This window comes from Pinus tabuliformis, chromosome 4_2 (genome assembly GCF_031772625.1).
Source record: "Pinus tabuliformis cultivar Carrire ecotype Pingquan chromosome 4_2, CPIR1, whole genome shotgun sequence".
Classification (NCBI taxonomy): domain Eukaryota; kingdom Viridiplantae; phylum Streptophyta; class Pinopsida; order Pinales; family Pinaceae; genus Pinus; species Pinus tabuliformis.
In genome coordinates this window covers 165,755,506-166,021,981 of record NC_142304.1, presented here as the reverse complement: position 1 = coordinate 166,021,981, position 266,476 = coordinate 165,755,506, and the positions used below count along the sequence as shown (strand labels likewise).

Below are 266,476 nucleotides of genomic sequence, written 5' to 3'. Positions count from 1 at the left end.
CGAAGACGCTATTAGAATACAATTTAGCAAAAAAAACATGACATTGATTATATCCAGAGAAGATCTGTCCAACAATTTGGGAAGAAACATGAGATTGGATTCGTTTGGAAAAGATCTGTCCAACAATTCAAGCCCTAGGGGAAAAACAAGATAACTAAGATGTTTCAAGAAGATAAAACGCCAGTAGAGAAAGATTTCATCAGACATAGGTTCGAGTCAAGTAGAAAGGAGAGTAGATGTGGTGAACAACATCAACGGATGTGCCCCCACACAACGTAAAAGCCGAAGAATCAACCAAGAGGCAAGAAACGATACCAAGGTAAGTGAACAGATTAATTATGCTACTTTGCTATTTGAAGTTAGAATGTAGACGCTATTTGAATAGAATTTATAGAGTTTTAATACCTTTTTATTTATACACTCTATAGTAGTCCTTTTCTTCTTAGCTATCTGAATTTTGTTATTTTTATTAAGTTGAAGGTTGAGTTTAGGTTGGGCTAGTTTCATGTCAGGTTCAACTTTATGTTGGATGGAAGAATAATCTATTCAATTGTGTGATGTTGTCATTAAAAGTATCTAATGTTTGATCGAGTTTGGATGTTCCATAGGAGAGTTTCAATCCTCAACCCTTCACCAAGAAATTTAAATCTAGAGCCTGATAAAGATCAAACCCTACAAACAAACAAAAATAATTTTCACATTTAAATATGTCCTGTGCTTTAAATTCACATAAACATGGTGAAGTTTTCCTTCTATTTGTATATTTTTCAACATCACTTGATAGTCCTGTAATGCTAGGGAAAATAGAAAACCATTAATCAGCATTTGTAAAAGTCAGTGTGCACTAAAAGAACAGGGTGGTTCCATGAAGATAATGAATGAGGGAACTAAACAATTGTCTAGACAAGTCAGTGCAGCTTGACAAAATGACTCTCCCTACCCTTGAATGTGGCAGAAGATTGTATATTGCTCAACATCACCTGATAATCACATGATGTTATGGAAAATAGAATACCATTAATCAGCATTTGTAAAAGTCAAAGCCTGCAATAAAAGAACAGGGTGATTCCACGAAAACAACGAATGAGGGAATTAAAAATTTGTCTAGACAATTGAATGCAGCTTGAAAAAATGACTTTTCTTGTCCTTGATTATGGAAGAAGACACCATAATCAAATTCACCATGAAGTCACTGTCCTCTTCAAATACATTTAAAAATGCCTATTATCTGCCGAAACTGGTGATGTGCATGGATTAGAGTACATGCATCACTTCAGAGTAACAGTGTAGCAATCCTCATTTCATACTTCAGAAGATAACTGCTCCCTGTCATCTCTTTCAGTGTCCTGCCACAAGATTAATCTTGTGAATAAACATCTCTATATAACATGAGAGGATTAATCTTCTGAACAATAAACATCTCTGTATAATACAAGATATCACATAGTAAATTATAAAGGGTTTGCTTTATCTACCTTCTTTAAACTATCTTTGATTGAAACCTCCCCAAAGTTTAATCCGATCTTCAGCTTGTGAAGCCTGCAATTTATGGGTAAAACCAGCAATATACTAAATTACGAAGCCCAGGAAGAGTGTTAGTAAAGAGTAGATTTGGAATTACAGGTAAATACCTCTCTGTCCCAGTTACCTATACGTGATAAACATAAGAATTAGAGTCTGCAGTACTGTTCCTCCAATCATGCCACCCAAAAATACCTCTATACTCACTAGGGATGGGCATTGCCTGCGAGGTTGGCATCAATCCCATAGAATCACAATACAACCCAAACAATTCTACATAGAGAGGAAGCAGTTTGGGGATGGGATTCTTCAAAACATGAACAAGAAGGCCTAAATCCCAGTAGCTCGACTAGAATACATTTCTCTTTGCCTCCTAAAGTCGTAAATGAAGGTTTCCCAGCACCCTGTAATGACATAATTCTCTCACATACACAAAATCCAGTATCAGAATGCAGTTTAGGATATCAACTGGAACATTTTGGCAGTACGGAACATTCCCCAAAAAACTCTAATTTACTTGAATGAAAACAAGAGCACAAAATCCAGTTTGCCCAAATGAGAACAGACATAAATGGCCAACAATGGCTTGCAAGGTCAGTGAAAACAAGCAGCTAATATAACACTGGTGAAGGCCAGAAGCTAATAAAGTCCCACCAGGTTTTAGATAACCAAATGCCATTCCATTGCTTATGAATGTGTGCCAGCCCAAGCAATACCGATTGGGGTCACGTGCACAATAGACAACCTTAACATAATAGATACCCGGATTCCTACTAGCTGCTAATTAGCCAAAGACATTCAAATTAAATGGTAATAATGGCTATAGATAATGTTAAATGCCGACGCGTTAACCATATCCTGATAAAAAGAAGTCATATCGAAAAACACCAACATAATTCCTTGAATTAGGGGAGGTAAATACCTATGATTATCATATAAACAATAAGAATGCCCAAATTGTTAATAATCACACAGATCTGCAACAGCATCTTCCTAATTTTCCCAAAGGCATCTCCCATGACGCCGCCATAGGAAGCCGCTGCCCTGGCTCTGCAAAACCTTAAGAGAATATCAATTGAAGCATCCGTCAAGAAGCAAACGAAGATAATGAGGAGACTGCCGAGGATCAATCCCAAGACCTTCATAGTAGCAGGCAGAGCCATTATCTCCGCTCCCACCACCGTAGTGGACAGATTGAACACCGCGCCAGAGAAGGAGGCGCCATTGAATCCTTCATGCACACCATCTTCGCCATCCTGGTGCTTCTCGGGCAGCAGGGGACTGGTTTCACTCACCAAAGGCTTCTGCTTCCGGGATCTCCTCTCCGGCGAGGCCACAATCGTCATTGTTTAGACAAAACCAGGGCCCAAAATATTCGCGTGGAGAGGGCAAACGTCTAGACTGGTTAGAGGGAAGAATTTGAGATGTTCCAACAATTTTTGCAAGAGGAATTTGTCAAATAGATGGCATGCAACTTCTATTGACAAATTCAATGGTGCAGGGTTATGCAACCCCGCCACTGCTATTTATTTCCAATGCAGAGCCCGGGAGTGAGTCTTCTGCCTTGTTCTGGTGACCTGGTGAGCGGGAGTGAGTTTTCCGCCTTGTTCTGGTGACCTGGTGAGCTGCAGGGGAGTGTCAGGTCGAATTGGTCAGGGAGCAGCTTGCGGTTATTTCCGAATTCGAATGGAAAGGTGCATTAACTCCTTGGTGGCAAGACGGCGATGGAAATCGGAATTCTTGTCAGATGTCGACTTTAATGCGGAGGGTGGCAGAGGGCGGAGGAATTGCCGGCGGAATACATAGGTCACACAGACTCTACACTGTGTGTTTGTAAGTGCCACCACCAAGCAACAGGAATGACATCGATCAGACTCAAAGAATAGGGCTCTCTTAAAATAAGAGACAACATAGATTACATGATTTCTTTGTCAACTACAAAGCAAGGGACAATAGTAAGTTTCATAACATTGAGATCTTCAAGACCAAAATATGATGATAGCCTTTAAATTTTCAACTCTAAATTTCCAGAGAAGGTGTAACCTTTTACATAACGATCAAGCAATGAAATACATGGGGCTTTTACATAACCAAATGAAATCATTAAGATCAGGGAATGAAATACATGGGGTTCGGCAGCTTGAAGGTCCTGATCTCCTTGGTACTAGTGGTAATGCTTCTGAGGACAAGGGTAGTCCTTTGACAATAGCTCATATACAAAGGTTTTGAAGCTTCTATATCTTAAATGGCTAAACAAGATAGCTTCTATATCTTAAATGGCTAAACAAGATTTGTTAGACCTATGGATTTTAATATATGAAACCATTTATACTTATGTTACCTGACTAATTGGCTCTCTTATGCAGCGATGTTCTTGGATCATATGCCCATTTCATATGGAATGTCTACTAAGTGGTTCCAGTTAATGGGGCATTGATTTCAGTGTTCAATATATTTTTATTCTTTATCAAAGTATTTTTTTGCTCTATTTGCTTTCGTCAATTTATGCCTTACGGCGTTTCCTTTGCAACATCTGTTGCAAATGCTAGTTACATCTCATTTAGCATAAAGCATTTCCCACTAATGGCTTCGTTCAGTATAGATTAAGGCTTTGAAGGCAGTCTGCAAGCTATGGGGTTTTGAAGTGGGAAGTTTTGATGTTTCTGCTTCACAACAGGAAGGGTATTCAGGGTTTTGATTTTTTAATTTGTATGACAAAAGCAGAGGAGCGCATTATGGATGCTATTATTGTTGTTTCACCAGAAGGCTAGGTACCTGTATTTGACAACTACTGAACCTGACAACTTTTTCTGTTCATTTTCTGGTCAGAGGTTAGTTGCATCTCACTTAGCCTTTTCAACATCAAGTAATAAAGCATTTCCCACCAGTGGCGTTTAAATTTTGTTTCAGTGGCATCTCTAGCATGTCATAAATGATATTATTTTTCAATTCTGATTTTGGGATGTTTAGAATCAGGGTTCAAGCATAACTCCAGACCTATGGTGTTTATATTCATTCTATGGTTTAGGAGGTCCATGCCAGCTATGTATTAAATCCTTTCCTTATCAATATGGTATGAGGAGTGCTAGAAGTCAGAAAAACATAAAATATGATCGTCATTTTTACTCCTCCAAAGAGATCAATGAGGATATACCATATGTAAAAGAAATTTCACAAGAAAACAAAATGTGATAAAAGTTATAAAAAAAATTAAATAGGTACCAAGAATGTTCAAATTGTAAAATGCAGAGGCCACAGGCAGCAACCATTCCACAAGATAGAACTGAACAGAATGATTCAAGCATTTAAAATATTATTTCTGGCCGGCATTCCTTTTCGAGTGTTTGCAATGAATTATGAAAGACGCATGAAATAGGAAAGAGCGAGAAAGGACTTGCGCCAACGAATTTTGATTCATGAATTTTGCTAATATGAAAAGATAGTTATATTGAATTCCCGGTGCACGTGGATTTTATTAACATATTTAAAGCTCCCAAGTACCCCTCAAATAGATGATGTCTTATAGGGATGAGAATTTTTTTGATGTTAGTGTTGTGTAATGTCCATTAGTAGTGTTGTGTTACTTACAGATTAGTAGTGTTGTGTTACTTACAGTGAAACACCGCAAAAATCTAAGCATAAAGAAATATGAAGCTCATTTTAATCTACTGCATCACTAATGAACACATTATCCATTCAAATGTGATAGGCTCCATGATTAATAAACCAGAGTAATAATCTCATTTTGGCATCATGTTTATGATGTAAATACATGTAAATATTGAGCTACAAATATGTTGTGATGATACCCTTATTCTGTAATTGAAGCTCAAGGCAGGGGGACTATTTACTAAGGATGTGGTTCTCTCATATATATATATATATATATATCATTCAAATATGATAAACTCCATGATCAATAATCCAAAATAATAACCTTTATTTTGGCACCTGTTTGTGATAGAAAATCTTGAAGATTGAGTTATTATGTTGTGATGGCATCCTTGCTTTGTAATGGAAGCTCAAGGGAGGGGCACTGTTACCATTCCATTTAGCGGTCGTGATAAGGTCCTTCAAAACACAAAGATGGTACCACACAAGATAAGTGTCAATTATCACCTTGGCACAAATCCCCACAAGATAAGTGTCAATTATCACCTTGGCACAAATCCCCACTTTTTAGGCTAGCTTCTACTAAAGCCAAGTGAAATTCCCCTATTCTGGACACAGAACTTCACCCAAATCAACGGATTAGTACCTAGATGCTATATATATGATGAAAATATGATTTAATTAATTATTTTACTGAAAATATGATTTAATTAATTATTTTACTGACTTGGATTATAAAATAGCATTGTAGTAATACATAGATCAGCAACCAAGGAACCATTCAAACCTCAACATATTTAAATCTTAAAACAATAAAGGGTGAATGGAAAATACCCTTATGAGATGAGAGATGATTTCATTAATTTTATCTCTTGGTAAGTAGTTTTAAAGGATTGTGCCGCTGTTGTGCATTTTTAAACGTGTAAAAATAGCCAAAACATAGGGCAGTAATTTCCTTGGATAAAATAATAAATCTAAAACTACCCTTCCAAGGATTTACTAGTTTTTTAAGATAAACTTTAGGCACAAGCTAGAAAATATTTTGTGTTTTTTATTTTTATTTTATTTCAGCATAAAATAAAATAAATAAGTTGAGTGAAACAATGTGTTATGAATCATGCACTTTAAAAATGGTAATAAACCAACAAGTACAATTCTCTTTGAGAAGGAAACTTCCTTTTACAATGAATACAATGTACAAGACAATATTTGATGATCCTAAGACTAAGTCTCTTTTGTGTGTGTGTGTGTAAGAGACCACTGGTACAATATTGATGAAATTACACTATGAGAGATTCTAGCTTAGATAACAATATAACAATAGAAATGTAATTCCTAAATATCTAATGCTTAATAAGGAGTTTCAAGGTTAACATAGGGCTTATATAGGGCTTAACATGCCCCTCCCATTTAAAGAAGTGTTGACATCAAACACTTGATTATTTGTGTGTGTTTTTGCATGAATAACTCATCTTCCCATGTCACTTTTTCCACTGGTAGGTTCTTCTATTTGATGACACTTAGTAATAGCTCGCTTAGTCCTTGTTTCCAAGATTGTTTTTGGTTCTTGTAGTATTTTTCCTTCTTAATCAATCTTTGGTAGAATATTTTGGACTAGGATCTTATCACCGATTACTTTCTTTAAGCAAGAAACATGGAAAAATTATACATGTGAAGGAGGTAACTCCAATTTGTAAGTTATACTTCCAGTTCTCTACAACATCTTATAAGGACCATAATACATCGTTGTTAATTTATTGTCCTTTTGTTGCTTGAGGGATATTAGTTTATATGGTTGTAGTCTCATAAATACTCAATCCCTCACTTCAAATTCCATTTCACTGTGATGTTGATATGCTTGATGTTTCATCCTATTTTGTGCCATAACCAAGTTGTCCTTAAATAGTTTGAGAACTTATTGGTGTTGTATGTGCTCCTCTATTGCTTGAACCCTTATAGTCCCTTTCAAGGGTGAAGTTGTGGATGAAGAATGATATCCATCAAGTGCCATAAATGTGACATTTTTGATGAGTTATAGAAGGATGTGTTTATCCCCATTATGTCAAAGGCAACCATTTGACCCATTGTGTTTATTTATTAGATGTAAAGCAACACATATATCATTCTAAACATTTATTCACAAATTCAATTTTCCCGTTAGATTGAGGATGGTAAGATGAATTGTGAGCCAATTGAGTACCCAAACAAGAAAATGATTTAATCCAAAAATTTCTAGTGAAAATTGCATCTCTGCCACTCACAAAAGTCTTTGGTATTCCATGTAGCTTTTGGATTGTTTCCATGAATGCTTCTACCACTGTACTTGGTTTAAAAAGATGAGAAAGAGAAAAAAAATGGGCATACTTTGTTATTCAATCTACTGCTACCATAATGGAACACTACTACTCATAGAACTCATACTTTGTCATTCAATATACCGCTACCATAATGGAACTCTACTACTTATAGAACTCATAGAACTCATACTTTGTTAGACTGAGTTAATTAATTACAACTCAAAAGAACTCAACCTGGACCCCTAGAATTTAGGAATCACTCTACATGACTCTACATAGAATTCCAACTCGAATTTACTGAGCTAACTAAGTCAAATTAACTTAGTTAACTATTACAAGTTGCCTCTGAGAATATAATTTTGATTTAATTCAACGAAAAATTAAATTAGGATTTCTTGTTGCTATTTTTAACATTCTTGATGATCACCTATCACATGTCTCCAAGTCAAGCTATGGATGTGCCTCATATATTAGACATCTGCTTGCCACTGTTTATTATAAATTCTCTATTGGAATATAAGGACTCCATGAATGTTTTGATATTGTCTTGGATAGAAGGATGATCAGTAAAAATGAGTACACCTAGTACTATATTCCTTGAAACTGAATGCATGGATTATGAAGCCAGTTGGTTTTTGAAGCTCTTCAGTGAGCTATTTGAGGACGTGCTAGAAACCATCGTTATATATTGCATAATGGGATTCACATTTCAGAGAATTATATTGACACCCCCTATCACTTTATTCGGGATATGTTATAGCAAGGGACATTCTTGTTTACGGAAGAACACTACCAGGACTATGCCATGTTTAATTACAAGATGGATGGATCTTGTGATAAGCAGGATGCCAAATGGACACTTAACACCTTGGAAAGACAAGTTTCGGCTGTGGTCTCCCTGAGTAAGAGGGAGTAAGATCAGTGAAATATTTTCTTCATCAAGATATGTAAGAAGCATAGGATTGCTAAGTGCTGCCAAGATCTCTATTGTAAATCAATATGTTTGTTATATATATGTTGTTGAATGGAACTATGAGGCTGCAATTGATCTAGTCTTGACTTTCGTAAAGCAACTTGACACTATTCCCTATATGAAGGGATCCTTGGTTAAGATTGAACATTGAACTCTGGGAGCTCCTGGGGGCTTGGGGTACTTATTGAGTTATGAGTGACCATAGGGTGAGTGGTTCACCTTCCCCTATTGATGCGTTGTGTACAGGATGAGTGGTTCACCTTCCCTTGTGATACCCCATGGTGGTTGACATGTGTGTAGGGTGAGTGGTTCATCTTCCTCTACGATTGAGAACACATGTATGTAGGGTGAGCGGTTCACCTTCCCCTACTGTTAATGACTATGCATAGGATGAATGGTTCACCTTCTCTTATGGCATATGAGAAGGATGATTGGTTCACCTTCTCCTGCGGATACCCTAGTGAGAGATGCATATAGGCATCTGTTGACATGTCAATGGGATGTGGTTCATCCTTTCCCCACATGTAGTATGCTCATTCCCTACGATTGGTAGTTGACATGTGAGTGGGACGTGGTTCATCCTTTCCCCACATGTAGGATCCTTCCTACTATTGTTGGTTGGCATGTGTGTAGGATGTGGTTCATCCTTTCCCTACTCTTAGTGATTTGCATGCGTGCAGGATGTGGTTCATCCTTTCCCTACGATGATTGTGGTGTGTGAACGTAGGATGTTGATTATCGTTTCCCTACGTGTGGTTGTGAGCAGGATGTGATATATTCTTTTCCTGTTATTGATTCAGTATCATCCTATCCATGTAGTCCGGGACACATGGGAAGTACCCCTCATCTGGAAAATGAGGTGGGAAAAGTGGATAGGGACTATAGCACTACTGATGGACGCATCATGTACTATCGTACTCACTATGTCTAGGATGCATGATGTTCCAACAACTTGATCACTTTGGATCAAGTCCAACTGAGGTTCGACCACTGCGTATGTGAATTGAATTTATGTCAGTGGAGAGTGGCAAGGTCATGTGACTCACTCTCAATCAATTCTTCTTCATTATCTATATCAATGTTCAAGAGAGATGATATGAGATAAGATACAAAGATGGTTCATGATAACAAGATGGCATGACGATTGGTGACAATCGCTGATGGTTTGATAGGTGGAATTCTCCCTAGGTGAGGGAGTGTTAAAAATGGAAACTAGGGCCAAATTCCACTTTCATAAGATCATTTGATGAAGATAACAATTGCATTAAATTCCTCTCTTCGAGAGGACCAAAATCGATCTAAATATCGTCAAATCTGGATAAGTAGAAATGGGTTTTTGAATTTATTCTCTCACACGAAAATTATCAAGGTCGACCTTATCTCTATGTCAGCTCAACAATTCCAATAGTCATGTCCCTTGACACCCATCAAATACTATAAATATAAGAGTCCTCCATCCATATTTTTCATCATTCATAGATCATTCTTCTCTCTGAAATAGCCGCAGAAGAAGGAAGTCTCCAGTGAAGGTGATAAGAGCATGGACAACATTATCTCAGTCTCCTTAATGGGTCGTATTCCACAGGCAAGTGACCGAGGTTGTTTGGGCTCTTTTGTGACTTGATCTGGGGCTTATTTATCCATCATTGCAAGTCTAAATTTGGAGCTGAGGCTTTCACATTGTTTAAGGGTTGCTTCATATTGTTTTGGACATGATCCTCATGGAAGATCCCTCCTAGAAGCAGGTTGCACTTGATAGGGCCACCTTCATCCAGGCCACAAGCCTTGATCATCCATTCAAAAGTCCAAGTAGCTACTAAGAGGAGGTCGTTGTCTGTCATTCTTGAACAGTGGGTAGTATGGTTCGTTCTTGAAGCCTAGAAGAAGATTAAAGGGCAATTTTCTGGTGGAAGGATCATATGAGAAGAGGTCGCAATCAACTCAAAGGTCTGTTTGGTGTGAACAAGTGCCATAAGCAGATTGTATTTTTCCCTAACCAGTGTTCAAAATTACAGAGAAGATGTCTCCAGCCTTTGATGCACCAGAATTTCATATTGATTGGACTTAAGGGAAATGTTGTTAGACCTTGAATTGGCAAGTTAATTTTATTCTACTCTCTCTCTATTGAACATTTGACATTTATAATAAGAAGAATTGATAAAGGGTTTTCCCCATCTTGGGGTTTTTCCTTGGCTTGAGCCATATACATGTGTTTTCTTGTCTTGGCTTGTCTTGTGCTTTTATTGCTTCTGTTTTTTCTTCAATTTTGAGTTATGAAATAATTAATGGAAATAAAATGAAAAGTTAAAAGGGCCAATATGGATCTTTGTAATTGTCCTAAGCTAAGAACATGTTCAAAATTTAACAACACTTCTAGGTTGCAAATTACAAGCATGGTCATGATCTATGGCAGGTGGAAGCCCCTTAGCCATCTCTCCAAATACCTTAGAATGATTGTTGATAATTTTTTTGAGATCTATTAGAGTAGAGGATATAGATGTTTAAACATCAATGAACACAATTGTGCAATTACACTTTGGTGTCCCATTTTTTAGCAATTTTTCATGCTATTTGTAATACCTCTATTAGACCACAATGATGTAAATATATGTATATATGATATTTAGGTTGGGGAGTCAGATTTTTTTATTATTAATAAGCAGGTGAGTCAAGGTTTATTTTCGGGGCTTGTGTGCCCATGTATATATACATACATATGTTTTAGGGCCAGTATGCTCAAGGATATATGTCTTTACGTGTTATGAGGCCAAAGAGCCTCGAATTGTAATGATGATGTAAATGTTGTACATATATAAATGAAATTAATGGTTGGCTACATGACTAATCCATGAAAAAGAGTATGGTGGGAGCAACTCCAAGAAACGGGACAACAATCTGGCTTGTTTTGGTGAAGAAGGCACCCAAGTCCCATGTGGCTTTGGAGGGTGCCACATGGTAAAATAAATCCATGAATTTATAAAAAGTGTATGTTTTCCCTGTGAAGGCATTCATTCATGGTTGGATGGATGGTTAGTTAGTGAGTCCTGTAATTAGACTATGTAACTCACTGAGGCATGTTTATTCAGTTAATCATGTCGTAAAGGATGTTGGCATTATGATGCATGTGTTGTACTTGATGGCAACCCACTTGTAGCAGAACAACTCTCTTGTATATGGTAACTAGATGAATCTACAGAAAAGATATCAGATGTGACAGAATGCATAACAATAGTGTTTACAGATGTGATTAAATGCAGGACAGTTTCAAGGAATCAGTTCAGAAGGCAACTTACTTAGATGAAAGATCACAGTACAGCATGACAACAGCAAAGAATTACGGTTCAAACTACAAATAATGAAGAAAGAGAGGTATACGCAGGTTCACCTTGAACAAGCTGCGTATACACGCAAGTTAACAGAACAAAAGGAGCGTATAACGTACAGACACACTTTCACAGAAGGAAAAGCGTGTATACCTTAGAAAACTAAGTTTTTGGTCCATGGTATTTTGATCCATGGTATTGGTCCATGGTATTTGGTCTGAGGTATTGACCCTAGGTATTTGATCCAAGGTATTGGTCTTAAGTGGTTTTGGTCCATGGTATTGAGAAAGGCCTAAAACTATATAAGGAGGAGAAGATCATTAGGCCAAGGTAGACAAGTATTGAATATTTGATAAAGTGTGAGATCCAGTATGCAGGTTATGGGTTTATGATACTTTGCTTAATCTGAGCCAAGGAGGAACCTTAGCAGTTGATGGAGTATAAGATCTAATGATGGATCAGGATCTTAAGGCATAAAATGAACTAGCATTATGTGTTTTTGCTCATGAATATTCTAGATCTAAATATTGATGCATATATTATTCTGTAAATGATATGATCTGGGTATAACTGAAGTCTGGAATAGCTGCAGAAATATGAACTAATGTTTTGAGATGTATACGCTGGTTGACTTTGGTAAAAGCGCGTATATACACTGGTTCGACACATCGAAGTAGTGTATACCTTATAAACTATGATGTTTATGCAGAGTTCTGAGTTATGCTTTATGTTCTGGTAACTGCATTTTGGTGACAGTGTTCTGAATGTTCAGATTGATTGATTGTGATTTGCTTCAGTGATGATGGATGAATTCTAATGATGGATCAAGGTCATAATGACTTATCATTATGTGATCTGATAATGGATGGGCTAGATCTATTTGTTAACACATGTTTTATCCTTTATATGTGATGATTTGGGTATGTCTGAAGTCGGGAAGTGCAGCCAAGTTATAAGTAAGTATTTGCAGATCTATACGCTAGTTCGCTTTGGTGAAGTTGCGTATACACGCTGGTTAGGCTCTTCCAAGTAGCAAATGCAAAAGAAAAGCTTGATGTTCAAGGATGATTGATCTATCAGATTAGTACTATTGTTTTACTGTTGTTTGTCAATGATGCCTTCTTAGATCTGAAAGTAGAAACTCAATGTATAAGGAAAATGAGTCTGATTGATTGATTGATTGATTGAGAAGGAAGGGTGATCCTTGTTGTTGTCTGTTTAGAACTCTGTAATATGACAATATATCTTCAGAATGTTACTGATTGATGCAGCTTGTGGTTCAGAAGTTTTATGATTCAGTATCTTTAGAAATATACGTAGGTTGGGCTAAAGGAAGTAGCGTATACACGCAGTTTGGGTTCAACCAAGTAGCGTATACACTCTGATGCATGGTTGTGAGGTTACAACTGGTTCTAAATGATGATGTGGTGTTCTGGGTTCATATCTATGTACTGATTATAGTGATCTATCTGTTCCAGTTGATTGGTTGAAGTTGATTAAGTATGAATATATGGTTGATTCAGTTGTGTCAGAGGTTCAAAGGTTGTCAGTGATTGATTGTGTTTGGAGAGTGATGATTGAGTTTCAATGATTCGCTGATGCAGATGTATTTGATGGTTGTATTGATTTTGAGCTTCAATGTTGTTGATGGGTCCATTATGAAAATTGGATGAAATGAGGCCTTCATGTGTATTGTTGTGTTCTAGGAGTATCCAGTATGAAAATTTATGAAACGTGGTCCTTGGAGAAAGAAAGAAGATTGTAGCCTTCTGTATGTCGGCACGTACGTACTAGTAAACATATCGGCTAGTACAAGAGCTAGGGGGTTGTAGCTCCCTTCCTGTAGAAGCTGGAGAACAAGAGAATGTTGTAGCCTTCTGCAGGTAGAATTTTGCGTACTAGTATGAGTCTGCACCAGTACAATGTTGTAAACAGTTTTTCTTATTATTAAAAGAAGACAGAGACGACAGCAGCAAGTGGTTTTCACCCACATTGGGTTTCCACCTTAAATGTTGGTGTTCATGTGTGTTGCTTATGTGTGATGGTTCACTCTATTATTAACTGCATATGGTTACTGTTTAATGTTTAATAAATTACTGATACACAGACTAAAGATCAACATATGATGAATTACCTGAATCATTAGTTTGTTGGATGTATGCTTGTTTCTTTAAACACAGTTGCATGTACACGCGGGTTGCCCACCTGGAAGTAGCATATATAAATTTGAGTATGAAAAGAAAAAGATTATTGACTTGACTAATATTGATTCACCCCCCCCTCCCTCTCAGTATTATTTCCAACATTTGGTATCAAGCAGGTCCTTTGGTAGAAGCTTGATCGCTTGAAGGAGATCCGTAGAACAATGGGAAAGAAGCTAAAGAAGAAAGCGTCTCAGAAGAAGAATACATCTCAAAGGAACTATGACAGTGGGAGAGTCGACTGGGGATTATGTGGAAACAACTCTTCAGATTCAGAATCATCTCAGAATGAAGATGAACAAATAAAATAACTATCAGGTATGAACTTGTTATCCTCTGGTGATACATTTCTGTGTCCATTTGAAGATGATGAAAGTGATAGCGAAACAAATGAATTTGGTTTTATGGGTGAGAGAGAAAGATATCAAATAGAGGCAGAATTTAAAAGGCTCATAGACAAAATTAGAGATCAACAAGATCTATTGGACAAAAGGGAGTGTGCCTTCAAAGAAGAAGCTACCAAACTAAAAGCTCAACTAGAAGAAGGAAACAAAGTAAGGAAGAATTCAAGGAAAAGGAAGATCAATGTCAAAAGTTGCAGGATGAAGTGACACCATTAAGAATTGAAGTAAATGAAAGGAGCACAACCATCAAGAAACTCAAAGATAGATCCAGTTACTATGAAAGTCTTGAAGCTAAGATCTTCTCTCTAAAAGAAGATCTTGAAAAATCAAATAAGCAGAATGAAGAACTACTCCAAGCTCTTGAAAAACAAGAAAACGAAGTTCTTGAATTAAGGCAATAGATGGAAGAAGGAAGAAAAGCTGAAGAAATCATGAAGAAGCAGTATCTTGAAAAGAAAGAGAAATATCAGGTTGAGATAAATATATTAAAAGGTAAATTAGAACAAAAAGATAAGCTCTTACAATTTCAAGATAGTACTAAGATTTTGGATGATATTCTTAGTAGTCAAAGGTCTCCCGCCATCAAATCTGGTCTTGGTTTCCATGAATCTGTTAAAGGTGAATCTAGCTCACAAGCTAAGGCAAGGAACTCTAATGTAAAACCTGAAATGATCAACAAGGAGATTAGAAGTCAACTCCATCAACAACCAAGGAAAGAAATTCTTCAAAGAAAATCTTTTACTCCTAAATATGGAAGTGATAGTCAGTTATTTCCTCAAATGAATAATGTTGAATGTTTTATGTGTCATAATCTTGGACATGTAGCAGCAAGATGCAGAAGTAGAATGGTTTAAGACCATCACACAGAAAGATCATCAGCTTGCAGGTACTTTAAGGGATATTGTTTTTCTTGCAATATTTTTGGTCACAAAGCCATTCACTGCTATAGAAGAAATATGAAACATGTAAGATGTTATCCATGTAACAAGCTTGGACATATAGCAAAGGAATGCATGAGAAAATATCAGGCACCATACCAAAAGGAGAAAACATCATCACACTCGAAGATATGGAAGAAGATGGAAGTATAGTTAGAAAAATGTGGCATGGGGCAGTGTACAGACATGACAGACTCAGGGGAAGCCGAAAGTATGAAACTTCAATGTTCTAAATCTCATACGCAATTTTCATGAAGACAAGTCACGTATATACGCGAGTTCAAATTTGCACAGTCACGTATATGTAGTTTGAGAAAAATGTTGTGGGACAGTGTCAGAAAAACTGATGCGATATGATTCTGACAATTATCAGTTATCCTTTATGTCGTAGATAACTACTGTCTGTGGATATTATTTTGAATTGTTTTGATCCTAACAAGTTTTTGATAACTTGATGTATATCTGATTGATGATGATGCCTTGATACTTCTTTTTGATGATCAGATCTGGCAGTGAACAGGTGGAACAAGTTCAGGGGGAGAACATGCTATGCTTCTAACAAAGGATTGTTGGCATTATGTTTAGAAGTATTTTCGATGATGATGATGCTTATGTGGCTAAAGTGTTTAAATTGATACATCTTTCTATGTGAAGGTTATAAGTTTCCCATGATGAAATATGAGATGATAGTTATATTGATTGGGGTTACATAATTGTTATTCAGATCAGATTTATGGATGATTGTGGATGAATTTTTGATGATGTATATATATATGTTGCTTACATGGTGATCTTCATAAGGACAAGGAGAAGTACAAATCTTGAGTACACAACTTCATTAATTGATGATGAGCCACTCATTTCTTCTATGTTGCAGTCATCATGCCTTCAAAGATGCATAAAGTTCATATGATGCAGCTATGATACAGGATTCCTATAGATCTTGGCTCTCACACGGTTGAGGATTATTGCAATTGATGGTATCAAAAATTTTTGACAAATGACCATGAGCTTATGGTTTGCTAGATACATATTGATATCTCTTTGATGGATACATGGATGATTACTTAAGTTGCATATTGTTGGTTGGCCAAGAGAATGGTGTTATTATAGACATAGCTATTTGAAGACATGGATTTTCGAAGACATGGCTTACTTAACCACATAATGATGATGAGTTCTCATCTTATGATGATAGGTTAACACTCACATATGTTTATTATCATGGTTGATGCTTATCAGATATGGGATGTTGCCTAGTGATGATACATGGTTGATATATTGAAGGTCCTTGTGGAAAGATCATGCAGTTCTTGATGATGATGTCAAAGATCATAATGTGATGACTATGGTGTTTTCACATATGATATGGTGTGAACGATTTTGTGTTTCTACTTGGAGATTGACATATGCTAAGTTGATTCATGGAAGGTTATGATAAGGCTCTTTCTACTAAGGAAACGAAGCAAGTTGATCTTGATGAGATCAAGAAAATGAGTTGATATCTATATGCAGACATACTTTGTCACAGGTTGATGATATTTACACTATCAGGTTGCTGGTCTGGATGCTGTTGACAGATGCTTATGGAGCAGATCATACATGGTGTATGATAGTTGCTGATGACTATCATGGTCTTGGTTAGATATTTGTCTCTGTTATAAATGGCATGTATATCATTCGATGTAAAGGTCATATCAAGACCCATGATGTAATAATTTGTCTCTGTCTGTTGTAGTCTTTTGATGAGTCCCTTTTGGTCATATGATGTAATTTGTACCCCCACTATGCATGGGAAGGATGATGTAATAATTGCTATATTTCTATCATGTATAAACAATTGATATATCCCCACTTGGTTGGGAGGATGAGTCAAATTCGGTATATCCCCACTTGGTAGGGAGAATGGATGTATGTATGAGTCATTGGTGATAGGAAGGTCAAACTCACATAGTTGAGTTATAGAGTCATGTTATTTTTTCTTGAAAATATTTGCAGACTCTGCATGTGCTCAGGGGGAGCATGGATGATATAGTACATCTCAGCATGAACAAAGGGGGAGTTCAATCAGAGAATTCAACATGTGCCTAGGGGGAGCATGATTAATATTTAGCTATTCAGATATGAAAGTCTTCTGCTCTTAGGGGGAGAATATCTTGGTCCGCCCTTTGCCCTTGATGTCAAAGGGGGAGAGTGACTTGGTGTTGTTGTTGCCATCAAGTCCAAAGGGGGATATTGTTGGCATTATGATGCATGTGTTGTACTTGATGGCAACCCACTTGTAGCAGAGCAACTCTCTTATATTAGGTAACGAGATGAATCTACAGAAGAGATATCAGATGTGACAGAATGCATAACAATAATGTTTACAGATGTGATGAAATGCAGGACATTTTCAAGGAATTAGTTCAGAAGGCAACTTACTTAGATGAAAGATCACAGTACAGCATGACAACAACAAAGAATTACAGTTTAGACTACAAAGGATGAAGAAAGAGACGTATACGCAGGTTCACCTTGACCAAGCTACGTATATACGTAGGTTAACAGAACATAAGGAGCATATAACGTACACACAAACTTTCACAGAAGGAAAAGCATGTATACCTTGGAAAAGTAAGTTTTTGGTTCGAAGTATTTGGTCCATGGTATTTTGATCCATGGTATTAGTCCATGGTATTTGGTCTGAGGTATTGACCCTAGGTATTTGATCCAAGGTATTGGTCCTAAGTGGTTTTGGTCCATGGTATTGAGAAAGGCCTAAAACTATATAAGGAGGAGAAGATCATTAGGCCAAGGTAGACAAGTATTGAATATTTGATAAAGTGTGAGATCCAGTATGCAGGTTATGGGTTTATGATACTCTGCTTGATCTGAGCCAAGGAGGAACCTTAGCGGCTGATGGAGTACAATATATAATGATGGATCGGGATCTTAAGGCATAAAATGAACTATCATTATGTGTTTTTGCTCATGAATATTCTAGATCTAAATACTGACGCATTTATTATTATGTAAATGATATGATCTGGGTATAACTGAAGTCTGGAATAGCTGCAGAGTTATGAACTAATGTTTGGATATGTATATGCTAGTTGACTTTGGTAAAAGCACGTATACACGCTGGTTCGACACATCGAAGTAGTGTATACCTTATAAACTATGATGTTTATGCAGAGTTCTGAGTTATGCTTTATGTTCTGGTAACTGCATTCTGGTGACAGTGTTCTAAATGTTCAGATTGATTGATTGTGATTTACTTCAGTGATGATGGATGAAGTCTAATGATGGATCAGGATCATAATGACTTATCATTATGTGATCTGATAATGGATGGGCTAGATCTGTTTGTTAACACATGTTTTATCCTTTATATGTGATGATTTGGGTATGTCTGAAGTCGGGAAGTGCAACAAAGTTATAAGTAAGTATTTGCAGATCTATACACTGGTTCGCTTTGGTGAAGTTGTGTATACACGCTGGTTAGGCTCTTCCAAGTAGCAAATGCAAAAGAAAAGCTTGATGTTCAAGGATGATTGATCTATCAGATCAGTACCACTGTTTTACTGTTGTTTGTCAATGATGTCTTCTTAGATCTGAAAGTAGAAACTGAATGTATAAGGAAACTGAGTCTGATTGATTGATTGATTGAGAAGGAAGGGTGATCCTTGTTGCCGTCTGTTTAGAACTCTGTAATATGACAGTAGATCTTCAGAATGTTACTGATTGATGTAGTCTTTGGTTCAAAAGTTTTATGATTCAGTGTCTTTGGAGATATACGCAGGTTGGGCTAAAGGAAGTAGCGTATACATGCAGTTTGGGTTCAGCCAAGTAGCGTATACACTCTGATGCATGGTTGTGAGGTTACAACTAGTTCTGAATGATGATGTAGTTTTCTAGGTTCAGATATGTGTACTGATTACAGTGATCTATCTGTTCCAGTTGATTGGTTGAAGTTGATTAAGTATGAATGTATGGTTGATTCAGTAGTGTTAGAGGTTCAGAGGTTGTCAGTGATTGATTGTGTTTGGAGAGTGATGATTGAGTTTCAGTGATTGGCTCATGCAGATGTATTAAATGGTTGTATTGATTTTGAGCTTCAATGTTGTTGATGGGTCCAGTATGAAAATTGGATGAAATGAGGCCTTCATGTGTATTGTTGTGTTCTAGGAGTATCCAGTATGAAAATTTATGAAACGTGGTCCCTGGAGAAAGAAAGAAGGTTGTAGCCTTCTGTAGGCCGGTACCTACGTACTAGTAAACATATCGGCTAGTACAAGAGCTAGGGGGTTGTAGCTCCCTTCCAGTAGAAGCTGGAGAATGAGAGAATGCTGTAGCCTTCTGTAGGTAGAAGCCTGCGTACTAGTATGAGTCTGCACTAGTACAATGTTGTAAACAGTTTTTCTTATTATTAAAAGAAGACAGAGACGGCAGCAGCAGGTGGTTTTCGCCCACATTGGGTTTCCACCTTAAATCTTGGTGTTCATGTGTGTTGCTTATGTGTGATGGTTCACTCTGTTATTAACTGCATATGGTTACTGTTTAATGTTTAATAAAGTATTGATGCACAGACTAAAGATCAACATATGATGAATTAACTAAATCATTATTTTGTTGGATATACGCTTGTTTCTTTAAACACAGTTGCGTGTACACGCAGGTTGCCCACATGGAAGTACGTATATAAATTTGAGTATGAAAAGAAAAAGATTATTGACTTGACTAATACTGATTCACCCCCCCTCCCCCTCTCAGTATTATTTCCAACAAAGGATGCATCCTGGTGAGAGCCTAGGTGGCTCTAGTTTATGTCTCTATCAGCCATGGAGTTCTGGTGGAACTCAGTTTGGAGACAGTGAGTGAGTCCTATGTTGATTTTCCACGATCTTGGGTCTGGGTTAGAATCTTAAAATCTCTGACGCTACCAAACCAATAATCTCAACAAGAACTACTTTGCACAACAAAAAATATAAAGCAGTAAACCACATATGCACAAGTATACACAATTTTTAACAAAAAATTGTACAATAATGTACAACCCGATCTTCATTATATTAAGCCAATCTGATAATACAACAGTCTATGTAATACAAGATAAAATGAAAATCTTCGCAGCAACTTCTATGTCGTATCTTGTCCTGTTGATCCTTCGCTTCCATATTGTTCTGTAGGTGCCCCTTAGTCCTTCAAAAGACAACACATAGAGACTCCAGGGGAGCTGCCACCTAACACTGTTGCAAGTCACTTCTGTTGCATGTACTGATCCAATCTACTCTCTAGGCTAGCCAATACCTGAGCTCCAATCTGCCAATCTAGCAATCACTTATGTCCATCAAAGTGTTGCACATTAAGCACCAAACATCACCCAACCTTCTGCTCTCTTCGTCACTTCAAGATTGCTTGTCTAGGGCTACTTTGGGTATCCAACATGTTGGCCTCCACCAGACCAATGGCACCCAATACTTCACTGTGAAATCTCCTAGTTGGGGTTTCTTCACACCCGAGACAACCCCAACAAATGTCTCCCACAGACTACTTATCAAACCGATCCAAATTTGTTCAAAACAATGACCCAACACAAGACAAAAATTCTGCTCCAAGTTTGTTATCACTGCCATCCCTAGTTAGGGCACTTGCACACTACAACAACCCTTAATTCACTACTCAAACAATCCTTAATTCATCGTGGCCTCATCAAGAAAGGGTTCTCCACTCGTGTGTTGCTATTCTGGGCACTTTTCAGCCCCAAGACATCCCACGTTGCCCCTATTTTGAGGTGATAAGGCCTACGACCTACCACAGTCCCTGTTGGCACCTATAACGTACCCCAAAAACAGAATTTCCTTACCTCTTAAGCTACCCAATAGATTTGCGTTCACCCTAAACTTATCTCAGCCCTCCAAGCACAACTCCTCGGCCTTCTAACAACAACGCAGTCTCTTTAAACGACCCTGAAATAACCCTTAACTCCCTCGTTGCCCTAGCCTTCTTGTTGTGGCTTCCATAGAAAACCCTGCTCCCTTAACCGAGTTCCTTTAGCTCCTTCGATGAGATCTTGTGTTGAACAAGTAGATGATTAAATGAAAGCTCCATCACCTTCCATATATACACAATAGAAGGGCTCCTCAAAATGTCTCCTATGGGCTTGTCCAACTGTCAAGAGGCTTATTTAACTCAAGCTGACCTTGACACATATCGTCTAAACCCACTCCATATTTTCAAAAATTCATAACTCCATTTCTACAACTTGGAATTGGGTGATCTTCGTTGCATTAGATTCGTCTTGAAGAGAGCGATCATCCTCATCTATCATGTGTCAAAATGTGCTCATGGTTTTGGACCAAATCACGATGGGTGAAAAACCACAACCTTGGGTTCCAAGCCCACAAGTGACTCTTATGTTGCTCCACCCTCCAAACCCTAGGGCTTGGAATATCTCCCAAGCTACTCAAAAATCAACAATCCCTCTTAGCGATGGAGGTACTTCGAAGACTAGGAAGTAAATCATCATCATCATCACTACCCACAACACTTGCCCACCTCTTGGTGCTCACCACTGCAGCAATCCATGAAGCATGAACTACGCCTCTCTCAGAAGTGTCACTGTCACTGGAAGCATCCTGCTTCTTCTTATTCTCCTGTATTTCTTTCCAATCCCTCTATGATTCCTTCTTGGTAGATGTGGAAACACACTTGCTTCCCACTGACCACGCGCTCTTCTTGGGTTGAAAATTCTCCCTCAGAATTTGCAACCTCCCGCTAGAACTCGAATCCCTCTAAGCCTCTAGAACTTGTACTTGTACCTTTGAAGCCTGCACCTGCAACTTCTTCTTTGGAACCTTCACCTGCTCCTTCTTCTTCTTCCCATGATCCATAGGCTCGCTCATCAACCTGTTTAGACCATGTACTCTAACTCCAAGCACAATCCCATCGGAGCTAAAGGCTCTAGGCCTGACTCTTGCCTTCCCATCCTGGAACAAGACCTCAAACCCCTTCTTCTCGATCATTGAGACACATATCACGCTATATCTGAGTCCTAGTACAAACAATACATCATGGACCCTCATCACACGTCCTATCTCCATCATGAATGGAACAATTCTTGATCCTCGAATCTCCTTCTCACTCTTGTCGCCCAACGCCATGTGCAACTTTGAGTCCCATTCAGCTAGAGTCTCAAAAACCTCCTATGACCTTGTCATATGTTTTGTTGCACCATTGTCCATGTACAATCCATCCTCAGCAATAATACCCTGTGAGAAATGAGAGATCATGGAAAAGTCCTCCTCCTCCAATCTCCTAGTGAGAGCATCTATCTCAGCAAAAGTGGCAACACTCATGACCTACTTCCCTTCCTTCTTTTTAATGTCTCCCTTCTTCTTCATCGGATGTCTTGACGAAATATTACCCATCTTGCCACAGTTGAAACACTTGACTTTACTCAAGTCCTTCTTCTGGTTACCCTTTATTCGTGTTGCAAGTTCCATGTCATCATCTGAAGTCCTCTACTTTGGATGAAGATCCTCATCTTGCAACTCTTCTTGAATGAAGTCATCCCACAACCTATTCCAGTCTAGAAACTTTTCTCTGGAAACAATCCCTTTCATGAAGGGCTTCCATTCCTTGGTGAACCCTTTCAAAGCAATCCTCACCATATCTGAATCTGAAATAGTCACACCGATGACAACAAGCTCATTTTTGACCTGAGACAATCTCGTCAAATAAGAAGTCATGCCTTCACCTTGTAACATCTTGGTGGACTTTAACTTATCCTCCAATACCAATACATGGTTCTCGTTCTTATTCTGGAACAAATTCTGAAGAGCCATCCACATCTCATGTGCAGTGCTCTTCCCAAACAAATGAGATATTAGAGGATCCTTCACACCATCAAGGATGATCAATCTTTAGCTCATATCCAAATCCTTGTACACTTCCATATCCTTTGGGTCAATTGGCTTCTTTATGGCTTTCTCGTCAAACTTCCAGATCTTGTTGACCTGCAAGACCAACTTGATAATTTCCTTCCATGGACTATAGTTGGACAATCCATCCAACCTATCCTCATACCAGAGACTAGCCTACATATTTGACATTGTCACCTATAATGTGACCAACTCCCTCTTAAGTTGTACTTCGTTGTGCACAACTCTAATTCACTGACTTCCAAAGTATCTCAAACACGCTCTGATACCATGTTGATTTTTTGCGATCTTGGGTCTAGTTTAAAATCTTGAAATCTCTAACGCTACCAAACCAAGAATCTCAAAAAGAACTACTTTGCACAATGGAAAATATAAAGCAATAAATCACATATGCACAAGTATACACATTTTCTAACAAAATATTGTACAATAATGTACAACCCAATCTTTGTTATATTAAACCAATCTGAATAATACAACATTCTATGGAATACAAGATACAATGGCAATCTTCATTGTAGCTTCTATGTCGTATCTTGTCCTGTCGGTCCTTCGCTTCCATACTGCTCTCTAGCTGACCCTTAGTCCTTCAAAGGACAACACACAGAGACTCCAGGAGAGATGCCACCTAACACTGCTACAAGTCACTTCGTACACAAGCTTATCCAATTTTCTCTCTAGGCTGGCCAATATTTGAGTTCCAATCTGCCAATCTAGGAGTCACTTGTGTCCATCAAAGTGCTACACATTAGGCACCAAAATTCACCCAACCTTCAACTCTCTTCGTTACTTCAAGATTGCTCGTCTAGGGCTACTTTGGGTAGCCAACATGCTACCCTCCACCAAACCAATGGCACCGAATACTTCACTGTGAAATTTGCACCTAGTTGGGGTTTCTTCACTTGAGACAACCACAACAAATGTCTCCCACTGGCTCACTTATCAAACTAATCCAAAACTGGTCAAAATAATGACCCAACACAAGACAAACATGTTGCTCCAAGTCTTGTATCACTGATGTCCCTGGTTAGGGAACTTGCACACTACAACAACCCTTAATTCACCACTCAAACAACCCTTGATTCACTTCAGACTCATCAAGGAAGGGTCATCCACTCGCGCATTTCTTTTTTGGGCACTTTTCAGCCCAACACATCCCAGACTGCCCCTGTTTTGAGGTGGTAATGTCTGTGACATACCACAGCCCCTGCTGGTACCTACAACCCACACCAAAACAAAATTTCCTTACCTCTTAAGCTACCCAACAGACTTGCTTTCACCTTGAGCTTATCTCGGCCCTCCAAGCACAACTCCTCGACCTTCTAATAACAGCTCGGTCTCTTTAAATGGACCTAAAACAACCCTTAACTCCCTTGCTTCCCTAGCCTTCTTACTGTAGACTCCATAAAAAACCTTGCTCCCTTGAACAAGTTCCTTTAGCTCCTTTGATGAGCTCTTATGTTGCACAATCAGATGATTAAATGAACTCTCCATCACCTTATATATATACATAATAGAATGGCTCATCAAAACGTCCTCTATGGGCTTGTCCAACTTTCAAGAGGCTTATTTAACTCAAGCTGACCTTGACACATATGGTGTAAACTGACTCCATAAGTTCAAAAATTCATAACTCCATTTCTACAACTCGGAATTGGGTGATCCTCCTGCATCATATTCCTCTCAATGAAAGCTATCTTCCTCATCCATCACATGTCGAAATGTGCTCATGATTTTGGCCCAAATCACGATGGGTGCAAAACCCAAACCTTGGGTTCCAAGCCCACAAGTTACTCTTGTGGTGCTCCACCCTCCAAACCCTAAACCCTAGGGGTTAAAGTACTTCCCAAGCTACTAAAAAATCAACACTCCCTCTTAGCAAGGGAGGTACTTCCGATACTAGGAAGTATCTCATCATCATCATCACTACTCGCAACATTTACCCAACTCTTAGTGCTCACCACTACAGCAATCCCTGAAGCATGAACTATGCTTCTCTCGGAAGTGTTGATGTCACTGGAAGCATCCCGCTTCTTCTTCGTCTCTTGTGTTGCTTTCCAATCCCTCCATGGTTCCTTCTTGGACTATGTGGAAGCACCCTTTCTTCCCACTTACCACACACTCTTCTTGGGCTGCAAAGTCTCCCATTGAATTTGAAATCTCCCATTAGAACATGACTCTCTCTAAGCCTCTGGAACTTGGACCTTCTTCTCTAGAACTTGTACCTGTACGTTTGAAGCCTGCACCTACAACTTCTTCTCTGGAACCTTCACCTGCTCCTTTTTTTTCCCATGATCCATAGGCTTTCCCGTCAGCTTGTATAGAACATGTACTCTAACTCCAAGCACAATCCCATTGGAGCTAGAGCCTCTAGGCCTAAGTCTTCCCTTCCCATCCTATAACAAGACCTCAAACCCCTTCTTCTCAATCACCGAGACAGATATCACGCTATATCTGAGTCCTCGTACAAGCAATACATCCTGGACCCTCATCACACATCCTTTCTCCATCATGAATGACACAACTGTTGATCCTTTGATCTCCTTCTAACTCTTGTCGCTCAAAACCATTTGCAACTTTGAGTCCCATTCAGTTAGAGTCTCAAAAACCTCCTATGACCCTGTCATATGTTTCGTTGCACAACTGTCCATGTACAATCCATCCTCATCGATAGTACCTTACGAGAAATGAAAGATCATGGCAAAGTCCTCCTCCTCCAATCTTCTGGTGAGAGCATCTATCTCAGTAGAAGTGGCAACACTGACGACCTGCTTCCCTTTCTTCTTCTCGTCATCTCCCTTCTTCTTCATCAGACATCTTGACGAAAAATTACCCATCTCGCCACTGTTGAAACACTTGACTTTACTCAAGTCCTTCTGGTTACCCTTCATTCATGCTGCAAGTTCCATGTCATCATCTGAAGCCCTCTACTTCGGATGAAGATCCTCGTCTCGCAAATCTTCCTAAATGAAGTCGTCCCACAACCTATTCCAGTCTCGCAACTTCTCTCTGGAAACAATCCCTTTCATGAAGGGATTCCATTCCTTGTTGAACCCTTTCAAAGTAATCCTCTCCATAGTCACACTGATGACAAAAAGCTCATCTTTGACTTCAGACAATCTCGTCAGATAGGACATCACACCTTCACCTTGTATCATCGTTGCATCTTCTATGTTGTATCTTGTCCTGTCGGTCCTTCGCTTCCATACTTCTCTCTAGCTGACCCTTAGTCCTTCAAACGACAATACATAGAGACTCCAGGATAGATGCCACCTAACCCTGTTGCAAGTCACTTCTACTGCATGTACACGGGCTTATCCACTTTTCTCTCTAGGTTGGCCAATATCTGAGCTCCAATCTGCCAATCTAGCAGTCACTTCTGCCCACCAAAGTGCTGCACATTAGGCACCAAACTTCACCCAACCTTCAACTCACTTCGTTACTTCAAGATTTCTTATTTAGGGCTACTTTGGGTAGCCAACACGTTGCCCTCCACCAGACCAATGGCACCTAATACTTCACTATGAAATCTGCACCTAGTTAGGGTTTCTTCACATGAGACAACCCCAACAAATGTCTTCCACTGGCTCACTTATCAAATTGATCCAAAATTGGTCAAAACAATGACCCAACACAAGACAAAAATGTTGCTTCAAGTCTTTTATCATCGTTGTCCCTAGTTAGGGCACTTGCACACTGCAACAACCCTTAATTTACAACTCAAACAACCCTTGATTCACCGCGGACTCATCAAGGAAGGGGCTTCCACTTGTGTGTTGCTTTTCTGGGCACTTTTCCACCCCAAGACATCTCAGACTGCCTCTGTCTTAAGGTGGTAATGTCTGCTGCATACCACAACCCGTGTTGGTACCTACAACTCACACCAAAACATAATTTCCTTACCTCTTAAGCTTCCCAATAGACTTGCATTCACCTTGAGATTTTCTTGTCCCTCCAATCACAACTCCTCGACCTTCTAACAATAGCTAGGTCTCTTTAAACAACCCTGAAACAACCCTTAACTCCCTCGCTTCCCTAGCCTTATTATTGTGGACTCCATAAAAAACCCTGCTCCCTTGACCGAGTTCCTTTAGCTCCTTTGATGATCTCTTATGTTGCACAATCAGATGATTAAATGAACTCTCCATCACCTTATATATATACATAATAGAATGGATCATCAAAACATCCTCTATGGGCTTGTCTAGCTTTCAAGAGGCTTATTTAACTCAAGCTGACCTTGACACATATGATGTAAATCGACTCCATAACTTCAAAAAATCATAACTCCATTTCTACAACTCGGAATTGGGTGATCCTTGTGTTTCAGATTCCTCTCGATGAGAGCTACAATCCTCATCCATCACACGTCGAAATGTGCTCATGATTTTGGCCCAAATCACGATGGGTGCAAAACCCCAACCTTGGGTACCAAGCCCACGAGTTACTCTTGTGGTGCTCGACCCTCCAAACCCTAAACCCTAGGGGTTAGAGTACCTCCCAAGCTACTCAAAAATCAACACTCCCTCTTAGCGAGAGAGGTACTTCCAAGACTAGGAAGTATCTCATCATCATCAGCACTACTCGCAACACTTACCCAACTCTTGGTACTCACCACTGCAGCAATCCCTTAAGCATGAACTACGCCTCTCTCGGAAGTGTCAATGTCACTGCAAGCATCCTGCTTCTTTTTCTTCTCCTGTATCTCTTTCCAATCCCTCCTTGATTCCTTCTTGGCAAATGTGAAAGCACCATTTCTTCCCACTCACCATACACTCTTCTTGTGCTGCAAAGTCTCCCTCTGAATTTTCAAGCTCCCATTAGAACTTAACTCCCTCTGAGCCTTTGGAACCTAGACCTTCTTCTCTGGAACCTGTACCTGTACCTTTGAAGCCTGCACCTGCAACTTCTTCTTTGGAACCTTCACCTACTCCTTCTTTTTCTTCCCATGATCCATAGGCTTGCCCGTCAACTTGTATAGACCATGTACTCTAACTCCAAGCACAATCCCATCAGAGCTAGAGCCTCTAGCCATGCGTCTTGCCTTCCCATCCTAGAACAAGACCTCAAACCCATTCTTCTTTGTCATCGAGACATATATTACTCTATGTATTAGTCTAGGTACAAACAATACATCTTGGACCCTCATCACACATCCTATCTCCACCCTGAATGGAACAACTTCCAATCCTCACATCTCATTCTGACTCTTGTCGCCCAACACCATGTGAAAATTTAAGTCCCATTCAGCTAGAGTCTCAAAAACCTCCTGTGACCCTGTCATATGTTTTGTTGCACCATTGTACTATCCATCCTCATCGATAGTACCTTGTGAGAAATCAGAGATCATGACAAAGTACTCCTCCTCCAATCTCCTAGTGAGAGCATCTATCTCAGCAGAAGTAGCAACATCAACGACCTGCTTCCCTTTCTTCTTCTCGTCATCTCCCTTCTTCTTCATTAGACATATCAATGAAAAATGACCCATCTCGCCACAATTGAAACACTTGACTTTACTCAAGTCCTTCTTCTTCTTACCCTTCATTCGTGTTGCAAGTTCCATGTCATCATTTGAATCCCTCTTAGATGAAGATCCTCATCTTGCAACTTTTCCTGAATGAAGTCGTCCCATAGCCTATTCCAGTCTGGCAACTTCTCTCTGGAAACAATCCCTTTGATGAAAAGCTTTCATTCCTCGGTGAACCCTTTCAAAGCAATCCTAACCATATCTAAATCTGAAATAGTCACATCGACGATAGCAAGCTCATCTTTGACCTGAGACAATCTCGTTAGATTCGAAGTCACACCTTCACCTTGTATCATCTTGGTGGACTTTAAATTATCTTCCAATACCAATACTCGGTTCTCGTTCTTATTCTAGAGCAAATTTTGAAGAGCCATCCACATCTCATGTGCAGTGTTCTTCGGGGACAAATGAGGTATTAGGGGATCCTTCACACCATCAAGGATGATCAATCTCACCCTTGTATCCAAATCCTCGTACACTTCCAACTCCTTTGGTTCAGTTAGCTTCTTTATGGCTTTCTCAGCGAACTCCTAGATCTCGTTGACCTACAAGACCAACTTAATCCTTTCCTTCCATGGACTATAGTTGGACAATCCCTACAACCTATCCTCATACTGGAGAGCAACCTGCAACTTTGACATTGTCACCTACAATGTGACCAACTCCATCTTAAGTTGTACTTCACTATGCAAAACTCTGATTAACTAACTTCCAAAGTAGCTCAGACACGCTATGATACCATGTTGATTTTCCACGACCTTGGGTCTAGGTTAGAATCTTAAAATCTTTGACGCTACCAAACCAAGAATCTCAACAAGAACTACTTTGCACAACAGAAAATATAAAGAAGTAAATCACATATGCACAAGTATACACAATTTTTAACAAAATATTGTACAATAATGTACAACCCAATCTTCATTATATTAAACCAATCTGAATAATACAACAGTCTATGGAATACAAGATACAATGACAATCTTCGCTGCAGCTTCTATGTCGTATCTTGTCCTGCTGGTCCTTCGCTTCCATACTACTCTCTAGCTGCCCCTTAGTCCTTCAAAGGACAACACATAGAGACTCCAGGAGGGCTGCCACCTAACACTACTACAAGTCACTTCTGTTGCATGTACACGGGCTGATCCAATTTGCTCTCTAGGTCGGCCAATACCTAAGCTCCTATCCGCCAATCTAGCAGTCACTTTTGTCCATCAAAGTGCTACACATTAGGCACCAAACTTCACCCAACCTTCAACTCTCTTCATCACTTCAAGATTGCTTGTCTAGGGCTACTTTGGGTAGCCAACACATTGCACTCCACTAAACCAATGGCACCCAATACTTCACTGTGAAATCTGCTCCTAGTAGGGGTTTCTTCACACCCGAGACAACCCCAAAAAATGTCTCCCACAGGCTACTTATGAATCTGATCCAAAACTGGTCATAATAATGGCCCAACACAAGACAAAAATGTTGCTCCAAGTGTGGTATCACTATTGTCCCTAGTTAGGGCACTTGCACGCTGCAATAACCCTTACTTCACCAATCAAACAACCCTTGATTCACTGTGGCCTCATCAAGGAAGAGTCCTCCACTCGTGTGTTTCTTTTCTGCGCACTTTTCAGCCCCAAGACATCCGACAATGCCCCTGTTTTGAGGTGGTAAGGCTTGCGGCCTACCACAATCCCTGCTGGCACCTACAACCCACCCCAAAACATAATTTCCTTACCTCTTAAGTTTCCCAACAGACTTGCGTTCACCTTGATCTTATCTCGGCCCTCCAAGCATAACTCCTCAACCTTCTAACAACAACTCAGTCTCTTTAAACTATCCTAAAACAACCCTTAACTCCTCCCTACCCTAGCCTTCTTGTTGCGACTTCCACATAAAACCTTGCCCCCTTAACCGAGTTCCTTTAGCTCCTTTGATGAAATCTTGTGTTGCATAATTGAATGATTAAATGAACTTTCCATCACCTTCTATACATGCACAGAAGGGCTCCTCAAAACATCCTCTATGGGCTTGTCCAGCTGTCAAGAGGTTTTTTTAACTCAAGCTGACCTTGACACATATGGTGTAAACCCACTCCATAACTTCAAAAAATCATAACTCAATTTTCTATAACTCAGAATCGAGTAATCTTCATTGCGTCGGATTCGTATCTACGAGAGCTAGCATCTTCATTCATCACATGTCGAAATGTGCTCATGGTTTTGGCCCAAATCATGATGGGTGAAAAACCCCAACCTTGGGTTCCAAGCCCACAAGTGACTCTTATGGTGCTCCACCCTCCAAACCCTAAACACTAGGGCTTGGAGAGCTACTCAAAAATCAACATCTTGAGCTTGGACTATGTAACTAATTAGGGGTTAATCGGTTTGTCCTGGAAGGTTCCTGGAAGCCTCAGAGAGCAGCAAATCTCCTGGAGTCACAGGTTGAGACCATCCCTCACTAGTTGTAATGCGCCTTGGAAGGTGGGCACTGCTAAGGAACTATTGGGTGCAGTGAAGGATTGTCCAATTGAGTGCAGGCCAAAGGGAGCATGATCTTGTGGTTAAAGAATGAGGCTGCTAGGGTTTCCCTTGGAATTTATGAACCACGAGATCTATAACTGGCTGGAACGTGGAAGGCTTGTAGCCAGTTGGATTTCTGTTACAAATAAGTGCTTATATCCCATGTATATTGATTTATGTTTATCTGTCATGTTCCTTTATAAACCCTAACCTAGGTTCATTTTACGATTGCTATTGTTATTTCCATTATGCATAATTTAATTACTGTGAATGAATACTAATTAACTGTATATATGTAATGTTGGATATTGCATTGCATAAGCATGTAGATATGTATTTCATGATACCCAGTTTATTTCCTGGTACTAGTTCAGTTCATGGTAGTACTGGTACAAATAATTAACAAACATATTAAATGGACACAGAGGGCCAACTATGAGCTGGTGACGACTTAGGGGCTCTAACAGAGAGCTAGGGTTCAAAAATTGTACTAGGGTTTGATTTCTTTGTTGAGAAAATTTGCAATACTTGGTTGGGGTGTGAGGTAGCACTGTTGAGTTGGGGGTTCGAGACATTACAAGGTGGTATCAGAGCCTCGATTTCACCATTGGGGCTATATGGGCCAACGATACAATGCCAAGGTCAAATTTACGCATTACCCACCAACTATATGACGAAATTCATAGTGGTGGAAATGGTGGTAATTCCCCTTAAATTGAGAGTGGCCAAAATTTACAGGATTTTGAATTAAATTTAGTTACAAATGGCTGAATTGTGCAATGGCAGCATATAGAGGTGGGGAAAACCCTCATTGAAACTACGTTAAAGAGTGGACTTTGAGCATTTGAATCTAGCCATGAGTGTAGTTGTGGTGGTTTTCTCACCCTATTAACCCCACCAACTTCTATGGATCCTACTGAAAATTTAGGTGGCGAAAGGTTCAGATGTAAAATTATGAGGGAATATAGAAAGTTATATTCCAATTTTTAAAGTTGAATTGCTTATAAATTTTAAAAGTTTATCAAAATTTAGATTGTTTGAATCCCATTCAATTCGAGGAAATATAGTGCCATCAAATCCTTTGAGGTAGAGAAAATATCCGAAAATAATATACGATTTTTAGACCCAACGAAATTTACATCATTTAAAAAAAAATGTATATATATATATATACTTGTTTGCTATGCTAGTAATTAAAAAGAATGTGTTGGGGCCTCCTGTTGACCCTGTTGGTTCAAATGTAAAGTTTATGGGCCGCTCTAGGGCACGTAATATTAACCCAGAAATCTTAACGAAGTATACCCTCAATGTCAATACTTTCCACTTGTGTTATTTCCTTCACATGTTTGGTCGTCGTCGTAAATTGAATGTGCATTCCCTCTACGTATTTGAAAGTACTCAAATAAAAAATTTGGGAGACTAAAGCTAATAGCCAGGTGGTTTACATGACATATTTGGCTTGATAGTTCTCCTATTCTCCATTGTATAGGATATGTATTATCAATTTCCACAATTATTGGGTAGATTATCAGGTGGTAAACCTGCAAACTTTGAAGTTTGGAGTAGGAAGATATTGTTAATTCTTGTTAATGGGTGGTTTGCAGTCTTCCTGTTTTGTGCCTCTTGTCAGACAAAATATGAAACATTTTTGGTTTGTATTAAGGTACCTCCTTTCTCTGTGGTAGGTGGATGCATTAAGAACGTGGCCATCACAAATTTCGAGCAAGACACACAAGAGTCATCTGATCTTATCAGGGCACAACTCTATAATATCACTCGTGCTAGTTGGGAGAGCGATGAGTTATCCACTATTAGATTAACGGGATGACCATCGTTCGATTTGGAAGAAAATGAAAGACAAGTCGTTGTGGTAATGTGTCATGGACAGTGGACCCCACACCTAACCGTGACCATTCCACTCCCGCCATGTGGAAGGTCCATGTGAATTATGGCAGGCTTAAGTGGGGACCCACATCGGAGGTGCCAGTTCTATAGACAAATGATTATAGACACACACATCAATATATAATATAGAAATAAATAAATAAATAAATTATTTTAACGTTCACGAGGCTAAAGATAGCCTATGTGATCTGAAATGATCATAAACTAAAACTGATGTAGAATTGATTAGCCATTAATGAATTGAATGTTATCTCAAAACATGGAAATCGAGGAAAATTGCTTGAGAAGAACACTTTATGACAGCTAATTAAACATAAAATCGATGCATAACAGAAGTGCAAACAATAAAAACATAGCGATACCAGACAACAAAATTGATGACGGAGTTCGTCCCTGATGGACTACGTCTCTGGGTCCGCTTTCAAGATGGGCGACCATTTTTATTAGGAATGAGAAGAAGGTGTTGATTACATAGAGAATTGATCAGTCTAAATGTGCATGCAGGCACTTCTGATCACTGTCATCAGATAGCCCTCTGAACCAGCTTTCCAACGCTTCTTACGGTTTCCAAAACCGACCCCAGATGCTCCCGTAACACTGAAAACAAAACCGCCTATGTCCTCCAGAATCTACATACAAAAGTCAAAAAACCACTCTCCTTCCTTCAATGGCCAAATCTGCCTCTTATAGGCCTGTGGATACATTGAAAACTTCTTTTGTTGAATACAAGGTGAATTTGGTTAGGTTTGGGCTTGTGTTATATTCTTTCTGCCCCCCCCTTCGTTGCGCCGATTGCGTAGCGGGGGGGAGTCACAAGGGGTTTGAGGGGTGCAAGTAACCCCACTCTATGGGGTCCGGGGCAGCGCCCTGGAAAATTTTGGTTTTGGACCCTATGTTAGGTTGGGCGGACTTACCTATGGTTTTGTGCATGATTTTTCGCACATGGTTTTGGACGCGATGGTTTTCGATCCATGGTATTGGATGCTTCAGCATGTATAAATATGTATTGTAACATTGAAAGGAATATAATGAAAAATCAAGCTAGTAGTCCCGGTTTTGGGATCCAAGGGAAAATCTCTGTGTATATGTGTTTTATGTGTTATGCTCTCGCATTGTTTATTTTTTGTGTTTTAGAATTCGTATGCAGGTAATTTTTGTACGGGGTTAAAACCTACAGCTTGGTCTAGTTGCGATTTGCCATCTTAGGGTTTAGTTCCATGATGGTCGAATTAGTTTCAACAACAAAGCCACATTCAAACCCAAAAATAACTTTGGATAACCAATAAACCGTTTGCAGTCAGCTTTAACCAGGCGGAGTTGGACAGCTCATGTGAGCGGTGACCGAACCCGCGGTTTAGGCGTCGGCGGTTCTAATGACAGTTTCAACTGGTGATCTACGGCTTGTGGTTATGGTGTGTTCACATTGTTAACATTTCCCGCGCGATTTCCAAGCCGGTGGTTAACTCTAATAAATATCCGCCACCATGACTACTAGGTGTTCACATGCCCGCAGTCCATGTTAACTCTCCACGCGGTGAAGGCCTGCGGTCTAGGTTGACCTGGCTGTTAACTACTTACCTCTGGTCACATCACCATGGTTCCGTTGTGGTTTAAGGACGCGGTTAGGAACTGTTTGGTGTTTGTAATGTTTTAACACATTAACATATGCCGAGAGCTATTAGGATATGGTTTTAGGTCATAGAACTTAGGTATATGGATTAATACATGGTTCAATGCAATAGGAAATAGATTAGGTTTATTACATAACGCATGTTGCATAGTTTTATGATTAGGATTTTGATTAGGTGTTTAAATGTAGACTAGGGTTTAGGTTTTACATTAGGTGTGAAAACACCCTTTTACCACACTTTTGTCACAATGTGACATAAACCATATACATATCGTCAACACCAGCTGCCTTTGCGACCATATCCCTTTGTCGACACCCAAATCCTGCGAGGCATTTACACGACACATGTCGTTGGCCAATCCTGGCAGAATTGTCGATGAACTCATGTCAACAACCAGGCACTAAACCATCTCAACTGAACACCATGAAACCATAACATTACCTGTACAACCTTATCCATAACCAACACTGTCGAAGCTGAACTGAATTGACCACGACACTTGAACACCTATGCAACTGAATCAACAGAATCCTCTTGGATCATTCCTCTCCACTTGAAAGGTTTTGGACCACAAAAGTTTGACTAAACAATTAGTCGATGAGGGTAGAACTCCCTATCTTTCCACCTTGACCTGACGATGTACCAATACATTTGATCAATCACTTGCAATTGATGACCCTGATGATGCTGACCATGGAATTTTTTTATTCTGTGACCTGTTTCATCCATCTGCAGTATGAAAAACTTGCGACAATGGGCAAACAACCTGTTATCAACATGGCAATTGAATTCTTTCCACGAAGAATCATGAGTTAGTGATTCATAATCTTTGAAAACATTCTCTATTGCATGTTGTTTATTACCTCAACATAAATAAACAGTTTATTTTGTGGAATGACAAAGACAATCAAAGATACTTTTGACATCAAACCAACTACTTGTTTAAACATACTTTCCTACTTCCTATTTACTAAGTGAACTTGCTGCAATGAACCTATCCAACTGTAAGGTGAAATTTGCTGCAACTTACTTTGTCTTTGAAAGTATTGGTTTAACTGTTGATTTGTTTAAATCACTTTTCCTTCATTCATTAAATGATGTTTCCATTGATTAGCACATTCCTCTGATGCATAAGTTCCCATTAGACACTTTGACACTGCTTTAGAAAAGGCTTTGATATGAAAACAAATAGGTTTCCTCTCCACTTGAAAAGAGGTTTCCAAACTATTCAAGACATGACATGGCGACACAATACAAGAGAAATTGAACACTGACTTTCCCCAATACTAACCTGCACCCCTGAAACTGAAAATAAACATACCATCTGAAACAAGTCTCTGATTAGACTCACATGTACCATTCCTTGCAATACACTGCTGATGATGATAGTTTCTAGAATTCAGTTGAATGAATGAGTTGAGAGTCATTTTGTCTTTAAGAAGATGTTCATAGGACATCAAATGTATCTCATGTTGCTTATCCTGTTTATGAATAAGATTTCTTGGAAAATAATTAACCACCTTGACCGATTGATCTATAAACTGAATCTCGCATTCCGAACATCATCCTTATGCTGTTCCTTAATAAACATGACCACATATTTACTTGAACTTATGAACTGCTTAACTTTATTTGTAACAATTAAATCCAAGTTTGATTTGACTTTATGTGCCCTAACAATAAATTCAACCCCTTCTTTCTTTAGGTGATATTTATGTTCTCTTCTGTAAAACACTGCATCTCTATCATAAAGATAAGGACTTCCTAAGACAACTCCACATATGTCTACTGGGACCACATCTAACTCCACTTCATCAATGTACTTAGATGTAATTGCAAATTTTAACCGACACTGCTTTGTGACATGTATCTGAGTTGATTTATTAAGCCAACCTAATGGGTATGGTCTTGGATGATTCCATGTCTCCAATCCCAATTGATTAACTATATGTTCAGATATTAAATTTTCTTGTGATCCACTGTCAATCATTGTGTCAATCTTTCTATGCTTGGAAGTTATATGTATGCTAAACAATTCAACTATTTTATCCTCATGTGAAAGATTTATGTTTGAAGAAGATGCAATAGTTTTCAAACTTGAATCAGTGCCAGAAGTTTTACCTGTCGTAACCATGGCGGTTATCCTCCTTTCATCACCTGAATCTAAACCTAGATCTTGCTGGACTACTACAATGGCCTTCTTTTCATCCTTCGCCTTAAGGAACTTCTTGGGCTTAAGTTCTGGATGAAGTTTCCAGCACTTTGATTCATCATGACTGATTCTCTGGCAATGAGAACAAGTAGGTCTTTCCTTCTAAACGATTGTTGATTTCTTTCTCTTTGAATTGTTCTTCCCCTTACTGTCACTAGAATCTTTGGTTTCCAACTCTTTGGATGACTGCGGTGAAAACTTGAATGGTTGCCACCTGATTCAATATGTATGGCCTGAACACACGCCTCATCAAAATCATCAGGATTAAACATCAATAAAGTATGCTACAAATATGAATGTAAACTGTCGATGTATTTTAACAAAGGTCCACGTGTATCCAATGAAATACCAAGCGCCAATGCTTTCTTTCTGAACTCCTGAGTAAATTCCTGAACACTCTGCCCTTTACCTTGCCTCAGATGTTGCCAATCAATAACAGCTTGTTTCATGTATCCTAAAGGATACAATTGTTCCCTAAGAGCTTTTAAAAACTTAGACCATGAAGAGATGACTTTTCCCTTACGCTTTACATCTATCTGGGTTTTACTTTCCCACCAGATTAAATTTGTTCCCCCCCATTCTAAGTGTAGCTAACTGAATTTTAGTTTTATTGCTAGAAATGTTCTAAATGCGACAATAGACTTCTAACTGCTTAATCCAGTTATCTAACTTTTCAGGATTCATTTCGCCATCATAAACAGGTAACTCAAATTTAACATCAAGTTTCAAAAGAGATGTTTTCTTAGGTTTCTTTTCCGTTTTAGATTCTGCACTAGAAGAAGAAGAAGAAAAAGAGGGTGATGGAGATGATGGAAGTGAAGGTGGTTTATTAGTCTTCACTTTACCTTTGTCCTTCTTCGATGGCTTTGAAGAAGAAGCTACATCTCTCGCCTTCTTGTCTTCGTACAGTTATCCCAAAATCTACTGCATAGTCAAGAATGCTTGCTGAAACTGTTCTTCACTCATCTTAGTTTCAGTGTTTTCACCTGCATCAGGTCCTAACATGGTCGATTTATGATCGACTCGTCACTTTCCAATCTCTGGATCGATCTGCTCAAGGATTCCTTCTCCTCGTTGCGACTTTGACCTGGTTAACATTCAATGGAAAATTCTACAAACGCAACCTGCTCTGATACCAAATTATATGATCTAAAATGATCATAAACTAAAACTGATGTAGAATTGATTAACCATTAATGAATTAAATGTTAGATGAAATCACAGAAATCGAAGAAAATTGCTTGAGAAGAACACTTTACGACAGCTGATTAAACATAAAATCGACGCATAACAAAAGTGTAAACAGTAAAAACATAGTGATACCAGATAGCGAAATTGATGACGGAGTTCGTCCTTGATGGACTACATCTCTGAGTCCGCTTTCAAGATGGGCGATCGTTTTTATGAGGAATGAGAAGAAGGTGTTGATTACACAGAGAATTGATCAGTCTGAAAGTGCACACAGGCACTTCTGATCACTGTGATCAGATAGCCCTCTGAACCAGCTTTCGAACGCTTCTTATGGTTTCTAAAACCGACCCTGGATTCTCCCGTAACACTGAAAACAAAACCACCTATTTCCTCCAGAATCTGCATACAAAAGTCAAAAACCACTCTCCTTCCTTCAATGGCCAAATCTGCCTCTTATAGGCCTATGGATACATTGAAAAATTCTTTTGCTGAATACAGGGTGAATTTGGTTAGGTTTGGGCTCAGTCTAGTTGTGATTTTCCACCTTAGGGTTTAGTTCCATGGTGGTCGAATTAGTTTCACCAACAAAGCCACATTCAAACCCAAAAATAACCTTGGATAACCAATAAACTATTTCCGGTCAGCGTTAATTGAGCGGGATTGGACAGCTCATGTGAGCGGTGACCAAACCCGCAGTTTAGGCACCGGCGGTTCTGCTGATAGTTTCAATTGGCGGTCTCCGGCTTGTGGTTATGGTGTGTTCACATTGTTAACATTTCCCGCGCGGTTTCCAAGTTGGCGGTTAACTCCAATAAATATCTGCCAACATGACTGCTAGGTGTTCACATGCCCGCAGTCCATGTTAACTCTCCACGCAGTGCAGGCCCACGGTCTAGGTTGACCTGGCGGTTAACTGCTTACCTCTGGTCACATCACCACAGTTCCGCTGCGGTTTAAGGATGCGATTAGGAATTGTTTGGTGTTTTGTAATGTTTTTAACACATTAACATATGCCGAGAGCTATTAGGTTAGGGTTTTAGGTCATAGAACTTAGGTATATGGATTAGTACATGGTTCAATGCAATAGGAAATAGATTAGGTTTATTACATAATGCATGTTGCATAGTTTTAGGTTTTAGGTTTAGGATTAGGATTTTGATTAGGTGTTTAAATGTAGATTATGGTTTAGGTTTTACATTAGGTGTAAAAACACCCTTTTACCACACTTTTGTCGCAATGTGACATAAACCATATACATATCGTCGACACCAGCTGCCTTTGCGACGATATCCCTTTGTCGACACCCAAATCCTGTGAGTCAACGACACGACACATGACATTGACCAATCCTGGCGGAACTGTCGATGAACTCACGTCGACAATCAGGCACTAAACCATCTCAATTGAACGCCATGAAAACATAACATCACCTATACAACCTGATCGATAACCAATACTGTCGAAGCTGAACTAAATTGACAACAACACTTGAACACCTGTGCAACTAAATCAACTGAATCCTCCTGGATCACTATGGGATAGACTGCTTCTTCAAAGCTTGATGTATTCGACCCTTTTTCTGTGAAGCTTCACAATAAATACTAACTATTAAATGTGTGCAGGATTTTTATGAGTTGAGGAGTTGGAGAAAATGGGTAGAGTGGACATGTCAATGAGTTGAGACCATCCAACTCTACCATATTGAAGATTTATGTGAATGATTGGAGGTCTGAATGGGTTGATATCAATAGTATTAAGGGCATGAATGCCAAATTTCAAAGACCTGGGTAACCAGTTCGTGCCAAATACGAACTGAGAGAGAATTCAAGGGTAGAAATAAGAAAGCACAGTTCACTATACAAGGAACATATAGTAAAAAGGAAGAAAAAGGCTACAAGATTGTTATAAGAAACCCAAAAAATTAATTTCAAGCTACAACAACTAGGGAGAAATTGGAGAGACATCCGGAATTTCACAAGGCCATAATTTTCAACGTGGAAGTCATAAGTGGACAAGAAAGTAGTCAAAAGGAAGTTATTTTCAAGTAGAATATAGCTATCAACCCATAATTTTGAGTTGAGGGCCAAATCCTGCCAAAATTCTTGAAGAAATAATATTGGAGTTTTTAAGGACAAAAATGTCTTAATAGGATAAAAATTCCAGAGGGCATAACTTTTAGCTCAAATATCATAATCACACAAATAGATAGTCAATAGAAAGTTATTGAAGATGAGAACACCTAGGCAAACCCAAAATTCTGAGATTGGATGAAAATTTGACAAAAAAATTAAAAGAAAATTGTAGGTGGTAAGAAGGGTAAATTTCAAAATGAGAACCAGAGAATCAGAAGATGCTCAAGGGCCTTATAGTGAAGAAGCTCAGGTTAGGGTTGTAATGCCAACATGAGCAATGTTGAGGCAAAGTCAAATGGTCATGGATAAGACAGTCCAAATGATAGATAATTATAAGATACCATGAGAAGCCTCAAAATGGAGGTACGCAGCGTCAAGGTTGATAATGAAAGGCTAGTAAAGGAGCAACAAGAAATTAACAACCAAATCTTGTAGGTTTTAAACCCGTACAGAAATTACCTGCATACGAATTCTAAAACACAAAAAATAAACAATGCGAGAGCATAACACATAAAACACATATACACAGATTTTCCCCTGGATCCCAAAATCGGGACTACCAGCTTGATTTTTCATTATGTTCCTTTCAATGTTACAATACATATTTATACATGCTGAAGCATCCAATACCATGGACCGAAAACCATCGTGTCCAAAACCATGTGCGAAAATCATGCACAAAACCATAGGTAGGTCCGCCCAACCTAATATAGGGTCAAAAAAAAAATATCCCAAGGCGCTGCCTCGGACCCCGTAGAGGGGGGCTACCCAACCCCCTCAAAACCCCCCGATTAGGAGGGGCTGCCGCCCCCCTATGACCCCCCCGCTGCATAATTGGCACAATGAAAGGGGGGCTCGGCCGCCCCCCCCCCCCCCAACTAACCCACTAGTTCACTATGTGGGCTAGTCGTGGAAAGAATAACACAACCCAACATTCTCACACTTGTTGTTTCTTTCCACAGGGGGCCATAAGAGAGCTTAGTCATTTATCCAGCCCTGCAACGCCCATTGTTTCTCTACACCAAGAGAACTTCTCAGAGCTCACAGATTTTGTCAATGCATCTGCAGTATTCTTCAAAGTGTCCACCTTTACCAGCAACACCTTTTTGTCTTCTATCATATCCCTCACAAAGTGATACTGAACATCAATGTGCTTTGTCTTTGAATGGTAAGCAGGGTTCTTTGCCTAGAAAATTGCACTTTGGCTGTCACAGTCTATCCTTATAGATCCCTGTACTAACCCCATACTTGAACACAATCTTTGCAATCAAATTGCTTCCTTGCTTGCATGAGTGGCTGCCATGTATTCTGCCTCTGTAGTTGATAGTGCCACTACATATTGTTTCTTACTCATCCAACTGACTGCACCTCCAAATAGGTTAAACACATACCCACTTGTAGATCATCTCTGATCCAGATCTCCAGCCCAGTCCGCATCAACAAAGCCACGGATATCCAAAACTCTGTCCAATCCTGGACTAACTTGGTAGCACAAACCATAATCACTAGTGTCACGCAAATACCTGAAAACCCGCTTCACTGTTGTCCAATGCTCCTTCCCTGGTTTTGACATAAACCTGCTCAATACTCTCACTGCATGTGCAATGTCTGGTCTACTACATACCATCGCATACATCAGGCTACCGACTAAACTTGCATATGGAACACGGGACATATCATCTTCCTCTTCTTGTGTCTTGAGACACTGTTCAGCAGATAACCTTCCTATAAAGTGGGGTTACCTGCACCCCTCAAACCCCCTGTGACCACCCCCCCCCCCCCGGCTACGCAATCGGTGCAACGAAGGGGGGGCTCCGCCCCCCTTCTAACCCATCAGTTAACTACGTGGGCTAGTCGTGGAAAGAATATAACACAACCCAACATTCTCCCACTTGTTGTTTTCTTTCCACAGGGGGCCACAAGAGAGCTTGGTCATTTATCCAGCCCTGCAACACCCATTGTTTCTCTACACCAAGAGAACTTCTCAGAGCTCACAGATTTTGTCAATGCATCTACGATATTCTTCAAAGTGTCCACCTTTACTAGCAACACCTTTTTGTCTTCTATCATATCCCTCACAAAGTGATACTGAACATCATTGTGCTTTGTCTTTGAATGATATGCAGGTTCTTTGCCTAGAAAATTGCACTTTGGCTGTCACGGTCTATCCTTATAGATCCCTGTACTAACCCCATACTTGAACACAATCTCTGCAACCAAACTGCTTCCTTCGTTGCATGAGTGGCTGCCGTGTGTTCTGCCTCTGTAGTTGATAGTGTAAATTTGGCAAATTTGGCAAAAGAATTAAAATAAAATTGCAGGTGGTAAGAAGGGTAAATTTCTAAATAAGAACCAGAGAATGAGAAGATGCTCAAGGGCCTTATAGTGAAGAATATCAGGTTAGGGTTGTAATGCCAACATGACCAATGTTGAGGCAATGTCAAATAGTCATGGAGTAGACAAGCCAAATGATAGATAATTAGAAGATACCATTGGAAGCCTCAAAATGGAGGTACGCAGCGTCAAGGTTGATAATGAAAGGCTAGTAAAGGAGCAACAAGAAATTAACAACCAAATCTTGCAAATTCTAAATAAAATTCAGAGATACTTGGACCAGTAGATTGAGTCTAGGCAAGCACTTGGGTATGATGTTGGAAACAGGGAAAGAGGTGTTGGAAGCTGAAAGCATTTCAGTAGTGTTTCCCAATAGGAATATCACTCAAAAAGAAGGTCAAGTAAGAGGGATTACACTACCTCAGAATTAGGCAGTAGTCCAAGTGTGTCACTAGTCAAAAAGTCAAAGCGAAGATCAGATAGGGATAAGTTACAGGGAGAGCTTAGAAAAACGAAACTTCCCACATTCAATGGGGAGCATAAGAAAGGAGGAGAAGTTGAGGCTTGGTTGTTAGAGATGATGAAATATTTGTAGCTGTATAATTACTCCTCAAATCTAGAAGCCAAAATTTCCTTTTATCACTTGCAGGGCAAGACCAATTTATGGTGGGAATAGCTCAAGGAGGTGAAGCAATTGGATGAAATGAAAATTACATGGAAGAAGTTTAAGGAATATTTCCAATGGAAATATTTATCAGAGCGCTACTATGAGAGAAACATACAAGAATTCTTTAAGCTCCAATTGGGGAACATGATTATGGAGGAGTATGGTCAAAATTTTACTAAGTTGTTGAGGTATGTGAGCTTTATTAAGGATAAAAAGGTTAAAATTCAGAGGTATGTTAGTGGGCTATCATCTTTCTATGGTGACAAGCTTAAGTTTGATGAACCCAAGAACCTAGAGACAACCATGAGAAAGGCAGAGAAATTGTATGAACAATGGAAGAACAAATTAGTCCTTCAAAGAGCTTTAGGCGACAAGAAAATGAATTTCAAGGTGTTGGCACCTAATCATCTGAGATTGGGCAAATATGTTGTAAATATGTAAATAGAAAATAAAGAGACCTTGGAAGGTGAATCCTAAAGGCCTCTCTCTTATGTGTATATATTAATGTTCTTAATAGAAAGAATCGAAATTTTGGAGTTACCAAAATACTTGGCTTGACATGGTATGAGAGCGCATGTCTCAATTTGGCATTCCTTTGCCCTCTTTGTAACTCCTCTTAATATTAAAAAAACCATTCTCTTTGCCAAAACAATACCTCTCTCCTGTGTACTTGTTTGCTAGTAGCACTTAGAAACTTCACCATGTGTTACCTACCACAGTCACTTAGAAAATTCACCGTGTGTTACCTATCCTCCCAACCCATCTATTCTAATTCAATTAGGAAACCAACAGGGTATGATTGAAATGGTTTCGAACTCAAGGGCCGACGTTATTTTTTACTGGATTGTAGATGAATGTCGAGGCTTTTAGAAATAGAATCAAAAGATTTTGGTGATGTCTCGAGGGCATTCAAAGCACGATATCATTTAGTGTGGGTTTTCGCTGCCTGATTATTTAGTGAGGAACCTTATAGCGAGCTAGAAACAAAGAGTCCTTTGATATCTCTATGAATACAATAAGAATAACAACGTCTCTCCCTTTTTTTCGATGTTGGTTGATCTTTCACCATGCTTGTGTTTCCTTCACATAACGAAGATTTGAGCCTTTCAAAGAGGTCATTAGCATCTTCCTATACCATAATATATTTCGGCCCGAAGTAAGTTGGCATTAAGGAGTGAGTAAAGGGGATCTCTCTTTTCAGAGTGAACGTGCATCACCCTACCAAGGTCATCTAATAGTGATGGCTAATGTGCTACGACGTTAGCATCGTCCCTATTTATTTGTTTTCAATATTATGTTGTCCAGGTATCACCACTCATATATGTTGCATTTGCATCAAATAGTTTGACATGGTATGTTATATCCGTTGAGCAGCGAGTTAAATGTATTGTAAATGAAATGAAATGAAATAATATTGTAAGGTCTACGAGACTAAAAATAGTTTATGAGACCATTAGTTCCCTGTTTTTTGATTTTTGCAATTCAATCTTTTTCCGATTCAAATTGATGATGATCTGACCCAACCTTCCAACAATCCCCTCGCTAAAAATACAATGCCAAGAAATCGATGCTAACATGTTCTCATAACTTTCTCTGATGTCTTTGAATGCATCACATTCCAAAATGAAATTTTTTTCCGATTCCACAGCCCCAGACATGTAAAATGTACACACCTGTTCTTCCCAAGCTTCTTTAGGCCTTTTCCATTGTCCTATTTCACACCGAAATTGATGTGATTTGGTCCTTAATTGAGCAATAAGAACCTTTTTCCTCCACGAAATGCTAGCTCCAATGAACTCTTTTTGTTGTAGATCACATGTAGGGTTGAATTCCTGAATGTAATATTTCTTCTTTCTACCCAACTCTTTTCCCCATACCTTTTCACGAAACTTCTCCATAAAAAAATCCTTTAGCTCCTTGCTATTTGTGGGATAGGCATTGAGGTATATATTTCGCTTTTGTATCCATGTGTAGTTTTGTTTCATCCATGTTTTCTTTCTTTTCACTCATGCCTTCATTGAAGATAACATTAGGCCATCTACCTACTCTCATTTGCTCAATTCTTTTTAGATATCTTATGAGCCACACCATAGCAATTGCTTCAATGGGAGTTGCTCCTGTTTCACTCAACATTATCTCATAAGGCACTGAACTTTTTATTTTGAACATTGTATTGTATACTAAAGAGCATTAAGTTATATGTTGGTTATATAATGTGTCTCTTTATTGTATTTGCAAGTTAATTTATACTCTTTGTGTTATTTGTGAGTGATGATTTTTTATCAAAGCAGTTGTTTAAGATAGAAAGCCTAAAGCTTAATTCCAATATCATTTTTTTGGGTTATTTTGAATATTTTTTAAACATAAACTTGTATGATGGGTCTCTGTTGAGAGAAATTTATCAAAGATTATCAGTGCAAGAATTTTCACTGTTCAGGACTAGCTTAGGATTTTGTTTAATAATTCACTCTCATCTCAATAGTTAGAGTAGTTATCACTGGGAAAGGGAACTACCATGAATGGTCTAGAAAGATGAAGCAGACCCTCATTTTCAATGAATTATGGAAAGATGTATGTGAAGGAGAAGGTGACAATCCACCCGCTAGGCCCACACTTGACAAAGAGTTCGCCATATGGGAGAACAATAGCAGCAAGGCCTATGCCTCAATTACTACATCATTAAATGAAGAGGTGAGTAATCACATTGCACCAAATAACAATTATTTTAATGCTTGAAAGAAGTTGAAGGACTTAAATGACTCACATTCAAAGCTTGAGGTAGTCAAGCTAATGATCAAACTTTTCAATCTTGAATTGAAAGATGATGATCCCCTTGTCGTAGCTTCTAAAAGCAGATCTATTATGCATGATGTAGAAGCCATCGAAGTTAATATGGATGTTCCTCTCATAGCTTTCATTAAGGCACTATATCCCACATATTCTCTCTATCTTGAATCATTACAAGCTAGTGGCCAACTTAAAGAGATTACTTTTAAAACTTGTGGAGAATTTTGCAGAAAGAAAGAAAGATTTGGGAAGAGAAAGAAAATCGATTAGTCATATGAAGAAGTTGTGTGCCTTGCACAAAAAAAGAAGAATCAGGCACAAGATCATTCTAGAGGAAGAGGTGGTAGAAGAGGATGTGGAAAGAAGAATAACAAAGGCACCAGGGTAAAACAATACCAAGAAGGAAGACTTGAGCTTCATTGTATACGATGCAATAGAAATGTACATGATGCATCCGCATGTAAGCTCTCTTGGGACATAATCAATCAAGAAAGAAATGAAGAGAAAGGTAAAACTTCCAATCTAGGGAAAGGTAAAGCACTTGAATCTATTCATTATATTGTGGTGAATTGCAATATTGGAGCAATTGAAGACTTATTTAATATTTCATTTGCTTCGTGGAAAGATTCATGGTTTCTTCACATGTGAAACTTGCCACATGACCTTTCGAAAATATTTCTTTGAATATTTCAGGACAATGTAGATGGAGCAGTCTACTTTGTAGACAAGTCAAAACTCAAGCCATCTGGAATTGGTACCATCATTCTCAAACTACCTAGATGCCCTGACGTTCTTCCATATGATGTTCTCTACCTCCCAGAGTTAAGGAGAAACCTATTGTCCTTGGTTCACATCCACTGGAGAAATATAGGGCATTAGAATTAATTAACTTCTCTTTTATTGGTGAATGCTTGTGAATGCTTTTTCCTTGTTTAGCTTAGGATATTCTTTATGTTAGTTCTTAGTGTTCTTCTTCATCAAACAATAACTAAAGCATGAACATAAAAGACAAGAGATACAACGTGTAGGCTATGAGCCAGGGCCAAAACCTCTCACTCTTTGAGAGGAAAACCCACAAAAATTCTTATTATAGACATTCCAATTGATGAATACCAAGACCAAGACCCTTGACGTAGTAGCCTCTCCAAGATCAAGACACAAGTTCTCTTGACATTCAACCTTCTCCTTCACTCCTCTTCCACTTCTCTCTTCTTCATATCTAGACCTTATTCATGAGATAGTACCAAGACCTTGTCACATACTAGTGGTCTTATTCCGAGATCATCATTGTGGTATAACAATGAGACAGTGAGGGGATGTCACTGTGATATCACAAAAAGCTTGCCAAGCTTTTTTGCTTCAATATGAAATATGACTTCTGCAATTACACTAAAATAGAGAGAGATTGTTCTTGTACTTATACCGAACTGTGATTAATGTAGTCTTCACCGAATTTATTCCTTGATGTACTCAGACAAAGTTTCACATTTTTCAATGTAATCTGAACTTGTTGTTCTCATTTGTCACTGTGATGTATCAATCTAAACTCAGAAAAGGATCCGAACTTCTGTTGACTGAGATTAGCGTTCTTCATCTCTTCGTTATCCCTTTCATATGAACCTGTCTTCTATGCTACCCATCCGAAAAACTCAAAGACATGACTGAAAATTCTCTCTCTATGGAATAGGCCGAGGTGCCTATTTATAGTGGTATGTCTGTCATATTAAGCCAACATGAACTTATGAATAGGTGTGTCTTCAAACTATGAGTCGACATGAATTTGTTACTCCTTTTAAAAGCCGACATGAAGAGGAGGACTTGTGCTTATCGTTAGAGGGATATTTGACAATGTTATTGACTCATATGCATTTTACACATGCCCAAGAAGGGCTCTTCATACATGACATTGACTCTTTGACTTTAATGACAAATCTTAAGGCTCTCAATGGGAGCCACCTAAAATAAAATCACTTGCTCATGAAACCCATGAAGCAAGGCTTACAATAGCAATTTATTTTCTTCATTACATCATTTACAAAAGTCACAATTACATGTCATTATGAAGACTGAATCTAGTTACACTTTTCAACACTCCCTCTTAACTAGGGAGGTATTCATAATGGTACTTGATCATTATCAATCTGAAGAATTTCTCATAAGAATAATTCTGATTGGTAAATCATTTGTATAGCATCATATTAACCAACATTTTTACATAACAAGGCCTTGAATAAAAACTCCTCATATCCACAATATTTGAGCTCAATGTTGGCGAGACCAATGATTTATAGACACCCTCATCATTATCTCTCTCGGAACATACCCTACCTGGGTTCTCTCAGGGCATGCTCCATGAGGACTATTCTTATCTTGGACTCCCCATCCCTCAAAGAATATCATTCCTCCACAACTACTCTTTCTGTTGGATGCCCTATCTCTTCCTCAAAGAGCATCAGATGCCAAATGATTCCCCAATCCTCCATTCTATCTTCCCAGGTGAAGATCAAAATGGCATGTCTATCTCTCCCTCTCAAATAGGGAGGACATATTCCAATAAAGGAATGTACTAATTCCTACCAAAAAGGGATGTAACTAAGCTCCCTTTTGGCTTAGGAATCTACAAGTTTCTTCCAAGTAAGAAACTTCTTTTTCCAAGCTCCCTCTTAACTAGGGACCTTCAACAACTCCTCATGTGGAACAACTAGCTGCCTGAAGAACTCCTCTCTTCTTCAATGCCATTAATTTCTTTTGTCATGGAGTCTTCCTCTTTTGGGTCTATTTCATACGGAACAAACCACCCATCACTTTCATCCATGAATTAGTCATGTATTCATTTCATCAGAAAGTGATCCATACTATTTCCATCTGGCTTTGCTTCTTGTCATTCTGCTTTCATTCCATATTTTCCAGAAGGATCTTACATCCCTCAATATGGTATTCTTGGAAGTCAACCATAGATCTTCCCTTTGGTGGTCCTACATAAGCCCATCTAGATATTAGTTTAAAAATAATAAATGAACACTTAAATCAAACATTACCTTTGTGATGGTCTTTCATCATGACATATTCCTGTAGGTATCAACATCCTGCATGCCGATTGACACATTTCCCAAATATATCCATTGTCAAGGGTCTCCATCATTTTCCGACTCCTAACAGAGTCTTCATATCTTTTTGGGAGATATTCTAGTCAAATATTCTTGGACTTCGTATGTTGAATGCCTTCTACCTTTGTTGCATATTATCTTGATCTCTTCCTCTCTTTTCACACTTCATTCCCAGGAGATTCCAATCAGAGTTCCTCAATTGTAGTCAGCTTCCTCATGATTAATATGAGAACATATTTCGTTGATTTCAGCTAGTGTGACTCGTGCCTTTTGACATTCTTTCATAGGAGGAGATTCCTTTCCTTTGATCATACTTCTCAAAATAGAAGTAGTAATCCGTCTTACTTGCAACCATACGAAATGGCATTATAATATTAAATACAAGCATACATACCTTATTTACCTATAGGTCATCTAGGCTTCTTTCAGCAACTTCCTTGATTGAAAAGATCTTCAACCCCTTGATCTGCTTCATTTCTCATGTCATCATACCATCATCCCATGAAATCCACAACTTGGAGTTGCTAATGAAACACTTGCTTCCTCTCTAGATCGGTGAATTCTCTAATGAGAATTCTATCTCGCATATCCTTATTCAGCATATGTTTCCCTTTTAAATTTATGTGTGATGAGACTTGTCCTAAATGACTTCTTCCTTTGATCTTTAAATGAGGTCACCAAGAGCGATATCATTCAAAGTTGACTATCAAACACCCTTCATGTTTCTTATGGTGATGTCGCGAGCTCTTGTTTCTAATGTTTCCATGATGCCACAATGCATCTTATTATTTATTATAGCCATATCCTATAACATAAGATTTAGAAGCTATGTCAAGACCCTTTGTGAGGGAGACTATCTCATACATAGAAGAGATATCTTACTTCCTCTTTTCTTGGACTTCTTCTTTTTAGCTTCCTCCACTTATTCGGTGATATGGACTTCTTCTCTTCTTTTGATATTGTCCCTTTAAGACTATTTTATGTAATATCCATAGCATTGAATCTCAGCTATGCTCTTCTTTCTTTTCTTGAGGAACAAATTTTCCAACCTTCTTTTTCCTTCCTACAAATGTTTGAGCCTTTTTAACCTTCAACACTTTTCCCTTAGCTTGTCTTCTTCTATCTTGCATAGAAACCACAAGTTGTCAAATGAGTTAATTTTCTTGTCCTCATGGACATTTGTTACCTTGTTCATCAGTTAGTGCATTTATAACAATGATGATTATTTTCTTATCATCTCTTCTAGATTTTGAAGTTGATATCTTATGAAACTATCCATTCATTATTTGATACCTTCAATTTGTGTAGATCAAATCTAAGTCACGTGACCTCTTTATCGCATCTTCAGAGAATATTCTTACGAGTTTATAAGATACATCTCTTTGATGTCTCCAATATTGCTATATGATGGGACCTTTCATAAGAATCCCTTTCCATGAATTCAAAAGAGACCTTTTCATTGATGTGTTCAATGACTTCACCTTATTCGAGGACTATGTCTATCCTCCTTTTTCATGCAAGGAATTTCGATGACCCAACCGCAGCTTATAGATCTCCTTGCAAACACGAAGTCATTTTACCAAAATGATTAAAGAATGATGGATACTTACTTTACAAGTGAAGATGAAATCTTCATCTTCATCACTTTGATGATGGTTGAAGAAGATGTATTATTGCTCCCTTTTGGATGATCTTCTTCCAAATGAAAAATCTTTTCTTCAATAAAGAAGACAACACCTTTTGATCTAGCTCATTTTGATGATAATGATTGATGAGGATTTATTTGTTGCTTCCTTGGATGATCTTCTTCAAGGGAAAGGATAGCATCCTTGCTTCACTGAGAGGGAACTTTCCTCATAGCTTTGAAGATGATGATAATGCCTTCTTGCTTTCAAGATACTTCAACTACTTTGGTATTGTATGAGTGCACATCATAATTGCTTCTAAGATTTCGACTTTCTTCAAGATGATGTGATCTTCATCTTGAAATTCCTTCAAGCTACCTTGATTTATAGATAACTTGATGAGGGTTTTTGTGGTCTTTTGATGATGATTAGAGGATCCAAAACTTTTGTAGTTGTAGATTGCTTCTTTGATCTAGGGTTTTATCCTTCAATGTAGATCTTTGATCTTTTGCTTTGAGAATCTTCAACTTGCTTTGATTCCTTTCTTGAAACTTGATCCTTGAGTGTCTCTTTGATTAGATTCCCTTACTTTGATTTCAACATCTTAGCTATGATACCATGTTGAGAAACCTAGGGAATTAGAATTAATTGATTTCTCTTTTATTAGTGAATGCTTTTTCCTTGTTTAGATTAGGATATTCTTTATGATAGTTCTTAGTGTACTTATTCATCAAACAATAACCAATTCATGAACATAAAATACAAGAGACACAACATGTAGGCTATGAGCCGGGGCCAAAACCTCTCACTCTTTGAGAGGAAAACCCGCACAAATTATTCTTATAGAAATTCCAATTGATGGATCCCAAGACCAAGACCCTTGACCAAGTAGCCTCTCCAAGATCAAGACACAAGTTCTCTTGATAGACAACCTTCTCATTCACTCCTCTTCCACTTTGATATTCTTCGTATCTAGACCTTCTTCGTGAGATAGTACCGAGACCTTGTCACATACTAGTGATCTTCTTCCAATATCATCACTATGGTATTACACCGAGATAGTGAGGGGATGTCACTGTGATATCACAGAAATCTTGCCAAGCTTCTCTACTTCAATCCAAAATATGACTTCTACAATTACACCAAAACAGAGAGAGGCCCTTCCTGTAATTATAGTGAACTGTGATTATTGTAGTCTTCACCGAATTTATTCCTTGTTGTGTCGAGACAAAGTTTCAAGTTTGTCAATGTAATCTGAACTTGTTCTTGTTTGTGACTATGATGTATACGAACTCAAAAAAGGATCCAAACTTCTATTGACTAAGATTAGCCTTATTCATCTCTTCGTTGTCCCTTTCATATGAACCTGTATTTTGTGCTACCCATCCTAAAAACTCAGAGACATGACCCAAAATTCGGTCCTGGTGGAATAGGTTGAAGTGCCTATTTATTGTGGTTTGTCCATCATATTAAGATGACATGAACTTATGAATAGGTGTGTCTTCAAACTATGAGCTGACATGAGTTTGTTACTCCTTTTAGAAGCCGACATGAAGAGGAGAACTTGGGATTATCGTTGGAGGGATATTTGACAATGCTATTGTCTCATATACATTTGACACATGCCCAAGAAGGGCTCTTCATACATGACATTGACACTTTGACTTTAATGACAAATACTAAGGCTCTCAATGGGAGCCACCTAAAATAAAATCACTTGCTCATGAAACCCATGAAGCAAGGCTTACAATAATAATTTTATTTTTTTCATTACATCATTTATAAAAGTCACAATTACATATCATTATGAACACTGAAGCTAGTTACACTTTTCAACGCTCCCCCTTAACTAGGGAGGTATTCATAATGGTACTTGGTCATCCTCAATCTGAAGAATTTCTCATAAGAAGAATTCGGATTAGTAAGTCATTTGTATAACATCGTATCAACGAACATTGTTATATAACAAGGCCTTGCCTACAAAATCCTTATCTCCACAAGATCTGAGCTCAATGCTGGCGAGACCAATGATTTATAGACACCCTCATCATTGTCTCTCTCAGAACATACCCCACTCGGGTTTTCTCAGGGTATGTTCCATGAGGACTATTCTTATCTTGGACTCCCCATCCCTCAAAGAATAATGGTCCTCCACAACTACTCATTCTGTTGAATTCCCTATCTCAACCTCAAAGAGCATCGAATGTCAAATGATTACCCAATCCTCCATTCTATATTCCCAGGTGAAGACTAGAATGACATGTCTATATCTCCCTCTTAAATAGGGAGGACATATTCCAATAAAGGAATGTCCTCATTCCTACTAAAAAGGAATGTACCTAAGCTCCCTATTGGCTTAGGAATTTCAAAGTTTCTTCCAAGTAAGAAACTTAATTTTCTAGTCTCCCTCTTAACTAGGGACGTTTAGCAGCTCCTCATGTGGAACAACCAACTACCTGAAGAACTTCTCTCTTCTTCGATGTCATTAATTTCTTTTGTCATGGAGTCTTTATCTTTTGGGTCTCGTTCATAGGGCACAGACCATCCATCACTTTCATCCATGAATTAGTCATGTCTTCATTTCATCAGAAGTGATCCATCAGATTTCCATCTAGCTTTGCTTCATGTCATTCTTCTTTCATGCCATATTTTCTTGGAAGTCAACCACAAATCTTCCTTTTGGCAGTCCTACATAAGCCCATCCATATATTAGTTCAAAAATAATAAATGAACACTTAAATCAAACATTAATTTTGTGATGGTCTTTCATCATGACATCTTCCTGTAGGTATCAGAATCCTGAATGCATATTGACATATTTCCCAAAGATATCCATTTTCAAGGGTCTCAATCTTTTTCCAACTCCTATCAGAGTCTTCATATCTTTCTGGGAGATATTCTGGTCAAATCTTCTTGGAATTAGGATGTTGAATGCCTTCTAACTTTGTTACATATTATCACAATCTCTTATTTTGTTTGCACACTTCATTCCCAAGAGTTTCCAATCAAATATCCTCAATTGTAGTAAGTTTCCTCATGATTCATATGGGAACATATTATGTTGATTTCATCTGGTGCGACTCATGCCTTTTGAAATTCTTTCATAGTAGGAGATTCCTTTCCTTTGATCATGCTTCTCAAAATAGAAGTAATGATCCATGTTACCTGCAACCATACGACATTAAATTATAATATTAAATACAAGCACACATACATTATTTACCTTTAGGTCATCTAGGCTTCTTTCAACATCTTCCTTGATTAAAAAGATCATCAACCCCTTGATCTGCTTCATTACTCATGTCATCATACCATCATCCAATGAACTCCACAAGTTGGATTTCCTAATGAAACACTTGCTTCCTCTCTAGATCAGTGAATCCTCCAATGAGGTTTCCATCTCGCATATTCTTATTCAGTAGATGTTTCCCTTTTAAACTGGTGTATGATGAGACTTTTCCTTAAGGACTTCTTCCTTTGATATTTCAATGAGGTCACCAAGAGCTATATCCTTCAAAGTTGACTATCAAACATCCTTCATGTTCCTTATGGTGATGTCACAAGCTATTGTTTCTAATGCTTCCATGATGCCACGGTGCATCTTATTATTTATTATAGCCATATCCTATAACATACGTTTTAGAAGCTATGCCAAGACCCTTTGTGATGGATACTATCTCAAACATAGTAGAGATCTCTTACTTCCTCTTTTCTTGGACTTCTTCTTTTCAGCTTCCTCCACTTCTTCGGTGATATGGACTTCTTCTCTTCTTTTGATAGTATCCCTTTAAGACATTCTTTTCAATAATATCCATAGACTTTACATCCATAGCATTGAATCTCAACTATGCTCTTCTTTCTTTTCTTGAGGAACAAATTTTCCAAACTTCCTTTTGCTTCCTGCAAATGTTTGAGTCTTGTTAACCTTCAACAATTTTCCCTCAGCTTGTCTTCTTCTATCTTACATAGAAACCACAAGTTGTCGAATGAGGTAATTTTCTTGTCCTCATGGACTTTTTTTACCTTGTTCCTCATTTAGTGCATTTAGAACAATGATGATTATCTTCTTATCATCTTTTCCAGATTTCACAGTTGATATCTTATGAATATATCCCTTCATTCTTTGATACCTTCAATTTGTGTAGATCAAATTTAAGTCATTTGACCTTCTTTATCACATCTTCAGAGAATAGTCTTACGGGTTTATCATATACATCTCTTTGATGTCTCCAATATTGCTATATGGGGGGACCTTTCATAAGAATCCCTCTCCATGAATTCAGAGGGGACCTTTTCATTGATGTGTTCAATGACTTCACTTTCTTCGAGGATTATGTCTATCCTCCTTTTCCATGCAAGGAATTTCAATGACCCAACCAGCTTACAGATCTCCTTGCAAACACGTAGTCATTTTACCAAATTTGTTTAAAGAATGAAATATAATTACTTGACAAGTGAAGATTAAATTTTCATCTTGATCAATTTGATGATGGTTGAATAAGATGTATTAATGCTCCCTTTTGGATGATCTTCTTCCAAATGAAAAAGCCTTTTTTCAATACAGAAGACAATGCCTTTTGATCTAGCTCATTTTGATGATACTGATTGATGAGGATTTCTTTGTTGCTTCCTTGGATGATCTTTTTCAAGGGCAAGGAAAGCATCCTTGCTTTAATGAGAGGGAACTTGCCTCATAGCTTTGAAGATGATGATAATGCCTTCTTTCTTTCAAGATACTTCAACTACTTTGGTAGTGAATGAGTGCAGATCAAAATTGCTTCTAGGATTTCGACTTTCTTCAAGATGATGTGATCTTCATATTTAAATCCCTTCGAGCTACCTTGCTTTGTAGATTAATCGATGAGGGTTTTTGTGGTCTTTTGATGATGATTATAGGATCCAAAACTTTTGTTGTTGTAGACTGCTTCTTCGATCTAGGGTTTTATCCTTCAATGTAGATCTTTTATCTTTTGCTTTGATAATCTTCAACTTGCTTTGATGCCTTTCTTAAAACTTAATCCTTGAGTGTCTCTTTGATTAGATGTCCTTCCTTTGACTTCAACATCTTAGCTCTGATACCATGTTGAGAAATCTAGGGCATTAGAATTAATTGATTTCTCTTTTATTAGTGAATCCTTGTGAATGTTTTTTCCTTGTTTATATTATGATCTTCTTTATGTTAGTTCTTAATGTTCTTCTTCATCAAACAATAACCAATTCATTAACAACAAATACAAGAGACACAACATATAGGCTATGAGCCAGGTCCAAAACCTCTCACTCTTTGAGAGGAAAACTCACACAAATTCTACTTATAGATATTCCAATTCACGAATACCAAGTCCAAGACCCTTGACCTAGTAGCCTCTCCAAGATCAAGACACAAGTTCTCTTAACAGTCAACCTTCTCCTTTGCTCCTCTTCCACTTCGATCTTCTTCATATCTAGACCTTCTTCATGAGATAGTACCGAGACCTTATCACATACTAGTGATCTTCTTCCAAGATCATCACTGTGGTATAACACTACCATAATGAGGGGATGTCACTATGATATCACATAAATATTTGGGATATGTTCACTATTATTTGGGCAATGAAGTAACCCAACATCCAAAAATTATATTCCTCTCTCAAAAGAAGTACATTGGATAATTTTTGAGCAAATTTGACATGGTTGAATGCAGTCATTTGTCCACTCCAATGGAACAAAATTTAAAGCTCACATCAAAAGAAGGAAATGAATTTGAGGATGAAACTAAGTACAGACAGCTCATAGGAAGTAACTACCTCACTAATACCAGACTAGACATTTCATTTCTTGTTTGAATCCTCTCCAGGTTTATGAAAAATGCTTGCGAGGGTCATTGGTCTGCTGCAAAAATAGTTCTAAGGTACTTGAAAGGAACTCAAGACTTTGGAATCAAATATACACAACTGGATGAATTTAGCCTGATTGGATACTTTGATTCATACTTTGATGGAGATAAGGAAAATGAGTATCTACTTTATGTTATGTTATGAGTCTTGGATAAGGAGTTATCTCTTGGAGATCACGCAAAAAGTCAATTCCAGCAGATTCCACAATAGAGGCAGAATATGTGGTAGTTGCAGTAGCAACCAAGGAGATTGTATGGTTGAGGAAAATCTTGAGTATTTGCAGGAGAAACAAGTGCATTCTATTCCTCTCTTTTTTTGTATCCCAGAGGAAATTAGTATCCCACCTAACACTTAACTACCAATAAAATTTGGGGGTCTATGACTTGTCCTCCTCTCCATTAACCGGGTCACAACCCGGGGGATTTGAAACTTGGATCTCTCAATTTTCACAGATTTCATATAACTTCGATCACCAATTGATTTTCCCCGTTGGGACCATTGTACTCCTATTTTAATTGACAATACTTCTACAATAAAATTGGTCAGGAATCCAAAATTCCGTGATCAAACCAAGCATATCAATACAAAGTATCATTTGATTCAAAATCATATTGAAGCCAAGACTATTCACATACGCCATTGTTCCAAAAATGAGTAGATTATAGACATCTTCACCCAAGCACTTGGAAGATAAGAGTTTGAAAGATTCAGAATGATTCTTGGACTAACAAACACCACTTTATATTAAGAGGGGGAATATTGACACCTAATCCTTTGGGATAAGGCAAATATGTTGTAAATATGTAAATAGAAAATAGGTGAATCCCAAGGGTATCTCTCCTATTTGTATATATTAATGTTCTTCTTAATATAAAGAAACAAATTTTTGGAGTTATTGAAATACTGACTTGACATAAGGAACAAACGAGAAAAGGGTATAAACCTTCACCTTTAAAAAAGAGTTCCCGGAAATCAATAGACATCACTAGCCCTTAACGAGTAAAGATGGGGTGATTTTTCAAACAAGAAACGTCAATTCGACCCCATTAAATGTTGGGGTTATAAATGAGATCATATATACAAGGATTGCCCTCACAAAGTTGGAAAGTTGAGGGTTGTGCATAACCTATAGTTGAAGATATGGGAAAGGGAATGCCCAAAATTTATGTAGCATTGGATAATAGGCAGGCTAAGCACCATGCACATATCATTGAAATAGAAGGTAAGGTAAACAATCAACTTATTACTATTTTAATTGAATTAGGGGCTAGTCATAGTTGCGTTGATCCAAAATTGGTTAAAAAAATAATTTAAAGTAAACTAAGCATTGCAAAGCATGTTTAGTTCAATTGACTACAAGTGCAAAGAGGAAAATTACAAAGTTGGTGAAGGAAGGTTAGGTCCCTATAATACTAGTGTATTCCCCCATTATTATTGTCATCCTAGCCCTTTATTGTTATTCTTGTGCCCATGTTGTCCCCATATTGTTGTTATTGTGCCCGATTGAAGCCCACTATTGTTATTGTTGTGCCCTTACATTATTATTGTTATGTCGACTTTGATTATATTGTGACCCCTTAGACTCCTATATATACAAAGGAGGTTTTGTCATTTATATCATCCAAGAATTATTCATTCGTGTAATTTAAAGGAGGTTCCCCCTTGAAGAGGCTAATTTTGAAGTGGTTGATCTATCTCTTATTCTATTTTGTGAGCTGGTTGCATAACATTTGGTATCATAGCTTTGGATTCTCAGGTTTTTCTGCTTCAAACAGGTCATCGTGGAATTTTCACTATAACCTTTTTTCTATGAAGCTTCAGAAGCTGAAATTAAAACCCATTTGAGCCTAAATCTTGTTGAACCTCTTCTATGAATTTTAGATCTTGTCTCACTATATTTTCGGAGATATGATCCAAGGTAGTTAGGGTTATTGCAGGATCTAGAATTCAATCTCAAATAGGTGACCTTGGAAAAATCGTCATAAATTTATCTCTGAACATTGGATTAAAATTTTGTAAAAATAGAAATAAATAGGACGAGCTTTAGTTTGTTGGGTTCGTTTTCAATGCTGAAGGTTGAAACAGTGACACGTGGCACTTTGTACAAGTTCGCTATATTGAACCAGTCTATAATCAGGCCATTGTGGGAGATTGGGCATAATTCCTTGGAGAATCCAATATCAATCGCACTAGTGGGGTTGGAAATAGTACTCATAGGGCTACCGCAAGACGCAATTTTAGATCTTGGAGATCTGAAATTACAGAGATACATCAAATTCAATATAGAGCTCCTACAAAGCAAAAAAAAATGGTGTGCAGTTTTATTTTAATTTGCTTAAGTTTTGTTTGAGAAAGTAGTTTGAAGTGATTCAAAGGGAATTGTGAAGCATAGTTATCATTAATTGATGAACTTAAGAAAGAAAATGGAAATACCTAGTAAGCAACCTGAAATCTCTACTATGACACATGAAGAAGAGGAAGAAATGTAACATGATATATCAAAATTATGAGACCAAGTGCAACAAATTTCGCTCTCGCAAAGAGTAACCAAAAATGAAATGGAAACAAAAATGGATGATTTGAAGAATGGAATCAAAACTAAGATGAATGGTTTGATGAATGGAATGGAAGCTAAGATCGATGGTATAGGAGCAAAACTGAAAGGCAACATGGAATATTTGAAGAAAGACATCGAAGGTTTCACAAAGTTGCTACAACAAAGACGTCCTAATGGCCAAAAGGTAGTAGAGGAAACTCGTGATGAGAACAAAACAAATGTTAATCATGATTCATAAACTCTAACGTAGGATTGAAGACCCACCATGTTCCAAAGATCAATATGAGGAAGTTTGATGGCAAGGATCCCGTAACATGGATACTACAAATGGAGCAATATTTCGACCTCCATAATGTACAAAAAACCACAAAAGGTATGCATTGTAACTTTATATTTGGAACCCAATCAACTTGTATGTATCGAGGGCTTTGATCTCATAAACAAATTGTCACTTGGTCAATTTTTACGGAGGAAATGATAGCCACATTATGAGGATACAAAGAGCAACACCTTCTTTAGCCAATTGATAAATCTCAAACAAAAGGGTTCAATGGTGAAGCACAATGAGGACTTCCAAAAATTGAATATAAGGGTAAATGATATTCCAGAAGAGCATAGGATTGATGTATTCGTATGGATTTTAAAGGATAACATCCAATATGAGGTTCGCCTTTGGTAACCCGATTCATTGGAGAATGCATTTGTGTTGACAAGAAAAATTATGGCAACAAGGAAGCCTACCACTCACAACTATAAAGATGGAAGTGTTGTTGCCCCTAGCCTTCCACAACAAACAAGGTTGACACCACAACAATTGAAATAAAAAATATCAAAAGGGCTTTGTTACAGTTGCGATAAAAAATACACTAAAGGTCATAGGTGTGCTAAGAAGAAATTATTTTACATAGATTGTGAAGAGGAGGAAGAAAAGGAACAAGGAACGTCAAAAGAAGAGGATATACACCATGAAACAACCCTAGAGAAAGAAGAAATGAATTTGACCATATCTTGTAATGCATTGGCAGGAATTACCACTCCTCAAACTCTCAAGATAGAAGGACATATCAAGAAGAAAAAGGTAATAGTGTTGATTGATTCGGATAATACCCATAGTTTTATTCATTGTAAGATAGCCAAGGAATTGAATTACTTCCTATATCCATCACCAGAGTGTCAAGTGATGGTTGCAAATGGAGGAACCATAAATTGCTCTGGAAAGTCCCATAATATCAAGCTATCCATGGGAGAATATGTATTAAATAGTCCAATACTTTCCATTCCAATGGGGGGTGCTGATGTTGTACTGGGAGTCCAATGGATACAATCTTTGGGTACGATAGCTTTTAATTTTCAAGAACTTTTCTTGAATTTTTTTTTGGAAGGAAAGGATGTTGAATTATGGGGTATCACATGGAAACCAGTAAAGATAATCACCTCTAACGACATGAAAAAGCTTCTAAAGAAATAACAACGGGGTGTAATTGCACAATTATGTTCACTAGAGGTTCCCACATCGAAATCATCTATTTCTCAAGATCTCCAAAAAGTCTTGGACAATTAGTCCAAGGCATTTGAGACTCCCAAAGGCCTCCCACCTATTCGTGATCATGATCATGCTATTCATTTGATTCCAGGAAGTGTTCCTCCAAACATCAGGCTTTACAAATATCCCTATGCCCAAAAGAGTGAAATTGAATGTATGGTTGCATAAATGTTAAAGGCTGGTATAATTCAACCTAGTCAAAGTTCTTTCTCTTATCCAGCAGTATTGGTGCACAAGAAGGATGGATCATAGTGGATGTGTCCAGATTATAGGGAACTCAACAAGCTCACTATTAAAGATAAATTTCCCATTCTTGTCATTAATGAATTATTGGATGAATTACATAGAGCAATTTACTTCACCAAGTTGGATATTCATTCAAGATATCATCAAATTAGAATGAAGATTGAAGACATTCTAAAAACAACATTTAGAACTCATGAGGGTCATTATGAATTTTTGGCCATGCCTTTTGGCCTTACCAATGCACCTTCTACATTTCAAGGTTTGATGAATTCCATTTTCAAACCCTTCCTTAGAAAATTGTGTTAGTATTTTTTGATGATATACTAATCTACAACAAGTCTTGGAAGGATCATGTTCAACATGTTGACATGGTGCTCAAACTATTGGAGGAGAAACAATTATATGCAAAAACCTCCAAATGTGTCTTTAGAATGCAGGAGGTGGAATATCTAGGTCATATTGTATCTCATGAAGGTGTTAAGGTAAACCCTAGCAAAATTAAAGCCATTAAGGAATGGAAAATCCACACATCCATAAAGCATCTGTGAGGATTTCTCGGGTTGACGAGGTATTATCGCAATTTTTTAAGAATTATGGGAGAATAACAGCACCTCTAACAACATTACTAAAGAAAGATTCAGTTTCTTGGACTCCAAAAGCAATGAAGGCCTTTGAACATCTTTAAAAGGCAATGTGCCAAGCACCAGGCTAGCTACGCCAGACTTCACAAAAACTATTATTGTGGAATGTGATGCCTGAGGAAAAGGAATTGGTGTTGTTTTAATGCAACAAGGAAGACTCGTTGCTTTTGAAAGTCGTCAAATCAAAGGAAAGTATTTACACAAAGCTATTTATGATAAGGAAATGTTGGAAATACTACATGCACTTTAGAAATGGTGACCTTACCTAATGGGAAGATACTTCAAGGTAAAAATAGATCATGATAGTCTTAAATAATTTTTAGAACAAAGATTATCTTCAGAAGAGCAGCAAAAATGGGTCACAAAGATGTAGGGTTATGACTTTGAAATCATCTACAAAAAAGGGAAGAAAAATGTTGTTGCAAATGCATTCTCAAGAAAGGATGAGAATGTGAAAGCATTGCTTTGTGTCATTTCAATCATCCAACCATATTGGATAAGCGAAGCAAGGGATGAATGGAAGAATGACGAAGAAGTGTGGTCACTCATTTAAAAGTTGCAGCAAGATCCTAATACATCTGATACATTTAGCTGGAAAAATGATTCGTTATGGTACAAAGATCGCTTATACCTCTGTAAGAATTCCTAAAGCAAACAAAATATTCTTCTGGAATTGCACAACTCTCCCTTAGGATGCCACTCAAGATTTTTAAAAAATTAAAATAGGGTTAAGAAGGAATTTTTTTGGCCTTAAATCTGACATTCAAAAGTTTGTGGCGCAATGTTTGGTTTGCCAAAACAATAAAGTTGAGACAATTAAGACCCCAGGTCTATTACAACCTTTATCCATTCCAAGTCAACGTCGGGAGGAGGTTTCAATGTATTTTATCATAGGTTTACCCAAGTCCGAAGGAAAGAGTGTCATCATGGTGATAGTTGATAGGCTTACCAATTATGCACACTTTCATGCATTATCTCATCCATTTAAAGCTGGTACAATTGCTACTAATTTATGGAAACAATTCAAAAGATACATGGAAACCCAAATATTATTGTAAGCGACAGAGATCCCATTTTCACAAGAAATTTTTGGACGGAATTATTTTCTTGTTTGGGTACTCAGTTAGCTCATAACTCATCCTACCATCCTCAATCTGATGGGAAAACTGAGATAGTGAACAAATATTTGGAAGGATATCTTCATTGCTTTGTATATGATAAACAGACATAATGGATCAAGCCATTGCCTTTGGCTGAATAGTGGTATAACACCTCCTTCCATACTGCAGCAAAAATGACCCCATTTATGGCACTTTATGGATATCATCCACCATCCATCACATCATCTTTAAGATAAATTCTAAGGTTCAAGCAGTGGAAGATAACATCGAGCATCAACAACAAGTTCTCCAACTCTTAAAGGATAACCTCACTTTAGCGCAGAATAGAATGAAACAACAGCCAGATCAAAATCGTAGCGAAAGAAGTTTTGATGTAGGTGACTGGGTATGGGGACTTAATTGTTCATTTGTTGTTCGAATCCTCTTCAATTTTATGAAAAATTCTTGCGAGGGTCATTGGTCTCCTACAAAAACAGTTCTAAGGTACTTGAAGGGAACTCACGACTTTGGAATCAAATATACATAGTTGGATGAATTCAGCCTGATTGAATACCCTGATTCGGACTTTGATGGAGATAAGGAAAATGAGTATCTACTTCAGGTTATGTTATGAGTCTTGGATTAGGAGTTCTCTCTTAGAAATCACGCAAACAGTCAATTCCAACAGATTCCACAATAGGGGCAAAATATATGGTAGTTGTTGGGAAAAATACTGAGGGGGGGGGGGAGGAATCAATATTTACAAATCAATAAATTTTTACATTTCATATTCATATTTCTATAAGCAACTTTACTGAATGGAACCTGCGTGAATGTTCTTAAGGCAATTAACATATATCCAGTGAACTTGTAATTCAGTTAATTCATCATATGTTTGTCTTCAGCCAATGCATTAGTACTTTATTAAACATTAAATAAACAGTAACCATGTGATGTAATAAATAAACCATCACACATAAGAAACACACATGAACACCAAGATTTAAGGTGGAAACCCAATGCGGGAGAAAACCACCTGTTGATGTCGTCTTTGTCTTCTTTTTAATATAAAAAAAAAGTTGTTTACAATCTTGTACTGGCACAAACTCATACCAGTACACAGGCACCCACCTGTAGAAGGATACAACCTTCACTCATTCTCCAGCTTCTACTGGAAGGGAGATCCAACCCCCTAGCTCTTGTACTAACTGATATGTTTACCAGTACGCCTACAGAAGGCTACCACCTTCACTCGTTCTCTAGCTACTACTGGAAGGGAGCTACAACCCCCTGATCTAATCACCAACTACTACTGGAAGGAAGCTTTGACTTCCTCACTGAAGGCTCCAACCCTCAACATCCTCCATGGACCATGTTTCATAAATTTTCAGACTAGATCCACTTGCTTCAACACATCATAACTTGTAGGCCACGTTTCATCAAATTTTCATACTGGACCCATTAACAACACTTAAGCTCAATATCAAAAATCAAATTGTATCTCATCACTGCAACACTGTCATTTATCTTTGACATAACTGAATCAATCAATCACTGAAACCCAATCATCAATCTTTGACATAACTGAATCAGTCAATCACTGAAACCCGATCATCAATCTCTGAATAACTGAATCAATCAATCATTGAAACCTTTGACACAACTGAATCACCCAATCATCAATTTATGATACAACTAAATCAACCATTCACTTAAAACCCACTCAACCGACACTTAATCAAAATTCAACCAATCAACTGGAACAATCAGATCACTGTAACGAATGCACATAATTGAACTCAAAACACTACATCAACAACCAGAACCAACTGCAGCCTCAAAAACCATATGTCAGAATGTATATGCTACTTCAATGAGGAAAACCTACGTGTATACGCTACTTTCTGTAACCCAACCTGCGTATACCTCTAAAGATATTGAATCATAAAACTTTTAAACCAAAAACTGTACTAACCAAAGACATTCTGAAGATCTACTGTCATATTACATAGTTCTAAACAGATAGCAGAAAAGATCGCCCTTCTTACCCAATCAACCAGTCAGCCAAACTCAATATCCTTATACAATCAATTTAATTTCAGATCGAATGAATACATCATTGACAAATAGCAGTAAAACATCATCATTGATCAGATAGATTAGTCATTTTTGAACAACAAGCCCTTCCTCTGCATACGCTACTTGGAAGTGTCGAATCTGCGTGTATATGCGCCTTCACCGAGGCGAACCTACGTATAGATCTGCAAATAATGACTTATAACTTCGCAGCTTTTCAAGACTTCAGATATACCCAGATCATATCATTTAAAGGATAAAACATGCGTTAGCATTCAGATCTAGCATATCCATTATCAGATCATACAATGATAATTCATTTCAGGTCTCATGATCCTGATCCAACATTGTATCCAAGGGTGCACAAGATATTTCAGATCTATATCATAACCATAGCCCTTACAACACAAAATATACTTCAGATAGAAGTATTCATGAAAAAACCTTTCACTTGCACACTTAGCCCTTTGATCTTCTCCTCCTTATATACTAGAGCCTTTGTCAATACCATGCACCAAAACAACACTTAGAACCTATGGTATTCTTAGACGGGATCAAGTATTCGTTATTCCACTCAATATTGTGGGCTAATACCATGCTATGGACCCTTGGTATTCTTTAAACTTAATTTTCCATCCCATATGCGCTTTTTCTTTTGTGAAACTATGTGCATATGTATACACACCTTTTATTCTGTGTACCTGTGTGTATACGTGACTTGGACTAAGTTAACTAGCGTATACAACTTAAAACATTATTTTTCCTTAATTTCTTGATTCTGATCTGTAATCCTTTGTCCCATCATCCTGTTCTTCTGTGCCATTGCTTTGTTAACTCTAAATAGACCTGTTACAATGTGAGCTTCCATCACTTTATCATTTCTAAATTGATTCCTCTGCACTGCCCTACATTTTGTCACATTTGTAAACACAACTGCCATGTATTTTGTCACATCCTATTTATACCTTTATCAAGTAGTCCATTCATCAAATAGGTTGTCATCAAGGACAACACCTAATTCAAAGTATTTACGGAAGCAACCAAGGATATTGTATGGCTGAGGGAAATCTTGAATATTTGCAGGAGAAACAAGTGCATTCTATTCCTCTCTTTTTTGTATCCCAGAGGAAATTAGTAGTCCGCCTGACACATAACTACCAGTAAAATTTGGGGGTCTATGACTTGTCCTCCTCTCCATTAACCGGGTCACAACTCGAGGGATTTGAACCTTGGATCTCTCAATTTTCACAGATTTCACATAACTTTGATCACCAATTGAGTTTCCCCGTTGGGACCATTCTACTCATATTTTAATTGACAATACTTCTGCAATAAAATTGGTTAGGAATCCAAAATTCCATGATCAAACCAAGCGTATCAATACAAAGTATCATTTGATTCAAAATCATGTTGAGGCCAAGACTATTCACCTACACCATTGTTCCACAAATGAGTAGATTACAGACATCTTTACCCAAGCGCTTAGAAGATCAAAGTTTGAAAGATTCAGAATGATGCTTGGACTGACAAACACCCCTTTAGATTAAGAGGGGGAATATTGACACCTAATCCTCTAAGATAAGGTAAATATGTGGTAAATATGTAAATAGAAAATAAGAAAATGAAGAGACCTTGGAAGGTGAATCCCAAGGGTATCTGTCCTATTTGTATATATTAATGTTCTTCTTAATATAAAGAATCAAATTTTTGGAGTTACTGAAATAATAGCCTGACACAAGGAACAGGCGAGAAAAGGGTATAAACCCTCACCTTTAAAAAAAAGTTCGCTGAAAAATCAATAGACATCACTAGCCCTTAATGAGATAAGAGGGGGTGATTTTTCTAACAAGAAATCTCAATTCCACCCCATTAAATGTTGGGGTTATAAATAAGATCATAGGTACCGAGATTGTCCTCACAAAGCTAGAAAGTTGAGGGTTGTGCATAACCTAGAATGGAAGATATGGGCAAGGGCATGCCCAAAATTTACGTAGCACTGGATAATATGTACGCTAAGCACCAAGCACATATCATTGAAATAGAAGGTAAGATAAGCAATCAAACTATTACTATTTTAATTGAATTAGGGGCAATTCATAGTTACATTGATCCAAAATTGGTTAAGAAAAATAATTTAAAGTAAACTAAGCATTGCAAAGCATGGTTAGTTCAACTGGCTACAAGTGCAAAGAGGAAAATTACAAAGTTGGTGAAGGAATGATAGGTCCCTATAATACTAGTGTATTCCCCCATTATTATTGTCATTGTAGCCTCTTATTGCTATTCTTGTGCCTCTTTTGTCCCCATATTGTTATTATTGTGCCCCATAGAAGCCCACTTTTGTTATTGTTATGCTCTTACATTATTATCGTTATGTCGGCTCTGATTATATTGTGACGCCTAGACTTTTATATATAGAAAGGAAGTTTTGTCATTTGTATCATCTAAGAATTGTTCATTTGTGTAATTTAAAGGAGGTTTCCCCCTCGAAGAGGATCATTTTGAAGTTGATTATCTATCTCTTATTCTATTTTATGAGTTGATTGCATAACATTTGGTATCAGAGCTTTGGATTCTAGGGTTTCGTTGCTTCAAACAGGTCATAATGGAATTTTCGCTATAACTCTTTTCTACGAAGCTTAAGAAGCTGAAATTAAAACCCATTTGAGCCGAAATCTTGTTGAACCTCATTTATCAATTTCATATCTTGTCTCACTATAGTTTCATAGATATGATCTGAGGAATTTAGGGTTTTTGCAGGCTCCAAAATTCGATCTCAAACAGGTGATCTTGGGAAACTTATCATAACTTTCTCTCTGGGCATCAGATTAAAATTTCATAAAAAGTGAAATAAATACTATAGATTGTTGTTTGTTGGGTATCATTTTTAGGGCCGAAGGTCAAAACAATGACATGTGGAACTTCATACAAGTTCGCTCTACTGAACTAGTCTATAATCAGGTCATCGTGGGAGATTGGGCCTAACTCCTTCTTGGGGAATCCAATATCGATCAGACTGGTGGGGTTAGAAATAGGACTCAGAGGGATACCACAGGATGCAATTTTAGACCTTAGAGATCTGAAATTACAAAGATACATCAGATTCAATATGAAGCTCCTACAAAGCCAAAAAAAAAGGTGTGTATTTTTTTTTTTTTTAATTTGCATGAGTTTTGTTTGAGAAAGTAGTTTGAAGTGATTCAAAGGGAATTGTCAAGAATAATTATAATTAATTAATTACCCAAAGAAATAAAATGGAAAAAAACTACTAAGTAACCTGAAATCTCTACTATGACACATGAAGAAGAGGAAGAAATGCAACATGATATATCAAAATTACGAGACCAAGTGCAACAAATTTCACTCTCGCAAAGAGTAACCAAAAATGAAATGGGAGCAACTATGGATGGTTTGAAGAATGGAATCAAAGCTAAGATGAATGGTCTAAAGAATGACATGGAAGCTAAGATCGATGGTATAGAAGAAAAACTGAAAGGCAACATGGAATATTTGATGAAAGACATGGAAGGTTTGACAAAGTTGCTACAAGAAAGACTTCCTAATGGCGAAAAGGTAGCAAAGGAAACTCATGATGAGAAAAAAAAACAAATGTTAATCATGATTTCATAGACTCTAACGTTGGATTGAAAATCCACCACGTTCCAAAGATCGATACGAGGAAGTTTGATGGCAAGGATCCTGTAACATGGATACTGCAGATGGAGTAATATTTCAATCTCCATAATGTGCAAAACACACAAAAGGTACGCATTGCAACTTTATATTTGGAACATAATCAGTTTGTATGGTATCGATGGCTTTTCTCTCTTAAAAAAATTTTCACTTGGTCAATTTTTATAGAGGAAATGGTAGCACATTATGAGGATACAAAGAGCAACACCTTCTTTAGCCAATTGATAAATCTCAAACAAAAGGGTTCAATGGTGGAGCACATTAAGGACTTCAAAAAATTGAATATAAGGGTAAATGATATTCTATATGAGCATAGGATTGATGTGTTCATAGGGACTTTAAAGGATAAAATACAACATGAGGTTCGCCTTTGGGAACTTGATTCATTGGAGAAGGCATTCAGGTTGGAAAGAAAAACTGAAAGCAAAATTATGGCAACAAGGAAGCCTACCACTCACAACTATAAAGATGGAGGTGTTATGCCCCTATCCTTCCACAACCAACAAGGTTGACACCACAAAAATTGGAATAAAAAATATCAAAAGGGCTTTGTTACAGTTGTGATAACAAATACACTAAATGTCATAAGTGGGTTGAGAAGAAATGATTTTACATAGATTGTAAAGAGGAGGAAGAAAAGGAACAAGAAACGTCAAAAGAAGAGGATATACACCAGGAACCACCCCTAGAGAAATAAGAAATGAATCCTACCATATCCTGTAATGCATTAGCAGGAATTACCACTCCTCAAAATCTCAAGATAGAAGTGGATATCAAGAAGAAAAAGGTAATAGTATTGATTGATTCGGGTAGTACCCATAATTTTATTCCCATATTCTTATTATTGTGCCCCATAGAAGCCCACTATTTTTATTGTTGCGCCCTTACATTATTATTGTTATGTCGGCTTTGATTGTATTGTGACCCCTAGACTACTACATATAGAAAAGAGGCTTTGTCACTTGTATCATCCAAGAATTGTTCATTTGCGTAATGTTCAATTTTTTAATGTATTTGAGTCATCTTGTAATGTACTTGTCAAAAGACTAAAGAAAATTATTATTATTATTATTATTATGACTTATTAAAGCATGGGTTTCATGCTTGGGTCATCACGTTTTAGGTCAAAGTCCCCATTAAGGACTTATAGGATTTATTTTGAGTCAATAAAGTCATTGTTGTTTTAAAGAGACCGTTCTTGGGCTTTTGAATCATGTAAAAAGGTTAAGTATTGAGTCAAATATGAATTATGGTGCCTCCACACCAAGTCGGCCTTAAGATGATCAAGTCAGCCTTAAGAGGTCTATTCGACCTCACCAAAGGACTATAAATGAAGCAGTTTGAACTCCATTTGAAGCACTCTATCACAAAAAAGTTTTATATCTATTGAAGCTTGAAAAAGTGTGAAATAGAGGAAGGAAGAAAAGGAAGTGCGAGGGAAGAATATTGAAATTTTGGTGCATCTCTCTCTCTCTCTCTCTCGTGCCCTGGTTTTGAAGATCGAAGTTATCTTGTTGATGTCGTAGCTAGTTTCCATGTGTTGTTGCTACCAGATCAAAGTATAGGTCGAAGTTGTGGTTGTTGGATGCTACTACCTCTAGAAATTTAATTGGGACAAGATCAAAGTTTCTAAGAAAAGATCGAAGTATTCCAGTGAAGATCGAAATCTCCAAGCAAGATAGAAGTTGTTGGGCCGAAAAAAGTGTTGCCACTCCTGTTGCTATTGCCAGGTCAAGTAGGAGCATCTGCAAGAGAAGAGGAAGAATGACTTGGTGTGGAGGAAAGTTTGTATTAAGGTCTAGAGTCTTGGAATATCTCCAAAAAACTATTGAAGGAAGAATTAATAACTAGGTTTTCCCTGTCTGTGAGCCTATATCTGGTGTCCATTGTTTTATGTGCTTTTTCTTTGGTAATTTATTGATGAACTAAAAGAAACAATACATAAATAAACCTAATAATAAGCCAATAACATCACAAGTAATTATCAAGTATAAGAAAATATTTTTGCCTTTCTGATTTTCTAACATGGTATCAGAGCTTTGGTGAAGAAATAAGAAAAAGGTAGTCTCATTCAAAAGGATTATTCAAGGGAAGAAGTAGACTATATTCAAGGACAATTTTTAACACAAGCAATGGAGATAGCAAACTTGAAGGAGCCTCAAAGTACAGATCTTGGAAGGAGAGGATTGACCTCATCCTTGAAAACAACAAGGTTCTAGACTTGGTCAAATGAAAAGTAAAGAAGGCTACAGATGACTCCAGTTATGCTGATAAAGTGAAGTTCAGAGAATTCGAATTAGTTGCCATGATCCTAATGGTGGAAGGAAAAAATGACAGCCTTGTCCCGTTTATAGACTATATTAATCATGCTCAAGAAATGTATGGGGACCTATCAAAGCTATTCAGTATTCATAACATTGGTCAAGCAGAAAGATTAAAGAATGAACTAAGGACCAAAAATATTACTAAAGAATACATAGTGGCCTCCTTTTGTGTGAAGATAACAAGAATCAAAGATGATCTTTTGGCCATTGAGGAAATTTTTCTAGACAAAGAACATGTGATCACTGCTCCATTAGGATTGCCACCTACTTGGGTGCATTTGCTGTAGGACATAACAGTTGGAAGGAAGCTCCCACTTTTGAAGAACTATGGACTACTTGCAGTTAAGAAGAATCAGGGATCTCACTAGTTTCCAATCCCGAAGGAGTTTCAAATGCCTACACTACACAACACAAAGGAAAGAAATAAAAAGGACCAAGGAAGAAAGTAGACATTTCCAAGGTAGAATGCTATCAATGCCATAAGAAGGGTCACTACAGGAGCGATTGTCCCAACAATCCAAAGACCAAGAAGAGAGATAGAGATAATGCTAACATTGCAGAAGAAGAAGATCTAAAGAAAGCCAAATCCGAAGTATCTCACATAAGGGACTTACACTACTAAGTCATTTTCTTGTAGTCTTAGATATCTTATATTATATTTTTTTTATGTTTTAGAATTTATAGGGTTTTAACATGTTTTTGGAAAAAAACATTTTTATTTTATTTTTGTAAGTTTATAGGTATCACTCAAGCTTTGGAGGGAGCCCCCAACATCTCCCAAAGATAAGTATCTCATTTCCTTTCAATTTTTGGTTTTATGTACTTATTTAAGATTTGATTATATTAAATACTAATCACCATTCTCTTTCTATTGTCTTGATTAGGAAAACATCTACTATATCCTCAAGGAGTATGGAAGAGATCCACCCAAGATAAGGTTTGTCAAGAAACAAAGGTATGCCTTAAACTACAAAACATTGATTTCTTTATAATGTTTATTCATTTAACAATCTATTACTAACATTGTTATGTCTAGCTGTATTGAATCATAATGATTCTTATTTGGGTGATTCATCACTTGATAAATCTACCCCACTCATATTCTTAACTATATGTATAGAACCCTAGACAGGTTATATGGAAAACCCTAACCTAAGGGTATGTGTGAATGTCTTAAACCCTAAACTGTCTAGGGTTATTGAGAAATGTTATTTGAAGTTTTTATTGATGATTTCATGTTTGGGATTTCGGTATGATCAGGAAAACCTAACTTGTTAGGGTTGAATGATAAAGTCTAAAATCCCAAACCTTTGAAGTATTGGTAATTTTGGGTTTGCTATGTTCTTATATTGAAACCCTAACTCATTAGGGTTTGGTTGAATGTGTAAGCAAGACCCTTATAATGTCTTAGAAATGATTTCCTTGGAATGTGTGTTTGTCTGATCAAACCCTAGTCTAATCAAGTTTGTTGTATGTCTAACTCTTATTGATATTTGCGAAGTTAAGTTTGACTAACACATGATATGAAATGCCTATGCATGATATCCTAGATGTATGAGTTAACCTATTTATCAGTGATCATGAATCCTAGGGTTTGGAACTAATCCCTTGTCAAAGTTTGTTTCTATAGGATGCTAGTATTTGTGAAATTCTAGGGTTTTGGAGTTAAACCTTAGTAGAAGTGAAAATATCTTATGTATGATGACAATGTGATAATTTGAGATTTGTGTAAGATTGTTGTAATCCGAGTCTTAGTTATGATTGATGTTTAATTTTTTGAGAAAATTTGAGATTTGCAACTAACCCTAGTGGAAGCTAGTCATGTTATTTATTGAGTTGTGATTGGTTTTGATCTCATGTATGAAATCTAAGGTTTCTATGAAATCTAAGGTTTTTATAAAACCCTAGTGGGAAGTATAACATATGAATTCTGAAATTTGTTAGATACCCTATAGATCTATATTTGTTTGAATTGTTTCTAGGGTTTACTATATGTTTTAGTAGGGTATGTCATCCCTATGGAAGAAACATTGAAACCCTAGATGTAATGAAAGTTGTTTTGAAGTAGTCTAGGGTTTACGACAAATTCCCTAGAAAGATGTTGAAGAGTATGTGTCTCCTGTTTAATTAAGTTTGGGTATCTGGTATATATAAAGTTAAAATGCTTCCGTAATTCTGATATTCCTAACTTCATGCTTTTATAGATTTTTTTGTACTTGCTATCTAAGTTGAGCAGGTACACAATCTTCTTTTTTGTTTAGATGTTCGTTGATGTGATAAGCATGATGTGAATGATGATAACTCTGATGAAATGATTGGAAGACACAAAATATTCTCTGATGTTGAAGTAAATAAGTTGATCTCCCTGGGTTAAGAGGGAGCCTAAATAAGAAAGATCTCCCTGAGATTAAGAGGGAGCCTAGTTAAAGGGAAGCTCCCCGGATGAGAGGGAGGGCATACATAGTTTTAATTGGAGAATACTTTAGGAATATATGTTGTTGTATATCAAGTAGGAAAGGAAAATGTATGATTGAGGAATCTTCTATCAAAGATTCGATTGATAATCCTACTATGTTGAGGAGCAACATCAGTTGTCTGAAAAACCCTGAAGGTTTGTATTTGATTATGTACATATGAAAGTACATTATTGATTGGGGTTGTGTTTGAACATGTGAATCTCTCGAAGTTTTTGATAGCATGTTGGTTACCAATTATTTTTATTGGGAGAGATTGGTTATCCTTGATCTACTAGATCAAGGAGTGTTGAGGCTTTGTGAGTGAATCATTGCTTGGGAGGACATTTGACTTTGTGTCGATGTCTAGGTCCCGAAGTTGGAAAAGGTAGTGTTGGCTATAGAGCTCTGTTTTTTGATACACACCTAGGTCCCTGGGTTTATGGTTATCAAGTAATCATGATGGTACCTAGATAGGTTGAAAGCTTGATTCGATCTTATTCCCACTTGGATAGATTTGCCTGGTCAGGAATCTAGTCCATGGAATTGCGGTGCGTAAACTGTTGAGAGACCAATGGATAGATTGCCCTGGTCAGGAATCTAGTGCATGGCATTAAGGTGCCTAAAATTCTTAATGGTTCATATAGTTGAGATATTCCATGTACTTGTATATGATGAATACATCCCTAGTTAACAAGAAGTGTTGGAAAATGTAACTAGGTTTGGTTTTCATTTAATGTATTTGAGTCATCTTTTAATGTACTTGTCAAAAGAATAAACAAAAGAATTATTATTATTATTATTATGACTTATTAAAGCATGGATTTCATGCTTGGGTCAATGTTTTAGGTCAAAGTCCCCATTGAGGACTTTGATGACTTATTTTGAGTCAATAGAGTCATTGTACTTTTAAAGAGACCCTTCTTGGGATTTTGAATCATGTAAAAAGTTAATTGTTGAGTCAAATATGAATTATGGTGCCTCCACACCAAGTTGGCCTTAAGATGATTAATTCAAACTCAAGAGGGCTATTTGACCTCACCAAAGGACTATAAATGAAGCAAGTCGAACTCCATTTGAAGCACTCTCTCACAAGAAAATTCGATATCTCTTGAAGCTGGAAAAAAAGTGAAAAATAGAGGAAGGAAGAAAAGGAATTGTGAGTTTGATCTAGCATAAGAAAAGAAAGAAGATCGAAATTTTGGTGCATCTATCTCGCTCTCTCGTGACTTTATTTTGAAGATCGAATTTCTCTTATTGATGTCGTAGCTAGTTGTCGTATGTTGTTGCTGCCAGATAAAAGTATAGGTCAAAGTTGTTGTTGTTGTTGGATGTTGCTACATCTAGAAGTTGTATTGGGCCAAGATCAAAGTTTCTAAGAAAAGATCAAAGTATTCTAGTGAAGATCAAAGTCTCCAAGGTAAGATAGAATTTGTTGGGTCGAATAAAGTGTTGCCACTATTGTTGTTGCTGCAAGGTTGAGTAGGATCATCTTCAAGAGAAGAGGAAGGTTGACTTGGTGTGGAGGACAGTTTGTGTCAAGGTCTAGAGTCTTGGAATATCTCTAGAAAAATATTGAAGGAAGAATTACTGACTGGGTTTCCACTAGAGAGGGGTTTTTCCCTGACGTGAGCCTATATCTAGTGTCCATTGTTTTATGTGATTTTTCTTTGGTAATTACTTGATGAAATAAAAGAAAGAAGATATAAAGAAACCTAATAAGAAGTCAAGAAGATGACAAGTAATTATCAAGTATAAGAAAATATTCTTGCCTTTCTGATTTTCTAACAGTGTGGGGATCAACCCTAAAAACAGTCCCAAACAGATCTTATTCTAGTTTTCCTCCTTCGCTTGGATAGAGAGACTTCTTATGAGATATTTGCACTCATTTTTCTGCCTTAGACCTTGACCGAATTACAGGCCACTGAAAAATACTTCTCTGAATTTTGTTCTGAAATGGAATTTGAACTGCCCTATTTATAGTTGTTGCCCATGCTAATTAGCCGACTTGACAGGAGGATGAGCCAATTTGTCCATTTGAGATATTATATTATTATTTTGAATCCGACTTGAGGGAGGTGACTTTGTCTTGGTCTTGGTGGGCCTTCTTATATTTTTTATGACTCATACCAAAATGTAACATCCCCAAGAAGGGTCCTTCATACATGACATAAACTCAAATTGAATTTTATGAGTAGACGACAAATCCTAAAGGCTCGCAATGGGAGCCATCACTAAAAATAAAATTCCTTGCTCATGAAATTCATGAGACAAGAACTACAACAATACTTTTATTTTTCTTCTTTTCGTCAATTACATAAAATAACAATTACACATGTCATTATGAAGACCGAACCTAGTTACTCTTTTCAACATTCCCTCTTAACTAAGGCGGTATTCATAATGGTACTTGGTCATTCTCAATTTGAATAATTTCTCATAAGAACAGTCGAATTGGTAACCCATCTGTTTAGCATCATATCAACCAAGGCCTTGACTAACAACTCTATATCTCCATGAGATATGAGCACAATGTTGGCAAGAACAATGATGTATAGACACCCTCATCATTGTCTCTCTCGAAACATACCCCACCCGGGTTCTCAGGTTGTGTTCCACCAGGACTATTCTTATCTTGGATTCCCAGTCCTCAAAGAATATCGGTCCTCTACGACTACTCTTATCTTGGATGCCCTAACTCATCCTCAAAGAGTATCATATGCCATATGTTTACCCAATCCTCCATTTTGTTTTCCCAAGTGAAGACAAGAATGATGTGTCTATCTCTCCCTCTTAGTTAGAGAGGATATGTCTATTCCAATAAAGGAATGTACTTTATCCTATGGAAGGAGTGTACCTAAGATTCCTCGTGGCTTAGGAATTTCCAAGTTTCTTCCAAGTAAGAAACTTGTTCCTAGGCTCCCTCTTAATTAGGGACCTATAACAGCACCTCAGGTGGAGATGATGGGACAACCAACTGCTTTAATAACTCCTCCTCACGATGTCATGAACTTCTTTTCATTATATAGGAGTCTTCATGTTTGGGAATTCTACATAGGGAACTGACCATCCATCACTTTCATCCATGAGTCAGACATGTCATCATTGGAAAGTGATCCATTAGTCCATATATTGCCTTCCTTCAGGCCATGTTGCTTTCTTCATGCCATGTTTACTTAAGGATCTTTCATCCTACTACATGTGCATCGATGGTGGAAGACATCCATAGATCTTCCCTCGACAACCCTGCATAAACCCATCCAAAATAAATGAGCATTAAAATCAACATTACCTTTGTGATGGTCTTTCATCATGACATCTTCTAGTTTGCATCAACATCTTGCATACATATTGACACATCTCCCAATGATATATGTTGTCAATGGTCTCTTTCTTTTTCAGACTCCATCAGATTCTTCATATCCTCCATGGAGATATTCTAGTCAAATATTTTATGTCTTTCAGATGTTGATTTCCTTTAACATGGTTGCATATTCCATGATCTCTTCCTTCCTTTCTTCATACATTTCATTCCCAGGAGCTTCCAATCAGAGTTCCTCAATTGTAGTCAACCACCTCATACTTCATATGAGGATATATTATGTTGATTTTATCTAGTGAATGTGTGACCCATGCATTCATGCATCCCTTTAAGGGAGGATATCCTTTCTTTTGATCATTCTCTTTGCGACCATATGACATGACTTCCGCAATATCAAATGTAAGCATACATACCTCATTTTTCCTTTGGTTCATGCTGACTTCCTACAACAACTTCCTTGATTGAAAGAGCTTCAATCCTTTGATATGTTTCATTTTTATGTCATCATACCATCATCTCATGGATTCCACAAGTTTGTAATTGTTGATGAAACACTTTCTTATCCTTATGATCGATGAATCTTTCAATGAAGATTCCATCAGACAATCTTGAGGATCTAAAGTATCACCATCAACAGATGTTTCCTTTTGACAGATGTATGATGAAATTTGTACTAGATGACCTTCCCATTTATGTTTCTAATCAAATTCCGAAGAGCTATATCCTTGAATTCCATAGATTCTAACTATATTTCATGCTTCTCTATGATGATGTCCCAAGTTCTTGCTTTAAATGCTACTATGATGCCTTGATTCATCTCGTCATTTTTCTTAGTGAATCATAATGGCCATATCTTACAACAGAAGACCTAAAAACTTGAAAAGAACTTAGGTGAGGAAGAATATCTCAGCCATAGTAGAGATATATTACTTCCTCTATCTTAAATTTCTTCTTTTCAGCTTCCTCCACTTCTTTGGTGAGATGAGATTCTTCTCTTCCTCTTTTGTTAGTGTCCTTCTTGATCTTAGGACAATCTCTTTTGTAGTGCCCATATTTTTGACACCCATAACATTGAATCTTAGACAAGTCCCTTTTCTTTTTCCAAGAACCAAACTTTCCAAATTTTCCCTTTCTTCTTGTCATTGTAGCATAAGCTTGACTTTGCTCACCTGCTCCCACATCAAATTTGGCCTTTAGTCTAGATTCTCCAATCATGCAAAGTGACCATAGATCCTGGAATGGAGTAGCTTATTTCTTCCCATAAATACTTGAAGTAAAGTTACCCCAGTCCTTCGGTAGTGCATTTAATACAACTGTAGTCATTTCTCTATCATACATGACTTCTCCCAGATCTTGTAGTTGATCCCAGATTTCAGATATCCTCATAAATTATGAGGCTATTCCATGTTCCCTTGACATATTTAGCTTGTAGAGTTCTTACCTTAATGAGAAGACTTCTCCAGCAGTGCTTATGGAATATAACCCTACCAGTTTGTCATAGATTTCCTTTGAAGTTTCAAGTTTGGGTACATATAGGATGAGGGGATCCTTGATATATCCTAAGAGAATCATTTGAGCCCTAACTTCCCCTTTCATATACTATGCAGGAGATTGAGCATCCCCCTTTCTTGGTTTAGTGATAGATCCTTTGACTATTCCATAACTTCATTTTCAATGAGATTAAGATCTGTGCTTTTCTTCCATGCAAGATAGTTCGAAGCCCCAACCAATTTGTTGTTTTTCTTGCAAAAGTACATGTTGATAAATTCAGATACTTACTTGATAGGATGCTCCTTCTCCTTGTTGCTTCCTTGATGTTGATGATGATATATAGAGTTAAAAACTTATCCTTGATGAAGATAGTTTTCTTCAAGTATGATCCTTTATCCCAAAGAGAGTGAGTGAAGGTCAATGATGACTTCTTGTTGATTTCTTCAATGGTAAGGACCTTGATTCGTAGATCTCTTCAACTTGGCCATCTTTTCTTGATGATGACCCCAAGACTTCTTTGTAGACTCCTTCTTCGATCTAGGGTTATAATGCTTCCTTTGTATATGGTGTCTTGAAGATGATATTTGCTTTGATGCCTTCCTCAAGATTTGATCCTTCAGTGTCCCTTAATAAGATTCCCTTCCTTGAATTTGTTACCATAGCTCTGAAATCATGTCGAGAAATCTAGGGCATAGATATTAAGTGATTTCTCTTCTATTAGTAATTACTTGTGAGTGTTTTTTACTTCTTTAGATCAGGATCTTATTTTACTTATGTTATTAGTGTTCTTCTTCATCAAATAAATACCAATGCATAAACCATAAAGAGACAAGAGACACAAAACATAGGATATTATCCATGGCCAAAACCTCTCACCCTTTGAGAGGAAAACCCATACAAATTCTTCTTCTTATAGAGATTCCAATTGAAAAATACCAAGGCCAAAACCCTTGACCTATTTGCCCCTCCAAGCCCAAAACACAATCTCCCGTCCATTGTTATTCATGCCCAAGTCGATACTAGTCAAACTTCTACTTCTTCCTTCTTTTCAGTAACCCTTTAATATTGACTTCCTTCTGCTTCAGACCTGCACTATATTTTGGCCCTTATTGCAACACATATGGTGATTTAACCTCATCATCTCCTTCTCTTGGACTGGAAGGATTTCTTATTCAACTCTGTTATCTTGAAGACTCCTTGATTATGCCTTTAGCATAGCAAGGAGATCTTCGATCATTTGTCTGCAACAGTAACCCTCTCCTTTGCTCTCACATGTGGATATCAACCCTAAAAATAGTCCCAAACAGATCTTATTCTAGTTTTCCTCCTTTTCTTAGATAGAGAGACTTCTTATGAGATCTTCGCACTCCTTTTTCTACCTTAGACATTGACTGAACTACAGACCACCAAAAAATACTTCTCTGAATTTCTGTTCTAAAATGGAATTAGAACAACCCTATTTATAGTTGTTGCCCATAATCCAATCCATAAAGTTTGAAATTTGATGTTCTTGCCTTTCTCTTCATGGGCTTTGTCCCACTTCAGTACTAAGTGACCCATATCGAAATATTAGTTCCCTACAGACTTCTTATCAAACCAACACTTGATGTATGGAAAATTTGTCTTTTTCTTTGAGCTTTTCTTCCTCAAGCTTAATAAGAGTATATATCTGACTCTAACAAGGAGACATGGTTTTCCTTGAGATTCTTGAGAAAGTTGCAAGGCCGAAGGTATATATTCGGTGGGAGGATAACTTCTTTTCCATATACAAGGAAGTAGGAAGAGGTTTTCAGAGAGGGTTTGGGAGTGACATAGACAACTCATAATGGATTCACCAAAGCGTTGTGCCAATTCCTTTGTTCAGAGAAGATGGTTTTCTTGATAATATGGATTAAGTTCTTATTGGTAGACTCAGCCAAATTGTTTCCATGTGGGTAGTAGTTTGATGCATGCTTTAAAACAATACCACTTTCTAATTCAAACTCATAAATCTTTAACAAGGAAAAATAAGTTGCATTATCAAAGACAAGCGATGTAAGAACGTCGAACCTGGTTATGATACTATGTTTGAGAAATTGGATGACTTCCTTATTGTTAACTTATCTTAATGGAACTACTTCGGTCCACCGAGTGAAATAATCAATTGCAGTTAAGATGTATCAGTGTCGCTTTAATGAGTGAGGAAATATTTCATTGATAACATCTAATCTCCATTTTTGGAATGGTTCTTCTACTGCTATGGGTAGGAATGGGGCAGTTGACTTCTGATCACAACCAACGCATCTTTGACACATTAGGAAAATTTGGGCATAGGCATGAGCATCCTTAAACAATGTAGGCCAATAATAGCAGGCCCTCATCACCTTATGAGCAGTGGTATCACCCGTGAGTGTCCACATTTTGTTCCATTGTGAATATATATTAACACCCCTTTTGAATCTGGAGGCTTTAAGCAAGACACCATTGTGGTGCTTTCAAAAAAGCACACCATGCACAAGTTGGTAAGGTAATGATTTCAAATGTATTTCCCTCTTTTGTTTAGCCAATAGATGCGAAGGAAAGGTGTCATGCTCTAAATATTTCCCTATATCTTTATACCAATATGTGCTTGTACTTGTAGGAGGAACTTACTCAATATTATACATCTCTATTTCTAATTCCCACCCATAAGGATCTTCTTCCAGTCAGTTTGTTGCTTCAGTTGTGAGCCGACAAATACCATGGCCTTTGAAAGTATGAACTAGATTGAATTCAAGATCATATTCTTGTAAGCACGTCATCTAATTCACCCAACTCTTGTTGTACAATGAGTGTTCTAACAGTTGGATGAGACACATAGATAATTGTGTGAGCTTTTAGGAGGTAAGGCCTAAAGTGTTTAATTGCCTTGTACACCGCATATGATTTCTTATCAATGGAAGGATAATTTAATTTTGATCCTTGTAATCCAACACTCATGAAAGATATAGGTTGTTCATTTCCTTGATTGTCTTTCTGTGTTAATACAACCACAATAACATGTTAGAAGCGAAAGTATACAACAAGAAATCTTTGCCAAAATCTGGCTTACTTGATTCAGGCAAAGGTATCTTTCTCCTTATTATCCCATTTATATATAGCATCTTTCTTTATCATCTCTTGTAATGTTTTAACAATATGTGTGTAGTCAGAAATGAACTTACATAGGAAATTAATCTTTCCCAAGAAAGATTGCATCACTTCTTGTTCACGGGAAAAGGGATTTGAGCAATAGTTCAGACCCTTTCTGGATCTACCTTGACTCCACTCTTAGCAATAAATTTTCCTAGTAAATTACCTTCAAACACACCAAAGATGCTCTTTTTCGGATTCAGTGAAATTCCATATTTGCAACATCGCTAAAAAATTTGCTTTAGATGATAGATATGATCATATCTCTTCTTAGAAAACGTTGTTACATCATCTAAATAGACCACTACACGTTGTCCAATCAATCCACCAAATGTGATGTGCATGGCCCATTGAAATGTAGGACCAACACTTATAAGCCAAAATGGAATGTGCTTGAAAGCAAAAGTTCCCCACTTCATGTTGAAAGTGGTATTTAATCAATCCAGTTCTACTACGAGCACCTAATTATATCTGGAAAATCCATCCAGTAGTGAGAACATCTCCAACCCATATATTGTCTAGAGTATCTACTCCATAGACAACACAAGGTAATTGTCCTTTTCTAAATCTCGGTTGTGGTTGCGAAAATCAACACATAGGCATATCTCGCAAAACTTTTTCCTGATAGGAACCAGGTTGGAAACCCATGTAGAATGTTTAACTTTAAAAATGGTTTGAGCATCCAACAACTTCCTTAATTCTTTCTGAATCATGGGTTCAAGAAATTGATGAACTTTCCTTAAAAAAAAAAATGGTTTCACCCCTTCTTTGATAAGAATGACACATTGGATGATGTGTGTACCACATGTCTTTAAATCCTCATACATACATGTGAATACATCTTGATATTGTTTAAAGAGATTAATAAAATCTTGTCATTCTTGAGCAAAACAACATTTACCTAGGTTCACATATTTCAGATCTTCTTTGTTTTCCAGATTAACTTGTTCATGTGATAATAGTGAGCTTCAGGTCTTTGTGTTGACTGGTCCTATGAAACAGTTTTGTAGGTCATATAATTTCTCAATAGACACCACACCTTTCGAGATTGGACTCCCTTTAGATGCTCGAGTTGCTTCCTGCAAAGCCTTCTCGTGCTCATCTTCTTCAATAGCTACATATTTCGACTCACTTTCATTGACCATGAAGTGCAGTGTCTATTATTCATCATTAAACACGTGAAAGTAGTGACGTTTTCAGGCATAGATGGATTATAAATAATTTCTATAGAAAACCATATTTCAATGGTGAGATTATAACAACTGCATTAGATAATGTATTTGCAACAACATTACGAACTCTAGGAACAAAACTATTATTAAATGCTTTAAAAATATATATATATCGTACCTCTTGTTGGTAATTTTTCAAGTTAGGTGAAACACAGTGAATGGTATTCCATACCTGACAGGTAACAATATTTAAATCACTAATTAACTTAAGTGCTTCCACCTTAAGGTCTATGAATTTCTTTAACCCCAAATGAGTACTTCATATTCAGTAGTGTTATTTGTACACTCAAACTCCAAGCAGCATGATAAAATATAAATTTTATTCCGAGGGTCAATAAGAATACAACAACCTCTGGAACTGTCTTGAGTCTTAGAACCATCAAAGTATAAGGTCCAAATATCAATACTTATTGAGCTAGTTCCTACACTAGTAGTATGTACATATACATTAAAGGTTTCATTTTCACTAGTTGGATTGCGAGGAAGTATCTCCAACTGTGTATCAGATGGTACAGGTGAAGGTTGCGCTTGATAACACATGTGATCAACTTCTAGAAAACAATTTCCAAAGATGATATTTGCAAATACGATTGGCTCATTATGTCCCTCAAGTGCTTTTACGGTGTATTTCATGTAAGGTTCACTTTCCACTCAAATATGATTTTTTCGTCCCTTGTAAGGAAGCCATAAATGTATCCAGTCTATTGAGAAATACTTTTGTAGTTTGTTGGACCAATCTCTACTCAAAAGCAATCCATAGGCTTTGGGAATGTCCAAAATAATGATGTTAATGCATCGGTGAACTCTATGGTTTGATGACAAACTGATGATGACATTATTAAGTTCACCAATTTCTCGGACTAATGATCTGTCCATCTGTATGATTCGTGCACTGTTCGTTTCCCATTTAGCATTAATTTTCTTAGCAAAATATAGTGGCATGACATTTGCAAATGGACCAGAATCAACCAGACAATTATGGACATTATAATTAAATATTTCAAACATTAGAAAAGGGGGGCAAAGAGTGTTAGTATTTAAACTAACAGCATTAACTGCAGACTCGAGAATTCCACGAGACTTACCAAACATAACTTGAGAAACAAAAACTTTGTTACCTAACGGGGGTTGTGATGCAAGTGCTTGGATAATCAGTTCACGCTGCCCTGTTATCTTTGCGATCTCAAAGATAAATGTTGGTATGAGGTCTTCTCCTATCCTAAACAATATTATAATCAATACTTTCATTCCTAACATGTGTTGAAGTATCTAGTAGTGAAGCTTTGTTTGAAGCATCCATAGTGATGAACTTATTCTTGTTGTTCATGGAAGTGTTCTTAGGAGTAGGAGCACTTCCAAAGTTATTCTATAAACTTTGTGTAGAATTAGTAGGTGGTAGAATCCTTCTCAACAATTTTCTTTTAACCTCTTACTTAGAAATTGGTCCTTTGCTTCTCAAATTATATCGCTCAGTTGTTTGTTGAGGAGCTTCACTCGCTAGTGGTCCATCATCAATTTTTTTATCATCATTATATATGATAACAAATGTATTAACTAAATTCCCAACACCTGAACTTTCCTCAGTCACAGTAGATTCATTTGCTTCTTTAACCTGATCAGATTACTCCTTTTCTAATAAAGTGTTTACAAAGTTGTTCATCATAACATTCATGTTGTGGTTCCATTGGCAACATTTTTTCTCCAAATTCCCCTCCTGGTTGAAAGTATAAAAGTTGTCCATGCCCAAGTTTTCAACATTAAATACAACATTGGAACTCTGAGTAGATTTAGTCAGGTGATTATTGTTATTCTTCTTAAAGAAATGCAGCTTGACAGACTTATTGTTCGTAGTTACCTCACTTGACTTCCTCTTTAGTTCAAATACTTCATTCGTGAGCAACTTGAAAGATTTGGCAAAGCTTTCCATGTCAAAATAATCTTTCTCTTTGGCTTGAGTTATCTTACTAGTATCTTTGGAGTCTTTAGAATCTTCATGATCATTAATGGCTCTAATAGAACACAAGTCCTTTTCAACATCAATTGCTTCTATGAAGTTCAAAGCCAATGTATACTTTGCAACTCTTTTCACGAACACGGAAATATTAGTAGGCAAGGTAGCTATGTAATAATATTTCGCGATAGTATCATGTGATTGAACATTTTGGGAAATTTATTCAACAAGCATGTAAACCTTTGATTAAAATCCTTCACTTTTTCCTTTTCCCCCATCTTAAGATTCCTGAGTTCTTTGAGTAACATGGCGAGAATTTTATCATTGGAAAATTTATCCAAGAACAACTTCTTGAACTCCCTCCAACTATAATTATGCGGAAGATTATGGTGCCAGACTGATGCTCTACATTATAGAGTGTACTGAAAAAGTCTACAAGTAACATCATCAAAACTTACCTCAAGCATTCACAGATGCGTGTAGAAGTCACCAATATGGTCTTCAACTTTCATCTTCTTATCATGATCAAACATTGAAAGCAACTTTTGTGGATGTGTACACATGTGATGAAGATTACCCATAAGAGGAAGCGACCCTTGGGCCATCCAATCCAATTGTTCATTGGCCATGGATTCTTCTTCTTCCTCTTCTCCCTCCAAATCTGAAGAGTCTTCTCTTTCACCGTTCAAATATTCATTATAATTGGGATCTTCTCCTTGTCTCGGTTGTTCTTCATCAGAAAATGAAAAATCCTCCTCATCCCCTTCCACATCCTCCTCAATGGGTGGAAGATCCCCTTGTTTATGTGTTCTTTCAGTAAGATCAACTAACTTTTCAAGGGTTGCAATAACCAAATATTCCACCGAAGAAACCAATACACCGTGACTAGTTGTTTCTTTCTTTATCGACTTATGAGGAAGAATAACAACAACAGGAAGTAAGCCAAGACCTCTTGTGAACTAACGAGTAATAGGTTGAATTGTTAAGATTTGATCATAAGTGACTTCAAAAGCATGTTCTAGACTTAAATGAGAGGAATCTCCTATCTCATGAATATGAGTTAGTGTTGAAATCATATCGTTATTGCCTTGCATGGATGGTTGGTTGTTAGGATGTGGTGAATTGTCAACAATATAAAGGTCACCCTCCTTCTAGCGCCATAATGTTAACAATGTTAAATCCTGCCAACATACAGGGGGTCTCCCCGATATTAATTCCCAATTAGAGCTCACATCACTTGATGTAGGAGCCCCATTCAGAAATGTGGCCTCAATTCCATATACTTAAAGATTTTCCTTGGTTGTAGTCATTTGCATGAGAGAGAAACACACATGTACTTTTGAATGAGAAAGTATGCCTTATGAAATGCTCAATTGTAATATGCATCCAGGTTCTTTCACTAGAAGGGAAGAGAAAGTGAGCATTTAGAAGAAAAGTATTAGTACTATCCTAATAAAGACACACACACACATACATATGAAAGAATCGTTGACTGTCTAGCAAAGTAGTTCACATGGACATAACGATCATTAAAACAATTACAACACATATTCAACAAGATGAGCACCAAAGCCAATGAAATAGTTCAATTTCGTTATTACATATGGACAACACACATACCACATGATTTTTTTAGATCGATCCTCCTTGCATGAATGATAAGGTGAAGGAGCCACTTCGATATATTGCAGACTGGTTTTCATCCCTAGAGGGTACATCCATCAGGTGCTTCAGTTGTCATATATCCCCTCATCTTATGCCACGATATGTGACCAACAAAGTGGTTATGTAAGAAGTTGCAAATCAGTTGGAAAATGAATTAACATGAATTCTTCATAGGAGTAAGAAAGCCCCTTGGCACATCTTTCCATTGAGGATTGAATTATATGAATTAAAGAATCACAAGGTGATAACAATAGAGATACAACAACTGGACCACCTACACTTTGCTACTAAATATTTCCACGGATATGATCCCAGGCGAATTGTAAAGCAATATTATTAAAGGATCGATCACAACACGAGGTACTCATCAATGTCCACAACATAAGACGAGAATATAAATAACTGTTACAATGCTAACATGAAGACACATCCACTAATGGAGGCTAGTTCACCCCACGATCCAACAACTCAGGAATTGCAAGTGTAGGATGAGGAGGAGATAACACCTCAAGTAAGGAAACTAGCTCCCAAGAAAAGGATCACATATTCCAAGATAGGCGAGAGCAGTAAGAAATGGAAAATTGATCCCTTAAACATAGGAGTTATTCAAGAAGAGAAGGAGAGAGGAGAAATAGAAGAAGAGGAGAGGAAGATTCAACACGATGAGTTGTTGGAAAAGAAACAAGCATAAGAAGAAGAGAAGAGGAGGATAGAGGAATAGCAACAGAGGCAATCCCAGGAGAAAGAAGCAACACAAATATTGGAAGAAGAACAATTTACTCAAGAGCTAGAAGAGGAGAAGTTCGAGGAAGAATATACCATCTAGCCAATGAAGGAATAACCAGATACTCTATGAGAGCATACTCTCATAGGTGGTAACCATCTATTTAGAGAGATGGTGATCACACCTCCACCAACAAACAAAGTCATGGATGTATGCAATTTAATTCTCTATCAACTGAAGAAGAGGATCGTGCAACAAAGGCATAAATATTTCTCGAAGGATCCTCAGAATCCAGTCTTAGTGTCTATAGAGAAGGTGATAACTACAAACACTAAAAGGAATCTAAGGGCAGTCATGATGAAAAATGTTGCATTCACTACAACAACACGAGATAACTCAGAGTACTTGTTGAGTGAGAATGTCAGGTTGAGAAGAGGACTTGTTGTGGTGAAGCAACAAGAAGAACATCTTGCAGCAGAGAATCATCGGTTGTCATCACAGAACTTCAACGCTGCAAAATGGTAGTCAACCATGCAAAAAGAGCTAGGGCCAATGGAGGACACCATGGTGCAACTATATGATGAGATGATACTTATACAACATGTCATGGCTCTTCTGATTGGAATTTAGAAGACCGCACTGGAAGTGGTGAAACTCCTAAAGATAACGAATATAGTAGTTGACCAGATGAAGGAGTGGACTTCCAAATATCTATATGCTCCGCCACATTTGGAAAAGAGGGATAAAATTGTCGTAGAAATAGACAGGGTTCAGTTGAGACTCCACCTATAGAAATACTCACATCTTGGGGCACAATCGGCAAGTACACTTGATGCATACAATCGACTACATAACGGGATTGGGTATCTGACACAAAAACATGGTATGCCTGCCATCATATCTCTTGAAGCAATTAGGGGCAGAGAAGTAATCTTCCAGGAGATCGGGGAATATATTGAACAAATCAAGTAGGCAATGAAACGGGAAGGTGTGGAGATAACCAAAGACATCATTTTGCAGTATGCCTTTGCACCAGTCAAAGCACACATGAAGCTCTCATGGGTTTGGAATATATAAAAATTCTATGTAGATTAAAAAATGCTCATGTAATTTACTAAAACATAAAACTTGAATCTACTCTACTGATATGCGGAAATCAATTCATTCTCAAGAAAAAAAAATCATAAACATGTGACATGATTCAATACACATACCTAGAGATTTATCTAGGGGAAACAAATTGCTCAAAACCACTTTACTATATGTATTGAATTAATCAGAAAATAGAGAAGAAATACAATGCTTGCTCAATCTTGAGGAACCTCTGCACTAGTATAGTCTATCTCGTTGCTTCACAGTCTGACCCTAGCCAACATTTAACCAATTTTCCTGCCTGCCAAGCTCTTATTTCCTTGCGTTGTTCCTTGAGGAATTAGGCCCCTATTAATTAGGAAATTACTCATTGAGAATTGCACAATTCCTTTAGGCACTTCTCTAATTGCATGCACCACTTGTACACTTCAGAATAGTCTACAACTAATAGTACACTTCTCTTGAACTCTAATCTCAATTGGGTAACTCAAATTCTCTACATGCATCAATTATTCTGGGTTACTTGATTAGTTAACTAGTTGATCACTGAGGTACACACCCCACTACTAGACTCTCCACTAGTTCTCTATTAGTTAGAACTCGTTTAACTCACAATAACTCAAATTAACTTAAATAGATTTCTAGAAATTAGCAATCAAACATACTGAACTGAAATCAAGTGTCTCCAACTCGAATTAATTGAGTTAAATGAGCGACAAGTTCCATGTCACCTCTGTTAACTACCTCCAAGTATTCTGTTGAAATTGAAATTCGAAATTTAATCTAGATTGACCAAGGCAAAGTCAAAAATAGATTTTTTGATACCCCTATCCTGCCTCTATGGAACTTGAAGTTTCCCTTTGACAAAGCCTTTATCAAAATATATGCATCTTGTTTCTCTGTAGGAATGTACTCCAACAACATGATCTGCCTCTACACACAATATCGTAGGTGGTGATACTGGATTTCGATATGCTTGGATCGATCATGAAATGTAGGATTATCAGAGAGTTTGATACAACTATGATTATAACATTAAATCACTTTAGGATCCATCATCTCACCAAATAAACCAACAAGAATATTGATCATCTAGATCGCCTCACATGTTGCTTGGCTTACAACCATGTACTCTACTTCTGCTAAGCTGAGTGCAACAGATCTCTGCTTCCTGCCATACCAAGAAACCGTTGTTGACCCAACAGTGAAAATTCCTCCTAATGTACTCTTCCTGTCTGATGGAATCCTTTCCAAATCTGCATCTATGAATCCTTGTAGCTTCACTCCCTCTGTCCATTTGTACCAAAGACCAAACTGAGTGGTGCCTATGAGGTATCTCAACACATGCTTTGTTGCCTCCCAATACAATTTGGTTGGCTTAACCATTGCTTGACTAGGATGGTTAAATGCATAACACATGTCTGGTCATGTGTTCACCAAATACATAAGTGAACCCACAAGCTACTTGTAAATGGTAGCCTCCACTTCCTCACCTAAAGTGGCATCCTCTTTCCTCCAACTTCCTACTAGAGGAATGTCCATGGGTTTGCTACTCTCCATGCGAAACTTCTTCAGTATCGTGTTGGCATACTTTCCCTGAGAGACAAACAATTTCCCATCTCCTTTCCATACTTCCAAACCGAGTAAATAATGCATGAGTCCCATGTCCTTCATCTCAAATTCTCTTACAAGATCCTCTTCGCAAGAGATGATCAACTTCTCATCACTCGTTAAAATTAAATCATCAACATATAATACTATAATCAATCATTTACTTTCAACAAAAATATGGTAAAGGCTTGCATCTACTTCACTTTTGGTGAAGCCCAACCCTGTGAGATAGTTGTCGATCCTGGCATACCAAGCACAGGGTGCTTGCTTCAATCCATACAACGCTCGCTTGAGTTTGCACACATGTGACTTTCTGTCTAAGGTCTCAAAACCTTCTGGTTGTTCAATGTACACCTCTTCCTTAATAGCTCCATTGAGGAATTCTATCTTCACATCCATCTGGTGGATCTTCCATCCCATCTGTGTTACAAGTGCTAGAATTGGTCTAATGGAAGAGTACCTTGCTACTGGAGAAAAAATCTCTTCATAGTCAATTCCTCCACCTAAGAGAACTCATTGGCGATAAATTTGGCCTTATGTTTCTCTATGCTTCTATCTGCTACTTGCTTCACCTTGTAGATCCATCTCAAGCCCACCACTGATTTGTCCTCTATGCTTGGGACCACTTCCCAAACAATATTTCTGATAATTGAAATCATATTCCTCTACCATAACATCAAACCATACTAGTTTCTCTACAGATTCCTCGAATGAGGATGGCTCAGTCTCTACAATCTCACTCATCAAGCCATGTAGCTAGTGTACCGATCCAGTGACCTCCTCTACCTTCACTGTGATGTGGGTGCTCCCACAGTCCCTGTAGCATCATGCAATAATATGTCAACTTCCCTAGTTCGTTTCCTTCTATCTCTAGATGTCACTGCTTGAGTGGATGTCTCCACTCTCTGCTCCTCTACTTATGGCTACTCCACAACTTCCTGAGGTTCTTCCTTTGGAGATAAAAGCTCCTGATTTGAATGCAACTAAAGCTCCCTCTCAAGAGAACACCTCATTGCCTTCCCCTCATCAAACTTCACATCCCTATGAAAAACTATCATCATGAGGGATGATAAGTACACATGATAGTTATGAGGTGTTTCTGTGTACCCCACAAATATTCCCAACTCTACTGTTGACTCTAGCTTTTCCTTGAGTCCTTGGAAACATGACAGTAAATTGATGATCCAAAGATCCTGAAGTGTGACACATCTAGTTTCTTCCCTGAAAAATCTTCCAATGGTATACTCATGCCAAGAATATGATGAGGGCCCCTGTTATGCAAATAGACCAATGTGTCGCATGCTTCAGCCCACAAGTGTAGTGGTAGGCCTTGGTCATGCAACATCACCCTTTCTGCTCCCATAATACTTTTGTTCTTCCTCTCATCCACCCCATTCTACTGTGGGTTATGGGGTGTTGTCAACTCCTGTCGAATGCCTTCCTTTGTACAAATTTTTTTAAACTCACTCGACACATACTCACCTCCGTTATTGCTCCTAAGAGCCTCCACTTTCTTACCAATTTCTTTCTCAACAAGTGCTTTAAATTCAACAAACTTGGAGAATATTTGGTCTTTCTTCTGCATGAAGAAGATCTAACACTTTCGTGAGAAATCATCTACAAATATTACATAATACTTATGCTTGGCAGTGGAGGTTGTCGAAAAAGGTCCACAAACATCAGAGTGAATCCTTTCAAGGACTGCTTACGCTTTACTGTCCCGATCATTGAAGGTATCTTTTATGTACTTCCCCAAAGTACACCCTTTGCATGTATCTTGCCGCTTCAGTGATCCTTTGGGAAGTCCTGTAGAAATATGCTGCATGATCTTCAAAGCACCATGACGTAAATGGCCAAGTCTTATATGCCTTAATTCACTGATATTTCGGCTCTGCACCTTATCTGCTTTTGTTCTCAATGCTGCACAATCTCCCACATATAATTTGTAGAGGTTCTTCACTCAAACCCTAATCTGATTCACTTGTCTCATGGCTATGTGTCTCAGGAAATCCTTCCCTTTGTTGAAAGGGCAGACTATGCAAGAAGGTCGTCTTTAAGATAAGGAATTTAGAATAGAATCGTCCTTTTTGTTGTGGGTGCAAGCTAATAAGGACTTAATTAAGGATCATGCCTTTTGGGAAATCAGAGATGGGAAGTTTGCTCTCTTCTAGGAAGAGTCATGGCAATAGATGCCAAAGTTGGATGTAAGACATGATTTGGAGGAATTAAAAATTTTCACTAAGGAAAATGGAGGGCTAAAGGTGGCGGGCCTCTGGCTCAAAGGCTAGTTCACTTTAGTATGGAGAACGTAGAAATCTTAAGAGGAATGGGGGATTAGCTCCAGGGAGTTGCCATGGGAAAAGCTCAGGGATGATTTAACAGAAAGGAAAATCAAGGGAGACTAGGGAAATATAGGTTAAGATGGGGTCAAAATCCCATCGGTATGTTCATTGTTGAAGAAGCATATAAGCTATCAACAAGGTAGAACTTACTAAAGCAAGACAACATTTTTTCATCGGTGTGGGTTGTTTTCTATGGCCGAAAGTGAAGCATTTCTTATGGTTGCTAGTGAAAAGAAAGATTCTTACATGGGATCGCATCAAAAGAAAAGGTTTTCATGACCCTTCTTTTTGTTGTCTCTAGAGATCCCAAGAGGAATCAATAGACCACTTTTTTGGGTCATGAATTTCATGAAAGAAGTATGGAATTTGGTTTTGGCTCTTTTTTTCCAGTTGGTCAAACCCCCTAAGGACATGGTGCTTATGTTTAGGTAATGGAAGAATTAAAAATTTAAGAACTCCTTTATAAGAGAGCCTAAGAATTAACTTTCAATTTTGTCATTTGGGTAGTAAAATGATCAATAAACTGTCATGGATATTCCACTAGATAGTTCGTCACAACAGATCTAATAATATTATATTAAAACTCTAAAAATTATACACTATACAGTTTATTAAACTTTAAGATCTATGGATTTAACTGTAATTAGTGCATGCACATGAATGGAAATTATGCAAAAAAGTAGAGAACGAAAAAATAAGCTCACACACACATAAGACACAAGATATGCTATATGGGAAACCCTTTTGAGAGAAAACCCAGCTGGAAGGTGAGGCCTCTTCGCTGTCTTTCTCTATCTGGAAATATGGTTGTATGTACAAAGAAGTAATGTATGTGGTCTATGGGCTGCTACAATGCAAAAATCCTTTATGTGTGCTCTACCTCCTATCTCTGTTGACTATCTTTTCTCAGCTATGGAACAAAATGGTCTCGTAATAATGGAATGCCTCTTCTTACTAGTGGCCCGGTTATAACACCACCCGATAGCCTACTAGTGGTTAAATTTGACCACATCAACTCTTAACTAGAGTTACAAAATAGACTCTTCTAGAGTCGTTTACATCACAAACAAATGGCTAGCCCCTTTTCCATGAATAATGGGGGTTGATGGGGCATCCTCCCAAAATATAGGTGTGAAAACAGGAAGGTCGACTTCTGAGTGGCATAATTTTTACATACAGACTCTCACTGACATACTTATTATGTCATTAGGAAGATATTTGTGTGTAGAATAGCATGAAAAGGTACACACCGAAAGAGACAAATATTTAGCCCCAAAAAACGTCATTTGATGCCTCAAAACACTTTCAAAAGGTTTCAAACCCTGTTTCGCCAAACTAGGTCTTGCCAGTAAAAAAGGTCCCGTGAGTTGTTTCCTCCACTTTTTCCACTCCAAATGCATCGAGATGGATGACAAACAATATAATGATCCAATTCGGATCACACTTCCCCGTTATGGGAGGATTTTGGTCCTGAAAATATTTTGTTGATTGAGGTGAGGAAATTTTTCCTCCACTTTCTCTCTAGTGTCATGTTATTCTACACAAGGAGATCTTTCTAGCGACACAAGAAGCACGTCAATCGGAGTCTGTATGCAAAAGTTATGCCACTAAGAAGTTGACCTTCTTGTTTTCACACCTACATTTCAGGAGGATGCCGCGTCAGCCCCCATTATTCATGGAAAAGGGGATAGCCACATGTTTTTGATGTAAAAGACTCTAGACAGTCTATTTGTAACTCTAGTTAAAAATTGATGTAGTAAAACTTAACCACTAATAGGCTATCGGGTTGTGTTATAACCGAGCCACTAGTTTCGAGAGCATTTTTTTCCATAGTTGAGCAAAGATAGCCAGGAGAGATAGGAGGTAGAGCACATAGAGAGGATTTGCACACTGTAGCAACCCATAGGCCACATGCATTACTTCTTTGTACCTGCAGCCATATTTCCAGACAAAGAAAGAGAGTCAAGCAGCCTCACCTTTTAGTTGGGTTTTCTCCCGAAAGGGTTTCCCATAGAGCATATTTTTTGTTTTATGTGTGTGTGAGCTTATTTTTTTGTTCTATAACTTTCTGCATAATTTCCATTTGCGTGCATGCACTAATTACAGTTAAATCTACATATCTAGAATTTTAATAAAATTGTAATGGTGTAAAAAATCAATGTTTTAATATATTATTTTCATATTTGTTGTGACGAACTGTCTAGTAGAGTATCCATAACATTTTATGGATCAGGAAGTGGGGTGTCTCACTTTCTCTGGCTTAGAGTTAATTGCGTCAATTTTCTTCTTTATTGCCTTTGTGCGAACTTGGTGCTATTTTGTGTGTTTTGTGGCCTTAGTTTATAGTCTAGAAAAAGGTAGAGTCTTGCATATTGGAACGAAGTGGTTTTCCCTTTTGTGTTGTCCCTTTCTATTTGGGTCTCCAGCTTCTAATTTCGCAATCGGACCATCTAGACAACTCTTTATGAGCATAGGAAAGAAAATTGGAAGTTTTATTTTTGTTTTAGTCTTAGTGGGTTTTTCACTTCTCTTTTGGCTTTGGTCTCAATGTGTCTTACTCATGGATTCAAGCTCAAATTCAAGATCCTCTGCCTCAACTATATGTGAACATTACAAGAAAGAACATGCAATAATGAATTATGAAATATATAATCTGCATGTCATGTTGTATCAATAAAGAGCTTCTGATTGCAAGACATTGGATATAATTGAGGCTCAACAACAGTGAATTGCATAGTTGGAGGATGAGGTTGATGCTCTTCGAATCATTATTATGGATTTGAAACTTCATAACAACCAACTGGTCAACCCAGCACGGGAACCTCCTTAAGACATTGACCTCAATCACCCTACAGATATTATTGATTGAGTAATATGTAATGACTGGTGTTAAATGTGTGTGGTTTCTATTTCAATTTTTCCAAATCTATACTTCTAGGATAATAAGGGTATTGAAAGAGTATCCTGGATATTTTTCATGACCGACAATGGATTTAATACAATGAGTACTCATTGCTATTAAAAAAAAATGTTGTAAATTTATTTTATTCCTTGAAATGTTTATCCTAATTTTTATTCATAATCCATTTTATAATATATTTAAATTAAATTGTTAAATTATGTATTATTAACATTAAATAATTTAAAGGTCCCCGGGGGCAGAGGTTATATTGGTGAAAATGAAGTGTTCCATAAAGCACCTAAAGGTTAGAGTGGAAATTGGAATCGACCCCTTGTCATGTTATAGTTGTAGTTGGAATTGACCCCGTGTCATGCGAGTACGAGGCCGCACAACTCAATTACCCATTCCTATCTATATATATAACAATTTAAAAAATAAATATTTCTATGATTACTATGCTACAATGTTATGGATAATCAAAGAAAAAAAAAGCGTGAACTATATCTCATATCTATTCTTCTTTGTTATAAACTATTGCTTTTAAAAATAAATTATTATTCTTAAATTTTTTATTTCACATCTTTATATTAGCTATAATTAAAAAAAAAAAAAACTTATATATTAACATATATCATTCTATATTTAATTATTTTCATATATTATTATACCTTCATTTAGTTTTGTGACTGGGGTTAGTTTGTCTTTGACCAAAAATTTATGACGTTTTTCCATAGTTTAACATTAGGAATTCAATTTTTATTATTTTTATTATCATTGAAATTTCTTTATTTATAAGGTGATTAAGTGATGTCTTATTATGGGTTGTTTAGTAACTCTCATTTTAATTAGTTACTAATTTTTTGCTTTTTGTTTTATTTCCTTTTTCTTTAACTTTTTTATTTTTTATTTTTCTTTTTCTATTATTTCTATTTTCATGAATTATAATTTTTCACAATATTTTCAATTTAAGGTGACTTATTATTATATTAAAAACATATTTTAATAAATTTAATAAATTTAATTATAGACAATTATATATATTAATAAAATAAAACACACAGGCACATATAGATATATGTGTTTTAATATAAACAATATTAGTTAACCATATTTCTTAATTTTTGGTGATGTTATTCAACAATATAATATTTTCTTAATTGTTTTATTTTTGTGATGAAATCTTTGTCTTTATTATGTTTTGTTTCATTAAGCTATATTTAAGCTAAGCGAGGTACTAGCTACTATGTAGCCCTTGTTATATATTTGAATATTTAGGCCGATAGGCCTTCCTATGCATCAACAATCGTCAACACTTTTACCTTGCTCCGTTAGATCAGGTGAGACACTTTCAACCGTTGATTTGAAGTGTGACTGCTTTTTCCAAATATCATTTGAGTTGCCTTCTTGGCATGGCAAGATATTTTTACTGCTTTTTCCCATTTTTTATGTCAGATATTTTTACTGCTTTTTCCATTCTTTTATGTCACTCTTGCCCTTTGTTTCTTTGGTATGCCAGTTGTTGTTGCTATTCTTCTTCCCTGGCTTTTGGCAAGCACTGATTAGTATTAAATTATATACCCCATACACCCATTAAAACTACCTGCGGCGAACTCTTTAGTTGTATCTCTGCAGACTTAATCCCCAAACCCCCAAAGCCGTGATCTGGTGCATCTTGAAGTTGTGTTTCTAAGCTCTATAGCTGCATGGTTCATTCATTATCGTATTTGAACTAAACTGGTAGAGCATTTCTCAATTTTTTGATTTGAATGTCTCATTTTAAGCAAAATCTCGATTTTCAGGTTGTTTGAGAGGAAGCGAAACCCAGCTAATCTGCACATTTAAATTATAGTAATGTCATCTCGGCAAAGAGATTGTGTTGCCTACCAGCCCTGACCTTTCAGTCGTCTCGTTGTTCTGCAAAAACACAAGGTTCCCTCGAGTTTTGTATTTCGTTTTGTAATTTAGAACATGGAGATTGCATCTGAATCATTTGCAACCATGCACACTTTCTTAGAAGGTCGAATACTAGAGCAGAAGATGATGATTGCAGGAGCGTTGGAAGAAAACAGATTATTCCCCGAGGTTCTTCTCCCTGCTCAGCAATGCGCTACCTCCCACGATCGCAAAGGAGGGATTGCAGATGTAACCCACAACATACGCAATAACAGAGATTGGATACAACGTCAACTCACGGATCACAGCGCTCTGCTTTTCAAAGGATTCCCTCTCAGATCCGCCGCAAATTTCAGCTCATTTGTTAAAGCGTTTGGTTGGGAGGAGCAACGTTATGAAAGAACAAGTCAAAATATCATTCAGCCTCTTATAATATCTAGGAAATATATAAAAGATATGTTATTTGATAGATGTACAAAGATATGTTATTTGAAATACAAATCTTCAATGCCTTGTTTCCCTAATCTATTATTTGGTACCAAGTGAACTTCAACAACTTTTACAACAGATTTCCCCCTTTGGTGTTATTCAATTTTAGACCTATACAATAAATTGCCCCTTTTCTATTATTCAATGTGAGACCTATACAATAAAATGACCTTTTTTTGTTTTTCAATTCAATTTCTGTTTGCCACAATTTAATTTAAAAACTTCTGCAACAAATTTTCCGCTTTGCTGTTACTCCACTTTTGAGACCCACATTTTGCTGTTACTGAATTTGGTTACCCTCTTATCCTCCATATCTCCAGAATATTCCAAAACCAGGAACGAATTCTCTCTTTTGCTGTGTTAATTTGAATTCTCCCAACAAATACTGCCATCTCACCAATTAGAATGCCCAAAGTTTTGGGGTTTTCTAAATCTGGGGATAGTTACCAAAACCCAAGCTAGAATGGATTGATGTCTATGATTCATTTATGGGTTAATATATCAAGATGGAAATGAACCTATAGCTAAACATGGCCATGAATTTTGGGGTTGGGTGTTTCAGTTTTTAAGAGCATGGATCTAGCTGAAGTTGAAACTTGTGTTGTGCCAATTTTCCATCTTTGTTTACTACTCAATTTTCTGTTACAATGGTTCGATGCAGATGGATGAGTGGCCGTCTAAGCTGTTTTTCTTCTGCGAGACTGCACCTCCCACGGGTGGAGAGACTGCCATAGCTCTCAGCCAAGGCATTGCGCAGCGAATGGAAGTCAGAATGCCTGAATTTGTAAGAAGAGTGAAGGATACAGGGTTGGTCATGTCTAAAGTAATGGCTCCCACCCTAAACACATTTGCTTCCTTCTCTACCGGAAACTGGCAGACTTTTCTGGAAACGAACGACCCAATTGAGGCGAAAAAGAGGTAAGTGCAATGTAGCTGCTAGAAGGCATTAATTAGCGTAAGTCCATTTAAAGTACCACCTGGTATAGCTTTCAGAATCTCAATTCACATGGTGTGTATACCAGTTGGTTTCACATGGTGCTAGCATTAATTAGCGTAAGTCCATTTAAAGTACCATCTGGTATAGCTTTCAGAATCTCAATTCACATGGTGTGTATACCAGTTGGTTTCACATGGTGTGTATATTAGTTGTTTTTAGTGGGTTTGGTCTCAGTTTACATTATAAATTTAAACCTTTTGGGAAGGGCTGAAAATGAAAATTTGTTGGGAATTAAATTTCCCCAATCTTATCTAGCCTCCCCTAAACTTTCACGCAATTCTGATAATAAGCATCCCATTATATAAACAAACTTCGGTACCAACGCGGCAATTTTGGAGGTGCATATAATTTTATCTGGCAATTTTGGAGGTGCGAACTTCACAGTTTGAGGATGGGTATTAATCCTGGGTATCAACTTGACATGATCTTCAGATGAGACCTCGGGTTCACATGGCTTTGTCATAACTTTATTATTTCACTGCATTTAAGCTCATCATCTCATTTTTCATTTTGTTGTTCAGTTATTATTGCTTTCAAAGTTTAATGCCTCTGCATTTGAATGAATGATAAGCAGAGCAGTAGAGGTGATGGGTTGTATGAACTTTAAGTGCCTAGAGGACGGATCAGCTGAGTTCGTGTTCGGCCCTCGGGAGGCGATCAGAGCATTCGAGGGATATGGAGGGAGGCGAGTCTGGTTTAACACCATAACCGGCTATGGCAAAAGAAACCTGTCACTGTCTTTTGGAGATGGGTGTCATATTTCTGGTGAAGCAGCAGAGGCATTCAAGGCCATTGTTGATGAAGAGTGCGTAAATTTAAGGTGAGAGGAAGGGGATGTATTGTTGCTGGATAACCTGGTTGTTCAGCATGCGAGAAGACCTTCAAAGCCTCCACGTCAAGTACTGGTTGCTATGTGCAAGTAGACGTTATTCTCTGGTAGAGAAGGAACCTGAGATTTTTGCACAGGAAGATGATTTAGACGTAAAGAGTTTTGCATTTCATTTGTTTGTATCTAAACATCAAGATGATTTAGACGTAACGAGTTTTGCATTGCATCTATTTGTATCTAAAGAATAACTATTTGCATTCCCTCTACATAACTCTTTCACAGTTGAAATATGCATTAAGTGTATAGTTTTTTAAACTATTTATGTTTGGTTTTTAATTCCATTAGTAGAGATATTCTTTAATATAGACTCAGTTATCGAATGGATCAGCAAACCCTTCTGGTTTTTTAAATTTCCGTATTCAAATTCAGATATTTTTAATTAAAGGAGGTTACATTTTTGTTGGAAACAATGGAATTTCAGGTATAATTTTGATAAAATCAGGTGGAAATTTTGGGAAATCTTGGTTATAACTGTCAAGTTTCACAATTTTGGGAAATCCTGTTTATAACTGTCAAGTTTCAGAATTTTGGGTGCTCAGAAATTTTTGATAGTGTTGATTCCACTTCCACCATAAAAAAAAATATTCAAACAATTCCATAATCACAAAAACAAAAAACAAAAAACAAAAACCAAAACCAAATTTGAATGAAAAATGACTATCCTCAATAAGCAATCCCTTATCAAATTACTTCCTTTATAAATCAAATTTCTTTGGAAAAAATTGCTTATCAACAACATAAAATATATCTCTAACATATTATTCCCATTATTTTATACCTTCGAACCCAGTTCCCCTTAAAAAAAGCTCCCCATTTAGAAACGTGTAGATGTCTGTAAAAAGTACCAATATTTTTAACCAAATTTCCAAATTCTTTACAAAATAATAAACGTCTCTAACAATAATCTTTTAACCCCAATCAAAACAAAGTCAGAGACATAAAAACGAAATCCATAAAAATCCCCATTGAAAATTATAGCTTTTAAAATAAAGTTAATTAAAATATGAAAAGACATGTTCAAGACTAAGGGCGATAGCTTTCAATCTTCTCATTTTTCTTGTTAAATTCTCTTTCTATATGGACTCCCTCTTCTCTCTTGCATCAGTATTCTTCTCTTATTAATTTTATCAAACTTTTGCCCGTATCCTTTTCCTATTAAATTTATCAGACTAAATTTTGATGCTTCCAAGGGAAACCCTAGTCCTTCATGTTACGGGGAGTCATTTGCTCAGAAACATGAAACATTATTATTTTATATTTTGTTAGATTAATCATAATAATAGAACTTAAAACTCTTGAAATGGGTCTAGAATTGTCTCCATCATTAATCTCTCTGGTCTAATTTTAAAAAGTGATTTTCGTTTTGTTATTTCTTTGATTATTAAGTTTTTTTGGACTTTTCCCTCTCAAAATTGTCAAATATTAAAAATAAGTGAATCTTGTTATTTCTTGATTACTAAATTCTCTTATAGATTTTCTTTTTTCAAAATTACCAAAAATTAAAGACTCTAAAACTCTTTGAATCTCATCGAACAATCCATTCCTTGAATCTCTACCGCCATTCCTTTACACATCCTTAGATTTGCATATCCATTAGCCGACTAAAGATTGTACGACTCTCTCAATGTTCAACCACTCTCCCCCACTTCCTCACTAAAATAAAAATACCATAAAATAACAGCCTCGAGATATCATTACCATAATAACTTCAGCTAGATCCCTTTTACCATAATAACGAGGAAATGAAAAATAAAGACAATCCACCACTTTGAATATCATAATTTATTCCCAACTCTTAGCCTCCTTGAAGTCTATAGTTCTAGACATTAAGCTAGGGGTGAAATTTATTTGAGCACCAACTTCAATAGCCTTGAAGTGTTTCGTTGGAGTACACAAGATTTACAAGGGCCCTATCATACCCCCAAAGACAATGTTTCCCGAAAAGGAACACAACGAATTTGACTTTGGCCTTGTGAAATAAATGCATGAATGCACTTGCAACTCGACACTCAACTCTGTGTAGAAAAATAAGGGATTTGATGGGCATAAAGTTTCAACTTCAACTAGATCCATGCGCATAAAAATTGATAATAATATCAACATGATATAATAATAATAATATCATGGTTTCTAATGGAATTAATTTTTTAATAGCAATATATCAACATGTTTTCTAATATTATGTTTTGACTTTCTAAATGCAATATACAATTATGGTTTTCAATGAAATATATTGGTAGGGGATAGTCATGGTGGTTATTGCCTCGGTCACTAGCAAGCTTCGTATATGCTTAGCCATCTATAAAGGTTTCTTGATTTTGGGTAATTAACTTACTCTAAAATGAAATAAGACATTCAATGTGCTCCTTGTAATATAGATATAAACAAAACATTTAAAGAAAAGTAATTGCACAATGATCCAGTCCAAGAAAACAAGGTTTTCCACAAACCAATTAACTCTTCTAAAAAAATTCAACACTTCCAATTTAATAATCCTATCGGCCTCTCTTTGTACTTTTTGGGACAATTGCTAGTTTATCGTTATTTTTCTAAGATGCTTAGAATTGTCGTCATTTTTATTATTAATTTTATAATTATGATAAAAAATTATCACTAATTTTTAAAGTAAATAATTATAATATTAAAAATTTTCTAATATTAAATTAAAAATAAAAAAATAAAAAATAAAAATAAAAAAATTGTATATTTTTTCCAAAAAATATTATCATTTATATTTTTCATACTATATATAAATTTGGCATGTATCTATCTTTTCATGCTATATCATTTTACATATAAAATAAGTTTGCATATTTTGAGTTTTTTTTTTGTAAGCTTGGTGAGTCCTTTCTATTAATTTTCGTTAATAAGGCAGATTACATCCATATAACCATGAGTTAGGTGGCCTCAACCTGCCTAGTGGGAAACCAGGTCTATTGGCCACCTATCTGCAAAATAAGTCATCCATAAACACAAAATTTTGAGAATGTCCAGCCATGCCATGTACACCTGAGTGTCTTTGTTCTTCCTATGTACTAGATAACTGTAAACATAATTGTAAATATGTCTATATCTATGTAAAAGCATTCAAAAAATAATTGGAGTTTGTTGTCACTAATCATCATCGCTCGAGTCAACTGGAGCAAGATCCATCACATTGGAGCCAGGAAGCTTCGAGTGAGGGATGCACAGGATGTGTTGTTCAATCCGGCTCAGTCACCCACTCTGTTGCTATAGCTGAAACTGAATCCTTTCTAGAATCCTCATGAGCTCTAACTTCTGTGAGTTGTCCAGGATACCTTCACGCTGCTCTGAATGGGCCTGTGCTTTCTGGTCAAAAGGAGGTCGATCTATAGCCTTTGTCAATATACTTTTCATCATCCAAAACAGATGAATCATTTGTTGGTATTGAGTAACTCTCCCCCTCGTATAACCGGGGGACGGAGCTACCTCATGCAACTCATCCTGATCCATCTCAAATTCTTCCCCCACCTGGTGGATTTTCTCCTCCCACTTTACAATTAGATTTTTTATCGAGTTCAGGCTGTTGTCATGGTATGCCTGAGCGGCCTCCTCAATGATGCTCACAACTGTCCTGCGCCCACGACTCCTCCCTGTTGCCCTGGAGGACGAGCTGGGCTTGCCACCCTGAGCCTGAGTGCTCTTCCTCTGTCTCCCACAACCTCTATTCCCAGTTGCACTGTTTCGAGGCCCCTTCGCTCGCGCCATGCCTTCTCGGTACTCTGAATACTCCTATCTTCCCTAGCCTTTCCACTCTATAGTAATATTGGGTAGTGGGGCGGGAACTTGATGTAAACAGAGGTCTCGTCCCGCCAACACACCTGCTGCACAGCCATAAAATTCCAACCAAGTAAGTGCCTCCTTCCATTGTATGTCATTGATAGAGAGCCTCTCCGATGTGCTTATGATTACATGGTGACCCGCTAATCCTTGCCTCAGGCAAGGTTGGGCGAGGCGGTAGGGGTCTATTCTTGCTTTCCTCATATCATCCCTTAGAGAATTTTATGTCTCCGCAAAATCCAAATAAAATGGCCATGCGACATTGATATGTTTGGGGAGGGTTACAAAGATCTTTCAGGATCAAACCCCACTTCCTCAAAGCACGTTGCACATTGCCTCTTTACCCGCGACTATGGCACAAGGATGGGTTTGGTTAGATGAATTCCCCCCCTAAGGACACACATCCTCCCTCAGTCTCTGAGGTTAATTTCCCTCTCACCCAGAAGCCCATCCTAGATAAGTTGATGCCATAGGTTCGGTTCTGATCTTCGATCATCTCCCTCAATCCACCCAACCAAACCCATAGGCCCCCCCCTTTCAAACACCCTCCCTTCCTCCTCATACTCGATAGACTCTCATTTTCAACAGGCAAATGTCGAACTTCACGGACACAGAAACAAACATAACAATTGCAATGGGACCACCCAGGTGCCATACCAGACCAAACCTCTAGATTTCCACCACCTCTTTACCCCCCCAACCCATAATCGGAAGTTGGATAGGGGCCATACAATTCACCTCCATAATAATATGATTTACATGAAGCATAAGGGTAACATACCATAGAGCGCTCCCCGTTGTCACAGACGTTGTCCCTCGGCAGCTCAGAACCCCCAGAGTAGCTAGCACCTAGACCTCGCTCCACCTCTGTAGAGCCTTCCTCTCTCGTACTTGGCTTCTCCATGGTTGAAATGACTTTCTACCTGCTCCCCCTTGCCTTAACTCTTCCCCCATCACACACATTAACGCATGCATGCTCGCTGCCACCTTTCCAAGTGTTGGCTGCATGCGGAAGGTGGCGAGAACCTGACTCGCCTTCATGGCCTTGTACATCTAATCAAACTCGCTCGCACCTCGATCGGGGGACATATTTTATGTTATTAAAAGTAATCTTAAGTTTGCATATTTTTGTATTATAAGAAGTAATCTGAATTGATCCATTAATTTATAGAATCTAATCGTCTTTAATTTAGATAATTAATTTTAAAATTAAATTATTATTGTTATTAAAAAATATTCAATTAAATGCCTAACTTGGCATGTGAAATTTAGGCACTTAAGAACCATCAAATACTAAGAACACTACCATAAATAAACCATCCATGCAAATATAACATAAACATTTGCTCCAACTTGTAATGGATTCCACAGAAATACAAGTTTATGAGGATCATAACACCAGCCAATAAGAATAAAAAAACAATGAAAAACAAATTGATGGTTCATTAACAATTCTTAAAGAATTATCTACCTCAAATTGAACCAAATACCTAGGGCCCCACTCACCCATCTATTTGATAACAAATATAGGTCTAAGATGGAGTAGTGGATGTAGATTTATAGTGATAGAATTGCAACTGCTCAAGAAATTTAATATAAAATCAAGAGACACAATTCTATTCTATTGATATGCGGAATTTAATTCACAATTTAGAACAACAATTGCAAACATGAAATAAGAAGAACCACAAATGCACAATATTTTTCTAGGGGAAAGAAACTGCTAAATACCCCTTAAGCCTACTTGTAGTAATTAGATGAATAGAGAATGTATTACAATTTCTTACTTGCTCTAAGCACAACCTACAAGTGAATAACCTATCTCGTTTCTCACTGAGAAGCTCTGACCTAGACTTAGTCAAATTATATCTAAGCTTGAAACCCTATTTCTTTGTGCAAATCCTGAGGAATGAGGTCACTATTATTTAGGACTTTTCCTCCAAATGATTGTGCAATTCCCAAGGTTGATCATTTGGTTGCATGCAACACCTGTACACTCAAGAATAGTCTACAACTGATGTTACACTACCTTGGAATCTCTACCACAGCTAGGGAACTCGAATTCACTGCATGCACTAGCTATTTTAGGTTGATTGATCAGTTAACTCTATGATCACTGATTTAGATTGGTGTCCCACTGCACAACTGACCTTCCACTAGTTCTATCAATAGTGAGAACTAGTATAACTAAATACAACTGTGAATAATTGACCTTGATTGCTACAAATTAGCAATCACACATGCTTAACTGAACTCCAAGCCCTCTAACTCAAATATTGAGTAAATTGAATGACATAAGCCATGTCACTCAAGTTAACTACCTCCAAGTTGTCTGCTGATGTGGAAATTTCGAATTTACTCAATTTGACCAAGTAAAAGTCAAATTGAGCTTTCTTACTACATTTTTTCAATACTCCCTCTTCGCAAGAAAGGGGTTTTCAACCCCCTATATCCTGCACCCATGGAATTCAAACTTCCCTCTTGAAAAATCCTTTGTCAATATGTCAACATCTTGTTCCTCTATCGGAATGTACTGTAGCAACATTATCTGCCGCTGCACACAGTCCCATAAATGACGATACTAGATATCTATATGCTTGGATCGATCGTGAAATACCAGATTCTCAGAGAGATTAACACAGCTATGATTATCACAATAGATCATTGTTGGATCCATCATCTAACCAAAAAATCCCACAAGTATCTTTCTAATCTAAGTCTCCTCACATGCTACTTGACTTGCAACCATGTATTATGCATTTGTCGAGTTGAGCACCATAGGTGCTTCTTGCTGTACCAAGAAATTGCTGCAGACCCAACACTGAAAATTCCACCTGATGTACTCTTCTGATTGGATGGACTCCCTGCTCAATCTGCATCGGTGAAGCTACATAGTGTCACTCCCTTTGTCGATCTGTACCATAATCCATAATGGGTAGTGCCTCTAAGGTACTGTAAAACATGCTTCAATACCTTCCAATACAATTTTGTTAGCCTAACCATAGCTTGGCTTAGCTAGTTGATTGCATAGCACATATTTGGTTGTGTGTTCACAAGATACATCAGTGAACCCACTAGTTGTCGATAAACAATAGCATCAACCTCTTCACCTGAAGTGCCTTCCTCCATCCTCTAGTTGGTCGCTATAGGTGTCTCTATGGGTTTACAACTCTCCATGTGAAAAATCTGCAGTATCTATGTGGCATACTTACTTTGAGACATAAACAATTCCCCATCGCATTGCCATACTTCCAAACCGAGGAAGTAGTGCATGAGACCCATGTCTTTCATCTCAAATTCCCTTGCAAGGTCCTCCTTACAAGAGCTGATCAACTGCTCATCACTTGTTAATACTAAATCATCAACATATAAAACAATGATAAGCAATTTATCTTCTACTAAAACATGATAGAGATTTGCATTCGCTTCACTTTTGGTGAAGCCCAATCCAGTGAGATAATTGTAGAACCTGGTGTACCAAGATTAGGGTGCCTGTTTGAGACCGTACAATTCTCGCCTGAGTTTGCACACTTGAGACTCCCGATCAGATGTCTCAAAACCTTCTGGTTTCTTAATGTAAACTTCCTCCTCAATAACACCATTGAGAAATTTTGTTTTTACATCCATCTGGTGGATCTTCCACCCCATCTGCATGACTAGTGCAAGAATTGTTCTAATGGATGTATACCTTGATACGGGTGCAAAGGTTCCCTAATAGTCAATTCCCTCAATTTGAGAGAATCCTTTGGCCACAAATTTGTCCTTATGATTCTCTATGCTTCTGTCTGTTGCATGCTTAACCTTGAGGATCCATCTTCTACCAGTCTTGGGACAACTTCCCAAACACTGTTCTTCATGATGGATTTGTATTCTTCCACCATTGCATCAACCCAAACTGGTTTCTCAAAAGAGGATGGCTAAGTCTCTACAAGCTCAGTCATTAGAGCCATGTAGCCAGTTTACCTCTCAGGTGATCTCCTTTGCTTGCACAAATTTAAAGGAGCTCCCACATTTTCCCTCACATCATGCGCCAATATATCATCTTCTCTGGTTCTTTTTCTCCCTTTTCAAGATGTTTCTATTTGAGTGGAGGTATCCACTCTACCTCCTCATTGATTCTCCATTTGTGGTTTCTCCACAACATCCTGAGGCTCCTCCTTTGGATCTAAAAGCTCATGTTCTGGTGAGATCTGAAGCTCCCTCTTTGAAGAGTATCTCATTGTTTTCTCCTTATTAAACTTTACATCCCTTCGCATAAATGTCATTCTGAGGGAAGTTAAGTACACTCAACAATTGTATGGAGTTTCAGTGGTAATTTTGTTTCTTGGACAATCATTACTTGGAACATGACTACCAATTTTTCATTTTCCTGACATAATTCAATTCGTGGAATAGGGAAGTGGGAGATGTGCTTGTTGATTAGCAATGATCCCACAACCAAACCAATTTCCCACTTTTCCATTTCATTTGCCTTTGTGTTGTTTTGTCTTAGAATATGATGACATTGATATTTTGAGAATTGATCAAGAAGGATTATGATTCGAAGGAAGATTGAGTTAAGGAGCAGATCCTTATGATTAGTTTTTTTTTGAAGGCAACCTATGATAATTTTGGAGTCCCCAACAATATGGATCTTGAAAATTTGATTAGACTGAGCTAAAGAAAGACCTTGAAATAGTCCCTATGCATAAACTTGATTGTTTGAGGTCTGCCCCAAACTCCATGCCAAAGTAGATTAGATTTTCCAACCAAGACAAAAAAATAGCACCCCTCGCTCCTACCACCCCAACAATAGCACCAATTTTTACTTAAAACTTAAAATTGCAATATTTTTTTAAATCATTGTTTACACATTTACCATTATTGTAATTGAAGTTGTCATGCTCTCTCTCACTCCACTATCATTTTCTGAGATTTTAAAACTTTTAAATTTTAATTAATTATAAAAAAATCGAGAATATATAGATATAGATTATTTTTTATTTTTATTTTTATTTTTTTTTGTTCCCACGAGGAAAAATCGTAACTTTTCATTAATGTGAAAAATTACATGTAGTAGATGCCTGTGGCATATGTAGTCTGTTGGTTGTAGCCTTCAAGTAGATATAAAAAAAACATATGACCGAAGCCATGCAAAAAATATAGTTTTGTACATATATTACCATGTAGGATACACTAATAAGTCTGAAAACAGTAGGATAAATATATACATATCATCAACAAGTAGTTGTAATAAACATTGCTGAAAAATTTCAAAATAACTTAGGGCCTAGCAGCCCTTGGATATGCCCTATCAATATAGGGCCGGTGATAGTACTGGTATTTTTCCTCTCCAATCTGCTCCTGTATTAACCACAGGTCTCTGGGATGTGTCGTAGCTTCCGTAGATAGTTTGTCAGCAACCGAGTTATGTTCACTGTAAATATTATGACATGAAATTGAATTAAATTGTGCTTTTAATATCATAATTTCATCCAATATGTTCTTGAGTGAGTGCACATGGCATGCAGAAATGTTATTGAACCAATTGATGATGATTTTAGAGTCACCGAAAATCTGAATATGATTGCATGTATGTGCCAGTGCAAAGTGTAAGAGATGTCTGAGGGAAATCAGTTCTGCAAAATTATTTGTTCCCACTCCTAACCCCATTTGAATTTTGAAATGGTGGTTTTCAGATAGATGAAATAAAATCCCCCCACCACATCCCTGTGCTTGTGTTGCTCCATCGAAATAAGCCCAGGGAATAGAATGATCAATAGTTTTTTGAGTAACTACTTGGCCTGTAGATGTGTGATCATCATCCGGTAATTCATGGTATGCAACAATGATTTTTGCGGTGATGTATGGCCATCTAGCCAATTTTCCCCTAAATATGATCCCATTCCTTGTCAGCCAAATGGACCGGCAAACAAGGAGGGGAAGGCAATGGACTTTTGAATCGCAACTTGCAGCACACCAGAGGTCCCAAGCGTCAGGTACAGATTGTCCATGCCATATGATAGAAAGAGATAGCGCATCTAGGACTTGATTCCAAAGTTGAACAACCATCAGGTAAGATAGGAAAAGGTGTTCATTGGTTTCTTTTGCCTGATGACAGAGCAAACACCAGGTAGGGCCGTAGAAAGATCGATGTAATAAGTTGTTTCCAGTTGGAGTTTTATTTCGAATGACATTCCACATAAATAGCTTCATTCTCGGAGGCACTTTGAGCTTCAAAAGCTTTCCCCACCAATACAAGAGGACAAGCGGTTTGTGTGCGGAGTGGATGATGTGATAGCCCACCTTCGAGGAGTAAGTACCATGTTTTGTCGGGGTCTAGATGAGCTCATCAACTCCTTTGATACGGACATGATATTCAGTCAGGGCAGCGAAATATCCTTCCTAGTCAAGCTGCCATTGCTCGGGGATGCCTAATTGCACTATTGTTAACCAAGCTTGTGCAAAGATGGTACTATTCTCCAGATCAACAACCTGTGCAATCACATTAATGTTCCTATTATTGAGTATATGAATAAGGTTTGGAGGTAATCGAAACATATTCCCACATCCTGACCAAGGGTCCAAGCCAATATGAACAAAAGTGCCTTCATTGATTCACCATGCTAGTCCATTTTTGATAGTAGGCATAGAGTGTAATATTGCTCACCAGACCATGGATATCCTAGATCGCTGCCAAGTGGGCAAACAAATCCAATCCATAAGCTAATGGGGCCAGATATATTTGTGATAGATAACATTAGTCCAGAGACTTTTAGAGGTGAGAATAATCCAACCCATCTTGGCAACAAGAGCATGTGCGAAGGCGGATAAGTCCTTCAGGCCCCAACCACCCCATTTCTTTGGTATAGCAATATGATTCCAACCCACCCAGGCAAATGGCTTGCCCTCCTTATAACCATTCCAAAGGAATCTGCAACATATCCTTTGTATCCGGGATAAGATTCCTTTAGGAATCCAAGCCAGAGACATCCAGTAAACAGGTGTAGCCTCTAAGACTAATTTAATGAGCACTAACTGGCTAGCTCTGGAGAGGAATCTGTGATTCCAATTGAGTAATCATTTTTCGATCTTGACCACAAGCCAAATCCAGTTGGCAATCTTGTAGCAATGAGGTTTGATCCAGAACCCCAGATATTTGAGTCCATCCTCCAGGTGATGGCTCTGAAAAGGAAATTTTTGATATGCAACCCTTGCTTCTTGTGGAGTACAATTAGAGAGAGTAATAGTGGATTTTAAATGGTTTGCTTCCATACCTGTGGCCTTGGCGAAGAGCATGAGAATATCAAAGAAGGTAGAAGTATCCCTTATACTTCCATTAAGGAAAATGAGCACATCATCTACAAAGAGTAGGTGAGTGAGGAAGCACTGATCAGATATTTTGAGTCCCTGTAGTTGCCCATCCTGCTTGGCAGAAGCAATGAGTCTGCTGAGGCCTTCCATTACGATCAAAAAGAGGAGAGGGGAGAGCGGGCAGCCTTGCCTTAGACCTTGTTCAACATGAAAGAAGTGAGATGCAGAGCCATTAATCAGGGCACTGAAGGAGGTCGAGGTGATGCAGCACATAATCCAATCAATGAAGGGAAGGGGAAAGCCCAGGTGGGTGAGAATCATTTTAATGTAGAGCCAACTAACTCGGTTGAAAGCTTTAGCAAGGTCAATTTTGAGAATGGCCCCTTTGAGATTTTTAGTCTTCATGGAATGAAGGGCTTCCTGCACTGAGCCAATAGCCTCATGGATTTGTCTGTTATGGAGGAAAGCAAATTGTTCAGGGGATATGTGAGAGGATAGAATGGGTTTGAGGTGATTGGCTATGATCTTGGCAATGATCTTGGCAATGATCTTGTAGAGACAGTTACAAAGTGAAATGGGTCGGAAATCATTGAACGATGAGGGGGAGTCAAATTTGGGAATAAGGGCAATGAAAGTGGAGTTGATGGCCTCATACATGCGCCCAGATGTCTTGCATTCCTCCACCACTTTGAGTAGGTCTTGTCCAATAGTCTCATGAAAGGCAAGGTAGAACTCAATAGTCCATCCATAAGGCCTTGGACTCGTCTTTTTTAAACCATTTTAAAGTGCTTTCCAATTCCCCCATAGTGATAGGGGAGATGAGTTCCTCAGCCTCATCCAGGTCGACAAACCTAGGGAAGTGGCCTACTATCCGAACAATATCAGCGAGAGTGGGACCAGGGGGAGCCTTGAAAAGTTTTTGGAAGTGAGAGTTACCTAGATGAGTCAGCTGATTAAAAGAGGTTGCCAAACTCCCGTCCTCCATAGGCATGTTCCAAATAGTGTTGCTGACTTTCCTTCCCTTTGCAAAGTTGTGGAAAAACTTTGTATTCTCATCCCCATCTTGTAACCATACAGCCTGACTTCGGAGGCGCCAGGTTTCTTCCCTCTCTTTTAAAATCTTGGATCGCTGCTCTTCCAACTCAATGAGATGGGACTTTGCCTCCACAGATGTGAAACCCGTCCCTGTTCATCCAAAATATTGGCCAGAGTCTGTTCGATGGTTCTGAGAGTTTGTTCATCTCGGTCTCTTTTCTCCTTAGCCCATGTAATGGATAATCGCTTGATCTCAAGAAGGTTGTCGCAGAAACCCTCTGCGATGGTTCTCCCCGAGGATGGTGGGTGAGATCGCCAGTAACTGTTGACCAAGTGAATATATGAGGGGTCCAATAGCCAAGAGGAGTTGAATTTGTAGGGTGCCCTTGGCTTCTGAAAAGGGTCAGAGATCTCCATGAAGATGGGGGAGTGGTTTGAAATACCTCAAGAACCAACCCATTATCTGTATAGTGATAATCTTCTCAGCAGGGTATCATTTATGAGAAAGTGATCCAAATGCCTAGCCAGGGCAGCCTCCCCTATTCTTTGATTGCGCCAAGTGGGCCGGGGTTTTACCATCGGAATATCAGTCAAGTGATGTTGTTCGAGGAGTTGCTCCATTATATCTGATAAGGAATCCACCTGTGCATTGCTTCCCCAAGATCCCCCAAAGCCAATAACCAACATAAGTTCTACTTTGAAGGCAACATTCTGGAAGAAGTTGCGGATTTCAAATATCTCAGAATTGACTTCAACAAAAAGTCTAAGTTGGAATGGTTGTAGAAATAAAATAACTTTGAGGGGTTGGAAAACATTTTATGCTTTTCAAAATAGGTGTAGAGAAGCAGAGTTATGGGACTAGAAAATCACTCAAACTCTTTTTGGGCTTCTAGTGATTCCACTGATTCTCTATGGTTGTGAACTATGGGCCAATAGTACATCCGACATGCAGTGGAGACAAATTGAGAAAATTCATAAGCGTTTGACTACAAACAAATTCAATATTAAAAGTGCAGTTCCTTATGCTATCTTGTTAAGTGAAACAGGGACTGCTCCTATTGAAGCAATTGCTATGGTGCGAGTCATAAGGTATTTAAAAAAATTTGAGCAAATGGAAGAGGGTAGATGGCCTAAGGTTGTCTTTAATGACAGATTGTGCAAGAGAAAAAATACATGGATGCGGCAAAATAACAAATGGTTTAGTAAATGGGGTATTTGCTTGAACGTGTGTCCCATAAACAACAAAGAGGTAAAAGCTTTCGTTATGGAAAAGTTCCACAAGCGTACTTGGGATAAGGAGCTAGGAAGAAAGAAAAAATATTATATTGAAGTGTTTAATCCCACTCATAGTCATCAACCAAAAGAATACATAGAGGCCAATATCTCTTGGAGAGTCAATATTTTTATTGTTTAGTTAATGACTAATTCTCATCAACTTCGTTGTGAAATAGGGCTTTGGAAAATGGCAAAAGAAGTGTGGGAGGAAAGAGTATGCATTTTTTGTTTTTCCGGAAAAGTGGAAACAAAAAAAATATTTCATTTTAGAATGTGAGGCCTTCAAAGACAACAGGGAAAATTATGCAGATATGTCGATAGCTAGCTCTTGGGATAATCTATATAGCGAGGGATTTGTAAAGAAACTTGGAACATTTATTTTGAAGCTTCACAAAAAAAGCTCTGAATACATCAAGCAAATGAAAAAGCAATCTGTCCCATACACTATCTTTAGCGTCATGGACTTTAAAATAATTTTTTCCTTTCTTTCTTTCATGTTAAACAACTTCACATTCTTTTAGGATGTTAAACAACTTCATATTATTTTATATGAATAAAATAAAGATAAAGTTATTCGGAGCGATATTTTAAAGTGGCATTTCTAGTCGCTGCTTCCTACGGACACTCCTCGAATGCAACCCCGGTGTCTGCGGTTACAGAGCATAACAAGTCAGTAACTCTACCTTCAGTTTGGAATCGAAGCCGTCGTTAATGTTATGTTGTGCTCTCCCTCTGCGGCATTAAAACCCCTGGTACCTCCAATCCTTATGGATATCTGTTTGACAGCACTGGTCTGAGTCCTGCCTGCAAGTGGTTTTATCAATGGAGGTTGCATTGGGATCGTTTGTTTGTACGAATTTTCCAGATAAAATTTCAGCCATTCAAACTAGAGCTTCTTCAGTGGAAATTTTCGTGCATAAAACGGGCATTTTGCGAAGAGTCGAACGGCTAGAGCTGCGAAGATGCCAAGGAACCGAATTTTGTTTCTCCAAGGCGTCAGGATCGCACGATCGCGGAATGTTTAAAGTTACTCCAAATTCAATTTTTCGTGCCAGAGCTCTCTCCGATGGAAATGAGGGAAGCGATGACATGAACAACTTGGAAAATGGATATGCACTGTTTCCGGAAGGTGCTCTTTCTTCTCAGGTAAAGTGGTTATTTTTAATTAGAAAATCAAGTAGCATTTGGAAAATTAAAAATTGTTTTCACTAGCACAGCATGACACAACTGTCAGGAAGTAAGTATATCTTACGCGGAGATTAAAAACAGAGCTAAAGGTTTAGTAATGGCGAGTTGATGTGTTCCCTATTTAAGCTAGGTATAATTTGAGCTTTTCATTATTATGGTTGGGGGAGTTATTTGAAAAATGCAGGATTTCGACTTTAAGAATAAAATGCCTTTTCTCTCAAAGAACTGCCGTTAGAATCATGATCTCGGTCTTCTGAATTGTGATCAATAAAAGAGGAAGTCTGTTGTTCGTTGATTGATTATTGAAATTGAGGAACGGCGAGGGGAAATTAGTAAGAAATGGTTTCTAAATCATGGAAAGAGAAAACGCCGGCGTCTGAACTTAATAAATAGAGGCATTCATTGGGAAAACTGTATGAGCTCTGTTTTATTATCAAAACATGAAGCTTTCAGGTACTGTCAGAAGACGTGTAGAAATTGAGAGAAATGTAGATAACCTAATGAGTGATGTTCTTTGAAAAAAAACTATTTTCTGTTATGGGGAGAAACTGTAGGATTGGAACATCTATTCGTAATTAGGGAGAAAGAAGTTATTTCTCATGCAGAAAGGGTGTCTACAGAAAAAAGGGTATGTTGGATCTTGAGCACTGCTTCAGAAGCTTTGATGTTTTTCATCTGGACTTTTCTTAAATGGAGTTCGTTTGATGTAAACTCTGAAGCCTATCATCTTATATGCTAAAGAATGTTTTTTTTGTTAAGGGAGTCTACCTAAATATATATTGATAGAAAAGTGTGCAGGATTTCAACTTTCAACGTGGAAAGAAATGAAGGAAGCCTAATTTGGTTTCCTAAATATTTTTTGTTCTTGACATTTGTTATTCAAAGTAAGGGTCAAGATGAAGATCTATTTTTACAAGCAATGAGTTTTGTGAGATTTTAATGATGTTGCATAAATTCTTTATGTGACCGTTATAGCTAAGTGGTTCAAGCGAAGAACCTACCAAGGAAGAAAAGCGTGAAAATTCAGTTGTTGTGAATACGTTCATGGGTGCCTCCAGTGGAGGCAGTCGAACAGGGCTTTTCCGTACTCCAATTTCAGGTGGCGTGCAAAGTGCAACTTCTGCTCATGGCCTTCCTCGTCCTGCCTTGGCAGTTCGTAACCTCATGGAGCAGGTGAAATCTTTCATCGCTATAAACTTTGGAATTTGCACACTTGAGTAGAATAGTGCATTTTGTTATTGAATGCTAGGTAGGTGGAGATTCTATATGAACAACTTCATGGCTCATATTATTATCTTTTATCTAAGCAGTTTATCTATTGCTACATTAACACTAAGTTCGTTTGGAGGTTACAAATAATTAATGTCAGAAAGAGACTAATTTATCCATATTTAGTTATTGCACATGTGATAGATGTCATTATTTCAATCTGGTTGGCCAAAAATAATATTTTTCTCTCAATTGCAGGCTCGCTTTGCTCATTTATGTACTGTGATGTCTAGAATGCATCATCGTCGAAAGGGATATCCTTTTGGTTCTCTAGTTGATTTTGCTCCAGATTCCATGGGACGTATGTGCTTGAGTGTGCAATATGTGTCAATTTTAATGGTTTCTGCTGTTAGGATATTTATAACAAGATAAATTAGGGTTCAGAGTACTGATTACACCCTTAGTATTATATATATTCAGACAAGCTATTGTGGAATGCAGATCCTATTTTCTCTTTATCACCATTAGCTATCCACACGAGGAATTTGTTGGCTGATCCAAGATGTTCACTGGTTGTGCAGGTGTGGTAAAAGACTCAATTATCACCTTTTTTATTTTGAATTTTCAAAGAATTATTCATTGTTGAGATTATTGCATTTAATTTGGTTGAGAAGTGTCTAGACTCTAAATGTTGTTACCTTCCATATTTTTCGTTCTTACTTGGTGGACAGTTGATATGTAAAGTAGATACCAGGATGGAGTGGGCTATCCAATGCAAGGGTGACAATATTTGGGGATGTTTATCCTCTTCCAGATGATCAACAGGTACTCTCTTTAGTACCTACTTTAAACCTTTATATTCTAGGGTGGTGCTATAAGATGTATTAAGTTTGCATCTTTACCTAGAGAGGATGAAAGGACTTGCGTCACTCACACATCCAACAAGGAACCATTTGTGCAGATGCCTACCAGTGTGCATCCATCCTATTAAGCACTGAGAGGGATTAAAAAGATACCAAGCCACAAATTTTTAGGTGTTTTAAAGATCTGGAGTTAAGATGGATCTATTCTAATTTATTATATTATTATTATGGTTAATTTTTACATATTCTTTTTTTATTATGGTCCTTTTTTCATTTTTATGTTATGGACTCAATATAGCACAACGGCTACTCTCAGTCGTGCAACTTAACTCAACTCACAGGGATTTAATGCAGAATTTGTTACCTATGATTAAACAAGTTGATAAACATAAATAATAAATTTGTTTGCTTTATCTCATAGATGCTGAGTTGCATTATCAACAATAAAATTATTACAGGAATAAATCTGCAATTACATCTATGCAAGAATGGAAAACTTGTTCTTTGATTCTGGTTGGCTCTCCATTGCCTGTGGTTCTGTCAAGTCTTTCTCCGGACTACTTTTGCAAGTATGGTCCAGGTGCCTCTCCCTCTCCTTGTGCAAAGTATCAGAACTCTGAATTCAATTCTTTACTATCCTCTTATTTCTTGTCTTAAAATCTTTCTGTGCCATTTCTGATATTTATTATGTCTCCATCTTAGGCACTGAATTCCTCTCCACACGGTATCATGACTATCTTTTATTCCTGGCGGGATTACCATTCTGTTTATGTCGCAGGTCAACTGTTTCTAGAGCTTGCTATTCAATCAACAGTTCTTCATTGGGTATACAACTTAAACAATACTTATACTCGCAACACAATCCATTGATTTTCATTTTAAATGTCCAGATTCCATGTGTTTATATTTTACGGTGTTCAACATTAAGGCCAATCACCAATCCCAAAGTACATAATAAATTTCGTTGTATCTTATTACCACTGGCATGCATGATTCATATAGGCAATATCATCCATTTCTACAAAGCATATACTTTTGTTCTGTGTACACCACACTATGTTCTAAAGTTCCGTTATGCATTTATTCCAAATAAGATTGAATGGAAATTGATTTCCTGGAGGCTCCATGATAAACGAACCTCTTCAAGGCCTAGCTGAACACCATTGTATCAACCTCCTAATCCTTCAGTCTTCTTCAATTTTTACTATAAATAAAATAACATTTCCAATAAGCATATTCCTGTTATCTTTTTATTAAACTGCGTTGAAGAAATGCAGGATTATTCTTTATTTCCCAGAATGCCCCTGCATTTGTGTCCCTTGGTGAAAGAAAGTAAGCATCGTACTCATTGACTGCATAAATGGTCACAGAGGTATTGGCCCTCCAAATTGGCCAACTTCAGCAATGACAAAATTTCATGCCACTTCGTATATTTCTTATGCACCAAGAATTCTCTAACCTTTTGATCAAGGTTGCCAGAAGTATCCCCGCCCACCCCCCGCTGCCACTCTGGCCCATGGAACCATGATCTGAGCAGGTGCACTGAGGGAGCGTGCTATGGAGTCCAGCCATGCTCCATGAGCAAGAAATATCAATTTATACTTAAATTTTTAACAATACCATTAATTGTTTCATGATGTTTGAGAGTGGTTCCAAAGTGTTGCCAACAATGTGATATTATTGCAAAAATGTCGTTGTGTTGTGATTTTTTGAAGGTGGTGATAATATCGGCCAATAATATCGGTGATTTCTTCCGCGTCAGTATTATCCAGATAATATCATAAAAATTGCCAAAACATTGCGAGTTGAGCGAAAAAATCATGGAGCTGGGCCCGGGTTGGTTTATAAACTTGATTTTTGGTTTTTTGCCTCGTTTTGCAAGCAGAGGCCAGGGGTTAGAGAGTAAAGAAGCAGGAGAATAAATTTCCTAGGGTGAAGGAGGAGAAAACAACGATTTTTAGGAGCCATTCCAAATTTTTTTGCACTGTGCACTGAGTTTCCTCAACAGGTTGCACACATTGCAGGTATGGGCATCATATTCGGCCTTTTTGTTGTTGTTTTTCTTTGGATTTTCAGTCACCCATTTATTTTCCATGATTTGGCTAGGGGGAGGGAGTGTATTTTTCTTGCCACTATCATTTCATTAAGGGAGAGGCTTTCTTGATTGTAAAAATGTTGATTTTATTTTTACAAATTTTTCTTGTGCCCTAGGTTCAAGCTTACGTTGAAGAATAAATATGCTAATTATTTTGAACCCTATGTGGGAATATGGTGAACCCAAGGGGGGGTTCAATAGACAAAATTTGAGTTGCAAGTTGTGTGGGAAGCATATGACAGGGGGAATATCTCGATTGAAATACCACCTTGCACAAATTTTGGGACATGACATAGAACTTTTCTCTTATGCATCTCTAGAAATCATCCATATTGCCATAAAATCACTAGAAGATAAAGATTTTGCCAAAAGTAACAAGGCAGTTGTGAAACATCAAATTCCAAGGGGAGGAGTGGGGGCAAGTGAGAGTGGTTCTTCAACATCACCTTCCACAATGGCCAACCCCACATCTACCTCATCATTTTTTGTTCCTAGAACCACACCTAGTGCACAACCTTCTATCAGGTCAATGCTTAAAAGAAAGGAGAAGGAAGAAGTTGACAAGCTGGTGGATAAGTGTTTTCTATGGAGTGAAATTCCCTTCAGCAATGCCAAGAACAATCCATTTTACCAGACTATGTTTGATGTTATTGCTATTGTAGTCTCGGGGTACAAAGCCCTTTCCTATTATGACTTGAGAGGGCCTATTCTTTGAAATGAAAAGGCCAATTGCATTGTTAGATTGGAGGAATTGAGGGCACCATGGGAACACACTAGATGCATTGTGATGTTGGATGGTTGGACTAATAAAAAAGGTAGAACCCTTATTAACTTCTTGGTTATTTGTCCTAAGGGGACAATGTTTATGAAATCTATTGATGCATCTGCACATATCAAAGACGCACAATTATTATGTGACTTGCTGGATGTTTTCATTTGGGAGGTAGGTCTACAAAATGTTGTTCAAGTCATAACAGACAATGTTGCAAATTATGTTGTTGCTGGCGGGTTGCTTATGAGAGGTATCCTCACTTGTTTTGGACACGTTGTGCTGTACAATGTATTGATTTGATGTTAGAGGATATAAGGAAAATTCCTTATGTCGGGGTTATTGTTGAATCTTCAAAAAGCATAACAAAATTTATATATAATCATGCATCTGTGCTTAATTTGCTGAGAAGATTCAACAATAACAAGAAATTGGTGCGTAATTCTATTACACGATTTGCCACTATCTCCATATCTCTTCAATCTCTCTTGAATTATATGTGGGATGTGAAGATAATGTTTCTTTCAAAGGAGTGGCATACTTTATTTTTTAGCCGTAAACTAGAGGGAGAGATCATATGTAGGCTAGTTTCATATCAGGAGAGCTTTTGGGCAGGAGTGCAAGAGGTTTGTGGCATTACTGAACCTTTGGTAAAGGTTCTCCAATTGGTTGATGGAGACAAGACTGCAATGGACTGCGTGTATGAGGCCATGGATAGGGTCAAAAAAGCCATTCGTAGCTATTAGGAGGATATGGGGTTTGAGGGGCTTGAGAAACAACAGTTGATATGGAGAGTGATTGATGAGTGATGGAACAATGCACTCCATCGTCCATTCATGTTGCAGGTCAAATTTCCCCTAAGGGAAACCCTATTCCCCATGTGAAGCCCATATCGCCAAAGAAAGAATTATGAAAAAAAATTAAATATTAATCGGGCAAGAAATTATTAAAATAGAGAATATATTTGAAAGCAAAATCAAAAATCAAAATTGAATTTCCCTCTAAGATGTTTTTGGTTGGCTTCATTAAAGGTCATCCTTTTTGGTCAAATGAAAATCTATATAAAGCATTGCCCTAAGTAACCAAGGAAGCACGTTGGAGATACGAATGAAATCTCGGCCTTGTTTATCTCTTTGATGGATGAGATGGATTGGGCTGTAGCTTTTGGCGAGTCTAGCGTTCTCTCTCTCTCTCTTGCATACTGTCACACATCTCTCGCTATCTGTATGTCTTGTTCCCATACTCAGGTCCATCACACCTAGGTTACGAGACTTTTGCTATGGCAATAGTCTATGACTCCCACACATATGGCTCTCGGATAATATGACTATGACTCACACATGACTTCCGGATGGGCTTGCTAGTATCGCATCACATCATACATATATGGGCATTGCATTGCTAAATATCCATGAGCATCGAAGCATACGAGCATCCAATCACACTTCTGTTTGACTTGGTATATGGATTGGCAGTTGGCACCATATCTCTTTTTGGTGTAGTTCGCATCACTCTAATGTTTGCTAGGGTTTCACATTATTTTTTTTGGCCTCACATCGAGTATCGAAGAGAGATTACATTTTCTCCTAACTCAATTGTATTTCTTCTTGGATAGATCTGGTATCATTGTGGTACGTATGTTATTACAAAATCTTGTTATTGCAGTGGCTATGATCCTCTGCAGCATGTCATTACAATGACTCTAAACTATAGTGTCACTAAGTTCTCTACAAAAACTTGTTATTACAATGATCCTATGACTCTCTGTGATTTTCTATAACTATGTTGTGATTATTGGATCTTCAAGGTGACTTGTGTCCCCTCATGTTGGCTCTCGTACAATTTGATGATGGTATGTATATCCCTCAGAAACATGTTTCCGTATTTCGCACACCTAGTTGGCATCAATATATTTTATGATTAGTCCTGGAACAATAAATCTTGCTTCTCGGCATTGAAGTCTTGTTATAGTAATTCGGCACAGTGACTTATATATATGTGATTTTTGGGTTCTGTAGTCTCAATTCTAAATACAGGATTCTTGGCACAATGTTTTTGATTCCCGACACTAGAGTATATGACGATGTATATGCGCAGTATATATGTTAGAATAGTATGGCTCATGTGTGATCCTATGTGTCAACAACAGTAGCATTTATGTTACCTCTAAGATATATGTTGGAACCTAGAATTTGACAATAACCATGTTTATGTAAACTTGCTATATATGATGACAGTATTACAGTAACTGATATTAAGTGAGTACATTGAATTGACAATTGTATGCAGAATAGTATTGGCAAGCATTGCAGTAATGATATCATATTGAATGGTATCTTAAGAACATTAATGGCCTGGCAGAACAACATAGGTATCAATGTATTGATATCGCAGGGTAACATCATAAGAGAAACTCTGATTCTGAGCGGATTCTTGTATCTCGCATTGTTCACAAACGTAGTTGTGAACCTCTCTAGATTGGCCCTGGATGGCCTAATGTGATTCACAATGATAATGATGTACTTTGTATCTCAGCTGAACAATTGATGAAATGTAATAAAAGAAGAAGAAGAATTTCGGGTTTTCCCCCTTGTGGGGTTTTGCCCTGGTCTTTGACCAATCCTTGTGTCTCTATGTGTTCTTGCTTTTCTTTTGATGTTCCTTTTATTTCCGTTGTATTGTTGATGATGTTCTTTTTATATAACTGCACATGTTGCTAATGATGCTATGGGGTGAATGAATAAATAAAGAATGAAAAGTATAAATGCAATTATCAAAGCAAACAACAATTCAACCCTATGGAAAATTAACATGGTTTTAGAGCTGGGCTAAAGAAAAGTTATTACCCCTATGAAAAACACTTATGACAGATAAAAGTGAAGATGGTCGAGACCTAAAAGAAAGCTAGGGTTTGAAGGAAACCCTAGGTAGCCCTTCATGACAAGAGTAGTTAGGGTTTGACATAAAAAAACCCTTGGAATGTGGTTGGAAGAAGTATTTGAATGTGATTAAGGCTTGTGCTCCTCAAGTCTTGATACCCTAGCATGAAGCATCCCCCTTTTGCTAAATACCAACTGTTTGATAAGCAATTTCCTTGACCAACAATTTATCCGGGACAAAAAGGGGCAAAACATGAGGATGGGCAAGGCTACCAAAACCTCAAATGTAAGTAAATGACTCTTCCCCAAACCACTTTCCTAATGGCTTTAAGTCTCTATTGGCTTCTGCGGTGAGTCTAGGGGCTTTGCTGCCAAAGACTTCTTGGTGGATAGGGAGCATGATCTCATGACATATTTTATAGAAGTGAGCATGGTATTTTGTTTCCCAAAGGATATCGAGATAAATAGATATAAAACTAGGAAATTATTTTGTCAATTTCCATCCTAGAGATGGAAAATCATAAGAAAAGCAAACTGTGTCCATGACATAGGCACTCATAAAGAAAGGAGGAGCCGTTCTCTCAAGAACATTGCGCTTCTGTCTATAATTGCAGATTTGGGTGGTCAAATTGTTGGACAAAATAGTTGCCCAATCCATGATATAGCCATCAGCAACAACTTCTATTAATGGCACCCATTCTTCAGAGAATTTTTGTGTATTTTAATAACCACATAGGCGGCATAACATATCAGCGATATGGGAGAAAGGGCCAACAATAGAGGCTAATGAATACATACCCCTGTCCTCACGCTTGTGTTTTTTTGGGTCCCTTCTCCATTCTCTGATCAGCGCCGCAGGATTCAGATTCTCTTGCATGAATTTCTGGACGAATTGCGTATCATTTTTTTTTAACAGTAACTGGGTAAATTGTATTAGAAAGAGGCCGCAGCAAATGCTACAACAGAGATTACATCATAGTATAATTCCAGTAAAAGCGTTGGAACAGAAACATAGATCATACAAAACCTTGTTACACCCCCAAAACAGAGAATGGCCTTTTCCTTATGCAAAATTATTGATTGCTTCTTTAAGCTATATGTTCTATAGTAAATGCCTAGAATTTTTAATTGTTAAAAAACATTTAAATCAACCTTGAGCATAGTGACTAGCAACATCCTCCAAATTTGTACGGGCTGGTTCATTTTCCTGGCTCATAGGTTTCATTACCTCATAGGATTGATGCACATATTCTTCTTCTTTAAGCCCTGCTCTGAATGAATTTGTTGAGGTTCTTGGAATTGGGGCCATTACTTGATCATCTCTGTGAAGATTAAGAGTTAAATTTCAGAGATCACTGCATTCATTTTCTACCACTGCCAAATGTTGCTTTAATGACAATAGAGATCCTTTGATTTCTGCTACTTATGCTGTGTATTGATTCTCAGTTTCATGTATTTGTAAAAGCAAGATGAAGAGAGAGGCCCTATTGCAATGGATGGGCTTGTCATGTCCTTACAGTACTCTGCAATCTCTTGCAAATCCCCTGAATCCATCTGATGACTTGTAGAGAAATTGCCTTTCGTGAAGAAAATACGTGCCCTGTCTACAAAACCACCAAAATTCTCACCTCCAGAGAGCCCTGAAATGAAAATCTCCTCCGTGTTTGAGTTTTATTTCAAAATTTCGAATACATCGCTCAACAATCCAATTCAGTGAATGTCTGGCCCAAGAATCCACAAACTAATCTTGCCTGTAACTTCTGCACACAGCAAGGCCCTGAAACAGACTAGTGCTCTTCTATGGAGGCAATTCCTCTGTCAGGTCCCTGTCACCCATTGTTTAGAGTTGTTGGAAAATACTTCAAAAAAGCAACCAACCATGATGAAGTTGAGCATATTCTGTGAGAGAACCAAACTTCATTCTGAGTGTTGAGGCCAATGAATGTAGATCTGCTTGTTGTAGCTTGGTTAAGGCAGAGGATGAAGCGAGCAGGGTCCTCCATTGAGACTAAAGTTTCCTTGAGGCAGCAGACAACCTTTGTTTGCCAAAGAGTCAGCTTGCTTGTTTAAATCCCGCAGAATGTGGTAAGAGTCAACTCTGTCAAAATCTTTCAAAGTGTTTCGGATTCGCTGTAGAGTTTTGTTTAATGTAGGATTACAAAAATGATCTTTGGAGTTTAAAAGTTTAATCAGAAGCTCCGAGTCTCCAAAAATTTGAATTATTTTATAACCTAGCTCCTTCGTAATCTGGAAAGCTTTTAAGAGACTGTAACTCTCTGCTTGGTTGTTCGAGCTAGTGCCTAGGCCCCAACTGAAGCCGGTTTCACTCGATCTGTCCGGGGAAAGAATCAAACCCCCTGCACCTGCAGTTCTTGGGTTCCCCTTGGACGCTCCATCAAAGAAGATCGTGGCTTTTGAGGTCCCCTGCCACCACGTGTGAAAGTCACCTTCAGTGAGTCGCAAGCACCAAGTAGGAGTGTTCAACGGTTTGCTGATTGATTTGTTCCTCTCTCTTGTCGAGCAGGATCCCAGCCACACAGAAGCTTCTGAAGGTAAAGAGGAGGCGGGAGGAGATTTACCTGCAGTTTCCAACAAGAGGGCTTTCACTTTGGCTATCACTACCACTGAATTCGGAAGCCTGTTGTTGAAAACGCAATCGTTTCTAGCCAACCACACTTTCCACCAAAGGCATTTTGGAATAGCTTGCCAGATGTTGTTCCAGATTGCGTTTTTGGCTTTTTTCTCAGGATTTTGGTCTGTCCAAGAGATGTAAAGAGAAACGATAGATGTCTGGGAGGGGGAGGGAGCACTAAGGCCATGAAGGACCAAATTCCAGACTGCTTGTGTGAAATTGCAGTCAACCAATAAGTGATCAGAGGTTTCAACGACAAAGTTGTATAAGCAACATCTAAAGGGGTCGTGGAACCCTCTTTTATTTAGATTTTCACCTGTTAGTGCCTTTTTATGCATGAGTAACCATGTGAAGAAATTCACCTTTGGTAGGCTAAAGGGGGACCAAATTGATTTCCAGAGCATCGGTGTCAGTGAAGGGGCATGAGTAGATTGTAAAGAGGAGAATCCTTGAGCTATTGTGTAAATTCCTATTCTTCCCCACCCCCATTTGTCCTTGGATGAGCGGTGTACAGGGGTGAGGCCAGAGAGAGCTGTATACAACAAGTTTTTTTGAGCGTGGAGAGGTTTTGGGACCCCTGGAAAAGTCCATCCTGCCCAATTCCCTTTGCTGTCCCAAGAGCAAATGTCTGCAAGCCGGAGGAGACCTTTGTTCACTAGCCAGATCTTTATCTCGTTGCAGGAATTTAGGGAGGCCAAAGGGGCATTCCCTTGAATAGTATCCTCCCACAGTAAGGTTCTCAGACCATTGCCTAGGATTCTGTATAAATGCTGCTGTAAGTGATCGATGCATCTTCTGCTTAAATTCCAAATTGCTGTTCCTGTTGGAGTAGATGCTGTTGTGAGGTTTCTCAAGGAGCCTCCCTTTAGGTATTTCATCCAAAGAATCTTGCTGACAAGATGTTTTTTGTCTACATACAGCTGCCATATGATTTTTCCACCAAGAGCCAAATTTGCCAGGCCTGGATCCCGAATCTGTAACCCACCTTCCTGGAGTGGTCTTTTAAGGATATCCCATCTTACCAGATGTAACTTGCTCTAGTTGCCCTTACCCCTGTTCCATAGAAAGTCCCGAAGGAGCTTGGAGATCTATTCCGTGATAGACTTGGGCGCTAGCAGGAGGGAAGACTGGAAGATGGGGAGGGCGGAGAGGATTGCCTTTATCAAAACCAGCTTCCCAGCCTTTGTTAGCCATTGGCCTCCCCAATATGCTATTTTTGCTTTTATCTTGCTAATTACTTCGATCCAGAGGGAAGGAGGGCTTGGTCCCAAGGTTAAGGGAAGGCCTAGGTATTTGATCTTTTCCCATTTGTCATACCCAGGGAATCCCAAGGAGCAAGCTATTCGAAGGATAGCTGGATGATCTACATTCCAACCGTAGACAACACTTTTTCTTTTGTTGATCAAGGCTCCTGAAATTAAGCAGAAGTGTTGAAGAATTTCATTGAAAGCCCTTGCTATCTTAATTGAGGCCCCTCCCAGGAGGAGAGAGTCATCCGCAAAGAGGGCATGATTTATAGGATCCACACCTCTTGCTGCCTTAATGCCTGGGATAGAGCCTACTTCCTTTTCAACTGTTAGCTTTTTGCTTAGGGATTCTGCCAACAGGATATAAAGAAAGGGTGACAAAGGGCACCCTTGGTAGAGCCCTCTTGTAGCTTGGAAGAAATCAGCAGGTTTGCCATTGACCAGGGGTTCTATCCAAGGTCTATATGTACAGGCTTTTATCAAGTTGACAAACTCAGCACTAAAACCAAAAGAGAGAAGGATTTTATAGAGGAATGAGAGTTTAACCTGGTCAAAAGCATTTGACATATCCAACTTGATGAGCATGCCTTTTTCCTTTCGAATGTGACTAGAGTGGAGGGCTTGTTGCACTTGGATCACATTGTCTGTGAGGTGCCTTCCTTTGACAAAACCGCCCTGAAGAGGGGAGATCAGATTCCCTAGCAGAGGCTTGAGTTTATTGGATAAGACTTTGGCGAGAATCTTGTATGAGGCATTGCAGAGTGAGATAGGTCGGAACCTGTCAAAAGTCTCTGGGTTAACTTCTTTTGGGATTAAAGCAAGGAACATGGAGTTGGTGCACCCTCCCACTTCGACTTTCTTTTGGAAGGCTTTTATCATTCGGAGAAGATCGAGTTTTATTACATTCCAGCAAGCTTTGTAACAATGGATGGAGAAGCCATCCGACCCAGGGGCTTTATCCGGCTACATTGACCATATGAATTCCACTGTCTCTTTTTCAGTAAAAGGCTTTAATAACCCAACGTTTAAATCTGCAGTGACAAGTGAAGGGATGTTTGACAAAAAATCAGTAGCCAGATCATCATCAGAAGAACCATCCTCCTGAAACAGTTGCTGAAAATGAGATGTGGCAACCTGTTTTAAAAGAGGCTGTCCTTTGATGACTTCCCCCTCCCTGGTGGATATTTCCGAGATGTGATTCTGAGAGAGACGAGCTCTGCATTGTCTGTGAAAGAATGAAGTGTTTCTATCTCCAGCTTGCAGCCAGAGGCTGCGAGACTTGAGGCGCCAATACTCCTCTTCCTGGCGAAAGGAGAGAAAAGAGTTGAGCTGGGCATTCTGTTCGATGAGTAGCTGAGCTTTGGTGGTTTCAGTTTCTTCCATGCCTAACTGAATCTTGGCTAAAGTCTGCATAGTCTTTTGTCTATTGCTCGTTGGAGTGGAGAGGGGTTTTTTGCCCAGCTTTTTAAGGCATACTTAGTGTACTTAAGTTTTTGCTCCTAGTACCTACACAAAGTTCGGGGATCCTTCAACTGGTTGCGACCAAGCTTGAGCCACTATGTCCATAAAGCCATCTCTTGCTGCCCAAAGAGGACTGAATCTAAATGGAATAGGGCCTAAGTCTTCCTCTTTTTCTAGCAGCAACGAGATGGGGTTATGGTCAGATGTTATCTTGGGCAGAATTTTTGAAGAGATTAAATGCTTCCCCTCCATCAAAGAACTTTTAACTAGAAACCGATCTAGACGAGCAACAATGTTGGCATTACCTACTCTATTGTTGGTCCAGGTATAACGACCTTTCTTAGGTTTCAAGTCAAGGAGGTCCCAAGCAAGAATCAGGGACTGCACCGAATCATGGAAGGGATCTTTACCCCAAACTCCACCTTTTTTTCTCTTTCGGATCTAAACTGATGTTAAGATCCCTTGCCAATATGATGTTTGGGGGAGTGTAGATTTCTAGGAAGTCTGGGAGAGAATTCCAGTAGTCCTTATTTTCCAGGAAATTAACTGGGACATAAAGATTGAAAAGAGCCAAAGAAATCTTACTTGGAAGATGTTGAAGTTCTGTGTATATCCAGTGTTGGGTTGCGAAGGAGCTTTTCAGCTGAAACATATCCTCTGACCATAAGGTTGCAAGACCCCCTAAAGTAACTTAAGGATAGAAGAGCATCCTCTTCTATCTTTGTCTCTTGGAGCAGGAGGATATCTAAGGGTTCCATTCTTGATAGATCTTTTACTGCTTCAGCTTTCAATGGGTTCCCCAAACCCTTGCAATTCCAAGAGACAATTTGCATTATTTACCAGGGAAGGAAGGAGTAGGCCCTCCCTTTGTGGGTCAAGCCCTTGTGTTTCTGCCTAATGACATTTCGATTGTAGACTGAGTGCCCCGCATCATTAATCTCTCCGCCTCTTCTTCTCTGATCTCCTTGCGAGACTTCCTTTCTGCCTTTTTGGTGGATCACTCAAAAGAGTCTTCTTCAGAAGAACCAGAGCTGTTATCAGCTTTTTCTTTTTGATCATTTTTGCATAAGAGAGCGGGGATATGGCGCCTGCTGGAGAGCCATGGGTTTCCTGCAGGGTTGCGTCTACACAAGGGATTTTTGAATTGGCTACTTCAGTTTGTTCCTGAGATCGCAAGTTTATTTCTGCATCTACTATCTGTTCAATATGCTGCTGCACCTCTCCCTCTTCAAGATCTGGTTGGTTCTGATCTTCTGGAGGGTTTAGAATAGCAAAAGGATTTGTTGAAGCGGTGGCATTTGTTGTGGCTTGAGCTTCAGGTAGTCTCTTCCCAGAAGAGGGTCCTCTGGTCTCTGTATTCCCTCCTTTCCCTTTCGCTCTGTTGGTCTGCTTGGATGTGCCTGCTTTTCGGGCTTGTGTCCATTGTTCGCCCTTCTCTTTTTCAGATTCTTCCTCAGTTTTCTTCTTGCAGTTTTGAGCGAAATGGCCATAGCCGTGACAATGTCGGCACTTGAAGGGGAGCTGTTCATAATCAAGTTCTTGTATGTGAGACCAACCAGCTACGGTTAGCTTGATCACCTTGGGCAACCCTATCTCCAAGTCAACTTCAACGCATATTCTGGCACACGAATATTGTTCTCTCCTTTCAGCCCTATCAATGTATTTGCCTAGTTTGTTCCCGATGGTTTCCATAGATTTCGGGTTCCAGCAATGAAGAGGGAGGTGGGGTAATCTTACCCAGACAGGAACAACTGAAGGAATATCTTGGGAAGGATCAAAGTCCGACGTCCATTTATTTAGATAGAGCCCTTGGGGGCCCATGAAATATGGACCGTTTCAGAAAATAAGGTCTCGATCTTCAACTGAGTCGAAGACAAAAACATAATAGCCTCTGCCTACCAGATGATTTCAGATTCCTTCAGAGACAAGGGGCCTCCAGTTTCGTTGGACCCATCCATCGATAGCTTTGGGAGAGGGCCAGAGGCTTGTAAATTGACCAATGAGCCCGCGTTCTGCTAGGTTCAGCGCAGTCCGGCACGGGCGTTCCGCAGGCAGTTCAACGGAGGGGATGGATTCGGCTTTCTTTACAAACTTCTGCAGATTCGGGTTTGCTTTCCTCTTGCCGCAGGAGGCTACCAGACATTTGAAGGCGTTGATCTCAGGAGGGAGAGGAGGGGGAGGGCCCCCTCCGGCGTCCATGTGGGTAGAACCCTGTAAGTCAGGCTGCCCGGATACCACTTCAGAGCTCCATCGTCCTCCAACGATTCAAGCCCTCATTTGCTTTCTTAAACCTTAAGGGCTTGCGGAGAATCGTGTCTATAACGAGATTGTCAGAATAAAGGGGATTGAACCCGACATGAATCAATCTGAATCAAACTCGCAACATACGTATCATATTTCTTTTGAGGTTGAGGTAGATGATACATTTTCCTTAAATCCTCAGCTTTAAAAGACCCAATAACTGTCTTCTTCGAAGTTATAAATGCTCTGTCTGTAATGTCCAGATGGTCAATAACCCATCTTACCATATATGTATATGGCAAAATTTTGGGGTGGGCAACAATTCTGTGGAGAAATGAATTGGCCACATCATTCCATGTGTCGTTATTATTTGGAGGAGAATCATCAGCAGTAGCAGCCTGTTTCACGATTATTCTTGGATTTTCATCCTCGAATAGTTTGTATATTGCCTCCCAAGAGGAGGAACCTACATCCAAAGTGCATGTAGTATTTGTAAACAAAGGAGACATCTCGGACACTTCTTCAGGGGGCAAGACTGGTTCTTGTTGAATTACGAACTTTCTCCTCGCCTTGATTATCCTTGACATGTCCTTTAACTACTCTTTATTGGAATTTACCTGTTAAGAAACAAACCAAGATAAGCAACAAGAACTCGAAAGATGAAAAGAGTCATATCAATTCAATGCGAGCCTTATGGAAAATCCTTTCACATTAACTCAAAATTATTACAAATCATAAAAAAACCTTGAAATTAGAACTACGTAGAGTGGTCATTTAATTTTTGAACATTTGTTCACGTGACACTGACACTTGTCATTATATCGGGAAATTCTTTATCGACGTTTAGTATTGGGTGATATTGACATAACTTAGCGATCTGCGATTTTCAAAAAACATAAAGGTGTGGGATTCATATTAGCAAAATACCAGGGTTTTAACAGAATGTGATATCGACATCTATCAATTGACGGAATGCGATATCGACATTTGACGGATTGCGATATCGATTTCGACATTTTGCTATCGGCATTTCGCAGCTACCGCTATTGGGATTTCGCAATCGGCCTTTCGCTCTTTCGCAATTGACTTTTCACTATTTCGCAATGGGGTTTTCGCTGTTTGCTTTTCTTTGAAACCACTGATACTACGTGTGGGTTTTAATAAGACCAACCTTTTTATGATATTTCCATTTATTTGTTATGATTTCGGGATTTGTAAGACTTGCAATTTATTTCCTAAAAACTACAAAGGATTCCTAAAAAGGTTTTATGCCTTTTTCATAAATTTTCTTGTTTTATTCAAAAATAAAAGAGTAAATATAAAACTTATCCTATTTTATCTAAACAAGAAAGGATTCTATCCTAAATTTTTTAAGGGTCCCCATTATTCTTTCTCCTAAGTCTAAAGATAATGGGGGGTTGTTGAGTACCACAACAATTGGCGACACACTGGTCGAAACAGTTAATCTCTGTAATAATAAATAAGATGTCAATCTTTATCAAGATTTTTTTTAGAAAGTTTAAAAATGATTGAAATCTAGATCGATATAGAATCAATCAGTCGCTAATAGGTAATATAAAGTAAAAACTATTAGAAGCTTAGCGTATTGGATAAACTTATTAGTCACTGGTAGAGCCTCTACTGCCAGTAGGCGTTCATAGCCTCGACAGGGTTACCATTTAACCAAAATGAACCAGTATCCCATCCATATTATAATAAAATTCTTTAGAGGTAATGAATTTATTTTTCTTCTTTTTTTTATTATTTATTTATTTACTTTAAAGTCATTATCTTGGTTTGGTAGCCAGAAAATGATAATGTCATTCACAAGTTGTAATAAAATTGAACAAGTCGACTCGTAATGAGATCTCTTGTCTCAAAGTCTGGTGACTATGAGCCACTATCTTGGTTTGGTTGCCAATAGTGATAATGTCAATTTTATTAGTTTCCCATGATCATGGTAAGCAGGCTCGTGATGAGACCTCTTAACTTTTAAGTTTTTTATATTTTTGAATTACACTCTGAAATTTTTTAAAATAAATGGATGGGGAGGTTTCATTCACTCTTTACGAGTCTTGGATGACCTCTTTAAGTAAAAGATGTTAAAGAATTCATAATAATTTCCGCTTTTATAAATATAACTGTTAATTTTAGGTATGTTCTATGCTTAGAGCAATTTATTTCAATTTTCACAGTTAGATCAATATCTTTTCCAGATTAGCAATCACATCAGCTTTAAAGTAAACTGCAGATAGAACATAAACATAAATCGCAGAAGACAAGCCAAGACAAGAGGACACAAGATATGGCGCTAGCCAGGGACAAACCCCAATGTGGGGAAACCCTTGATCAATCCTTCTTATATGTTCTTCAATAGTTCAGCAGACAGAGAGAGAGATAGTACGTTTACAACAGAAGTCAACACTTTGACTTATCTAGATAAGAGCATAGATCATCTCTAAGAAGATGATACATGAGATCAATTGAAGACATGCTGCTTCAATTGATTCTCTAAGGTGACTCCACCTATCGTTGTGCTGCATTTCGTCATCATGCTGCACCTCACCGTGCTGCATTTCGTCATCATGCTGCACCTCACCGTGCTGCACCCATCATCACTATGCTGCATGTCATCATGCTTCATTTATCATGACTGTATCCATCACTGTATTCATTATGTGCCATTGCTGCACCATGTTGCCATACTGACCTATGTGTTGGCTGCACCTTGCTTGCTTGTTGTCCCTTGCTTGCTTGTTGTCCTTAGCATGCTAGCTCCCTTGTATGCTAGTTGTAACATTGCATGCTTGGTGTATTTGCTGCTAAGTACAATACAACTGTCCCAATGTTAGTTAGCTGTCCCTTGCTTGCTGCTCTCCTTAGACAAATGCTCTGGCTTTTTCGGTAGTTCCTAGCAGTTTCGGCAGTTGCCGACAGTTCCGGCAGTTATCGCTGTTCCCGACAGTTTCGACAGTTCTTGGCAGTTCCGGCTTCTGCCTTCTGCGTCAGCTTTCTTAGCTGTTCCGGAAGTTCTGACTTTCCCGGCAGTTCCGACAGTTCTTGGTAGTTTCGACTGTTCCGGCTTCTGCCCTCTGCGTCAGCTTTCCTGGCTGTTCCGGTAGTTCCCCGCAGTTCTGACTGTTTCCGGCAGTTCCAGCTTCTGCGCTTTGCATCATCTTTCCCGGCAGTTCTGACAGTTCCCGACAATTCCGGTTGTTCCCGACAGTTTCGACTTCTGCCCTCTGCGTTAGCTTTCCTGACAGTTCCGGCAGTTCTGACAGTTCCCGGCAATTCCAGTTGTTCCCGGCAGCTCTGATAGTTCTGACAGTTCTCGGCAATTCCGGTTGTTCCCGATAGTTCCCGTCAGTTCTGGCTTCTGGTTGTTCCTGACAATTCCCAGCAGTTCCGGCCTCTGCCCTCTGCGTCAGCTTTCCCAGCAATTCCCGACAGTTCCGGCTTCTGCCCTCTGGATTAGGGTAGCGTTATCCCTTAGGATCTCTCCTCTTAGTAAAACCCAAAGACAGGTAGAGAGGAAGAGATCCCAAGTGTGTTGAAATGACTTGAAGTCCACCTCTATTTATACTAAAATGTTGAGCACAAGTGGGGTTTATTTGGTTGCTGGCCGACCTTGACGAATTGTCCCATTACACAAATAAATTCATATCTCCATGAATACTTATCGGAGTCGGATGATCTTTAGATCAATCCTACACCTCTCGATGAGAGGGATCCAAGAAAAATATCAGCTTCCATTAATAAGATGACCCACATGGAGTTTGGCCCTAGTTGCCAATTTTAACACTCCCTCTCAACTAGGGAGAACTCCATCCGTTGATCCATATGTCCGACTATACTATCTCTGCCATTAGTGCCCAACACTACTCTACTCTGCTGAACCATGAAGAAGAAGAATTGATCGAGAATGTCTCATACCATTCTCTACTGACCCGAAGTCAGTTTCATCTGAAGAGAGGGTGTCACATCACTCTTACTGGCCTGAAGTCAATTTTATTGATCCCAGATCAATATCACAAGAGAGTGTCTCAAACCACTCATACAGATCCCAGATCAATGGAGGTCATCCTAGCATAGGGAGTACGGTAGATACATCGATAGTACTACTATGGTCCCTAACCCCATTTCCCTGCTCATTGATAAGATGAGAGGTACTTCTCATGAGTCCCAGATTGCATGGGTAGGATGCCTCAACAGGAGAACTAATCATCCTGTCCATAGGAGAATGAATCATTCTGCCCCATAGTTGCGACGGGAGACCTAATCATCCTGACCCACAGGAGAACTAATCATCTTGTTTCACAGTTGCCATGGGAGAACTAATCATCCCGGCCCATAGGAGAACTAATCATCCTGTTCCACAGTTTCCACAGGAGAACTAATCATTCTGGCCCACAGGAGAACTAATCGTCCTGTTCCACAATCGCCACGGGGTATCATAGGGGAAGGTTGAACATGTCATCCTGTACATAGCGCACCACCGGGGAGGGTGAGTCATCCTGTGGTCGTATGCTGCTCCAGTAAGTACCCCAAGCCCCTCAGAGCTCCCAGAGCTCAATGCATGCAACGTGCATGACCCTTATATGAAGGTCTCTCAACGAATCCAAGTCGTTCGGGAAAGTCACAGATTTTACCTTTCCCCTGGGCTTTGACAAAATGTCTGCGACCTGTACATCAGTCTCAATGCGATGGAGCCTCCTCGCTCATCGACTTACCATATCCCAGATAAGGCAATATCTGATGTCTATCTATTGGAGCAATCATTGAATATGGGATTCCTCAATAATCAAATCCCCCCTCTAGTTGTCACAGAGAATCACAATGGTATTCACCATGTGTACAAACAACTCACTGAAGAGCTTCCGCAACTAGGCAGCTTCACACGAGATCATACTCGTAGCTATGTATTCGGTCTCGGCGGTGCTTATAGCAACCGACTTCTGCTTCCTGCTCATCCATGATATCGAAGCAGAATGCAAAGAGAACCAGCACTGAGAAGTGCTCTAGTGATCCTCCACACTACCTGCCCAGTCAGCATTCGAATAATCATGCAGTTTCATATTTCCGGCAGTGTATCTCAACCCATGAGAGATTGTGCCCAGAAGATACCTCAGAAGATTCTTGGCACCAATCCAGTGAGGCTCAACCAAATATGAGCTCACCATGCTAACTGCAAAACATATATCTGGACGGAAGTTCACCAAGAACATCAATGCAAATGTGTTTATGAAACTTAGAGGCATTTCCCCAATTTGGTCCAACATCATCACCATATAACTTCTGAAACTTAAGATCCTCGAGGTAGTCACGGGCTTGCAGTTTACCATTCCACATTTTGAATACAACTCCCTCTTACTTCTGCAAGTGAGAGGGTTTGCACCTGTTTGAAATAGGTCGTCCTCAGAAGGTGCTGGTATGAGAGGTCTATCATCCACAACCTTCAAACGATGGTTTGGATCAACTTCACTCTTATTGAATCTCAGCTTCATCTGACAGCTATCATCCACAACCTTCAAACAATGGTTTGGATCAACTTCACTCTTAGTGAATCTCAGCTTCTTCTGACAGCTATCAATCCTCTCGTACTATGCCCGGGGTGTTTTGCTTCAAGCCATAAAGGGATTTCTTCCACCTGTATATATGAGATTCCTGATCATGAATCTCAAACTCCTCGGGTTGTTCCAAACCTGTGGACCTGCTACATGAGGGGAATGGTCCCCTTGTAGGATTTTCCTTCGGTACATCTCAGATATGTACCTTCATGCTCTTCTTGAATTCAGGCATCCCTGTCATCATTTGACTCACATCGGGTAGGGCCCCATAAGTAGACCTCCGGTGTTATAGATGAGACATGTCAATTGACATGATCCCCAATGGACCATCCTGCAACTTGGTACAAATTGCCAACCCTGAACCCATGAGAAAAAACATCTTTTGAAAATTCTATTTTCAAACACGTACCTTTCCATCGATGAATGCCACCTTGAAACCTTTTGACTTCCATTGCTGAAATGGACACCAGGTTCTTCTTGCGATCAGGTACATAAAAGAGATTCTCGTAAATGAATCGAGTTACCCGCATTCAATTGATGAGTAACATTTCCTACACCCTTTCTGGGATAGGTGGCATCGGCTCCAAGTATAATCCCACGACTATTTCCATTTCTGCTAAATTAGAGAGAGCACCCTTCTATCCGATGGAGTGCCTTGAAGCACTACAATCAATAAGCCAGATTCCCAAAGAATCTGAAGGAGAGGGCCAATGCAAGATAATGCTTCTTTATCTTATTAGAAACAACATTTGATTCTTCATACCTGGAGTTCCTTTCTTTATCTCAAGAGTTGGCCGTTTCCTTGAGGACTTGCATTACTTGTCATTCCTCTGATCATTGAAGATGTCCCTTGAACGATTGTTATCATCATCAAGTGAGGTGTCCCTCCCATTCAGACACTCCTTCGCATAATGGCCGAACTTATTGTGACCAAGGCATCTGCATCTTCCCATAGATCCGTACTTCCTAATGAAGTGGTCTTTAGGTAGGCCATCAGAAGCTTTCGTTGTGCCATTCTGATAATATACTCTACTTCGACTTCACCCTTGGTGAATTTGAAGAGGGATGAGGAATCCATTGATCCTTTTGTCCTTTCCCAACTGTCTTTGGTGATTGCTCTTTCACTCTTGCTTGGGCTTTGTCTTCATCTCAGCTCTGATACCATTTTAATTTTAGGTGTGTTCTATGCTTAGAGCAATTTATTTCAATTTTCACAGTTAGCTCAATATCTTTTCCAGATTAGCAATAAGATCAGCATTAAAGTAAACTGCAGATAGAACTTAAACATAAATCGCAGAAGACAAGCCAAGACAAGAGGACACAAGATGTGGCGCTAGCCAAGGACAAACCCCAATGTGGGGGAACCCTTGATCAATTATTCTTATATGTTCTTCAATAGTTCAACAGACAGAGAGAGAGATAATACATTTACAACAAAAGTCAACACTTTGACTTATCTAGATAAGAGCATAGATCATCTCTAGGAAGATGATACATGAGATCAGTTGAAGACATGCCACTTCAACTGATTCTCCAAGGTGACTCCTTCACCTATCGTTGTGCTGCATTTCGTCATCATGTTGCACCTCACCGTGCTGCACCCATCATCACTATGCTGCATCTCATCATGCTTCATTAATCATGATTGTACCCATCACTGTATTGCATTATGTGCCATTGTTGCACCATGTTGCCATACTGACCTATGTGTTGGCTGCACCTTGCTTTCTTGTTGTCCCTTGCTTGCTTGTTGTCCCTAGCATGCTTCTTGTCCTTAGCATGCTTACTGTTGCATGCTAGCTGTCCCTTGCATGCTAGCTGTAACATTGCATGCTTGGTGTATTTGCTGCTAAGTACCATACAACTACCCCAATGTTAGTTAGCTGTCCCTTGCATGCTGCTCTCCTTCGGAGATAGATGCTCTGGCTGTTCCGGTAGTTCCCGGCAGTTTCGGCAGTTCTGGATGTTTGCAATAGTTCCGGCAGTTCCTGGCAGTTCTAGCTGTTCCCGGCAGTTCCAATAGTTCTCGGAAGTTCTGATTGTTCCCAACAGTTTCGGCAGTTCCGGTTGTTCCCGACAGTTCCGGTTGTTCCCGACAGTTCCGGTTGTTCCCGACAGTTCTGGCTTCTGCCCTCTGCGTCAACTTTCTCAGTTGTTCCGGCAGTTCCCGGCAGTTTCGACTGTTCTGGTTTTTGCCCTCTGCTTCAGCTTTCCCAGCTGTTCCGACAATTCCCAGCAGTTCCGGCTTCTGCCCTCTACGTTAGCTTTCCTGGCTGTTCCGGTAGTTCCCGACAGTTCCGACTATTCCCAACGGTTCCAGCTCCTGCCTTTTGTGTCATCTTTCCGGGCAGTTTCGACAGTTCCTGGCAATTCCGGTTGTTCCCGATAGTTCCGGCTTCTGCCCTCTGCATCAGCTTTCTCGGCAGTTCCAGACAATTCCGGTTGTTCCCGGCAGCTCCGGTAGTTCCGACAGTTCCCGACAATTCCAGTTGTTCCCGGCAGTTCCGACTTCTGACTGTTCCCGGCAGTTCCGACCTCTGCTCTCTGCGTCAGCTTTCCCGACAATTCCCGACAGTTTCGGTTTCTGCCCTCTGAATTAGGGCAGTGTTATCCCTTAGGATCTCTTCTCTTACTAAAACCCAAAGACAAGTAGAGAGGAAGAGATCCCAAGTGTATTGAAATGACTTGAAGGCCACCTCTATTTATACTAAAACGTTGAGCACAAGTGGGGTTTATTTGGTTGCTGGCCGACCTTGACAAATTGTCTCATAACACCAATAAATTCATATTTCCATGAATACTTATCGGAATCGAATGATTTTTAGATCAATCCTACACCTCTCAATGAGAGGGATCCAAGAAAAATACCAGCTTCCATTAATAAGATGACCCACATGGAGTTTGGCCCTAGTTGCCAATTTTAACAATAACATTTCAAAACTAACTCACAACAAATAGATTTTTTAAGAGTTTCAAACCAAAAGATTTCACAATTAAATGGTTATCTTATCTCAAAGCTTTAAAATAGATTCAATGCTTAGATTCCAATATAAAGTTTTGCTTTCTAAATTGTTTCTTAAATAAGTTAACAATTCAATAATAAAGAGAAACTTCCAATGTGTTTTTCAAAAGCGTAGTACTTTAGTAACAAAAAGGAAATGATATTCGTATATAAAAATATTTACATATTGTACAAAAGAACCTATGTTCTTTCAAGAAAAATATTTTTTGAGTATAAGTCCATTAACAGGCAAAGTTTCCTTCTTTCCTTGTAAATCTTGCAAGATGAAAGTTGATGGACCTATCTTCTCAAAAATCTGAAAGGGACCAAGCTAAGAGTTTTTGAAATTTTGTATGTTTTCCTTTATCCTCATGCACTTTATCCCATTTGAAAACTAAGTCTCCGCTTTCATTTTTATTTTTATTTTTATCTTTTACTGAATTCATATCAAATGATGCTTTGACCAATTGTTGATGGTGAGCATAGACTAACTTAGCTTTATTTCTTTCTTCTTCTAACTTAAGGATTTGAGACATTCGTAATTGTAAAGCAGAAGAGGGTTGTTCTTCAATGAATTGAACCATGGCCAATGAGGGGAGAGCTAGATTTGGAGGTAGGATAGCTTCTTTCCCGTATACTAAATGAAAAGGAGAAGTACCTATTGAGGTCTTCTCAGTTGTTCTATCAGCCCATAAAGCGGATATTAAAGCTTTGTGCCAATTCTTTTGATTTTGTTCGATATTTTGCTTGATAATCCTTATAAGATTTTTATTAGTGGATTTCGCTAAGCCATTTCTCTGAGTGTAATAATTTGTAGAATACTTTAAGTTCAAATCCTCTCTTTAAAGCAAATTTGGTCATTGCATTTCCAAAAAAATAAGAATCATTGTAAAAAATAAGAGCAGGAGGGATACCAAACTTGGTAATAATAAATTGATCAATGAATTCAATGATACTCTTAGAATTGGCTTGCTTCAAAGGTATTGCCTCTACCCATTTCATAAAATAATCTGTTGCAGTCAAAATATACCTATGTTGTTTGGAAGAATGAGGAACAATCTCACCTATTATGTCTAGTCCCCATTTCTCAAAAGGTTGTTCGATGTTAACTGGTTGCAAGGGCATAGAAGATTTCCTTTGTCTTCCTGAAGCAGTTTGACAAATTTTGCATCTTCTTACATACATGTGGGTATCTTTGAATAAAGTCGGCCAGTAATATCCAGCGTGTAGAATTTTGTGAGCAGTTGTATCTCCACTGTAATGTCCACTTGCTGGCCCATCATGAAGTTCTTGTAAGACCTTTTCTGCTTTAGCTTTTTCCAAACATATTAACAAAATAGAATCATAATTTTTCCTAAATAACACATCATTGATGAGTTGACATTGATTAGCTTTCAATCTCAAGGCTCTCTTTTTCTTCATATCAAGCTCAAGTGGACCATAACCATTTTTCAAATAAAAGATAATGTCAGCATATTGAGGCTGAGTATTAACGGGGAGTACCTCTGTGATTCGTTCAATATTACCTGTTACCTCCTCTACTAATGTATGATTCATTCTTGTGACTAACCTGCAAAAACCTTGACCTTTTACAATTTTAGCAGGTTTGATTTCTAGATCATATTCTTGTAATGCAGTAACCTAGTTAGCCCTTTTTTCTCCTAACTCCTTTTGAATAAGTAATTGCTTGACTGTTGAGAAAGGAACAATAACTTTAACATGAGTTTTTAGAAGAAAAGGTCTAAAATATTTGATAGCTTTGTAAATTGTGAAGGCTTGCTTTTCTACTCCTGAATAATTTAATTCAGCTCCTTGAAAATTTGAGCTGAAAAAAGCAATAGGAGCTTCAATTTTCTGTTCATTTGGTTGTGTCAAGACTGCTGCATATGATAATTCAGAGGCAAAAGTATATAAAATAAATTGATCAGAAAAATTGGGAGTTGATAGAGAAGGGGCAACATTGCAACAATTAAGGTTTGTTTGATTGCTTTAAATGATTCTCTTTCATGATCTCCCCATTTAAAAAGCGAATCTTTCTTGATCATTGTTTGTAATGGTAGGACGATTTGAGAAAATTCAAGGACAAATCTCTTAACAAAATTGATTTGGCCAAGAAAAGATTGCATTGATTTTTTGGTATGTGGTAATGGAATTTCTGAAATTGTTTTAATTCTTTCTGGATCAATACAAATTCCATGTTTGGATACAATAAAACCAAGGAGTTTACCTTCACTAAGAGAAAAAAATGATTTCTTGGGGTTTAGAGAAATTCCATACCTTTTGCATCTTTCAAAGATCTGCTTTAAATCATGCAAATGATTATTTCTCTTTTTTGAATATATGGTAATATCATCTAGATATACCACAACAGTTTTATTAATCAACCCTTTGAAAGCAATGTCCATCGCTCTTTGGAATGTAGCTCCTGCATTCATTAGTCCAAAAGGCATTTTTTGATATGCATATGTTCTCTACTTTGTTTTGAACATAATTTTTAATCGGTCTTCTGGATGGACAAGCATCTGATTGTATCCTGAAAATCCATCTAAAAAATACATTAGTTCGAAACCATCAAATGATTGTAGAACTTGTTCCATTGATGGGAGGGATTTAAATTCCTAAAATCAATACAAATGTGAATATCAACATTCTTTTTTCTAACTGGTACAAGATTAGAAACCCATTTGGAATGTCTTAATGGAAAGATGATTTTGGCTTTTAGAAGTTTATTCAACTCGCTTTTAATCCGAGTCTCCAAATTCAGATGTATCTTCCTAAGTTTTTGTTGAATGGGTTTAACATCTGGTACCATTGGGATAATGTGTTGAATGATGGAAGCATCATAAGTTTTCAGATCTTGATAATTCCAAGCAAAGATGTCTTTATATCTCTTTAACAGATGAATAAATGCATTCCTTTCTTCATATGAGAGACCAAGACCTAAGTTAATATTTTGGGGTTTGATATTAGATCCTAGGTTAACTAATTCAAATCTCAAAGTTGAACTTTGAAGTTTGCAGTTGTTGACCTTTTTAAATCTGTCTTTTAGATCGTAAAGATCCTCCAACTTAACTACAGGTTTTGGTAGAGCATTTTTCATTTGATTTATTCAACTGAGGATCATGTTCATCCTCGTCAATTAGTGGTCGAGATAGGATTCTTCAGATGTTAAAAAATCTACGATATCTTCATCATCATTGAATGCTCGCCAATTGGTAATATTATCAGGAATGGATGGGCGAAAAATCAACTAGAAAATCTGTCTGGCCTAAAATCTTCAGATCGGATTAATTTGGATGCAACATTGGCCAAAAGATTAGCATTAGCATTATGTATTCTTGGTATTGGAGAAATATTGAATGCTATAAAATGTGAAGTAAGATTTTGAATTAAGGATTGATAATGCCTAAGGTGATTTGAAATGCAATGGATATTGTTTCTGACTTGTTTTATAACAATTTTAGAATCACCAAAGACTTGAAGATATTCAACACCAAGATTTATCGCTTTATACAATCCTTGTACTAACTTTATATTCTGCGGTATTATTAGTACATTCAAATTCTAGCCTACATGCCAACATAGTTTTTTCACCAATATGGCTTTATTAATATACATATAGCTTCTGCACCGTCACTAGATTTAGAACCATCAAAATAAAGTGTCCAAAATAAATATTCATGCTTATTTACAAAAGTATCTACAACATTAATACATTTAGTAAAATCTGTTTGTGAATAATTTTCAATTTGAGAAGAAACAAAATTTGCTAAAAAAGGAGATTCCTGAGTTGTAAAACTTCCAAAGAAAGATTCTGAAGAATAATTGCCAAGGATGTTATTCGTAAAAACTACAGGCTCATTTTCTTCATCCAAATCAGTAACCGAGTGTTTCATATGCTTTTCCCTGTCTACCCGAATTTGATTTGGTTTGCCATTGTAAGGAAGCCATATATGTGACCAATTTGTGGCGAAATAACCATGCAATTTCTCAGACCAATCTCTGCTTAAGATAAGACTGTAAAATTCAAGAATATCAACAATCAAAATATCAATAATTTGACAAACCCTTGAATTTGAGGATAATCTTATTAAAACGGAATTTAATTCTCCTAAGACCTTAACCTTGGTTTTATCTAATTGCACAATTTGCATAACAAATTTCTCAGGTGTTATGTTCAGTTTGAGACAAACTAAATATGGCATTATATTTGAGGAAGCACTTGAGTCTATTAGGCAATTGTGAACATTTTTATTGAAAATCTCAAAGGTTAATAAAGGAGGGGTATGAGAATTGGATCAATCTCCAATTAAAATTGCATCTGAGGCGTCAATTTTGTTAGAAGTATCATCTGGAGGCTTTCCTTTTCCTAATGAGGCTTTTGCAGTTGGCAAAGGAGATGTAAGAACAACATTTAATTCTTTGAGTAAAAACTTTTGTTGTTACTTAAGTTTACTTACCTCATACATGGAAATATTAGCTTTTACTTTCTTCATATCTTCCACAATATTATACTCTATATCTTTATCAGAAACAATAAGAGTTTTTGATGTAGAAGGAGAATTGGAAGAGGATGGGATGGATTCAGAAGATTTGGGAGGAGATTTCTTCGTTGTGCTTTTATCCTTACTGACAAGAGTAATTGGTCTTTGTTTTGAACTTGAAGAAGGTGAATCTATAGATCTTTTACTCCTAGTCTCTACGGGTAAGGCTTCTTCTTCTTCCTCATTTTTCGATGTAGTGAGGATGAAATCCCATAATCCATGTGCTTCGACCAACTCTTCTTCTTCTGATTCTTCCACAGATAAAGATAATTCTTCATCCTCTTCTTGATCTGATTCAACATTAGATATGACATTAGGTGGTTGAGATGATGAAGGCTGAGCTTTCTTAAATGGTCTAAAAGGCTTTTTTGAGGAATCTGAGACCTGTTTTTTAATTTCGACCATTTCATTTGACATTGTTTTAAGGACTTTCTGTAATCCTTCTAAATCGAAAGGGTCTTTAGATGGCTTCTTTTTGGTTTCTTCTTTGAAAGTCACTTTCTTAGATTTTCTCTCTTCTAGAATGGTTTTCTTCTCTAAGGCTAAAATCCTTTTTTCGACAAATAAAGCTTCTTTCATATTATCACTTAGAGTGATTTTATTAGCTCTATCTACGAATATGGCAATATTTGAGGGCAGTGTAGAAATATACCATTCTACCTGTACATCTTCACCAGGTTGTGAAGTTTCTGGAATCTTGTTAAGCAATTTATTGAACGTAGAATTATAATCTTTGATTCTTTCATTTGGGTTTGTTTTAATATTGGAAAGATCATTAATTAGCTTAGCAGTTGTACGATCATCTCCAAATTTTGTCAAAAAATTCTCTTGAAACGCATTCCAATTATTATTTTTTTAATAGAAACGGTTGAATTTATTTATAAGAAGAGGTTGGGCATGCCAAACAACCTCGATTACAATCAATCTATGTTACCGGATCCGTTGGGCCTAATAGCTGGATCTGCGGATCCCCGGATCGGAGACGGATTTGGATCCGGATCCACAGAGATCCGTCTATAATCTATTCGTGGGTAAAAAATCATCAACATACGGGAGCACAAAATTCCAAAACGAGAAATTCAATGCAAGTCAATGGAATGGTAAGAAATAGATTAATGAATCCGTTAGCGGAAATAAACTAGGGAATTGCTGGGCGACATAAAATTTATTATTTTTATGTTGAACATATTATAAATTTTAATAAAAGATGCTATAAACTTTCATGCAATTTCGTGGCGACATACAAGACGTTATAAACTTTAATGCAAGTTCGTGGCGACAATTTATTATTTCTATGTTGACCATATTATAAACTTTAATACACGTGAGGTGAACTCATATTTATTAAACTTTAATAGTATTAAAGACATTATAAACTTTATTACATGTGACGTGAACTCTTATTTATTTAGAAGATTAAAGTTCAAAAAGTAAGTTTATATTTTAATCAATTTTAATTCCTTTTCAAGTTTAAACGTAACTTTTCTAAAATAACTATAAGTTTAATAATTTCCTTAATATAAATAATTGTAACTTAGTGTTTAAATATTTATAAATGATGCATTAATTATATTATGATTAATTTAATAATTATTTTTAAAGCATTAAATTGGAGTTATATATTTAAAAATTCACATATGTTTTTTTATTTTTATATAAATTTAATTAATGTTTAATTAATATTTATAAATGATACATTAAGAATAATATTTATAATAATTATTTATTGTATGTAAAAATTATATATTAAAAAAATAGCATATGTTTTTATTTTAATATTTGTATAAATTTAGTTTTTATTTTTATATTTATATAAATTTTAATTTTAAAAATTATAAAATATTTTATATTTGCTTGTACTTGCCGTTTCCGGATCCTGGGTTTTCAAAAAACTGTCGGATCCGTATCCGAATCCGGATCCGAATCCGAATCCTGGTAACTTAGCAATCAATTGAGAGAATTCTGGTTATGTAGAGTCCTCATATTCTGGCTTTTGTATCAGAGATTAGCTGTTGCTTTTACGCATTTGGCATGGTTGAGAGATCCTTGCTATGCTTTTGGCGTCTTAGAGTCCTGTCTTACATTTCCTCTTTTTTTGTTGCTTTGGTACTTTCCTGGGTTAAGCTAATTCCCGAATAAACTTTAATCCACGGTTCAAATTATACAAAACCTGCATATATTAAACTGTATTAATATATAACCTTTCCCCACCTTCGATATGCCGAGGCTTTCATCTGTACCCGACCCCACTTCACGGTTAAAACCCAACCATGTTCAGCTCGCGATTACCGTCAGATCTTCCTCCGTCTAGATCCGACGCTTTTCGCATCCCTCTCTGTTCGGTCCTTAACACCTCAGGTGCACGTGATATGGGCGGTTTTGACCTTCCACGCGTTAGCCACTAAGTGGCATTGCGTTTGTTTCGTAGAAAACTGCCCAGCAGCCAAGAGCGGTGCGATGAAAACTGCTTACCACTCCCAGCGTAGTTAACACCCCTCCTTTTGCAATGCGCGATGACCGTCAGATCAACCTTGCCCAGATCTGACGCTTGTCGCGTCCCTCGCTGTTTGATCCTTAACCTGATCCCACCTCCGTACTCGACCCCACAACAAGGATAATACCCTGCCATGTACAACGCGCGATAATCGTCAGATCTTCCCCCGCCCAGATCCGACGCTTATCGTGTCCCTCGCTGTCCGACCCTTAACACCACAGGAGCGCGCGATATGGGTGGTTTTGACCAGCCACGCGTCGGGCCCTAAGGTACATCGCGTTCGATTCATGAAATACTGCCCAGCAGCCAGAAGCGGTGCGATGTAAACCGCTTACCACTCCCTGCGACTTTAACACCCCACCTTTTCCAGCGCGCGATGACCGTCGGATCATCCCCTGCCTAGATCCTACGCATCGCTTCCTTCAAAACCGTCCTCTGATTGAATACAATTATGCGCCCTGTTAAAACACCCAAAAACTGTTGGCCCATGTGTAAACCAATGTTTAAAAATTCGGCCAAACAAAATCGGATTTGGCCGAGCCGACCGAGGTGGACCCTGGTCAGGTCGGCTCGGTAGAAAAACCAGTTCGGTGGCCAGTTTGTTACCGAGCCGACCGAGCCGGCCGAACCGAGCCAACTGAGCCGACTGTGCCGACGGAGTTGACCGAGTCGACCGAGTCAGACCCTTGGCCAGTTTGTTAAGGTGTTGCGGTTGGTGGATGGGGAAAGATTGGCTATGGGCTTCATTTATGAGGCTATGGATCAAGCAAAGGAGCAAATAAAGGCAACATACAAGGATAGAGTGGCTAAGTATGGGCCCATTTGGGAAATCATTGATCAAAGATGGAACAATCAACTCCATTGCCCTATACATGCAGCTGGGTTTTTTCTGAACCCAAGGTATCACTATAAAGCTTTGGAGGCAGAACTTAGAAGCTTCACTGGGGAGGTTAGCAGTAGCCAGTAGTACTGGTGCCTAGTGATGTTTTACAGTTTACTTTTGTTGTAGAGGCCATTTAGAGCCTCCTTGGTTATGTGTTTTTGTTTTGATCTCTATATCATGTATGTATTGGACAGTGCACTGGGTGCCATTTTGATATAATGGATATATTCATGAGCCTACTTTGATCATATGTTGTCTTCTCTCTATATTCTAATGCATTGTGTTTGGAAACATGAATGAAATTCTTTAAAATTATGTTTTTTCATAAAAAAATATATTTAATGTATTTTTTACAACGACTGAGTCACTGAAATCAAACCAGTTGAGTCGATACTGATTCGGAGTCGGAGTTAGGGTCGACCCTCGGCCGGTTCTGAACCCGAGTTGGAGTTATAAAACATTGGTGTAAACCTATAGCCTGTCGAGGAGTGGCCCACTCTTTCTCGACAGTGAAAGTCTGTCTGTGCCAGCCTTTGTTCTACGGAATTTTGTCCTTGATCGGCTCTCCTTGTCTGTTAAGGAATTGGGTGCCTTTCAGGTTCTTCATCATTCTTTTCCAGCATACCTTGAGCTATAAGACATCCTTTGTTAGCCATTATATCAACTTCCTTGTTCAGAGCTTGCAAGACATAGTAGAATGAGCAGGATGTGAAGTTTTGAGCCGTCTTTCTTATTCTTTCAAGGGCCTTGTTTAGAGCAGAGCTATTGAGTTGGTTGCCCGTGTTAAGGATTTTAATCAGGATTTCAGAATCCCCAAAGATTTGAAGGTTTTCCCCTCTGTTCCTCTAAGCCAGTTGACACGCTTTGAGCAGTTCAAGGATCTTGGCCTGGTTGTTGGTGCCCTGATCTAGGCCCCAACTGAAGCTGTATTGTTTTTGTCCATCTGTGGAGTAAATTGCTCCTCCTGCCCCTGATATCCTCGGGTTTCCTTTGGAGGCTCCGTCGAAGAAAACTGTGACTTTGCCCTGATTTTTCCACCAATTTTTAAAATCCGCCTTAGAGATCTGGGGACGCCACTCTGGGTTATGTCTAGACAAGAAGGTATTCTTCTTGATGCTGGCCCGTCTCAGGGATTCACCTGGCCAACTGAGCTCTTCAGGGAGAAGGGAGTTGTCTAGCTTATGAGGTCTATTTGCCAAAGTTTCCAGCAACAAAGCTTTGGCCTTGGCAGCCACTGTGTAGCCAACCAGATTTCCCAACAGATATATTTTGGTATTGCATTCCAAATTTTAGTCCATGTTGAGTTGCTATTCAAAGAGTGAGGATAGGGTCATAACATCCTTCCATACTTGATGCTTGACGACATCTGTGAATGACGAAGGCTCATTTTGGATGATCGTGCTCATGATGGTCAGGTATCCCTGATACTTGTTCGGCTTCTTACTTTCACGGAAGGTTCCTCGGGGTGCAATGTGTCCTTCAACATCATTAAGTGTCCCCCTAAGCCATGAAGGCCTCTTCTTAGAAGAGGAAGGCTCCAGGCTCTTGCGGAGGAGGATCAATAGGATCCATAGGTTCTTCCAAATCGGACATCGTCTCATCTTCTTTTTCCTTCGGTTCCCCGATGTTAGCTTCTCTAGATCCCCCCCTTAAAGTAGGAAGATTGTCTACCTTGCTAAGAGCCATATCTTCGTCAAAGGTGACATCATGACTAATCTCGACTTCCCTTTGACCAACTACATAGATTCTATAGCCTTTAGTATTTTCGCTATACTCCACGAAGATTCCTTTATTTCCAAATGCACCCAATTTATTCCTTTTTTCTTTAGGCACATGAAAATATACAAGGCTTCCAAAAATTCTAAAATGAGATACGTCAGGTTTCTTACCGGTGAACATTTCTTTGGGAGTCGTGGAACCCAATGCTTGATGAGGGCATTGGTTTTGTACATATACGGCGGTATTTGCAGCTTCGGCCCATAGAAACTTCGGAAGTCTTTGATCATGGAGCATAGCATGGACAACTTCCACAATTGTATGATTCTTCCTTTCCGCCACACCATTCTGTTCAGGAGTGTATGGTGTAGTAGTCTCCCTCTTAATGCCAGCCTCTTTGCAAAAGTCATGAAACTCATTGGATTCATATTCAGTCCCATTATCGGTCCTTAAGATCTTGATCTTCTTTTCGGTTTGATTCTCGATCAAAGCTTTGAAGTGCTGAAACCATGAGAACACTTCATCCTTCTTTTTCAAGAAGTATATCCAAGTCTTGCGAGAATAATTATCTGTAAAAGTGAGGTAATATAAATATCCTCCCAAGGAGTTCACAGGCATCATACCGGATATGTCTGAGTGAACCAACTGCAATATATCAGAGGTCTTGCTTTGGCTTGAGGGGAATGGTCCCCTTTTGAGCTTCCCTTTGGCACATCCTGGACATACACCTTCTTGCTCTAATCTGAACTCGGGCATCTCGGTCACCATTTTTCTTACATCGGGTAGAGCTTTATAATGAAGGTGAGCAAACCTCCAATGCCATAGTTCGGATTGAAGAGATGTGTCACAAGACATGACACCCAGTGGACTTCCACCGACCTGATATAATGAATCAACTCGAAACCCAAGAGTAAAAGCATCTTTAAAGTTCTTTTTCCATACACGTACTTTGCCATCGCTGAAGGCCACCTTGTAGCCTTTGTCTTCCATTGCCAAAATGGACCCCAGGGACTTTTTGAGATAAGGTACATATAATACATCTTGTAAGTGGCTGGTATTACTTTGATTCAATTGAAGAGTGACATTTCCTACGCCTTTCACAGGATATTTTGAATTATCTACAAGAACAATTTCCAAGTTGGTTTCCTTCTCTATCAGATTATAGAGAGCTTCTTTGTAACCAGTGAAGTGCCTTGAGGCACCACTATCAATAAGCCAATTTCCCAGCGAGTCCGGGGGAGCAGTAGTAGATAGAGCTGCTGGTGGATAATATTCATCTTGCTTGTTGTTAACAGTGTTAGATTCATGCCTGGAATTTCTTGCCTTCTTGAATGGTTGTCCTCTTCCTTGATTTTCGACACTTCTTTTACCTCTGCCATTTGACTTGCCATTCCTTTGATTGCCTTGAGAGGGATTTTGATCATCGTCCCGGTGTGAGTCCCTTTTATCAGGGCACTCCCTTGCATAGTGACCCGTTTTATTGCAATTGTAACATCGTCCTTTTCTTCCACCCTTTAGTCCAGCCTTTCCTTTGAATTTAGCGCCGGAATTGTTTCTTCTTTTAGTATGCGAAGAAAACGCAAAGGGATGACCTTTAAGTATGGGCATTTCTTTCTCTTCCATCCTCGTTTCTTCTTGAATGCATCTGGCCATTAATTCCTCAAATCCAGGAATTACGTTATTGTTGAGAAGAGTAGTCCTGAATATATACCATTCAGATGGCAGTCCTCCAAGAGTTGTGAGTGTCATTTCCCTGTCAGGAATTACTTCTCCAATAGATAGGAGATCGTTCTTGATCTCGGTGATCCTTAAGAAATATGCTTGCATACTCTCATCTTTGCCCTTCTTAATTTCCTTCAGCTTATTTCTAAGAAATAAGACTTGTTTTGCATCATTAACTTTAAATAAACTCACCAGTGTATCATAGATTTCCTTGGAGGTGTTCAGCTCGATTCTCGAAACATAGGCCACCAAGCGCTTGTTGATAGTCCCGAATGATCTTCCTTGCTTTGACTTCTCCCTTGGTCCATTTGTTCCTAGCAGCAGCGGATGCATTTGATGGAGGCTCAACAATCCTGCCTCTCACATGGTCCAACACTTTCTGCTCTTCTAATGTTAGATCGAGAGACTGTAGGAATTTACAGGGTAAGTTCCTCAGAAAGAACACCAAAAGGACACCGCTCACAACCAGATCACAGATCAATACACCAGTATTTTTGACGTGGTTAAAACCCTCAAAGAGGGAAACAGTCCACGGCCTGCGCCAACGTGGCTACTACAGGCAATTTATTAATCAAAGAATGAAAATTTACATAAGCTTCTCTCATGCACGGATTACCCGAACAATGACCCTCCATGCGCTTTAAATAGAACTCATGGACCAATCGGGTGTCAAGCCACGGATCAAGTGTCGGTAATACCGAGGAGAGAGTGAACCGTCGGATCACTACATATCGTGACCGTCGGATTGTAAGTTACAAAATGTACAACGGTAAAGAAACACACTTTACCTAACTCTATACCTAACTCTACACTAGACCAAGTTGAACTTAACTATATCCTATGTGTCGGAATATCCTAACATCCCCCCTTAAGAACAACTTGGGATAGGATTGAAGGATTTACAAATATGACACAATAGGAGAAGGAAGGAGGCACTAGAGCCTATCCCCCCTTAGTGACAACTTCCTGAACTCCAAGCATATATCGAAGTTTAGTGAACTTCGCCTCTGTGAGAGCCTTTGTGAAGATGTCTGCAACCTGATCATCTGTTGAACAATATTGCACTTCAAGAACATGGTCATGAATGAGCTTTCTGATGAAGTGCATGTGTAGTTCAATGTGTTTGCTGCGCTGATGCTGGACTGGATCTTTGCATAGCTGAATGGCACTTTGATTATCACAACAAAGTGTGGTTGGATGCTGCTGCTCAAAGCCAAACTCTGATAGGATCTGACGAAGCCACAAGGCTTCCTTACTAGCTTCCACGACACCACGATACTCTGCTTCTGCTGACGAAAGAGAAATGGCAGCTTGTTTCTTACAAGCCCATGTAATAGGTCCTGAGCCAAGAGTGAAGACATAACCGGCAGTAGACTTCCGATCATCAGGGTCACCAGCCCAATCAGAATCAGTGAAACCAACTAATAGAGGAGCTGCTTTGGCACTGTAATGAATCCTAAACTGTACTGTACCTCGAACATAACGAAGTATTCTTTTAGCTGCTTTCCAATGACTTTCACGGGGGTTTTGCATAAAACGAGCAACAAGGCCAACAGCAAAGGAAAGGTCAGGACGAGTATGGGTTAAATACAAGAGTTTTCCTACAAGTTGACGGTATAAGGTAGCATCAACTTCAGGAGAAGTACAAGAGACTGAAAGTTTGACTCTAGACTGAAAGGGAGAAGGGGCTGGCTTACAGTCTTCCATGTGAAAATGACGAAGAATATCACAAGCATACTTGGACTGGGAAAGGAAAATACCCTCCTTGGATTGCAAGACTTGAAGACCGAGAAAATAGTGTAAGTGTCCTAAGTCTGTCATTTCAAATTTCTTTTTAAGGCTGGACTTCACATGGTTTATAAGGTTGGGATCACTACTAGTAAGAATAAGATCATCAACATAAAGAACAAGGATGATAAGAGAGTTGCCCACTTTCTTGGTGTAGACAGTATTGTCAGAATAACACCTAGAAAAGCCAGATTCTAAAAGAAAGCTATCCATTTTGGCATACCAAGCCCGAGGAGCTTGCTTGAGACCATAAAGGGATTTCTTAAGTCGACAAACAAGGCTGGAGTCTGTTTGTATGAAGCCAATGGGTTGTTCCATATAGATTTCTTCCTGCAAGTCCCCATGCAAGAAGGCAGATTTAACATCCATCTGATGAACTTCCCATTTTAAAGAGGCAGCAAGGGAAAGAACAAGGCGGATAGAGTTCATTTTGGCAACAGGGGAGAAGGTTTCAGTGTAGTCAATGCCTTCAACCTGTGAAAAGCCCTTAGCAACAAGACGAGCTTTATGTTTATCAACTTTCCCATCTGGTCCATACTTGGTTCTGTAAACCCATTTACATCTAACAAGTTTGCGTCCCTTTGGTAGAGGAACAAGATCCCATGTATCATTTGCCAACAATGAATGATATTCTTCATTCATAGCTGCTTCCCAATGTGGATGGCCTGAAGCTTCTGCAAAAGTGTCAGGATCATGATTTACTGGAGCTTGAGCCAGTAAAGAAGAGGCTCTTTCAAACTGAGAACGTGTACGTCGCTGATCTGTAGGATCACCGGCAAGATCACCTTCTGCATCCCGAGTAGCACGGACCCGTCTTGGAAGTTGAGGATCCTGAGAAGGTGGGGGAGGATTATCATCCTCACTTTCATCATCTGAAGAAGAAATGTTTTCAAAAGTAGAAGAGATAGGAAGAGGTGGCACATCCGCCGGACTAGGCTCGCAGGCCGTTTTATTTTCATCAAATTTTACATCTCTTCTAATGATAACATTTTTGGACTTAAATGGAATAAGTCTATAACCTTTTACATCTTCAGAATATCCAACAAAAGTACATTTCTCACTCTTAGGTTCTAAAGCTTTATGCTTTTCATCTGGAATATGGGCCCATGCTTCACTTCCAAAAACACGAAAGTGACTTACATCTGGTTTAATGGAACTCCAAGCTTCTTCTGGAGTGATATTCTCTAGAACCTTAGTAGGAGTGCGATTGATTATATAATTTGCACAATTAATTGCTTCGGCCCAAAAACTAAGACTGAGTCCTTTAGATTGCAGCATACAATTAGCCATTTCCTTTAAGGTGCGATTTTTTCTTTCAGCTACACCATTTTGTTGTGGAGTGTATGGAACAGTATGTTGCATTTGAATTCCATTTTCGTTGCAAAAGTTGATGAATGTGTTTTTAACATATTCTCCACCATTATCAGTTCTTAGCTTAAGAATTTGATGTCCAGATTGTTTTTCAACAAAGGCTTTGAAGGCCAAAAAAGTGTTAAATACTTCGCTCTTGAGTTTTAAGAAGTATACCCAAGTGCGTCTGGAGAAATCATCAATGAAAGTTAAGAAATACTTGCAGCCAGAGAATGAAGCAACAGGAAGTGGACCACATAAATCACTGTGCACAAGCTGTAAAGGGGCTGAGGCGTGCCAAGAGGCACGTTTGTCAAAACTGTCCCGATGATGTTTTCTGAGTACACATCCGGAACAAACACCATCTCTGCAAGATACCATAGGAAGACCTGTCACCATATTTTCTTTACATAGATGCTGAAGGGAGCGATAGTTTAAGTGACCAAATCGCTCATGCCAAAGTTTGCTCACTTCATCATTATGAGCAACAAATACTGAGGGAAGATTTGATGACCCAAAGTTGTGAAACTTATACAACCTTGTGGAATCATCAACAATACCAGTAGCTAGAATCTGTTTAGGATCTCTTAGATCCTTGATTACAACATCATGAGGTGAAAATTCAACAATTTTACCTTCACCTGAATGAGTTATCTGATATACAGATAGAAGGTTGCAGGATAAGGTTAGAACACATAATACATCATTAAACTGACCATTGTCTAGATGAACAGTTCCAGTCCCGACAACATTAAGAGATCTATCATCACCAACATATATATTTTTGGTGTTACAATCATTTAAAGAAGAAAACATGGCTTGGTTTTTGGCCATGTGATAAGAGGCTCCAGAATCAATGAGCCACTCATGAGAAGGAGAGGAAGAAGATACATTTAATGCATAACCAGACTGAGATGATTGACAACGACATGCAGAAAGTGCCATTCCGGAAGTTGAAGTTGAAGTATGCTCCACATGGATGTTATGTTTCTTCATTGCGGCTTCCAAGGCTTCCATCTTCTTAAAGCATTTAGATTCTAAGCGGCCATCTCGATTACAAAAGTTACAATGTCTATCAGTCTTCTTCCATTTGTTTTTATTGGTCTTATCATTTTGCTGAAATGATCTTTCATTTTGAGGCTGAGTTGGTTTAGGACCATTCTTTTGAGGATATGACTTCTTAGGATTCTTTGAATTTGGTTGCTGCTGGGCGGCTAACGCTTTCGTGGAAGAGTTTCCAAGATTAAGAAGACCAAGGTGTAAGAGTTTTTCTTGTTCTCTTATTAAAGAATCACAAAAAGAGTCAAAGGAAGGGGCCTTGTAGTCTTTTCCTTGACAAATGAAAGCTTCCCTTGTAGAATGGAAGGTGGAAACAAATACAGAGTAGGCTGGTCCCAACTTAGTAAGGATGGAATAAATAAGGTTACTATCTTCTTTCTTAACCTTAACACCTTCCAAAAGATATCTAAGGGTCTTGAATTTGGACAAGAAATCTTCAATGCAAGAAAAATTATTAGGATCCAATGTAAGTAACTCATTTTCAAGTTGATGGGCTCTAATTTCATTTTTAATCCCAAAAACTTTAGTGAGTTTTTCCAATGCTTCATGAGGAGTCTCAAGTTCTGCAATATGGAATCTAAGATCAGGAGAAATAGACATCCCTATCAAACCACGTGCTTGATCTTGTCTATTTTCCCATTTTGCAGCTTTGTCTTCATCTTTTGGTTTCTTCTCTTGGTCTGTGGCTATTCTGTAGAGACCTTTACTTCTAAGTAAATCTTCCATGTAGGCTATCCATTGGAAGTAGTCAGTGCTGTCAAGAATGACTTGGCATGGACTTTCCATTTTTAAAAAAAAACTGAAGCTGAAGATGCTGAAAGTAAATGTTCCAATGGATAGATCTCGAAAAATTAGGCTGTTTTAAAAAAAACGGCTCTGAAAAAGGCTTCCGGATGAAGAAGTTATGGCTTTTTGAAAAAAATTTGTTGAAGTTGCCGGCAAAGTGCGCGAATGTGCGGGAATGAAAAAATCCGCCCCCACAAAATGGAGACTTGAACCCAAGACCTCTACTCTATTAAATAGCTTTGAACCAATTGATCTATACAAAAAATTTGAGAGAGAGAGAGAGAGGGGGGGGGGGCCTTGGTTTGCGTGCTTGCCTTGAGAAAGCTTTTTTTCTCTACAAAACACAAAACACAAAACCCAACACGAATATGCAAAGAAAAACGAACCTTGCGGCTCGAAGTTAGCTTTAGCAAAAAACTAGATATATTAAAAAAAAAAAAAAAAAAAAACTCAAAGTTAGCTTTAGCCGAAAAACTAAATATTTTTCTCAATGTTTCTGATTTTCCGAGATCACACTAAGGTGCAGGGAAAAGAGCATACGCATGAGAAAAATCCTTCCTTTCTGTTTCTGATTTGCCCAGATCGCACAGAGTCGCAGGGCAAAGAGCATACGCAGAGATGAAAGGTCTAGATTCGGTTAAAAAAAAGGGCTAAATAAACCGAAACCGAAATAAGCAGAGAGAAAATAACAGTAAACTGCAAAAACACTGTATACCTCCCGATCTGAAAAATGACGCAGCTAGGGCTACCGGAAACCTTTTCGCATGAAACGAAAGGGGTTCCTCACTGGAACAGATGCTCCGAACGCAACAGAGCAGTCCTCTCGGCCCGAAAGCAGTCAGAAACAGCAGATCTAGGAAACGACAGCCGCATGCAGTTCTACCGGCTTCAGATTTGGATCACCAACGGACGCGGCCCTCAAATAGCTCTGATACCATGTAGGAATTTACAGGGTAAGTTCCTCAGAAAGAACACCAAAAGGACACCGCTCACAACCAGATCACAGATCAATACACCAGTATTTTTGACGTGGTTAAAACCCTCAAAGAGGGAAACAATCCACGGCCTGCGCCAACGTGGCTACTACAGGCAATTTATTAATCAAAGAATGAAAATTTACATAAGCTTCTCTCATGCACGGATTACCCGAACAATGACCCTCCATGCGCTTTAAATAGAACTCATGGACCAATCGGGTGTCAAGCCACGGATCAAGTGTCGGTAATACCGAGGAGAGAGTGAACCGTCGGATCACTACATATCGTGACCGTCGGATTGTAAGTTACAAAATGTACAACGGTAAAGAAACACACTTTACCTAACTCTACACTAGACCAAGTTGAACTTAACTATATCCTATGTGTCGGAATATCCTAACAGAGACATCTTCCATCCATGATAGTCAGACTTCTCACGGAGTTTGTCTTCAGCAGGGAAGTGTGTTGAGGACCCCATGATTTCTTTTTAAGATAGCCTTGCCAACCTTCTCTTCGGTGATTGCTCTTGCTCTTGCTCTTGCTTGGGCTTTGTCTTCACTTCAGCTTTGATACCATGTTAAATTATGGTATGTTCTATGCTTAGAGCAGTTTACTTATTTTTCTTCTTATTAGCCACAAATCACATATACATTAAGTGCAGATAGAACATTAAATGATCAACAAAAAACAAGCCAAGACAAGAGACACAAGATGTGGTAGCCAGGGACAAACCCCAATGCGGGGAAACCCTTTGATCAAATCTTCTTTTATCTTCAATAGTTCAGTAGAGAAATAGTAAAAATTCTAAATTCTGTAATTTTATATCAGCGGCAGCAAACCCTAGATCAGCAAAGTCAAACTTGGTCAAACTAGTTGAAATTGACCTCTAAAATACTTGGTCAATTTCTAGTCAACTTGTCCTCGAACAGCCTGAAGAAACAACCCTTGAACAGTCTCAAAAGTTCAGTCAATTTGCAGATTTTTGAAGTCAACTTGCAGCCCTAAACTAGGGCAGTCAACATCGGTCAAACCAAAGGTCAAATGACCTCGATTTTCATGCCAAAAATTGCGGCCTGCCTAGGAGAGGCAACCACACCCAATCCGCACTTATGGAAGGTCAACACTTGGTCAACGCAGGTCAAAGGGATGACCTGCTGCCCTAGCGTCCTCCTTTCTGTGTCTTCCTTGCCCTAGGACGTCTTCCTTTCAACCACACGTGTGAGAGAGAGAGGTTCCTTTTATGCGTAGGAGAGAGAGAGAGAGAAGATGAGTGAATTGAATTGTCCAAATGAGGAGAATGCTCCTTGTATTTATATGCAAACGTTGAGGTTGAATAGACATGACTGTTGGGCTTCTGAGCTTACGTAAGTTTGCTGGCCGACCTTGACAATTTGTCCATAATCAAAATAAATTCATATCTCCATAAATACTTATCGGAATCGGATGATCTTTGGATCAATCCTACACCTCTCGATGAGAGGAATCTAGGAAAAATATCAGAAGCCATAAATAAGGTGATCCACATGGAGTTTGGCCCTAGTTGCCAATTTTAACAGAGTTGTCTGGTTTATGAGGTCTGTTTTCCAAAGTTTCAGCAACAAAGCTTTGGCCTTGGCAGCCACTGTGTAGCCAACCAGATTTCCCAACATATATATTTTGGTATTGCATTCCAAATTTTAGTCCATGTTGAGTTGCTATTCAAAGAGTGAGGATAGCGATCTTTCCAGGTTGCGAAAAGACTAACAACTGAAGAATGCTGAGGGATTTGGGCGTTGAGCCCCATAATTTCTTGCAACCAGATCTCTTGAGAAAAGGGGCAATCTATGAATAGGTGATCGATAGTTTCCTGATCCTTGCAGCAGAGAGGGCATCTGTGTGGACCCATGATTCCTCTTTTCTCTAAGTTGTCCCTAATGAGGGTCCTTCTATGCATGAAAATCCAGTAGAAGTTGATTTTTGGGAGACCAAATGGGTCCCAAACATGCTGCCAAAGCTTTGTAGTATGGATCTGTTGTTGTTGTTCTTGTAGGGTTGTAAAACCCAGCTGAGCTGAGTAAGATCTGGATTTCCCCCAGCCTCACCTATCCCTCGAATGGAGATGCACAGGAGCCAGACCAGTGAGTTTAGCTAATAATTGATGGAGTTGAGGGAGCATCCAATCAGGGGGGCGATGGAGGGCCTAGTTACTCCAGTTCCCTGCTGAATCCCATGTGCATATGTCAACAAGTTTGTGGATACCTTTTTGGATGAGCCAGTTACGCAAATCTGCTATTTCCGGAGCAAGATTTAGGGGATGGAGTCCCATGATCTTGTCATCCCACAATCTAATTCTTTTCCCATTTCCTGGAATTCTGTAGAGCTGTTCTTTGAAGAATTTCCAACCTTGGCTGCACAACTTCCACAACGTGGTTCCTTTGTGGGAAGCTCCTTCTTCCATATTCTTTATTGAGAGTCTGTGCAGATATTTTTTAATTAGAACTTGACTTACAGGGTTTCTTTGGTTTGAGAAGATTTTCCAGAGGATCTTCCCTCCCATCGCCAGATTGGCCAACACAGGATCTTTTACCTGAAGTCCATGTAGAAATTTTGAATAATTTAACACATATTCAACAGAGATTATCCTGATCATGTACTATTGCGGAATACATACACAATACATAAGCTCCTCTACGTTGATCATCAATATAGCAGCATCAATAACAATAAAACATCAAGAGCATTCACACATTAACACAGTATGTATCCCGGGGAAAGCATCTCGTTAAAAACCCCAACTATTTGTATATTAATGATTGAGTCATGTAACATTACACAGCATAATACTTCTCACAAGTATCTCCACCTCTGTTACACACAATACAGCTCAGATCTGATCTCCAAATCTCTTCCACTGCTTGCTTGCCTCCACTGCTCAATACCTGCTCAAGAACTGATGAGAATGGCTCACCAAACTCGTTTTTCACCTGCAAAATAGTCACTCACTCTTTGTTGGACGTGAGCACAAGCTATAATGTGGGCAAATACGTGAGAAAACTCATTGGTATACTCAATCCCTTGATTGTGCAAGATCTGGTGCACAACTATAGTCACAACTGATAGCAATCTGATTCTCTACCACCTGTCCCTGTTGAATTGAACATGCAACTGAGTTAACTGATGTATTCATTAGTTGTATTATGAGTTAATAACTTGTGAATTAATTAATAACTAATTCACCCAACTCATCTCTAGTCTATTTGCCAGTTAGACTAAATACAACCAGTTTAACAAAGCTAAACTGAACACAACTCCATCAACTCCACAATCAACTCCACCAAACTCAACTGATTGAGTTCTAACTGAAGTCATGCATGCAACAACTCAACTGACTCATAAGAAAAGCGTATTTCCTTCTGACAGTTGCATGTGCCACCTCTGTAGCTCAAACTGAAGTGCTCCAAGAGAATAAGATTAAGTTTATAGTCCAAATATTATTTTGAGATAATAATATTTGACTTTTCTATTTTTGACAGCCAGTCTAAAAATAGACTTTGATCACTCACACTGTGATCACTCACACTTTCATCAAAAATAGAAGTCCATCTATTTTTTCCCAACTTGATCAATCATCCATAAACAACAACCTGCAATCCATAGACATGATCCATATGTCTAAAAATAGACATAGTCTAAAAATAGACTTGCGCCAAAAATAGCCTGCGGGCCCACTTAGTGAAGGCGACTCTTTTCACTAAGCTCCATCATCTTGTTGCAATCTCAACACTCCCTCTCGACAAGATATGGATTATCAGCAACCCCTATCCTGCCTCGGTGGTACTCGAATTTGCTCCTGGTGAGAGCCTTCGTCAGAATATCAGCATCCTGATCCTCCGTTGGAATGTACGAAAGTAACATGATCCTCCGCTGCACACAATCTCTGATATGATGGTACCTGATGTCAATATGTTTAGATCTATCATGAAATACAGGATTAGCCGAGAGTTTAATGCAACTCTGGTTATCACAGTAAATCACAGTAGGATCCAAATGAGAACCGAACAAACCAACTACGATCTTCCTCATCCATATAGCCTCGCATGCAGCCAAACTTGCTGCCATATACTCGGCCTCCGCTGAACTGAGTGCCACGGATCTCTGTTTCCTGCTGTACCAAGAAACTGCTGTCGATCCAATACTGAAGACCCCTCCTGATGTGCTCTTTCTGTCTGTTGGGCTCCCTGCCCAATCTGCATCCGTGAAGCCACATAGCTTCACCTCATCCTCCTGTCTATACCACAAACCATATCCCGATGTGCCTCTCAAGTAGCGCAATACATGCTTGCCCGCCTTCCAGAAGAGCTTGGTAGGCTTAACCATAGCTTGTGAAAGCTGGTTAACTGCATAGCATATATCAGGTCGTGTATTGACCAAATACATCAGCGACCCTACCAACTGTCGATAAACAGTGGCATCCACTTCTTCTCCCGAAGTGGCATCCTCCTTCCTCCAACCTCCAGGAAGAGGAGTATCAACAGGCTTGCAGCCATGCATGTTGAACTTCTCCAGTATCTCCCGAGCATACTTGCCCTGAGAAACAAACAGTCCACCACTGCGCTGCCATATTTCCAATCCCAGGAAATAGTGAAGGAGGCCCAAATCCTTCATCTCAAACTCTGTAGCAAGATCCTTCTTGCATGACAGTATCAACAGCTCATCACCCGTTAGAATCAAATCATCAACATACAGTACAATGATAAGCAACTTACCCTCCACCACAATCTGGTATAGGTTCGGATCCGCCTCGCTCTTGGAGAATCCAAGTCCTGTGAAATAGCTGTCTATCCGTGTGTACCAAGCACGTGGTGCTTGCTTCAACCCATACAACGCTCTCTTGAGCCTGCACACATGCGACTCGCTGCTGAAGACTTCAAAGCCTTCGGGTTGCTCAATGTACACCTCCTCCTCAATGACTTCGTTGAGGAACACAGTCTTCACATCCATCTGATGAATGTGCCATCCCATCTGCGCTGAGAGAGCAAGAATCGTCCGTATGGAAGAATACCTTGCGACAGGTGCAAAGGTCTCCTCATAATCGATCCCCTCAATCTGTGAAAAGCCTCGGGCAACGAATCTTGCCTTGTACTTCTCCACACTCCCGTCAGCTGCCTGCTTAACTTTGTAGATCCATCTCGAACCCACCACTGATTTCCCTTCCGGTCTAGGAACAATCTCCCATGCACTGTTTCTGACAATAGAATCATACTCTTCCACCATGGCGTCTACCCATGCGGGATCCTCCACAGCTTCCTCGAAAGAGGATGGCTCAGTCACAACACACTTGCTCATAAGAGCCATGTATCCAGTGTACCGATCAGGTGACTGTCTCTGCCTGCGTTGGGATGTAGGTGGTCCTACAACTTTCTCTGCATCTTGAGCCAGTCGCTCAGCTTTTGTCAAGCGCTTTCACCCTCTGATGGTTGGCGCTGCATGAGTGGTCTCTTGCACTCCATGAACCTCGTCCTGTGGCTGATCCACGTCCTGAAGCTCATCCTTAGGAACTAATAGCTCCTCATCTGCATGCAAGTGTAGCTCCCTCTCAAGCGAACACTTCATGGCTTTCTCCTCCTGAAATTTTATATCCTGTCGCACAACAGTTTTACCACTGTCTGGCAAATACACACGATAGTTGTGGGGCGTATCAGTGTACCCCACAAATATCCCAACCTCTGCGGTCGGCTCCAACTTCTTCCTGGCATCCTTCGTCACATGCATGTAAACATTAGCACCAAAAATCCTCAAATGAGAAAGATCAGGCTTCTTACCAGAATAAGTCTCCTCAGGTGTACTCATGCCAAGTATCCTATGAGGACAACGGTTCTGCACATAAACTGCTGTATTGCATGCTTCCGCCCACAAGTGAAGGGGTAGGCCCTGATCATGCAACATTGCCCGTGCAGCACCCACAATCGTTCTGTTCTTCCGCTCAGCTACCCCGTTCTGCTGTGGGTTATGGGGAGCTATGAGCTCTCTACGAATCCCTTCTGTCTTGCAGAAATCCTTGAACTCGTCCGAGATGTATTCACCACCATTATCGCTCCTAAGAGCCTTCACCTTCTTCCCCGACTCCTTCTCGACCAGTGCTTTGAATTCACAGAACTTTGAATATGTCTCACTTTTCTTCTGCATGAAGAAGATCCAGCACTTACGAGAGAAATCATCAACAAAAATCACATAATACCTGTGTTTTCCTGTCGAGGCAACTGAGAAAGGTCCACACACGTCTGTGTGAATTCTCTCAAGGATCGTCGTGGCGCGACTATCCTTCTCGTGAAAGGTGGCTTTCACAAACTTCCCCAAAGTACACCCCTTGCACTGATCTGACTGTGCAAGTGTGCCTTTAGGAAGCCCTGTAGTGATCTGCTGTAGTATCTTCAAGGCTCCATGGTGAAGGTGACCCAATCTCCTGTGCCACAACTCGCCATCATCCCGGCTCACCAATCCTTCTGCCTTGCCTGCCATTGCTGCGCATCCATCTACATGCAACTGATAAAGGTTCCTCACTCGAACCCCCATCTTCCGGGTCTCACCAGCTGTCTTGCTGCGCAGGAAGGCCTTTCCCTCGCTGAAAACAACATCATACCCCTTGTCTTCTAACATCGCCACTGAGATGAGATTCTTCTTCAATCCTGGAACATGCATGACTTCCTTCAATAAAAAGGGTTTACCAGACTCCCTCTCAAAGGAAATGGTACCGATACCGGTCGCACTGTATCTACCATCATTGCCCATCTCGATGTGCACTCCAAGATCTTTGTCCTCCAGATCAGAGAACAAATTTCTATCTCCTGTCATGTGAAAAGACGCACCACTGTCCAAGAACCACACTGATCCCATCACACTTGAAACCAAGCATGCGATCAATGAAAAATCAAGCTCAAACTGAGAAGCTAAGGCCTCTCCCCCTACAGATCCAACAACTTGCTTGTTCTTCTTCTTCTGCGGACAATTTGTGGCATAGTGTCCGCGTTGGTGACAGTGAAAACACTTCACCTTAGACATATCCTGCTTCTTGCCTTTCGCACCAGACTGAGAAGCTTTCTTGCTCTTCCCTTTCTTTGCTTTGGCAGCCAAAGCACAAGTCTCTTCATCAGCTCCCTTTGACGAAGATCCGTCCCTGGTACTCCGCCTGATCTCCTCCTGCACAAGATCTGACCATAGTCTTTCCCATCCTGGCAACTTCTCCCGACCATTGACAGAGTCCTGATAGGAATGCCAACTCTTCGGAAGACCAAGGAGAGCCAAGCTCACCAAGTCCTCATCATCGACAGTAACCCCCACACTTCCCAGCTCATCTCGACACTGAGTGAACTTCGTGAGATACTTGGGAATACTGTCACCCTTCTCGCATTTGATGTTTCTGAGTTTATCTTTGAGCGCCAGCTTCCTCTGATCGCTCTTGCTTTGGAATAATTCTGTTAATGATTTCCACATCAAATATGGAGTAGCCTTTCCATGGAGGCTGGACACAATGTGATCCTTCACGCCCTCCAACAGAATCCTTCGACATTTTGCGGTCTTCTTTTGCCAAACTTCCGCCTCAACAGCATCAGTAGGCTTTGGGATATCCGTATCTATGAACTCCTTCAGCCCGTTATCATCTCTAATACTGCCTCCATCCTGTCTTTCCATGCAATATAGTTTGAGCTGCCCTCAAGAGCATACTCCAATCGCAATCCGTTGAAAGACATTGCTGCGTTGTCACCAAGAAAACACTGCTGCAAATTCGAATTCCACTAGCAACCAACTCAACTGCTTCCGATCTAGAATTCGTGAGAACAAAATATTTCTCGTACAGAGATTGACTGTATGGGCTTTTACCGGATATTTCACCTTCCAAAGGAAGGATGAATCCGGAGGCTACCTGGCCCGATTACAGACTCTGCCTAGAGAAATAGAATGTAAACACTTCCTGAATAGTAGATCTGATGATCAACAGCTCTGATACCATGTAGAAATTTTGAATAATTTAACACATATTCAACAGAGATTATCCTGATCATGTACTATTGCGGAATACATACACAATACATAAGCTCCTCTACGTTGATCATCAATATAGCAGCATCAATAACAATAAAACATCAAGAGCATTCACACATTAACACAGTATGTATCCCGGGGAAAGCATCTCGCTAAAAACCCCAACTATCTGTATATTAATGATTGAGTCATGTAACATTACACAACATAATACTTCTCACAAGTATCTCCACCTCTATTACACACAATACAGCTCAGATCTGATCTCCAAATCTCTTCCACTGCTTGCCTGCCTCCACTGCTCAATACCTGCTCAAGAACTGATGAGAATGGCTCACCAAACTCGTTTTTCACCTGCAAAATAGTCACTCACTCTTTGTTGGACGTGAGCACAAGCTATAATGTGGGCAAATACGTGAGAAAACTCATTGGCATACTCAATCCCTTGATTGTGCAAGATCTGGTGCACAACTATAGTCACAACTGATAGCAATCTGATTCTCTACCACCTGTCTCTGTTGAACTGAACATGCACTGACATGCAACTGAGTTAACTGATGTATTCATTAGTTGTATTATGAGTTAATAACTTGTGAATTAATTAATAACTAATTCACCCAACTCATCTCTAGTCTATTTCCAGTTAGACTAAATACAACCAGTTTAACAAAGCTAAACTGAACACAACTCCATCAACTCCACCAAACTCAACTGATTGAGTTCTAACTGAAGTCATGCATGCAACAACTCAACTGACTCATAAGAAAAGCGTATTTCCTTCTGACAGCTGCATGTGCCACCTCTGTAGCTCAAACTGAAGTGTTCCAAGAGAATAAGATTAAGTTTATAGTCCAAATATTATTGTGAGATAATAATATTTGACTTTTCTATTTTTGACAGCCAGTCTAAAAATAGACTTTGATCACTCACACTGTGATCACTCACACTTTCATCAAAAATAGAAGTCCATCTATTTTTTCCCAACTTGATCAATCATCCATAAACAGCAACCTGCAATCCATAGACATGATCCATATGTCTAAAAATAGACATAGTCTAAAAATAGACTTGCGCCAAAAATAGCCTGCGGGCCCACTTAGTGAAGGCGACTCTTTTCACTAAGCTCCATCATCTTGTTGCAATCTCAACAGTCCACCTTCAGATATTGGCCTTTTCACTATGCCCCAGCTTACTATATGGAATTTTTTTTGGTTCCCCTTTCCTCCTTGCCATAGAAAATTTCGAATCAACTTTGCTAACTGTTTGGTGATCATTTTTGGAGCCAAAAGGAAAGAATCTTGGTAGATAGGAAGGGATGAGAGAACTGACTTGATCAAAGTGAGCTTCCCGACTGAGGTAAGCCACTGGCCACCCCAAGCAGTCATTTTAGCCTTAATTTTGCTGATAATTTCCATCCAATGAGGGGCCTTAGTGGAAACCAAGGTTAAAGGCAGGCCAAGATACTTGAATTTTTCCTAAGAGGCATATCCGATGAAGCCCAGGGCTTGGGCAATCCTGAGTATGGATACCGCCCAGCCGTACACTGCACTTTTTCTCTTGTTGACCATAGCTCTGGAGACTCTGCAGAAGCTTTGGATTACTCCACTGAAGGCTCTTGCTATTTTAATGGAGGCTCCTCCCATAAGGATAGAGTCATCGGCGAACAAGGCATGATTGATTGGGTTTGTTCCAGGTATCACCCTAATGCCAGGAAGAGTCCCGTTGAGCTTCTCATCTGTGAGCTTTCGGCTTAGAGAGTCTGCCATCAAAATATACAGGAAGGGGGACAGAGGGCAGCCTTGCCTGATTCCCCTTGAAGCTTTGAAGTAGTTTGCCGGCCTACCATTTACTAGAGGGGCTATCCAAGGTTCTCCAATGCATGCTTTAATCATTTTTACAAATTCAGAGCTGAAACCAAATGCAGAAAGAACTTGGAGGAGGAATGAGTGTCTTACTCTATCGAAGGCGTTCGCCATGTCCAGTTTGATGAGCATACCTTGCTCTTTGCGTTGATGGCTAGAATGGATGATTTCCTGCACTAGTATCACATTGTCTAGGATATGCCTACCTTTGACAAACCCTCCTTGATTGGGAGAGATGAGTTTGTCCAGCAGAGGCTTTATTCTATTAGCAAGTAACTTGGTGAGTATTTTGTAGGACGCATTGCAAAGCGAGATTGGTCTGAATCTGTCGAATGTCTTCGGGTTGGCTTCTTTGGGAATTAGGGCTAGGAAGGTGGAGTTTGTGCTTCCTCCCACTTTGGCTTTTCGTAGGAATCCTTTGATCATTCGGTACAAATCAGCCTTGATGATGTCCCAGCAGAGTCTATAGAAGTGTATTGAGAATCCATCAAGTCCTAGGGCTTTGTCTAGTTCCATCTTCCATATGACATTGCTAATTTCTTCTTCAGTGAATGGCTTTAGGAGAGTTGCATTGTCCTCCTCGTTAACCATCCTTGGAACATGCTTGAGGAAGTCGTGAGCTTCCTCATCATCCTCCGTGCCTTCTTCTTTGAACAACTGCTTAAAATGAGAGGTTGCCGCCTCTTTTATCAGAGTTGTGCCTTTAAGAATAGTCCCTTTTGGCGAGGTGATCTCGGCAATGTGGTTTCTGGAGAGGCAGGTTCGAATTTGCTTGTGGAAGAAGGCTGTATTTTTGTCTCCAGATGCAAGCCAGAGATTGCGTGACTTGAGCCTCAAATATTCTTCCTCTTCTCTAAATGTTCGGAGGGTGCTGATTTGGTGTTCTTGCTCACTATGAATTTCTGCTCTGGTTATGTCTTGAGTCTCCAAGCCCATTTGGAGATCCAGCAGCTGCTTTGTGCTCTGTTTTCGTTGGGTAGTGGGAGAGACTGTGGGCTTTTTTATCCATTGCTTCAGGGCTGTTTTGGTGGCTTTTATCTTTTGCTCCCAAACATAGCTAGGTGATCCAAGAACATGGATGGACCATGCCTTATTCACTGTATCCAAAAACCCTTCCCTGTTTGCCCATAGAGGGCAGAACCGAAAGGGGATTGGTCCTAGGTTTTCTTCTTCTTCCAGCAGAAGGAGGATGGGTTTATCAGTGTTGCACGAAGCGCCCCCCTGGTTCCAAGCTCCGAAGCGTGTCTCGTACGGAAGCGCCTAGGAAGCTTGGCCAGAAGCGGCGCTTCGGCTTTTTTAGCCGCTTACTGGAAATTTGGAAGCGCTGTATGGAAGCACCGCTTCCGAAGCGCCGAAGCGCGCTTCGTACTGCGCTTCGGGCGTCGGAAGCATGGCGCTTCGGAGGAGGAAGTGTACGCTTCCGTACGCTTCCAGAAAAGCTTCCGGAAAAGTGTTTAGAAAATCGTTTTTTTTATCAATTTTTTTTTTTTTTTTTTTAATTTTAGGTGAGTTTGCTTGTTGGGGGTGGGTCCACCTTGGGTTAGGGTGATGAATGAAGGCAAAAAAAATATAAATATAGCAGATGCTCCCTCATGGTAATGTTAAATTCTTAAAGTAAAAGTGACATTCTCCTTTATTTTTCTTTTTCATCATTTTACTTAAATTTTTAACATTACCATGAAATGACTCAGGATGTTTGAGAGTGGTTCTAGCCTCATTGGACTTCATATGGAGAAAATAGAATTTCATATCCTATTCAAAATTCAGCAGACTTAACGGTTTTCAGGAATTCAGGATCAATGGGATTGTGGCATTTCATTAGATTATATCAAGTATGAAGGTATGCGATTAGCATTTAATCAAGAGCACCAAGCCCTATAGGTACCCTAGTGTTGGTGGTGTTAATTGTTGAACTCCTTTGTCACGCGGCACGCCCTTAGCAAAAAATTACCTTTCAATCAAGTCAAAATCATCGATCAAACATGTTAAGCTTTTTCTACCATATTTTAAGTCTTGAATTAGGTAGTTTGATCAAAATTGGGCAATGTTGACTAATATCCCTAGACAATCGAGGTAGAGGCAAAGGCTAGACAAGAGGAGAAGAATCTAGATTCTAGATCATTAATGTACAATGGATGTTATATCTATCTTGATTTATGCAAAAATATGCATGTTTTCATGTCTTCTACAATTAATTTGGTATTTGGGATGTTTGTTTTGAGTATAAATGCAAAAAAATATAAATATAAATATATATATATATATATATATATATATATATATATATATATATATAGCAGACGCTTCCGCGGACGCTTTGCTTCCTAGATTTTTGGAAAATGATGCTTCGGCGTCCCTGCTTCCAAAAAACGCTTCCACTTCGTGCAACATTGGGGTTTATGGTTTGAGTTCTACTTTGGCTGAATTTTTGTGGAGATGATCATCTTCTCGGAGAGGAAGGAACTCTGTAGAAGGAATCTATCCAGCTTGGCTGAGATATGCTCCTCCCCTATTCTATTATTAGTCCATGTGTATAGTCCTTTTTTTGTCTTGAAATCCATTAAATCTCATTGTTGAATCAGGTTTTCCACTAAGGGAAGGAAGCGATCCCTGTTGTTGGTTCCTCCTCTTTTTTCCTTTGGGTCTAGGATTAGATTGAAGTCTCCGGCAATAATTATATTATTGAGGGAGTATGCTTCCAAAAAATCAGTCAGAGTTTGCCAACATTGTTCCTTTTCTGCATAGAGGATAGGTACATAGAGATTAAAGAGTGCAATGTTTATCTTACTTGATAGGTGTCGAAGTTTGGTGTAAATCCAGTGCTGCGTCTGAAAGGAGCTCTCAAGTAGGAATTTGTCAGACTCCTAGAGAGTGGCTAACTTGCCGCATGTACCTCTAGCACTTACCGCTTTTCCAGCTTTTGTTTTCCATTTTGCTTTGTTGAGTTCCAGAAGGGCTTCGCCTTCTATTTTAGTCTCTTGGAGCATGAGGATCTCGAGAAGTTTTGATTTTAATAGGCTCTTGATTGCTTCAGCTTTTGATGGGTTCCCCAGTCCTCTGCAATTCCAAGAGACTAATCGCATTATTTACTGGTAGGGGTTGGGGCAGCACCTCCCTTGGGAGGCCTGGTTCTAGTATTTCTCTGTAGTGGCTTGGCTGCCTTGCATTTTTTGTCTCTTTACTTCTTCTTCTCTAGCCTCTCTGTGAGATTTCCTCCCCACTCTTTTCATGGGCCTCTCAGATGTTTCATCTTCCAAGGATCCCGATATCTCAGGGGTCTTCTTTCTTGTCATATTTGCATAGGTTGGGGAGTTAGAGGCACCTTTTAGGGATGCGATTTGGACTGATTCCTCTTGCCTTTTGTTTTCTTTCATGTTATTTGCCTACTGTTCATCCTCTTAATCTGCTGGGTCTTGGAGTTCTTCTAGTGTGCTGAGTATATCAAAGGGGTTTGTTGATATGTTTGCTATTGGAGGGACTGAGCTTCCTTCTACTTGGGTTTCGGGAGGAGCAACCCTCCCAGTGGATATGACTTTCCCTTTATTCCTGTTGCTCTGCTTAGTTGGCCCTGATTTCTGAACCTGAGTCCATTGATCTCCTTTCTCCTTCTCAACTCCATCCTCTGATTTCTTTTTGCAATGCTTGGCAAAATGCCCATAGCCATGGCAGTGCCGGCATTTAAATGGGAGTTGCTCGTAGTCTAGGACTTGTATGTGTGTCCAGTCAACCACCGTGAGTTTAATGGCTTCAGGGAGACCTTCCTCCAGGTCTACTTCTACACAAATTCTCGCACAGGAGTACTGGTCTCTTCTTTCTACTCGGTCGATGTATTTGCCTAGCTTGTTGCCTATGGTTTCTAAGGATTTAGGGTTCCAACAGTGTAGAGGTAGGTGGGGCAATCGCACCCAGACCGGAACGGCCGAGGGCACATCCTGAGTCGGGTCGAAGTCTGGAGTCCATTGATTCAGATAGAGACCCTGAGGCCCCATGAAATATGGGCCATTTCTGAATATGAGGTTCCTATCTTCTACTGCTTCAAATATGAATACAAAGAAGCCTTTGCTGATGAAATGGCTTTTTATTCCTTCTTTGACCAGTGAATGCAATTCCTTTGCACCTAGGCTTCTACCGCTTTAGGTGAGGGCCATAAGCTTATGAACTGGCCAATAAGCCCTTGTTCTACTAGGTTTAATGCCGCTTTGCAGGGTTCTTCAGTCGGTAGAGCAACTGTGGGGATGGATTCCATTTTTTTACAAACTTTTGCTGGTTTTCGGTTGCTGGCTGTTTATTGCATGCTGCAACCAGATTCTGGAATGCAGCTAGCTCAGGTGGCAAGGGAGTTTCCTTTTCGCGGCCCCCTCCTGGGGCCATGACTCTAGAGCTTCGCGCAGACTCGTGGATGGCTGTGTCTCTTTACGCGCTCCCCGAGCTTCCTCCTACCGGCCTCGGAGGCTGCACCAGGCTCCCGCTATTTGGTTCCTCTCGCACAGGCTGCTCCAGGCTCTCGCTCCAGGCTCCCCAAGGATTTTGCAGTTTTGATCCTCTTATCGGGATCAAACTTTTGAAACGCATTCCAATTATTAATTGAACTTGATGGTAAGGAAAAATAAGGGGATCCTGCTGATCCTACAAATGTATATGGAAAAAGTCTACATACACAATCTTCTTTTGAAACCTCTTTGAGATTAATGGCCAGCATATAATTATGCAAATTTTCTTCAGCTTGAATCCCTTCATCAGGATTGAACTTAGGTAACCATCTTTCTGGATATTTAGGCAAAGGATGAAGGGGTGTTGGCATGTTAACAACACCTGGATTTGTCCAAGGTCTATTAGCCATTGTGGGAATTTGAATAGAAGAAGTTGTAGTAGTAGAAGAGGCTAACTGTGTGGAAGAAGTAGCCCCTGCGCTAGTACTACCTAAACTAGCACTTGTTGATTGGGAATGGGCAATAGGGATGAATGGATTGGTCAGATGAGAAGAAGTTAATGAGGCAGAATGAAATAAAGGTGTTTTTGGTGGAGATGAAGACAAAATATCACTAGTTGATGATTGAGCTTCAGACTTTTGGGTCTTTCTTCAGTGGGAAGGTAAGGGAAACTCAAATGGAGTAACCCTGAGTTTCTCACTTTGAGAATGAGTCAAAATACGAGAAGTGGGAAAAGATGATGATACGCTACCTTTAGATAACTCATAATGTTGAGGCTTTTCTTGGGAAATAGAGATTCCTTCTAATTTCTCAATTAAAGTCTGAACTTCAGGTAACTCCTGTAAAGGAGGTTGATCGGTTGTCTTAGGGCGTGTACTAGGAGATTTTGTTACAACTTCCGGTCTAGGGGTAGGAGATTTCGAGTGAGATCTGGAAGTTGGGGGAGATTTTGAGGGCGAATGACTCTTCAGATGACCTTTTGATTTGGGATTAGACCTTATTTCCATTCATAGTCGGGGGCCCTCCTTCTAGTGCCAAAAATGTTGAAGGCTGGAACTTGACTGCCTCAACATTGGGGAATACCACCTAGTTAGGAGCTTAAAGCAACTCCGTTTCCGTTGAAATTGGTGGGTTCGACTAGGTATAAAGGGACCAGTTTCCCGTTTTAAAGAGATTTATTATAATAACAGAATGAAACTAATGAAATGATTTTATAGCTAATGATAAAATTACTAAATAAACTTATTCTACCTATTTCCTGGGATAGCACATCTTTATATGTGACTCAAAGAAAGATTTCACAAAGTATATAACAATATAGATCATTCAATACTTTTATGAAAAGAAAGCATATATGATAAACTAAATTAATTAAATAGTTAATTAATTTAGTTGGTTAAAACTCAATCACATAAAAGATCTCGTTATCTCATACATAATCACAAATCATTCAATTCTGCACATCAATAGTGATAATGACTGATTGTTTTCAAAGCATTTATATAACAAAATAACGTATAAGAAATTCACTATCTAATTCAATAACACATAGTGATAACATAAAGATAATAGTACCCGATGCATTAGCGCTCTGCTTATGAAAATATAGCTTTTAGGCTTAGCTTCTCAATTAGATAACTTTGGATCAAACAATAGTGCAAGTTCAAAGTTGTCTTCTCAAAATTCTGGACCCCTTTCTAAATGCATGAAAGGGGTTTAAATAACCTATTAATATTAAAAAAATAGTAAACTTAAAATAAAAGTCTTCAGAAAAGCTTCAACAAACTAAGCTAAGATAAAGGACAACTAAATCAGTGATCTGTTGTAACAAGAACTCATGACTGTGCTCTAGATTGATTCTTCATCTGCTCTCTGAGATCATATATGTCCGTGAGCGGCTTCAGCTGGGGGGGATGTACTGGTTGCATGCGCATTTGTCCCGTAAACACTGCATCACTAAGCGCTGGAAGAAGTTGCACTGTTGCATTCGAGAGACACCTCAGCACGAGCCACTGACTATGTGGTTTCACTAGGAAATGCCAATAACTTTCAAGGTTTGCTTGTGATAAACTCTGAATATCTTCAACCTTCTTCTTAGATGTTTCCTGCCAAGATTGTTTTAAAGTTTTGACATCTGGCAAGGTGTCCTTCGGGCATTCCTGTATTAGATTGGCCTGCAATAAGGTATTTGTAATGTATTCGGTGAAATTTGAGGCAAGATTTCTAGCTCTGATAATAGCCATTTCTGCTCGTTTCATTTTGATATCCCAGTCACCAAAAATGATATCCTTTTGTGATTCTTCAATTCGAGGAAGATCAGTTGATCTTCCTTGAGCACTGTCTTGCCAATCTATGTACTCGGAGTGTTTTTAGAAGTCAAAGTGCAAACTAATGATAACGGGACTTTTAGAGACTCAATTGAAGCAAAATCCGAGCTGTTGCTACTGATGAAATATTATCATCCTACAAAACAACACAAGTATCTGGCAAAGAGTTAATACTCAATTTAAATTGAATCAAGAGTCTCATAAAATTGACATCATGAAGAAGAAATTTACAAAAGGGACGTTATCGTTGTCTTAATCACAAAATCTGTTGCATTGCATCAAATCTCCAATACAACTTTTTCCCAAAGAAACTGAAATATTTATAGTCGGAATCAAATGTCTTGTCAAGAAACATTTCCAAAAAAAATCAATCTAGGATGTATTGATCCCTTTACAATGCGACAATACTGTTTGAAGCTTCGAAGATATTTTGTCCTGTTTCCTTAGTCCAGAGAAAGTTACTCGTTGAAGACACTTTGAAGAAAAGCAAGCCATTTTGATGGCAGCACCCCTCTATATGGATGCTTAGTGAATGGTATAAGTTGGCTAACTTATATGTTAATAATAAATATAATTAGTCATATTATCAACAAAGGAAATGACTATTTGTGTGACCTTTCAAATTGCATATATATGGCCATGCATCCTTCGTAATCATATCATATCATTCATACATCAATAAATAAATTTTATCTATTTAGATTCCATGGTGTCGTGACCCTCTTTATGGATGCTCCCACAATGAACAATTATGTTCATTACGGTAAGGATCACCTCCACGACTCGGAGGACGTTCCCCATGTCCTTTGGACATTTCTTCTAAAAAATAGTGCTGTACAGGAAATGTTCCTTGGATAGCAAGGATTTTGGTGTCCCTAGATTGTTTTGGGATGTCTAGGCACCTCTTGTCCAAGCTGGTGCCCATTTAGCTCCAGTGCTGCAAAAAAATATTCATTCACACGTTTGACATCCAGATCATGACAAATTTTATTCATGCATTTCATGCTAGATGATTATGTATTATGTTTTTATAATGAGGGATAATCACAACAATAGTTTTCACGTTGATGTTTAGGAGGTCTTTGTACCGTATATCTATTTTTTTTCAAGGCTTTGAATCTTGATATCCTCTCAGACAAGGTCTATTGAATGTATTATTTAAGAATTGATACCATTATTGAGTTGTATTATAGTCCTGTACTCTAGGGTCTCTGTGTCTTAGTTATTATTCTTTCTGAATATTTTGAAAAAAAATCAATTTTTTTTTTCTGCCCGTCTCGCCCTCTCCCGGAAATTTAGGGGTATCTTCCAACCATCTTTAAAACTTTCCCTATTTAACCTCATTCCCAAAACTCGGTGCAACCTAGATTCTTTATAAGTTGAAAGCAACATAAAATAGACCTCATTCAGCATCCAAATGTTGAAAATAGACCTCATCTACCAACTCAAGAACATTCGGAATGCTGGTAAAAACTTTGCAACAGATGAGGTAGCTCTGCAGCAAAAAATGATAGCAACAAACTATTATATTATATTTCTTATAGGGGACGTGTTTAAAATATGACATTTGCCTTCATTGTATATGATTATTATCCAATATGAAGTTACCTATTTGAAGCCATGTTTTGATTTGTGTGACATTGAAATTTGCTGCTTATTGATTGCTCTGTATGATTTGAGAACCTGTTTTTTCTTTGATAAGTTCTGCTCTCTATTGAATGTTTAAGAGAATAACTCTTTCTTTGTAATGTCCTGGAGTGTTTTTTCTAAATGGGTCTTACCTTACGAGTTATTGTTAATAATGTCGTCAAGCACTGGAAACTTCTTGATAATGAAATCACAACTATTCAATATGTCAGCTTCATGCTGTTTAATTTATATCAATGCTTCACCCTTTTAGGAGTGGGCCCATGCATATTATACTGCAAAGCACCAACAAGGGGCATCACAACAATGGGGAAACTTTTATTACTATAGAATGGAGCTGATCAGGTGTGTGCCTGTGCTGCATTTATTGTACTTAGTTTAACTTTTCTTCATAGAACAAGTCGTTTGATGATCACTTGAAAGCTGCTCTGTTTATTTTGATTATTGCTTTACTTCTTGGATATGATCTGATATTAAGAGAAATCTTGATTGAGTCAAATTGAAATATTTTGTTTTTACACCTTGCACTCTTACTTATTTCTTTTTATTGTGGAAGGATAAAATAGCAACTTGACTACTAAGAGAACAGTTATTGAGAAATATTGATTGAGTGAAATCAAAATGTTTTATTTTTAGCACTTGTACTCATATTCTTTTTCTTTATTGTGGTGGTATAAGAAAGCAAGTTATACTAAGAGAACAACAGTAACCATATAAACTATCATGAGATCACTTAAAGTACTGAATTAAAGAAGAACAGCCATAGAAACTTGAACTAAAATATAAAATACAAGAACCAATCCCAACTTGGTACATAGTTTGGGCAAAGATCGATAATCTACTATCACGTGGAAATGGTTTTGGACTTTCCCTCTAAGAATCGCTTTTGCTATCTGGGTAAGATTCTTTACTAGTGTGGATGTCAATTTTGTAAACTAGCGTTCTTATTTGTTCTACTTCACCTGCTGCAATTCACATTCAGTCCTGTGTGTGCTATACTCTTATCTTTTCTACAAGACACTCTTCATGTTTGTACAATGCCTATCCTGGCCCAACGTTGGAGCTGCCTCTCTCCCTTGACAACTCTACCTAGCGATCTCTTTAGCTGGGGCTTCTTTTGGAATTATGGTTGTGATTGTTGACATTTTATATGGATAAGCACATAAGCACTTCTTAACTTAGTTGATGAACCCATTCAATGAAAACAACAAGAGAAATGGAGAGAAGCACCATATTGTATTACTAATTCTAAGCTTAACACTTTATATTGGAGCAAAATAGCTCTTAAGATGTTAAGAAAACAATACTTGTGTACTTATAGTCTTATAGTCTTAAGAGAAATCTTGATTGAGTCAAATTGAAATATTTTGTTTTTACACCTTGCACTCTTACTTATTTCTTTTTATTGTGGAAGGATAAAATAGCAACTTGACTACTAAGAGAACAGTTATTGAGAAATATTGATTGAGTGAAATCAAAATGTTTTATTTTTAGCACTTGTACTCGTATTCTTTTTCTTTATTGTGGTGGTATAAGAAAGCAAGTTATACTAAGAGAACAACAGTAACCATATAAACTATCATGAGATCACTTAAAGTACTGAATTAAAGAAGAACAGCCATAGAAACTTGAACTAAAATATAAAATACAAGAACCAATCCCAACTTGGTACATAGTTTGGGCAAAGATCGATAATCTACTATCACGTGGAAATGGTTTTGGACTTTCCCTCTAAGAATCGCTTTTGCTATCTGGGTAAGATTCTTTACTAGTGTGGATGTCAATTTTGTAAACTAGCGTTCTTATTTGTTCTACTTCACCTGCTGCAATTCACATTCAGTCCTGTGTGTGCTATACTCTTATCTTTTCTACAAGACACTCTTCATGTTTGTACAACGCCTATCCTGGCCCAACGTTGGAGCTGCCTCTCTCCCTTGACAACTCTACCTAGCGATCTCTTTAGCTGGGGCTTCTTTTGGAATTATGGTTGTGATTGTTGACATTTTATATGGATAAGCACATAAGCACTTCTTAACTTAGTTGATGAACCCATTCAATGAAAACAACAAGAGAAATAGAGAGAAGCACCATATTGTATTACTAATTCTAAGCTTAACACTTTATATTGGAGCAAAATAGCTCTTAAGATGTTAAGAAAACAATACTTGTGTACTTATAGTCTTATACACACTCGAGAAGTAGGGTGCCCTCCCCAATAGTGGTTATAGGCCAACATAAGGCTTTCTATGTCGGCCTTATTAGCCATAGCATAGAATTACAATACACACATCAATTAATGTTGTTCGTGACTAAATGTGAAGATTACACCATTCCCAACATCCCTCTTAATCTGAATAGGAGGTCATGAAGAAGTGATGGATACAAATATGAGCAAGTTTAGAGATACCCTAAATACAAGGTTAGTGATTGCCAATATAAGAGTGGGTTCATGAGTACACAACTTGAATACAACAAAGAGTTGGTTTGTAGATACCCAACTCTATATGAGATTGGTTGTAGCCAAAATATGAAGAAGTGTAGGTTTATAGATAGCCAATTGTAATATAGGTTGGCCTTAACGAAAATACATAAATAAGTGGGTTTAGGGTTTCCCAACTCAATTAACAGTTGATCATAGCTGACAGTCAACCATATATTGAGAAGTCAACGATACACTTATATCCATCCTTAATTTGAACAATTTCTTTGTAGAGAAGGCATACATCACAAGATACAACCCACTTGAAAGTTGAATAGGAGCCAAACATTGTTATTATGATCGATTAATCAATGCGTGTGATGAGGAATGTCTGATTGCACAATCAACGAACTACATTGATATGAAGTCCTCAAGCCACTGCTCAATGTTGCCATGGGCAATCTTCAATTCAGCTATAAGAAATCCTAGTAGTTGGAAATGCTCCAAGAATTTTCCTTCTACACTTCTTTTCTAATGATCAGAGCATTTCCACTATGCTAAGAGGAATTTCAATACACAAATGAATCCCTATAATTAGGATAGTTAGGGAGCTGACACAGTGGACATGTTGATGTCAAAGAATTTTGTTCTTGCTTAACAGAGGTTGCAGGGTACAATTCTTGCTCGTTAAGAGTGTAGGATGTGATTCATTCTCAATAATAGTAGAATCATTAGAAATGATAGTTTCAAGCTTTGGCATATCATTAATGGATGGTGCAAGATCCTGGTTCACGTGCAAATTAAGGGTTGAAGCTTCATAATGCATTGCATCTAGCAATAAAGTGTTGTATCCAATGTTTTAAAACTCTGACTTGGGTTCGGGACCAACCGAGGGTCAACTCCAACTCTGACTCCGACTCAGTATCTGTGAAAAATCGATTACCCAATCCCTACTGCAACAACTGATTAGATTTATCCTACTTGTTAATTTCTGAATTAAGTTATTTATAGTGTTACACAATAAACATCGAAATAAATTGCAACCTTCATAACATAAAATACTGTGGAAAGAAGTACTGAGCAAGAAGGAAATAACACACACACAATTGACGCTGTTGTTTTTGGACAATGTCCTCAGAAAAACCCAATGTGGGAAAACCAGTAGTTTTTGAATACAATCTTTGGATGCCTTACTGGCTATTCGATACAAAGAATCTGACTGGCAAAGACTTAGTGAGAAATACCTCACACTATCACTGGAGATTTGACACTGATCCAACCACTGAATGGCTAGCCCCAAGCTGCCTCTGTGCAGTCATTGGACTGCTTTGCGTCACAACTCATAGGGACTGCGTCACTCCCTCTGGTTGATGGATTTGCTGGCTGGATTCTCTATCCTTTGGCCCTCCGGTCTCACACCTCGATTCCTGGCACTGGATCTGATCTGCTCAGCAAATTTGCGAATCTCCTCAAGGCCTCTACATTGCCTCAACATGGCTTTATGCTGCCCAGCGTGGCTCTACGCTGCCTCTTCTGGATCTCTCTCTGCCTCCTCTGAAATGTATCCCTGAATGAGGAAACTCTCCAACCGGAAAAGTATCCCTGCACCTCACTGTAAGAAATCTCCTCAATGACTTCTCCTGCAACTGCTGCACTACTCTCTTGAGAAATCGATCTCTTGATCTCACTCGATGTGTATTTCCAAATGCCCATCAAGCCTCTTCTTATAATCTTCTCGTTGATCAATCAACAACGCATATTAGATTCTAAACAATGGCTCAAATCATCTTGGCTTGATCCTCGTCTTCTTCTAAAAGATTCACACCCAGTTTAATTAATACACTTTAATTATTTTAATTTCCTAAGTTTAAACTTAGGCATCCATTAAAAATAATTAATAATTTTAATTAAACCTCTTCTGGGTGGAATTTCCCAAAACGATTTCTGGGTATTGTGGAATGCATGTGTCCTAGCCTCCCTGCAAAATCTTTAGGCTAGAGCACATCTGATGCTACCAGAAATCAACACTCTCTCTTAGCAAGGAATGCGCTCTAGTGCTGCAACCAACTGAAGCATCACTTTGACTCTGCAACACCTCCTGCTGCGTTGCTGATGTCTGGCTCTACTGCCCACCAACTACTGCGTAACTCTGATTTGCGCTACATCCGCGTTGCTGCTGACTTTGCTGAATTGCTATCAACTACTGCATCTGCATTGCGACTCTGTTGTTGTTGCCACTGCAACATCTACAACAGAAAAACATCCAAAATACTGAACTAACTGTGTTCAGTATGATGCATCTATCGTCCGAGTTCTGACTGTTGTTAGACTCTACGCTGTCATTGAAGCTTCTGCGCTGCTGCTGATTCTGTGCTGTGCTAACTACACTGTTGCCAACACTAGCTATGCACTACTCAGTATCTGACTACTACTAGCCATTGCATCTGTCACTCTGGCACCTGACTGCACCACCTGACACTGGTCCATCCTGCTACCGCTGAATATGGGCTCCCGTAGCAAGGTCTTGAACCAAGAGGCAGACTCCTCAAGGATCTTGCTCATCTTGTAGCTCTCTGAGGCCACAACTCTAGATCGCCCCACCTCACCCCTGGAGGCATCTCGACAATCATGGCAAACTCTTCCTCTAGCCTAGAGGAAAGCCTGTCAATATCAACGGATGCAGCTTGCTGATCTCGCTTCTCCTCCTTGTCCCTCTTTCTGAGAGGACACTGAGTGCTGTAGTGGCCCATATCACAATGCTCGAAGCACTTGATCTTCGAAATGTCCTTCTTGCTCCTGCGCTGCTCCTGCTGCCCCTTTGATGCAATGGCCACGTCCTCCTCTTCCTTCATGGTCTTCGTCCCATTGGTGCTACTTCCACTGATTGTGGCCTTCACCTGGTCATGCCTCATCTCCTCCTGCTGCAGATCAGCCCATACACGTTCTTGATTTGGCATGTGTTCTTTGCCCAGGATGCTCTAGACAAACACTTGCCAATCTTCAAAAACACTATTCAACGCTAATTGAACAAACTCTGTAGGTTGGGGCCCTGACCCTATTGAAGCCAGTTGATCTCGGACTTCCTGAAGCCTCTTAAGGAAGGGGTCTATTTGTTCCCCTTTCTGCATCCTCATGCATCTCAACTTCTCCTCCAAGTAAATCTTCCGCTGCTCAGAAGAGCCTTCGCATGGCATGGCTAAGGCTTCCCACATCTGTCGGGAAATGTCCTTGTCGGCTATGGGATACTACATGATCTCGAACTCCATCGAGAATGATCCTTTTAGTCTTTTCCATATCAGCCTTATACTTCTTGAGTGGATTTGCATCGGCGGGCACAACTTCCACACTATTGACATACATCTTGAGATCATGCTCATCTAGGAGATCCTAGCCTTCCAGATCACATAGTTGGAGGCTCTGTCCAACCGATATTGATCTCTCAATCCTGCTGCTGCCATTTCTCCTGAAAAATTCGAATTGCTCCCTCTTTTCTTCTGCGCAATTGATGCCCAACTATTCACACTCCCTTTTGGAGTGAGAAATCCTGCACACAACTACTGCGACTCTGCTTGGAAAATTCAGACTTCTTGGCTAGAAGTCCTCTGAGGAAGAAATTCCCTTAGTGTGCCTTCTTATTTTTCTGACACTTTTCTGCCCCAACAACTGTTGCAGAAAAACTGCGTCCCACCTGAAGATTGCTCTTCGCTGAAGTTGTTGTTGCGCTGCTCCCTCTGCCACTGACAAATCTCGATCTGGAAAATCTTTCTCTCTGTCGACTCACTCAGAGAGAGATTTTCCTTTGAGAATCTTGCCCTCTTGGCATTGGACTGCGGAATCCTTTTGGGGATTCGATCTGCCGCCTATGCGGCTCTTCGATCTCCCTCTTCAGCTCAATGCTAGGCTCTTCCGACTCTGCTCTCCTGCTTCACTTGTCCTCTGATACCATGTGATAAATCGGTTACGCGATTCCCTACTGCAGCAACTGATTAGATTTATCCTACTTTGTTAATTTTTGAATCAAGTTATTTATAGTGTTACACATTAAACATCGAAATAAAATCTATTGCAGCCTTCACAACTTAAAATACTGTGGAAACAAGTATTCAGCAAGAAGGAAATAGCACATACACAATTGACATCGTTGTTTTTGGACAATGTCCCCGGAAAAACCCAATATGGGAAAAACGGTGTAGCAGCTGAGGGTTTTAATTATTATGCAGTAGTTTTTGATTACAATCTTTGGACGCCTTATTGGCTATCCGATATAGAGAATCTGATTGGCAGAGAATTAGTGAGAAATACCTCACACTATTACTAGAGATCCGACACTGATCCAACCACTGAATGGCGAGCTCCAAGTTGCCTCTGCGCAGTCACTGCGCTGCTCTCCATCACAACTGATAGGGACCGCGTCATTCCCTCTGGATGATCGATCTACTCTCTGGATGATCTATCCTCTGGCCCTCCGATCTCACACCCCGGTTCCTGGCACTAGATTTGACTTGCTCAGTAAATTTGCGAATCTCCTCAAGGCCCCTGCGCTGCCTCAACATGGCTTTATGTTGCCCAGCGTGGCTCTACGCTGCCTCTTCTGGATCTCTCTCTGCCTCCTCTGAAATGTATCCTCGGATTAGGAAACTCTCCAACCAGAAAACTATCCCTGCCCCTCATTGCAAGAAATCTCCTCAATGACTTCTCCTGCAGCTGTTGCGTTGATCTGTTGAGAAATCGATCTCTTGATCTCACTCGATGTGTATTTCCAAATGCCCATCAAGCCTCTTCTTATAATCTTCTCGTTGGTCAAGCAATGACCCAAATTAGATTCTAATCAATGGCTTAGATCATCTTGGCTTGATCCTCGTCTTCTTCTAGAAGATTCACACCCATATTAATTAATACACTTTAATTATTTTAATTTCCTAAGTTTAGACTTAGGCATCCATTAAAATTAATTAATAATTTTAATTAAACTTCTTCCGGGTGAATTTCCCAAAACGATTTCTGGGTATTGTGGAATGCATGTGTCCTAGCCTCCCTTCAAAATCTTTAGGCTAGAGCACATCTGATGCTACCAGAAATCAACAGTATCGACTTGGCCGGTTTGATTTCAATGACTTGGTCATTGTAAAAAATACATTAAATTTTGTTTGTTTGTTTGTTTTTTTTTTAATGAAAAAACATAATTTTAAAGATTTTCATTCATGTTTCCCAACACAAAGTATTAGAATATAGATATAAGACAACATATGATCAAAGTAGGCTCATGAATATACCCATTATATCAAAATGGCACCTAGTGCACTGTCTAATACATACATGATATAGAGATCAAAACGAAAACACATAACCAAGGAGGCTCTAAATGGCATCTACAACAAAAGTAAATTGTAAAACATCACTAGTCACCAGTACTATTGGCTACTGCTAGAGAAGCCAACATCATTTGGCTTAGACTCTGAATCAGAGTCAGACATGGAAACCCATGGCTCCCCCTCCTCCTCAATACCATCTCCAACAACAATTGTAGAAGTAGTAGCTCTAGTAGGCGCAACAGCTGCACGCTGAGATAGATGAGATATGTGTTTCCACCGTGGCTGAGTAGAGGAAGTGCTTGCAACTGGAGGACTTGGAGTTGGGCTTGGTAGAAGTGGATCTGCATTCAACTGAACATTATGTTCAACTAATGCCTTCGTTTGTAAATCCAAATCAAGACCAATATCCTCATCAAAATCAAATTCTGCTGGATGACTCCCCACTACCCACTCTGATGTTGGATCAGTATCTTCCAACACAATGGGATCTGTATCAAGTCTTTTGTTTAGCAGTTGATTGTGTCTTAGCCGAAGGTTGTATTGGACATAAACTAGATCATTTAACTATTTTTGTTCCAAATGGTTTCTCTTCTTTGTGTGAATCCTCTCAAAGACAAACCAATTGCGCTCACACCCGGTAGCATTGCAAGTTTGACGCAAAATACGGATTGCAAACTTCTGCAATTGAGGACAATGGCTACCAAATGCCTCCCATCATTGTGCTGCAAAAAACATAGTTGTGTAATGAGTTAGCTCAACAAATTATATCCAACTTTCAAATTATAAACAATATAACAAAATAAGAATTTGAAAATTGAAATTGTTTGTTTACCTGGCTCATCTGCTTCCCTTTCAATCCTTGCTAGGTTCTTGCCAAAAGTACCTGTGGCTCTGCTGAATCAAGTGATCAAATAGCCTTCTCAAGAGGTCAAATAACGTTTCTCTTAGGCCGACTTTTCATAGTTAGGCTTGACTTGGTCTTGGAGGTCTTTTTGACTTTGTAGACTCAAAAATAAGTTCTTTTACATGTTACAACTTGCCCAACTGGGTCTTATACAATTAATATTGACTCTCTTGACTCATGGCAATTATTTTTATGACATGACAAACCCTAGAAGCATGAAGAACTTGCTTAACCTAGCTGACCAATCAAAAGAAGCATGAAACCCATGCTTGAAAATAATAGTTTTTCTTTCTTCTTTTGCTTGTTACATAAGATATGCATAATGACATGAGTGCAAAGACAATTATGAAGACCAAACCTAGTTACTTTCCCAACACTACCTCTTAGCTAGGGAGGTATTCATAATGGCTCGACTGGTCTTTATGTCAAGTTGAAATATTCTCATGAGAAGGGATCTAGATTGATAAGCATCAAAGTATCAACATAGTCAGCATTGTCATATTACCAAGGCCTTGACAGGTACACTCTATCTCTCACAGGATCAGAGCACAATGTTGGGAGGCATTCCATGGGACACCACTCCAAGGTACATACTCCACCTAGGATACTCGGAGTATGTCTTCCATTGGACCGTTTCCCTCATGGAAATGTTTGTCCACTAGACAATTCTTTATCCAAGTCCATATACTTGACTTAGGATCTCCATCCTAATATATCATAGTACATGACTCAAGAATGTCCGTGCAAGATGCTTATCCAATCCACCATTCTCTTTATCCATGTCCATGTACTTGACTTAGGATATCAGTCTTAATCTGTCATAGTACCTGACACAAGGAGAACCATGCTAATTCAATCCATCATTCTCCCTATCCGTGATGCATGCACTAGACTTACGGTGGTTAGTCCTGGCCTCGTACTTGACACAAGGAGAATTCACTCAAATAGGGAGAATTCATCAACAAGCCTCAGCTTGTGTCAGAAGTACTCATACTTCCCTTACATCAGCTTCCTCAACCAACCCCCTTATCACTGAGTTTTCTCATCTTGCAACTTCTTGAACTAGGGCTCCAAATCTGCCTCCTAACAGTCTATGATTTTGTACTTGAGGTCTTCACATACTGCATCCTCAACTGTGTCCACCACTACTTCCTGCACTGCTTTCTGCCTTGAAGACAGTTTGTCACAATTTCTTCAATAAACTGATTATCACAAGGTTAGCGAATCCATTGATTTGAAAACAACTTGGTTGACCTTTCCAATCGGTCTCTATCAGTCAACACAACTCCATAGTCACAAATAATTCTGCCCTCTAGCTGCTATTCTCATCTTTCCAAATGCCAACTCCCAAGGTCTTCAAATAACTTTCTTGTCAGTCCTCTAGCTGCCTCTTAGATCACTACTGTCCTTAGCCCTCTAACTGTCCTATTGTTTCTTCAAATTGACAGTCGGCAGGGCACCAATCAAACTGCCTTTCAATAGTGACTAAGCTTCTAACATAAGGTCTTCTAAGCACAACCCATTTGATAGTGAATGTCTACTGCTTCACTATCCTTAGGGTCTCATAAATCTGCCCATGCAATAGTGAATCAACTCTTTTATTCACTGTACAAAGAGCTTCTTTAAGTCTGCCTCTAAACAATTACCGATTTGAGCCTACATCATTCAGCCCTGTCTAGGGCTTTTTGTACTTGCAAAGCAAAACAAAAAATCCTCACCAAAGGTCCTTCTTCCTGCGTAGTTGCCACAGAGAGATGTGACCTAGTTTTGGAAAGCCTACTAGATAACTTGTCCTCCAAAACAGGCCCTTCTTTCAAGCTGCAATTACATGGAAGTTTTGTCCCTTCTAGACTGTGAGAATCTTCTTTTCAGTGTTCTAGACCTTGGCCAAATGTCCATCAAAGATTAGTCCCTGAAGCTCAAATCCCAGCCTCTCCTAGCAGACCTATAGTCGTCCACAGATTTGCAATTAGGGCTCTTTTGAACGCCTACTTGCTCCCCTCTAACAGCCTCAAGATGTCCAATACAAACTGTCCTAGACTAGGACAAACCATTCACTAACAAAACATCAATTCAAAAAGGGTAAACATACCTTGTTCCTGTAACTACTGCTGCTCCTCTTGTCCTCGGTTTCTGTGCAAATCTGAGTTCTGGTTGGGTACAACAATAGCCCTGCAATATGCTCCAAAACCTCCCTTAAGACCTTCGTTCTCCTCCAATCAACTGTGCTGTCCTTGGCTGTGTTTGCAACCTAGATTAGGCCTCTTCTCAGGCCTCTCGGCCCTCCCAAAAGGTAAGCCGTTCACCTGCAATCTACTCAAGGGTCTGTGGCTCAAAACAGAGGAAGAAAATACCTTAAGCGTTAGATAACATTGCCAATGTTTCTTCTCCAAATCTTTGATCTGCTCGTTTTCAAACTCAACCCTAAAATCAGTCTTAAGAAGACACAAAACAATGCTCCTTCTTTCCTTAGTTAGAGTCCTTCAAATATGTGGCCAATTCAGAGAAATATCTTTGATGTTGTTGCACTTCGGATGGATCAAATCACGGCTTCCTTAACAACCCATCTTGACTTTCAAAATCAGTCTTTACATGGACTACATCTTAAAAAGAACTTGAATTGCTGTCAATTTTTTTGGAAAAGATGACAAACATTATCAGAGTGACTCGTGTCATAGTCATGCATTGTCTTTGGTAGAGGCAACACATATCATTGTAGAGAAACTCGTACTACTATCAACTTATGCCCTCTTTGAATCATAAAACAACTTCATAGCTTGTATGACTTCAGATTGCTGTCATTTTTTCAAATATATAATTGTCTAAGAGGATATGGCTTTATGTCATATCTCAGAGTCTTAACTCAGATGAACGGGAACTTGGATCATATAGTCATGCCTTCTTGTCATTACGAAAGATGTATTTCGCCTTGCAGTCGACAACTTGCATTGCCAATGTACATGGATTATAGAACTTTGTATTAAGGTAGGAGAGCTTCACATGAGCTTCACTTGAGGTTTGAATATTACGTTCGCCGAACCTGAATGAATTTGATTTTTTTTTTGTTGGGTTTGCCGAATTTCGAACCTCAAGGTTCAAATTTGGTGAACCTTGTGACATAGTTTGCATATGACTTTAGTGACATCCCATACCTTACATATCTTCTAACTGTCCTTCACGCTTCAGGATTTTGATCTTTCTCAGAATGCTTGTATCACCAGAACTTTTGATCTTCAAGAATATATTTAAACATAACTGCCTTATCATAGTCTTTGATGAAGGAACTTGTTGTAGAGGTATCAACTATGCCAACAATAGTGATCTTCAAGCCTCTTTTTACCGACCTTAGCTCTGATACCATGTTGGAAAATCAAGCTAGTTGTAGTTTAATGATGATTCTCCTTACTTGATAATTACTTGTGATATTAGTTGGCATTTTATTATTTTGTTTTACTTTTGTCGAGAAATGTAACTAGTTTCGGTCTTCATAATTGTTGTATTCATTTCAATATGTATCCTATGTGACAAACAAGAAAAGAAAAGAAAAGAAAAAAGTTATTATTATCAAAGCATGGGTTTCATGCTTATTATTGATGGTCTTCTAGGTAAAAACATGTTCTTTGTGCTTCTAGGGTTTGTTAAGTCTTAGGATTTATTGTCATGAGTAAAAGGAGTCAACATCGTGTTTATAATGCCCTTCCAAGAAAAATATATTTGAAAAAGGAATTATTTTTGAGTCTAGAAAGTCTTGGAAGCTCCAAGAGTTCAAGTCGGCCTAAAGGAGGGAATTCGACTCGTTGAGAAGGCTATATAAAGGACACACTCACTTCACAAGTTCGATCTATCAAGAAAGAGTTCGATCTGAAGCTGCGAAGCAATAAGAAGAAGAGCGAAGGTCTAGGAGAAGGAAGGAGGACAAAATATCTTGTTTCTGGGCTCTATCTCTCTCACATGTGCATAGATCTATGGTTTCTGGTGTTGCAGAAGCAGGCCGAAATTGCAGTAGGATGAAGTGCAGAATCTTGTAGCTAGAAGGAAGAAAACCCTATATTGATCTTGTTGACCTTGGGAGAGATGTCTTGCTCTGGGAAGGTCTTAGGAGGATGCTGGATTAGGGTTTCCAGAAAAGCTGCAAGATTGAAATCACAGGGTCGAAGTTGCAATATTGAAGCTAGTTGGTGCAGAATCAAGGAAGGACTTGAGGAAGGGCTGACTTGGTACTAGGAAAAGGACTTGGTCTAGGTTTTGGGTCTTTATATCTCATTTGAAGCAGATTCTAAGAAGAGAAGAGTTTTCGGGTTTTCTTGTTGGAGGTGTTTTCCATTGGATGAGAGCGTAATATTTGTGTCCTCTATTGTTGTTATTACTGTTCTTGATATTGTTTGATGAAAAGATCTAACTAAAGAACATAAAGAAGATAAATAAGATTCACAAGCAAATATCAAGGTTAAGGAAAATAAGATTAATAGCTTTTGCTATCCATTTTCCAACATGGTTTCAGAGCTAAGGTGAACAAGGTAGTTGGAAGGACACTAGAAGGGATTTCTTGTCAAGGGGAAGGGAAAAGGAAACTCTCAAGAAAAGACTAAAGAAGAAGACTTCAAGAAGGATTGAGGACTCATTGTTAGAAGACCTAGTAGGAGGGTTTCTACTGAAGAAGATCAAGACTACATCAAAGGAAAAGTTCAAGAAGGGTGTTGATCTCTCTTGAAAGAATATCTATTTGGAAGACATTTTTGAAGAAGGCATCCAGGATCTTGAGAGTTGTTGTTGGAAGGATCCCAGGAAACATCTTTCAAAGACATTGTTGAGGTCTCTTCAAGGATCTTGAAGGCATCAAGAAAGTTGAAGACATCATCAAGGAGAATCATGGTCATCAAATAAATATTACATTATTACATCATGTCTGAATCTACAGGTCATATGGGTTCTTTTTGCAAGGAGAGCAATAAGCTTGTTGAGGTATCAAACTATCTAGGATGGAAGAAAAGAATTGACTTGATAATGATAGAACAAGAAGTAATGTAATATGCTACTAGGGAAATTACTGAACCTGGGAAAGATAAGACTGAAGAGCTAGAAAATTACAAGAAAGGGGAAGTAAGGGCACAAAGGATCATAGTGGAATCCATTAAAGATTCTCTTGTTCCATTCGTTGCAAATCTGAAGACTAATAAGGCTATTATGACAAGCTAGTGATTTTGTACTCTGTAAGTACAAAAGGATAAAAGATATCGTTGAGGAAGAAGTTGTATAGAATGAGCAAATCAAAGGATGAGGATGTGGCATCCTTTCTCATGAGAGTCTCTCAACTAAGAGACCATCTGCAAGGACTTGGGGAACCAATTACTAATTTTGAAGTAACCAATTGTGTACTAAATGCATTGCTACCAGAATGGAGCAACTTTGCAACAAACATCTACTCCAAGAAAGATTCAACTCCCTTTGACGAGTTGTGGGCTCAATGCATATTGGAGGAATCAAGGATCAAGGATCAAGGTCAAAGATGACATTGGATTAGATGAGCTGTCTCAAGCCTTTCTAGCCCGAGTCAAGAAGTTGAAGAAGGGAAAGTTTGGAAAGTCCAAGAAGAAAGATATGTCCAAGGTTCAATGCTTTAAGTGCAATGAGTTTGGACACTTTAAGAGGGACTGTTCAAGCCTACAAAACAACAAGAGAAAGGAAAGGAGTGAAGCTCAAGTAGCCGAGGCAGTTGGAGAACCTAAGAAGAAGCTGAAGAAGGAAGAAGTGAAGGATATTTACGACTGAAGAAGCTTCACTGACTGTCAGGTTCTTTATAGGGATTAATCTTTGTTTTAAGATAGTATGATTATGTATAACATCATAGAGAGAAGCATATGATAGTAGCATGTCTAGAATTTACATGATTAAGTTGCTTTGTAGAGATCATCTAGATAGATGGATAGATAGACCATTTTTGCATAATGTTCATCCAAGTATTATCTAACATTATGTTAGAAGTTGTCGTCTTGCCTAATAGAATCATACTGATTTAGGAAGGACCATCATTTTGGAAGGTCCTTGGGAAAAGCATCATGACAAGATTAGTAGACATTCCATGTAATGTGGAATCAATACTGGTAAAGGGATGGAAGAATTCAATGGGTCAAGTTATATGCTCACTTTAGGACAAATAGCTAGATGATTAGGTGAAAGCATGGGAATGCATGCTGGATATAAACTTTGGATAAGATTCATATGTATAGAATCTCGTGAAAAGAAAGTTGGTCATGAAGTATGCTTGAAAAAGAAGAATTTGACTTACACTAGGATGTACATAGAATTAAGACTTTCTCTAGAATATACAACATTGATTAACATCCAATATAATCTCCGGAAGATAAGTTCTAACTTGGTAATCAAGTTTGATCCTTGGGCACTCTAATGCATGAAAGAAGTTTCAAGTTGAGATGATCGATGAGGATGTTGATGAGAAGGTCATCATGGTGAGGTAAATCTAATTTGTTTATGATTTGGTTATCTGGTTAACATATTATTTTGCTACCTGGAAGAATGTTGCAAGAATACATGATGACAACTGAGGCAAGTTCAATTGTATGGATGGAAATGTATAAAGAATGTTGAGGAAAGCTCAATATTTGGTACTTGGCAACTGTGGACATCTTGGGATTAAAAGGTAGCAGTGCGAGAAGATAACTTGAAGGTCAAAGGAAGATCACTTTCAAGAGGAAGCTATGATCAGAAGTTTGGAAAGGCTCAATACAATGCCTTCATCTATGATGTTGAAGATGAAAGTGATGGCCAAGAAAAGTGACCTGGAACCTGTCACAAGATTGAAGAGAAAAGGTGGCTCCATGATACCTTGAAATAAAGAAAGCTCAATGATGCAGAGGAAAGAGGGAGCCAGGGCAGCTATGAAGAACAAGTAGCTGATACTCTTATGAAGATAAGATGTAAGGCTTGTGATGGTGACATCCCAAATAGAAAGGAAGTCTAGATCTCCTATGATTTTGAGAGGGAGTAAAGGAGTCTCCTTGTATAGGAGCAAGGTTCTATTCTCCAGATTAAAGGAGGGTAGGGATGTTCTCTTTGATTGAAAGGGAGTGATGTTAGACATCACATATGCATTCTCTTCTTCAGGTAATGAAGAGAGAATGACAGAGGATTGGATAAGCATTTGTGATTTCCTTGAGGATATAACATCCAAGAAAGGAAAAGAACTGATACTCTTTGAGGATGGAGCAAGTATCCAAGAGAAGAGTGGTGGAAGAGGACCAATATTCTTTGAGGACTCAGGATTGGAGATCCAAGATAAGAATAGGCCTAAAGGGACATACCTTGTAGAAATCCGGATGGGGTATGTACCTTGTAGAGGTAGTGCGGTATCACATGTAAAGCTTCCTAGAATAATGCTCTTGATTAAAGAAGAGTTTGTCTAGTTAGGCCTTAAAGACAATGCTAGTGATGATGATGATGCTTACAATATGGCTTATCAATCTAACTCTTCTTGTGAGAACTCTTCGGTTTGAGATATGATGTTGTACTGGTTGTACAATTATGAATACCTCCCTAGTTAAGAGAGAGTGTTGAGAAATGTAACTAGTTTTGGTCTTCATAATTATTGAACTCATTTCAATATGTATCCTATGTAACAAACAAGAAAAGAAAAGAACAAGTTATTATTATCAAAGCATGGGTTTCATGCACATTATCGATGGTCTTCTAGGTAAAAGCATGTTCTTCGTGCTTCTAGGGTTTGTTAGGTCTTAGGATTTATTGTCACGAGTCAATTGAGTCAACATCATTTTTATAAGACCCTTCCAAACAAAATATATTTGTAAAAAAGAATTATTTTTGAGTCTAGAAATACTTGGAAGCTCCAAGAGTACAAGTCGGCCCTGGGAACATCAAGTCGTCCTAAAGGAGGGAATTCGACCCCTTGAGAAGGCTATATAAAGGAAGTAGTTCGACCTCATTTGGACACACTCACTTCACAAGTTCGATCTATCAAGAAAGAGTTCGATTTGAAGCTAGGAAGTAGGAAGAAGAAGATCAAAGGTCTCGGGGTAGGAAGAAGGACGAAATATCTTGTTTCTGGGCTCCATCTCTCTCACACGTGCAAAGATCTAGGGTTTCTGGTGTCGCAGAAGGAGGCCGAAATTGCAAGTTCGAGTTGCAGTAGGATGAAGTGCAGAATCTTGTAGCTGGTGGGAAGAAAACCCTATATTGACCTCGTTGACCTTGGGAGAGCTGTCTTGCTCTAGGAAGATCTCACGAGGAGGCTGGATTAGGGTTTCCAGAAAAGTTGCAAGACCGAAATTGCAGGGTTGGAGTTGCAGTATTGAAGCCGGCAGGTCGAAGTTGCAATATTGGAGCTGGTTGGTGCAAAATCAAGGAAGGACTTGAGGAAGGGTTGACTTGGTACTAGGAAAAGGACTTGATCTAGGGTTTTAGTCTTTGTATCTCATTTGAAGCAGATTCTAAGAAGAGAAGAGTTTCCAAGTTTTCCCCTTGGAGGGGTTTTTCCCTAGCTGAGAGCCTAGCAGCCTAATATCTGTGTCCTCTATTGTTGTTATTACTGTTCTTGATATTGTTTGATGAAAAAGATCTAACTAAAAAACATAAAGAAAATAAATAAGGTTCACAAGCAAATATCAAGGTTAAAGAATATAAGATTAATAGCTGTCACTATCCATTTTCCAACAACTTCTTCATCAAGCAATTATCAAAACATGATGATCACAAAACACAAAGAACACAAGATATAAGTTACATGCCAGGGAAAACCCCATAACCGAGGAAAACCCAAACAATCCTCTTCTTATAGAATTAGATCAAATTGAGACCTCCAAGACCCAAAGACCAAAGACAAACCTCTTCCAAGCACCAATTTAGCCCTCCAAATGATTTCCTTCGAGACAAGACAAGGTCTTCTAAAGTCAACGAAAGTCAACTCCAAAGTTTGCTCTAAACAAGATTTCGGCTCTCACTTCAGATTTGCAACTTCAGCCTGCAATTTTCACACCTGCAACAACTGCAAAAACCCTAGAATCTTCGCACATGTGGATAAAAATAGGTAGAAATCAGATCTCCTTCCTTCGCTTGGTCTTCCTTCTTGTCTTCTAGTCTTTCGCTCTTCTTGTCTTTCTTTTCTTGCTTGAGATCGAACAATAGAAGTACGTGCAAATGAATCAAGCTCTCTTCCTTTATATAGCCTTCTCATGAGGTCGAATAAAACCCTTCTCTTTGGCCGACTTTTCACAGTTACGACCAACTTGGTCTTGGAGGTCTTTTTGACTTTCTAGACTCAAAAATAAATTCTTTTACATGTTACAACTTGCCCAAATGGGTCTTATACAATTAATATTGACTCTCTTGACTCATGACAATTATTCTTATGACATGACAAACCCTAGAAGCATGAAGAACATGCTTAACCTAGTTGACCAATCAAAAGAAGCATGAAACCCATGCTTGAAAATAATAATTTTTCTTTCTTCTTTTGCTTGTTACATAAGATATACATAATGACATGAGTACAAAGACAATTATGAAGACCAAACCTAGTTACTTTTCCAACACTTTGTAAAGATCATCCATGAGAATAATATATAAGGTCTTTAGGTGGTTGTTGTCAAGCTCCTTGAGCTAGCTCCTTTCCACAATATATGTGATTAGAAAGAGAGTCCCAAATTCCAATGCCACGTAACTCTTTGTTCCTCAACACAATGTCTTGCTTACCCTAGATCAATTTGGCCTCTCTCTTGCGCAGATGTACCAATTGTATAGGTTGAACTGCCTCATTGCGCAAGCTATCTTGGCCTCTTTAAGGGATGCACTCTCCCCAGCCTCACACGCTGATTTGGAACTATTTTCCTGAGATCAAAACACAAATTCTCACTAGTCCATAATCATATGATTCACCAAGTCTGTGCTCTTCTCTATATAGGATCAAATTTCTCTTCAACTCAAGCAAACTGGCTCCTTGAACCCAAGTTGAATTGCCTCACCGAACTCAAGTCTAAATGACATCTTGAACTCAAGCGAATTGACCTTTTGAACCCGAGTCAAATTGCCTCGCTGAACTGAGATAAAATCTCCATGCATGCTCAGTTTAATATACTATTTTTGACTATAGGAAAATTAGAGAATTTTCCTAAGTCAACACTAAGAGAAAGTAAGACCGCGCCTTAGCTTCACATGCGGGTTCTTCTACCAAAGATAATGCACTTCTAAATTTAGTAGAACCCATCCATCTGTAACTTCAATTAATACTCCTCCTTAGAGAGGAAGATGTTCCGTATTGCACCCATTGGATCTCTAAAGTAGACAAAACTGCCCTTTGCCAAAACCTTGGTGAAGATATCTACTGTCTGTTCCTCTGTAGATGCGTATTGAAGTCTGACTTTATCCCTCAAAACATAATCTTTGATATGGTGGTACTTGATCTTGATGTGTTTGGAGCGGTCATGAAACACTGGATTTTCAAAGAGCTTGATGCAACTTTGAACTAAATCAACTAGTTAGCAGCAAAGCAAATGTCTGGTTGTGTGTTCACAAGATACATCAACGACCCTATGAGTTACCTGTATAGAGCGACATTCACTCGCTCACCTCTGGTAGCATCTGCCTTCCTCCAGATTGTGACTAGAGTTATGGTCATGGGTCTGCAATCTTGCATGTGAAACCTCTTGAGAATATCTTGCGTGTATCTTCCCTATCCCAATCCATCACCTTGCCATACCTCCAACCCAAAGAAATAGTGCGTTAGCCCTATATCCTTCATCTCAAACTCCTCTGCAAGATCTCTCTTACAGTCACGGATGAGCTCCTCGTCCCCTATCAGTGTCAAATCATCAACGTACAACACAAGAATGAGAGGTTGGCCCTCAACCACAATATTGTACAGGTCAGGGTCTACTTCACTCTTGGTGTAACCCAATTCGAGCAGTTAGCTGTCTATTCGGGCATACCATGCCATCGATGACTGCTTGGCCCATAAAGAGCTCTCCTCAGCTTGCAAGCATGCGTGTCTCTGTTGAAAGTCTCAAACCCCTCAAGTTGCTTAACATCTATCTCTTCCTCAACAACTCCGTTAAGGAAGGTAGCCTTCACGTCCATCTGGTGGATCCTCCACCCCATCTGCATTGCAATCGCCAAAATAGTCCTAATGGACGAATATTGGGCCACTGGTGCGAACGTCTCATCATAGTCAATTCCTTCTTCTTGAGAGAACCCTTTGGCCTCAAATTTAGCCTTACACTTCTCCACACTCCCATCAGTTGCATGCTTGATCTCATACACCCAACGTGATCCAACAACTAATTTGCCATTCGGTCTTGGCACTATCTCCCAGAGATCGTTCTGCATGATGGAAGAGTACTCTTCCACCATAGCATCATGCTAAACCTCTTCCACCATAACATCACGCTAAACCTGCTGAGCATCTGCCTCCTTGTAACAAGAGTGTATCAACTTAGTCATAAGTGCCATATATCCCGTATATCTCTATGGCTGTGTACTTTGTCTGAATGTGGTACTAGGAGGTCCAATTCTTTTCTGAGCCTCCCTAATCAATTTTCCTTCCCACCTGTCTCGAACTCTCCCTATAATGGGAGTCATTGGTTGAGTGGGGTCTACTCGCTCTGCTCTCTCTTGTACCTACGCTTTCTTTCCATCTGCATGCTACTCGACTTGTCCAACAACTGGCTGTGGTGAAGTTTGAAAAGCTGACTAAGCTTCCTGCTTGGGAGCTTGCTGCCCCTCCTCCCATGTTGTACCTTGCTCACGCTCCCCTTCCTTCTTCGAACTTCACACCATGTCTGATCATCACATCATGCATGCTCATTGTCTTCTTGAGTGTTGGAATATACACTCTATATGCCTTAGATGTCTCGCTGTAGCCCACGAAAATGCCCTTCTCTGCTGTGGGCTCTAGCTTCTTCCGGCTATTTGAAGACACATGGCAGTAAACAAGATTGCCAAAAATCTGGAAGTGAGACACGTCAGGCTTCTTGCCTGTGAAAGCCTCCTCTGGTGTGACTTTGCCTAGCACCTTGTGTGGACTCCTGTTCTGCAAAAAGACTATAGTGTTGCATGCCTCTGCCCAAAGAAACATGGGTAGCCCCTGGTCATGCAACATAGCCCTGACCGCTCCAACAATGCTCTGGTTCTTGCGCTCAACCACCCCATTCTGCTAAGGGTTATGAGGTGTGGTGAGCTCTCTCCTGATGCCTCCTTGGCACACAAGTCTCTGAAAGCATTGGAGATGTACTCGCCACCATTGCTGGACCTCAGTGCCTTGAGTCTCCTACTAGCCTGGTTCTTCACCAAGGCTTTGAACTCCACGAACTTCGAGAAGACTTGATCTTTCTTCTTCATGAAGAAGATCCATGTCTTTCTTAAGTGGTCATAAATAAAGGTGACATAATATCTATATCCCATCAGGGATGGAGAGGAAAATGATATGCATACATCTGAGTGTACCAACTCCAAGATGCTCTTGGCCCTGTTGTCTCTGTTGGAAAAGGATGTCTTGGCACACTTGCTAAGTGTGCAACCCTTGCACACGTCATGATAATCTACACTATACTATGGTAGCCTTGTGGCAGTTTGCCTCAAAATCTTCAATGTGCCATGGTGTAAGCGACCCATACGACTATGCCAAAGCCCCCCCAAGGTCACATCTATGCGCACTGATCTCTCTGCTGCTCAAGGCTGCTTTTGTCCCAAACTATAGCTTGTAGAGGTTCTTCACCCTAACTCCATTTTGTTTAAGTGCTCCAGAGTTGAGATGCTTGATGAAGGCCTTCCATTTGCTAAAGATAAGCTCATACCCTTTTCTCTCTAATGTTGAGACTAAAGCGAAGTTTTTCTTCAACTGTGGGACATAGATGACATCTCTAAGGTAGAGAGGTTTTCCAATCTCCCTCTCAAACTTGACTGTACCTATCCCCTGCGCTAAGTACTTGCCATCATCTCCCATCTCTCTATGAAACTGCATATCCTTCTCTATTGACTGGCTGAAGTAACCTTTGTTCCCAATCATATGGAAGGATCCTCCACTATCAATATACCATATGTTGCTGGCCATTGAGCTTTCCATGAAAGCTATGAGTGAAAACTCCTTCTCAAATTGAGAAGTGAACTCTTCCACCTTTGCTGATGCTGTCATGTGATCCTTCTTGGACTCCTTCCTGTATGGACACTTGGTCGAATAATATGCCCAAACTGATGACAAGAGAAGCACATCACTTTACTGAGATCTTTCTTCTTCTCGCCTCTTGAACTAGACTCGACCCCTCCTGGCTTTTTCTTGCCCTTGGCCTTGCCCCCATTGCCAACTAGGGAAAAGTTTTCTTCTTCCTCAGTCTTCATATGAGACCCAAATTTTGCTTGCTTCCATATCTCCTCTTGCATGCAATCACTCCATAGCCGCTCCCAATTTGGAAGCTTTTCTCTGCCACTCACTGGATCAATGAAGTTTTCCCATATGAAAAACTGACAAGGTCTTTGTCTGAGACTGCCTCCCCAATCCCGACTAACTCGTCCTTCACTTGGGTGAATCTGGTGAAGTAAGAAATCACGGACTTTGACTTAGTGATCTTGATATTTCTTAGCTTATCCCGAAGTACCAACTTCTTGGCCTAACTCATGCCCTGAGACAACCCTAAGATAACTATCCACATGGCCTAAGCTGTCTTCTTTCCGGAAGGGTGAGGTATGATGTGATCCTTGACTCCTTCAAGGATTATTCTTCAGGCCTTTGCGTCCTTCTTGCTGGCCCGTGTCAGCTGCTAAGGATCTTTTGGTGCAGCTTGTGGACTCTCCACAAATTCCCAAACTCCCTGCTCCAAGACTAGTAACTATACCAATCCTCTCCTTCCAAGAGTAGAAATTCGAGGCCCCATCAAGGTGGTCCTAAAATCTCAGACCCAGGTACGCCATACTCTAACTCGAACTTCTCAGAAACGCCCTTGCGCAAGCCTGCTAGAGAAAACACCTGCGCACTTGATTTCATGGGAAAAGACTGTGCCCTTGTGGAAGCTGTGCACCCTGCACTGTAACTGTCACTTACTTTTGAGCAAAAAACATACTGCTTTCTGGTCTTCAATCAATCTGTAGCTCTGATACCATGTTAGTTTTCTAATACCCAACAACTAATTTGGACAGTATTTTGAGATGCAAGAACTAGAAACTGAACTGTGAAATTCACTGATCAAATATACTGTGTATTATAATGAATTTGTAGCGGAAAATAAATTCATAAATACATACAATTAACAAAACATCAAAAATATCCATGAAACCCCAAATGGGGAAAACTTGCTAATTTGTGTTTTTATTGATCTGCGCAGAAAAATCTCAGTAATTAATTACAATCACTTGGGAAAAAAATTCCCTTCCAACTCTCTATTCCTCAACGCAATATTCCGCACACCCTAGACCAATTCAGTCTCTCTCTTGCACAACTGTAACGACTGTACAGGTTGAACTGCCTCCTTAAGTGATGTGCTCTCCCTGACCTCATGCACTAATCTAGAACTATTTTCTTGAGCTCAAAACACAAATTCTCACTAGTGCATAATCATATGATTCACCAAGTCTGTGATCTTCTCTATATAGGATTGAACTGCTCTTGAACTCAAGCGAACTGGCTCCTTGAACCCAAGTCGAACTACCTCGTTGAACTCAAGTCTAAATGACATCTTGAACTCAAGCGAACTGACCTTTTGAACTTGAGTCAAACTGCCTCACTGAACTGAAGTTGAACTGAGATAAAATCTCCATGCATGCTGAGTTCGATTTACTATTTTTGACTATAGGAAAATTAGAGAATTTTCCTAAGTCAACATTAAGAGAAAGTAAGACTATGACTTAGCTTCACATACAGGTTCTTCTACCAAATATAGTGCACTTCTAAATTTAGCAGAACCCTTCCACCTCTAATTTCAATTAACAACTTTCTCCTAAGATCATGAATCCCTGTAGCATCCAACTCCAAATAAGCATGCTGCAAACTGATATTGATTGCAACCATAGCCTTTTAATAAGAGAGGATAGCCCATGACTGAGACATGCAAAGAAGACCCTACATTATCATAAATACCATTTTCTTGTGCGATATGTGCATAAGACAATGACCTCATCACAAAACCACAGGGACTTAGTTTTATTCCTTACAAAACATTGCTCTAATTCGATGTTGGAGTTTTACATGGATAAACACATAATTACTTTACAACTTTGCCGACAAATCCATTCAATGAAAACAACAATAATATAGAGAGAAGCACCATCTTATATAAATGTCCATTTGTCTAACACTTGACATTAGATCAAAGTAGCTCTTAAGTTGGTGTTTACAAAATGATACTTGGATATGTATTTATACACACTCAAGAAGTGGAGCACCCTATGCAAGAGGGGTTATGGGCCCACATAAGGATTTCTAGGTTGGCCTTAGCCATAGCCCTGAATTATGGTGGTACACACCAATTAATGTTGGCCATGAGCGAACATGAAGACTACGCCATTCTCAAAAATAATCTTCATATATGGCCACAACACACTGTATATCATTAATGTATTTGTAATCATGGCTAAGCCCATCCTTTGATCATTTATTGTAATAGTAGAGAGTGGATAAGGCTATCTTAGTCAAACTTGTACAGGTAGGATTATTAACCCCTCTTGGGGGTAGGGCCTTACACCAGTTGTGTATAATCACACGACAAATCTCATTTGTGTAATATCAGCTTGCGTTCTTCTTGATCTCTTTCGCTAAAGTTTTTAAGCCTGATGACATTTCTACTTATATTGCATTTCTTGTGATTGGTTTCTCTTTTCAGCAGACTTGTGCTAGGCTATTGTAGCATGCTTGTAGAATTAATGTAATGAGTCAATCTGGTTCATATTATTGAATATCCAAAATAAATAGGGTGACAATGAGAAATCCAAAGAGGATAAATATAATGTATTAAATATATAAAATGATTGATGATTAGTTTACAATAGCATGTGATGCTGTGTATAAATATACATTGAATGATCACCTGCTTGAATAGTGATGCCTTTTAGATATGTGACCATAAGTTATTTAATGTTGTTTGATCATGATTATAATAATTATAGGTGTATTTATATATTTTACAGATTAATGTGTTTGTAATCATGGCTAAGGCCATCCTTTGATCATTTAATGTAATACAAAGTAGTGGTTGAGGTTCACCTAGTCAAACTTGTACACATCGATTCATTAATTGCTCTCGGGGATATCATCCTACTTGAGTTGTGTATAAATCCACTATAACTTTGATTTATAAAATCATCTTGTGATCTTCATGATCATTTTTGATGAAGTGTTTATACCCAACGACATTTCTACTTTGGCACATTTCTTGTGATTGGCTACTTTTCTTTTCAGCACACTTGTGCTTGGCTTATTTTTCTCTCATTCTAACACTTTCTAATGCACTAGGGTTATTTTTCTCTAACACACTTGTGATAGAGTTTTGCAGAATTTGGGTTTGTCTTGGATCCATTTGAGTCCTTGCGACTGTTGTCGCACAAAGTGTTTAGGCACCACGACAATGCTCAGAGTAAGCGCTGTCACTCTTGATCCTTACTCACTCCGTTTAGACTCTCTCCTAGGTAAGTCAAGGAAGGTAGTCCCGAGGTGAATAGATGAGGATAGCCTGTGAAAAACAGACTCTAGGAGATTTTAATGATGGATAACTTGATGAATTTAAATGATTAAATCAGATTGATAGATTAAACGCCAAAGTAAACAAGACACGACCACAAGATAGAAATAATTTTAGACCAGTGCCTTTGATATTTGAATTAACCATCAATAAAACAAGTTACCCAGAACGATTTTCAATATGTGACAAAAAGTGACGATAATAAATGCCCAACACTGTATCACGCAAAATATTTCAGATTTAAAAATGATTACTGTTAATGACAAGATCTAGAACAATCAATATGATTTATCGCGCCAGACTATATGAGAATTTAAGATTTAGCGTTTAACATCAGCGACACCAAGGAATTTAAAATTAATCAATGGGTCAAAAATCGAAATTTTAATGGGCCATGGGCCACATTAAAATTTTTAAACGTTTAAGTGAAAAACCCCTTAATTTAAATCCTTAATCACAAAATTTGAAATTTTTAGAATTTTTTAAAGATTTTTAAATGTTTTTTTTTTTTTTTTTTTTTCAATTTTTAATTTTTAATTTTTTATAGATTGTAAATGATTTACTTAACAAAACTAAATTCATAAATTAAAGAAAATATGTATAAAACCTAACTAAAAATCAAAATCTACCTAAACCCTAAACTAAATGAAATTGGAAATAAATAAAAAGGGAGAACTAAACGTAAACCAAACACCATAAGCTAAAATAAAAAAAAAACAAGTTTGCTGTTGTGTGCAAGTTTGCGGGTTGAAGAAAAATTGACGGAAGGAAGCTCGATGGCAGCAAGGGTTATGAGCAGAGGGCTGCAGATCTGGGCGAGAGGAATGTTTGCTTGCTGCGCAGGTTTGATAGGCGACGGAAGTGTGGGTAGTGGCAGCGTTTGAGGATTTACGGATTTGGACAGAGAGGAAGGAAAACACAAGCCATCAATAGTGTGAGTAATGGATACGCAGAGAGGGGAGGCGTATGGAGGATTTCAAAAGGTAGGGAAGGCTGCGATTCCCTTGCAGGTGGATGCTTGGCAGTAGTCGAGGAGCTGCGTGAAAGTAGCGTGGAGATGGCTGAGGGATGGACGCGAGTTTTGTATGGCAGCATGCTGGTGGATGGAGCTATAGCGAAGGGTGAGCAGGACAAGACACGTGGAGCTAGGAGTGCGACGGAAAAGGACATGTAGATATCAACAGGTTGAGGGTTTGGAAGAGGGAGCAGCGGCAGATGGTGTGAAGGTTAAGGAGAGAGCAACGCAGGTCTTTATGCAGCATTTGGGAGCTGCGTGAGGGATGTGGATATGCAGGCAGCAGAATGGAGGGACTGCGGGTTGATGAGTGTGAGGGGAACAACATATAGGGATGAGCGGGATGAGGAAATGAAGAGAAGAGCAACGTGAAGGTTGAGCGATGGGTAGCATATGGTGAGCTGTAGCAATGACAAAAGGATTGTGAGATATGTAGGCTCAGGGAGCGGGAGAATGTTGATAATTACTGAGACAGCGAGGGTTTGGTGATGGGAGCCGCAAATTTGATAGATGGCAGCAAGGGCTCTAAAAAAACGAAAATGCACAACAAACCCCACCTAGAAACCAATCAGCAAACAGGTGGCTGAAAAAAACCTTAAAATTTACCAGAACTCCTTTACAAATTTTCTAGAAATCTAAAATTTTGAATCAGCTTGCTTCAGATTTGACCTTGAAACCTTCGCTTAAATTCTAGATCCGAAAACTAAATTAATTCCTTGTAGAAATGATGTTGATGGACCTCCAGAGATCCAGATCTTACCTTCCAGGGCCTAGATCTGGACTCTGCACAACTTTCAGCTTCAGATATGCAATTGCAATACAACAGAAAACACCCAAATGATATACATAATGACCCAAAAAACCCTGAAGCCAAAGTCAGAAAACCAAAATTAATTACAGATCTATGTACAAAAATGGCAGATCTATCAGATCTAGGGAGTGTGAGTCTGACTCCGCTCCCAGATTTGATGATTTGTGGCTCTCAACAGCCAGATTTAATGATTTAGCACAGAAAAATTTTTTTTTTTTGGATTTTAGAGGAACTAAGCTTGAAACCCTTCATGCATCACTCATAAAAATATCTTCTGATAAGCCTGGGATCAAATTTAAGCTGGGCTCTTCAGAAAGCGCGGATCGGGAGTTGGCTAGTTCAGCCGAGAACTTCCTCGAACGCCTAATGATCTAATAATCAAGGATTTTCCTGCAAAACTCGATTCAACCGTCAACATAGAGCGAGAAAACGATAATAAAATTCAAATTTAATACAGATACCTGCTATTATATTCAAAACTTAAATTATCATTCAAACCCCAGCGACTGAGCAAGATACCTGTACTCAAATCACTCTTCAGAAAGCTATATCAATGGCCCAAAAGAAATATATGCATGAAAATAATACATCTTACAGCATTTTCATGAAGAGTAACACCAACAGAAATTAACCCCAAAGTCTTTCTTTATTGCTCATAAAAAGAATACAAGAGAGCTTTTTGCTTAGTAAGATATCCTCAACTGACAAATGACCTCCTATTTAAAGATAAATCTTCCAACAGCTAGTTCGAGTGATCCTTGTCAAAGTGATATCGACCGTTGATGAGGATCAAAATTTTTATTAATCTCATCCATCAAAATTTTAAATATTGAGGAAATTTCGAATTTTTCAATGCATTTTAATAAATTCAAAAATTAAAATTTTGCATTAATTTCCCCAAAATTTTGACTTTGACTTAACCCCAGGGACCCAAGGCATAAATTTAGCAAAATAATCAATTAACCTTAGTCTCTGGACCTGTTAAGATTTAATTTTTTAAAGGATGCACGAATTTTACCACTAGAAAATTTAAATTTACCTAGGACCTAGGACCTATGAGGGTATAAATTATTTTTCCAACCCTGAAGATACTTTACATCATGATTTTTTTTACATTTTTACATCTCAAGGGGAAAAACCCATTTGCAAAAGACCCTCAGACTACCCAGTTCTGCGAAACAAATATAATCTAGCAGATCAAGCAATTTGTAATAAAATAACTTAACCAAATAGTTAGGATTATTCCCAAATCATTTTTACATAGACTCGATCTAGCACACTAGGACTCCCCTAACATTCTGGTGACAAAATCCATTCCGGCTTTGGGGTAAGGCTGAAGGAAAACTCTGCCGACCATTGATCGGTGAGACAAAAAACCTTCTGGAATGTAGATCGTCATCAAAAAACTAGGTTTACCTAGGCAATTACATACACGACACGGATCTGCTGAGATTATTTACAATTTACACATGCATAAAGGGTTTACAATATAACATGATCAGGCTGATGATGATAGTCGAACGACACAGACACGTTGATCAAGCGCTATCCCTTTTGCGAAAAAAGGGGTGTACTGCTATGGGTCGTTGACACGTAGTGGTCAACAGCGACATGGGGTCAAATTTGGTGTGTACCTTACTCTCTTAGTTCTATAGCTGATTTGAAAACAATTGGCTAGTGGCATTTCTCAGGTTATCTTGTGATTGCGGAACTAGGGTTTTCTTGGATCATCTTCCTTTTGGCTTTTTCCTAAGGTTGCTAGAATTTGAAACCCTCTTTATGGCCAACACCTTGAGGGTTCTTCTTGGGCATTAATGAGGTCTTTTCACCCTTTTTCAAGGCCAACAACTCCTTTCATAGGTTTTCACCCTTTGGTTGTATAAAGTTGAAACACTAAAGACTTCATTCTCTCGTATGGAGGTTTCTTCTTGTTGTTGTTAAGCCTAAGCTGATTGAGAGTGTACGTTTCCCTGATTGAATGGGGCCTATTATCGTACTTGAGCGGATCATCACTATCCTTATTTCAAGCAAAATTTTATGCATGTATTTGACAAAACACTTCCCTATTATTGATGATGACAATTGTGACTTCATATGTTTGAAGAAGGATGAAGCTCTTGGGATAATTACTCTATATGTCGAGCTAGATTTGATTCATGATATTAAGGGAATGAAGATGTGAAAGATATTTGGGACACTTTCAAGAGCCTCTTTGGAATTGTGAAGACCAATCAGGTTAACTAATGATTGTTGACTTTGACTCTATTGAGCAGTGTATTTCAAGGTTTAAACCTTGAAGGCAAACATCATAAAATCATAACATCTTCTATGTTCAAATCTTTTGTTGTCATATTCAATAATATCCTATGATTATCAAGAGTGCTACAACTCCTTCCCTTCAGGCGGTGTTAAATTTGGCAACCAGGGCCAAACATCACTTTGGACAACTCTTATGAGGCAGCTGATATTTTTCTTGGATTCCTCTTTCCAAGAGGTGTAGGATTAATCTAAAGATCATCCCATTCTAACATGTACAAATGAAGTTATGAATTTATTTTGATTATGGACAAATTGTCAAGGTTAGCTAGCCATCAAATTAGCCTCCTCCAGCCTTCAACGTTGCATATAAATACAAGGTGCCTCCTCATTTTGGCATCTCATTTCATTCATCTTTCTCTCTCTCATCTTGATTGGGTACAGATTTCTGGGCCTCTCTCTCTCCACACGTGCCAAAGGAACACTGCCTTTTCTAGATGTTGTGTTGACCAGATTTGACTGAAATTTCAGGAGGTTGACTTTGATCAACGTTGACCCTGTTTGACTTCAGTTTTGTGAGGGAGACTTCTGTTTGGGCAGACTGCTGTTCTGGGCACAAAAACTGAGGCAGTTTGACCCCTGTGTTGACCGACGTTGACTGCCCTAATTCAGGTTGTTGCGTTAACTTTTGTTGACCAAATTTGATTGGTTATTTTCAAACTGTTTTGGGCTGCATTATCTTGCTATTGGAGGCTGAGTTAACCAAGGTTCACCGAGGTGTTTTGGAGGTCAATTTCAGCCCTGTTGACTAGCATTGACTTTCTGGTTAGGGATTTCCGTTTTTGCTGTTTTGACTGATCAATTTGGGCAAGTGAATATTGTAAATTTTACTCTCTTTCTCTGCTGAACTTTTGAAGAATTATAAGAAGAATTGATCAAGGGTTTCCTCACATTGGGGTTTTTCCCTGACTGGTGCCATATCTTGTGTCCTCTTGTGTTGGCTTGTCTTCTACTGTTATTGTTTATGTTCTATCTGCATTTTACTATCATGTTGATGTGATTTCTATACTGGATATAATATTGGGCTAATAAAGAAAATTGAAGTAAAATTGCTCTAAGCGTAGAACATATCACTGTTATCCTAAAATTAACATGGTATTAGAGCTGAGGTGAAGACAAAGCCCAGGCAAGAGTGAAGAGCATTCACTAAGCGGAGAAATCATTGATCAGAAACAATTCTCAATGTCCTCCACATCCTACTTCAAGTCTGATGATAAGCTTCATGATAAGTTTGATTATCATGCATGGAAGACGTCTCTTGATTTGACTTTAGAAGAGCAAGATGTCATGGATTCTGTGCAGGAAAATATTCTAGAAACTCCTTCAAATGCACTGGCTGCTGTTAAGACGACGTACAAGAAGAGTGAAGTCAAAGCCAAGAAGATCATCGGGGATTCTATTCCGATTTGAATACGTCATAGGAGATATATGATAGGTTGGTTGGCATGTTCAAATCTAGCAATGCAAATCAAATTCTTTAACTCAAGAACAAGCTAAAGGATATAAAGAAGGGAAACAATGAGGATATTCAATCCTACTTCATGAGAATTACTCTGATTGGTGAAGCTATTGCTGACAGGGAGCTCACTCTCATTGCCTTTGAAGCTCTTCCTCCCGAATGGCATGTGTTCAACACTACTATTCTCAATAACGACATAATTCCAGGTTTTGAAGAATTGCTGACTAGATGTTCTCAAGAAGAAACAAGGATGATAGAATTGGAGATGCCTTCGAATAGGAATAATCCTACTGCATTCTTCGCTCCGGCCAAGAGGAAGAACAATGCACGTTCAAAGAAGCAAAGTCAAGGAAGACCGAGATTCAAAAATGGAAGGAAGGGAAGATGCTTCGTTTGCAACAAGTTTGTTCACTATGCCAGGGAATGTCCAAATAGAAGGGACACATCTCATGATGATGATCACCATCATTCCAGGGGCAACAACAACAATCAAAGGAATGGCAGGTTCAACAACAAAGGGAAAAGGAATGCTTCCGCTACTCAACTTGGAAATGATCGAGCTTCTAAAAGAACAAGAAACTCCAGGTGTGATGAGTCTAATGTTGTAAATTCTAAGCAAAAGGAATTTTATCTTATTTCTGCCCTCTCTACTACCTCTCTTCTGGATACTTTGGGAAATTGGTTGATTGATAGTGTTGCCTCAAGGCACTTCACCGGTTACAAGGAAGCTCTTTCAAATCTGATAGTGAAGGATACAAATTTGGAAATTATCCTTGGAGCCAATGCCAACTATCCTGTGAAGGGAGTTGGGAATGTTACCCTTCAATTGAATCAAGGTAACCTCGTTCATCTCCAAGAAGTACTATATGTACCTGATCTAAAGAAGAATCTAGTGTCTATCTCGGCGATGGAAAACAAAGGATTCAAGGTGGCATTCATTGATGGAAAGGTACGTGCGTGGAAAAGAAATTTCAAATAAGTGTTTACTCTTGGATTCAGGGTTGACAATTTATATCAAGTTGGAGGAAGTCCACTAGGATCCATGTCTTGCGACACATCTCTTCAATCTGAACTATGGCACCAGAGGTTTGTTCATCTTCACTAGAAGGCTCTACTCGATGCAAGGAAGATGGTTACAGGTATGCCAAAATTCAAAGTAGAGCATGAAGGTGTATGTTAGGGATGTGCCAGGGAAAACATACAAGGGGACCATTCCCCTCAAGTGATAGCAAGACCACAGACATTTTGCAATTGGTTCATTATGATCTATCTGGTATGTTTCCTGTGACATCATTAGGAGGATATTTATATTATGTTGTCTTTGTGGATGACTTCTCTTGCAAAACTTGGATATGTCTCTTGAAGAAGAAGGACGAAATATTCTCATGGTTCCGTGCGTTCAAAGCCTTGGTGGAAAATCAAACAGAGAAGAAGATCAAGATATCGAGGGCCGATAATGGAACCGAGTATGAGTCAAATGAATTCAATGACTATTGCAGGGAAGCTGGCATTAAGAGGGAGACTACTACTGCATATACTCCTGAGCAAAATGGTGTTGTTGAAAGGAAGAATCGTTCCATTATAGAAGCCACTTGTGCCATGCTTCATGATCAAGGAATTCCAAAGTTCCTATGGGGAGAAGCTGCCAACGTTGCTGTGTACGTTCAAAATTGATGCCCTCATCAAGCATTGGACTCCAAAACTCCTGAAGAAGTTTTCACCGGTAAGAAACCTGATGTTTCTCATTTTAGAATTTTTGGTAGTTCCGTATACTTTCACGTGCCAAAAGAAAAGAGAAGTAAATTGGAGGCATCTGGGAAGAAAGGAACTTTTGTGGGCTACAGTGAAACTTCTAAGGCATATAGAATCTATGTGCCTGGTCAAACAGAAGTAGAGTTGAGTCATGATGTCACCTTCGATGAGACGCTGCCTTAATGAAGATTAGCAACCTTCCTATTACAAGGAAGGACAAAGAAGAAGATGCAGGAAATTAGGGAGATTCGCAGGATGAGCCGATGCCCGATGTTAAATAACCAGTGGATCCCATTGACCCTCCTCCTCATGAGTCCTCCTCCTCCAAAAGGAGACCCTCATGGTTAAGGGAAACTCTCGAAGATGGTGAGAGACATGTTGCACTGAGGGGGACATATCGTGAAAGCAAGAAGCCTAATAGGTACCAAGGGTACTTAATTGCTATGAGCACCATTATTCAGTCTGAACCTTGCTCATTCGAAGAAGTTGTGAAGCAACAATTATGGAAGGTTGCTATGAATGAAGAGTATGAGTCAATTATGAAGAATGATGTCTAGGATGTGGTCCCTAGACTCCAGGACAATTTGTTGTCACCTCTAAATGGCTCTACAAGATCAAGCATGGTGTTGATGGAAGTGCTCAGAGGTTCAAGGCCAAATTTGTTGCTCTAGGCTTCTCTCAAAAGGAAAGTGTAGATTATGATGAGATATTTGCACCCGTTGCTCGCTACATCACCATCCGTTCGATTATAGCCCTTGTTGCCTCACAAGGATGGAATCTACACCAGATGGATGTCAAGACTGCCTTCTTGCATGGTTCACTCAAGGAGGAAGTCTATGTGGAACAACCTGAGGGGTTTGAAGTTCAAGATTGTCAGACACATGTATGCAGGTTGAAGAAAGGCCTCTATGGGTTGAAGCAAACACCCCGGGCTTGGCATGAGAGGATCGATAGCTATCTGATGAAGCTGGGATTCACAAGAAGTGAAGTTGATCCGAACCTTTACTATAAGGTTGAGAATGATAGACCTCTCATCTTGGTACTCTATGTGGACAATCTCTTCTTGGCAGGTGCAGACCCTCTTATTCATCAATGTAAGAGAGAGTTGGCTTCCAAATTTGATATGAAGGACCTAGCACTGATGCATTACTTCCTAGGGTTGGAGGTCTGGCAAAGTCCAGGGGAGATTTTCTTTTTTGAAGGAAAATATGTTGTGAAGCTACTTGAAAGATTTGGGATGGTGGATTGCAAGTCTGTGACTACTCCGATGGAATGTAACTTCAAGAAATTATGCGGAAGTGTTGTTGGGCCTGATTTGGGAAATCCTTTTGAGTTTTGTCAACTCATAGGGGCCCTGATGTTCTTGGTGAACTCCCGTCCGGACATATGTTTTGCAGTGAACACATTGATTCAGTTTATTGTCGAGCCTCATCATATACATTGGATTACTGCCAAGAATCTCTTGAGATATCTCCAGGGCATAATCACTTATGGATTGAGATATGCTGCTGGGAATGTGAGGCTCCATGGTTACTTTGATGCAGACTGGGCTGGCAGTGTGGTGGATCGCAAAAGCACATGAGGATGTTGCTTCTCTCTAAGTTCTGCTTCAATATCATGGATGAGCAGGAAGCAGAAGTCGGTTGCTTTAAGCACTGTTGAGGCTGAATACATTGCTTCTAGTTTGGCCTCCTATGAAGCTGTTTGGTTGAGGAAGCTCTTTAGTGAGTTGTTTGGACATGTGTTGGATACCACCTTGATCTTCTGTGACAACCATAGTGGGATTCGTCTTTATGAGAATCCCATGTTTCATGATCGCTCCAAGCATATTGATATCAGGTACGACTTTATCTAGGATATGGTACAACGGGGGGCAATAAGGCTCTATCATATTGGGACTGATAAGCAAGTTGCTGATATTCATACGAAGCCCCTCGGGAAGGTAAAATTCTTAACCTTCCATGAACGACTTGGAGTCGTGGAGAGACCCTCTTATGAGGGTCATGTATGGGATGGATAGTGAGCTTTGGGAGCTCCGAGGGGCTTGGGGTACTTCTTGGAGCGATGAGCGACCATAGGGTGACTCACCCTCCCCTATTGGTGCGCTATGTACAAGGTGAATGGTTCGTCTTCCCCTGTGATACCCCATGGTGGCATATGCATAGGCTGAGTGGTTCACCCTCCCCTATGGCATATGAGCAGGATGAATGGTTCACCTTCTCCTACCGACACATCCTACCCATGCCGTCTAGGACTCATGGGAAGTACCTCTCATGTGGCCAATGAGTAGGGAAATGAGGATAGGGACCATAGTACTACCAATGGACGCATCGTGTACTACCGTACTCCACATGCTAGGATGTTGATATTGATTTGGGATCAATGGAAACTGACTACGGGTTAGTTAAGAGTGGTATGACACACTCTCTATTGTTGGACATTGACTTCGGGTCAATGGAGAATGGTATGATACATTCTCGATCATTTCTTCTTTCTTCATGGTTTAGCAGAGCAGAGCAGAGTAGTGCAGTGGCATGGATGGTATAGAGTGTCAGATAGTTTGGCAGGTGATGTTCTCCCTAGTTTAGACTTTAGAGGGAGTGTTAAATTTGGAAACTAGGGCCAAACATCACTTAGTGACAACCCTTATGAGGCAGCTAATATTTTTCTTGGATTCCTCTTTCCGAGAGGTGTAGGATTGATCTAAAGATCATCCCATTCTGACATGTACAAATGAAATTATGAAATTATTTTGATTATGGACAAATTGTCAAGGTCAGCTAACCATCAAATTAGCCTCCTCTAGCTTTCAACGTTGCATATAAATACAAGGTGCCTCCTCCTCATTTTGGCATCTGATCTCATTCATCTTTCTCTCTCTCATCTTGATTGGGTACGGATTTCTGGGCCTCTCTCTCTCCACACATGTGAAAGGAAGATTGTCTTTTCTAGTTGCTGCGTTGACCAGATTTGATCGAAATTTTAGGAGGCTGAATTTCAGGAGGCTGACTTTGACCAATGTTGACCCTGTTTGACTTCGGTTTTGTGAGGGAGACTTCTATTTGGGAAGGCCACTATTTTGGGCACAAAAATAGAGGCAGTTTGACCCCTGCGTTGACTGCCCTAATTTAGGTTGTTGTGTTGACTTTTGTTGACCAAATTTGACTGGTTATTTTCAAACTATTTTGGGCTGCATTATCTTGCTGTTGGAGGCTGAGTTGACCAAGGTTGACCGAGCTGTTTTGGAGGTCAATTTCAGCCCTGTTGACCAACGTTGACTTTTTGGTTAGGGCTTTTTGTTTCTGCTGTTTTGACTGATCAGTTTGGGCAAGTGAATATTGTAAATTGTACTCTCTTTTTGTTGAACTTTTGAAGAATTATAAGAAGAATTGATCAAGGGTTTCCCCACATTGGGGTTTGTCCCTGGCTGGTGCCATATCTTGTGTCCTCTTGTGTTGGCTTGTCTTCTACTGTTATTGTTTATGTTCTATCTGCATTTTACTATCATGTTGATGTGATTGCTATACTAGATATCATATTGGGCTAATAAAGAAAATTGAAGTAAAATTGCTCTAAGCATAGAACATACCACTGTTATCCTAAAATTAATAGGCGGTTTTCTCTAATATGTTCCAACATCAAGTTATTGACAAGAATATGGATGAATTGCCTTCTCGAGGTCAAGTGCATTCAGAGGATATCTTGGCCCTTCCTAATTTTGGGCTAGATCAAAGCAAAGGAGAACACTCAAGATCCTTGTGACAAGTTACAACCCTAGCTAATTCCTTCTTATTGTAAATGTTTCTCTAATTTTGTCAAAAAATAACATGTTTAAGAAATGGGGACACAGATTCTAGAGGTTGGGGAAGGAGATCTACTTGAGGAGGCTTGGTTGCTATTAATGTCGGTATGGTGGACCAATTGCGTGCTTTAATGAACTAGCTACACAATAAATTCAACTTAAAAAAGGAATGGTTGGGAACCATACTACTCTCTAGAAAAAAGTCTACAAAGAAAAGAATAAAAAATTAAATGAAAGTATGGTTGCGTTGGCAGACTAATAGGGGCGATGAAGAGGGTATGCCCATGCAACCTAGAGGCGACGACTACAACATTTAATGGGAGGAATTAAAGAAGAAAAGGGGCTATACACATATGAAAGAGGCAAGCATCGAAAAGAAGAAAAAGCCATGACTCTGCGCATATGGAAGAGGAAAGCATCGAAAGGGAGAAAAATCCACGAGTCTGTGCACATGGAGGAGGCGAGCATCGAAAATAGAAACCGCGAGAAGAGAATTATTGAAGGGATGGATGATGGAAAGAACATGATTCTTTCGACATTAGAGGAGAGATTCATTCCGAGAGAGAGAGAGTTCGCTTGGTAGTAGTGCAATAGATGAAACCACTGTGAGTGGCTTGTTGGTTGAGATAACAAGTTTACAGAGCAATGGCTTGCCTTGAGGCTGAGGAAACCACTGAGAGTGGCTTGCTCAAGGACTGATGAACCCATTGGGAAGTTTACAAACTGATGAACCTACTGGTCAGGAGGTAGAGACACCTAGGTACTTGTGAGGATGATGAAACACCAGATGTGGCCTTGGGCTGGGAACACTGGGGCTTGCACTCTCTAAAGAACTACCTGGAAGGGTGATCTCCATACTTCCATGGTAGTTTGTTTGTTGATGAACCTTCCCATGCTTTAAGGTGTTGAAACTTGGCAGCTATGGGAGGAATTTCCTTGAATAAAATTTCATTTCTGACCTTCCTAAAAATAGAAATTCATGTCTATCTTTGCAACCATGACTTTCCAAAAATAGTAAATCACCTTCCATCAATTCGTAATCATATATATATGATGGAAAATCACTTAACTTGTCCCTAATCAATCTCAATTGTTTAATTTTTAACTTAATGATCAATATTGTTATTCTTATTACTATTATCCTCTTTATGATATTATTATATTATTATTAAAAAGAAATTCAAGTCTCTCGATCATGAGACTCAATCATGGCATATGTAACTCCCCTCAATTAATGCATATGTTACTCTCTCTTTTAATGGATTCATTCCTCTCTCTCTTTAATGCTCTTACACACCTCTTTCTTACACACTTTAATGACTCGTCATAAAAAGATTCCTCTTACACCTCTTTAATGCATACGTTACACTTTTCTCCTAAATGCATAAGTTACATTCCTCTTCTTTATGGCATAAGTTACACTCCTATTTTGACATATGTAACTCCTCCTCAAGGCATAGGAGTTACAACCTCATGAATTCGACCTCCTTCCTCTTCCTATATATTTGTGCTTCATTCTCACTTGATACACTTGTGCTTGTAAAAGGAGAATTCGAACTTGAGAAAGAGAGAGTTGGAGAGTCTAGAGGAAGATTGAGAGAGAGAGAGAGAGTCTTGAAGAGCAAGAGCAGATCTTAGAGAGCCAAAGTGATTCAGTGTTTGCATCATCTACTGCTATCAAAGATCTTCTTCAAATTTGGGTGAATTTCTTCATTCTCACATTGTACTTTGTATCTTTATTGAACAATTGATTTCTAATAGAAGAAGAATCTGGTTGGGTTTTCCCTGGTAATTGACCTAACTTCCTTGTGTCTCATTGAGTTCTTGGCTGTCTTCCATTATGCATATGGTTTATATGTTTATGTTCTATCTACAATTATTTAACTTATTTTGCAGCATAAAGAAGTTCTGGATTTAAGTGATTGTAACAACATAGAACATTAGAATTTCAACATGGTATCAGAGATTTGGTGAAGACAAGCTCCATTTCCAGCTCTTTTTCTACTGAAATATCTCTTGCTGTCAACTCCATTTCCAAGTTTCTTTTTGCTGGAATATCTCTTGTTGTTAGCTCCATTTCCAACCCTCTTTCTGCTGAAATATCTCTTGCTGTCCGCTCCATTTGTAGCTGTCTTTCTATTGAAATATAGCTTGTTGTCTGCTCCATTTGCAACTCTCTTTCTGCTGAAATATAACTTGTTGTCCACTCCATTTGCAACTCTCTTTCTGCTGAAATATAGCTTGCTGTCCACTCCATTTGCAGCTCTTTTTGTTGAAATATCTCTTGTTGTTCCTTCTACATGTTCATTTTTTGCTGAAATTTCTTTTCCCTTTTGCTATTGAAATATCTCATTTACAACTAAAATATCTCTTGTTGTGCCTTTCTATCTGCTACTGAAAAATTTGAGCAAATCAAGATGTCTTCCTCCTACTTTAAGAATGAAGAGAAGCTGGTTGATGCTTCAAAATTCTTCCCTTGGAAGGTCAGATTAGATATTACTCTTGGGGAACATGATGTTCTAGAGTATGTTGAAGGAGAGGTAGCAGAACCAACTGAAAACTTTAATGCTGCTATCAAGGCGAAATACAAGAAAGGAGAAGTCAAGGCTAAAAAGATTATCCTTGACTCTTGTAAAGTTTTGTAGATGTTCTATGCTAAGAGCAATTTCACTTTTCTCACAGCAATCATACAAGTAGTTAAGCAAAATGCAGATAGAACATATAAGCAGATCTTACAGAAGACAAATCAGAAACAAGAAAAATGTGTGTGTTCGTTTCGGCGGTCAACAGGATGCTTCAACCAGCAAAGTCTCCTTTGGTCAGCCAGCCCAGATGTGTCACAAGATCCCTCCAACTAGTAGATGAGTCAACCCAAGTCAATTCTACAAAAAGTCAACGCTGTCCTGAAAAGTCAACGCAGGGGCAACAAGCTAAAAGTCAACGCAGCAGCAAAACGGTCAACCCTTTGACCTCGATTTTTGTGCCAGATAGTACGGCCTTAAAAAATCGAACTTTCCACCAATTTTCAGCTTGATTGGACCAAGCGTTGACCAAAGTCAACGCTGGTCAAACTTTCTGCGAAACCCTAGCAGCAGAAACCCTAGCAGCAGAAAATCCGTACGGTCTGTCCTCTTCGTCCTTCCCACGTGTGGCTGAAATTCGTCCTCCAGGTAGCGTACTCTCCAAGATAAGAGAGGAAGATGTGAGTTGAGTTGTGATAAAATTCTCTCCAACTTTTCCTGTATATATATCCATCAATGAGGGTGTGTGACACATCTGTTGGGCATGTGAGCCTACATTACAAAACTGGCTGACCTTGCACATATAATTTATTAAGAATAATAAATTCACAATATAAGTTCTGCTCATCGGATTAAGACTATTTTTATATGGATTTTACACCTCTCAGAAAGAGGAATCCAACAAAAATATTAGCCTCTTAATCTGAGCATCAGAACATGGAGTTTGGACCTAGTTGTCCAAATTTAACACTCCCTCTCAACTAGGGAGAACTCCATTTATTAGTGCAATCAACATCGTGAGTCATCCCGCCGAAACTTGCTTTGTTGGCTTCTTTATTTCAGAACAGAAGTGGGTCAGTCACAAAGACATCATTCCCCGACTGACATAATCAGTCCAGAGGTCCCAGACCTCACAAATCTTGATCCCAGATCAAGAGGTTGGACCATGCCATCCTAGATAGAGAGTACGGCAATCTCTGATGCGTCCATCAGTGTTTGCTAATAGTCTCTAGCTTTTCCACACCTCATTGGCCAAATGAGAGGTACTTCCCATGAGCCCTGAACTCAATGGGTAGGATGCATACGGGGCACAGATTAAATGAGTGGCGAACCAGCTCAATAATCACAAGGGTGGGGCAGAAGCATTATGAGTGCTTATAGCTTCGAGAAGCTATCCCCAAAGCCCCCCAGAGCTCCCAGAGCTCATCGTCCAACAGGACCCACATCATAGGGTCTTTCGACGACACCAAGACTCTCACGGAAGGTTAGGAACTTGACCTTCCCCAGGGGCTTAGTGAGAATATCCGCGACCTGCTCATCAGTTCCTATATGATCGAGCCTTACGGCGCCTCGCTGTACCATATCCCGGATAAAGTGGTACCTGATATCAACATGCTTGGATCGGTCGTGGAACACAGGATTCTCAGTCATACGAATCCCACTCTGATTATCACAGAGTATTACAGTGGTATCTAGCACATGTTGGAACAGCTCACTAAAGAGCTTCCTCAACCAAACTGCTTCACAACAGGCCATACTAGCAGCAATGTATTCGGCCTCCGCGGTGCTCAAAGCCACCGACTTCTGCTTCCTGCTCATCCATGAGATCGAAGCAGAACCAAGATTGAAACAGCATCCAGATGTGCTCTTACGATCCACCACACTGCCAGCCCAATCAGCATCAGTATATCCCGGAGTATCACACTCCCGACAGTGTATCTCAGCCCATGGTTTATCGTGCCCTGAAGATATCTCAAAAGATTCTTGGCACCAACCCAGTGAAAATGATGAGGCTCAACCATCTGTTGGCTCAAAGTATTCACTGCAAAACATATGTCCGGACGGGTGTTCACTAAGAACATCAAAGCTCCTATGAGTTGACGATACTCAGTAGGATTGGCCAAGATAGGCCCTGCAGCGCTGCCACTCAACTTCTTAAAGTTGAGTTCCATTGGTGTCGACACGGACTTACAGTCCACCATCCCAAATCTTTCCAGAAGCTTCACAATATACTTTCCTTGAGAAAGGAAAATCTCTCCAGGTCTCTGCCAGACCTCTAGGCCTAGGAAATAGTGAATCAGTCCTAGGTCTTTCATCTCGAACTCAGCAGCAAGCTCCCTCTTACATTGATGAATGAGAGGGTCACCACCTGTCAGGAAGAGGTCGTCCACATACAGCACTAGAATGAGAGGCTTTCCTTCCACAACCTTAAAGTAAAGGTTTGGATCAGCATTGCTTCGAGTGAAGCCCAACTTCATCAAGTAACTATCCATCCTCTCATACCAAGCTCTGGGTGCTTGCTTTAACCCATAGAGGGCTTTCTTCAACCTGCAGACATAAGTGTCTCGATCTTGAACTTCAAATTCCAGAGGTTGTTCTACATACACCTCTTCCTTTATTGCACCATGCAGAAAAGCGGTCTTGACATCCATCTGATGAAGACTCCATCCTTGCGTAGCAGCAAGGGTTATGATGGATCGGATGGTGGTATATCGAGCCACAGGTGCAAATATATCGTCATAGTCAATTCTCAATCATCATGGATCTGCACCTCAATGACTGTAATGTTGCTCTCATTATACAACATCACATTACCCCAAATCAACAAGAATGACAGATCTGGTCTTTTCATTGTAATATACTCCTAGTGGAGATTCACATCTTCTTTGCTGTCTATGCATCATCACGCTGCATGCTACCCATGCTGCCTTTGCATCATCACTTTGCAACACTACAACACAGTCAGATCTGCACTAATTGAGGCTTACGATCACCCAATCAAGCCTCCAAATTTGCTCCCACAGGTTGCCCAACCATCTGATCCAAAACTGATCAAATTCCTTGACCCAACACAAGGCATAAATTGTTGTTCCAATCTGTTTTCGCTGCTGCTCCTAATTGTGACTGGTTAGGGCATCCATATGCTGCAACAGCCCTTAACCAAGTCACCAAACAGCCTTCAAAAACTACGTGCTACCCTTGTATAAGTCCTCTGCATCCACGTTGTTGATTAGGGCTCAATCTAGCCCCAAAACAGTCCCACGCAATGCCTTTTCAGTGGGGTAAGGGCCTGCGGCCTACCACAGGTGGCTTCCTGTACCCATGGCCTGCTGAAACAGAGTTTCCAGCCCGCACATAATATTCAAATCAACCCAGAATTTTGTCTCCTTTATTGAGGCCTTTCTGCTGGTTAATTTTCACTCCAAAACAGTCATAGGAGTGACCTAAACGTCCCCTCTTCCTTCACTGGAAATGCCCTTACCTGCACCCAATAAAACAGAGATTTAGGGCCCAATATACTGCAGATTTAGGGCTCCTATTCTTAGCGTGTAAGGGCCTCTTGGGACAGCGTATGAGGGCTCTTTAGAACTGCGGATTCTCCTCTAGATCTCTCTGTCCAAAAAACCCAAACACGTGGAGAGAGTGCAGTGGTAGTCTCCCTCTTAATGCCAGCTTCTCTGCAGAAGTCTTTGAACTCATTTGACTCATGTTCAGTGCCATTGTCAGTCCTCAAAATCTTGATCTTCTTTCCGGTCATATTTTCCACCAAGGCTTTGAAGGTACGGAACCACATGGAAGCCTCATCCTTCTTTTTCAAGAAGTATATCCAGGTTTTGCGAGAGAAGTCATCAGTAAATGTCATATAGTAAGAACATCCCCCCAGGGATGTTACAGGCAACATACCAGAAAGATCAGAATGGACCAGTTGCAATATCTCAGATGTCTTTGTGACACTTGAGGGGAAAGGTCCCCTTGTATGTTTTCCTTCAGCCCTTACATACACCTTCATGATTATTTCCAAAATCAGGCAGCCCTTCATGTTCATGATCTTATAATGCTGCCTATGCATCATCATCATGCTGTCCTATATATCATTGTCACATCACAGCCATATAAATCACTGTCATACAAGAATCACTTCCATACATCAAGAAACATTGTCCAAATATCACTAAAGTCACTGCCCAAACATTATTGTCATAGGAACAAATATCTCTTCCATATATCATCTCCATTTGTCAAGAGAACAATATCACTGCTATGCATAACTGTTATAAGAGTAAGTGACACTACAATGAGTGCAGAAGATCACTGTCAAAAACTCTGTCATATTGTCATATTTCACTGTCATACGTACAGAAGATGGGGTCTGATAATAAGCCCACTTGACTACCCTTAAGCTCTTCCATATATCCATTTTTGTGACTCCAAATCATCTACCTTCTAACAGCCCTTGTTGTCCTTCTCAAGGGACTATACTTGGAGCTTTACCAAGCATCTTCTTACAGCCCATTATACCAGAATTGCAAACTGTCTAATCTGGACCATAGTATTTGGCAAATTTATCATTATAAAAGACAAGCACATACCTGTGATAGACGTCATATTTTTGTCCACAACTACATTTTGACCAGTGCACAGGACCCTGAAATTTCGGCCCTGGTTAGGGCTTTCTGTGGCTTCTACGACAGCCCACTATACAGCCTTCAAACCTCTTTAATTCCTACGTTGATGGTCAAGGGTACTGCGGCCTTCTTCCTGCTCCTTGCTGGGCCTCTCGGCCCTCTCAAAACAGACTTTTGTCCCATTGTAAAACTCAAAATCACTCAACGGCCTGTGCATAGAGAATAACCCTTGCATTTATGCTCAGAACTCCTCTTTACAAGCTCAGCTAGCCTCCTTCCTTACTTGGCCAATCAGATCATAAACAAAAGACACAGAAATACTCCTCTTCGCACTTTGGCCAGAGCCTTAAGCCTGCAGATACCTCTTCATCACTACGACTTGACTCTTCATGACTGCAGCCTCATGTCCTTATGACTGCGGCTTCCTTTACTGCCTAAACATATCCTCTACAGCTACGCTGTATATCTTTCCGTTACAACGTATATCATTGATAGCGTATATAATCCTCTATGTACAGCGACACAAAGGCATCCATTGACTTCGATTAGGGCATGATTATTTCGATGATGATTGCTATAGATAGAGTTTGTCTTCACCTCAGCTCCGATACCATGTAAAGTTTTGTAGATGTTCTATGCTAAGAGCAATTTCACTTTTCTCACAGCAATCATACAAGTAGTTAAGCAAAATGCAGATAGAACATATAAGCAGATCTTACAGAAGACAAATCAGAAACAAGAAAAATGTGTGTGTTCGTTTCGGCGGTCAACAGGATGCTTCAACCAGCAAAGTCTCCTTTGGTCAGCCAGCCCAGATGTGTCACAAGATCCCTCCAACTAGTAGATGAGTCAACCCAAGTCAATTCTACAAAAAGTCAACGCTGTCCTGAAAAGTCAACGCAGGGGCAGCAAGCTAAAAGTCAACGCAGCAGCAAAACGGTCAACCCTTTGACCTCGATTTTTGTGCCAGATAGTACAGCCTTCAAAAATCGAACTTTCCACCAATTTTCAGCTTGATTGGACCAAGCGTTGACCAAAGTCAACGTTGGTCAAACTTTCTGCGAAACCCTAGCAGCAGAAACCCTAGCAGCAGAAAATCCGTACGGTCTGTCCTCTTCGTCCTTCCCACGTGTGGCTGAAATTCGTCCTCCAGGTAGCGTACTCTCCAAGATAAGAAAGGAAGATGTGAGTTGAGTTGTGATAAAATTCTCTCCAACTTTTCCTGTATATATATCCATCAATGAGGGTGTGTGACACATCTGTTGGGCATGTGAGCCTACATTACAAAACTGGCTGACCTTGCACATATAATTTATTAAGAATAATAAATTCACAATATAAGTTCTGCTCATCGGATTAAGACTATTTTTATATGGATTTTACACCTCTCAGAAAGAGGAATCCAACAAAAATATTAGCCTCTTAATCTGAGCATCAGAACATGGAGTTTGGACCTAGTTGTCCAAATTTAACAACTCTCTTGGAGACCATGTCATTACTTATGTCTCCAATTTGAAGAAAGCCAAAGAAATGAATGACAAACTGATTGGAATGTATCAAGTGAACAACTTGAGTCAAATTCTTGCTCTGAAGAATCAACTCAAAGATGTTAAGATGAATAGAGGAGAAACCATTCAAGCATACTTCATGAGGATATCAAAAATCAAAGATCAATTGTCAACTTCTGGTGAAGTTGTTTTCGATAAAGAACTGGTATTGATTATGCTTGGAGGTCTTCCTTCTTCTTGGGAAACTTTTATTACTACCATCAGTAATAATGACAAGTTTCCTACATTTGATGAGCTCCTGGGAAAGTGCAGTCAAGAAGAAGCCAGAATGATTTCTAGAAGGAGAATTCCCAAGCATGAGGAGGAAGAATGTAACGACCACTAGTCGTATACATAGGGGAAATATTAAAATACTTCGTAGACAAATACATCCATTGTAGGATAGTAAGTGTAAATTGTATATTATATAAAGAATTGATGTAGGATGATACAAATGAGAATGAGGGTCTTATATATGTATATAGCCAGGTAGGTACCCTTTCACTAATTAATTTCTAACTAATTAATCATTAGTCTTATTTGTTGTCTTTTACATTATTTGTGTATATTTTTATATAAATTTAGTTTGTTACATTGCCTTCCCCTTCAAAAAGCTTTGTCCTCAAAGCTTATTGATGAAGGATTGTTTCTCCTCTGTTGATCGAAATATCTTCTTATTTCTGAGCTTTCATCTTTGTTGACACAAGATGATATGATGTTTTGAGCGATGGACAAAATTGTTGTACTGAAAACGGATCAGACCATCCTAGATTAATCTTCTGGGAAATCTTCTGATCCTTGGAGATGTGTGGTGAATAGTTATCGTATGACTAGATTGAGCTTATTTTAGTATTCTTCGGAACATAAGTTTGTTTATGTTCTGTGTGATATATATTTGTAGATTTATTAAGGCATCTACTCTTGTGATTCAGATGTAGATAAGGAATTTTTCTTGTTTGAACTTCCTTAAACGTTTTTATGGCAATTTCTTGATTTCCATCTGGCATTGTTGTTGTTGACTTAACCACTGAATCCTTATTTGGGGTGTCCTCTGTCTGAACGACTACCTCTGAGTACGTTTTCACATCAATAGGGTTTGGATTTGCTTGAACTGCGAGATTAGTGGTATTGATGTTTGTTTCTTCAGTTTGGACTGCTACATCTGGAGATTTTGATGCTTCGTTTGTGACAAGTTCTTTGAATGTATTCGCCAATGATTTCTTTTCGTCCTTAAGTTTTTTAATTTGTTTGAGGAGATTTTGATTATGATTTTTGAGAAGTAAGCATTCCTCATTCTCTGAGTCAACTTTATTTTGGCCTTCACGCTTCTCGTCTTTTAAACACTTGATTTGTTCTACTAATGTTTGGTTAAGGCTTTTTAAACATACATTTTCTTCTTCTTGTTCTAATAAATGCTCCTTGAGTTCCTTCTTTGGTGCTTTGGCTTTCTTGACTTGTTCGAGTAGTTTTTCTTGGTGATCTCTGAGGCGTGAAATTTCTTTGTCTTTACTGTAGATGACTTCTTCAAGCTCTTTTTGCTTCTTTGATATAGTTTTTTGTTATCTTGAAACATCAAGTCTGAGATATGTTTAAGGTCTTCTAATGAAGATTTTATTGATTTTGATTTACTTGTTATGTCTCGAAACATGACCATCTTCCCCATCTTCCCCTTATAAGGAAATGTCAAAACTTGTTTCTCTATGTTTAACATGAATGTATCCAAATTCTTAAACCATGGTTGACCAAGTATGATGTCAGTGTTTTTATCCGTCCTTACAACATGAAATTGAGATATGTACTCATACTGACCTATTGTCACTTGTAGATCACTAATTTTATACTCTTTTTGATCAAAAATATTTTTCTTTACACCGATGCTTAGCTTTGGAATTAATAACTGATTTGCCAAGTTGATGTTGATATAATTTTTATCGTTGCTTGGGTTGATGTCGACATTAACTTCTCTCCCTCAGGTACTTCCTTTTAATGTTATTACTCCGTGATTTGTAACTGAAAGACCATTATAGGAAAACCTTTCTTCCTTCATCATTTTAGAATTGAGCTCCATCATTGTTTTTTCAATGATTGATCCCATTTTGTTTTGTCGAGATGACTTACGGTATTATGCAATCACCTTTTTTTTGTCTCTCTTAATATGAACTTTTTTTTTTGTAATTATAATAAGTTATATTTAATTAATTTAAAATCACGCTATAGTTGTAATTACTATACAATTTTATTAATATAAATTAAATATATATATAAAATAAGGTAACTTATGATTTGAAAAATAAAATGCGTGTATGCATGTTGACTTGATGATTAAACAGATCGTATCGTTGGGTCAACTGGCAGCTGTTCGATCGAAACATGACGGTTGAAGGCAGTGGGGGCATGGGGGTATGATATACACCAAGGGAAAACACAGGATTGGTTGCTGCGCAGTAGCAACAGTCCCGGTTGGAATGGAAGACGTCTGCGGGGTGCCAGGTGTGGGTAGTCGGGAGCCGGGTAACACGGGGATGTGGTTCGGGTAGCAGTGTGTCGATGAGTTTTGGTGGACGAGACAGCGGCGGGGAGCACGGATAGGAACGACAATGACGTCGGATGGCAGGACAAAGCGTTGGTTGGCGGGGGCAGATTTTGTGGCGAAGGTAGATTTCGTGGCAGGGTCGATGGACGAGAGGGAGTTGTTGGCACTGGTCGGGACCTGATTTTGTTTCCTGAATGCGGCAATAGCGGCTCGTGGACGTGGTTCTGTCCGCATCAAGTAATTTCGGTGGCTGGATGTAGGCGGGGTCAGGTGGTTTCGTCATTTGTGTGGTCCTCCAAACAATTTTTAATTTGTTTATTTTTATTTTTACTATAATTTTTTTTAATATATATATATATAATTTTGTTTTTTTGTTAATTTAATTTAATTTATATAAACCTTTGTCTTGTTTTTATTTTATTTTACTATATATAGTTTTTTTTTCAATTTTTCTTTTGAATTTGTTTTATATATATAATTTTTTTTTTAATATTTTTTTTTTAATGTCCAAAGGCCTGACGACAAAATGGAGAACCTCCAGAAACTTCTTGTAGTGAAACGCTTCCAAATTCCCGACAACAAGGTTGACGAAGAATTGATGGCCAAGGGTCAGATCAGACGTGGCTCCAATACCAATGTAACGACCACTAGTCGTATATGTAGTGGAAATATTAAAATACTTTGTAGACAAATACAACCATTGTAGGATTCTAAGTGTAAATTGTATATTATATAAAGAATTGATGTAGGATGATACAAATGAGAATGAAGGTCCTATATATATAGCAACGTAAGTGCCCTTTCACCAATGGTTATGACCTTAGGGACATACCTTTTCATTAATTGCTAACTAATTAACCATTATTCTTATTTGTTGTCTTTTACATTATTTGTGTTTATTTTTATATAAATTTAGTTGTTACAAAGAACCTACTGCCTTGCTGTACAAGGAAGAAAGAAGAAAGAAATAAGATGAATGCATTATTCGAGAAAGTCTGCTCCCAACAAGTCCTCTCAATGGACCAAAGACTTATCAAAAGTCCAATGCTACAATTGTCGCAAACATGGCCACTATGCTCGTGACTGTTTAGAAAACAAAAGAGCATCAAAATCCAACTTCAACAATCGTTCTGACAAATGAGATTACAAAAGAAGAAAAAAATCTCCTTTTGCTCGCGGAGGAAACTATCGTTCATCAAGGAACCAAACGTATGATAATAATGCAGCTGAGACTCAATCAAAGTACTTTCTTGTTTCTGCTCTTTTTAGTTCATCTCTTGCAAATTCTTGTGATAGCTGGTTGGTTGATAGTGGTGCTTCAAGGCACTTTATTGGTTACAAAGAATTACTCTCTAATCTGGTTGAGAGGGAGACAGATTTGAAGATCATTCTTGGAGATAACTCTACATATCCCATAAAGGGATCTGGTTCCGTTTCTTTCCATCTGGATCAAGGTAAAACTTTGACTTTTCAAGAAGTTTTATATGTACTTGGTTTAAAGAAGAATCTTGTGTCCACATCAGCTTTAGAAGATAAAGAAAAGAAAGTTGCTTTCATAAATGTTAAAGTTCTCATTTGGCCATTGAGAGCCAACATGAAAGATGCCCTCACTCTGGGATCTAGATGTGAAGGTCTATACAAAATCAGTGGAAGACCTATTTATGCACTAATCCATGACATCAATTATCAAAGTGAACTTTGGGACCAAGGGTTCGCTCACTTACGCTACAAAGCATTACCTCATGTGAGAAAGATGGTTTCCAGAATGCCGGAAATCAGATCTGATCATGATGGCATTTGCCAAGGATGCACAAGTGGAAAGCAAGAAAAGGGACCATTCCCTTCAAGCAAAAGTAGAACCAATCAGGTATTGTATCTTGTACATTCTGATTTATGTGGACCAATGCCTATAAATTCTCTCGGTGGTTACTTGTATTATATTATCTTTGTGGATGATTTTCTCGCAAAACATGGATTTATTTTCTGAAAAATAAAAGTCAAGCTTTTAACATATTCAAAGATTACAAAGCTCTAGTAGAAAAACAAACTGGAAAGCAGATCAAAGTTTTTAGATCTGACGATGGAGAAGAGTTCACTTCTAGTGATTTCATTAACTTCTGCAAAGAAGCTGGAATCAGAAAAGAGACCACTATACCATATAACCCAGAACAAAATGGTATGGCCGAGAGTAAGAATAGAACTATCATGGAAGCGGTCAAAGCTATGTTGCATGATCAGAAATTGCCAAAGTTTCTACGGGGAGAAACTGCGAACACAACTGTGTATGCCCAAAATAGATCTCCTCACCGTGCCCTAAACAAAAAGATTCTTGAAGAAGTCTTCATTGGCGAGAAGCCCAAAGTTGGGCACCTGAGGATCTTTGGCTGTCTTGTCTACTTCCATGTCCCAAAAGAGAAAAGGAAAAATTTGGAAGCTTCAAGTAAGAAAGGTACGTTTGTTGGTTATTGTGAGGATTCTAAAGCTTACAAAATATACGTACTTGGTCAAAGAAATATAGAATTTAGCAGGGATGTAACATCTATTGAAGATGCAACACTTGGAAAAGCAAGAGACACTCCTCATCCTCCTGCTAATGTTGATAGTCAAGATGATGTATTTGAGATACAAGAAGATCCTAAAGCTAAAATTGATCTTGCTGATGAACGGATGGAGCCCATGGATCCTTTGGATCCTCCTCCATGTGATCCTCCTTCTAAAAGGAAACCTTTATGTCTTCGTGACACTCTTCAAGATGCTGATAAACATGCTTCATGCAGAGGAACTTTCAGAGAAAGAAAAAAACCTTGCCGATTCCAAGGATATGTTGTAGCTATGAGCAACATTATTCAAGCTAAACCATGCACTTTTGAAGAAGCTGTAAGGGCCCAAGTGTGGAAAGATGCAATGGCTGAAGAATATGAATCCATCATTCATAATGATCTATGGGAAGTGGTTCCAAGACCCCAAGGTAAATCTGTTTTATCTTCTTAATGGTTGTATAAAATTAAACATGGTGTTGGTGGCAGTATTGAAAAATATAAAACTGCATTTGTGGCTAGAGGTTCTCTCTCAGAAAGAGGGAATAGACTATGACGAAAATTTTGCACCTGTTGCTTGTTACACCACCATCCGATCTATTGTAGCTCTAATTGCTAGCCAAGGATGGTCTCTTCAGCAAATGGATGGCTTTTTTGCATGGCTTCCTTAAGAAGTATTTGTGGAGCAACCACAAGGCTTTGAAGTACATGATCCAAAATCTCATGTGTGTAGGTTGAAGAAAGCCCTCTATGGTTTGAAGCAAGCTTCATGAGCTTGGTATGCTCTCATAGATAGCTTCTTGATGAAGCTTGGTTTTACTAGAAGTAATGCAGATCCAAATCTTTACTTTAAGATAATCTAAGGTATGTCTTTGATTTTGGTATTGTATGTTGATGATTTATTTCTGACCGTTAGTGAACCTATTATTCTTCAGTGTAAGAGGGAGTTTGCTTTTGAATTCGAAATGAATTCAAAAGCACTACTTTTCGAGCCTTGAGGTATGGCAAAAATATGGTGAGATATTCCTTTCTCAAGGAAAATATGTTGTCAAACTACTAGGAAGGTTTGGCATGACTAAGTGTAAGTCCATGATTACTCCAATGGAAATGAATTTCAAGAAGCTTTGTGGTAAAGTTGCAGGACGTGATTTGGCTAATCCTTTTGAGTACCGTCAACTGATTGGGGCACTGATGTTCTTAGTGAACACTAGACTAGATATATGCTTTGCAGTCAATACTTTGAGTTAATACATGATTAAGCTTGGTCATGCACATTGGGTTGCTGCAAAGCATGTGTTGAAGTACCTACATGGAACCATCAATCTTGGATTGAGATATATCGCCAAAGATGTAAGGAGACATGGATACTCTGATGTTGATTGGGTTGGTAACTGTATTGGTAGAAATAACACATCAGGATGTTGCCTCAGCTTAGGATCTGCCATGATTTCTTGGATGAGAAGAAAGTAAAAGTACGTTGCCCTTAGCACGACTGAAGCATAATACATTGTTGCTATCATGGATAGCTGTGAGGCAATATGGCTAAGGAATCTCTTTGGAGAGTTGATTGAGAAAGCATTAGATACTACAGTGATTTACTGACAATAAGAGTGGGATTCGACTTGCTGAAAATCCCATGTTCAACGACAAGGCCAAACACATTGAGATCAAATATCACTATATCTGGGATATGGTGCAAAGAGGAGCAATAAGACTTCATCATATAGTGATTGATGACCAGATCGCCGACATTCTTACCAAGCCTTTGCCGAAAGGAAAGTTCTTGGTTTTCAGAGAGTAACTTGGACTGACATATGTGACCCTTCCTAGAGAGGGTGGTCATGGATGATAAGCCTTGGATGTGCGAGATCCTTGTCATGTGTTGACAAGTGGATCCCCCCAAGTAGTGATGAGCCTTGGATGTGTGAGATCCTTGTCATGTGTTGACAAGTGGATCCCCCCAAGCAGTGATGAGCCTTGGATGTGCGAGATCCTTGTCATGTGTTGACAAGTGGACCCCCCAAGTTGTGATGAGCCTCGGATGAGCGAGATCCTTGTCATGTGTTGACAAGTGGATCCCCCCAAGTGTGTATAGGGTGATGGATGTATCTCTCATATGATGATTCTTCTTCATTAGATTGTAGCATCATTGTTCCAAAGCATAGATTGCAGAGACCCTTGTATCAGAAAGAAATTCCTCCCTAGCTGAGAGGGAGTGTTGAAAATTGGCAGCTATGGGATGAATTTCCTTGAATAAAATTTCATTTCTGACCTTTCTAAAGTGACTTTCTAAAAATAGAAAGTCATGTCTATCTTTGCAACCATGACTTTCCAAAAATAGTAAATCACCTTCCATCAATTCATAATCATATATATATGATGGAAAATCACTTAACTTGTCCTTAATCAATCTCAATTGTTTAATTTTTAACTTAATCATCAATATTATTATTATTATTACTATTATCCTCTTTATGATATTATTATATTATTATTAAAAAGAAATTCAAGTCTCTCAATCATGTCATATGTAACTCCCCTCAATTAATGCATATGTTACTCTCTCTCTTAATGGATTCATTCCTCTCTCTCTTTAATGCTCTTACGCACCTCTTACACTCTCTTACACACTTTAATGACTTGTCATAAAGGATTCCTCTTACAACTCTTTAATGCATAAGTTACACTTTTCTTCTAAATGCATGAGTTACACTCCTCTCGTTTGTGGCATAAGTTACACTCCTAAAGGGCATAATTTACACTTCTCTCCTAAATGCATAAGTTACACTCCTCTCCTTTATGGCATAAGTTACTCTCCTATTTTGTTATATGTAACCCTCCTCAAGGCATAGGAGTTACTCCCTCATGAATTCGACCTCCTTGCTCTTCATATATATTTGTGCCTCTCATCCTCACTTGATACACTTACCTGTGCTTGTAAAAGGAGAATATGAACTTGAGAAAGAGAGAGTTGGAGAGTCTAGAGGAAGATTGAGAGAGAGAGAGAGAGTCTTGAAGAGCAAGAGCAGATCTTAGAGAGCCAAAGTGATTTAGTGTTTGCATCAGCTATTGCTATCAAAGATCTTCAGATTTGGGTGAAATTTTTCATTCTCTCATTGTACTTTGTATCTCTGTTGAACAATTGATTTCTAATAGAAGAACCTGGTTGGGTTTTCCCTTGGTCATGACCTAACTTCTCTGGGTCTCATTGAGTTTTTCGCTGTCTTCCATTGTGCATATGGTTTATATGTTTATGTTTTATCTACAATTACTTAACTTATTTTGCAGTATAAAGAAGTTCTGGGTTTAAGTGATTGTAACAACATAGAACATCATAATTTCAACATAAAGGAACTCTTCTTTTGGTTTTGAGCTCTGATTCTGTGTGCTGCAAGTAACCTATGAATTGATATTAACTGAAATAAAAGCTCAAAGGTATAATAGCTCAAAGCTATTGAGAAGGCCCGAGGGAAGTGGTTTCCTGATCATTGTATTTGACTTCTGATCAACTGGCGGGTGAAGGTGATGTAGCCTTTAAAGGCCATGTTTCAGTTGGAAACATGTTTTTACTTCATTAAGCTCTCCTCCTCAAGCTCTAGAATCTGGCTCGGGGGTGATTGGCGGCAAGAAAGAATGCAATGCAAACCAATCTATGGTTTGGTGGAAAGTTAGATTCCCAATCTCAATTGCCAGGGCCTAGATACATCATTATAAGATAAGTGTTTCTTATGCCTTATGTGCCAATGAATGTTATATGAATGTTTGTCAAGATGCCTAAATGCCATTTGAATGCATAGAATGTTTATCTCCTGTAAGAGTGGGAATGTTGATTCTTGTGCAAATGCGTGACACTGAATTCTGTACAACTGATGAGGAATGGCTAATTCTTGCATGTATGTTATGTTAAAACTTGGTTATGCTTTCGTGTATTAATCTTACATATTGGCTATAGAGCTGTTAAATTGTTTATATTAGCATTAAGGCATGAGATTTCTTGATAAAAGGACGATGCTGCTTTTCCTGAATATTTTTTGAGTAATGGTTTATTCCCATGTTAAATTGAGCTTGCAAATTGTCTAAATGATCTAAGTATGAAGGAGATAGGAAAATCTCTGTTAAGTAGTTTAAATGCCTGCATAAAAAATGATTTGAAGGCTAGGCCAATGTTTATTTATAAGCTCAGGAAGATAGTCCGTATGGTCGGAAGTCAAGTGTGTCTCGAGTCTCGACACCACACACACACACACACACACACACACACACACACATATTGCAGGTTGAGTGTCCTTCGTTTTAACCTGGATCATCAATGGGCTAGTTGTGTTATAACCATTAGATGGAAGGAGGGGATTCCATGGCTTGGGACACCTGGAGCAAGCTGAGTCTCGACTTTCATTGCAATGGTTTGGGACTGATGGTTAAGTGCGAGAGATTGATATTCTGTATGTCTAAGGCAAGCCAGATGGGTCTGGTTGAGCTTGAATCACGATCCATGAGCTCTCAGAGGACAAGGTAATGTCCTGTATGTGCAAGTCGATATGTGAAGAATTCTAGTCTGTGTAGCCTGAGGAAATTCTAAGTTTGAGGACTTTAGAATAAAGCCGATGTCGGGGCGGGTTTGCTAGACGAGGGTTGAGCCCTGACTTTCGTTGCAAGGTCAAGATGGTCAAGGTTGGGCTATGCATTTGATGTTGTTCATGGAGAAGGCTTGAGCACCGACTCTTCGTTACAATGGAATCACGCAAAAATTCACCGATGGGACCTGTTACCACAAAATCTAGCAGGCCTTAGAGAGGGAAACCCTGCAAGACAAAGAGCTAGAATAAGTGATAACAATGGGACAATGGCCCACTGTCACCACAACCAAGGTTCCCTGCTATTTATAGACTTTCACCGATGGGAGGAGTCTTGATAAGATGATAATCACCTTTGATAGATATTCTAGGGTCCACCACTCAACAAGATGTCTTTACAAGACTACCAACAGGATGTTAATTCTAACCTATTTACTTGTCCACCAACATTCATCTTGAGCAGCTTCATTAGACTTCATTAGGGGCTAGAGCTAGATCACAGGTCCTTCTTCAGAAAGGCTCGGTCTCATCCATCACAGAAAAATTTGGTCTGTTCACCATAGAAAAACTCAGATCATCATCAGAGAATAGGCTCATATCATCATTAGAGACATGACCATCACAGAATTCAGATCCTCTCACGAAACTCAGATCATCTCAGAACAGAGATAGAACCATTACAGAACTCAAATCTTCTCACGAACATGCTTCAATTTTTTTTTCTTTCATCACAAATATGATTTATATATTTTATTATGAAGATTGACCATAGCTACAAAATTCAACACTCCCTCTTAGCCAGGGAGGTATTCACAATGACTATCCATATGTTCTTTGTTGACATATTTTCTCTAAGAATAATGTTTCACAACATCATTAACATCAATATCATTTAGGTCAACACTCTAACCTATAACAATCATTGCATCCACCTAGTAACATTATCCAGGTTAGCACATCTAACCTATGGTACATCATCAATATCCACTAAGTACCATCATCTAGGCTAGCATACGTAGCTTATGGTACAACATCAATATTGACTAGTCACCATGATCCGGTCGACATCTCAACCTCATGGTATACAGACTAGTACAAGTTTTCCATCACCACGGTCAAACCTTAGGGAACATCCATGTCCCAACTTCACAAGGTTGGCCAAACCCTAAAGGACATCCACATTCTCACTCCACAGGGTTTGCCATCACCATGGTCAAACCCTAAAGGACATCTACATCCCAATTCCACAAGCCTCACTCCAGGCCATTGAGGCTATATAGGTTCTCTCAGCAAGTAGCCGAGCCTGATGCTGAAAGGAACCCACTCTTATAGAGTGGCCAGGCCAAAACACAGAAAGGGCACCCACTCTTTCGAGTCACCAGGCCAAAACACAGAAGGCACCCACTCTTTTGAGTGATCGGGCCTTAGGGACCATTCCTCTCAAGGATGTCTGTCCCTCATGCTATCTCACTAACAAGGATGTTTGTCCCTCATGCTATCTCACTAACAGTTCGGGCAATGCCCCTGTTGTCCACTCATCAATAGTCCGGGCAATGCTCTTGTTGTTACTAACAGTCTGAGCCATGCCCTTGTTGATATCATATCAACTCTCCCTCTCACTATTAAAGGGGTTCTTCACCAGTCCAAACTTGTCCTTGAAGTACACAAACTTCGTTCGGGATAGAGGCTTTGTAAGAATATCAACTGTCTGCTCATCAATAGGAACATATTGGAGCCTCATTGCTTCCTTTTGCATTACGTCACAAATGTAGTGGTACTTGACCTCGAGAGTTTGTAATGCCAGTGTTTAATTGTGAAGGTTCTGAAGATGCACTCTCATGCACCTGCGCAGGCTTGTCAAACTGTACCTAAGATGGCCCAGACCAGACTATTCAGAGTTTTGCTTTTGAAGCAAGCAGATTGCTCAAGGTGCAGTTGCAGAGCATACACAAACTTTAGACTCATTGACTCCGAATGAGGAGAATGAACTTTCCCTTCTTTATTTATAGGTCTTCGAAGAAGCATAAGGCATCTCCTCGGATTATGACACCTTGACAAATTACACAGGAATCAGCCTAAAAACAAACATCACAAATCATACTTTTTCGTAGATTCTCTGAAATGTGGGTCAAACCGCACCAGAAATCAGAGAAGTGCTTGGAGTTTCAGAGATTCGTCCAGGAAAATCTTACACAGTGGAGATTTTTAAGAATCCCACAAAACCTACAATAAAACACAGTGGGCACTTTAACTAAAAGTCCACAAGAACAGAATGGCTCCACATGAATCGGCTAGTACGACAAGGAACATAATTACTAGTCATCAGTAAAGCAAACACACATGGATTCTCCACAGGAACACTGTTCAGGTCTGTCGGAGTCAGAAGAATAGTCTTCTGCATTGCTGATCCAAGTACTTGGTCTTGGAATATCTTCATTCACAGGCTCCATCTTAGTGTGTTGGATCAGATAGAGATTTTTTGAAAAACAATGCTCAACATCAGATCCTTTCATGAAAGGACAGGGATCACATGCAAATTCTCCTTGGAAGAGGGATTCAACTTGAAGATTTAATTCTTCTACCTCAGTCACGGTTCCCACCACTTTTCCTTTAGGATTTGATTCTTGTGCTGTATATATTTTAAAGTTTCTAATGATGTGATTTTCCCGCCAAGGTGTTTAAGGATGAATTTGAACCGTTGTTACTTTTGGACAGCTATCCTCATATCAACTTGCAAATGTAGAATGAAATCACTGTGTCTCTGCACCCAATCCTTTCTTGGACAAAATCTATCAAGGAAAACTTCAGTCCAACCAGTCAATGGATGTCTCACCATATTGTTAGGATCTGCACAAATTATAACCTTTTCTTCTTCTCTTACTATTTGTAAGATCAGAGAGTATGTAATCCAATTTATTGTGTTGAATCCTAAATCACAGTAGCACTGGTTATCTTCCACATCATTCCATACACCAAGCTTTTCTCTGACTATACGACTATAGGCATTATTCAACTTCCAAAATGCTGTCCGCTCCCTTTTTTCTAGAATATTTATTTTTAAAGGAGTAGAAAGAATCTCTTGGACAAGCTTAATATCCATGTATTCTTGTGCTGCAGAGTCAGGAGCACAGAAAACAAACTACTTTCTATGTTTGAGTCTTCTTCTTTTGCCTTCTTCATTTCTGCACTAGATATCATGACAAGGAGATGTCAATCCTATTATGGGCTTCTCTAGATAACATGTTTGCTATACAATTCAAATATCCTGGTTTATGCACAATATCAAAATCAAAATTCTGCAACCAAACAACCCATTTTTGTACATGAGTATGGCTATCTGTCAATAAGCTGTTGTTCCTTAGCATGCCTGCAAAAATATTTAATTCTGTTTTGATAGTGAATTTAACAGGCTTCAGATATAGTTTGAAATGCTGGATGGTCTTCTTGACAAACAAAACCTCTTTGTGACTTGAAAGATAATTCAATTCTGCTCCTTTGAAAGTCCCAGAAGTGTAGCCACAAATTTCTTTTTTGTTATCAAGCTCATCTATTAGTACTCCTCCCCATGCATTTTGTGAGGTATCAGTTTCTGTTATGTACCTACCCTTCTCAGTAGGTAGAGAAGGAGGAGGCAGAGACTGAACTTTTTGCTTAATGTTCTTGATGGTTGTTGTCATTTCTCCTGTCTAGGTAGGAGGATTTTTCTAGAGTCTTTGTTGTAAAATATGTATATTAGAGGCCTGCCTTTTAGAGAATGGTCTTATACAATTTAGACTTCTCAAGAGCCTCTGTAACCGTGTTTCGTCTAATATTTGGTTTGGATAATTCAATTTCTGTTTTCCCTATTTCCATATTTGTTACAGAAAGTACTACGCCATGTTGATATACTAGATCACAAAACTTCTGCAAGTGCTTAAAATGTTCTTGGAGATTTTTAGAACAAATTAGGATATCATCAATATATACTATTATCCAAGGATAATCTCTGAATATGTCCTCCATTCTCTTTTGAAATTCTCCTGGGGCATTTTTTAACCCGAATGGCATTATTGTCCACTGGTATTGTTCATGAGGGACAACAAAGGCTATTTTATGTCGGTCTTCTGGGACAATGTTGATTTGATAAAATCCAAACTTCAAATCGAACTTACCAAAATTACCTTTCCCTTAATTTTTTGTAGCAGGGAGGCTTTATTAGGTAATGGGTACCTAATTGGTTGGAGAACTTTATTTAGTGGTTTATAGTTTACCACTAACCTTGGTTTCCCCCTTTTTTGCTTCGAGTGCTTGCTAACATAAAATCCTCTGTATGTGCAAGCACTTTTGGATGGCTTGATGAGACGTTTTGACAACAAATCTTTTATCTCATCTTGGCATATTTTTATATCTGATGGGCTCATCAAGGTTACAAAAGCCTGTTGAAGAATAAACTTTGCCAAGGGATCACAGGGAAGATTTACAAAATATTGCTCTCTATGCCGAAAAGAATTAGGAGACTCTGAAGTACAATCTTCTCTTATCCTTTTGGAGATTTCTCTAAGAACATTTTCTAAATGCCATTCCACATAGCAGATGCTGCGTTTAATTTTGTTTAAGTCTACTGCTAGAGTCAAGGAATACAAGGACTTATTTTGCTTGGCTTTTTCTTCAACAATTCTACTCTTACAAACACCATCTCTGTACATTAGTGTCTGGATTTGCCGATTTTCTACATGAAATAACAACTCATGCCTTTTTACGTCAAAAGTAATAGGACTAACCATTTTGATAAAATCAGATCCTAGAATGCAGTGATGAGGAATTTCCTGTACAACATAAAATATTGCTTCTAATATTTTACCTTCAATCCCTATTAGTAAGAGAACTGTTTCACCAAAAAATGTTACCTCAGTCTTATAGTTGTCCCTCTGAATTTAGTTTCTTTCCACAAATATGCAATGATGAGTTGTTTTCTCGTCAGATTGAATTGTGCACCTGTATCTACCAGACAATCTATCTGATGTGGCTTTCTATTATCTGGATAAATCCAGACTTTTATAAAGAACTTAACTCCTACAGAGAATAATGAAGGATGTTCTTGTTCTTGACTCATTATCTTTTCTTCATCAACCCTGTGTTCTTCTTCTTTAATTTCAATTCCTTTGTTCTTCCTCCTATATAATGATTTATAAGCTGGATCAAATTCTATCTCATCATAGGCCTGGTCATTTCTTCGTCTAAGGAGACAGTTTCTTCTAATCTAATAGATTCTAATAAACTCTTAAGCTCTTTAACCTTTTCTATAGTTGCTTTAGCTATTTTCTTTTGGTCTTCAATCCGAACTAATAAAAGAGATTATTTATCTCTTCAAAACTGTTGCCGATCATAATGTTTATATTTGCCTTGTAAGGAGAACTGTTAGAATTCCCAGGCTGTCTAACAACAGGCTTGACAACTTGCTGTAAGAGCAAATCTCTTTCAACTCTTAACACAATTCTTTCTTGAACTTGCTAAACAGGAAGATTATCTAACTTTTGTCGGATTTCTTCTACTTTCTTCAGGACTCTTTTGCTTGGAAGGAGAAAACATAAAAATATCATATTGTGGTTGGGGAATTTGAAGAGTTCGGCAATATTATTCAAAACTTGGATATTGAGAATTTTCAGATGGAATTGGCAAGGTCTTATCCTCTCCCCAAGTTTGTGGATCTAGAAGACAAAATTGATCAGCAAGATGTCCAGTATCTGAATAAGAAGAACAATCATTATCTACATCACGGTAGGAAGAAGGAGGATGTCATCAATCTGTGGAGGTGTAGAAGTAGAATAAAAAACAAAGGTCCCTCCATTATGGATTAAGGTCTTTGGTGAAAAGAGCAGAAAGATTGGGTTTTCTAGATTTTTGGGATACTTATTTGACCAATGTCCCAGTATGTGGTAATTGTAACAGAGAGCATATTTTCTTTGGGTAGAACTTCTTTTGAGATAAGGTTTCTTAGGAATAGAATGTTTATAAGAATGGGCTTTAGAGGTTTTATAATAAGAAGCAGAAAGATCAGGAGCCCAACAGGAATTAAAAGAATACTTCTTATATTTTTTCTTCTTGTGTCTACAACTTTTACAGTAGTAAGATGCAAAATTAATGCACTAGTGTCCTATATGAAAAGCACCGTAACCCCACTCTGGCATTTTCCCTACATTTTTACATAGAGGGAACATGTTATGATTTTTTTTTGAAATCTTTTGATACCCTCTTTTCAAGACAGTGTTCTTGAATAACCATATCTATATGATAATCTTCCATGGCAAGAGTCATGCCTTGCAGTTTGATATCCTTATCTTTGAAATATTGCTCAACTGCATCTGGAAGGGCACCTGGAAAACTATGAATATAATACTTAATAAAAGTAGAATTAGTGGGTTAGCCAACTCCTATGAGCAGTTTTTGCATATAACAGAAATATTTATGCTTAAGAGACAAATCTCCTAATCTCTGAGACATAAAGAGAGATTGAAGATGCTCTGCATCTGATCCAGCTTTTTTAGCACCATAATGATAAAACTGTACCCCTAAATCCTCAATCAAGTCACTGTCTGCAGTGGGAGAATTTTAAAATTCATCTTTAGTTGTCTGTGGTAGCCAATGCCACCATTCCCATGCAAGGCTAGTAAATCCTGCTATCAGGAGATTAGCCATATGCCTTGGAGTAATTGTATTATCTTTAGCTCTCTTAGCAATACTCCAATTTCTGAGTTGTAATGCTTCTTTAATTTCTTCTTTAGTCTGACGCCCTATATTAAGCATAGGATGTTTTGGCATAGTGGCTATAAGTCTATTCATATCAAGGCTACTCTTGTAAAAATGAAGTATGACACTATAAAGGGTGTCCTTATTTGACCAATTAGTCAACATTTAAATCATGAGTGTTATTTGAACTACATTCCTCTCCCACAACAAGTCATTCAAGGTTTCATAAAACATATGAAAGGATAAAACGTTCATTTTTTGGGGAAAGCAAGAAGGAGGCCATCTGCACCTATGTGGAAGAATGTGACATTTGCCAATGACACAAGGTAGAGATAGTGAAACCTCCAAGCGAACTACAAACTTTACCCATTCTACTAGCTATATGAATTGACATTTCTATGGACTTCATTGTGGGGTTACCCATATATGGAAATAAAATCTGTAATAATGGTTGTGGTTGATTGGCTTTCTAAATGTGCTCATATTGTGCTCTACAATATCCCCCTTTAAGCCCTTCACTCAAGTATTCATGGATAATATCTTTCAACTCCATTGTATGTTGTAGTCTATTGCAATGGATCATGACCCCATCTTCTCTACCAATTTACAAGAGTTGTTTCGACTCAATGATCAATAAAGTGCCGTATATATTCTAGTGGACAGTTTGTCACAATAGATTTGATAAAAATGGACGAAAATCTATACTATGAGTGTTAATTTCCTTATATTTCAGATTTAATAATTATTGTTTTTTGCTTATGCATGTAATAGATAAAATGTGGAAAATAGAGAACAATAAAATACAAACACACACCAACCACAATGAATACAAGATATGCTCTGGGACACCCTTATAACAGATAACCCATCTTGAGGGTGAGGCTGCTCCACTATTTGTTGCTTTAAAAAAGAATTAATGCAAGTACAAAGGAGTAGTTACTCTTTGTGGAGTTACTTGAGACCTATGGCCTGTTAGGCTACTACAGACACTAAAACCCCTCCTGTTATGCTTTCTCACTCCCACCCCCAAGTTTTTTTCTTCCTATTGTAGAACAAGATACCATTGAAATGAATGGAAACCTGTTTCCTCCTAGTGGCCTAACTATAACATAGCTCAATAGCCAACTAGGGGTTAATTTTGACTCCTTCAACTCTCAACTAGAATTACAACTTTGTTCGTTCTAGAGTCTTCTTCATAGTCTTCATGTGGCTAGCCCCTTTTCCATGAGTAATGAGTATGACATGGCTTCCTCTTGAATTATGGTGATGAATCATGATAGGTCAACTTTCGGGAGGCATAATTTTTGCATGAAAAATTTGATTGATGTGTTTCTTGCACCATTGGAAAGATTTTTAAATGTAGAATAGCATTATGGGGTTCGACACTTAAATAGGAAATTTTTATCTCGAACAAATGTCATTTAAGACATTAAAATGGCCCCGAAAGGTTTCAGACCCCGATTGTCCAAACTGGGTTCTACCGATAACTTTTTCTTGTAAATTTATTCCTCCAATTTTTCCACTTTGAGAACATCTAGATGGATGAAAAATATAGTGTTCTAATTTGGATCACTTGAGGACACTCAATTAAATCTTAGCACATTATATCAACCCTAAACTGATGGTTGGACTGAAACAATCAACAAATGCTTGGAAGAGTATTTGCAATGCTTTACATTAGAGTGGCAATCCAAATGGGTCTACTGGTTTTCTCTAACAAAATGGTGGTATAATACAACTTATCATGGTGCCACTCGATTAACTCGTTTTGAGGCTACTTATGTCCAAAAGCGCCCATCAACACTGTCCTACTTACTAAGAGTCTCTAAGGTGTAGGAAGTGGACAAAACCCTCACCTCTCAAGCCAACATTCTCTGCACTCTCAAGGATAATCTAGTAACGGCTTGGAACAAGATGAAGTAACAAGTTGGTTAGCATCTTTCCAAACATGATTTTGAAGAAGGGATCATGTATTCCTCCATATACAACCTGCTAAGTAGAACCCACTCGAAGGCAACCACGACGAGAATTTTTCTCCCAAGTTTTTTGGCGCCTATAAGGTCATCAAACATATGGGGCCAATGCCTTACAAATTAGATAACCACTATAAAATTCATCCAATCTTTCATGTCTCCTTCTTAAAGAAAGTAGTCTAATCTAATTGTCGTATTCAAACTAACCTTCTTGAACTAGAAGAGGAAGTTTTCATTTAGTTGCATCCCAAGGCCATCCTTGACAAAAGAGAGCATTCTCCACCAACACACTATTTAGGGAGTCTTGATATGGTGGAAGGTTACACAACCCAAAGATGGCACATGGAAACTAGCAGAGATCCTTCAGTGATTTCCTCATCTCCAATCTTGAGGTCAATGTTGCTTTATAAGGGGGAGGGCATGTTAGGGTCCCACACTAGCTCCCTTAACTAGAGAAGGCGCAATGTATTGAGGCCATCTTTATTAAATAAGAACCATGTAGTAGATATAGTGTGAAAGCAATAATTGTAAGAAGAATTACTAGAAGATTCTGCCTACTAGAAAGTTCCTAGGAGGTTAGATAGAAACTATATAAAGAAGTAGTAGCAATGTAATAAGATGTCTTGTGAAGCATGTTGTGATTGCACTTTTGCTTATATGGAGGTTTCCCCTTGAAGAGGCAATTGAACATTTTTTTCTCAATAACAATATTGCTATTTGTGGTATTTTGGTTCTCTACAATTGCCTATTTATGCTATAATTTGTCATTTCAGCTCTAAATCTTGTTATATTTTATTTTTTTTGTTGAATTTTGGTAGTTGCGCTCGATATTCTTCAATTATATTAGCCCATGAAAATAAGAATGAAAAATTCTAATGTGGATTCAAGTCGTCTCAAAATAAAAGAGGGAAAGTTTAAACTTTGAATTTTTAAATTTCCTCCAAAAGTCAAGTTGACCCAACTAAGAGACACACCACTTGGGGCACCTTAGATAACTATAAAAAGGACACTCAACCTCCTCCATTTGGCACCAATTCGGATCATCATCTATCATCTGTTCACATGTGCGAGGAAGGAGAAGTTTCTAGAAGGAGACTAGTAACCTAGAAGGAGACTAGTAACCTCTATATCACTCTGAGGTTACTAGTCTCCTTCTAGGAAGGAGATGAAGAAATGTTACTCAACCTCTATATCACTCTGAGGTTACTAGTCTCCTTCTAGGAAGGAGATGAAGAAATGTTTTGCCGAAGCTTTGCTAGGGTTTGGCAAGCAATATTCTAATATTCATCCATTGCAGAATTTGTTGAAGATTAATAAAACTCTCGGATCTGTAGAACTGGTTTTCCTAGGGACGTTTTGTCCAAAAATAGTGACCATTTTGTGATTGATTTTCTATTAGAGTTTCCGCAGTTTATTTTTATGAATATTGCAATCGTGTTTTTATTCAGTATTTTCAGTATATTAATTTTGCTCAAAATTAAATACATTGGATAATTACCGGTTGATTGTAATAAGCGATATTTTTATCGTTTTTTCACATGGTATGAAAGCAGATTTGAAGCATAGAGGTTTACTAGAGTAGATTAGCGCAGGGGTTTGGAAGAGAAAGTTTAATTCCCAGATCGATTCCCAGAATTACTTGGTGGAATTTTACTAGTGTTATTTTTTGCAAGGAGGAGGCCGAATTAACTAATGCGAATTGCCAGTTTACTAATGCCTGTTGCTAGAGACAGTTTCGTTTGCCAGTTGCTAGATCGATTTTCTGGAGGCAATATGAGTCAGTTTCTCTAGTTGCTAGAGGCAGAGAAATTCGTCAGAGTGATTTCTTGGAGGAAGTGCGAGTTTCTAGGAGGGCCAGTGCGCAGTTCCAGTGGGAAGTGCGACTTCATAGAGGAAGTGCAAGTTGCCTAATAGTAGCCAAGATCACTTGCAGAGGAAGACCGTGAGGTTTTCTAGGTACTTTTGTAAGTTGGTAGAAGAGTTATTTATTTTTATTTTCTCTCGAGGGCTTGAGTAATCGCTTCAGCAGGATTGAAGGATCAAGATAGGTTGGATGTTGCATCTAACTTTGGTGTCTAGAGAATACAATGCCTTCTTATTTTATAAGAGCATGGGCTGAAGGAGTTTGCTACGACACATTGCTGTACCAACAGATCCTATAATGTTGCATGAGTATTAGAAAGATGATGCCAAGGCTAGGCGTACTATCCTAGGTGGGGTCAAGGACCAAATAGTTCCATGTTTGGCGGAAGAAGATACAACCAAGAAGATGCGGGATGCCATCAAGAAACATTTCCAGGATAAAAATATGAATCGAAAATGATCCTAAGAGAGAAGTTCAGAAGTACTAGACAAAATAAGGGAGAAAACATGGTCATTTATCTCACTCGCATTAGAATAGTCAGAGATGAGCTAGCAGCCATTGGAGAGAAGGTCGATGATGAAGAGCTTGTGAGAACAACCTTGAATGGGTTTCAGAAGTAGTGGGATGTTTTCATGCAAGTGGTTAGTTGAAGATTTGATTTTCCTAGTTAGGACTACTTGTGGAATGACTTCACACAAGAGGATCTTCGACTGAACCTTTTGAAAAGTAATAGTGGTACTAGCAACAATTTCGAGCAAAAGGGAGATGACAACGAGAATGTTGCTCTTGTGAGCAAGGGAAAAGCGAAGAAGGGATCTAGTAAAGGGTCCAACTCCAAGGAGGAAAAGAAGGACATGTTGAAGATCAAGTGCTATGGCTCTCATGAGTTTGGCCATTACCGTAGCAATTGCCCGCACAAGAAGAAAGATGACAAGAAGGGCAAGAAGCATACAACAATATTTGCAGATGAGCTTTCTAGTCTGGTGGAGGATGAGTTTGCACTCATCGCTTACAACCACAGTCTAGGAGAGTTGTGGTAGAGTGGAATGGGAAATGGGGTACTCAAGGTAATAGGTGTTCTAGATGTGAGCACAGGGCACGATGGTGTACAACGTATAACGCCTTTCTCGCTAAGAGGGAGTGTTGGTTGATGTAGCTCAGACATGTGTTCTAGCCTCAGGTGATGTCAATGAGGCTAGGAACACAAGAGCGGAAAATATCTCCGAGCTCAAGTTATTCTTTTGAATGTAAATGTCTTAATTAAATTAAATAATCAGTTTTAATTATTTTCTTAAGTTTTAACTTATTAGGGAAATAGATTAATTAGTTAGTAATAATTGAGACATGGTTGATTTTCCTCTAGAGACTTCTAGTAAAGTTTCTAAGTGATCTTAGCCATCGATTAGATCATTTCAGATCTTGATCTTGGATGTTGATTTCTCAACGAGAGATTATAAAGGAGATCAATGGGCAGTCTTTGAGATCATTGATTGTAGTGAAGAGGGCACAGTGATAATGTGGGGTTTGACTCCAGTGAGGGTTTCAGTAGCAGTTGAAGCAATGAATATTTTTGTAGTTTTCTTTAATCTGTATTCTTCTAGTTTTCGAGATCTGGAGGAGGAATTCTCCCAACGCTTTTTTGCAGACAGGGAGGCTGAGCTGTCGAGGTCGTGAGGGTTCCAGGGGGCTAAGTTTTCTCCGAGGGAGGTTGAGATTCCTTTTGGAGGCTGAGATTACTAGGAGGAGGTTGTACAAATAGCCAGGAGGGCTGTACAAGTTGTCAGTAGCGCCGAGAGGCTAATTCCGTCTAGGCCGTGAACATGGGAGAGCCAAAGGAGCCACACATGTCAGGCCATACAAGCCGTATTTGGCATTTGCAAGTGTGAGGATGTGTTAGGTTGTAGAGGGAGGCTGTGATCCTTCTAACGACGGTTAGATCGATTTGTGGAGGTGAAGGAATATTTTGCCGAAGATTTGCCGGGGTTTGGCAAGTACTATTGTAAAATTCATCAATTGCAAAATTTGTTGAAGATTAATAAAAATTTCAGATGTGAAGAACTGGTTTTCCCTTTGGGGTTTTTTTACTGACGTTTTGTTCGAAAATATTGTGTCCATTTTGTGATTGGTTTTCTATCAGAGTTTCCACAGTTTATTTTTATGAATATTTCAACCGTTCTTGTATTCAATATTTGCAGTATATTAATTTTACTCAGAATTAAATATGTTGGATAATTACCGGTTGATTGCAATAAATGATATTTTTATCGATTTTTCACATTGTGTTTGGCAGTCTCTTTATGATCCTACTGTCATTATTGAATTTCTGTTGAGATTTTTCTTTGTATAATTACTTATTGATGCAATGAATTGGTTAAGAAATCATTGGAAAGTAACTATTAGATTAGAAGATCATGAAAATCAACATGGTATCAGAGCAGCCAGGTTGAAAGAGAAACCACTAAAGTCAAGTATACAAACAAACTCATGAAAGGAATTGTAACATACAAGTTCTCTTCTATTTCGGGGTTTGTGTTCTGAGGCAAGGGGTTGTGCTTGCTACATGAAGCCTAGTCATATATATAACATCGTTGAGATCTTTGACAAGCTTGGTAGTTTGTCTTGTATCCCCGCATCATGACCAATGCTTTTGAATTATGATGCACTGTAGTAATCAAACCCTCACCATAACTTGACTTGTTGATTGATACTCGTAAACAATAATGCATTCTGAGCTCTGTGGGATGATCGGATTTAGTGAGAAGATTGATTTTGATTTCAAATCTGGCAGTACTGGGATAAACATAAGCTACTATGGTGGAAATATAGTTTATGTCATTGATATATAACAAAGGCCGATTATGGTAGTAGTAAAATGCTATATGACTACAAATAGCTGTGAATAAGAATCTATGGTGGGAGCATTGACAACATCAACTGACACAATAAGCTCAAACATGGACTGAATTCATTCTCTTTGAAGTCAACACTTATATAACCCGTGATTGGTGGATAAATTTGTATAAAGTCACGTGATGGGAAAGGAATACGAGCTCGTAATTGATAACAGGGTTGAACGAGTTCATTGTCCATTTCATTGCAATATTCGAGTATTGTCATTGTGACACAACATACATATGCTACCATGGACATTGCAATGTTGGAGAAACTACATAGTAGGGCTACATTGCAGATCCAGAATAAGGATGTGGGTAATACGATTGATGGGTACATTGCATAAATTGAAGGGTTGCACACTTCCATGAGATAGTTGTTCGGGTCGAGAATTTTCTTGAGTATAACATAGAAGAGGGAAAATTGTATGGACGATGTGAGAACCTGTAGATCATGCCATTATGGTATAACCATTCGAAGAACCGTTGGGTTGAAAAAGAGTTCGGTCTTGCATTTGAGAAGGGCAATGAGCGTTGTGAACAATTGCAATGACGCTTCACTGTTCTGCAATTGATGTGGATAAGACAAAGACAATTATATCGAGAACATTATGATTCGAGTCTGGCTAAATTAACGGAGATCAAGTGAAGTTTTGTATTAGACACATCGTTTGAGTTGATAATGGACATGTATGCCGACGGTTGAAGGCTCGAATGGGGAATGTCACGTTGTGCCATTTGGCTCTTGGCTATCCTTCCTAGCATAAGATTTATGGATGTAGTTATTGCACTTGGTGCTTTTGAAATCTTCACATACTCACCTAGGAGTTGAGCTAGATTACGTTGTTTCAATTATTGAAGGTTTTTAGATTCTCAAGTGATAAATATTCTTCAAAGCTTAGAAATGGTGTGATGGCATCTTATGATGGATTAAGGGACAATGTTTGATTCCATAGCAGGATACATTGCACATGACAAGTTTAATGGAATTGCAAGGGCATCGATAAAATCTAAAAGATGGAGGGTTTGTAAACCCTAGAAAAGGTTTGAAGGTTATGATTTAGAAATCGCTAGGGTTTGGGGATAAAACCCTAGAGCTAGACCTAAAATCAATGAATTCGTTGAATGAAGAAATCCTAGTTCATGCAATTCATGCATGCAAGGAAAGGAAAGCTACATGCATTAGTAGATGATGATGAAGACAAGCATTTCTAGCATGATGAGTTTGCAAAAGGCGAGGATCAAGAGGGAGTTGACAATTCCCTACAATCCTCAAATCAAAAGATAAGTACTTTATATATTTCCTGCTTGATTATTATTATTACTTTACTTTTCTGGGCGGCCTCTTGTCTTTGTATCTTTAGCTTGGTTATAATCGTTTCTTCCATGGCCTCCTAATGAGGTTTGTAGGTACATCGTGAATGCTGACAAGGCTTTGGTAGCAGATGGAAGCATTGGGAAGAATGAAGCAGAGTTTGTGGCAAGAGGATTCTCCCAGGACTGAGCATAAAACTCGGGTAGAGTAATTTGTGTTCAAAAGGGAGAAATTGTACTGACATCTAGAACTGTGCCAGATGACTGGAAGAGCTCCTAGTTCAGAGGGAGCAAGCAAGGCAACAAGTTTCAAGGATGCCATGATGGAGGAAATTGTGGTGAGACCTGAAGGGAAGTCAGGGGTGATTTCTAAGTGGATCTACAAGATCATGCTTACGGCCTATGTTAACATAGAGAAGTAAAAAGCGAGATTTGTGGCAAGAGGATTCTCCTAGAAAGAGGGAGAGGACTATGAAGAGACTTTTGCCAGGTACACTTCTGTTAAAATTATTATTTCTATTGCTTTTGTTGTGGATTGGAGGATGTAAAGACTGTTTTCCTCAATGGAGTAATTGAGGAATAAGAAGTGTACGTAGAACTACCTCGAGGATTTGAGGTACATGGGAGGGGATCTCATGTCTGCAAACTGAAGAAAGCTTTGTACAAACCTCGGGCATGGTATTCTCAGATTGATAAATAGCTGATGAGTCTTGGTTGATCTTGTTATTATATGACTTATTTATGATGGGAACACAAGGAGTCCTGTGATAGAGGGAGCAACAATGGAAGGAGCATTTGCTTTCGTGATAGAGGGAGAAGTCAAGCCTTGCTTCACTGTTAGAGGAAGTTGATCTCTGAGTTCGAGATGAAGGATCTAGATTTGATGCATTACTTCCTTTGACCAAGGAAGTATACCATTGAGATCCTTCAAAGATTTGGGATGATGGGCAATCAATCCATGGCTACTCCCATGGTGACCAATTTGAAGAAGCTGAGTGGCAAAGGGAGCAACTAGGATTGCCACAACAGGATCTGGCTCAGTGTTAGAGGGAGCACCTAGTCAGGGTGACTAGAAAGTAGTTGTGGTACAACATGTGTTGAGGTACTAGCATGGTATAGTTTGATATATGTCTCAAATGGTGAAGTTCAGTGACTGGGATATATAAATTACGATTGAGCTGAAGACAGGAAGAGCAAATTAGGATGTTGCTTTAGTTTGGGTTCTACAGGAAGCAGACATTCATCGCACTCAACACTGCAAAAATGAAGTATATTGCAACTAGTCTAGAGAGTTGTGGAGCAGCATGGCTTCAAAAACTACTCACAGGATTATTTGATCAGGTGCAAGAGATGATCATGATGACAGGTCAAAGCACATTGAGAGTCGAGATCAAGTACCACTACATTTGAGACATGGTACAAAAGGGAGCAGTGAGGCTCCAATACATTTCTACAGATGAGTAGTTTGCTAACATTTTCACAAATCCTATCCTAGGATGAAGCTTGTATACTTTAGGGGCAAGCCTGGAGTGGTTGAGAATGCTTCCCTTGGTTAGAGGGAGTGTTGATGTTGTAGCATCAAGGGGCAAAAATTCTCCCTAGGTCAAGGGTATTGACTATGAGACATGTAATGTGACTAGGTAGATTGGCCTAGATAGCATCAAGGCCTGGAGTGCTCCCCCAATCAAGGGTTACTTGACCATATTTCCAAAGGGTATTTGGCTAGTGGGTAACTAGTTCTTTTATGTGATGTTGATGCATGATGCTTTCCACATGGTTTTGGAATATAACATGAGGTGGGTGGACTCATAAACATAGCTAAGCTCTTAAAAACTTTTTCTTGGGATGGAGAAATTTTTCAACAAAGAGGACATCTAAAGAAGTCAAAGAGAATACCTCCCTACTAAGAGGGAGTGTTGAATTTTGATAGTTGCGGTCAATATTTTTCAATTATATTAGACCACAAAAATAAAAGAATGAAATTTTTTAATTTGGATTCAAGTTAGCTCAAAATAAAAGAGGGAAAATTTAAATTTTGAATTTTGAAATTGCCCCCAAAAGTCAAGTTGGCCCAGCTAGTAGACACCACTTGGGGCACCTTAGATCTCTATAAATAGGACACTCGACCTCCTCCATTTGGCACCAATTCGGGTCATCATCTATCATCTGTTCACAAGTGCGAGGAAGGAGAAGTTTCTACTGTCTGCTGCTTTAAGGAGACCGAGGTTCTATCTTATTAAAGTTTTGGATCTGTTCTATATTGTGAAAGAGGGCTGAAGCCCTAGAAGCAGGCCTAAAGGCCTCAAGTCTACTAGAAGGATGAAACCGATTGATATAAAGGTTGAGTTGAGATCTTGAGAGTTCGCTATTCATGGAAAATACACTGTTCTAGCCCTAGGAATTTCCAGGGTATCTTATAAATATCAGATTGTACTTTTGTTGAATTGAAAAATTTCTCCTAAGAAAAGGTTGCTGGGTTTTTCCCTAGTTAGGGTTTTCCCAGGGTAAAATTTTGTCTCTTGTGTTTGGCTGTCTCTTTCTGATCCTATTGTCATTATTGAATTTCTGTTGAGATTTTTCTATGTGTAATTACCAGTCAAGCACCACTCGTTTGAAACCCGTGGTTAAGGGCGGGTCTATGCTTGGGCTTGGTCATCCGCATAGAACCCGCGGTCTAGACCCGGACCCGATGGGTTTTCTATAAGACTCAACTACCCGAATCAACCTCGCGGGTAGCCCCATGAGACCCTTATTAGACCTGTTTAGGACCCGTCAGGCATGAAAACCCACAAACTGTCCAAAATTTGGTTTATTTTTTTCTTTTCTTTTTTGGAAATGAGGTGGAGGAAAAGGGAAATTGGAGGGAAAAAATGCTTTATAAGCACCTCTCTCCCTTCCATTTCTCATTCACTTGTCATTTGAGTGTTTGGCTAATTTGTGTGAGTGTTGAGAGTGAAGCTAAAGGAGCGTGAAGGAGCTGTTGGAGGAGGCTAAAGGAGGCTTCATTGGATCAGACTAAGCTTCAGGTAGGCTTCATGAACCTAGTTTGAATGTTTTCCATGTATTCATTTTTGTTTGTTTTTTTTAATTTATTTTTTTATGTTTGCGATCTTTTTTTTTTAATTTTTAATTTTTAATTTTAATTTTATTTTTTGTCTATGTTTGGGGTTACTTGTGGCTGAGTTTCTCAGCCACACAACGACCCTATATGGTTGAGAAACTCAACCACAACCAAAAAAATTTGCAAATTAAAAAAAAATTCAAAACCAAAACAAAAAATTTAAAAACCAAATTTTTTTGTTTTGTTTTTCTTCCAGATTTTGTCACCATGCCACCAAAGGGTTTCAGATAGTCTCGTGATTCGGCATGGGCACATGGTCAATGAATCATTGTCGGTAATGACCACAATATCAAGTGCAATTATTGCAATGCCACAATGCATGCAGGCATAAACATGCTGAAATGCCACCTAGCTAGAATTCCTGGGAATGGTGTGGGATGTTGTCAAAGTTACCCTGATGAAGTCACTACTGAAACGGTAGCTACTTTGGAATCCATTAAAGAAGCAAGTTCCAAGAGGGCAAGAAGGAAGGATGAGATTGTTGGGATAGGTAGATCTTCATCTCAGAGTGAAACACAGTTTCAAAGTCTAAATATTGGTAAGTCCTCTTCAAGTGCTGTGGCAAACAGGAGTATAACCTCTTCTTTCTTCAGTCCTCGTACAACTCCAGGATCTCAACCAACCTTGGACAGTTTCAATGAAAAAAAGAGGAAGGGGGCAGATATGGCAATGAGGAGGTTTTGGTACCGTAACAGTGTTTCATTCAACTATGCAAAGTCTTATTTTTATTAGCCCATGGTGGATGCCATTGCTTGTGCTGCCCCTGGATACAAAGCCCCATCTTATAATGCACTTAGGGGGAAAGAGCTAGATGAGCAGCTTGAGTGTGTCAAGGAACAATTGGAGAGAGCATTAAAAGCTTATGGAAATTTACAGGTTGTACACTTATGTTTGATTGGTGGACAGATCAGAGGGGTAGAACAATAATAATTTTTTTTGTAGCTTTCCCTAAAGGAACTATGTTCGTAAAATCCATTGATGCATCTACAAATGTAAAAGATGCACATTTGGCTTTTTCATTGTTGGCTGATGTGGTGGAGGAAGTTAGGGTTGCAAATGTTATCCAAGTAATCACAAACAATGCAGTAAATTATGTGGCAGCTGGAAGGTTGCTTTGTGCCAAATATCCCACCATTTTTTGGACTCCATGCGCTGCCCATTGCATAGACTTGATGCTAGAGGACATTGGGAAGTTGGAGTGGGTGCAAGATGTTGTGCAAGAATGCAAGCATATTACCAAGTATATTTATAATCATGCTTGGGTGTTGAACCTTATGAGGGAATTCACACAGGGTGAGCTTAGTTGCCCAACTGTCACACGGTTTGCTACAAACTTTCTTTCCCTCCAAAGCCTTTTGTATGAGTATCAAGATTTGAGAAGAATGTTTTGTAGCCAACAATGGGTATTCTGGAAAGATAGCACAAAACTAGAAGCAATGTCTGTGAAAACATCTGTCTTTGTTGATAGTTTGTGGGACAAAGTGACTGAGATTGTCAGCTTCACTGAGCCCCTTGTGAAAGTCTTGAGATTGATGGATGGAGAGAAACCTGCAATGGGATATATTTATGAAGGCATGGACAGGGCCAAAAAGGCCATCAAGACTTTCTATAAGGGAAATGAATCTAAATATCTCCCTATATGGCAAATTATTGATTCCAGGTGGGACAGGGAACTACATTCACCATTGCATGCAGCAGGAGCATATCTCAATCCAAGCTTATTCTATAATGAGGGGTCTAGCATTCAAAGAGATCTCGAGGTGATGAGAGGTGTCATGATATACATTGAGAAGATGTTCTTGGATCAAGATATTCAGGACAAATCAACATACAACGAGATATGTACAGGGAAGCATCTGGCATGTTTGGATTCAGCTCAAGCCAACGTCTCAAGGACAAGAAAATGCCTTGTAAGTGCAAATTGTTAGAACTTTACTTGTAATTTTGCTAGTTCTCTTTTATATGTTTGGCATTGCAAACTAATAATCTTTGTTGTTATTTTTTTACAGCTCATTGGTGGATAGATTGTGGCACTGAGGCACCACAATTACAAGAATTCGTCATCAGAGTTCTGACTCAACCTTGCAGTGCTTCTTCCTGTGAGCGCAATTGGTTAGTGTTTGAGCACATCGACAACAAAAAAAGAAACAAGTTGGAGCATGAGAGGTTGGAGAAGTTGGTTTTCATCTACTACAACCTTCGAATGCTCACAAAACAAGTGCAACCAAAGGATACAGATCCAATTTTATTGGATACTATTGATTTAAAGTCTGATTGGGTTGTGGAGGAGGAGGCTCCTGATTTGAGTTGGCTTGATGAAGAGACTGAGGATCTCTCTAATTTGCCATCTCAAATGGAGACTCCAAATACACTTGCCTCACAATTGCTTCAGCCTTCCGATGTTACCACTAGCTCCACGAGGGCTTATTTTAGGCGTGGTCGTCCATGAGTGATGAGACTCAAGATTGTTATGAGACAATCATTTATCATTTATGACATGTATTTGAATGTTGAACTTGCTGATATTTTTTATTTTAATTATGGAATCCTAAGTCCTTTTCTTATTCAGTATCTAAATGTTTTGCTTACAAAAATCGAATATGTTATGTTGTACTTTTATAGATATGAGATGATGTTATGAATTATTTGCATATATTGTGGTTTTTATAACTTATAAGGATTGGAATTGTCATTAGTTTCTTTTTTTGTGCTTAAAATTTACCATATTTTAAGTTTTTTTTTTGTATTTTGACGAGTCTTATAAGAGTCTTATAAGGGTCGTTCCCGAGTCTTATGCGAGTCGACGAGTCAATGCCGTGACAAGTCTTATAAGAGTACAATTCGTGCAACATTGGTAATTACTTAATGATGTAATGAATTGGTTAAGAAATCATTGAAAAGTAATTATCAGATTAGAATATCATGAAAATCAACAATTTCTGCTCTGAATCTTCTATTTTGCTAATAAAGAACACCACCATAAAATAAGACTGCAAGGTGGAGAAGATGAAAGAGAAGGGAGGAGGGGAGAAGAGTGTGTGAGAGGAGAAAGAAGAGAGAAAAAGATCATATATCCAGGAACTGTTGATTTATCAACAACTTCATGAGCGAGATGTTAAAATTTTTTCAAGCTGGGGAGTATGATGCGAGAGCTTTGTGGGATTTTGTGGATCCCATATCAACCTAGAATATTTCCATTTCCAGTCCATGATGCATTGGTTTTTATAGTAGGGCTCATATATCTGATTATTGGAGGCCGTTATTGAATATGATTTATTCTCTTAAATGATGAATAGCTTCTCAAGTCATCCATCCAAAAGGTGGATGCTTGATCATGAACAATGACTTTTTAAGAAAGCATAAATGAATTTCCTTTAGCACTGACGCAAATGAATTCCATTTAGGACTGTATTTATCAAGCATTATGACACCACTTGACCAAACACATCAATAAACAAGCATCCACACCATCTTAGAGTTCGTGTCCTAATGAATTGGAATTTGAAGAGGTTTGGCTATTGGTGAATCAGTTACTCCATGGAGGTCTTTTGTCTTTTCAGTTTCAATAATCTGATTTTCAGCCTTATAAAAAAGCCATGTTCCCTGAGTGGGAGTGGTGGCCCCCATGTTTTCCATGCTCTGAGGATGGGGGGTGCCTGGGAAATGTTTCCACACATCACCCTTTGGGGAAACTTGGGATAACACATGGGGAAACGTTTCCCCAATGTGGGAGACACCAAATGGGGAACATCTGGGTGCCCCCCTCCCAAAAAGGGATGCCTGGGTACCCCTCCTCTCCCCGTTCCCCCCTCCCTATTTTTTTTCCAAACATCCATGAAGATAGAACAAAAACAGGGGATAGAGCTTTGAGGAGTCTATGACCTTGGTAATTAATGCAAGTATTAAATTCTTAAAGACATTCTCCTTTATCTTACCTTATCTTACATTTCTATCTTTTTACTTAAACTTTTTAACATTACCAGTAATTGTTTCAGGATGTTTGAGTGGTTCCAACCTTATCAGATTTCATATGGAGAAAGTGGAATTTCATATCCCATTCATAATTCAACAAACTTAACAGTTTTCAGGATTTCAGGATTGGGAGGATTGTAGCATTTCCACTGTACAGTGTATTGCGCAACGATGAATTTGCATGGGATGGGTTGTTATTGTTGGGATTTTATCATATTATTATTCTTATATTTTATAGTTTTAGAGATGAGGGCCCCTTGCTAGGGACCCTGATGTCCCCCCATCCCCCCTGAATTTTCTTAAATTTTGGGGTGCTCCTACATGTCCTCCATGTGCATTGAAATTTGGGGGTACTCCCGAGTCCCACATGTCCTCCTTGTGCCTTTAAATTTGGGGGTTCTCCTACATGTCCTCCTTGTGCATCTACGTGCTCCCCTGTCCTGGAAACCTTGTGGAACACAGTAAAAAAGCTTAGTGCTCAGTAGAAGACGCTTTTGGGCCTCCAGAAGAGACTATTGTAATATACTAGAGGCAGAGGCCATTGTTGTAAATGCCATACAGTGAAAATCTGTTTATTGAGTGTAGGCTGTAGGTGTAGAGGCTTCATGGCTGAGTAGTTGCAAAGGCTGCAGCCATTTTTGTGCATGTACTATTTAATAGAAGTCCAGAAGTTTTACTCCTTTGTTTAATAAAGGCTGCACATTGTGCAGTTATTGCATATGCTGTTGAATGCATTTTTCTGTAGAGGTTGCAAAGTGTCCCACTCTGTAAAGCTTTGATTTGTAGGAGGGTGTTTCCCCTCTGCACCATGTTACGTTTACAAGTACAAAGATTAAAATAATTTGAGTTACATACATTGCCCACTTGAACGTTAGTTGCAAGAGGGTTTCCATGCACTAAAAATGTAGGCAATCCACTCATGAAGCCCTGTTGCCAAAATTAAAATTCACTTTTCTGTTGATCCAATATACTGCTGCTGCTTCAACCTCAATTGTAAACAACTGAATCTGTTTGCATTCAACCTGCAGTTAAAAGTTTTACTCCAGTCTTCAATAAAATAACATCCATTTATCAATTACAGAGTTTCTCAGTTGCATAGACTATTCCACCACTGGCTTCACAGTGCTTGGTAAAGGAGGTGAAATCATATGTCAAATTGGGATAAATGATGAGGCAATTGAGATCTCCTCATGCATTACTCAATTTTTAAGAAAATTAAAGGTCATCTAATAGCAATAGTTTGTTCAAACTTCAATCTGTTACTTGTATCTCTTCTGTTATTTCCTATCTACATCGATATCTAGAAGAACTAGCTTTTGGATAAACTTCTAAACATGCCATCTTGTTCTTTTTTCTTTTGTAAACTTTGATTGGTCAATGATTTGTTTATCTTCTTTGTTAGCATGTGACGTAAAGTTGAAATAGAGTGCTGTTTGACAAACAGGGTTCTTTGCATCATATTTAGGCAATATTTTATGTGTAGTTGATATGTCAAGGCAATTAAGCACTGAGGTTCAAGTAAGAACATTGAAAGACCAAACATGCATAAAAATGAGAAGTTAAAAGTTTAAAACACATTTATTTTAGCCCAGTACGCTAGCTTGTGTGGTTGAGTACTTTGAACTTCATGCAAGGTGTCTTGGGTTTGATCCCCTAGGCTGTCTGCCTCTGTTGTGCACCTCATTCAATGCCCCTATTGGGCCAGGTGCTGCAATCAGTGCCAATGGGTTTACTCTGGGTACCGTCCGTAGAATGCAGGAAAGTGCCTCGGAGTTCCCTATGAGGTTTCCCTTGGAAGAAAAGTCACATTTATTTTGACTACAGATAATGAACATCAGTCAAAAAAATAGGTCCAGAATACTCTTTTCGGCAGCAGGGAAGATAATAAGATTTTTTTAGAAGCACATGATATGTATGTTTTATGTAGCAGTTTTGGAAATTAAATTTCATTTTTAGTGCAACCATTTATGGTAATAAGTATTTTTAAAAATTTGTACTTCTATATGATGCACCTAATGAGACTAGTTTGCTACTGACATAATCTATAAGTTTTCCTCCCTTGCAATCAATTTCTCTCCTGATTAGTTTGAATTTTATGTGTTTATATGATTTGAACGGCAGTGATGTCTATTTTATTGGAGGATTTGGGACAGTGGCATGGGTCGATGTCCACGAATATGAGAATGTACAACCTGACAAGATTGCAGAAAACGGTGCAGAGCAAAATTTGAAGGTTTGTTCAATACTCATGGAAATTGTCAAAAGATGAACTCAAGGATATTTCAATGTTCTATTCATGAGTTTGTGTGAGGAAACCTGCACTAAAATTCTTATAAGCGTCTTTGCTGGTGATTAGTTAATTTAGTTTGTCCTGGTGTTTGTTTTTCTGATCATTTTATCTGCAATTCTTGTTTTGCTAGTCTGAGAATGATTATTATCTATAATTCCGTAGCACTATGAGCTTGGAAGTTTGTTATTTATTCCTGATTTGGCTTCATACGTAAGTTGCATGTTCAATTTTCTTTCATTGCGTTTAAGAGCAGAAAGTAGTAATACTGCGCTGATTTTGTTTTCTACCATAGGAATTGAATGCAATGTTTTCCAAGCCACTCAGAGAACTATTATCGACAGAAATAGAGGTGGATGATGCTGCTCTCATTTCAATTGATAGCAAGGGCACAGACATTCGTGTCCGCCAGGGTGCACAGGTGGTTTTCATCTATTTGATATGCCTATTATTGAAATTCATTTTTGTATGTGATTCTTTCCAGTGTATTTCTGAAGCATTTCTGATTCAAAATCCTTCTTTCTATTTACACAGTTCAATGTCCAACGTATATCATTTGAAAGTGGCCATGAGGTGGAGACATTGGATGAGGCCAAAGTAGCTCTTCAAAAGATTGTTGATAAGTTCAGAAAGCTTTCCAAACGAACTTAACATGGTCTTATAGAACAGAATAATAAGTAGCTTCTTAACTGATCAACCTTATCCCCTGTCCATGGAGAAGACAGGTTGCATCTTTCAGAACTTGTGCACAATTTTGTTATGATTCTAGAGTTGCTATTTCTCTGAATTACCTTGTTTTAACAAAGTGTATTGAAGAATTAAGTGATCGTTGAAGTTCACTTGAGAGTGTTTTAAGTATGATAGTTATTTTAAGAGTGACAGGAGGGGATTGATTTGCGATCAGAAATCCCCTGAATAATTTTGAGGATGTCTAAATTTTCAAGGTATGATTGTATATATGATCTAGTGTGTAACTGCCGATAGTTTAAGAAATCATCAGAATTTTCCAAAACAATTTTGAGGATTTCTGGACTCCAATATACTACTGTATCGTAGAAAATCTGTGTAGGTTAACCCGATAATGCAATATAAATCAGAGCAGAATACTATAACCTACTTCTACTATCAATTTGCGGAAGCTTAAAGATCGAGCTGAACAATACAACCAGAAGAAGAAGAACCAATGGCACAATACACATGAAAATACTTTGGGGAAAGCCTCAACTAAAAACCCCACACTATTGTATTATCATACATGGTGGAAATACGTAGGAATTATACAAAGCCTTAGCTCTCACAGCGAGCCAGCTCTTAGTACAATCCTCACAGATGCTCACAGGCAATCTTGGCTTCTCTCCAACCTTCCTCTCTGCCCTCCAAGCTCCTATTTCCTTGCGCTGTTCCTTGTGGATGATTAGCCTATTACCAAGTGGATGATCTTCCTTCAAAACTGCGCAATCCTCAAGGATAAATCCTTGACTGCATGCATGAGTTTTCTCCATGAGAAAAACACATGCAATTGATAGTACATTGTCTTTGAACATTTATCTCAACTGGCTCTTTCTCAGAATAGACATGCATGAGTTTTTGATGAGGGAATCTTCAATTCACTAGAGTAGCACTAGTTGAGTGCATTAATGCATCAACTCACTGTTAACTCACTATTAGTTCCTCAAACAGTTTGGAACTAATTTAACTGGACTTAACTCAGTAAACTGAGTTAACTAATTACAACTCAATGATAACTCAATCTTATCTCCTTAATTTAAGGGATAACTCTTGCATGACTTCAGAAAGACTTCTAACTTGAATTTCTCCAACTAATTAATTTAAAATAAATAAATTAATTATTTCCAAGTAGTTGTTAAGACTAAATTCAATTTTAATTCATAATTTAATTCAAGGACAAATTAAATTGAAATATTCTTGTTGCCATATTTCAACACTCCCTCTCAACAAGAAAGGGATTATCTACCACCCCGATCCTGTTTTTATGGAACTCGAATTTACACTTTGGCAATGCCTTTGTCAAAATGTCAGCATCTTGCTCTTATGTCGAAATATACTGCAGCAACATGATCCTCCTTGCTACACAGTCTCTGAGATGATGATACCGGATGTAGATGTGCTTGGAGTTATCATGAAATACTGGATTCTTAGAGAGTTTGATACAACTCTGATTATCACAATAGATCACAGTTGGATCCATCCTCTAATCAAACAAACCAACTAGGATTTTCCGCATCTAGATGGCCTCACATGCTGCCTGACTTGCAGCCATGTATTCTGTCTCTGTCGAGCTGAGTGAAACCGACCTCTATTTTCTACTATAATAAGAACTTTCCGCTGTCCCAAGGTTGAAAATCCCTCCTGATGTGCTCTTCCGATCTGATGGACTCCCTGCTCAATCTGCATCAATGAAGCCCTGTAGCTTCACTGCTTCTGTCCGTCTGTACCATAATCTATACTGAGATGTGCCTCTAAGGTATCTCAATACATGCTTTTCCGCCTTCCAAAACATCTTGGTAGGTTGAACCATCGCTTGACTCAGCTGGTTCACCGCATAACACAAATCTAGTCGTGTGTTCACTAAGTACATCAGTGAACCCACTAGCTGCCCGTACACAGTAGCCTCTACTGCTTCTCTTGAAGTAGCAACCTCCTTCCTCCAGTTACCTGCTAGAGGAGTAGCATGGGCTTGCACTTCTCCATGTGGAATCTCCTGAGTATCTCGTTGGCATACTTGCCTTGAGACACAAACAGCGCCCCATCCTTCTGCCACACTTCCATGCCAAGGAAGTAATGCATGAGACCCATGTCTTCCATCTCGAATTCTCTTGCAAGGTCCTCCTTGCAAGACACGATCAACTGATCATCACCAGTCAATATGAGATCATCAACATAAAGTACAATGATCAACAACTTACCTTTCACCACGATGTGGTAGAGGTTCGCATCCGCTTCAATCTTTGTGAAGCCCAACCCGGTGAAGTAGTTGTCTATCATGGTGTACCAAGCACGAGGTGCTTGCTTCAGCCCGTACAACGCTCTTTTGAGTCGGCACACATGTGACTCATGATCGAAGGTCTCAAAACCTTCCGGCTGCTCTATATACACCTCTTCCTCAATTTGGCCATTGAGGAATGTAGTCTTCACATCCATTTGATGGATCTTCCAACCCATCTGTGCTAATAGTGCAACATAGATCTGATAGATGAGTACCTTGCGACAGGAGCAAAAGTTTCATTGTAGTCAATCCCCTCGACCTGTGAAAAGCCACAGGGAACAAATCTTGCCGTATGCTTCTCCACACTACCATCAGCAGCTTGCTTTACCTTGTAAAGCCAACGGGAACTCACAACTGACTTGTTCTCCGGTCTCGGAACCATGTCCCAAACACTGTTATGAACTATGGAGTCATACTCCACCATAGCATCAACCCAAATCGGTTGCTGCACTGCTTCCTCAAAGGAAGATGGCTCGGTCTCAACACATTCCCCAGCAAGGGCCATGTATCCAGTGTACCTCTCAGGTGACCTCCTCTGTCTGTGCTGAGAAGATGGTGCTCCCACATTCTCTCTCGCATTCTCCAATAATCTGTCAGCTTCTCTTGTGCGCTTCTGTCCATCTCTGGAAGACTTTTCTTGAGTGGATGTCTCCACTCTTGGAACCTCTGCATGCGGCTACTCCACATCAGTCTGAGACTCGTCCTCCTTAGGAACCAACAGTTCCTCCACAGCTGGTAGTTGGAGCTCCCTCTCAAGGGAAACTCGCAAGGCCTTCTGCTCATCAAACTTGAGATCTCTGCAAACCACTGTCCTCCGACTAGTAGGCAAGTACACCCGATAGTTGTGAGGTGTATTAGTGTACCCCACAAATATCCCCAACTCTGCTGTCGACTCAAGCTTCTTCCGTGCATCCTTCGTCACATGGAAATATACCGATGAGCCAAAGATCCTGAAGTGACCCACATCTGGTCTTTTACCGGAGAAAGCTTCCTCTAGTGTCTTCATCCCAAGTATGCGATGCGGGCTTCTATTTTGCAAATAGATTGCTGTGTTGCATGCCTCAGCCCACAAATGAAGTGGTATGCCTTGGTCATGCAGCATTGCCCGTGCTGCCCCTACAATAGTTTTGTTCTTCCTCTCGGGCACCCCATACTGAGGGTTATGAGGTGCCGTGAACTCTCATTTAATTCTTTCTACTGCATAGAAGTCCTTAAACTCTTGAGAGACATATTCTCCACCGTTGTTGCTTTTCAAGGACTTGATCTTCTTTCCCGACTCTTTCTCGACCAAAGTTTTGAACTCACAAAACTTTGTGAAAGTTTGGTCCTTCTTCTGCATGAAATAAATCCAGCATTTACGAGAATAGTCATCAATGAAAATCACATAATACCTTTGCTTCGCTGTGGATGCTGTTTAGAATGGTCCACACAAATCAGTATGAACTCGCTCTAAGATAGCCTCTCCTCAACTGTCTCGATCATGAAAGGAAGACTTGGTGTACTTTCCCAAGGTACAACCTTTGCTTGTGTCAACTTGCTCAAGTTTACCTTTGGGAAGTCTTGTAGATATCTGCTGCATTATCTTCAAAGCCCCATGATGCAAATGGCCCAACCGCCTGTGCCACAATTCGCTAATGTCTTGGCTTTGCACCAATTCTGCTTCCGTACTCAATGCTGCACAATCATCTATCTCTAGTTTATAGAGATTCATCACCCGAATCCCTATCCTCTTGGTCTGACCCATGGTTGTGTCAATGCCTTTCCTTTACTGAAGACAACATCGTAGCCTTTGTCCTCTAACATCACAACCGATACCAAGTTCTTCTTCTGTCCAGGGACATACATCACATTTGTCAAGGTAAGAGGAGATCCATGCTCCCTCTGAAAAGCAACCGTGCCTACTCCTGAAACACTATACCTTCCGTCGTCACCCATGTCTATGCGCATCTTGAGGTCTTTCCCCTCCAAGGCATTGAATAAATTTTTATCACCGGTCATGTGGAATGAGGCTCCACTGTCAAGATACCAGACACAACCCGTCATCGATGACACCATGCATGCGATGAGGGTAAAGTCCATTTCGAACTAAGAGGCTAATGCTTCACCTTCTGATCCTTTCGAGGATCCCTTCTTGGACTTCTTCGATGGGCAATTAGTCGCTTAATGTCCCATCTTGTGACAATTAAAGCATCTTATTTTAGACATGTCACCTTTCTTCCCTCCATGAGAAGAATTCGTTTTGAAATGGGAAGCCTTTCCCTACCCTTTCCTTGCCTTACTTGCTAAGGCCATATTTTCTTCATCATCATTCTTGGATGAAGAACCATCTCGTGTGCTCCTCTTGATCTCCTCCTGCATAAGATCCGACCACAGTCGTTCCCAATCTGGCAGTTTCTCCTTTCCATTCATAGAGTCCTGGTAACTATTCCAACTCTTTGGAAGGCCAAGGAGAGCGAGGCTCACCATATCATCATCGACAGTAGTTATTCTCACACTGCCAAGCTCATCTATGCAGGTGGTGAGCTTGTTCAGATATGTGGAAATAGTATCGCCCTTTTCCATCTTGATTCTTCGAAACTTATCCTTTAGCGCCTATTTCCTTTGGTTGCTACTGTTCTGGTAGAAGTCCTTCAATGTATTTCACATTGAAAATGGATTATCCTTCCCATGGAGACTCGAGACAATATGGTCTCGAACTCTGTCAAGGATGATTCGTCTTGCCTTCGCCACACACTTCTTCCACTCAACGAACTCTTGTGCAGTAGTTGAAACTGGCTTTGGGATTTATTGATCAATGAATTCCTTCAAGCCATTGTCTTCTAATACAACCTCCATTCTATCTTTCCATGCTATGTAATTCGAGCTACCTTCCAAGGCATACTTGAGTCTCAAGCCATAGAACGCCATTGGCCAACCTTGAAGTATGATATGAATTTGATTTGCATCTGCAACCCCGAACTTCAAACTTCGAATTCTCTTCTCAGTACACTGTTCACAACTCTAATACCATGTAGAAAATCTGTGTAGGTTAACCCGTTAATGCAATATAAATCAAAGCGAAATACTATAACCTACTTCTACTATCAATTTGCGGAAGATTAAACATCGAGTTGAACAATATAACCAGAAGAAGAAGAATTAATGATCCAAATTGGATCCTTGACGATTATCTGAGTTCTATCACTGTTTCAAATCATGACAGACTTCAAAAACCTTGTAAACAATGTGCTATCAGGAAGGACCTCTGGATAGTGGCAGTATGTAGCCAACATGGAACAACGAGGACCTCGGTCAAAGCGCGCTGACCGAGGCCCATGGAGACCGTGCAGTGGTGCAAACTAGCAATTGGGAAATCCAGATCAAGAAACGGAGGCTGTTTCTGAATCGGGCTTTCGTTGGGCAAAACCCCTCGAGAAGTAAAAGCCTCGGCGCTTGGTCGTGTGAAAAACAGATAAAACCATGGGAAAAGCGCTAAAACCGACATGCAGGTCCTGCGCTCCAAAACCGATGGAATATCGGAGGCGTTTCGGGCGGTAAGCGGGTTTGTCAGAGGACCCAGCGATGCCATACGTTGAATGATGCGTGTTTGATGGATGAGAGAGAAAACCGCTCTCATCACGTGCTAACAATCGTGCAAGTCAACAACGCGATAAAAGCAATGACCGTAGGATCTGGAGGCCCCAGATCTAATGACGAAGATTGCACCCGATGGGAGATCGGATTTGACGGGAGAATAGGCTGAGGCATATAAAGGTTTGAAGTCCGATTTGACCGCTGAGCTGGTGGATGAATCATTTCACAAAGTAATCGATATAACGAATTGTTCGAGGAAGAGCTGGCACTCAGTTTGTGAGAGGACAAGTGGCCACCTCCCTGTGAAATGTTACACAGTGGCAATGACGTAGAAGTAGGGAATTCCAGCGGACAGAGGCATGCGATCCAAAGAGACGGAAGAGGAGGCAAACAGTCAAGGGACAGATTGGCTTTAAGCCACAGACAGACAAAGCGCAGAAAAGAGACGGGGAGACAGAGGAAACATAACAGAGAGTGAAGCAAGAAGCAAAGAACAGAGAGCCGAGATGACCTGCAGAGCTAAGGCAACATCGAGCAGATAGAACCGAGAAGGCTTGAGAGGTTCAAGAAATCCTTGTGAGGATATCTGTCGGGAACTGAGTACCAAATTGGACTCATCCCATTAAGAGCAGTTGAGGTTGAGACTTGGTAAAGGGGGAGTCTGTGTACTCTAGTGGCTTGGGGAATCCAAGTACCACCCTATTAAGCATCATCTGTTACAGGAGACTCAAATTGAGCTCCTCATTGTAAAAACTCTGCTTAAAGACACAATAAGGAAAGGCTACCACTGAAAGCTGGACCAGGAGATGTAGCCTAGGAGGATTGGGTGAATTCCTTATTAAATTGTTGTGTTTTACATTTGCTTGCTGTGTTTCTCTTACTGTTTTCCAATTGCCTGGGTATTTTGCAATCTTATTGATCTGTTGCTTAAAATAACATAGGCATACACCAGCACGATTCTGTAATAGCTACATTAAGGAATTAATTGAGGTCATTCATAGGGTGATTTTAGATCAAGTGGTATCAGAGCTTTAGGCTGTTAAGGTTAGACAAGCTTGTGCTGGATTCAGCTGTTGAATGCTAACTAGATCAAAGCTCAAATTAGGAAAATGAGAGTTGGTCGAAACTAGTCTTGAAATTGGGAGATTCTATCCTCAGAAGATAATGTCAGAGGAAGGTTCTGTGGGGTCAGACCCTCAATTCATAGATAGTTTCCTGGCCATAAGGTCCATGGTAGAGGAAATGTATAAGGACTTTAGAAAACACAAGGATGAAGACTCACCAGGCTCCAAACGAGATAAAGGAGAAGAAGAGTCTCTCCTCCATGACCACTCAAAAGGCAAAGGGAAAGAAGAAAGCTTTCTCACACCTCCTAATAGCTATGAACATAAAAAGAAGACATCCTTGGTTAAACTAGATGTTAAATTTGATTTACCTATATATGATGGAGAGTTGAATGCAGAAAAGCTGGATAATTGGATTAGACAAATTGATGTTTATTGTAGAGTGCAGAGTATTGATTCAAACAAGAGCAAGATTTAGCTGGCAAGCCTACGCCTTGGAGGCACTGCCTTGGTTTGGTGGGAAGGCAAGACCCAAGCTGACATGAAGAGACATGGTAAGACTCTTTCTGTCTGGAGTGAATTTGTTTCTGCAATCAAAAAACAGTTCTATCCACTGGCCTACATGCAGCAAACCATGATGAGCTGGCAAACTCTTCGACAGTTGAAAGGGCAAAGTGTACAAGGGTACACCCAAGAATTTAGAAAGAGAGCATTGATTCTAGGAATCTCATTAGACTCACCTGAGACTCTGTTGAAGTACATCAGTGGTCTACACAGCTACATGAGGCACACTATCCTCATGTTTAATCCCACTAGTATAGATGAGGTATCTGTTCAAGCTACACATCTAGAAGCTAGAGGAAAGAATAGAAACCTAGAAGTTGGGGGATCATCCCAACCCATTGAAAGCAAGAATAAGGAGAAAAGAAAACAGAAATGGAAAGCAAGGAAGGCCAACACTGCACAAAAAAGCAAGTCTTCATGCACTCACTATAAGAAGGATGGGCATGATGATGAGCATTGTTGGATTTTGCATCCGGAGCTAAGACCTAAGAAGTTCGAGGGCAAGAAGAAGAAGACTGCTGCAACTATTCAAAAAGATTTGGGGTCAGACTCAGGAGATGAAACAACCATTGCAGCCACAGGTATAAAAGGTAAGAATTCTGAAGCATCTACTAGTAATTCTGCAGAATCTACTATTGATGAAGAAAATGAGAGAAAAAGACATGAGCTTTTCCATATCCGAGTTATTTCCAAACATCAAAAGATTGATACTTTGTTTGATAGTGGCTCATAAGTAAATTTAATTTCTGAAGCAATTGTAAAGAAATTGGGATTGCAGACTACACCTCACAAGAAACCATACCCATTAGAATGGTTAAGTGATAAAGCACAACTACAAGTGACTAGACAATGCAAACTTAAGTTTTTTTTTGGGTCAGCATTTGTAGATGAGGTTGAGTTAGACATAATTCCTTTGGATATATGTGGAATTGTTTTAGGAAGTCCTTACTTGTATGACATAAAAGTTATTTTCTATAGAGCTGAGAACAAGTATTTACTCGTTAAAGATGGAATTGAATGCTTTGTAAGAGCTCATAAGCTCAAGAATAATTATACTCATAAACTCAGGGCAGATGAAACAAATGATAAATTTATGCAAACAATTTTCACTGATGGTTGTAAAGGAAAAGAAACCTGATAAAACCAATGTATTTGAGGGCTGTGATGCTAAACAACAAGCTGATTTAGAAAAAGTTGTTTCAGAGTATGATATTTTGTTTCAAGAACCTAAAGGTCTGCCACCCAGAAAGGAAATAGTGCATGAAATTAATTTGCAACAAGATGCTCTATTGCCTAACATTGGAATGTACAGGTTGTCTGCTTTAGAGAATGCATAAATCAAGAAGCAGGTGCAGGAGTTGCTCGAGAAGGGGTTCATCAGACCTAGCACATCACCATGTGGATCTCCAATCGTTTTGGTGAGAAAGAAAGATGGTTTGTGGAGAATGTGCATTGATTACCGAGCACTGAATAAGATAACAATAAAAAATTGTTATCCCCTTCCTCGCATAGGTGATCTATTAGATCAATTGAAAGAAGTTGTTGATTTTTCCAAGTTAGACTTGCATAGTGGATATCATCAGGTCAGAGTTGCAGAACAAGATGCATGGAAGACTTCTTTCAAAACAAAGCAGAGATTGTATGAGTGGCTAGTTATGCCTTTTGGCTTAACTAATGCTCCTGCTACTTTCATGAGAATAATGAATGATGTACTCAGACCTTTTCTTGATGATTTTGTTATTGTGTATCTAGATGACATTCTGATCTTTAACAAAACATGGGAAGAACACTTAAAGCATGTTAAGCAGACACTAGATGTTTTGAAAAGAGAAAAACTTCATGTTAAGCTCTCAAAATGTGAATTTGGCAAAACATCTTTGAATTATTTGAAACATATAGTAGGGGGTGGTGAATTGAAGATAGATCCCTCTAAGGTGGCTGTCATTGTAAATTGGCCTAAACCCAAATCTGCTACAGAAGTTAGGAGCTTCTTAGGAGCAGCGCAATATCGGAGAAAGTTCATTTCTAACTTTTCCTTAATTGCAGCGCCCTTACATGCTTTAACAGGATTGAACAAGGTGTTTGAGTGGAGAGGCAAACAATAGAAAGCCTTCGACACCTTGAAAGAAAAGATTAGTACAACACCATTACTAGCACTGCCTGATCTTCAAAGACCATTTGAGATACAAATGGATGCCAGTGACTATGCCATGGGAGCTGTGTTGACCCAACACGGTAAACCCATATGTTATCATTATGAGATATTTAATTCTGTAGTAGTTAACTATCGCACATATGATAAAGAATTGTATGCATTAGTACAGAGTGTGAAAAAGTGGACACATTACTTAATGGGCAAAGATATAGTAATACATACTGATCATCAACCACTTCAATATCTACACTCCCAAACTAAGTTGCAGCAATCAAGACAGTATAGATGGATGGGTTTTTTACAACAGTTTCATTTAATCATCAGATACAAAAAGGACAAACATAATAAAGTTGCAGATATGTTATCTAGGCCTATTATAAATGCATCTACTATACTTAAGCATAATTCTGTGTTACATGAGAGCTACATTGAACAATATGTTCAAGATATAGACTTTAAAGATGTATATGCAGCTTTAAGTCAAGGCAAACGAGTAGAAGAATTAGACTATCATGTAAAGGACCGACTCCTATATCATTGTGGGAAGCTATGCATTCCACAAACTGAAAGAATAAAGATAATTTGAGAAGCACACAGTTCTCTAATATCAGGTCACTTTAGGGTAAATAAAACAGTTGCACAACTGCAAAGATTTTGTTATTGGCAAAAAATGAACGAGACTGTTTCTAAATATGTAAGAGGGTGTACTATGTGTGCTAAAAGCAAGCCCAACAATAGAAAACTAGGCTTGTACACTCCATTACCAGTGCCTTCTCATCCTTGAGAAAGTGTTTCCATGGACTTTGTGGGAGGACTGCCTAAATATAGGAAAGGTCATGATTATCTATATGTTGTTGTGGATATGTTCAGCAAAATGTGTATTTTGATACCTTGTAATAAACAGATTACAGCTAAACAAACTGCAAAACTGTTCTTTCAACATGTATGGGTTCATTTTGGATTACCCACTTCCATTATATCTGATCGAGACATCCGATTTGTGGGAAAGTTTTGGTCAAGTTTGTGGGAACTGATGGACACCAAACTGAAGAAAAACACAACTTTTCATCCACAAATCGATGGCCAGACAGAAGTAGTCAACAGGATAGTGATCCAGTTACTCAGGGGATATTGCAACAAACATCCTAAGCTTTGGGATGAACATTTGTGTTATGTGCAGCATGCTTACAACCGAGCCAAACATTCTTCTACATAGAGATCTCCTTTTAAGACCTGTTTTGGTTTTACACCTAGGTCACCCTTGGATTTTGTCTTTGGTAAGGACACAATAGTTGAGGGACACAACGATGTGGACAGGGCAACTAGGTTCATTGAACAAATCCAAGAGATTCACCAGGTAGTACAGGAACCATTGGAAAAGAGCCAAGCCAAATACGAGGCCAGGCATGGCAAGCATCAGATGGAGCATAGTTTCCAAGTTGGTGATCAAGTCTGGCTGTATATCAGCAGGGACAAAATGCAAGGTGAAGGTAAAAAGCTAAAGCCTATCAGGTATGGACCTTTCAAGATACTTGAGAAAATTGGTGAGAATGCTTTTCGCCTTGATCTACCAGCTTACATGCACATCTACTCAGTCGTAAATGCAGACAACTTGAGACTATTTGAACCTTCGTTAATTGAAGATCCTGAAGAAGAGAGTCAATTGCCTTCTATTGATGACCTGCTACCTGAATATATTAATGAATTACAAGAAGACACAGTTCTGGACCGGAAGGTGAGAATGACGCACAGGGGAGATGTTGAGTACCTCAGAATTGGGCTCAGGGGTTCAAAGCCAAGCAGTGAAAAATGGATAGAGATTGGACGGGTGAGACATTTGTATCCTCACTTAGTCAATGCTTGAAAACCAAATTTTGGTGGTCCAAAAGCTTTTTCAGTGGGAAGGCCGTGATCCGAATTGGATCCTTGAAGATTATCTTTCTATGACTGTTTCAAATCATGACAGACTTCAAAAACCTTGTAAACAATGAGCTATCAGGAAGGACCTCTGGACAGTCGCAGTTTGTAGCCAGCACGGAATGAGGACCTCGGTCAAAGTGCGCTGACTGAGGTCCATGGAGACTGTGCAGTGGCGCAAACTAGCAATTGGGAAATCCAAATTAGGAAACATAGGCTGTTTCTGATGCGCGATTAGCACTAATCGCACATCGCTGGGCAAAACCCCTCGAGAAGGAAAAGCCCTGGCACCCGGTCATGTGAAACGCAGATAAAACCTTCGGAAAAGCGCTAAAACTGAAAGGCGGGTCCCGCGCTCCAAAACCGGCGAAATATTGGAGGCGTTTCGGGCGATAAGCAGGTTTATCAGAGGACCCAGCGATGCCATACGTTAAATGACGCGTGCCCAATAGATGAGAGAGAAAACCGCTCTTATCGCGGGCTAACGACCGAGCAAGTCAACCGTGCGATAAAAACAACGACCATAGGATCTAGAGGCCCTAGATCTAACGACGGAGATTGCACCCGACGGGAGACCGGATTTGACGGGAGAATAGGCTGAGGCATATAAAGGTTTGAAGTCCGATTTGACCGCTGAGCTGGCGGATGAATCATTTCACAAATTAACCAAAATAACGAATCGTTCGAGGAAGCGCTGGCGCTCAGTTCGTGAGAGGATGAGTGGCCACTTCCCTGTGAAACGTTACATAGTGGTGATGACGCAGAAGTAGGGAATTCCAGTGGACAGAGGCAGGCGATCTAAAGAGACGGAAGAGGAGGCGAACAATCAAGGGAAAGATTGGCTTTAAGCCACGGACAGACAACGAGCAGAAAAGAGACGGGGAGACAAAGGAAACAAAACAGAGAGTGAAGCAAGAAGCAGAGAACAAAGAGCAGAGCTGACCTCCAGAGCTAAGGTAGCATCGAGCAGACAGAACCGAGAAGGCTTGAGAGGTTCAAGCAATCCCTGTGAGGATCTCTGTCGGGAACTGAGTACCAAATTGGACTCATCCCATTAAGACCAGTTGAGGTCGAGACTTGGTAAGGGGGGAGTTTGTGTACTTTAGTGGCTTGGGGAATCCAAGTACCACCCTATTAAGCATCATTTGTTACAGGAGACTCAAATTGAGCTCCTCATTGTAAAATCTATGCTTAAAGACACAATAAGGAAAGGCCACCACTGAAAGCTGGACTAGGAGACGTAGCCCTAGAGGATTGGGTGAATTCCTTATTAAATTGTTGTGTTTTGCATTTGCTTGCTGTGGTTCTCTTACTCTTTTCCAATTGCCTATGTATTTCGCAATCTTATCGATCCGTTGCTTAAAATAACATAGGCACACACCAGCACATGAGTCTGTAATACCTACATTAATTAATTAACTGAGGTCATTCATAGGGTGATTTCAGATCAATCAATGGCACAATACACATGAAAATACTTTGGGGAAAGCCTCAGCTAAAAACCCCACACTATTGTATTATCATACATGGTGGAAATACATAGGAATTATACAAAGCTTTAGCTCTCACAACGAGCCAACTCTCAGTACAATCCTCACAGATGCTCATACGCAATCTTGGCTTCTCTCCAGCCTTCCTCTCTGCCCTCCAAGCTCCTATTTCCTTGCACTGTTCCTTGTGGATGATTAGCCTGTTACCAAGTGGATGATCTTCCTTCAAAACTGCGCAATTCTCAAGGATAAATTCTTGACTGCATGCATGAGTTTTCTCCATGAGAAAAACACATGCAACTGATAGTACATTGTCCTTGAACATTTATTTCAATTGGGTATTTCTCAGAATAGACATGCATGAGTTTCTGATGAGGGAATCTTCGGTTAACTGGAGTAGCACTAGTTGAGTGCATTAATGCACCAACTGACTGTTAACTCAGTATTAGTTCCTCAAACAGTTTGGAACTAATTTAACTGGACTTAACTTAGTAA

General features: G+C 38.9%; 2 protein-coding genes across 2 annotated transcripts; both read left to right on the top strand.

Moving 5' to 3' along the window:
• The first annotated feature begins 96,787 nt into the window (after positions 1-96,787).
• Positions 96,788-99,022, top strand: LOC149168699 (clavaminate synthase-like protein At3g21360). Its single transcript, XM_089424953.1, has 3 exons — positions 96,788-96,961; positions 97,863-98,119; positions 98,773-99,022. The coding sequence occupies exons 1-3, from the start codon at positions 96,788-96,790 to the stop codon at positions 99,020-99,022; spliced, it is 681 nt and encodes a 226-aa protein (XP_089281079.1).
• A 14,052-nt stretch (positions 99,023-113,074) lies between these two features.
• Positions 113,075-253,170, top strand: LOC149168698 (uncharacterized). The gene is made up of 9 exons (XM_089428381.1): positions 113,075-113,637; positions 114,655-114,852; positions 115,147-115,249; positions 115,390-115,469; positions 115,636-115,713; positions 173,501-173,592; positions 252,046-252,157; positions 252,507-252,632; positions 252,746-253,170. The coding sequence occupies exons 1-9, from the start codon at positions 113,314-113,316 to the stop codon at positions 252,860-252,862; spliced, it is 1,230 nt and encodes a 409-aa protein (XP_089284507.1). The 5' UTR covers positions 113,075-113,313; the 3' UTR covers positions 252,863-253,170.
• The last annotated feature ends 13,306 nt before the right edge of the window (positions 253,171-266,476 follow it).

Coding starts and splice junctions, on each gene's coding strand:
- LOC149168699 (XM_089424953.1), top strand. CDS start 96,788: ATGGAGATTGCATCTGAATCATTTGCAACCATGCACACTTTCTTAGAA. Junction 96,962..97,862: donor GCAAAGGAGGGATTGCAGAT/GTAACCCACAAC, acceptor GGTTCGATGCAG/ATGGATGAGTGGCCGTCTAA. Junction 98,120..98,772: donor CCAATTGAGGCGAAAAAGAG/GTAAGTGCAATG, acceptor AATGATAAGCAG/AGCAGTAGAGGTGATGGGTT.
- LOC149168698 (XM_089428381.1), top strand. CDS start 113,314: ATGGAGGTTGCATTGGGATCGTTTGTTTGTACGAATTTTCCAGATAAA. Junction 113,638..114,654: donor AAGGTGCTCTTTCTTCTCAG/GTAAAGTGGTTA, acceptor TGACCGTTATAG/CTAAGTGGTTCAAGCGAAGA. Junction 252,633..252,745: donor GTGTCCGCCAGGGTGCACAG/GTGGTTTTCATC, acceptor CTATTTACACAG/TTCAATGTCCAACGTATATC.